Raw genomic sequence first — 288,358 nt, 5'->3', positions numbered from 1 at the left:
GAATATTTAATATCCAGAATTTGGCTGTGTGATGCACACTGCATAGCCCGTCATCCTAAAAATGGAAAACCTACTACCCTCCTGGCATTATTCTCAAGTACTTTAGAGAGAGAAGAGCATTCAACAGGGTTTCAGTGTTGCCTTCTCCTGGCTGATCAGGACAGAAGAGACAGGCTCCAAGCAGAAGTAACTGAACAGTGAGGGAAACATCACTAACCAAAAAGCCTCATTTTCCTCAACTCCGTATCTAGGAAAATTCCTGCAGTGGAGGTGAGAGCAGGCAGAAGTCCTGGCCTGTGGAGAGGAACTAGTGTCCTTAGAGGATGCTGTGAATGGACGCCCGGCAGAGCCCTAAAGCCCACTCCTCCTCCCATTTCTACCTCCCAGCAAAGCCCAGAGGTGAAGCAGAGGCGCCCAGGACACAGGATGTGTAAGGGAATATCTTGGGGTCCTCAGATACAACAGATCTTCCCACACTGGACATTCCTTAGGTCATTGGAGAGGACAAGGAGGGAGGTGGCAGTGACGATATTGAGGGTCACATCGCCAAGAACCGCTGGAGTTAGGGACACATATTCAGACTTCCCTCTGGGAGAGTACAGTGCCATTTGATAAGAAATGCCACCTTCCTGAATTTGCCCACATTAGTCTCTTGGTAACTCAGTAGGAATATCTTATATCTTCCAGTTATCCCATCCACTCCATGATGCATTTAAAGCAAAATTGTGCTGGCATGAGAAAATATGGGTGTTTGGGAAATAATCTAGACAAAAGGGATGTCACTTTATCTTTGAAATTCTGCCATACTTTGTGAAGATCAGATGTCATTGGTTCATCATCTCTGCCATCTTCATTGAAACAAAACAAAACAAAAAACATGAGCTCAAGTGGACCTGCAAGTGGCTATGAGAAACACAAGTAAATGTGTTTTAAAACCATATGGCTGGTGGGAATGCAAACTGCTGCAGCCACTATGAAAAACAGTATGGAAATTTCTCAAAAAAATTAAAAATAGAAATACCAAATGATCTAGTTATCCCACTACTGGGTATTTATCCAAAGAACATAAAATCAACAATTCAAAGAGATTTTCGCATCCTTATGTTCACTGCAGCATTATTCACAATAACCAAGACATGGAAGCAACCCAAGAGCCCATCAACCAATGAATGGGTAAAGAAGATGTGGTATATATATACACAATGGGATACTACTCAGCCCCCTAAAAAAGGCAAAATTGTCCCATTTGCAACAACATGGATGGACTTTGAGGGTATTATGTTAAGTGAAGTAAGCCAGAGAAAGGCAAACACCGTATGATTTCAGTCATCTATGGAAGATAAACAAACACACGGATAAAGAGAACAGATTAGTAGTTATCAGAGGGGAAAGGGTTGGGGGAGGGTGAAAAGAGTAAAGGGGCACATATATATGGTGACGGATGAAAACTAGACTATTGGTGGAGAACAGGATGCAGTCTATACAGAAACTGATATATAATAATGTAGACCTGAAATTGACACAGTTATAAGCCAATATGACCTCAACAAAATAGAAATAAAAAATATATATGGCAATCATTGATGAGGGTTTGTGTACTTAATCTTCCACAATTTGTAACGTTAAGGACGTATAAACTATTTCGATCTTAAAAAGTCTTGAGGAGAGGTATTTTTGCTTCTAAGTAAAACAGATATTTGACAAAACCTACGTGTATTTCTGAAAACTGTATTTGGTTTTTTTCTCAAGAACTCAACAGTTGGACCTACTAAGTGCTATATCTGAGTAAGAAAAAATTCTAAGATTTATGCACAATAAAATATGTGAATAAATAGTTTTAGTAATAACAGTAAAGATCTTCTAGAACTGCTTGTAAGAATAAGCTTTATAGGGCCCTGCTCCATCTGAATCAGGAGAAGGAGTCTCCGTTCTATTGATCTCAGTTCTATTCTTTTGGTTCATCATCTTGATTAAATCATCGCTGACACAACCGATGGGTAGACACACCTTTAAAATGAGCTTTATAGATTAGTTCAAAATTCTTCTTCTCAGGCTGCCTGGAGTATCTGGGCCTGGGCTAATTATTTGCAAGCCAAAGGCTACCTTCTCCTCTGCCTTCTTTTGTGGACTCTCCACTCAAGCCAAGTTTTAAAAACATCAACATCTTTTATGATAAACTTGCACCCTTGTCATGCTTACAAACCTAGCTCGGGGCTCCCAGCACTACCTGCCACTGGGCTTCCTCCGTTGGCCACAAATCGACTCTCAGAACCTGGTAAAGTTTTTTCTCTAAGAAACTATTACCAGCCTCTCACTTCTCCTCCCATCCCTTACTAAGTTCTCCAGAGAATCACCTGAGATCATAATCAATGTCCTTTAATAAATCAGGCATTTCACCCTTTTCCAAGGATTTTATCAAAACATCATTTTTGTTACACCCAACAACCAATGCTTGAAAAAGAAAGTTATCTTTTGCTTGAAAGATTTGGGGCATGAGGTCAGTCTGTTATCACGGACATTTTGTAGTAATTAGACATTCCAGCCGTTCTTTGATGGTGTCACGGCGTCATGCGTTTTGGAGTGACAAGTACTAATGACTTCCCGGAAAAACTTAAAGAAAATGTTACGCTTATAAATCTGACTGAGAACTGTTTTCACAAAATTGACTGATTAAGTTGGTAAACATGGTAGAGGAAGTCCTCATTATCTGAGTCCTGGGAAAAGACCTTTAAAGTAAATCTCCTTAAATATTCTCAAGTAAAACAAGCAAGCTGAAAACAATGAATATACTAAAAAAACATTTAGGTAAAACATACATATACACATAGAGTACCTCTGGAAGAATTCCCAGGCAATTGGTAACAGGAGTTATTGTCGGGGAGAACGAGGTAAATGGGGAGAAGAGTGCCGTGAGATAGTTTCACCATGCACCTTTTGAAGAGGCATCCCCCGGTATCCACGGGTGATTGGTTCCAGGACCCCCGAGGATACCAAAATCCACTGATGCTCAAGTCCTTTAGTCACCCCTCTGCTTGGGCGGGTTCCGCTAACCTCTCATCGTAAACATAGTCCTAGAGGTCCACGCAAAACAATCAGTAGCCACTCTATAGATAAAAGAAATAAGGCGAGTTTTACTTGAGCCAGAGTGAGGATTGCAACCTGGGAAGGCCTTAGAAAGCATTCCGGAGATGCATAGTTTTCAGTACAGTCTTATATCATTTTAGAACAAAGAACATACATTAAACACACCCAGGATACATTTTCATCAAAATTTCAAACAGGTATTCAGTTGCAAATAAGCAGGTCAACATGACCATGATGACTTGAAAGGGACTAATCTGAGCGTTCCCAATAGGGAGTCACCAATAGGAGTGGAAGTATGCATTCTTATCTTAAGAGAGTGCATTCTTTGCTAGTTAAGCAGATGTACAATGTATGTTTGATGGACCGTAAGTCAGGCTTTTTAGTTCAAGGTGAATCAGTTTTGAACTCAAATAGTTACCCCATATTTCTCAATATGTGAAAATCTCTTGTCATTTACCCCTTTGATCAATAATCTTTCAATAGAAAGATTTGCTGATCAAAATATTGTCCCTCGGTGCCAGGGTGGTTGCTGCCTGCCCTGGGTCCATCATGTCCCTCGGTGCTAGGTATTTATTTTATTGATTTGCCCAGTTATCCACGTTGTGGGGAAATAGTCAGATACAGTGGACAAGCACAGAGGTATACGAACAGGGGAAGTGTTTTATAGGCTGTGTAACTTGTCAATTATTTTTAGATTATCACACAAACATTGCACGTATGCTTTTATGTGACTTCCTATAGTTAATCCAAAACTTAAAATGATGAGCTTAAAAATGAATTCTTAGGCATAGCCTTAATAAAAGTGGATTCGTTTAGGGTTGTAGGATCCATCAACCATCTCAAGTTGCTGAGCAGTCATTACTCTAGCTTGCATGCCAGTCATACAACACTGAGGAAACAGTAATTAGTTTCAATATTATGACCAACACAAGAATTTCAAATGGCATTAGAAATAGCCATTGCAATCTGGAATCAGGTTGCAAATAGAAGCCAATACTGGAAGGGAGCCAACTAAACAAATCAAGACCAGATATAGGACTGCTTAAGGCATTCCCCTACTTTTTTTATGTGCTTTGCTGAGATGACACATTGGAAGATTCCTCAGGTATAAAAACACAACATTCTGTTTGAATGATTTATATGTACCAACTTGGGATGCTGTAAGAATGTCTAAGGCCATTCCATTTTGAAGGACAGTCTTTCTCATTAAAGACATTTCAGTATCTAATAAGGCTATTCCTGCTTGACTACTGTTAAGGGTTTCTGTATGTGATATGACATCCTCTAGCCCCAAAGAAGGAACAACTATAGCTAGTTGCTCGGAGGTCATACCAGTGGAACACTGAATGAGCCCATCTTGCCTTTAAGAGAAGGAGGTTGGCAACAGGTGTTAGCTCAGGTATGAATGCTTCCCTGCATCCAAGGGAAACTCAGGGTGCAGTGTTGTAGCCATCAAGGCAGTAGCCAAGGCCAGAGATTTGTTCCACATAACCACTGAGTTTTGTTAGCAGCCAACCAATAAATGCCTGGCCTTTGAGACCAGTCTGTTCCAAATCAGTCACTTTATTCAAGTATGATAGTATTTTGAAATCTTAAATCGGACAATTACAAAATAGGTATACAGTTTAAGCATAACAAAGGTTTGAATGAAGAGATACAAGGTTGGGAATTCAGGCCTGGTCCAGAGTCTTGGGACAGCTGTCTACCACAGATGCCATCTTCTTCTTGTCCTGGTTTGGAGATATTTATCTTGGTCAGTTGAAGTCGGGTATCAGAAATAGGAACTGAGGGGGCCGGCCTGGTGGTGCAGCGGTTAAGTGTGCACGTTCTGCTTTGGCGGCCTGGGGTTCGCCAGTTCAGATCCCAGGTGTGGACATGGCACCGCTTGGCATGCCATGCTGTGGCAGGCATCCCATGTATAAACTAGAGGAAGATGGGCACAGATGTTAGCTCAGGGCCAGTCTTCCTCAGCAAAAAGAGGAGGATTGGCAGCAGATGTTAGCTCAGGGCTAATCTTCCTCAAAAAAAAAAAAAAAGAAAGAAAGAAATAGGAACTGGAGGCCAGCCCCGTGGCAGAGTGGTTAAGTTCTTGCACTCTGCTTCGGGGGCCCAAGGTTTTGCCAGTTGGGATCCTGGGCGCCGATATGGCACCGATCATTAGGCCACATTGAGACGGCGTCCCACATACCACAACTGGAAAGACCCACAATTAAAATATACAACGATGTACTTGGGGGATTTGGGGAGAAAAAGCAGAAAAAAAAAAAGAAGATTAGCAACAGTTGTTAGCTGAGGTGCCAATCTTTAAAGAAAAAAAAAAAAGAAACAGAAACTGAAACCAACACAAATGGAGAGGACTTTTTCAAATGAGAAATGTGAATCCCTGGCTCTACGTCTTTTGATTCTGCAGCACACGAATTGGTTAAAAGTACCTGATATGGTCCTTTCCAACAGGGCAGGAAAGAGTCCTTTATTCGATGCCTCTTCCAATAAATTTTCCAGGTTATAGTCCATGATCTTTAAGGTTTGGAAGCTCTCTGAAAAGAATCAGCTACCAACATTTCATGTATTTTAAGCACCTCAATGAGACTCTGACAACAATGTCATGTATCTCCCTTAATCGAAGTTGGTTTATATGTTGCCTCATCTAATTGCATAGACCATGCTATTATCATTTCAAAAGGAAACAGTTGATGCTTACCAAAAGATGTAGATCTAAGATGGAAGAGCACTAGCAGACAAATAGATTTAATTTACCTGAAGCCATCACTCTCCTGAAGGAAAATCCTCAATGTGAGAACATACAGATTATTACAAGATATATTTATATCCTTGAGATGGTGGCATTTAGACAAAGTCCAATTGCCATACGTCAAAGGGTCTCTTAGGAAGGGGAAAGTGGCCCTGTGGTCCATGAAATAGTTTCCCTAGATTATATTTTGGGCGTATAGCACAAGTATAGGCTTTATGAATCACTGCGGGAGAAAGTGTCCAAAAGTATTGTTTTCCTCCTTTCATTGCCACCTTTATTTCTTTTCTTCCATGGCGATTTCTTGAGCCTGCTGAAGGGAATGTTTTACTGGGTTTGCAGAGTTAATAGAAAGTAGCGGGCATTCTTGAGGCTGGACAGTATATCCAGCTTGATAACATCCTTGCTTATAGTTTAAGGAAGACCCATCTGCAAACCAATTAAATAATAGAATGCAGTCATAGTCTATTCCCCTTGTGATGCTGGAAGCAAGGTAGCAAGGTTAAAACAGTAATGATCTTTACCTACACAATATAACCTAAGATGGTTTACCGTTTACTTGACGATGCTTCCCATGCAATTTAGCATACCAAACAAGCCTAATTAGTATCCCACCCTTTATAGGAAGAGAGAATAAATTTCTCTGAGAAGTCTCAGGGAAAATCCTCAGAGAAATTCTCTTCCTTCTTCCAGGTCAAAAGAAAGCATTTATTCAGGATTTGAATACTTTGGCGGGGGGGGGGGGGGATGGAGGAGCTTGTCAAAAATATCAAAAGATTTTAAAACACTTGGTCAAACAAGATCAAGTGTGTGCTGATCTTGTCACTGTGAAACAGGCAAGGGCAAACAGAGCATATCCCTTTTAAGAGAGAAAGCAAAATTCTAATTCTTGTACCAGCTTACTTTTTATATTAGAATTCATTTACTTAATTGGATTTACTTTAATCTTAGACAACTTGACCAGGCATAAAACTCTCAGACTTTCTCTTTCACAAACCTTTTATAACTTTCTTTTCACATTCAGAATTTGTCCCATGCTTTCATTCTGCCCTTCTAGTACTTTAGGACAAATTTATCTTTCTTAACCCAACAACCAAAAGTACTTCCATTCTTTACACTTTCTTTGCTGAAAATGTATTTTACTTTCCTTGTACAGAGCTGTTTTCCTTATTAATTTTTAGTAGCTTTAATCACATATATCAATTAGAACTTTTAACGCTTACAGACCTTAATTTCTAAGTAAAAACTAAGTAAGCAATTATAAACTTTCTTTTTCTTTTATTTTAGCCCCCAAGTACACAGTTGTATAGTTTTAGGTGTGGGTCTTTCTAGTTGTGGTATGTGGGATGCCGCCTCAGCATGGCTTGACAAGTGGTGCCATGTCCACGCCCAGGACCGGAACCTGCGAAACCCTGGGCCGCCAAAGCAGATCTCGCGAACTTAACCACTGGGCCACTGGGCTGGCCCCTAAACTTTCTCTTACATTAGCATTTTGGGGCAAGTTTATAAATACCTTTTATAATTTCTAGAAATACATTCCTTTGTAGTACAATGTTTCGATAAAATAAGAGACACATTTACTAATAGACCTAAACACTTTTTAGTTTCTCTGTAATAAGAAGCTAAAAGTAGATAAACTTATACATGTTTAGTGATAATATTTAAGCATTTATCTTATTAGAAAAAGACCTAGATGCTCAATAAGTTTCTACCATTTAACCTAATTTAATAAAACCCTAAGGTTTCAAGTCACCAAAAGGGTTTTGAAATTATTTTAAATATACATGCCATAACACATATTTTAAAAATTTCACCCAACATTTATCCTTTTAATATCTATTTAATTTACTCATTCTCAATTATTTAGACTACCTACAAAACTTCATGAGACATTAGACAAAATTAGCCCTTATTTTAAGTTATAATTTTTGTCAGCCAGTCTTGTAACAGAGATAACATCAGTGTATTTTTGAGGTCAGAAACCTTGATACAGAAGTCACAAGGACTCTGAAATGTAGGCAAATAAATCTTGAACGAGCTCAGGATAATTGGGACTACTTAAAGTGAAACTCTCAAAGTTGAGTCAAAAAGGAGAATTGTGAATGTTGATTGAATATTTGATACTAAGGAATCATTAATTTTTTATGTATGATGTCAATGTGAATAATCCATAACCAAGCTATAAATCAGAATTGGGGTGAGTTTATTATGAGCCAGAGTGAGGATTATAAACCAGGAAGGCCTTAGAAGGAGTTCCAGAGAAGCATGGGTTTCAGTATAGTCTTATATATTTTTGGAACAAATAACATACATTAAACACACCCAGGATACATTTTCATCAAAGAGGTATTCAGTTGCAAATTAGCAGGTCAACATGACCATGATGTCAGGAATAGGGCATTACCAATAGGGCCTTACCAATAGGGCGTAGGAGGGTAAGTATGCATTCTTATCTTAAGACAGTGCATTCTTTACTATAACATACAATTAAGCAGATGTACAATGCCTGTTTGATAGGCCATAAGTCAGGCTTTTTAGCTGAAGCTGAATCAGTTTTGACCTTGAATAGTTACCCCATATACCTCAATACATGAAAATCTCTTGTCAATGATAATGGTATCGTAATTGCATTTTCTTAAGTGCTGTGGCATTTATGGATGAAATGATATGTGAGATTTGTTTCTAAATAATCCAATGAGGAGGATTGGACATTTGTTGAAAATTGAAACTGAGTGATAAGCATATGAGGATTCATTATACTACTCTCTGTTTTTGTACATGTTTGGAATTTTCTATTAAAAAATAAATCTGAGGCACACTTGTACATCACCTTTCAGTTTTTGGAGCTAGTCATAGAAGGCAAGGAGAAGGAGGCTGAGGGAAGATTCCGAGTGCACAAAATCCTGGAAGGCACCCACCAAGTTTTGAAGGGTCAGAGCCAGGGAAGGCAAGGCAGAATAAACTAGAGCACTGGGCCTGCTCTCCATGTCTCCAGGAAGCCACATGGGGAAGGGAGTGTAGGGGAGGAAGACATTTCCTCTACCCACTCTGGGTCCTTCTGGCTGGAAAATGAATTAAATTCACATAAGACAGAATAACAGGAGACAATTAAACAAAGCTTTATAACATGTATACATGGGAGAGGCTCAGAAAAACTGAGCAACTCACCAAAATGGCTGAAGCCACCACCATAAATGTCATCTTCAGCTAAAGACAAAGGAGGATGTTGGTGCTGGGGGGATTCAGTTACGGGAGGTTACCAGACAAGTACAGTAAAGAAGAGTAAGATTATTATGCAGATTTAAGTCCTTGCCTTCCACGTTGATTAAGAGTTTCTAGAGAGAAGGTCATCCCCCCTTCTTCCTGGTACAGAGAGGGAGATACCTTTACAGATGGGATTTCCTTTAAAATGTGAATGTCTCTTAACAAAGGGTAAGTAAATGCTACTTTTCAGAGTTTCTTTCCTGTCTGCAGTTTTTTTAAAAGTAACCAGCCTAAAATAATCCTCATGCCAAAGAGACATATCTTGGGGTGGCCAATTCCAGTCCCCCACAGAGTCCTCTAGAGAGCACTCGAGAGTCAATCACCATGTCATGGAGCTCAGTGGCACATCCAAATACGAGTTAGGAATAAGTCCAACTGCAAGGAGAACACGAAAAATAACAGAGGCTTACAACAGAAAGCTGTTTCTATATCACAGCAATGAAGTCAGAGGTGCGTGTTCCAAGGCTGACAGAGGGGCTCTGGAGCCTTCAGGGGTCCCTGTAGCCTTCCTAGGTCCAGGCTTCTCTCAGCCCTGAGGCAGCCCCTTATCTTTACAGACCAGGAGAGTAGCATCTGCATGCTGAGCAGCAGGATGGAGGAAGAGACCAGAAAGTGGGCAAAGAAGAGAGCCAGCTCTCTCTTAAGGAAGTTTCTTAGGAGCTTGGCATGATGAAGTCTGAGACCAGGCTGCGTATGGCAGCTCTATACATCCTGGAGCCACGACAGAATCTGCCACCTATGAAAAACAAAAACAGCACGTTCACCAAACTCTAAGCCAATATTTATAGGCTGTCCAAAGACGATAACGCCTTAAGAAGCAGACATTTTCACTGCTTTTCTCCTGGTTACTTCCTATGACAAAAAGCTGGCCCAACAAGGCTTGAACAAGAGCATTTTTCTTACAGAAAGTTCTAAAATCCAATGTTAAGAAGAACATAGACTTGGGTGATTATAGTGAGAAGTCATTTTTATATACATTTTTGGGTATTATCAGGGTATCAGAATTGATGATGGAAATCTGTGATCAATGTGGGGGTGGGGATGGGGATAGTAGGCAAGAATGTCCCTAACGCTGTGTGAGTTTTGTTAACACACTAATCTAATCCCAGCTAAGACCACCCAACCTCCGTTGGTCTTCCCTCCCTTCCCTTCACTTGCTCCAGGATTTGTTTGTTTAATGAAGGAATTAAAATGGAATTAATTAAAATTTGATTAGTTGTACAATTAATTTGATGCAGGAATTAGAGTGCACTGTTTCCTCCAGTCCACTGGTTTCAAAGTGTGGTTCCCACCAGCATCACTTGGGAACTTATTAAAAATGCCCATTCTTGGGCCCCACCTCAGACCTACTGAATTCATCCAAGGGATTCTGATGCACAATAAAGTTTTGGAACTGATGCTGTAGTCCAGTGATTCTCAACCCTGGCTGCACGTTGGAATCACCTTGAAAACTTGGAAAAGTACCACTGTCTGGGTCCCATCCCCAGAGATTCCAATTTGATTGGTTTAGAATGTGGTTTGGGGTGGGGGAATTTTTGAAAGTTCCTCACGTGATTGTAACGAGACACCAGGACCAAGAACCAATGCTCCAGCCTGTATAAGTCATCTGGGCCTTTATGGCCAAATAAAAGCACTCAAATCACCTACATTCTAGAGGTGGTGGAGGAGTAGTCTCCCTCCCAAAGAGAGATTCTGAGGGTAGTTTGTTTCTCTGTCCCCTCATTGGCGTCCATTCTGATGCAGGCCCAGAGAACTGAGTTGCTCCAATTCCGATAGCCTCAGTTGGAGCTCAGTCCAGCTTGTATCTTCTTTCTTTCCTCACATCTTCATGGCCTTTCCTAGTTCCCCTTCCCCACCTGGCCTGTAGTTTTTGTCAGTTATATCAATTCAGGCAGATTGGGTTAGGTACTTAGCAGGTGTAGTCCAATAATCTTGTGGTGGAAAGAACATTCTGTATAAAAAATATTTTGGGAGGGATATCATGGGAGAGGCAGAGGCAGATGGGCAAAGGAGTAAAGGGTACGATGTGTGCAGTGTCTGCCGGAAGCATTCTATTAAGGAATCCCAGATGGGCTAGGAGGAGTTGAGGCCTGGAAAGCTGAAATTTCCGGACGGTTGTTGGAGGGGTGGTGGGAGGCACAGTAGTAACCAATATTATCCTACTATGCTAATTATGATTTAGAATTATAACGTGTTTCCACAATACAATTGCTTTCTGAGGGAGCCAGAGTTCCCTTCCCCAAATTAACTCCACCTCTGCCAGCAGCACCAATGAAAACCTTTCTGTTTTTAAAAACACCCTATTTTATTGAGATCCACTTTATAGCACTTCGCAGATTTTTTTTTTTGAGGCAGATTGGCCCGGAGCTAACATCTGTTGCCAATCTTCCTATTTTTGCTTAAGGAAGATTGTCGCTGAGCAAACATCTGTGTTAATCTTCTTCTATTTTTTTTCTGAGGGACGTTGCCATAGCACAGCTTAATGAGTGGTGCCAGGTCTATGCCCGGGATCGGAACTCATGAACCCCAGGCTGCCAAAGCAGTGCATGAGAACTGAACCACCACGCCACCGGGTCAACCGCAAGCAATTAATTCAGATGTGCACATTGTTTTTTTAGACATAATGCTATTGCACATTTAATCGACTATAGTACAGTGTGAACATAACTTTTATAAGCACTGGGGAACCAAAAGATTTCTGTGACTCACTTAATAGAGCTATTCACTTTTTATTGCAGTTTTATTGAGATATTCGCTTATTGCAGTGGTCTGGAACCGAACCCGCAATTTCTCCTAGGTATGTCTGTACATCCCATGTCCACACTACATGGGGGATGGCAAGAAGGAGGGAAGTAACTTACAGGGGTGAGTGAGGGGGTGTGCACAGCATGACGCTTTCTTCTATCAATAAGAAATACCAAACAATCGTTTTCTTACTAAAAGACTAGTCAAAATGCAACACCTCTTCCTAAATATGTTTAAAGTATTAAAAATATTTAAAAACTTGGATTAAAAAGATGTTTCCAACATGATAAGGAGTATGTTAAATAAATAACCAACCTCGCACTTCACCAAAAATAGATGATGTCTCTAATTGACAACAAATAGCACATTCTCTAAGCAAGTCCCACAGCTGAACAATCAGTGTGAATTATCTCACTTAATCCTCACTACAGTCCTCAAGGTTGGGCTGTTTATTAATCCCTTTTTACTGATTAGGAAACTGAGGCACGAAGCAGTTAGATAATTTTCCAGATCACGTAACGAAAAGTGACAGAAATAGGATTTGAGCCCTCCCCCCCCCCCACCCCAACAGCCCCAGGAAGGACGCTGGCTCAGACAGAAAGAAAGCTGGATGGCGCACCCAGAGAGGAGTGAACCAGGAGAGCGTGGGAGAGGGCGACTGAAAGAATTTACTCTAATTGCCCTCTACTGCCCTCTTTAGCCTTTGCAGGGTTTAAGACAGGAATGACCTGACTGATCTGATTGATAGTTTAAAAGCATCCTTCTGGTGCCTGGGTGCAAAGTGAACTGTGGGAAGGGAGGGGTGGAGCAAGGGAGAGCTAAGAGGCTGCAGACTAGTCCCAATGGGATATATGAGAGGCTTGGATTAGGTTTGTAGCAATAGAAATGCTAAGGAGGCGGATGTGTGAGATATTTCGCTAAGGATAAACACTGACTGACAACAGGATGAGCATGTGACCCAGCCCCTATCAAGGTTCTCCTGGGCCACAGCGGTTCAATCAGATGGGAGAAAGAAACCAGGCCAATCATTGGCCACTGACATTTTCCTCTAATGATTGAGGAGGAAAAAAATCACTCAGGTCCTTCAGCTGGGAGGCAGGGAAGCTTGGACTTAAATCTCCATGAGGAAGAATCTTTGAGAGAAGCCAAAATATGCAAATATAAGGCAAGCTGTTACCTCTAGTCATAGGGAACCAGGAACTGCCCTCTCTTTAGCATTTCAAGACAGAAGAAAGGGTCTGGAAGGGTCTGGAAGCCCAGGGACCTTCCCAGGTTTTCAAACTGCACTTCTCAACTTACCAGTGAGTTGTGAAATCAAATGTGTGTGAGACCAGCATTTTTTTCTAATGAAATATAATAAAAGAGAAAATATTGTGTGTTGTTCCTCATAAGTATTGTTTCAGAAAACTGCTTCAACATTACAAAGCCCTGTTAAGGTGAGTCAGGGTGAACCCCACCGAGGCTCAATGTTAGAGAGGGGCAAGGAGGCTGCTGAAATAAAGGCGTAGAGATCAAAAGGGAGTAAGAAAAAAAATAACCAAAGTGGGCTGCCCCATCACCCCAGTGGAGTTGGAAAGAGACAGGAGATGACAATTCTGGGTCTATTTGGAAAGGAAGTCAAAGGCAGATTTCCAGAACCTGTCCCAACCCAGCCCTTCTAGGGCAGATGTCACCTTGGAAGTGGCTGACTCAGTAAATTAAAAAAAATTCAGATTGGATGTGAGAGGAAGACTAAACCGAAATGAACACAGAATCATCAAATATTCATAGATTTAATTGCAATAAAATGTAAAATTCTAACATTTAAAAAATAAATTCAAAAGAAACCTGGAAAACAATTTTTGGTGAATATATGTTAATGAGCTATCAGGGTTGATCCGAATTCCTACAAATCAAAAACAGCAACAATGTCCTGAAGCTTGGGCTTGCTGGCAGATGCTCTTTCATCTCGGAATGTGCAGGGGTTTCTGCACACACAACTGCATCTGGTGGGCAGAAGGACAAGGACCCAGTCTTCCAAACAGTCATTTCCCTCCTTATGTAACTGACTCCAGAAGGTTCAGAAACTTGACATTCTCTGGTTGAGCCCACTGGCACCTTTGCCTATCACATATACCGTACCACTTTGACAACCACACAACAGGCCAACAGGAGTCATCATTAACAATATACTTCTCAGTCAATGTTCTTCATTTCAAGGAAACAAAAATGAGAAACTTTGTTCTTTCCCAGCACCTCTGTCTCTCTCACTGAAATTTCACGTCAAAATATCTCACACTGGCTGTCTCATTCTTCTTCCCTAGACAGCCGTCATTACCAGGAATTATACTATAGAAAAGGCATAAAATAATGAAATGACCTTGCTTCTATCCAAAAAATCTAATAATCTATTTAACTTCAATCTAAAATTCCCCATTTGTATTTACTACAAAATAAATGCACAGTATTGTCTCTGATCATCACAGCTGTTTGGCTGAGAGATAGAATTATTCCCACTTAGAGACTAGGAAACTGAGGTTTCGAGTGCTTAATAACACTCCCTAAAATCCCATAGTTATTTAGCTACAAAGTCTACTGTATGGGAGGAAGACATTTCCTCTATCCACTCTGGGTCCTTCTGGCCAATGAATTAAATTCACAAGACAGAATAACAGGAGAAAATTAAACAATGCTTTACAACATGTAGACATGGGAGAGGCTCAGGCAAACTGAGCAACTTGCCAAAATGGCAGAAGCTCTCCCCTTAAATACTACCCTCAGCTAAAGACAAAGGCGGATGCTGGGGGTGGAGGGAGTCAGTTATGGGAGATTACCAGAAAAGCACAGTAACAAAGAGTAAGGTTATTATGCAGATTTAAGTCCTTGCCTTCTGCATTTATAAGTTTCTAGAGATGAGGTCATCCCCCCTTCTTCCTAGTACAGGGAGGGCAACACCTTTACAGATGGAGATTTCCCTTACAAATGTAAATGTCTCTTAACAAAGGGTAACTTCTGCTTCTCAGAGTTTCTCTCATGTTTGCAGATTTTAAAAGTAACCAGCCCAAAATAATCCTCATGCCAAAGAGACATATCTAGGGGTGGCCAATTCCAGTCACTACACTACAAAATAAATCCCTAAAATCAATAAAAATTGCTTAGCTACAAAGTCTATGAAATCTATAAAACATCTGCTAAATCTTTCTGCCACAGCTCATTGTCTCATCCTTGGTCATTCTGACATTTCTCATTCACCTCTCAGAAAGCTTGTAGGAAGGGCTGAACTTCTCAAGGACAGATGCTCAGGGGGGCACCATGGTCACTTTCTCCAGGCAACTCGGGACGGAAGAATGGACACAAAGGCTCCAAACAGGTGAAAGGACTGTGTATATAAATGAGGGCATCATTTCTAACATCGAAAAACTTGATTTCTTCCATCTCAACATCTAGAAAAATTCCTACACGGCTAAGGCCAGAGCTTGCAGGAATTTTGGTTTGTGGGATGGAGCTGGCATAGATTGCGCCTGCTTTCATGCTGATGATCCAGAAGCCATGCTCAGAGGAGAAACCGCTCTTCCTCTTTCTGTCCACCGATTCTTTGCAGACTCCCAGAGCCCACTCCTTCCCTTCTCCCACTTCTACCTCCCAGTAATGGCGGCCAGAGGAGAAGCTTGGGGTGCCCAGGACACAGGGCAGGTGGGCAAATCTCTGGGGATCTTCCATCCGGTTGTGGAAGATCTTCCCACACCAGACATTCTTTAGGTCCTCAGAGAGGACTAAGAGGGAATTGGCAGTGACTGTACTCAGGGTTACATCCTCCTGGAACCTCAGGAACTCTTCGCTCACATGCAGGCTTAGCTCCAGCAGAGGACTGTGCTGTTTGACAAGAAGCGTTAGTTCGCTAACTTTCAATTCCAACAAAGGGAGTTTCTTATTTACTCCTCGACACATGGGGCAGATCAATTTCAGATCATCCCTTTCTAGCATCCAACGTCCTATGCAATCAAAGCAGAAAGTGTGCATACAGGAGAGAAAAGCAGGCTTGAAGAAAAGTTCTAGACAAATTGGACAGGTTGCCCCCTCTTTCAGACTTCTGGCCATGGTCCCTGAAAGTCACTGTTTAGCTGTGAACTGAGCTGAAACAGCCCTTTATTAGCTTCTGGGGGTGATCAGGAGCCTTCGGTACACAATCTGCTCTTCAATAATCCCGATACACCTAAATCCAATACAAAAATTAAATAATATAAATCTTTCTGTAGTTTATGCATGAAGGTGACACTAAGTCACAAGAGAATCATAGTAAAGGCACTATCTATGAGAAAAACTATCCAAAACTATTCAACATCTAGGTGACCACAAGAGAGAGAAATAGGACGGTGGACATTGTCTCTTTGGTGGGGCAGCTTACCTGGCCTGGAGACTTCCAAGTGAAGCCTTGTCTGCTCTGAGCACAGCTTCTCTCTGTGGGAGCTGAGTCCAACCGGGTCTTTAACAGGATCTAGGAGTTCAGTCTCCAGCCCTAATCAGAGTTCCTTTGTCGATCAACTGCAGTTCAAGAAAAAGAATTTCCGCACCTAAATATGATCATACAAATAAAGCCAACTTACTCTAGCCATCCCAGAAAAGGGACTCTACGAGCCCTCAGTCTGTCAAAGAAAATTACCGTATGTGAGTAAAACTAGCAAAAACCACTGCAAAATGAATAGATGCTCATCATAGAATCAAGTTCAAGGACAAAGTAGCATTCGAATGAAATGCTTGAAAGCACTCTCAGAAAACGATCAAGGCTTGAGTGAGTGTGAATAAAAATATATTGTAATCATTGTCACCAACTTCTCTAAGATAATCATGCCTGGACATAAGCCAAAAACGTGTTCCTGATAAGGAACACGCCCTCCAGTTACTGCATTGGCTCCCAAAGCTTAAGAACCCCTGGTATTCCTGGGGCACCTTCTGGGCCTTCCTCCATGGGTTTCCGACTTTGGGTGGGCTACATCTGACAGCCTAGGCCCCTGACCCAAAGACAGCCATTTAAGGCAGCTCAATGTCTGTGAGGTGGTGTGAAGTGGAGGAATCTTCTCGAAAAAGGGCCTACACTGAATAACAACTAGCAGAACTTCTTGCTAACAATTCACAAACCACACATTCAGTTGCGGCTGGAGTAACAAAATCAGAGACATCAAAAGGAGCCATGTCAGCATTACTGCAGAGGGCTAGAGTAGGAAGCTGGGAGCCCCGCTGAGGTTAGCCCAGAGAAACTGGGTTACTGCAACCTCCTGGGACATATTCCCTCATTCGCATCCAACAAACACTTAGGAGGCTTCCGTGCTCAGCCAGGCTCTGGGATACAAGCCCGTGTAACAAGAGACAGGCTCTCTGCCCACAATGACCCTGGAGTCCTTGGAGGCCTCCCAGTTCTGAACAGCACGCAGTCTGAGCCTGGAGTCTGAGTCTGGGCCTGGCTGAGCGACAAGAGAGATAACCTAATCTTACTTAAATCCCCTATCACCCTTTCCAAAAACTCGACTTTTTAAGGCAAATTGAACCTGGTGTTTGCAATCTGAAAGAGCTTCCCTAATCCACTTTGGAATGTATCTAAGAAAACAATCTTGCAAAAGAAACAAATGCTACCAAAAAAATGTTATCAGGGGCTGGCCGGGTGATGCAGCAGTTAAGTTCGCACACTCTGCTTCGACGGCCTGGGGTTCGCTGGTTCGGATCCCTGGCGTGGACCTACAACATGGCTTGTCAAGCCATGCTGTGGCAGGCATTCCACATATAAAATAGAGGAAGATGGGCGCGGATGTTAGCTCAGGATGATTGGCGGTAGATGTTAGCTCAGAGCTAATCTTCCTCAAAAAAGAAAAAAATGTTGTCTGTGATCCCCAATGATCAAAAAAACAATCTATTCATATAACAAGAATGAAACGATTCAGTTAATGACAATACAGCTATGAAAAGTGGTAAGTATATTTAAGTGGAAACACAGAAACGCCTTTCAAAAATGTGAGAAAATAAAAAGGAACAATTTTAAAACACATACATTGTAGTTGAAAACACATAGAAATACACGTACATATAAGACCTGAAGTTAATATGTAAAAATGTACTTGGTGGTGTTAGAATGGAAGGTGAAAAAATTCTCTGACAAAAAATAAGTTTGACCTTTTCTCTCATTAAAGCCCAAGATAAAGGCAGTGGAAAGATAAGTTGGAGCCAAGAAGGAAGAAATGGGACAGTGGAAACACATTCCAGATAGAAAAGATTGCTTACCTTGACCTGGAGACTTTGAGCTGAGTTCCTGCAGGTCCGAAGTCTGCCTGCTGCCTCTCCTGGTCTCGACTTCTCTCTGAAGTGAGTTTGAGAGCAGGCATTCTGGCTTTTTATACTGCCTGGGGCATAGTCTCCGCCCACCATCAAGGTCACCATCTGTGTCCAGATTGGCCCCACCCTAGTCATGGCCCCGCCCACTCCCCCCACCCCCGTCATGGAGGGTAGTTATTCAACCGGATGAAGAAGATAGTGATAATTAACACCCCCCTTTTACTTTCAAGAGTGTCCTAGATTAAACAGTAAATTATGTAGCAGCTGTATGAGAAGTAGAAGGAGCAACGGAGTCAATGAAGGAGAGCTAAGACACAGTCATCAAAGAATAGAGTTGGAAGGTCAAAGAATTCCTGTTGCCGAGGGGAATCGGGGAGTAAATCCTTCCCCTGAGATCCACGCCTTCTGAGTGAGCGCCCGTTGCTCAAGGTCCCGCTCTTCCTGCAAGGCCCGCCGCACAGTGTTCTCTGTGTTTTGATCTGGTCGCCATCTCCAGTTCCATGAGCTATACCTCTTCAGCAGCGGGTCTCAGACTTTTTAAAATCTTCATCTCAACACCCTTTACACTCTTAAACACGACTGAGAACCCCAAAAAGCTTTCTGTTTATATAAATTCTATTTCTCCAATTTACAGCATTAGAAAATAAAAACCGAAAAACTTGTAAAGAATTTATTTCACTCATTTAAAATAACAAAACCATTATATGTTAACATAAATAACATCGTTTTATGAAAAATAACTTTATTTTCCAAAACAATTAGTGACAAGTGTGCCCCTGTTCTGCATGTTTGCAAACCTCTGTAATTTCTGTTCAAGAGAAGACAGCTGGATTCTCCCACCGGCCTCTGCGGGATCTTCTGCAATATATTGTTCCGGTTGAAGTACGTAAAGAAAATTTGGCTTCCCACAGATGTTTAGTTGGAAAAGGGAAGACCTTGCCGATGCCCTTAAAAGATCTCAGGGACCCTCCAGGTCACCCTGACCACGGCTCTGCAGCAAATTCTGTAATTCCAAGAGGCAGGCCCACATCTTAGTTTCTTGGCAACCAAACACCCAAACGATGCGCCCAGCCCTCTTTTTGTGTAGCTTCTGCGATCTCAAACTCGTTCATATGATATGACTGAATATGAATCATTTTGCTTCCTTTGCCCAATCAGGATGAGGTTCTTTTCATTTTTTCTATTTAAGTTATTTAACTGTGACGATGATGCCAAATCAGGTTGTTCTCTACCACTGTCCAACATCTAACAGGCCCACAGCAGGTGTTTAACAATGACGGAAAGCAGCATTTGTCATTGATTTTACATTTTTCAGCCAGTTCGATTGTGGCTTGCACATAGCCTGACTCATTGCTGCTAACTGAGCCTTTTCTGCTGGGAGGAAGATTTCTTCCCCAGAAATACTTTAATTTCCAGGTTCTTCATTACTTCTAAGATTTTTATTTGATTTTTTTTATTTTTTTGAGGAAGATTTGCCCTGATCTAACATCTCCAGACAATCCTCCTCTTTTTGCTGAGGAAGACTGGCCCTGAGCTAACATCTGTGCCCATCTGCCTCTACTTTATATGTGGGACACCTACCACAGCATGGCTTGACAAGTGGTGCCATGTCCGCACTGGGGACTTGAACCGGCGAACCCTGGGCCACCAAAGTGGAACGCATGAACTTAACCACTGCACCACCAGGCTGGCCCTTTCATTACTTCTATAATGCAGAATTCAGGGGAAAATGTCATTTTTTATTTTCAAGTGCTGGAAATGTTTGGAGCCACTTATCTGTGTAATATCTTAATACCGTCAAAACAACATATCAAAAATATGCATGAAGATTCTTTTAAATTTTTAGAATAATTTTCACTTATTATTAGTGCTTCTATGAGTTAAGATTAAATCACAAAATAAGCTTGTTTTCATAGCTTCCTGATGAAAAAAGTAATCAACTTTCACACGCACAAGTTGGATAAGATGCAGCCGCTGGCAGGGGAGCGGGGAATGGTCGGCCCTGTCAGGCATCTCAGATCCGTACAAGGGGGCGGTGTGTGCGCTCAAAACACAGTTTGTATTTTTCAAAAGGCAGCAGCTGCAGCGGGGCAGCTTTTCACAATCAGCTTCCATGCCCTGGGGTGGAAGTCGCGCTGGTTTGCAGCCTCCTCTTCTGCTCAGTCCTTGTCCTCTTCTCCTCCCGCTGCCCAGTTGTGCATTAAAGTGGACCCTTCTGTCTCTGGGAAAGAGGACGACGGAGGGCACATCCCTGAATTATTAATGCCCCCAAAGGCCGCTAATGGAGCTCCCGCACTCTCCTCTTCAAAAGGAGCCGTGTTTTGCAGACCTGGCGAGCTCCACGAAGAGATATTTTTGGCACTTTAGAATATGTAAAACGTCCCACTTCTGCACTTATTTAAAGGATGGACTCTCTACAAAAAAAGCCAGGGACGATTAGACTCCACAGTTACATAGTTGATCACATGTAATCCCTAGTCTGGTCCTATTGCTAGCCCTCTTATTTATTTATTTTTTTATTTTTTTGAGGAAGATTAGCCCTGAGCTAACATCTCCAGACAATCCTCCTCTTTTTGCTGAGGAAGACTGGCCCTGAGCTAACATCTGTGCCCATCTTCCTCTACTTTATATGTGGGACGCCTACCACAGCATGGCGTGCCAAGCGGTGCCATGTCCACACCCAGGATCCGAACCAGTGAACCCTGGACACCAAAGCTGAACATGTGCACTTAACCGCTGTACCACCAGGCTGGCCCCCGGGGCCTCTTATTTTTTTGTTCTTCTGAATTTTTTTTTGGTCAAAATATTGAGAAAAAAATTGAATAATGTCTATGTATTTTATTCACAAGATATGTTCCTATCTATAGAAGAACTGGCAACAGAATTCTTTACTTTTGGCAAATGGTCTATAAACATAACAAGCTCTAACCTGAGTCTCTATGTGAGTTTCAACGACCTTAGGCCACCCACCACCAAATAAAGGAGTAATGCTTGATCACCCCCAGGAAACCCACCCTTCTTTCACCTGCCAGGTCCCAGACCCTGAGCAGAGGCCAGAGGAGGACAGTGTGAATTTGAGTGAGTGGTGAGCGTGCAGGAGCAAGGACACACGTGTGACCCTGCCCCTTGAGCTGTTTATCTGTGTGGTTTCCAGAGCCAAATATGTGTTTTCAGATGATCCATGTGTTTTCTCTTCTGGTTTAGGGCTATAGGAATACTTTTGTGTAGGTAAGGGAGTCTGAGTCAAAATAAATTTTCTTTCCACCTAATTATTTGACATTCAATGTATCACTGAAGCAGTCTGCAAATCTCTTAAAGCGATTTGAGCTTCACCCCCACTCTGGGGACAGAGGTAGATCAAAACAAGCTGCTTGCAGTCCCGCGTGGGGCTCACCAGCCTCAGAGAGGTCAGAAACTACCCATCTGGCTCAGGAGACAAGGCAGAGATGCCGGCTCTACAACACACTCCTGCACCGATTCATCCTCACGAGGGGCGGCCCATTGCTCTCCAGATACACACCGAAATCCCAGCCATGTCCTCCTGGCACCCCCTCTCTCCAGCCTCATCATCTGAAATCCAGGCACCAAGTCTCCTTTCATTTCTTCTCCATGCTCCCTCCCAATTCAGGACAGGTCCGTTCTCTCTAACTAGAACCAGCCCCAGCCAGCCCCCCTGCTAACACCTACTCATCGTTCAGATACATCTGGGGTGTCAGTTCTTCAAGGGAGTCCTCCCCAGACCAGGTTGGGAACCCCTAAGACATCCTTTCACGGTACCCTGCATCCTTCTTCCGTGTAAGTTATCACGACGTTAATTAAGCTATTTATTTTATTTTATTTTATTTTTGAGGAAGATTAGCCCTGAGCTAACATCTGCTGCCAATCCTCCTCTTTTTGCTGAGGAAGACTGGCCCTGAGCTAACATCCATGCCCATCTCCCTCCGCTTTATATGTGGGACGCCTGCCACAGCATGGCTTGCCAAGAGGTGCGTAGGTAGGCACCTGGGATCCAAACAGGCAAACCCCGGGCCTCCAAAGTGGAACATGCAAACTTAACCACTGCGCCACCAGGCCAGCCCCAGTTATACATTTATTAATGGATCACTTGATTCATCTGTGGCTCCCTCACATTAATAAATCACACCCACTGAGCACTTACTGGGTGCCAGGCACTTTTCTAACTACTGCACATGTTTGCTAGCACTGAATCCTCGTAGCTCTATGAGGTAGGTACTGTTATCATCTTAACCTCTCAGATAATGAATTTCAGACTCTACCCCAATCAAGCTGTGTGATTTCGGTGTGTTACCAAACCTCTCTGGATTGCCTAGCTCTAGTCATCTTTCACATGAGAGAGAAATAAACTTCTATCCCATTTGAATTAGTACATTTTATGATTTTTCCATTTTATGCATCCAATCCAGTTGAAATCCAATTAAAATAGATGTTAATCTAATTTCTTTGCTTCTGGAACTATGGATGGCTGCTATCTTGACAGTCATAGTAACTCATCAGACGTCATCCAGGGATCTGAAAACTCTAGCTTCCATCTATATTTTCTACCATATTTTGCATTTTACTGGTAGTTTATCACCTAACTGAACAGACAGATGTGACTCATTGAATAGTCTCTGCTTCTTTTTTTTTTTTTAAACATTGGCACCTGAGCTGACAACTGTTGCCAATCCTTTTTTGTTTTTATTCTTCTCCCCAAAGCCCCCTAGTACAAAGTTGTATATTTTAGTTGCGGGTCCTTCTAGATATGGCATGTGGGTTGCCACCTCAGCATGGCCTGATGAGCGGCACCATGTCCACACCCAGGATCCGAACTGGTGAAACCCTGGGCCACTGAAGCGGAGCGCGCGAACTTAACCACTCGGCTATGGGACCGGCCCAGATATTCTCTGCTTATAAATGTCCTTGTCAGTACTTATCTGCCTGCACACAAGCTCTGCAGTTTTCCTACAGTTCTCTTAGCCAGTTCCTTAGCATGGTATCATTGCAAAACACGAAATGGTAAGAACTTTAGCAGAGTCAGCACAGTTCTGTGAACTCAGCAGAGGATGCCTTACAGAATCAAATCTTTCAATTTAACTGTCATCTAAAGACACACTGTCTTAGCAGCCACTGTCATGAGGTAAATCCAAATAAACTAGTCAAAACAACTATCCACCTTTGGAAGAGCCAGCAACACCCCAAGCCTTGCACACAAAAAGCTGTTGAGTGTCTACTGTCTTTGAGATACTCTGTTAAATACTGAGGGGACCCAAAAAAAAGGAATGTTATAGCATGATTAAGGGAGGTAAGATAAATGTATAAGAAGGTAAATAATGTTGTGAAGTGAAAAAAAATGGTCTGTGGTATGTAACGGATTGCTGGTTACACATATATCTTTTTAACCACATCTATATATAAGTAACAAAGGCTGACATATTTTGGCCTATTTTTAGACATCCTCTTTTCAGAGCCCTCATACCATTTAATGCTCATTTCTTAAAATAGCATCAAAGACCTTTGAAAGTAATGTCAACGAATCTATCCTACATGAATGGAATGGAGGTAATTGGTGTAGCTTTACTTTCCTAACCAAGCTCTCCGCCTATCCTAAACCAATTCTAATTATCCACGACCATCCACAGGAAGCGTCCAACAAGGATTATGAATTGAGAGTTTGCAATGAATCTGTTGATTGATTCATGTATTCCTACCACAGTAACGTCCTGCTATACCCCTGTCTCCCGTGCCCCTACTGTAGGTGTCCCTGAGACATCTAGGTTCCTCTATAGATGTAGGGATCCACAGTTCTGAAACTCCAGAGAAGGATCTGGGCTACCGATGTGGAAGTGGAAGGGATCAGCGTGTAAACGTAAATGGTAAGTGGGAGACAGGGAAGTCACGGGGATTGCCCACGACAGCTGTGCAGAGCGAGAAACGGGGGCCTGGGGCAGAACCCTGAGAACCACCAGCATTTAGAGGAAGGGGAAAAGCAACCCCCAAAAGAGATTGTGTCAAAGACACTGAGGAAAGAGACCTCTACAATCGACAGCACAATTTTGGAATCCCAAGGCCTCCAGTCCAATGGAGGCAACTCTAAGAAGGCCCAGCAGATCAGCCCGACTGGGCCTTGGGTGCCCCAGAGTGAGTCAGGCCAGGAAAAGCCAAAGCTAGGAGTTCCAGGAGACTGTGGAATTGGACAGAGGTCTGTCTAAGTGGACAAAGAGGTCTAGAAAAACAGATAAGATGTGCTATCTTAGTCCAAGTGGGAAAGGCTGGGCAGGCCACACACTGCAAAACGAGGGTCAGAGAGCGCAGACCCCAATCTGAGGACGTAAATCTAGACAGGATGGAAGATTGGGAAAGTGTGAGCCTGGGTCTGTGTCTACGGAAATTATTAAATCTCGGTGTAATTAAGTGCTGTACACGATTTACAGAACATCTCTCCTTTCCTCTAAGAACTCCTCCTCTAGGGAAATTCTCTTTTTAAAAATATCTGTTAACTGGTATTGACCAAGGTCTCCTTTACTAATGTTTAATAATGAACAGCATATTACAAATGATTTCTTTCTTATTAGCAAAGTAATCGCAGTTTTACAGTCTTCAACAAAACCACCCCCAGATGCCTATCTCCTCTGTAATAAACATTTTAACTTATCTTACACACCTTTTGGAGTTATTGGAAAATGATCACAAAATTTTGGGGGAGATATTACACAAAAATGTAAACATGCTTTAAAATAACTAAAGAACACAGTCATCTCAGTAAGTGGCCTTGAGAGTATACACTGATGCTTAAATTCTACCCATGATGAGGTTCAAACCAGAAAGTGCTGGCATATCCAGCATGTGCTTATGGAATGTCCAGGGGGCTTATCTGTCGGCTCCCAGAGTGAGCTTGTTTTAGGGGTTAATAAAATATGAAGCACAGGGAGGTCAGCACTCATATAACTGAAAGATCATGCCATGCATTGACTAACAGTTTTGAAATATGGATCTTTTTCAGACGTAAAGAAGCTTAACTTTCTTTGGTGTCAAATTAGTTCATATGACTGTAGTTTACTTCACTGATTCAGCAAAACCAAGTTTATGCAGAGAAACCATTTCCTAAGAGGACGTGTCACCTCTTCCCCTGACTGGGCTGGAAAAAACAACATGCATGTGGAGTCGCAATCTCTTCTCGGTCACTTGCCCCTGCAGTGCTGAGATGCTGGGGAATCCATGTTGCATACTGCCATCTACCGTGACTCGACAGGAACTGCAGCCCCAGCATTTATTATTTATGATGCTAACCTTCATGGCAAGTAGGAAAGCAATCTATGAGCATCACTTCCCTTTTGCTTGTGGGAGGTTTTATGAATATTAGAAAAAATGCAAATGAGAGATTCACACTTACATATTTAGATTCATTGAGATCCATAGGACGATGATTTTAGGAATGGTGGGGTAAAATTAGACAAGAAATTGTCTCATTGAGGGGAATGTAGTTCATAAAATTTGTAATCAGTTTTCTTGGCATCACAGAGAACAGAGAAAAAGGCATTCTGTCTTTTTGATCAAATCCCAAAGCATATAACTCTAAGATGACTGAATTATGTATACATGGAAGAAAAGAAAATATTCATGCTGTTCTGTGTTATCTGCTCTTCCAGTGGTACCAAGCATCAATTGTTCAAAGACCAAGAGCCTATATTTGGCCTATCCTCTTCAATTTTTCATCTGGGTACCTAACCTCTGGTCACTTCTCTGCAACAGTGAGGCCAAAGGAAAGGAGATAACGCATAATGCTGACTTGTCACACACAGGCTTACTACTCAAGCTTGTTAGCAATTTTGATAGGTCAGTGGCGGAATAGATTTTGAAATTCAAATAGAACTTCATTATGGATTTAATTCACCAAATCAGTATCACTACTAATAGCCGAATACTGGTGGGTTTCAATTTAATAGGCAATTATAATGTGTGCCTAGTGCATAGTTGACACACAACTGGTACCCAATACTAGTGACCCCTGCTAAAGCCAGCTTTGCAAGAGTCAGCTAGCTACTGAGAAGCACTGTGCGTTAACAGAGAGCTTGAAATGCCACGATTTCAAATACATTTTTTCCTAACATGATAAGCGTGGTCTTGTAAAAATTACTCTGGGGAGAATAACAACATAGGATGATTCCTTGAGTAGGTAAGTAAGAATGCAGTCCCTGGGAAACAGAAGCATCTGAACAGAAACGGGAGACCCAGCAGCATGGTGAGGTGTGAGCAAGGGTTTTGAAAGAGAAGGGAGAGGGGACTCCTGCTGTGTGTTTTTGTTCAACGTTGGTTCTTACCTTCTTGGTCCTCAGTCCCAAAGACTGAGAGGGCCCCATGAAGATTTTTTTTAATGAATTATATCAAAGGAATGGGTTGTTTTGTTTTGCTTTGTTTTGTTTTTTGGCAGCCATTTGTACTTAAAGAACTTTTGCAAGAAAGACTTGCTTTTGAACCTTCAAATCTCTATGGATCTTCCAGAAATGGTCTGAACTCCTTTTTCAAGGAAAGGTAACAGTTGCAAAGTCGTGGCTGTCCCTTAGGTAAGGGAGGAAACAGCAAAACTTCTGCATTTCAGCTGTTCAAGCCATTCCTTTCCCCTCTGGACTAATCCCACATTTCAGAACAACTCAACTCTTGCAGAGTTAGAAGAGGCTTCAGATCTCTGACTGTGACCACCCACCGCTCTCACGACTCAAGGGGCTAAACCATCGATTTTTCTCTCCCCCAAAGTGAGATGCGTTTGTAAAAAAGGGAAGTTTTTCATCCTTTCTCATGCTCCAAATATTTATTTATCTCATCTTTCTGGATAGTTTCTAGGACGGGCAAGGCCAAGCAAAATGTCATTTGGGCCCCTAATTTTAAACATCTGCCAGTATCATGTTCATACAAGTTCAGCGGGAGACCCTCCAAGTCTTCTGCCTTCCCCTCATCTCTGCATGTGCTTGCCCAAGTTGCTTCCCTCTCAGCCAGCCACATCTCCCCGCCACCTCGGCCATTCTCGCAGGCTAAGCTAACACTTTCTCTGGCCCCAAATGCCACAACAGCCTCCTAACCGGTGGCCCCGCATCTACTCTGTCCCCCTTCCAGTCTTTCCGTTCCCCCAACTCCCTGCCCCTTGGTTAAAACTCTGCAGTGGATCTTCATTGTCCTGAAGATAAAGACCAAAATCCTCACCCAGGCCTACAAGGCCGTGTGTTGCCCAGTGTCTGGGCACTGTCTACCTCTTGGGTCTTAACTCCCACCGCTCTCCCTCCTTATTCTCCATACACGGTCCTTCCTTCAGTTCTGAGATGTGCTAAGCCCCTCTGCCCAGTGCCTGAGCATGTACTGATGGAACGCTCTTTTGGCCTGAAAGGCTCCTCCTTCTCTTCGTCATGGTGGTAGAGTTGAAGGTTTGCTCTGGTATCCAGTTTGTTACAAAGGAAAAGTAGCAGTACCAAAAAATATAAAGGAGACAAGTGAATTCCTTTTCATTGTCCTCACCATGGTGATTTTATTTCTGGGTTCACAAAACAAAATCAGTAACATATTGAAACCAAAGGCCTCCAAACTCTGAAGCTTGTATCAACTTGATCATGGAAGAATTTATAGACATGCAGGCTTCCTTGATGACCCATCATCATCTATCCATTCATCCATTCATTTTATGCATCAATAATTTTTAAGGCTCTACTGTGTACTACAAAGTTTGAGAGGTGCTAAAGGTATTAAATGAAATGTCATGGAATTGACTCAAGAAACTCACATTCTAGGCTGGTAATTCAACTAACCACAATATAATGTGTCGTTCACTATTCTTGGTGTAGGGGAAAAACATTTGCATCACGAGGAAAGAAACTTTAACTGTGCTGCAGTAATGAGGAAGGAAGGCAGGACAACACTTTGTTTGTAACTCCCACATGCAATATACCGTGCTCTATCTAACATAAGAGTAATGTGGACATGTGTCTTCTGTTCCTTGCTGGGTCACATTCTCCTTAGAAACCAGAAAGACACATTTTATTCCTCCAGCTCTCCCCTACATTTCACAGCACAGTGTCCAGTATGGCGTTATGAAAGTTCCAATCAAAATGACTTGAATTACAGAATGCTTTTTGAGAAAAAAATATTGATACCTCAGGTCCAAGTGGTGAAACACTAAGCAACGGACAGAGAAGTGAGTCTTTCAAAGATATCAAAGAATTGGGGCAAAATTTTGAAATTCTCCATCTTGCCAATGAGCCGCTGAAAATCAGTCTTAATGGATCCATGTGCTGGCTGTCAGATGCTCAAAAATGATGACCCAACAAAAGAGTATATTGGTCAAATTTGTGACTGAGGATTCTTAATTTAAAAAAAGTGAATTTATATCAAACTACTTTTGATGTTTATAAAGAAGCCCCAAAGACTTGCTTTAAAGACATCTTCAAAAACTCCCACATGTGAACATGCCCAATACCCTAGGCTATTTGACCTATTAAAACACAAAGATTCTCCACTAGCTCACAGAATCATGGAATTTTTCTTTCACATTTATGAATCAAGTCCTTAGTGTGAATAGACAGTGAGGGAATTTATTTATGAATAGCCTCCCTATTATCATGGTTCATGACTTTCTGCAACGCAATTCTTGTGGCACGTATCATAACATAATTGAGATTCTAGGAATGGAAATGGGAGGTAATTGAAGGGACAAAGTTATTCAAGAAAATGCAAATGCCACTTTATTTGCAAATTAAATTAAAAACATAATGAAGTGGGTGTAGAAATTGATTGAAAAATTAATTGAGAGAAATGAATTTGGAATATTTCTGTAAGGGACATGTGTAAGAAATTCTTCTGCTCCGACACACCTTTTCAGAGAGCAAAGCTCTTCCTGTTAGCTAAGACTTGAATGGAAGCCAGTCTAAAGACAGATCTTTAGAATATGTTGGAATAGCAGGATTTGCACTCTGAGGCCAAATGGTGAACTTGTGGATTTGCCTGACCTTGAACAATAAGCAATAAGGAATTTTTCCAATGTGAGCTCCATATCAATGTTTAGGCTAGAGTTTGTTTGTTTAACGTTTGCATCCTTTATCTCTCTGTCTCTCTGTGTTTGCTGATTTTTTAAAAACTACGTTGGAGACATCAAGACATTTTGCTTCTAAATACTTCAGCATGTATTTCTTAAGAGATAGCATGTATCTCTCAAGAACAAAGAAATTCTCTTTCCAGATCACAATGTCATTATCACCATCAAGAATCAAGCTGTGAGTCCACATTCTATTTGCTGGTCATGTCTCTTAAGTCTCCTTTATTCTGGAACTATCCACCACCGTCGCCACCTTTTTTTTTTTGGTAAGTTTTTCAGGACACTGATGTTTTGATAAGTCTATGTCAGTTGACTTGTAGAATATCCCCCACCTAGATTGTCCCATTTGTGTCCTTATGATCAGGTTCAGGTCAAACTGGGCTACCATTTTTAAAAGTGGACCACAATAGTGTTTACTGCTCACTGTTTCTTTGAATGTCAGACAATTCGTAAAAAGAAAGAAAGAGTATGAGTTGACCATTTTAAATATTGAAAATATCAAGAAAAAGAGGTAAAGAAGTGTTGGTTTGTTTTGGTGCCAGCCTCTTTAGGTCAGGACAGTGTATTCATGAGGTGTGTGTGAATCTTGAAATTTCTGAGCATAATTTTCAACAACTCATGCAGCCTTTAGAGGTTTACTCAAAAACTCCCTTTTCTTCCTCCACTGAGAGATTTTTGAACTCAAGAATTTAGAAAGTGATTGTTCATTATCCAAACCCTTTTAAAAGAGAAAAAGGAGTGGGCAGCACTGTAAAGGAAGAATCTTAGTTGCTGGGATAAGAGACAAAATTTATGACTTTCCCACTGATTCCTCGGCCAATTTGCCGCTCCTCAGTCCCTACTTCTCCAGAGATTAAAACATGCTTGAATTGGAGTGGTCGTTTCCTTCCTTCTGTTCAGTGCCAGTTCTCAGAGGAAAACATCCATTTTGCTCTTTGATTCTTGTAGCCCAGAGACAGCAATGAAAGAAGCTGCTGCTTCCTTGAGTGTAAGGATTTCATTTGGGGGGCTGCAGAGCAGGAAAGAGAGTTGAAGGGTGTGCGTGCATCAAGCGTGGGTGTGAGAATGATTTTCCCCAGGGCCAGTCAGTTGGCCTGGAGCCCAGAGTGAACCATTCATCCACCCTAAATTGCACCACGAAACAAAGATGGCTGGGGGAAGTCACTAAATGGCCCTGCCACTTGCTGCCAGTTTTCATTGTGTCTCCTTGATGTGGGATGTCCTAGAAACTGATGCAGTTTTCAGTCTCCTCCTACAGGGGGAGTAAAAGATGCACCTCTCAGTGGGTCAATAAGCTGTAAGTGAAATAAACCAAAATGTGAATCATCTTCCCATAAAAAGCCAAGAGGTGGATCTACTCTCATATTACTATGGTCCTACATTACCAGATGTAAAGATGCTCGAAGTCTTTAATCATAAGTCTTATTTCCAAGTACTGAGTGGATCGTAAGGATGAAAAGTGCTCTTGATACAGACATCTAATCTATCCAGGCAACTGATGCTCCAAAGGTAGACCCAACTTGATCCAGTTTGATCTGAGAATGTTTAATTTTAACATGCAGCTTCAGGTTGTAAGAAAAAGAAGCATGAAATAAAGTACATAAATAAACCTGGCTGAGCTTCTTGCAATGTGAAATCAATGTCTTTAACTGTTTCTCATTAAGGACACGTGAGCTGAAAGCACAGTGATTTTTTCATTTGAAACAAGGAGAAAATTTTGGTCAGGCCACATGGCGGATTTGGCAGAGCCTAGGGTGGCCAATTGTCCTGGTTTGCTTGGGACTAAGGAATTTCTCAGGACAACGGATTTTTAGCACTAAAACAAGGACAGTCCTGGGCAAATCAAGACGATTGTCACCCTAGCAAGCTTAAAATGTGCATAGCACCTAAGACATGGAATGCTTTGCCTACTCCAATTGATCTGGTGTTCAGATCAGAGAATTTAGAGATCCAAAATACTCACTATGTAGTGAATAAAAACATTCACTAAACAATATCTTAACATTTTAAAGGATTAATGCACCTTCAGAAGAGTCAGTAAACTTCTGATCAAAAATAGTTAAGTTGGGATTTGGGGGAAAAATGTGCATCAAAAATCTGAAATATTGACTTACGTTTTTAATTTTCTAGAATAGCCAAATAAGAAATAGAAGAAATATCAAGTTGAAACTATAAGATTTTTCTGTTATTCATGTATTTCAATTTTTATGAGCATTTTAGTGGTGATTTGCTCCACTTTATGCTGGGCTCCACATGTAAGCTTAAAATCAACCTAATTTGGTTCAGGTACATATTATTATTATATTTGTATATAGGAGCTGGTAAATCTCTGGTAACTGTATTAACTTATCAGAAACAAAAATTGAACTGCTCTATTTTGGGGGATCTAGTAATGGCTTGTTTTAATTATAAGACAAGTTAAACAAAAATTGTGTGAATGATTCCAAAAATTCAAATGCTTTTGAGACTTTGTGTGGTTATGAATCTTCTTTTCAGTTGTAATACCTTTACAAAAAAACCTCTGGTAGGCATCAAAACTACATATTCAGTTACTTTAAATGTCTTGGATGCTCTAAAATCCTGCTAAATATTCCTTTCTAACTTAAAACCTGAATTGGCTTTGTCATGACAAATTTAGAAAAGGACCTTTCTTTCGTTTTTCAAATAGTTCCTAGGACATTTACAGTTGGAAAAACCTAAAGCATGATGAAATATTGATAAGCTGCTATTGCAAATTGGAAACAATATTTCATTTTGGAATGCTTCTTGATATAATTAGCGCATAGCGAATTTTCTCTTTGAAATGAAAAACCCATCCTAAGGACTTTACATCCATTATCTGACTTAATCCTCATAACAATGTGAAATATTCTCAATCCCATTTTAAAAGATGAGGAAACTGAGGTACAGAGGGGTTAAGAATCTATGGAAGCACAAATAGTAAGAGACAATCTAACTCAAACACCTTCACTCTTAATTACCATCCAGTCCTATCTTCAACAAACTTTTAAGTGATGGTACAGTGAGTGGAGGCCACGTAAGAGAGAAGCATAACGAGGGTGGGCTGGAGAGAACCAGAAGGCCATAGTGTTGGAGAAACCAAGGAAATAGAATGTTTTAAGAGGATGTTCAACTTTGCCAAATGCAACACAGACTCAGGAAGACAAGGACTAAAACAGCTCAATTGCGTCTTGGTCATGAGGACATTTTTGGTGACTTTAGTGAGAGCAATTAAGGAACAGTGGGAACAAAATCTAGATACCTGTATGAGGTAAGAAAGCAGAGTTAGAGGGTTAGCCCGCTCCTTTGAAACTTTTGAATTCTCAAAGAAGAGGAGAGAGACTTGATGGTGGCTAGAGCAGGAAACGACCTGAAAGCCAGTTTAGTTTTTAGGAACCTGTGGAGAGGTTGGAGAAATAGGAGAGAGGAGCAATGACCAGGAATGAGATGCCAGAGAGTTCCCAGTGGCCTGGGAGTCAGTGACTTAGGTCAGCGGTCTAGAGGACTCGGACTTGGGAAAGGAACAAGCCATCCTCTGAGACAGGAGGACAGATCATGGTCCAGTGTGGGTGTGGACGGAGGGGAGCATGGAGGTACCCAGCTGGTGGCTGATGGACGGCTTACCAGGGACTTAAATGTCCTCAGTGTAGGGACAGCCGGGTCTTCTGCTAAGACAGAGGAAGAGGGCACTGAAAGGGGGGTCAGAAGGATCCTAGTGACTGTGTGGGAAATCTTTGAGGGTGACAACTTTGAACAAGTAAAGTATTGACAGGAACTTCTGAGGACCCATCTAGGACTGGAGACCAATTTTTGCAGTGTCCCTGATCTGCTAGGTGGTATGGCTTTTCATCCAGAGTGTTCACTCTTCTGAGCATGGCAGCAGAGGAGGCAGACAGACTCAGGATTCAGCTCTGTACAGAAGCAATGAAAGGATGTAGTAATCAAGAAGTAAGACAACTGGCAAAATCATTAAGATTTTCAACTATGCTATTCAGGCCAGAAGTGAAATGAGGTCCTTGCACCAGTTGTTGGTGAAGTTCTTTCTCCCTGTTCCATATTTTCCAATGCCCCCGTTCAAGACCCAGTCAGCCAGAAGTTAAATCATATGCCCAGGGGAGCTCCTAGAGAGTTCATGTATTTCACAATTTGGGAGCTTGACCTATAAACACTGCTCCTGGTGGGTAAGGAAATGAACTTTTAAATCAGATCCTTACGGCAAAATATCAGAAACCAGGAAATTCACACTAACTACACATCCTGCAGAGGAAATGGATGAGGATGACACTGAATTCAAACAATATTTGTGGTGTGGTCCTCAGGATGGATTTCTCCCCCTGACTGTCATGGTCAAGAATGTGTCCAGTTTTGACAATTGCTCTAATGCGACAGCGTCCTCCCTTGGTTCATCAGTGACAGACAAGTCACATTTCCTTACCTAAAATAAAAGAATCTTAGAGTTGAAAGAGACATTTAAGATTCTTTAAATCACGTCTTTTAATTTCCAGGGAAAGAAACTGCAGGCCAAGAGGTAAAGCCTTTTGTAAAGAGTCAGATTAAGAATCTAATCCTGCTATCCCTTAAGTTAGAACATTTTTTTTTGTTTCCTTTCTTTAAAATTGTTTATATTCTTACAAACTTAAAAATAAGCATTTTAGAAATGACCTAGAGACATCGTTCAGGAAGGCACCGATAAATTAGACTGAGTCAGAACTGTAATTTTTGCAGGTTTAATAGAACTTAAAGCAGGGATTTATCAAGAGGCAGGATATGATGGACAGAAATCCTTCCTCCAAAACTTACTGAGCAACTAAATTATTGTTAACCTCTCTAGATTTCTATTTCTTTTTCTGCAAAATAGGTAGAATCATCCTATTTTAGATGATTTTTATAAAAATTACATGCGACGTACCTAACAGAAAATGCAGAGTTTATTTAAAAGAAGAGCTCTTACTGTTGCTGTTGTCATAAAAAGGCTTTGCACAAATCCTCTGTGACAACAGGGAAAATAAACACTGATTACTTCCTGGATCAAAAGCCGCCGTGGTGCTCATAGTTGGCTTCCTCTGAATCAGCAGGGAAACTTTCCTCTCTGAGCATGTGTTCTTTACATTTGAGACTCAAGGACATCAAGTCTGCAACACCGCCAAATGCCAAGGTTCAAGTTAAAGGTGTTTTATTTGCATTTGAACCCCCAGATGGTGGTGGGGTCTCCCTGACCTTGTCTGCCCTCCTCTCTCCATCTCCTGGATCTGGAGTGTGAGATGTCCCCCAGCCCACCCCATGCCCTGCCCTCATGCCCTCATTAGTCCTCACAGCTTCCTCAACACGTCATGAACATCTCAAGGGCAAAAATTAATCTCACTCCTATTGGTATTCCCAGTCTTTAAACAGATGACAGATATTTGTTGAGTGATGAATCAACAAGACCAGGTCCGGCCACAGCCTTGCCTTTTTCTTCAGTGCTGCTCTTAGGGATGCCCAGTCTAAGTTCCTCATTAGCTAATGGGCACTTCAGCTGATTGAACTGAAGTGTCTTCATTTACAGCAGAGGATGAGGTGGTGGGTTGCACTCTCTGCTTCTCTTCCATCCAACATGTCCTGATTTCCAGCTAGTTCCTTGATCTTCCCTTCCACTGTGAAGAAGCTTTGAGTAAGGAAGGAATTATAGAAGAATTAGCCTGCCTACTGCACAGCCCAGTAAAATCTTACAACAGAATAAGTAATAGAATAGAGTTTGTGTTGAAGAAACTCAAATTCCTCAATGTGCCAAAAAGCAAATAAGATACTGGGTCAGCATGTGCAATCTGTGAGCCATAACAATCCATTTTCTCCCCATAAGTGAGTGTGTTCACTGAGAAAGGAAAGCCTTCAAAGGCATCAGCCTGTCAGGGTCTGCTCTGCAAATGTCGAAAGGGGACACCGACCTTCTCTATAAATAGCTAGACAGATAATAAAGGGTGAAAAGTCAAGTTTTACTTTTTCTTGAGGAGAGAAACTAAAGAGAAAGGAAACCTCACACGTCATCGTGTTGAAAAAATTGGAGAGAGGTAGGGGTTGGCTGACTCTGAACTGCGCTCACTTACAATCTCCCTGATACACCACAAATTGCCCTTTGGCAGCCAGTCGTGCATGCTGTTAGGAGTTAGCCCTTTCCAGTTATCTTATCTGGACCATTTTTCACCGCCTTTCAGGTGTGGTAGATCGGAGATGGCACAATGGGCAATGGCTTCAGAACATGTGTTACAGCTGGACAGGTCCAAGTAAATGGAGAGCCCTGAAGTGCCAGTGGCTCCTGGTGAGGTCGTAACCCACTCTGTGGGTGGCTAAGGTGGAGGGGCCTGCTCACTATCTCATAGCAGCTTGTCTAGGTAGATTTCTCCTAATCTACTTAATCTTGTCACAATCCCAATTTTATATTGTCCTTACATTAATTCTTTTCTTTTTGATATCATTTTGGTAGTGTAGATCATTGATACTTCTCAATGGATGCTTCTGGAGGCCTTCTAGAATCTCCAGATTCTGGAATACAGTTAGAAGTAATCATTTCCCCTCTCTTTCCTCAGTGAGAAGCTAAGTAGATGCTCGCATGCCAACTTTGAACAGGTAGCCAACTAGGCTCACTCTAAGAGATATGCTCCCATAATCCTGCCTTTGTCAAAGCCTGGGAAATTCAAATTGATTACAAATCTCTACTCTTTGGGCCCTCGAAGGTAACTTGTGAATCCTGAAAACCTCAATGTTTAGCCTGCCAAGGCCTGTTACAAGTAGTTATCATTATTATGAGTATATTATGAATATTACTGTTGTGAGTAATATTCCCCCAAATCAGAGCGGCTGTCTTTGTGGCGCCCATAGCAGGTCGATGTCAATATTTCTGCTCGTCTTGTTTTCTGCTTTCACTTATTGATTCATCATTCAATAGAACATTTGCTGAGCTCTGACTATGTGTCAAGCCCACAGATACAAAATTAAATAAAATGCACCTTCTTATCCTTGCAGACTATGCAATGTACTGAGAGAAGATAAATAAAAATGCATTCCAATCTGCTGAGCAAATTGCTATAGGCCAGATTGTTTTGCTTTGTTTTTTAAGAGGATAATTTTTTTTCTAAGTTGGGAGTCCACAAACAAAATAGATTCTTTTTCTTAAAAAAGATTGGCACCTGGGCTAACATCTGTTGCCAGTCTTCTTTTTTTCTTCATCTCCCCAAATCCCCCCAGTACATAGTTGTATATTCTAGTTGTGGGTCCTTCCAGTGGTGGCATGTGGGACGCTGCCTCAGGGTGGCCTGATGAGCGGTGCCATGTGCCCGTCCAGAATCCGAACCGTTGAAACCCTGGGCCGCTGAAGCAGAGCCTGTGAACTCAACCACTCAGCCACGAGGCCGGCCCCTAAAATAGATTCTAAGAGCAAAATCCTGGACACCAAGCAGATTTGTTCCTGGAACCATGTAAGTTATTTTAGAGAAGTTGAGAATTGGGAAGAGTTCACCTTCACAGCATTTACTACTGATTGAACAGACCGCATCAGGTGACAGTGTAAGTGTGGACTAACCAGGTCAGAAGCTGACATGGAGATGTTCTCAGGCAGGAGCTAGTCTACGGTCAGGTCATGGACGGTAACGTTCACAGGGGTTTCCTATGTTGCTGCAGCATAACTAACCTGATTTCTCTGTGAACTACTTGACTGAAGAAAACCTTTAATATGAGAATTCACAAGAAATTTGTAGTGTACTTTTGTTTCTAGCTTAGAGCCAGAAGTGAGAAACATTGGTACAATAGGACGGTTGTGATAAAAAATAAATAAATAAATAAAAATAAAAATAATAGAACAGGGGCGGGCCCCATGGCTGAATGGTTAAAGTTCTATGCACTCTGCTTCGGCAGCCTGGGGTTCACGGTTTGTGGGTTTGGATCCGGGGTACCAACCTACTCTGCTCATCAGCCATGCTATGGAGACATCCCACATACAAAGTAGAGGAAGACTGGCACAGATGTTAGCTCAGGGCAAATCTTCCTCACAGGAAAAGAAAAAAGAGGAGGATTGGCAATGGATGTTACCTCAGGGCGAATCTTACACACACACACACAAAATAATAATAGTAGAAGAAATTGTTATGATGACTTATGCTGTACAGTACTTTTTAAATAACAGCTTTATTGAGGTATAATTCACATACATACCATACATTTCACCCATTTGAAGGGTACAATAGTTTTTAGTATATTCACAAAGTTGTGCAACTATTACAAGAATCAATTCAAGAAAATTTTCATCACCCCAAAAATAAACCCCATATCCATTAGCTGTCATGCTCCATTTTCCCCTAATCCCCTCAGCTATAGGCCATCACCAACCTACTTTCTGTCTCTACAGATTTGCCTATTCTGGACATTTCACATAAATGGAATCATAAAAGTTGAGGGGGAGCAGGGATATTGTTCAAGGCAGTAAGAAAGCTCTTGGCACCAGGGCATACGACTTTATGGCTGGCAACTTACGCATACCCGGGAAGATCTGTAACCTGAGATCAAGGACACGAACCCACAATATTGACACAAAGCAATGTTAGATGGAAATGAACTTTGTTTGTTCTTCACCTTCCTAAACAACCTATCACTCATTCTTTCAACAAGACCTAACATGATTTTGTCTGCCTTTTGTAGATTCTGTCCTTTATTGCATGATAGATCGCAGATACACTTTATTAATGACTTAACTTGATGTAAACGTGCCTTTGCAAGCTAATGCTATCGTCGGGATTGGTGTTAGGGTGCACATGCTCCATTACGTTTGCAGAAAAAAGAAAGTTTGTGCCCAGCTGACTCCCTCCACCAAGCAGAGTGAGGCCGGCCTACCATTTTAGAGTTAACATGAAGAACTCGGGCAGGTTAATCAGAATTGTTCATGGAACCTGTTTGAAAGAAGTTTAATAGACTTCTGCAAGATTTCACAAGGAAAAAGATGGGACCTAATTCTGGCCCCTGACTTTGATTAGTGAAGTTGAGCATTATATTGTATCTGTAATATTTGTATCTTCTCTTCTGTGATTTGCATGTTTGTGATATTTGTCCATTTTCCTATACGGTGTTGATCTGTTTCCATGTTATTTATAGGCTTGAATACGAGGAATATTTATATGATTGCCAAGTATGTAGCAAATATTTTCTGTTTTTTTGCCTTTTCATTTTGTTTATGAAATTATTTATGTAACGAAGTCTTCCATTATAATGTAGTCATATCCGTTATTTCTTTTGTGATCTCTTTCATTGAAAACTTTCCCCCTTCAAATCCTATTTATGACTCTACTTAACAGCTTCTAATGTTACAGAGAGGTCTAGGAGGATGAGGACTGAAGAGTAGCTGTTCGATTAAACAATTAGTATGTCTTTGACCACTTTTAGGGAGGACTTTCTGTATACTTGTGAGTTTTGACCCCAGATTGCTAAAGAATAAACAGTAACTACAGACTAATATTTCAAGAACCTTTGTGTGACTGGAAATCGTGACTGGAAATAGACACCATCAAAGTTTGTGGATGGGAGGAATGAAGAGCATCTGATATGCCTTGAGAGAGATGGTGTCCTTTCCTCATGGCGGCTGTGACCTTCTTTGGCGATTAACTCTATCCTCAGAAAGAAATTCCATGACCCTATATTAGGTGATATCTCGGAAAAAAAAAAAAAAGGTTATGCATCATCATAGCAGTGGTAATAAATGAATTTGAAAGCTTTGAATCATTTCTCCACATTATTTCGTTTTAGCCTCAAGTATCAAAATAAGGTGGGTAGAAAAGTATCGTCATCTCCATTTTACAGAAGAGGAAAAGGAATTCCAGAGTTTAAGTAATTGGCTAAGCCCAGTGTGAATAAATGTATAGTCTTGTGAACAAGACAAGATGTATTAAAGGAAGAATTAAGAGTACCCAAGGCAATATACACTAGCATCAAATTAAATACAATAAAATACTAGAATGTGTGGAACTAATAATAAAAGTCCAACAGGTAGCTGAGACAGGGTCATTCAGTGTTGCCTGATTATTAGAGAAGTTTTAATGGAAATATTAATATTTCAAATGGGAGTTGGATTTTGGCCAGTAGAGAGAAAGAAAACATTTCAGACAGGAAGATAATGAGAAAGCATTAAAGTAGGAATTTGAGGCCTGGTGTAGGGAAGAAAAGTGGGGGGAGGTGGGCAATGAAGAGGCTGGCCGGCTGGAACAGCCTTGTTAGGAGCAGGGTTTTAGGCTGGAGACATAAAGCCAAACTTAAAGGGCCTAGAGTATATATATCAGCATGAGACATTTGAAACGGAACCTTTAAGCAATGGAGATGCATTGCAGATATTTTCAAAGGGGAAGAAAATGATTAAAGAAAGAAGTGTTCTTTAGGAAGAGAGGTGTGATGAGAACATGCAGAGCAGATAAAAAGAGGCTGGAGGCTAGAAAAAGGAGTTAAAATGCTAAACCCACTATCCAGTTGTAAAGTAATGAGGTCTTTATGATAGTAGTGGGCATGGAAAAGCGCAGGGGTAAATTCAGAATCAGATGCTGAAGAAACATCTTCCCAAAAGTTGAGTCTCAGGGAGCGGAGATGCCAGTGAAGGAAGATAGGCAGAGAGTTATATTTTTATATCTATATTTTATGTGAGTGTATACATACACAGCACTATGCTCATGTAACAGGCACCCAATAAATGCTGGTTCCTTGCTTCTTTTCCAGGGCCCTGGAGATAACACAGCTTAAGAGGTTATTAGTTTAGACATAATAACTAGGGTTGTGAGAATAGATGAGCCGTCAGATGCAACGAATGTAGAAATTTTAAAAAAAAAACTAAAAGCCCGAAGAGTAAGATTCAAGGAGCATTCACAGATAATGGAAAGGAGGCACTAACAAAGGCAGTTAAGGGAGCAGGGAGAGGCGGCAGTCTCCGCTGACAACTGCGCAATTATCTTCTGAAGCATGAGGTTTAGAGCCTCGTATGCACAGTAAAGGGTGTGAACGGTGAAGTTAATCGAGAAAGCAGAGTTATTCTGCCGAAGAGACCCATTTGAAAGTGAAATAGAGGTCAAAACCCCACTCTAACATGGAAATTGGAAACTGCCAGATGTTCCAATGCTGTGGTATAGTTCAAACAGGGCAGAATTGACGGATTATTAACCATGCCAGCTGGCATCGCGGAATTTATGTTTTCTTTGTACAATCATAACAGAAACATTAAAAACCTGAGTAGGTTCAAGGAAGGGCACAAAACAACATAAATCAAATTTTACTGTAATAAATACAACTAACAGCAGAGGGCTCCCTTCAACGTCTGGCAGATTCTTTAGGCAGATAAACTCTGAATAGAGGAGGTTTTTATTTTCTGGTAACTTCTGCTAGCAATTCAACATCTTTACACATAAGGGGAGAAAAACAACTATGCATTTGTATGCAAATTACAAACACAACATTTAGATCTTCAGGTCCTAAGGCTCTTTTCTTTGAATTTTTTTCCCGCTATTCTTTTTGCTAATGAGAAACTGTCTGAAGTTATTAATGCGATAATTCAGGGTGGTCTAGTAATAAAATGCCTCCAGACAGGAGAGTAACAACAAGTTACAACCCAGAATAATCAAATACTTAGTATTATGACCTTGAATCAGCTGATAGGATTTCTTTCAAAATGAAAGCTAAGATTTCTAGAATTAATAGTAATATATGCTCAACATGGAAAATAAAGAAAAATAGAAGAAAAAAATCAGTGTTTACTCTCTAGGTATATCCTTAGTTAATATTTTGGTTTATTTTTAAAATCTCTTTTATATATAACTTTGTTTCCATGTTAATACATATGTTGATTATCATATTATATATAGAATTGATAATTTTTATTTCACTTGAATAACATTTTAATAAAACACTCCATATTTCATTACAAATTTATTCATATACATAACTCTTACTAATTGTGTACCATTCTGTAATGTGAGTGCGTGTACTAAGAGGTATTTAACCAAAGATAATTGGATATTTAAGCACATTTAAAATTTTCTTTTTATATGTGTAATATCTTTTGGATTAAAGTCTTTTTTCTGTACTGTGAGTTATCTCCTTTGGCTAAGTTTTCCAGATAAAAATCTTTAAGAAAGAGTAACATAGTATGAAATAAGTAGCCAGTTTAAACATAACTTCTATTGAAGTGAGGATGAAACAGTTAAATTGCAAAACCTTAGTCGGCAACAAAATGACCGTTTTTAACCACAATGCTGACCCTGGAGGAGGACTGCTAATGACACAGGGGAAATTGCCACAGCACAGAGAACATCTAAGGAGGCATAACTAGGCTTTGATAATTGACATCAGGAACACGCTATGATTACAACTGTATTTGTGTATTTTTATATTACATTCAAATTTATTTAAGTTAACTCAGAAAATGGACATAGCACGTTCTGAAGTAGAGATATAATTAGTTCATTATATTGTTTTAAAATTCTGAATTAATGGAAACAGTAGACATTATTAAAAAGAGATAAGTGAGCCAGTTAGTACCTACTGACGCGTATAGTGAAAATTCTGGAGCTTGGAGTGAGCAGAGTAAATACAGCCCCCTTTAAAGCATGGTGCCCGCAGGGGTCAGCTTTTCATCTTGCAGTACATTGTGAGGTGTGGGTGGTGTGATGGACTAAGCACAAAATCTGCAGTCAGATGATTTGGGTTCAAGTTTCGCCCTGATCGCTACCAGATGTACGGCTTTGGACTAGTTAGGTAATCCTTGAAATTCACTTAGGGGATAGAAAAAAAGACAAAAAGACAGTAGAATGATTTCTACAACCCCTCTAATGTACTTCAGACTGTTCACCTGATGACACAAACAGCATTTCCATAAAATTGCAATTTTGGGCCTATAATCCCTGTATTCAAGTGCACAAAATAGAAACCAAGACAGATGCGCCCTGCACCCAGGACCCAACAAACCAGGGCCTGGAGACAACCGACATCTGGTTAAACACCAGGATGCTTTAAGATCAAATCAAAATCCTATTTATATTTTTTATAAGATATTTTTAAAGTAAAGTATTTTGAATCATTTATAAAGCACACAACTCTATGTAATAGACTGGGTAGTTCGTTAATATTTTCAATCAGCTATTTTTAATTTATTACAAAAATATGGATAAAAGTAGACTTTGCCTCAAAATGTCATTCAATTTGCACATTGTCCTTAGAAAGGACAATGATTTTTCAAAGGCCAGTTGTACTGCTAGACAAGCAGGGTGCCCATTGGAATACTGACATTTTTATTTAAATGCATATGCTTGATGGCTTCTCTGCATTCATCAAGGGATGTCATTATCCCAGGAGTCAGCAAATTTCAACCCTTCAACTCTGGGGCCAAATCCAGCCTGCTCCCTGTTTCTCTCTATCCCACAGACTAAGAATGATTTTTACCATTTTAAATGGTTGAAAAAATCAAGAGAAATAGAATATTTCATAACACAAAGAAATTATCTGAAATTCAAAGTCCAGTGTCCATAATGTTTTGAATTTAATTAATAGAAAATTTGTGGAAATTTGTTTTCTCTCTTGTTATATAAGTACTTACATAATATCCTCAGTTTTGCCTCTTGGCGTACAAGGCCTAAAATATTTTATTTACTATTTGGCTCTATTACAGAAAAAGTTTGCCAAACCCTGAACTGTGTCAAAACCCAAAACCATTATTTAATGCTCCTTGGGCTCTTTATAAATAATTAAAGACTTTGCCTCTTTAGCATTAGAAGTAAATAGTCTATAGCAGTGGTTCCCAAAATTATCTGTATTTTGGAGTTACTTGGGTAGCTTAAAAGAATATTGACATTTGTGTCCCAGCCCTAGAGATTGTGACTTAATTGGTCTGGGGTATGTCTTCAGCTTTGAAAGTTTTAAAAGATGCACAGGTGATCCTAATATGAAGTTTGGGAACCACTGATTTAGTATTTTGGCAAATTCTATCTACCCAGCTTCACCTGGGCCCCTCTTCTGCAGATAGTTTCCCGAACGGAACTCCTTCCTTAAGTCCACTCTTTTCTGTTCATCCCTTCTAGGGGTAATATATTACGGTGATTAAAAGGGGATCCTGAATCAAGCAGACCTGAGTTTGAGTCCCTGTTCCTCTACTTACAAGGTATGTGACCTTGAACAAATTATGTAATCAGTTTGACCATCAATTTCCTCATTCATAAAGTAGGATTAAAAATAATATCTACCTCATAGGGATCTTTATGAGAATTAAATGAAATTTGCCTGTTACCTGAAGCGTGTCCTCAGAGGAGCATCATTGACATCACCTAAGCATCTGTTAGAAATGCGGAATCTCACATCCGACTCAGACCTTCTGAATCAGAATCTGCATTTTAAGGAGACCCTTATTTGTGTACACATTTTGAGAATCATGGTGCTAGGAAGCTTCATTTCACCGAACACCCAGGCTAAGTCCCTTCTCAGCTCTTCCACACCACCTGAAATATCCAACGTCGGGGGTTCCTCCAGGGTGCTGGTTTTTATGTACAAAAAGAGATTTGATTAAGTTAAAAAAAAGTTTGATCTGTCAGCCATGCGCAAGATAATTTAAAATCAGGAAAAACTATGTTAAAAAGTGCAGAGTCACCTTCATGCAACTTAGAAAAAGATTCTCCCTCTGAGCATTCGTGGCCCCGCAGGTGCACACCTGGTGAGCTAACAGAGTCCTTGTCCAATTTAGAAAAACATATTCCTCTGGCTGTCTGCTGCCCTGTTTCACGTGGCTTTCAGATGGCTTGCCAAATCCAGCAGGGGCTCAGCCAGCAGTCCTTGAGCAGTATGTGGCAACCCTTTGGAAGTGAGATTAGAAGAGGTTGTGAACTAGGGTATGGTCAATTGGAATGGAAAGCAAGGACGGATTCCAGAAAAATGCCAAAATGATGGAGGGCAGTGGGGAAAAGGGCAGGGTGGAAAGCAGGTCTGGGGTTGTTAAGGAAGACTTCTGGGGAGAGGTAGAATTTGACACAAATCCCAGGGGTGTGTATAACCGAGGCATGGGAGAGGTGGAATCAAATATTTCATATGTTACGAAGAGTACTGGATTATGAAAGAGACAACGTTTAGAGAACTGCAGAAAGAACAGTGGACTAGAAGGTGAAAGGGCGTACTGAAGAGTCTCAGCTCATTAGACTATGAATATGAAACCATTTTATTTTCTTCCATTAATTGTCTCCAACTATGATAGACCAAGCCCTCAACACATGCAAAACAGCAATGTCTTAGCCCTAGTCCACAGGTTTTTTAGTTACTTTATTTGACTAAGATTTAATCAAACAGCTAATTTTTCACATTCTTCTCCCTTCCCCCACCCATGGGTGTGGTCTTCATCAGATGCCTTCTCCCTTCCTCCTCTTCCCTGAACTATCTCCTCCAGAGCTGGAGCAGCACCCAGTAAGGTTGCAAACCTCCCTGCTTATCTGTGGTTTCAACACGCTTCAGCCTCCCCAGCATGCTTCCTCCAAGCCACAGCTCTAGGCACTGGAAGTTCCTGATGAAATCTGGCCACATCTCTGGCTGACCCCAGCTAGCATTATTGTGTCACATTGTTTTGTCCCTCTCTTCCTCTGGAGACAGCTGCCCCCAAACTCTAACTTCCTTGGCCAGTTTCTAGGCTTGCAACAAGAACACGTGGGAGCCATCTCACTATACCTTGGAAAGGGGCACATGTCAATGGGGGGCGGGGGTGAGAAATCTTAGTGACCTCTCCACCTGATAGTCCCCTCCCCAATGTGCAAGTGTTCATATATGCGCATCTGTGAACACGTGTGCACACACACACAGCTAGCAGCTCAGTGGTAGTTCATAAGCTCTTCTAAGTTAGCATTCAACCAGGGAATGAAGTGTCCGTCTAAATTTCATTAGCCACCTCCAAGTTAATGAATGATCCTCTTGAACTTCCCTCTCTTGCCTTCAACAGAGGAGATGAAGAAAGGAAATGAAGACTTCACTCCCCAAAAAGCCTTCTCTTCTCAGTTTTTTTATCTCAGCAAGGGGTGAGGGATAGTGAGGTAGTAATGCCAGATCTGCTGGAATAATCTTTCTTAGCAAGCCCTGCAAGGAGATAGCAGGTCCCAGTAGCTGCAATTGTCAGGGCTTAGAATTTGGGGGACATTCTCATCTTTGGGTCTTACTGATGATTCTGGGAGAACAAGAAAAATCCCATTCAGCCCCTGATATTGCACTGTTCCAAAATCAAGAAATTAATTCTCAGAGAAGGGAAGATGTTTGCCCAAAACCAAACAAGAGATGAGATTTCAATACCAACACCACACTCCTTCCACAGTTCTTGATTAGATAACTTAGCTATCCATAACCTGAAAGCTTTTGAGCTGGATGACTCCAGGAAAATGGGAGGGAACAGCCACATTTTTGAAGCACAGCCATCATACTCTCTCTGTGAATACCTCTACATGTTTTTTACAAATTGATAGGGTAGTCATAGTGCCGAATGCCCAGCCTAACTCCTTCATCAGTTACAAGTATCTCAGTGTGTTATGGTGGTTTAAGAGAAAAGGGAAAATCCACTCCTCATTACCCACTGTATCTATTACCCTCAGATTTTGACTTGCTGAAGATTGGGCAAATGCTAAAGGATATTAACACAACCAGCTGGTAAATGAGGAAGAACTTTCCTTGGGAACACTGTTTCCCCTACATGAAGACATTCCAACCTATAGCCATGGACAACTACACTTAAGCCAGCTTCCTGTGTCTTCAGAAAGGTCAAGGGGGGATCATCTTAACTAAACATTTATTTTTCTGTTAGGCCAGGTCTACACAAGCAAAGGGAGAGAGAATGTTTCACCATTTGGTTCATCTCTAAGGAGCAACCCAAGATCATCTGCAGACATGTTTAGAGGGAGGACACTGAGCATTTACTTAAATCTTCAGGTTACTGAATATTTATGCAATCTTTTATTTTATTGGGGATTAGAAGGTTTGGCTATACGGAGACACTCTGAGAAAGCTGGTGGGTGCAGGGCTGTGCTCAGGAGGCCCATAAATACTGCTGGGTCAGATGAAGGCACTTCAGAGGGAATTCAAGTCAAACATTACTTCAGCAAGCAAGTATTTACTGAGCCCCCGCTCTGAGCTGAGCACTGTGCAGGCGTTCTACTTCATTACTCAATGTAGTTGCTCTGTGAGCCAGAGATATTTTCTTCCCATTTTTTCTAAAGGCACAATGGAGAGATATGGTGGTTTGGCCAAATTCTCAATGCCTTGTCCATCCCTGTTTTTGCACTGATCCATGCTGTTTGGGTCCAAGATCTTTGGTGATTTCCATATGCGAAGTTCGCTCTCCCTTTCTTGATATAATTCATTTTGAGTTGGTGCCAGCTGGGAAATTCTTGCTTGCTTCACTTAATTGAGCTGTCAGTCCAGTTCCCAATCCAGACTTTTTAAAAAGGAAGGAAGGAGGGAAGGTAGGAAGGAAAAAGAAAGGAAAGAAAGGAAACAGGAAGGCAGCGAGGCAGGAAGGGTAAGGTTAATTCTAGCCCTTAAATTTATAGGCTTAACCCTTGACTTTTTGAAGTGGAATTAACATGCCATTCTCCAGATGCTCAATCTTGTAGGGGAAAGAGCTCCAGAGAAACGTTCAAGCATTAGATTAAAGGGCCATTATTAAGTATCTTGTTGTAGTTAGATGATGTATTTCTCTCATTTGTACGTGTATCTTCTTCCCCGTGACAAGAGGTGATCAGTAAATATGTAATGGTTGAATGAAAGGATAAATAAATGTCCAAAGGCAACTTGAGTGTTTAAGTGACCACCCACGGGAAATAATGACCCTTGACACCTGGTGAAAGGAGACAAAGGCACCAAGGAAAGGCTCAGCAGAGGGATGGAACTATGCAGACATAATGTTATTGGCCAAGGGATAATCTGTAGATCTATATGACATTTAAAATGTAGCAGAGGGCCGGGCCGGTGGCACAGTGGTTAAATGCGCACGTTCTGCTTTGGTGGCCCAGGTTTCGCTCTTTTGGATCCTGGGTGTGGACATGGCACAGCTTGGCAAGCCATGCTGTGGCAGGCGTCCCACATATAAAGTAGAGGAAGAAGAGCACAGATGTTAGCTCAGGGCCAGTCTTAGCAAAAAGAGGAGGATTGGCAGCAGTCAACTCAGGGCTAATCTTCCTCAAAAAAAAAAAATGTAGAATAAACAGTAAGAGTTTCTATACCTAGAAGCATTTTCTTATGACTTGGAATAATGGTAATTTAATTAACTTCCTTTGTGGACATAGCTCAGTCTTGGTCAATACACACAAAAAAACAAGCAATCCATTATCTTATGAGAAGAGATAAAAATAACAACTAGAAAATAGAAGAGAGAAGACTGGTTGTGGGAAAGAAGAAAAAGGAGGGAGGAAGGGAGGGAGAGGGAGTTTGAGAAGGGAAAAGAGACAGAGGGAGACACTAATTTCTTCCTTTAGAACTAACCTGGGAGTGCAGAGCCTTGAAATAAACAGCACGCCTCAACTTCAAAGATGACATTATGCTCAAACTAATGCCACATAGAAGACTAATTGTCTGCTCATGCCACTGAGAAAAGATGAAGAGCTTCCAAGGGTTTGGGGCAGCTTAGCGATGACCAGGAGCCTGCAGGCTGTTTGCCAAACTTATTTCAGAAATGGAAAAAGAATGAAGTGAAACAACAAAATTTATGTTCCCCCTTGGTCCGCAGCTGAAACGTCCAGCTCCAGTGTGAGAGATTAATGTGGTATCATTCCCTCAAGGGTTTTCTTTTCAAATCTGTGCTGGCCTGCTCCAGGAGAAGTGATATTTAGTAGAAAATACAACGGTATGTAATCCAACTGATGGGCATTGTTGTGTTGCCTGTGTTTTGCTTTAAAATACTTCAGCATGAACAGCGTGTCTTAGTTTAAGTAAAGCCTTAGGTGTAGTCTATTGTCCTCAGCAGAAATTCCCACCCCAGGGATGGCTAGTCAGCTCATTAGTTACTAGTTAATTGGGAAGCCCACACTCCAGAGGAAGCTAGCACAAGTCTTCGGTCATCCTTCCTTCCATCCACACCAGAGGCTTAGGAAATTAGCATCAAGAATATTCGAAATGGGCTCTCAGTGATGAACTTGATGGTACTCTAGGTATACGGAGGAGGTAAAATGAAATAGTTTGAAAGACCCCCCACCCTAGAATAAGAATTTAATTTGACATGTGGCCTGGACCGCCTGTCCTGTATCCACCTGCAAGGCCAGAAGACTTCTGTTTGCCTGACGTCAATTGTCAGGGTAGCAGAATCCTGCCTCCAAAAAGTCAGTGCATCTGCCTCAACTCAACCTTCCTTGCAGTGTGTAGTGGACTCACCTAAAGAGAGAGGGCTAAGACCTGCTCAGCCTGTTGGTCCTGCTCGGTAATATATGTTAACGAAGTCTGTATGTGACTCAGAATTTTGTTGGAGAATTTCTTGCATCATCACCTCATATCAAGGTGATGAGAGAGGAGCCAAACTTCACCCTCATCAAACAGTTGGCATCTCCTAGTATCCGTCAAAACCACCTTAAGAGTCACGCATTTCCAAAAGGGCCTGGGTCAATTTGCAATAGACAAATAATTAAGTTTAATAGGAAGAGTGCTGCTGCTTTCTAATTTGCCTTTCGAGTGTTGAGACAGCTCAAAAGAGAGTTCCTTGAGCACCAGTCCTAGGAAGCCCGGATGTTGACAATTCTAGCTGCTGATTCCAGGGACGATCCTTGTGATGGGGCTAAGTCTCAGGATCACTCAAACAGATTGCTTCATGCGATGCCGGCCACTTGGTTCCCAGTTATGAACGCTGCTCTCAGCTCTTCAACATTTGCTTTGATTTCCTATCCTGCATGGTTTATGCATCCAGTATGGCTATTTATTAATATGCCTAGGATATTAATGTGGAAGATTAGTATAATGAGGAAGATTAGTGTATACTTTAGGCAGAATGTATTCCACTGAAGTGGTCATTGACTTCCAAGAATGTCAAACATGCAATTAACAATTCAACATTAAACCCTATTAAATACAAGGCATCAATGTAGCTTGTGTTCAGCAAATACATTTTCAGCTGAGACTGAAGTGTAATTTTGGAATAGAAATAACTTAAACAAAGAGTATTTGATTCCACATTTAGAAGGTTTGAGGATGGCAAATTGGCTCATCACAACTAACATTTTTCAGCCCGTTTCCTTAGAGGGTCTCAAAATATTTTACCAAGGGTTTTCATTTCTTAATTTTTAAAGTATTGCTATGCTCGCTTAGCAGTGCTCACTCAGCAGATGAGTAAACTGAAGAATAAAAATTCCCAGTAGCAAATGAAAGGAGAAAAACCAAATGAAAGTAATGGCTCTGTGTGCTGTCTTCTTTAAATATCCAAATCATATATCATAAAAATTAGTTAGTACTAAAGATTTTAAAGAAAAATAGCAGTGACCTGCCTCCTCCTTGTCCATACCCAGTCTTGCTATCCAACGGCACCCACTTTTCATTCTTTTAAGTATTTCTTCTAATATGCATCCAGATTTTTAAATAATATATACATGCTGCTATTCTTACTTTATGAATTTTACACAGTAATCTGTTGGTTTCCTATTTTGGAAGCTGAAGATTCTGAGTAACTCTTGAGCTCATTGGCAAGACTGAATTTACACAAAGAAGTCAGAATATGAAGAACAAAGAAGGTTTGGGGAGAATGCCTTGGAGACATTTATGCTGTGATCCACTCAAAGGGCAAGGATGCAATGTCAGTTTCCACTTCCTTCCTTCGCTTCGGGTCCAAAGACATTCGGATGCAAAGTGAACATTAGAGGGATTCCCACATCGTCCCTCAGTGAAACACGGTAGAAATGTCTCTAACTCCTGCCCAGGAAATCCTGAAGTAAAGAGAAGCCAGCAGGCTGCTTTGGCAGCAAGACAGAGAGAAAGCTGAGTTTGTGTTGAGAGGAAATTGTGCTCCCCTCTGCTGGTGGGTCAAAAGTCTGTGAAACTCAGGGACCAGCTATGGAACCTATAGCAGTATGGTGGACACAACCTAAGGTGACCTCCAATGAGTCACAATCCTGTGCAATCCCCTCCTGTGGAATGTGGGCAGAATATGTGACTGGCTGGCAGAATATGGCAAAGATAATGGGATGTCACTCCCTTCATTATGTTAAATTTGTGACAAAGGGTTGGAATGTCACTTCCTTATAGAATATGGCAAAGATGATGGGACGTCACTCCCTCGATTATGTTAAATTTGTGGCAAAATGTTGGAATGTCATTCCCTTGATTAGGTAAAGATGATGAAATGGTCCCTCCTATCATTACATTCCATTACAGACGACTCCCTTTTTGCAAACTGGATAGAAAGATTCAACTTCTGTCTTTGAAAAAGTTAGCTGCTATTCTGTCAAAAGGCCTGTGAGAGGGACACATGACAAAGAAGTGCAAGTGGTCTCTAGGAGATAAGAGCAGCCCCTGGCTGATGGCCAGCAAGAAAACAGGGACCTCAATCCCACAGCCACTAGGAACTAAATTCTGCCAACAGTCACATGAGCTGGGACAAGGACCCCAAGCTCCAGAAAGGAATGCAGTCCATCTGACTCCTGGACTATAGCCTTGTGAGACCCTGAGCAGAGGCCCCCACTAAGCTGTGCCCAGACTCCTGACTCGTGGAAACTGGGATAATAGATGTGTGTTGTTTTAAGCCACTAAGTTTCTGGTAGTTTTTATGCAGCAATAGAAAATTAATACAATAGGAATGCTGTTCTGAGGTAATATCAGAAAGGTTCTGACCCAGGGCACAAGGGGACCCCTAACAACAGGAGTCTGTGGGGTGTCATCTAAAGGCAGAAGCTGACTGAGGATTGGGAGTGGCCTGCCGAAGAGCAGCATGCGCTGCCCAGCACATCAGAGGCACCTGAGGACGGGAGTCTTCAAAGAACTCGCAAGTCAGGGGAGGAGAGGTGAGCTGTGTGACAAGTCTAGAAAGCCCAAAGCCACCAAAGGCCGGGGCAAACACGCCATTCCCTAACCCAGAAGTGTGTTAGTAAAACAGCTATCCAGAGGGGAATGTCTTGATTTATAGCATTTGCCAGTTTCTGTGGTGCAGGTACGCCCGCCATTTCTAGTTACCAACAATTTACCAACCCGCTCATGATTTTCCTCATATTTAACAGTTGGGAGCCAGTGCTCTGACACACCAGGGCTGCCTCCACTTCCTCCCTTGCACCCTGGAGGGATGCACTGGGGAGTCGGCCAGCATTGGGGAGTCGGGGGGAGAGCAGAAGCCTGACCTGCAACAATAGGTCTCCAGTGGTGGAGGTAGTGAGAAGAGAGTTCACCTCGAATGGAGACTGAAGCATCCATCATGTTGATTGATACCTCGGACTGGACTGTCAGAGGTGAGACTCCATGTTTGTGACTTAAGAAGATGTGGAACTGTCCATGATACACAGTGACATCACTGTGTGAGTGAAAGGTTGTGGGGTCTGTCCAGATTTTCCCACACACATGTGCTAACAAACTAAATTAATTTTTTCTGTTGGTTAACTATCCAAGGTAGAGATAAAAATGGCAGAGCTACCAATTTCTTTTTTTTTTTTTTTTTTTACTATTTCTTAATATTCCACTTTTCTCAAAATGCTTTTAAAAGTAATGTGTCTTGTGGGGCTGGCCCCGTGGCCGAGTGGTTAAGTTTGCGCGCTCCGCTGCAGGCGGCCCAGTGTTTCGTTAGTTCGAATCCTGGGCGCGGACATGGCACTGCTCATCAGACCACGCTGAGGCAGCGTCCCACATGCCACAACTAGAAGAACCCACAACGAAGAATACACAACTATGTACCGGGGGGCTTTGGGGAGAAAAAGGAAAAAATAAAATCTTTAAAAAAAAGAAAAAAAAAAAGTAATGTGTCTTGTAAATTCCAAAGAACTAAATAGACTAAATAGACGAGTGAATGATTCAAGGACTGAAGTCGATTTCCTGAAGCGCTCAGCTGTCTCAGGCAGCCCCCCCCCCCCCCCCCCCCCGCCCCGCTGGAAGGCAGCTCCTCCAGTTAAGGCAAGCAGGAAAGCAACCGCTGGGAGGCATCTCAGAGATGTCAGGGAGGAGCCGCCAGATTTTAAAGGCAAAGAGAACTGAGGGTCTCTGCATGCCTAAAGGGACCTGACAGCGAAGTGGGAAGAGACATGAAGCCAAATGTGAATATTTGCTTCAGGAAACTCACAGAGTGAGGAAGAAGAGAGACACTTAAACCTTGGGTGGAGCTGGACCTCTGGGGTCAAGAGGAATCTGCACTATTTCCACTGGATTTCCACTCATAACTTCTCCAGTGAATCATCTGGGAGCAGTTTGTGCAGTTGCCATGGGTTACCCTCCTTTTAAAACCTTCTCAAAGGGAGTGAAGCCCTGAAATTTCCCTCCATGTATACCGAGTTCTGGAAGAACATCACTCTGAATTATACATCAAACAGCTGGACAAGAGTTGCACACGCAGCTATTCTTAGTGTGCGTTATTATGGCACTTCTCAAACTGAACTCTTGCCTCCATTGATTCTGTTCGAGTAAAATTCTGGCAAATAAATACTGTTTAATAGAAGGAGCTCAAAAGTAATGAGTCTCTTTGACATACTTATATCTTTATAGAACTTCTGGACTCCCATTGCTCTCAGCTGCTGACCTTCATTCTCACTTCACTGAGAAAATAGAAGCAATTAGAAGAAAGTTTCCGCAAGCTTCTACTAAAATATCTACCCACATTCTCTGCATTCTCACCTCTTCCACAGATGAAATTTCCATTCTCCTAAATGTCAGCCCCTCTCTCTAGGGACTAGAGTCCATCCCTCTTGCTTAACCAAGGATGTCAATCCACCATTTCTTCTCTCTATCTCCTACACCATTAACTTTTCACTGTCTGTTGGATCATTTCTATCAGGATTCAAACTTGCTATTATTTGTTCCATTTAAAAAAAAAACAAACAAACCTGTTTTGGCCCCAACTCCCTTCCTTTGCTCCCCTTTGCAGCAAATTGCCTGCCTGTCTCTAGTTCCTTTCCTCCTTTCTGACTTGAATCCACTCAGTCAGGCTTTTGCCCTCATCCCTCCACTGAGACTGTTCTTGACAAAGTCATTAGTAATTTCCATTTTACTAAATCCAGTGGCCAATTCTCATTGATCATCCTACTTTTCTGTCAGCTCCGCATGTGACAAGGTTGATCACTCACTTCCCATTAATACAGTTTCTTTATATGGTTTCCAGGATGACACACTCCGAGTTCTCCCTTCTTCCTCACTGGTCACTCCTTCCTAGTCTGCTTGATTGCTTTTCTACTTCTCCCTGAAGAGTTAGTGTTGGAGTCCCAAGCTCGGTCCTTGACCTCTTCTTTTCTCCATCTACTCTCACTCCTTTAGTGATCTCGTCAAGTCCCCTGACTTCCTCATCATTTATGTGTGGACAACTCCAAATGCAGGTCTCCCATGTGGACCTCTCTCCCAAATTCTAGACTTTTCCAACCTCCTTATCTTCACAAGGTCTAACCTCTCAAATTTCACAGATCTAAAACAGCACTGCTGACCCCTCCCAAAACCTGCTCCACCTGCAGCCTTCTCCATCTCATTTGGGGGGCAACTCCATCCCTCTGTTTGCTCAGGCCAAAAACCTTGGAGTTATCCTTGACTCCTCTTTCCCGCATATTTCCCATACAACCAGTCAGAAGATCCTGCTGGCTTTATCTTCAGAATATATCAAGACTCTGATCACTTGTCACCATGGCCATTGCTCCCAGAATGGTCCAGTCACTGTCCTCTCTTATCTAAGTTAGTCGCTGTCCTCTCTTATCTGAGTTACTACAAGAGCCTCCTAAATTGTCTCTTGGCATCCATTGTTGCCATCAGTGTCTTTGGAAACACAACAGCCTGAGTAATTAATTTGAAACATACACTCTGTTATTCTTCTGCTTAAGGCACTGCAGTCCTCAGCATTCCCTTGCAAGACAATTGCCTCCATGGAGGCCACTGCAGCTTCCTCTGGCTAAGGGAGGCTAGCTTCCTCAGTCTGAGAGGAACAGCTGCTTCTATTGGCAAAGTAAGCAGAATTTAGAGGTTCAATTTCTTCAGCTACGTCAGATCCACCTGCATGTTCCTATCCCAATTTTCCAGGTCCACTACTTCTCAATCAATGCCATCACTTCAACATAAGAGATCCTGAGAGGTTTTGAATTCAATTCACTACTTCTGGGTAGCATATTGACCACATCACATAGTTTTCAATATGCAATGTTTTTCTTGTCATTAATTTTTCCTAGTTTGTAATTGGATTTGATATCCTTGTTAAGCCAAGAGTTGTTTGAAAGCGTGCATTTAAATTTCTAAGTGCATATATTTTTTTTAAAACTGTTCTATTCTTGTTCATGTCTGCTTTTGTTGCACTGTTGTGAGATAGTATGTTGTGGATGGTTTCTTCATTCTTGAATACATTGAGATTTTATTTGTGGTCTAATATATGGACAATGTTTTTAACTGTTTCCTGTGTGTTTGAAAAGCAAATACATTCTCTACTTTTAGAGCTGGTTAATATGTTAATTTGGTTTATCAAATTCCCTCTAGCCTTCCATATTTCATGTTGGCTTGATTTGTCCATTTCTGACAAAGGTACGTTAAGGTTTATCCATCTGAATCTGTAAAAACAAAACAAAAGGAAAAAAATAACTGTAGCGGGTCCCATCTCATACAGAGAGAAAGCTCAAGTCCTCACAGTGGCTGCAATGCCCCCACTGCCTCATCACCCCTCCAGCCTTCTTTCCTATCCTCCTCCCCACCCCCACTGCTCCCTTGATTCCTGCTAGAAGCCTCCTTGCTGTTCCTCAAACGTGATCTTTGCTCTAACTGTGCCCTCTGCTTGGAATGCTCTTTCTCAGAATCCACTTGGCAAATTTCCTCACTTCCTTCAAATCTTTGCTCAAATCTCACCTCTTCAATGAGGGCTACCCTCTCACCTTGTTTAATATATAGTTGTTCCCCACCCCCAGTTGGCGATGTCAACCTCCCTTCCCCTGGCTATTTTTTCTTTCTTCCATAGCATTGCTAGCATCCTCTAACATACTATGTAATTTACTTATTTTGTTTATTCTTTATTATCTATCTTCCCTAATTGAAAGTAAACTCTGTGAGAGACAGATGTTCATCTGTTTGTCAACTAATGTATTCCAAAACCCTAGGACTGTGCCTGGCTCATAGTAAAGGCTTTGTAAACAGCTGAGAATGAATGACCTGTCCTCAGACCAAGGCTTCAGCTTTGGTCATCCTCTCTGAGAACGTTCATTGCAGTCTAAGATTTTTCTCAACTCTCTATTGGTAAAAATAAATAATATCTACACTGGCAATAGGTCTCATTGTGAGATCAGATCACAGTGCATCTATTTTTCAGTTATTTTATTTAAAAGTGTAATTTAGTTAATATAAAATCATGCTATTGTTTCTCAAAAGACTACTCCTGGGCAGTGTTTCTTAACTCTTTTTGGCTCACGGTCCTCATTGAGAATCCGCAGGAAAATGTGCATGTGTACATTTTCCTTCAATTTCAGAGAATCCAAGGAACTCCAGACACCATGAATCTCTAGGTATTCATGGACCGCAGTAAGCGGCTTCACGCACACATACACTCACAGAGACAGGTACATACACTCAGGATCTAATTTACATCGCCTCTCTGATTTCAATCTTTTTTTGCCAGTGCTCTTATTTTTACATTCCCCTACATCTTACCAAGTTGGTTTGTCAAGCTTTTTTCTTTTTTCCTGTTTATTGAAATAACTTTAGAGTGTTTCAGTTTCACAAAAAGCTTGTAAGTACAGGATGACCATATGAAAATCCTGCTGGAAACAGATCACGTATGAATTTTCCCTTCAAAGCAAATGCAATGCAAAATAAAGATGTGGAAACAATTCCCTGGTCCATAAATATTTAATAAGCATTTGAGCTCATGGTTGTCAGGTGGCAAACTTACAATATACTGTATTTAGAAATAAAAAACACAAGTTTCATGCAAGTCTTTGTGTGAAAAGCTATTCAACCTACTAATTATATTCCTTATAATGATTTATGTCTTATTAATTAGTATATTCCTAATTATAATTGTAAAAGAAAATTCTTGTCTCTGAGCAAGCGTTTGCTTTAAAAATTTAAAAGTCTAACGCCAGCTCTAGTGGCATAGTGGTTAAGCTCAGCATGCTCCACTTTGGCTCCCAGGGTTCAGTGGTTCCCGGGCACAGACCTACACTGAGCCATGCTGTGCTGGGAGCCCACATACTAAAAAATAGAGGAAGATTGGCACAGATGTTAGCTCAGGGCAAATCATCCTCAGGAAAAAAGAAATTTTAGAAGTCTAAATAGGAGAAGTGTCATAGGCAGTCTCTGTTGTCCTATAGACAAGTAGTTTTGCTACACCTGCACTGTATAAAAATCTCCTGTGCCACTTTACGATTGTGCAGCTTCTGTGGCTCGATGACAGTCCCATTGAATCAGAATCTCCCAGGTTGGGCCCAGGCATGTAACTTTGAAGAGCTTCCTGATGAGTTTTTCAAGACAAGTTGAAAAGCACTGTACAGGCAGTGGGAAGCCAGGCATTTCCTTTTTGTTTTTTCAGTTTTTATTTTGGAATAATGTTTGATTTATAGAAAAGTTGCTAAGGTAGTAGAGAGTTGCCATATACCTTCCACTCAGCTTTCCCTAATCTTAACATTTTACACATCCATGAAACATTTGCCAAAACTAGGAAATTAACGTTGATACATTACTGTTAATTAAACTGTAGGCTTCATTGGATTTCATCAGTTTTTCCCCTAATGTCTTTTTTCTGTCTCAGGATCCAACCCAGGGGACCACATTGCATTTAGGCATCATGTCTTCTTGGTCTCTTCTAATCTGTGAAAGTTTCTTGGTCTTTCTTGTTTTTCGTGACCTTGACTCTTTTTTTTTTTTTTAAAGATTTTATTTTTTTCCTTTTTCTCCCCAAAGCCCCCAGATACACAGCTGTATATTCTTCGTTGTGGGTCCTTCTAGTTGTGACATATGGGATGCCGCCTCAGCATGGTCTGATGGGCAGCGCCATGTCCAGGCCCAGGATTCGAACCAACGAAACACTGGGCCGCCTGCAGCAGAGTGCACGAGCTTAACCACTCAGACACGGGGCCAGCCCCAACCTTGACTCTTTTGAAAAGTACCGGTCAGATACTTTGTAGAACAGCTCTCAATTTCAGTCTGTCTGATGTTTCCTCATGATTTGGGGGAAGAATACCCCAGAGGTGACATGCCCCACTCATTGCATCATATGGGGAATGTGATGTCAAAATCACTTATCGCTGGTGATGTCAGCCTTGATCCTATGGTGAAGGAGCTGTCTGCTAGGTTTTTCCATTCTACGGGAATAATTTCTCCCTTCTCTTCTAATGACAAGTTGTTAAAAGAGAGTCGCTACATCTAGCCTACACTGGAGGAGATGTGAATTAATCTTCACCTCCTGGAGAGGGAAGTAGTGTCTACATATATTTTTTGAAATTGTTCTGTAAGAAAGATTTGCCTCTCCTCCATTATTTACTTATTTACGTAATCAGTTATTTATGTTAGTATGGAACCAGGGATTTAAAAAAATTTCTTTGGGTTGTAATTCAATTGTATCGGTTTTTATTGCTCCAGCTGTCCCACCTTTGGCCATTTCGAGCTCCTGAAAGTTGGCTCCTCTGTGCTTTTGACAGACTTTTTTTTTTTTTTTAAATGCATTTCCTTTCTTTCTGGCACCACAAATTCTCCAGGCTCATCTTGGATTTTCCCTCACCCAGGACAGGAATCAGACATTTCTCCAAGGAGTTTTCATTCCTTGTATTGGAAAATGAGATCTAGAAGCCAAGATCTAGGCACCAGGTGTGCTCACTGCTACTTGGGTTTCCTGTCTTCTAGCCCTCTCAGACGACAGAGCTAGGAGATATTCACATGTATACCAACCCACATATATACACGTCTCTATAATGATTTCTCTATCTATCTGTCCAAATATTAAACTAAACATGAGTCTGTGCTGATGTTTCCAATTCTAATCCTGCTCCACAGGGTTCATTCTAGCTTTCCCCGCTTGCTTATTTGTAACTTCTATCCCCGACAGTGAGAAAACTGGCTCCCATTTATTTGCATATTTGTTTAATCCTTGTATACTTGTAAAGTCGTTTCACAATTGCTAACCTGTAAGAAATGAATTTATCAACTAAAGTACAGTGTTTATGTATAGTTCTTGTTGTTTTTAGCATTACAGCATCTTGTAAAAACACTATTTTCTGAAGTTACTTAGGTCTGCTCCTTTTTACCCCATCAGTTTGTTTTTAAATAATATTTTTCCCTTGTTACACAAGTAATATACGGTCAGTATAGAAAAATGAAAACAAGCAAAAAGAAGAAGGTACAACTCATCCCAATACTATGACTCAGCAATAACAAGATAACCACTACTTACATTTTGGCGTAGTGTGTGTTTGTGTGTGTTATTTTTTCTAATATTGGGATTATTCCTTATATTCTGTCGTACGATTTTTTTTTTAACCTAACACTATGCATCCTAAGGAACTAAAGGTTTAGAAACAGAGGCATCTCTTGATAAGATGCACATTTAAAAAGACCACTCTGGTGACATGGAGAAAACGTAGTGAAGGTGCAGAGAAGGAGGGAGATATTAAAATCAGAGACACTAGTTAGGCAGAGAGAATTTCTAGACCAAGAGATGACGTGTGAAATATTCAGAGTAACAATGAGAATAGAGGAGAGTGGATGGATTTGAGAGGGATTTCAAGACAGAATTGCCAGGATTTGGGTGAATGATTGGATTTTGGATTGAGGTACAGGGAGGAGTTGAAGAACTCTGATATTTTAAGATGGAACGGGTCCATCAACAGTGATGACATTCACCCACGTCCACACAGAACACAAAGCAAAGGATGCATTTTACAGAGAAGGTGACAGTTTTATTTTTGTACGTGTTGAGTTTGAGGTGCTTCAGCTCTTCCAGCTGGAGCAGTTCAAGGATCTGTCGGAAGTTTGTGTACACTGCTCAGATAAGAGGATCAAGCAGGGGGCAGAATGTGTAGAAAAAACATTTGCGTTCATGCCAAGAGACTGGGTAAAATCACTCAGGGTAATTTGTAAAGCTGAAGAAAAGAACAACAAATATAGTTAGAAATTTAGATAACGTACAAGGTTTGGGCAGGCGAAGAGGTACCAGCAGAGGAGACAGAAGAGGAAAAAAATGTGATCCAAGAGCTAAGAAGAGAACCAAATGTGAGCGGTGTCTAGAAAATAAAAAGTGTAGAGTGTTCAGAGAATGGAGTGGTCAATTGTGTCAGTGGCACAGTCACAAAAGATGAGGAGGTTTCAAAGGACCAAAAGAAGTGAGGACACTGAAGGAACACGTCAGCCCTCCCTGGAAGAATGTGAAGGGGAAAAAGGCAGAAACATAGCGTGGTAACTTGAGGAGAAGTTAGGATAAATGAGAGATATTGTTTCCTTTCTTTCTCTCCTTATTAGGATCAAGGAGACTGACAGGCCAAAAGGTTGGAAGTGAGAAGGCTCACAGAATTCTGACTGGGCCAATTGGGTCTCTTGCCCTAAATTACCTTCATAGCCCAAGGCCTAGTGACGAGTTATTGCAAAATTTGAAGAAAGTGGCAATTGTTAGTACGGGTTACTTGAGGCAGAGCTGACAGAAAATATTGTGAGCTTTCACAATTTACACCTGAGAATGCAAGAAGACATAATAAAGAAAGCCATTTATTTAAAATGGCATCTGGAGGAGCTGTTGTCCTCCATAATTAAAGCTCTAGTTAAAAATTCTGGAGGCCGGTCCAGTGGCATAGGGGTTAAGTTCACATGCTCCGCTTCAGCAGCCCGGGACTCATTGGTTCAGATCCCAGGCATTGACCTAGCACCACTCATCAAGCCACACTGTGGCAGCATCCCACATAAAGTAGAAGATTGGCACAGATGTTAGTTCAGTGACAATCTTCCTCAGGCAAAAAGAGGAAAATTGGCAACAGATGTTACCTTAGGGCCAATCTTCCTCACACACACACACACACACACACAAAATTCTGGGGTTACTTGAAGAAAACCACAATAACACAACTTTGTGCTTTTTACCCATGATACGGTTATTTTGCTCAATCAATCTGTAACACTCGAATGGTTTAAGAGCAATAGTACAATGTGTTTCCTGAGGATTTCAGATATGTAATGACCTTGAGTATGGATGGAACTCCAGTTAGGCACTATAATACTGTGAGAAACATGTAAACCTCAAAAGAAAAATCTATATTTCATTCCTTGTGTGGGAGTAAATATTTTAGATTCATCTAAACAAACAACTTCAACTTATTTATTTATGCTACGTTTTATAGAAAAATGTATTGAAAACATAAACAACGCTGAACTGAAAAATGGACTGTTTATTTATTTAATGGCTCTTTTTTAAGAAAATAATAATGTGAGTCACAGACGTTAACTGTTCCCTTTGTAATACAACCTGGAATTTCTTTTGATGGGAACAAAGACACAATTATTTACAATTAAAATAAAAAGAAATTTTTTAAATTGTTAAAATTAAGATAAGAACACAGGTTTAAATCCAACTTTGAATACAGATAGAAATTCTACTCTATACTCTGTACTTACTGTACTATACTACACTATACTGTACTCTATACTTATGACAATGTAAATATATTCTGTAGAAGAGCCTGCATGGTAAGGAGTGAGAAACAGGGCCTTGAGTCCCAACCCCAGTTCTGTTGACAAGTGGCAAGTCACTTGCCTTCTCTGGATTTTGGTGAGAGTATATTTGGCATATTCTTTGATTCCAATCTCCTGTATTAAACATGTATAAATCCATTCTCATCTCTGGAAAGCAGAGATAAAATCTTCTGATAAGGAGACTAAGACAAAAAGAAATTCATTGACTTACTGAAGTCAAAGAACAAAGACATCAAAACAACCAGAACTAAAAGAGGAACTCTCAGTTCGCACCAGCGTGGTACTGTGGCCAATAGCACAGGCTCTGGATTCGAACTACCTGGGCTCAAATACAATCTTTGTCACTTACTAGCTGGAACCTTGTGGTGAATTATCTAACCTCAGTTTCCCCATCCTAAAAATGGGCTAATAATAGACTTTACTGCTTAGAGTTGTAAGCATTGAAGGAGAAAACACTTAAAACAGTACCTGATACATGTAAAGACTCAAGAAATTGGTTGTTCAGATTATTTGCACTAGCTTTCTCATATTTAACCTTCAAGGGTTTGAATTTCTTACTCATATACAATATAGATTGAGCTAATACTCCAGAAGTCACTCAACCAGGGTCAGATCCAGGTTTTAAGTGGCCTGAAGATTATATGACTTGGGAGGCTATTTTTAAGAACCAGGACACAGAATGATGGATCATGAATGCAGCAGAGCCCCTGTCAGAACCCAGGCATTTGAGGAGCCTGAAGCTTAAGTATCATTAGCATCCTTGCATATCCCCCTCTGCTCTCCACCATCACATTATAGTATATAGAACGTTGCTATGACTTGGAAACTCTCTAAGTACCCTTGGTGTAAAACAGAACAAATGTAAGAATTCTTCTGCAAATCAGTCACAGCATAGTCCTGACTCCACTGAAAGGTTCTTGGATCCCCTACAACTCAAGACTGAGAGACTCGCAGAATGTTTAAAGTTGAAAGAGACCAACTCAATGTTTTATTATTAAAGTGTGCTTTACGTGCAGGCCCAGAGGCCAGCTCTGTAACGGCTGGGTCCTGAGCTCCAGGAGGAGCAGACGGGAGTTGTGAGGTTGCCAAACAGCGGGGCCCCAAGCAGCTGCCTGTGGGGTGTGTGATCAGAGCCAGCTTTCTCAGACAATGTTCTGCAAGGGCTCAAGTTACCCAACGCCTGGGTGAAGTTAGCTCTTATTTATTCCAAAAGAATAGAGCTGAAGAGGGAAAAGGGAGAGGAGAAGGAGAAAGAAAGCAAAAGATGTTTTCTGTTTGTCCACTCAAAAGGCAATGAGGAATTGTCCCTAATGGCTTCACTCTGACAAGACAACACTCCCGTATGGACTTCACGGTTCTGCAGTGAATGGAGAGCCAGGCCATTGGAGGGCGTATGAAGGCACACAACCAGAGAGAGAGTTTTCTTTTTCTTTTTCGAGTTTCCCTTGCAAACCACCCAAAGCCCCTGCTGCTGTCATTATTTATCTACTCTAAGCAAGCTTAATCATAAATGTACTAATAGAATCTCCTTTCCCTTTGTGAGGGGCCCCGGAGGGGGTGGTGGTATGGAAGAAAAAAAGGAGGAATACTGGAATTATCTTTCTAGCTCATCTGTAAAACTCCTTCTCTTTGAAGGAGGAAGGATAGCTTAGTGGTTAACATGCTCTAATTAACATGGCTCCATCACTTTTTAGCTGTATCCTGGACAATGAATAAACCTTTCTTAACCTTAGTTCTCTTGTATGTGAAATGGGGAGGAACATGGTACCTACCTCATGGGAATGTCGGGAAGACTGAACGAGACGAGAGAAGCCAAGCTCCTAGAAAGGCAATTAGCATCTAGCAAGGCACCTAGCATCTAAGAGCTCTAAAAGAGCAGTTATTATTATTATGACTATTATGCATGACTTGATATTTTCTCAATCCAATATATCAATCACTTCGCCATCAAAGGAAACTTGGTCTGAAGTTTTCTTGAAAGTAACAATTACTAAACCCTTTCTTCTTTTTCTTTATTGTTGACTTACTTCTCAAATTGTTCTTTTAATTTTTTAAATGTGAAAAGTCACCAAATAAGGCCCCCAAGTTAAACATTTCTATAGAATGCGAGTTATTGCTGACATTTCTTTAAGAAATAAAGCCCTAGATAAGAACACCCTGTTTGGAAACTTGCCATTAACATCTTATTAAAGCAGTACCATATGTTTAAGTTTCAGCCTTCCTGAAATCTGTCCTTGGAAGGACACCCAGACCTGTTGCAGAAGTAGAAAGTGTGGTCCTTGGCCCTGAGGAGCTTGTAATTTAATAGAGCAACTGGCTGTACACAGAATCACGTAAATAAATGTAGCAGAAGCACATAAGCAAACGGTTACACACAGCTGCGCCCAGCTGCAGAGGTTTACACAGGTGCTAAATCTCAGATCGGGGAAAGAAAAATGAAGAAAGCAGTGGTTATTCCAGTGCCTGGCAACTGGAATACAGAGCAATGTAAGATGGGAACATCTTCATGGTTGCTAAATAGTATGTTGAGCCTAAGGAAGCTCAGAGATTAGTGAAGAAATGCAGAATTCCAAATATGGGAAGAGCAGCTATAACGGATTAGAAATGAGTGGGGTTTAATTGTCGTTGTCGTTGACAACTATTTATGACTAACATTAGAACTCTTCCTTTGTGCCAGGAAGAAATCTTCACAAGAATCATCTCATTTAATTCTCACAAGAACCCTAAAATGTTGTATCAGTGTTACTCCCATTTTACAGATGAGGAAACTGAGGCTCAGAGAAATTAAGTGACTTGACCAAAATGTGTATCTAAGCGTCAGCAAGTGCCTATATTGGGATTTGAACCTGGGTATCTCTGACTCCAACCTGCCCTCATAAGCTATTATTTCTGCTTCCTTCCTGTCACAAACTGAAAAGATGACAAACCTAAAAGGGATCATTTAAAAAATAGACAATGGGCTGAAATGGGCTGTTTACTAAGCTCCTAAGAGCCCCATTGAAGATCACGAGAGGACCGAACTTTGAAGAAGAGGCCAAAGAAGTGGCCATGGGAAAGAGGAGCCTTGGATGAGGAGAAGCCAGCCTAAGGAGCACCAACAGCACATGTCCATCTTCCATCTAAAGCATTACTGACAAGCTCTTCCTTTGTTACTAAGCAAGCTGCTTTATCTGAAACCTTCAACTCCCTAACAAACACTGCAGCATCACAATACCACACAGTAGAAAGCAGGTCATCCCAAATATTTGTGTAGATAACCAGAAAGAGTGCTGCTTATCCACTTGGTGACCTGGCCAACTGGTAACTGAACTGGGAAATATCTGCTGCCCTAATAACTACTCTAGCAGGCAACCTTCTCTCTGTGAGTTCCCAGTACAGCCTTCCCTGTTAACCTACCCACTAGAATAAGAGTGGTGAGGGAAAGATGGACCTGGATTCCAGTCCAGACGAACACGGGCTGGCTTTGTGATCCTAAACAAGATTTGGAAGTGCTCTAGGCTTCATCTCTATGGATGCATAATAACTCTATCTTAGGATGGTGGAGAGGGTTAACTGAGACCATCTATGTGAAACACTTAGTACGATGCTTGGTGCGTAATAAGTACTCGAACCTATTAGCCATCGTTATTAAAGGCGTTATAAGACGGGAAAAGCACTTTACAAGCTCTTCAAAGCAGTCAGAGGCATCATTTCTCATTTTGCTACTGAAATCAGCAATGTTATTCTTATGTTGAGGATACAAAACTCTGCCGCGTTTAGGCAAGCAAGTTTTTGCTGTGGGTGGAACTATTTTATGCAGGGTAAAGATCTAGTTAATTACAGTACTTTAGCACTCCAGGAATCAAATCCTATAGCTGCAGTGATCCTGGGGGTGGGGGGTGGGGCACATCACTGCTAATTTGAACATTTCCGCTCAAGTTTTTGTTGCCCTTTGGCTTCCTACGATGCTCACCCAGACACAACTGCAACCAGGGTTTGCAGTGCGGTTTAATGACGCTCCCATTGCCTGTGGTTTTGTTTGGGTGATGCTCTGGCAAAATGATGTAGGGGTGGGGGGGGGGGGTGGGGGGAGAGCAATCTATTGCAGCTGTTCATCATTACCCAGATAAGCTCGAGGAGCCTTCCAATTAACCTTCATGTGTAATAAAGCCAATCAGGACATGAAAACAAGAATTTCTCATTTACTGAAATGATATTTGGCTTGTAATTGCTGTCTGGGAATGTTGAACCACGTACAAAACATTAAGAAAATTGCCCTCCTCCCCACAAATTTAAGCTTGGTGATTATTTAAAAAAAAAAAAAGACCGAGAATGTCGATTGGTAGTCTAAGCTGCTCTGATTTCAAGAACAGAAATATATACAGTATTATGTCTTTTGATGTAAAATAATATTCCAAAACATACTTGCAGCTTAAAGCGTGAAATAAATTTATGGAGCATAGAAGTATTTCATTCGTCCTTGTGGCTTAAAAATCTAAATAACAGGAATTAATTGGGAAAATGTATTTTCCTTACGTGTGTGTAATCTTTTCAGAGAAAGAAAATGAAGGAAATGCAGCATTTATGTAAATAAGGGATTTCTCACATATCACCATAAAAAATTAATGAGGTCAATTAAATAATACCATCTTTTGAGGTCTTCCTGTGTACACATCACTATGTTACGCTCAATGGACAATATACTACAAAGAGTGAGAAGACTAAACTTCAATAATTTTGTGTCCAGTAGGCCCTCAAATGTTTACTGAAATAAATTAAGTTTAATTGCATTGAATTGAATTAAATTGACTTGAATTAGGGCAATTATGAGACGCTGTCACTATACTTACATCTCCAATCTAGCTAAGGAATTAAAATATAAGTGCATGAAATTTTAAATAATTCAACTAATGAATAACAAGATACAACTACAATTTTTTTATTTTGGAATAATAGTAGACACACAGGAAGTTGCAAAAATAGTACATAGAGTTCCATAAACCCAGTATCCAGCTTCCACGGTGCCATCTTATATGACTATAGTACAATATCAAAACCAGGGAACTGACATTGGTAGCATACCAATGTATGACTAGACTACAGACTTCACTCAGTTTTCATCTGTGTGTGCGGATGTGTGGATGTGGGTTTTTGTGCATGTAGGTCCATGCCATCTGATCCCCTCGGTAGATTTGTGTAACCACCAGCACAATCAGGATACGGAACTATTTCATTACCACAAAGGAACTCCCTACCCACATACCTGTCCTCTGGTAACCACTGATCTGTTCTCCATTTCTATTGTTTTGGTATTTCAAGAATGTTATATAAATAGAATCATATAGTATGTAACCTTTTGAGATTGGCTTTTTTCACTAAGCATAATGCCCTTGAGATCCATCCAAGTTGTTGCATGTATCAACAGTTTGTTCTTGTTTATTGCTGAGTGGTATTCCATGATGTGGGCATACCAAAGTCCATTTAAACATTCACCCATTAAAGGACATTTGGGTTCTTTCCAATTTGGGGCCATTACAATTAAAGCTGCGATTCATGGACAAATTTTTTTGTCAGCGTAAGTTTCCATTTCTCTGGGATAAATGCTCAGGAGTACAATTACTGGGTCACGTGGTAGTTGCACGGTTAGCTTTGTAAGAAACTGCTGTACATTTCCACCAGCTATGTATAAGAGTTCCAGTTGTTCCACCTGCTCTCCAGTATTTAGTGTTCCCACTGTTTTTTATTTTGGCCATTCTGGTAGCTGTGTAGTGATATCTCATTGTGATTTTTAATTTGGTTTTCCCTAACACACAACTACAATTTAAGAGATGTTGTAAGAGAGTCAATCGATTGCCAAATTGCATGGACAAATTTCTCTTCTGGTTCTGGTTCTAGTGCTATAGTTCTCAGTGTTGAGTTTATATTAGAATCAGCTGGGAAGCTTTAAAACCATCCCAAAGCCCAGGCCACACCTCAGCCCGGTTAAATCAGAGTCTCTCAGGGTAAACTCAGGCATCATTATTATTTTTTTAAATTATCCAGATAATTCTAATATGCAGCCAAGGTTGAGAGCCAGTATTCAATCTAATTTCTACACGGACACCAGAAATCTAATCATGCTTAAAGCCCTTTGCTGACTCCCCATAACCTGTGCTGCAGATCAAACCCATGCTCACCGGCAGGCTCCTCCAAATCTTGCCCCCTGCCTATCCCTCCAGCCTCATCAACCTCCACTCCCTGTCTCACATATAAACAGGCTCACAGGATAAACTCCTGTAGGAGTGAATTATTTGTAGCTTGCCACATATACCATTATGTTGCATGCAAAATTCCTGCAGTTAGAACCCGAGAATGTGCATTTTTATCAAGTACTCCAAGCGATCCTGAGACACAAAATACCTGAACGACACTATACCTCCACGAATTGCAAAGTAATTTACTTATTTGTTCATGCCTTTCTTCTTCATTTATTCATTTATCCAACAAAGATTAATTGAGTACCTCGTATGTAGCAGGCACTGACAGAAGAGCTTATGGTGCAGTGGTGAAACGTCTTGGCAGACAAGCAAAAGTGTGACAAGTGTGGGTGGGTAAACAAGGGGTTCAGGTAGCTCATAGGAGTAGCACCCCACCCAGCTAGAGAGTCGGTAGATATAGCTCGAGACTTGATGGATGAGTAGAATTGAGCCAGGCGAAGAGAGGCCGTGGAAAGGATAGCGTTTTCCTAAAAGAGAAAACAGCATGTTTAAAGGCTAACGGCAAAACGATGTGGCTTCTTTAGAAAACGTTAAGACCTTTGGTATGGTTGGAGCAGGAAGGGAAAAGGTAAATACCAAACGTTAGAATGTTTTAACTACACTACTCTAATGTCTCTAATAAAGTAATATCAACAAATAAGATTCAACAGCTGTGAATAGCTGAAGGATTTTTCTTAAGAAAACAGTAAATGCTAATTGCAGTTTAAAAGGGATTTGAAGATTCAGTTGGAAATAGCCTTCGCTCCACCAAACTCTATCAACAGGATTTTTTTTTAAGCTTCTGACCCTGCCCAAGAGTGGTTAGCCTCAACTTCAGGGTCAAGAGATTTGCTTCAGGCACTTATTTCAGATCCTAACTTTTATGGGAACTAAGTACTCTCTCTTAATCCAAGTGTTCATCTCTGATGGAGGAAATTGCTCTGCTCCCTAAGTGACACTAACACTTCACTCCTCAACTACGTGTCAGCTGTGTTGCTGAGCATCCACAGCAGATGCCGTCTGCTGCCTGAGTCAGCGACTCGGTGAAGTTGCCCTCCCAGCGGCGTGTGTGTGTTTGGGGGGCCAGGGGATTGAAAAATAAGATCCAAGTTGAAACACTTTAAATTGTTAACATTGCTGCAGTACTCCATTGGAACAAAAAGGAGACAAATTCTTCAACTGAACTGCTGAAAAAATTATCAAGAAAACTGAAGAGGAGAAGAAAATAAGGACTTCATTTTCAAAAATTATCTTTTTAAAAAAATGCAAGTCATCTCACTGGGAAGCTTTGTTGGTTCGTAATGATTTTAAATTCACTCAGGGATATTTTAGTTTTATTCATGTTTTGGCAAAATTTATGAGCTGCATGTCATTTCCTGAAAATAAGACATTCGTACATTCGCTGCCAACACTGCAGCAAATTTCGCTCTGTCAAGCAAAACTGTTCAGGCTCACAATTTTTTAAAAAAATTATCCCAGATTCTGAAGAGGGACTTTTCTCCTTCCTCTGGATCTCTGAGAACAATAAAACCAAGGGGTCCACTCATGGGAGCAGCTCTGCAACGGGAGGCCCTGACCAGGATGTCACCACTAACGAGCTACACCTTAGGACTTGCCACTATCTTGGCCACAAAGCTTTAATTAAGCACCTTTCTGAACATCAGGCCATGTAGACAGAGTAGTTGTGGGGCAGATCTTCTGATAAATTTGAGACTATTTCAAGGAACCGTGGAGCAGAATCTGAAACATGCCTATCTTAGAAAATCTAAGGCACATAGTCACAGCTCCTACCCTCAACCAACTTACCATCTAAACCACGTCGACATGGATGAAGACAGAGCCAAAATAATAATAACCCTAGAGTATGTAGTAAGTGTGGTTAGGAATTTATATTCTCAACCAATTATCTTTTTTTACTATCTGCAGTTTGCAAATCCTTTGAAGGCTTAGAACCCCGTGATTGAAGGGGACATCAAAAGGACCCACTGGCCAGCTCCTCGAGCTACTCATCTTTGCCATTTTATGTAACAAGACTCTCTCTTAACCAGAATTGAGGCTAGGGAGGGGTGTGTGTGTGTGTGTGTGTGTGTGTGTGTGTGTCTCAGGGGAGGTGTGTGTGCCTCAGAGCTTGAATGCAACACTAAAGAGATTCTTCCATGACCCTGTTGAATCTCTTAAACCAACAATTCATCCCATCGGGACTGTCCTCTCTGGAAGATAACTCTGGGAGAAGCCAGCCATTAGAATATCCATAACTCTGGGCTTCCCTGAAGACAGCCTGAGAGGAGCAGGGTCTTTCTCTCCTGCCATCAGTCCATGTTCACCCAACTTTGGCCCTTTGGTTAATGGAGCATCCAATGAGAATAAATAAAAATATCCTCAAAATCACTGCCAACACTGAGGAATTGATCTTCCCCAAACTCCTACATTACGTGTCTCTTCCCCACCATGTCAAAAGTAAAATAGGACAGGCAAGAGAAGACACAAATTTCAAACGACCATTTCCTCCCTCCCTCCCCCACCCCGCTCCAGTCATTGAATCTTTGTCCTCTGCCCTAAAAGTGTCTTGTTTTTCCCTCCTTGTCATCTGGCAGCCAAGAATATTGAATGCAGCTTGAAGAAATAACATCATGTTATGGAAACATCCTTTTCTGAAGACAGCTGACAACATATGTTAGTGCATGTACTCATTCTTTAGATTGCTATGCCAGTTTTAGGCCAGAGATAGGGTTTGGATGTAGTCTTCATGCCATTTTTCAAATTTCATGTGCTATGGAAAAAAGGCGAAGCTTGCCCTTTTCCATTTTTGCAAGTTTATGAGGATTAGAGAGTATTTTCTCCATCCAATGATTTAACATGACTTTCAAAATTGCCTGTTAACTCCCAACAAGATTCTGATATCATAAAGCCCTAATAATCTCTAAAAAGAAAAAGCAAAATATAGCTTATTAACAAAGATTCGTTTCAGGGAACAACATGATACATTTCTCGGGTCTGGCTCAGCAAAGATGGGCAAAGTGACCCTCACTGATGTGCAAGTGTAGGCCTTGGGCACCATTGTCTTTCTGCAAGTGTGAGCTTTCTTGCAAGCTCGCATATAAAACTCTGGCATGTTTATAAGCTGGCTGTTCCTTCCTTGTCCTCCCCTCCCTGTCTCTTTTATAGCCTTAACTTTTCTCTTCCGTAAGAATTAAGCTGCAGGATAGTGAAAGGAAATGATTTCATTTGGGTGGAGAAGGGAAAAGATATAACTTTAGTTCCAAATCCTGTAAGTCAAATGTGCTGTACAAGAAAACAGCTGCGGAGCCACAGGCCGAATCTCCTTAAGTGGCAGGGGCTTGCTCTAGCAGCCTCCCCAAGGGATGGAGCAGTGCAGGGCGGGGACAAGGAAGAAATAACTGAGACTCGCATCTTGGTTACATGTTCATAATTCTCTTCATCCTGGTGTCCTTTCCCTCTTTATTTTACCAAGAACATTTCTCTCGAGAGACCTAGAGTGCTGCTCCGGCTGTCATAACCTATCTCTCACAAACTGTAGAGGGAGGTAAAAAAAAAAACGCCAATCTTCTCTACCTTGGGCTGTGTAAATGTCTGTTTCTTAGATCGTTGCATAATGTGCTGACTGAAAACTAATCCAGAAATATACTCAGAAAATAAGACGCTTTTAAAAACTTGGATTTAAGATTCTATCCCAAACTAGAGAAGCACAGCTAGTCCTCAGGGGGAATAAATATTGCAAGGCACGTGCGAATTAAACTCACTCTTGCTCATCATGTCATTCTCTGTCCCCAGTGTGCTTCCCAGAGGAGGCTGTGCAGAGTGCGTTGAAATGGCCTGGGCTTTAGGGTCACAGGCACACAGAGAATGGATGTTGGTGGGCTTCTGATGTGCAGAAGGGAAATCGGACTCAGTCTCTGGGTTCACTAAGCCAGCCTTCTGAGGAGCTCAGATTTGGGAATAGCCGTGAATTTACTAGCTTAAATGCCAATTTTGTTTGCATGTGTCTGTTAATCCTTTTTTGGATGGAAATCTTCGAATGTTTGCATTTATCACTGTCCTCATAAACAGACTTTGAATTATTTTAAATTTTTGATGACCAGGGTCTTCATTATAAAAGTTCTTCATCTGATCCACCTCTTTCCTCTGTCAGCTCACTTCCTTTCTACCTCTTCCACAAGGGAGAGGCCTTGTCAAACTGATCTGTCAAACTAGAAGACATTGACTGGGCACCATTCACTGGAGGCAGGGACATTCTGTGCTAACAGGCCCCAGCTCCTTGCACCTCTTATGGTGCTTCTAGGAATCTGCCCAGATGTATTTGCTTTTTTTATTTTTTTGAGGAAGACTAGCCCTGAGCTAACATCTGCTGCCAATCCTCCTCTTTTTGCTGAGGAAGACTGGCCCTGAGCTAACATCTGTGCCCATCTTCCTCTATTTTGTATGTGGGATGCCTGCCACAGCATGGTTTGACGAGCAGTGAGTAGATCCACACCCAGGATCCAAACTGGCAAACCCTGGGCCGCTGAAGCAGAGCATGTGAACTTAACCGCTGCGCTACTGAGCTGGCCCCTATTTGTTCTTTTTAACATCCTTTATCCATGCACCTTTTAAGAGGGTGCATTAAAATCTCAGGGGTATTATATATTCTACCCTACTGGATTTTAGACTAAACTTTTGTGGGAATCCATGAGGTATGTACTATTTTTATTTTCTTTTTACAGATGGGAAAATTGAGTCCCAAAGAATGTCAACAACATGTGCAAGATAAGCAGAAGGCCAGCATCTAAAAGGAGGCCGATGTCTCCAGCTCTTGCTCTTGACCCCTGCACTACATCACATTTCATCACAGCCTGACTGCTGGACCCTCCACACGAGCACTGAAATCCTGCCGAGGGTGATCATGCTCAGTCCTCCCAAGGTGGGGGGTCCTTCTACAGGCCACAGACAGCTGTATTCTGAGCAGAAGAAGGAAGAAGGCCGTGGTCACGGTTTTATACCCAGTCATGTGTACGCCAAAGCAGCCACGCTAGGGTCCTTGTTTTTTAAACTTCCTCATGAAAACCATCCTTCAGTTCAGCAGTAACCATTCCTTCTGAGGGCAAGACACACATCTGTGAGGCCAAGGTGAGGAGCAGTGTCTTAAAAAGACTTCCTGCCCTTCCCTTCCCACTCTCTCCATCAAGGCAGCCTTGCGATTGCACCTTCATGGGGTTGGGGGAGAGATGGCAGATGATTAAAGAATGGATTCCATACAAATTGATCCCTGGAGACCTCCTCTGCTAATTTACCGAAGTTTCTTCCCTGATCCTCCACCGGCCCTCAGATACAAAGAATTGGATTCATCGTAATTCTGTTTCATGACATACTGTCATCCTGGATGCATGCATGTCCTGCTTTTATTTATCTGATTAGCTAGCTAATTGAACATTCTAAAACTTTAGTCAGTACCTATGAAACACCCCCCGATAAAGCTAAAATTTAGGAAATAATCTACATTTATCTATATGGTTCCTCCTTATCCCCTTAGCCACCCTACCAAAGTAACATCCTGAACCCAGTGTTGACCATTCCCTTGTTTTCCTTTTTAAATAGTTTTATTACATCTATACACATTCTAAAATGCATATTTTAATTTTACCTGTTATTAAGTTTAGAGAAAGAGTATCATACTGTACATAATCTTTTGGGACTTAATGTTTTTAGCTTAATGTTATATTGCTAAGATTAATCCATTCACTTAGACTATAATCTTCCTTTGTATAAGTAGATCCCATTTAGTCCCCCCATCTCCCACCAGCGGGCATTTGGACTGTTTTCATATTTTCCTGGCTGTGGACAGCCCTGCTGTGAACATTCTTGAGCACGTGTCCTGTTATACATGTGCAGGAGTTTCTCCTGGGAATACACCTAGGAGTGGAATAGCTGGCCCACAGGGTATGAGGATGTTCGACTTTATAATACGATGCCAAATATTCCCAGGCAAGCATGACTCCTAGATTAGATTCAAATGGGAACCCTATTCTACAAGAAAATAGCTCCTTCAGAGACATGAGTCAGCAGCCAGTGCAGACTCTAGACTGTGGATAAAGCATAGTGATGAGCCCAGGGCCACAGATGGTTATGGGCTCCACTAATTCTGGTGTGGAAGGGCTCAAAGTTAACACTAGAACCATGTTGAGAAGATCTGTGTTTTGCGGTGCATATTTTATGATTACGTTAGCTGTTTAATAAACTCTGTATAGTTATTTCCATGGTGTACGAACTCAGTCATTCTCAATAAATTCTTCTATTGGTTTGTAAATCTCCAAATTAAGGAACCTCTCCAAGTATTGTTATGGCTAATCCCTACACTGATGAAGTGATGTGGGAGTACTAATGAAGATAGCAAGATTCTGGTATCCCACATGGGCAATCAGAGAATTGTACTGTTTGCAGACACTGCCTGAGGGGCTTATGTGGGTATGCTACAAGAACCACAATTTTAGTGATGCTCCTCCATGCCAGTTAAATAGAAAGAATTGTTCATTTTCAAGAGAAAAAAAACCAAATGCTATATTTTTTTAATCCCTGAATTTAATTTTTGAGTTTTCTTTCTTCTCCCTCCCGCCAAATTATCAGATATCACTTCACTTTCTGTTTTAATTGTTTCTGTTTTTCCCCTTATGTAATACTCTTTTAATCCATTGTGGGCTTAGAAACCACTAGGCAACCCTGTTATAATTGTGTGTAACATAGGAGTGACTGGTGCTGAGAGAGAATCTGACGAGGCTGTCTTCCAGGTAAAATGAATTTCACGGAATTAGCATAACTTTTAAGATTTAAAGGCCTCTTTTACTCACTTTCTCATTCTCAGTTGTGTTTTGGGTGACAGAAGTTACTAAATGGCCAAATTCCAACTATTTAAAACAGTTGGGCAGAGGATTTGGGCTACAATTCACGTTGTATTTCAATTCTGATATTTGATTACTATGCAGTGAAGCAACAAGCTAAATCATCCTTAACTTCTCTCAGTTTATGCAATTACGAAATGAAAACGGTCCCCTCTCTTCAGTTCTAGAAAGGCTCGATCATCACCATGTACCTTAATCACCCACTGGAAGGACTTGCCACACCATAAAGCATTATCCTAATGAATTAAGACTACCTTAGAGCACGCTGATCTCTGTTTAGAAAAGATTCTCAAGTTTCTAAGCCTTCGCTTAGGTAAAGGGCCAAGTAGCTGAGCTTTCCTAACAAATATTCCAGTTGGTGCAATAACATTATGCCAGGGCCTAAGGCAGATGGTCTACATAGTTGAAGAGAAAAAATCTAAAATATTGGATATCTAAAAATCTTCTAAGTTTTTCTTAAACTAGTATATAAAGTAGCATTGTAATAAAGTGGATAAAGTGAAGGAAAAAGGCAAGGAAAGCAGTACATTTATTTTTCTAACAATCTTTGACTAAAATTTGACAAAGCTGATGACAGCAAACTCAATGTGGTATATTGAAAATATGACCACAAACTCATCTACTTCTTCAAGAAGTGGAAGCTGTTTTCCTATCCTCTGAATCCAAGAGAGCCATGGGTCTTGCTTTTGGACAGTGAGACGTTAGCAAATTTGACACAAGCAGAAGCTGAACTTGCTCTGGCGCATTGGAACTTGCCTTCTTCTTGTTCTTACAACCTGCGTCCACCGCATGAAGCAGCCCAGACTAGCCTGCTGGGGAACGAAAGAGCTTTTGAAGGAGAGTCAAGTGCCCCAGCTGACAGCCAGCCAACCCCCAAAAGCAGAACCACTAATCAACCCATAGCTGGCTTTAGACACACGTGGGTCTGAAATTCAAAGAACAAATTCAAAGAACCATCCAGATGAGCCCAGCCTATGTTGCTGATCCCCAAATCATGCCCTGAATAAACGGTGGTTGTTTGCAGCACTAAATTTTGGGGTGGTTTATTACTCCATAAAAAACACTTGGTATATTGAACATCTATTCCTCCTTCTTTCCTGCTGGCAGACTGCAAATTAGTGGATTCAGAGGGTGGTGACTTAATCCCCTCCTCTAAGACGAAGTCATGGTTGATCTAGGTCATTGATCTATTATCTTACCATTTATGGGTTATTGTCTAAGCCATTGATATCTATAGATCATAACTGATCTATTGCCATTGGTTGGTGAGTAATGAGTGTGTAACCCCACCTGGCCAATGAAATCTGAGGGGCAATCTGCTTGTGGAATGGATCCTTCTCTGCTTCTAGATGATGTCAAGTATGGCTATGAGACTCGGAACGGCTGCAGACATTTTGCTACTAGCCTAAGGATAACCAACATATAGAATAAAAAAGAACAAAGAGACTCACGGAAAAGCAAAGCTGGATCCCTGGGACTATGCCTGGAGCCCCCACCTCTGAACCTCTTGTGACAGGAGAACCTGAATTTCCCTATTGTTTGTGCCAGTTTGAATAGGAGTTTTCCATTTCTTGCATTCTAACTAAAACTTGCACCTTCCTTGAGTACTCACTCACTGTACAGCAGGACGTGCCAACTGACCGCTAGAAATGTCACTTGGAATAAACATTTTACAGTCATTGCATAATATGTGCATCTTTTTGTTTTTTAGAGAAACACATAACTAAGATATTTATTTTCCATATTTCCATACATTTTGATTTTATTAGATTCTATAATATTCTTTGATGCAAAAAGAAACTTAAAATTATGCTGTCATAGGGGCTGGCCCAGTGGCGCAGCAGTTAAGTTCACACGTTCCGCTTCTCGGGTGGCCTGGGATTCGTCGGTTCAGATCCCGGGTGAGGACATGGCACCGCTTGGCAAAAGCCATGCTATGGTAGGTGTCCCACATATAAAGTAGAGGAAGATGGACACGGATGTTAGCTCAGGGCCAGTCTTCCTCAGCAAAAAGAGGAGGATTGGCAGCAGATGTTAGCTCAGGGCTAGTCTTCCTCAAAAAAAAAATTATGCTGTCGTAGCAATGGATATAGTCTCTGGGCCATAATTTCAGCTACATACTGGCTAGAGCAGATACAACCAAAGTCAGTTCTAGGACCTAAAGGGAAGTGTAATGTATTTGTTCATCTGTTTCAGTTTATAGCTAGCATTTTACAGAGGCTGAATTTATCAGTTTATATGCACAATTTTGGAGCATAGATTTTCCACTTGCTGATATATGGAAATTAAGGCTTCAGTGGAAATTAGTAGATACCACTTAAAAGACACTTGTTGGTAAACCCAAGCAAGACCAAATTAGAGCAGAGGGAGATGTCTGATGATCACATAAAAGAATTTTGAGCCAGAATAACACTGAGTAAGTATGAAATTGTTTTCACCCCCTTTTAAAAGCCTGTTCATCTGTGATTACTTTCACACTGATTATGGAACTTGCCTGCAATAAACTCCATAAAATGTTTACTCTCTGGAATCAGAGACAATGTCAGGCAAAAAGCCTACCACCCGTTCTGCATGGCTCTCACCAAATCTGGCCCGCTCACACAGCTCACTTCTGAATGAATTCAGTGAATGATATACCAAAATGCTTTTATTAGAGAACGACATTTTATTCTATGCATGCATTTGCCAAAATGTATCCCTTTACTTCCAGAGAGACCTCAACAGTTTTCCTCTTGAAAAGAAGTGTTCCTCTGTCTAGCAAGTGGAGAAATGCATAGGACCTGTGATTCAGAAAACAAGGCTTTAAGATGTATTGCTGTTTAATTTTTTTAAAACTTTGTTCATTCCATGACTCTGTAAGGTGCTGGTTTGTCAAATGCTGCTTTTAATAGAATCTGTGCACTTGGCAATGGATGGGGAATGAAGCTCAAAAAAAGGCAATACTAAAAATTGTGTGGACATATTGAGCCTGGGTGACTGATGAATGGTGATTCTTTTGATAAAAAAGGGAGCATGAAGAAGATTTTGGGTCGGGGGAGATAAGAGTTCCATTCTGAACATACAGAGCTTGATGTAAAGATTCCTTTTGGGGTATAATTGTCTATCATTTGGAAATTCAGGACTAAAGCTTACTAGAATGGTCTTGACCAGAGATGAAGATTTCACAGTCATATACAGAAGCAATAATTAAAGCCAGGACAATAGATTAGATTGGGAAGGAAGTGATGAAAAGAAAGAATTCCAAAGGCAGAATTTCTCCCTGTATTTAAGGAGCTATCAGAAGGTTAAGATGAGAACAAGAGATAGACATATGTTCCCGTAGAAGCCAGAAGAAGAAAGCGTCTTAACAACAAGAACTGCTACCGAGAGGTTAAAAAGATTAAGACTTGAGATAAGGTCGTTGAATGTAGTGATTTGAGGTGACTGGGGACCTTTCAGAGAGCATTGTGGCATGATAGTGAGCACCTAACCCTTATGGAAAGGGTTAAGAATTGAGGGAGCGCAGAGGAAGAACAGCCAGGAGCACTGACTTAGCATGTCAGTGATGAAAGGAATGAGACAGAGAGTTGGTAACTTAAGAAATAGCAGGATAGAGGGAATATTCACATGTTTAAGATGTAGGATGACCTAAGCTTTTTGTAGGCAAAGAAAGTGATTATAGATGCAAGTAAAAAGGGAAATAGTTGATAGTAAAATTTCAAACAGGCTGAGGGCCTGAGGTCAGGGGTCTGGTTATCTTGGTAGAAGAGAAATTGACATTGACTCTTTAGAGAGCAATGTGACAATATAAATCAACATTTTAAATATGCATACCCTTCAACTCAGCAATTTCACTAAGACAATTCTGCCCCACAGAAAAACTAGTGCATGTGTGCAAGAACATTCGTTATAATATTAGCAATAATAGCAAACAATGGAAGACCTAAAAGTCCTTCAGTAAAACATCTTGTTAAATAAATCATGGTAGACATCTTCTGGAGAACACCATTCAGCTATTAGAAACAGTAAGCAAAATATGTATATACTGAAATAGCATGAATTTCAAAATATCCTTCCACTGCTCTGTAAGCTCTGCTGAGGCAAGAGCCATGTCTGTTTTCTCACTGTTGTATACCCATGTCCCATCATAAAGCTTGGCTCATAGTAGATGCTCAATAAACACTCATTGAATGGAATATTGAGTTTTAAAAACATATTGCTGGCCCCGTAGCTAAGTGGTTAAGTTCGCGCGCTCCGCTGCAGGTGGCCCAGTGTTTCGTTGATTCGAATCCTGGGCGCAGACATGGCACTGCTCATCAAACCATGCTGAGGCAGCATCCCACATGCCACAACTAGAAGGACCCACAACGAAGAATATACAACTATGTACTGGGGGGCTTTGGGGAGAAAAAGGAAAAAAATAAAAAATCTAAAAAAAAAAAATATTGCAGAATAACATGTAAAATGTAAAAAACTTCATGTTTGTTTTATATATGCATATATGTTTAAAAATATATACATATGTGTTTGCATATGTATAGAAAAAATTCTGGAAGGCTATTCAGCAAATTAAAGTATCTTTGGAGCAAGGGATTATATGGAAGTGGAGGAAGAGAAGTAAGCACATTTCTTTTATTTTAATTACTTTTGTATTCTTAAATTTTTACAAGCATGAATTTCTTTCATAGTTTCACTATGACAATAAAAGATATGAAATCATTAGGAAGAAGGGAAGAAACGTACAGTAGAATGGGTTAACTTTGACAACGGTAAAGCTCCTTCTTCCTGAAAGATGGTAGTAAATGATGGCAAAGTTACTGAAGGCAGGAAAAACTAGGGAACCCAATCGTGTGTCTCCATAAAGTAATAGCCAGTGTCATCCATTAAAGTGAGGGCAGTGGTGATGGTCCGGCATCGGAGGAAAGTTGAGAAGGTTCAGAATACGGACTCAGTTTTAGTGCTTGGGAAAACTTGGAGACCATTTAAAACAGCTACCCACTTTATACAAGGACTTGCCAAAGAAATCACAGCTTGTGAGTGATGGTGCCAGTCCAATACAACAACTTCTAAAAATATGCAAAAAGAATTCAAAACTTATGAATAAATGGATTGCCAGGCATTTGTGAGGACCTTGATAAGGTTGAGAGGAAGGTCTTGTGGGGTAGACTCTGCACAATACTATGGCATTCCATGTCAATGCTGGGCAACCTAGCCAAGAAGTGGGTGGAGAATGGGCAAGCTGGTGAGAGGAGACAGTGATGAGTCTTAGGAGGCAAAAAGTGTTTCACAACAATAAATAAGCAAACAAACAAACAGAATGAGGAGCTGGAACTTGTCAACTAATAAGAAAAATTCTGAGCTTAAGAAAACAGCAGTAAAATGGGAGACTATGTCATCAATGACTGACAGATGGGACTTTAGACAAGTGACTGACTCAAATGAGTGATAGGCCACTGGATTGCTACACTTTCATCTGCAAAATTATAGCTATGCTAGCATTATAATTAGATAAGTAGATAGAAGTATTGCTCCAACCGTAAAGACAGCACCCACTGGCTTAATACATCATGAAATAGTATCAGTGAATGAAAATGTCTGCTGGTTCCCAGAATCCTTGCAGTGGATCCTGACTCACCACTTTGAGCAAGTTGAGCTAGCAGCTCAGCCATTCATTAAGACAGTGGCTTATTAGATCTAAACATCCTGGCAGTTGTTTCTGAAGTAGAGTCTTAGCCACTGGACCAGCCTATTGGACACTGTGTTGATATTGTGCCTTCTGCCCAGATCCAACTGACTTTTTCTGGACCGATGTCCTGCCATGACGTCTAGCCACCATGCAGTAATGGAATTGCCAGGGTGGAGGGTGGCCTACAGCATATGGTATTGTCCACTACTCCATGAAGGAATCAGAGGCAAGTGTTTAAGTTATTAAAGGAGTAGGGGTGGGGAGACGGAAGGCACAGACAATGTTCTTCTGATCTCTCTGTGATTGCTTTCTGTTTTAATGCTCCTGGCTTTTTGCTTCTTGTTTATTTTTAAATTTGTTTTCCCTTTGTAGTTTATCCGCATGTCTGTGTCACACGTAGACCCAAAGAGTTGAGTTTGCCTGTGCCTTTCTTTGGCCGTATGTGCTACTCAAACTACTTGATGGTCTCTATTTCACTGCTATTTTATTGGATTAACTAAGAAAGTTTTCCATGAAAGTTTGAGTTCTACTTAGTCTAAGTAGTAGATTACATAAAATCTGCGAGTAAGTAAGGAATCTATAGCCCAAATTACATAGATACTAATTTCCCATGTTCCTCAGCATCCTGCACACAAGCAGATGTTACTTGTTCTACACAGTTCAGTCAGGCTTCTGTCTACACTTGGCCTTGGGCTTATGAACTTCACATACATTTTGTTATGGTTTACCCTTTAGCTTTTCACCAATTGTATTTATACATTTAGCATCTTCACAAAGAGCAAGGATAAATGATTCATAGCTAAGAAAAAATACAGGCTAAGGAAGGGAATGGAATTCAACTTCATTGAACATTATAACTCAATAAATTTTCCAATGGCCCTGCAGGTGAACTAATGACTGGGAATGACCACCCTTTTCTGCATTAGAGTGAATTTCCTATTGCAGTGTCCTGTGACTGTGACATTTGCTTGGTCTTTTTCCATCTCCGTCACTACATCATTTGGTGGCCTATTGTTCTAGGAAGGGCCGTCAAGGGCTGTATAATAGAAAGGTGAACCGAGGACAGGGGACGTATTTCCAAATTCTTTCCCTTTTGTAGTCTCCAGAGGCATTATTTCTTTTCTGGCTTACAGTTCTGAATCTGGCAGAGTTTAAAATAATAGCTCGTATTTCTCTTCCCTTTGTTGCATTTGATTTGTTCCATGTTCACAGGTTTTCCTGAGGCACCTAAATTATAGCTTCAGGCACAAACGACATGACCCTCGGCTTGATTGTTCCAGCAGAAAAGGTCATGGAATAGTCTTCTCAGTGTTGTTTTCTAAACCATCCATCTGCTCCTAGCCATGGCCAGAAGAGTTAGAGAGTCTGGAGAATGGTCCTTTCCTAGAACATGAGAGCCTTGAAGCTGAATGGGACCCCAGGCTCATTTTGTCTCACTTTTCATTTTATATAGGTAAAATGTGAAGGCCGGGAAGCTTAAGAGACTAGCTCAAGCCTGTGACTAGCAAGGAGCAGCCGTGGGCTGAGAACGCCAGGTCTCCAGCCCCCAGTCCAGGGCCTGTTTTCCTCCCTGAACTCTTTTCCAGGCCCTCTGTGGAGCTGCTGGTCATCATTCATCATAACACCAGGTCAAAAATCACACTAGACCCTACCCAAAGGCATTCCAGCTGAATTAAGCACAGAAATGTCACAGGCCCATCTTCAGTAGTTAGCTAGAGAAAATGCTTATTTCAAGGTCTTAAGTACATAATCATATTCACCCAGAAGATCTCTTCCCTTAGAATACAAGCCTGAGCCACGGCAAACCCAGTCCTTAAATTATCTGTGCTCAGATATGTCAGTTAATAAAGAAAGAGAATAAGCCTTCATTTTTATTCAGTTGTTTAACAATGAAATCTGTCTCCTTCCAAATATAAGTGCCTTCTCTCCTCCTATCCCATAATCAATTTTTTGTCATTATTTTTATTTATTAATAAATATCAATTGAAGAATAATAATAAGTGAATTGTTTCTCAAAATCTGATAGACAGCAATCTTAAATGCTGCTCTTTTTGTGTATTCCTGCTCAGCTATGACTTAATTTGGGTTGTACAAGTTAAAAATGTCAAAGACTGATGACCTCAGGAGCCAGGTGGAATGGGAAGAAATCACGCCAAGCTGAGAACTTGAAGATTAGCCTTTGGATCATGGTCTGCAGCTCACTGATGTTTCCATCTCTCTCAGCTTCAAGTTGGTGACGCTACTCACCCCACAGAGTTGTCAGGAGAATTATTTGGGACAGTAGAGGTGACAACATTCTGCATTCTCAAAACGATGAAAAATGAAAACCAATGTAAAATGTCATAATTCTAAAAACCTTTAGTAATTATGGAGTCTGAATTTGAGTGCCTGAGCACACCAGACAGGAAGTTCTCCCCTAAATTATGGTCTAGTGCCCTAGAAAAGCCTCTCACTTCTAGGCACTTATTCCTAGGAACTTTTAGTTGTCGGAGTCTACAAATTAAAATTCAATCAAGAACTGAGTAAATTGAGGACATGATTCATACTAAAATCACTTTAACTGCAAGAACTAAGTAATTAAGGATGGAGTAGTTGGAGTCGTGAATTATCTGGATGATGCTAAGGATTAAGACAGGACCTGTAGGGGCTAGCCCAGTGGCGTAACGGTTAAGTTTGCACGTTCAGCTTTGGCTGCCCGGGGTTCACCAATTCGGATCCCAGGTGCAGACATGGCACTGCTTGGCAAGCCATGCTGTGGTAGGCATCCCACAAGTAGACTAAAGGAAGATGGGCATGGATGTTAGCTCAGGGCCAGTCTTCCTCAGCAAAAAGAGGAGGATTGGCAGCAGATGTTAGCTCAGGGCTGAACTTCCTCAAAAAAAAAAAGATGGGACCTGTAATAAAGGGCTAGATATTGTCTTAGATCAATAATGAGACCATAACCATGTGATGGGCTGGGTAGCAGCCTCCATGAGAAATGCTAACAGGTATGACATATTACGTTGATGATAAAGCATCTGTAATTAAGTTATAGCTTCAGAATATCAAAATGACTGAAAGTGAAAAATACTAAATTATGCTATAGATAACAAAGAATTCTATTCACTTTATAATCATTAATCTATCTCTCCATCTTCTAGTTTTCTCCAGAACACATCAGTTATATAACAGTAATAATATTAATATTAGTGGTAATAATCATAGCAGCTAAAGTTTACTGAGTGCTCACTCTGTGCCAGGCATTATTCTGGGCAATTTATATGCTGTAACTTATTTTACCATCACGAACACCCCATGAGACAGGAACTCTCCTCATTTTACAGCTGTGGCAGCTGAGGCTTTGAGAATGAAATAACTTCCCAAGATCACGCAGCTGGTAAGTGAGAAAATTGAGGGATACAAACAGGCGATCTGAACCTATAGATTGGGTTTTTAACAACTACGTCTAATTTCTCTTTTCATAAAGGTCTACCTACTGACAAATTTATGGAAAGTCAATATACTCCACATGTAGGTTTTTCTATCCTGATGACTTCTTCCAGAAGGCTAACATCCCTGCTCTGCAAATGATCTCCTTCTATTTCTCACTGATTCATTCATCATGGTCTCTTTCTAAATCACATGATTCTCAAATTCCTACTGTTTTTGTATCAGAATCCCTTTTGGGTGTCAGTAACAGAAAATCTAACTCAAATTGGCAATAAAAGGTATTTCTTGACCATGAAATTGGAAATTTCAAAGGCCAGATTGATTCCACAGCCAAGCAACATCTTCCAGGACCCATTTTCTTCCTGTCCTCACTCTGCCTTCCAGGTCAGTTTCTCCTAAAAGTGTCTTCCCTTAGGACTGCCAATGATTCCAAGAGCAACTTTCAAGTCTCTCTTTTACAACAAAAGAAAGGAGCTGCCTATCTCTAGAAGCTCTCTCCAAAAAAATGAGAAAGCCTCCTTCCAGAAGACCCTAGCAACCCTCTCCTTCCATCTGATTGGCCCATGTCGGTCACATGACCATCTCTGATCCTATTATTATGCTCCAGGATAGGATGGGATTCCACTGATTCGTTTAGATCTGATCCAAATGCCCCACCCCTAGAACAATGAGACACCAGCACAGGTACTGTGTGGAGGAGGTATGAATGCTCCAGAGAAAAGTAAGAATGGTTACCAAGGGCTCTCTTAATGTCCAGTAGAGTTCTCATCAGCATCTCTAGGGTCCCAGCAATGTCAGGGTGAGAATTAGTCTGGAAATCCCCATAGAGAAATTTGGCTGTGTTTAAAGTTGAGAACCTATGTTTATGGATTAATTTATTAGTAATAAACTACATGGACTACAATCTCAAATATCATAATTGTTTGTTTTTACAAATGTATATGTATATACTCACACATATTCCTTTTTAGTTATTAAAAAGAAAAGAAAGAAAAGTTATTAAAAAAAAAGAAAAGCCTTGGGGGCTGATTTAACAGGAAAGATTATCTTTTTATTAAATAAAGAAACTATGTCACATACTTAGCTTGAGATAAATATAATTAAAGTCAGTGTGGGACCTTTGAGGAAACAAATGAGGACAAAAAAAGAAGAAGAAAAGAAAGCACAATTGAAAGAGAGAGGAAGGGAGAAAACCACTAGTGGGTAATTTGGAAGTAGTTGAAATAGTCAAAGTAGACCCAGGGCCAGTAATTAATGAGCTTTATTAAAGGATGAAGTATGTGACGGATAGAAGCTATCTCCTAGGACTTTCTGTCAGGCAACACATTGCTTTGGCAGTTGAGCCAAGGTGTTATGGCCTGGTAAACTCGCGATGGTGTGTGTTGGCTGGGAAACACAAGTCTCAAACCTTGCTTTCTTTCCTGGCCTCTTCTTCCCCTCCAAGAGAAGGCACTGCCTTCAGTCAAGCTAAAGTTCACCACAGCTTCAGGGAAATATTGGTTTTACAAGCTGAGATATCTGTGTGGCACCTAGATTGCCCCAGGGAGGGGGAGCTGTGTTGAGGGGACACCATGAAGTTCATAAGCATTATTCTGTGTTTGTCACCTGAGGCCTGCAGTGTTAGTGTAACAATCTCCAGTGGGCCCCTCAGGCTCCAGTCTCTCCACTCCAGTGCACCCTCCACATGGTTATCTGATTAACCCTTCTTAACTCCCCTGTGATCCTCTCTCTCTTCTAGTGGTAAACTAGTAATCAGGCCCTCATCTGTCTATTCCATATTATCTCCTGCTATTCACCCAAACAAACTTCGCACAATGCTTCAGCCAATCTACCCTTGCTCTTGCCTGAATGTGTGTGTGTTTTCACACTCCTATGCCAGTGACTACACTGTTCCATTTGCCTGAAATTCTCTTCTCCACGCCCCTCCCCCACCTGTCTTCTCATACCTAATTCCTATACCTGTGTGAAGACCCAGCTCAAATCTCTAATGCCTTCTCTTCTCATTGTGCTCAAAGGGATCCCTTCCTGTTTTAACCCCCAAGAACAATGGATTTATGCCCATCTTGACACCTACTGACTTGAAAAACCTTTCTTACTAGTCTAGAAGGTTGTCCCATAGTATTATCCCTGGTATTATCCACACTGTCTTGCACATAGTAGATTCCAGTAAAAAGACAGTTTGTGCATTATGTATTACGAATATACAATGTTTTAAAAATAACTCCTGTAAAAAAATGGAAGGAATATGGTGTAAGAAACTGATCCAAGAGGCATCTCAAGAAAAACTTGTTCAAAACTACGCCCTTCATCATCTCCATTCCCCCAAACTATTCCTCCCATATTCCTTCCCATTTTAGCAATGGCGAGTCAATAATTCAAGTCAGCTCAGGCCAAAACGATGGACATCAGCTTTGAGTCCTTTCTTTCTTTTTTTAAAGCTTTAGTGCATAGTTGTATATCCTAGTTGTTAGTTTACTTCTCCATGTGAGCTCCTGCCACAGTATGACAACTGACAGGTGGTGTTGTTCCATGACAGGGAAACAAACCCAGGCCATGGCGGCAAGAGTGCTGAATCTTAACCACTAGACCACCAGGACTGGCTCTCGAGTACCTTCTTATTCCCATTCCCCATATCCAGCAAATCTCATTGGTTCTACATTTAAAATAAATCCAGAATTGGAAGACTTCTCACATCTAATGCTAACATCCTGCGCCAAGTCACCATCATCTCTTATCCATATTATTGCAAAAGCCTCTAAATGGTCTTCCTGGTTTCCTCATCTCTTTCTCTACAGTCTATTCTCCACATAGCAGACAAAATAAATCATATCATGTCACTTCCATGCACAGAACCCTCCAAATACTTCCCATCTCACTCAGGGCAGAAGCCAAAGTCTCTATAACTACCTCAAAAATCCTACATAATCCACCCAACACAGCCCCCTGCCTTTCTGACTTTATCTCCAACTGCTCTCTACCTCCCTCCCTTCATTCTAGCCTCTTCCTCAACAAGGCAAGCACCTTCCTTCTCTGCAGCCCTCGCTGTCTGCTCCCTTTATCCTGCTTTACTTTTTTCCATAGCACTTACCATTTGACATACTGTATTCTATGCAACATATTCTGTGCACATGTATTTCTCTTTCTTACTTGTTCATTCTCTCTCTCTCTCTCCCATCCTTGCCTCAGTTAGAATGTAAATTTTATGAAGGCAGAAAGTTTTGTCTGATTTCTCCCTTGCTCTATCCCAAGAGCTAGAAAAGTGCCGATTGCAAAGTAGACATTCAAAAAATATTTGTTGAATGAATGGATGATGAATAGATCTTATGTAGAATGTTAAATATTCAGGGGCTGCAGGCCACCTAAGGGATGTGGTGGACAATGACTTGAGAATCTTTCCTCTAACGTCTGAATCTGTATCTTTGAACTTTTAGAACCAGATCAGTTTCTTACCCGTTAGTGGAGCAATAACTGGCCTTCAATTCCAAACTGTGAAGCACCATGCAAATTTGACATATTATTATGGTTATGATTTGCCTACTTCTGAAAATGTTTGCCAAAATCAGTTTATTTCCTAAAGTGAGCAAGTCCAGCGTGCATTTTCTAGGGGATAATACAAGGGACTCAGAGCTAGGTTATAGACCTTTTGAGTTAGAGTCTTAGAGACTAGTTTCTGCACCTGCTGACACAAACCAGGTTAGAACACATTTTAACCCTCCGTCCTGCTTATACACCCATCACGGTGACAGCAAACCTTCCCTCGATCTTTCTCTTAAAGAATCTTCTCTTCTCTTTGTGGTGCTGAGGGTGGGTGAGGATGGGGACACAAAAAGCTAGTTTCTCAGACCTTTGCTTTAGAATGTTGCTCACTTCTCCTTAATTGTATCATTTCATTATCAAGTCCCAGGAGCTCCATTTTACACTGATCTTGTCTCTAAGCTAATGGATCTTGACACCTCTATCGACACCTCCATTCTCTGTTGATTACATTAGTGCTGAGCATCAATCACTTCCCTCTAGCCTGATGAAATCATTACCCTCGTAGACCAAAGGGTCTGCCACAGCGGAGGCAGTCAGTAATCCTTGCTGGGAGTGTTCTCTCTCATCTGTTTGTTTCACCCCTTTCTCCACCAGACCAAATCACTTGGATCAGGATGTCCTCATTGCTATTATCATTCCCAAATGCTCTGTGAGCCCCCCTGTTCATAAGACGGTCCCCGTCCTTGGGGCTTACAGAGCCAGCATGAGAAGAAAAGGCTTCCCGTCCTCCTACTGGTTTCTCAGTGCTGCCCTCCAGTTGAGGCCCCATCTGAACAAGATGATCCTCCCAAAATGCAAATCTGAACACTGGGAGCTATTCCTAGTAACATATTGGAGTTACATGAACACGGAGGAAAAGTTTAAAAATATTATGTACAGTTTGATGCATTTTGTAAGAAAAAATAGATGGATATATAAAGTGGACATATATAAAATATATTTTATGTATACAAAATACATATAAAATGGAATATATAAAGTATTAAAAGGAGATGGAATACATTAATATGGATATAACAGAAGTCTGAAGGTATTTACACAAAAACATTTTCAGTGTTATAAGTCATTGCCCCACAGTGGTACCATTCCTGGTGACCTTCATTTCCTCCTTTTTTGATATCTGTAATTTCCAGTTTTACTATAATTATTATATCTGGTACCTTTTAAATTCTTCAAATGCAAATATGATCATACCATTCCTTGGCTTACACTTCTTCACTTAAAAAGTAACAACAATTTTATGAGGAGCTTGGTCAGAGAAGCAAGCACAGCTGTCCCCTGTCAGGAGGTCTCTAACTGACAGTCAAGTGGTGGGAACACAAGGTGGAAGAAGATGTCCCTCTCTGCTCACACTGCTCCCCTCTCAGGCCATGCTTCCGCTCTGCGAACCACTCTGACAGGAGTTCAGGCTCTCTGTGGACCAGCAGCAAGAGTGTTGGGAGAGGCTGGGGCCCTTCGAAAAGTCATTCTTCCCTGTACAACATTGTGCCTATACGCAACAATATGTATTGGACACTTCAAAGCCCAGTAAGAGCGTAGACCTCGTGTTAAGCGTTCTTACCACAGTGAAATTTAAATTTTTTAACTTAAAAAAAGTTGTTCTCCCTTTAGTTTTCTCAGGCTTTTGTTCAGGACGTAACTATGACTTTGAATAGCTCCCCAGTATCCAGATTTGCATTTGGGGAGGGTGCCTCTGCTGCATGGGGCCTGGACCGGAAGGCAGGGCTGAAAGGCGCTGAGAGACCAGTAGGAGGCTGGGAAGCCCTTTTCTCTGATGCAGGATCTGTCTCGATGACTGTGCACAGGGAACAGAGGGGCTCAGTGAGCCTTTGGAAATCACATGGCTTTCTCACCCTCCTGTGGCAACGGGTCTCTGATACATTTGTTCCTCTGCATATTCAGTTGTCCCCTCCTGGAGCACATTCCTCCCCTCTTCCCACCAGTTCAGACTCAACACAATTGCCTCTTCTTCAAGAGCCTCCCTTGACTCCCCCAGCCAGTCTGGGCAAAGGGCTTGTTCTATATATTTTATTAGCATCATGTCTGAAATTTCCCTCTGAATTCTTGTTAATCGCTTTGCATTCCTTACAGAGTCTGCTTATGGTCTGTCTTCCCAGATTCTGAACTCCTTGAGAATTAGGATCATGTTTTTATCATTTTACCCCCAGTAGCTAATCTGCCATACTGAAATGTTCAATAAATGCTGATTAAATAATTGAATAAGTAAATTAAATAAACTATGGATAAATGAATGGAAAGGATGGAGGGAGCACGTGCTAAAAACCAAATGTGGCAGTGACAAGTGTCTTAGGAGAGGACGCATAGCACGTACTCTCCATATCCTGAACAAAAGCCTGAGAAAACTCCTGGGAGAAGAACGACTTTTAGAAGGCCCCTATCCTCTTCCAACACCCTTGCTGTCACTCCTCAGGGAGCCTGAACTTCCGCCAGAGTCATTCACTGAACAAAGTGTGGCCGGAGAGAAGAGGAATATGAACAGAGAAAGAGAGATACCTTCTTTCTTGTGTTCCCGCCACTTGTCTATCAGTCAGAGACCTCATGGCGGGAGACAGCTCATGCTTGCTTCTCTGAACAATCTCATCATAAAATTGTTGTCACTAGTACACAGTCCCCACAACAATCCTCTGTCTAATTGTGTCCAAGATCAGCACCTAAAAATCCAAAATAGCATCTGACGTGACTTTCTATTTAGAGAAGGGCACATGGGATGCATTAACAGCACACTCACTAGATCCTTGAACGCTGTGGACAGGCCCAACAACTAAGAGCCGAAGGGAGCAGGCAGCCCTGATATTTACACACTGATAACTGCGCCCAGGGACACAGAAGGGAATTCCAGAACCTTCTTTTGATAAATCCTCCAACCCACCGGATCTGCTGCTGCCAGAACTAAAAATAGCTTGGTCTAGTTGGGAAAATACTGGTCTGGGAGTCAGAAGGTGTGGGGCCCTCATTCTGTATTAACTGGTTCAGTGACCCAGCCATTTAACCTCTTAGCCTCTCTGAACGTCAGGGCTCTCTTCTGTGCACTGGGGATGCTGGAGAACCACTCCTTCCCTCATGGGGTGGGTGGGAGCCTCAAGGAGATAATGGACAGGAAAGTATCTGGCGAATGCCCCGCCCCAACCTCAGGAGAGGTCGGGGGTGGGGAGGGTAGTGATAAGAAAGCAGCCACGGCTGGAGACACTCCCCAGTTGTAGTTTTAGCAAGAATAAAATCCTCTCATTCTCAGGTCTTTGATGGTCTAGGGCTGGCCCTTTGGTGAGGAGATGAGTCTCTTTGTTCTACTGCCTTCTAACTTGCTGTGAAATAGTCAGCCGTGCTCTCTCCTTGCCTACCTGCTCTATTACTCTAGGACCCATGACTGCCTCATTCACGATTAACACAGGGAAGGAACGCCGAGGAGCAGCCAGAAATGTGAACAGCTGTTCTCAGCAAATGGGAGGTTACCCAAGCCGCAAGATAAATAAGCGTGGTTATTTTTCCACTTTAAAAATAGTTATTCTGTTCTTTTTCGAGACTGTAAGAACACTATAGTGAAGCAGTATATATTGAGCACTGACTATATGGCAACGTGTGTTTATGCTTTACTTATACTATTTCACTTACTATTCATAATAACTCAGCGAGAGGCATCATTACCCGCATTTTACAGAGGAGGAAATTAACATTCAGAGAGACTAAGTTATGTGTCAAGCTCTCAGAACTTTTGCAAACAGACAAGATTTGCACTTTATTTTATTTCATACAAAAGCCATACTTCTGTATATTATGCTGTATGGCCTCAAAAATAAAAATAGTATCTGCAGAAATAAGATGAGTTGGGAGCATATATTTAATCAAAAATAAAAAGTCCATAGGTTTTAGACAAATGCATTCTTACCCCACTGCTCAGACCTCTCATAGAACCTGAACATCGCCTGGTGAGCAGGGAGAAGGGGCCCTGGATCAAACAAAAAGTGTGTGACTGATAGTTAATGAAGAGCAGGACATAAGCCTTCAGAAAACAAATGTGAACAGTTTTCGTGTACCAAAGAGGCCTATATCTGAAGTCAGAATATGATGGCTACATTTATTATTAGTAGTAATTATTATTACTTAAAGTTCTTTTAAAGGGAGCGTGGGATAGGACCATTGAGTATCATTTTCTCCTCTTCCGTGTCTGGCCTTCTTGTCTCCCAATGTAGGTCTCTCGAAGAAGCAACTGAACCAAATATATGTTTTTAAGTTCTTTCACTTAATTTAGCAGGTTAACCAGTCTATGTGGAAGAAGATGATCATAATTTAGCTTACTGGTTCATTGCAATACTGTTTTTATATCTTAAAATGAAAACATTACAAATACTTTGGGTTATATGAAAACTTTTTGCTTCCTCTAGTTTTGGCATTTTTGTATCATACCATTTGATCCTTTAAAATCAATCACCGTAGCATCAGATTTACCTGGGTGCTAGCAGTCCTTTTACCAGGTACTCATTATCAAATTTATGTGACAATACTTATCTCACGGGATTATAGTGAAGATGAAGTTAAATGAGATAATTTATGCAAACTTTTTGGCACGTGGTGGTACTCAAAATATGGGAATGCCATCTCCCCTACCTCTGCAGCTGTGAAAGATAGTTTAGGAATCAGTGAGAGTGGGGTTCAAACTGGTTCACCTTTTTATGAACTGTGTGACCTTGGGCCAATGTCCTAGTCTCTCTGAATCTCCCTTTTTTCTTCTGTCAAAAGGAAATAATAGTGCTATTTTGCAGGAATGCTCTGAGGCTTACAAGTAAGGTATGCAAAGTATCTGACACACGGTAAGTGCAAAATAAATGGCAGTTTTGTTTATCCTCAGATAAAATGCTTTTTGTCCTATAAAATATAGCTAACAATGAGGTTTTATGAAAATGTTTTTTTGCATGATTGTGGATGATTTCAAACACCTAGAAACTTACTTGGGTGTCATTTTATAGTTGTCCCATCCAATCCTCTTTAAGCCATGTTTGAGTCTCATGGGAATGTTTAAAGTTTCATTATGAAACCAATGTAAGCAAAGGTATTTATCAGCCATAGTGACCAGTGACTCATCCACTGGGGTACCCCAGCATAACTGTAGGCCAACTTCGCCCTGAAGTCTTGGAAAGGTTACATGACTCAGATGGATGTAGTAGGCATGAGATTACAGGCCAGGAGGAAGAGGTCAGGGCTGTGGCAGTATATTTGACAGGCTCATACACTGCAAGCCTTGTTCCGGGCCCCTTACAAAGCACCTCTTTAGGACGAAAACAAGATGTTCTTTGTAAATAAAAGTTCATGCATTTGAGTAATGAAGTCATTTTCCAGCACTGCAGTGAACGGTACTCTTCTCCCAAGCCCTCTGGGTGAAGACTGACGGGAGGAAGAGGGGCGGCCAGCCAGTCTCAAGAGAAGATATTCGTACAAAGAGTACAGCACCCCACCTCTAGAAAATGAGAGACCTTGCTCAAAAGAGTGGATGCCCTCCTCCTCTGTCATCTGAGATCATCTACTTCTGGCCCGCCCCTAGAATCCCTTTTCCTCCCACTTCCCTGCAAACTAGCTGGGACCACATAAAAGATCTATATAAATATAGCTAAGACATCCGGCACCTTGGCGAAATAAATAAGAGATGTAAGGAAGCAATCACAAAAGCTGAATATTCATCTGGGGCCCTTGGAGGGGCTCCAAACTGAGAGGGGAGGGGAGGCCGCAAGGAAGGGTTGGCCTCGTGTCTGAAAGGCCAACTTGGAGTGGGAGGGTCTGGAAGTGGAAGGTAAAAAGGGAGTGGTGAGAATGGGCGTGGGAAGGAAGCCAGGACAGCGCAGCCCTCAGTCCCGACGCGCCCGGGACAGGAGGTGGCCGGTGCTCGCGGGGCTCGCCCCAACCCAGTCTGTCTTTTGATGCTCAGCGTTAAGCTCCATCCTCTCTACTGTCTTCAGCCAGCGCCTCTGGGGAGAAAGAGAGAAAGTGAACAGAGAGGGAAGAAAGTAAGAGGAGAGAGAGAAAGAGAGAGAGAGTCACTCGCCTACTCTCTCACTCTCCCTGTTTTTATTAAGTTGCTCGTTGGGCTGCCTTGAGTTCCCACATCTGGAAACTGCAGACGCAGAGAAGGTCAAATAAACGAGGCCCCGCCGCATCACTGACCGACAAGGACAGACAGTGGCCGAGCCCTTGGGAGAGCCCTGTTGGATGTCCGCGGAGAGATGGCTTTGAGCTCAGCCTGGCGCTCAGTCCTGCCTCTGTGGCTCCTCTGGGGCGCTGCCTGGTCCGGCGCGGCGTCCGGAGACGACGCCGCTTTGGCTTTTGACATTGAAGGGAGCTCAGCGGTCGGCAGACCAGACCCGCCTGAGACAAGCGAGCCCCGCGCGGCTCCCGGAAGGCTGCCGCCTGCTGCCGCCGAGGTACGATGTTCCTGCTATTGTCACCCTGCTGGGGCACCTGCGCCCCGCGGGCTGCGTGTGCCATGCTCGTGTCCCTCTCTCTCCCCTCCTCTTTTTCTCTGTCTTCCTTGAGAGTTTCATCCGGACCACATCAGTTCAGAAACTTGAAATAAAAAGTTGTTCTTTGTAAGTTGGATTTGACGTTGTTAGCAGAGAGTTGAAGCTTTGGAACGTGTCACTGTTCAAACTAGCAAAAGTGCATGTGTTCTGTGCCCTCTGCGTGGGTGCTAGACTCATCTGGAGCTGCAGTGGCAGGTCTGTGACTCTCTGCCACTTGTATGTCCCAGTAGGGTCATCTTTGTCAAGCCACAGCACTTAATGTGTGTGCTCTGTCCCTGGCTTCCTGCTCCTCGGTGATGTTAGGACAGTGGGAACAGTACTGCGGGACCAATCCTTTTGTCACAAATTAAACAGAAAGTCCTCTGCAGTAGGGGAGAGTGCGGGGGTGGGTGAGGGCCATGGGGCTCTAAAGAAGCTGTTAGGACACTGCAGAGCAGATGCCTTAAATAGACACGAGTCACTATATTCCAGAAACAAGAAGTGATGATGAAAGTCAAGCCTCATCCCAAAAGTAAAAATGATCAGGAAATGCTATTGATGATATATTTATTCATAGCCATTATGTTGAAAGTGTAGCCAAAGTGTAGAAAGTGGGTAAAGGAGGATGAATCCAGAGTGAGTGATTTAAGAGCCCCCTGGACCGAGACGGACAACAGCATGTCCAGCGCGTGGGAGATGCTAAGCAGGAGGAAAGTGAAGTCACCTAAGTTCATGGGAAAGGAAGGAGCTGTTGACCTAACAACACACACACACACACACACGCGCACACGCACACACACACACCCCTAAAGCTATGGTTACAGCAACTATAGAAGCAAAGCAGTACGTGGATTGACACCATTTCTGACAGCATGAAGTCTGGATTATTGCTGCTGATTCTACTAACTGTTAGTATAACTGTGGTTATTCATTATTACTGATAAAATAAGGTTCTTGAAGATGTTCCTTCTCCGGGGGTGAGCCCTACCCATGCCCCAAAAAAGGAGGAGGATGGGTAGGGCCAGAGCACCCCAACCCCGCATTATGGTGCAAAATGTGACCTCCAGGAGAAAGAGAGGGCACGGCTTCTGGTCGACCTCATGCTCAGAACACGAGGAGAAGCCAGACCAGGAAAGGCTCCACACTATGGGAAGGCCTGGCTTCTCCACAGGCTTGGAATTAACCCCTAGGAAGCATTAGGTCCACCTGTTGCCTTGAGCATGGAAAGTCCCTGAATGAAATGCTTCACTTAAGGATAGAGTTGCCAGATAAAATACAAGATGCCCAATTAAACTGGAATCTCAGGTAAACAACAAGTAAATTTTTGGTTCTGTCTCTGCTATTGCATGGGATATATTTATACTAAAAATTTATTCGTTGTTTATCTGAAATTTAAGTTTATCTTGGCATCCTTTATTTTTATCTGCTAATTCTAAAAAGATAAGCACATGTAAGTTTTTGTAACTCTCATCCCATAAAAAATGAGAAAATAATTATTTGATTTTTAGGGGACCTTAAATTTATTGTGGAGACCTTGAGCAATTTCTCATAAACTCATATCTTCCATGAAATAATAGAAGGTGTCACAGCAGTGTTTTAGATTGCAGGCTTTGCAGTCTGATGGTCCCAAGTTCAAATTTCAGCTTACCTGCCCCTTACCTTGGGCAAATTACAGATGCTCAAATTGCAGATAAAGAAACTGAACCTTAGAGAAGTTATTGGTGTCATGTCATACAGTTATCTTGATGAAATTAGGTAAAATATATAGAAAGAGAGTGCTTAACAGTGTCTGACATAGTATAAATGCTTTATACATGCTAAGTGCTATTATTATGATTATAAAATACATGGATGATTGAATTAAAAGAAACCTTTATTGGGGAATACTTCTCAGAACTTTCTTTTTATGGTGCTATTTTACTTAACATTGCTATATCTCTGTCTCTGTCCTTCCCACCAGAAAGAGTGTCCCATAGTGGGTTAAATTTGTAATACTGTCAGAGTCTAATAGGTTCAGAATGTCAGTTGAGGCTTTTGGTTTAGGGAAACAGAAAGAAGCTATTAGTCATTCCAGGAGGGTCAAAGTATATGATGTAGAAAGGGTGGGATTGGGGTAATTGTGTTCCCACCGCATAGTTTCACATGAGGCCTCCAGTGAGCCTGTGGTCCCACGGCGATCCCAACCTCCTGCCATGTGGGTTTCCCATGCTCTTCATAGCCAGTAAGGAGACCTTAAACCAAATACATTCCAGAGGTTTAATAACATGGTACAACCACCCTAGTGAATTGGTTCAGGAGATTATATTTACATCTAGAGAGGGAGAAAGAGACCATGGACACATAAATTATTTGTGGGAGGTTCAAGATGTGGATGGGAAGATATTCTAAAATTACATTCATTTTATTTGAATTGGATTTATATGAATGGTTATTTATTCCCCAATTCTCCTTCAAAGGGAACGGGGATGAATACTAAGGCAAGCACGGAGCAGTGGGAGGCGCTTGGCTGAGAGCCTCCCTAAGGTTCCCTTGAGCTCCTCCATAGCAGGGCTTTGTGTCCTCTCACCCCTGCATCCTCCGCCCTCAACACGGATGCCAGCACACTGTAGTGCACAGTGTGAGTGAAGGGAACAAGTACATGAAATATGCACTGAATACGAGGATGGAGAGTGCTGGGTGACCAAGAAGAAAGGCCAAGCGAGTAACCCTGTGCTAATTGGAAGGATTTTCCCACCTTCTGCTTTTTTACAAGCAATTTAGGAGTCCATTGTTGCTGAGTTGATGGTGAGAGCAATGATCCTCAGTAGATGGATGTGGGCGAAGGGGAGACCTTTTTAAAGACGCTTATAAGATCTTTAAACGTGTATTCAGTCTTCTAATATTTCATATTTAGGAAAAGAAAGTCTTAATTTCATCGTAGACTCTATAGCAAGTGAAACTAGGCAAAAGTCTTCTTGACCAGTATGGATATGCAAAAGAACTGGAGGTGGTGCAGGGTGAAGACAGGAACAGTCCCCAAGAAAGGGTACCGGAGTGTCCTTGGGAGGAGAGACTTCTTGTCTATCAAAAAGAAGCAGGGGTTAATAAGGTCAAGAACACTAGGTTACAGGTTGACACCACGTGGCTGGAAAGATACCACACGGAGACTCAGAAGGGAGTGGGGGCTCTGCTGGAAGGACGAAGGGGGAGGCGGGGGAGGGTAACAGGGCTGTCACTGCCTTTGGTAGATAATCGAGGAAATAAGAGAAATAATTGACAATATTGAGCAAAATTCTCTGAGGGGAAACAGGAATTTATCTTCTGGTAACCTGACTGGGTTTTGCTGTTGTTGTTAGCTTCCCTCCTAGAAAATCAGCACCCCACGAGCCACGTGTGCAAATGTACCCCACACTGGACAAACTTACTTGCTAAAAACTTGCAGTATGAGCTAGGTGAATTCTGAGGGACTTTTCCTCCAGACTTTTCACTGTTGATATGCAATCCCATGCTCCAACACATAATTAGGCTCCCTGCCACTAAAGGATTGCAAAATCTTTATTAAAAGACAGTTTAGATCTCTTTCACTATCTGCTTCCCTTTTCCTTTCTTGGTCCCCTTACTTTGATAAAGGTCCTGTAGAATCACATTAGGATCTCTAGTCACTGGCCTAGGCCATCAAATCCCCCACATATGGTCATTATTTCATTCACTTCATATTCATCCAATGAGCAGGTTTGGAGCCTTACCATGTATGGAACAATAAAACAGGCACCAGGAGGGACAAAAAGAAGCCAGAGTCACATCCCTACCCTCAGAAAGTAAGCAGTCTAAGAAAGAAAAACATATACACAGCCGCTACGTAAAGCAGAATGAATGTTCTGTGAGAGTGGCTACAAGCTAAGTGGCATGGGGGTAATGTGGAAAAAGTATTACTCCTGAGCTAGGCCAGTAGGGCACAATCACCCACTCACCAAACACCAAAGAAAGTTCCTGGAAACATGTTTTAGCAGAACTGGAATATAGTAGCAGTAGTAGTAAGAATAATAGCATAGCTTATGGCTAATACTCATTGAGAATTTACCATGTCCCAGACCCTGTTCTAAGCACTTTCCATGAGTTATTTTCTTTAACCCTCGTGACAACTCAATAAGACCAGTACAGTTATTATCTCACTTTGTAAACGTGGAAACTGAGGCACAGAGCATTTACCCGGGCACCCTGCCTGGTAAGTGGCACAGCTAGGAAGGAGTTTATAAAAGTAATTCAACTATGCAGGTGTATCTAGGAAAACGTGGTTAGGTAAATAGAACTATCTGTAGGCATAATTTCAGTCGAAGTTTTGGGGATTTCTTAAAATGAAAATACATAAAATGCCATTCAAAGCCCATTTATGCAGTGCTTGCTAGATGAGTAGCATAAGTTGCATAAAATCTTAGGATTGCCAAAGAATTGAGATAACTTTTCTTCCCTGCTCAGTCTAATAACTACTTTTTAAACTACTCATATAAGAAAAAATTAAGACTTAATTGACTTCTACTATGTCCCATGAACCTACATGTATTGTGTTATTCAATACTTACTCAATGGTGAAAATTATGCCCATTTTACAGATGAGCAAATTGGTGTTTGGGTATAGTAAGTACCTTGCCCAAAGTTTCCAAATTCCATTCTCTTTTCCCAACATATCACTGGGTCTCCCTGACAGAGTTCTTTTTTTTGTTGTTGTTAACTGTAGTGTTTTCTTGTATCCTGTTTTCCTTTTACAAGCATATTCTAGTATGTCTCTTCTACATGGAGCTACGGCCTATGTTAGAAGCTTTTGATTTGGATTAATAGGTGGAGAATTCAAAACAGCACCACCGACAGGAGTACATGGCCTATCTTACAGAATTTATTATAAAGTTTGTGGAAATAAAGAACTCCATTTGCTCTAGTTCCAGAGTTCTCTGATTTAACCAGAAGCTTTTTTTTAATTATTATTGTGGTGAAATATACATAACATAAAATTTACCACTTTAATCATTTTTGAGTGGCATTGGGTACATTCACATTGTTATGCAACCATCCAACTCCACACTTTTTTCATCTTCTGAAACTGAAACTCAGTACCCATTAAACAGTAACTCCTCATTACCCCCTGGCCCCTGGCCCTGGCTGCTACCATTCTACCTTCTGTTTCTATGAATTTGACTACTCTGGGTACCTCATAAAAGTGGGTTTACGATCTTCCTCTTTTTGTGCCTAGCTTATTTCACTCAGGATAAAGTCTTCGAGGTTCGTCCGTATTGTAGCATGTGTCCAAATTTCATTCTTCTTCAAGGCTGAGTAATATTCTATTGTATGTATATATCACATTTTGTTTATCCATTTATCTGTCAATGGACATTTGGGTTGTTTCCACCTTTTGGCTACTGTGACTAGTGCTGCTGTAAACATTGGTGTACATACCTGTTTGAGTCCCTGCTTTCAGTTCTTTTGGGTGTATACCCAGAAGTGGAAATGCTGATCACATGGGACACAGAAAGTTTTAAAACTCAGATTCTTATAGAGGCCAAGCAAAAAATAACCAGGCCGTGAAAGGAACACACCCTGTGAGTAGAGGGACAGCCACCACTCGGTGTTGCCGGGTCTATTTTCTCAAGAGAAGACAGAATCTGGATTCTTAAGTGATATTGCTGACTCAATTTTTTTAATACCCTGTGGAAAGTATATCTGATGGCCCGATTCATCCCAAGGGCTGTTTGTTTACACTCTCTGTTTTACAGCATTTGAAATGTACCTTCCATCAAAGGCACAATGTGGGCATCTCGCCAGACAGACGTGCTCTGAATCCAGCTCCACTACCTTCTAGCTGTTTGACTCTGAGCAAATTAGTTCATCTTTCAGAGGCTCAGTTTGTTTGATCATAAAATGAATAGAAATGCATTTGCTTTACAAGATTGTTGTGAAATTTAAGTGAAATAATATATGTAAATTGCCTAACTCAAAGTCTGCCCTCAGTTCTCTCTCTCTTCTGCAAGTTAAGATTTCTAAAATCAGTTTATTTTTATCCAAATTTTTACTTATTCTATAAATTGGATTACTTTCAACTTTTGCTTATAAATTTGCTGATTGTCCAACACTGGAGAGAAAGGAGACTGTAGTTCAGCTTTTATAATCATTGTATCCCTAATGGTTCTTTACACATAGCCTTTCCCCTGCAATAGGGTGATCTGAGCCATTAAGAGAAATGAACGAGTTTTTCTAAATCTCCGAAAAGCTGAACCAAAAACCGAACACCTTTGATATGACAAGGACTATAACCTCTTTTTTTCTTTAACAAGTAAATTCCTAGATCTGATTTGTCATAGTTTCTTGCAGTATCTAATGCCAAAAACACTCCTCTCCTTTAGGGTTTTTCCTTGCTCAAGGTAACCATATAAATATAATGATAGCCAGACATAATTTTGAGAGATTTAATTGATTAGAAACCATTAAAATCAGATTGCCAGTTCATACTTTGAGTTCCAAAACTCAGCATTTCCAAACGATTAGTTATTTGTTTTCTAAAACAAGTACATCTGCTAGTTCGTTGAGATATAGTAACCACATAGAAGAATATTTAAATATTGATTCCAGCACTTGCCAATGAGTAGCATTCTTTTTCAACTGTTTTTCTTTTCTGCTCCTAATGTGGTAACGTTAAAGTCTGGGAAATGGTTTACTAAAGGGAAGTTTAACCACAGATGTTTGTAATTCCAACTTAAGTTTCCCATCAAAGTCTTAATGAAATTCAGCTGCCAGCAGTTCGGCTCTGAATCCGAGTCTTTTTACCATGAGAAACTTGGGGAAAACAGCATTCCGAGGCTGAAGGCTAATGGGAAAGTGTCCATATTCAAGCCCAAATCCTCTGCATAAAGAAAAAAAATACATAAAGAAACAAATTCCATTTAAAAAAAAAAGAGAGGGCTGGTCAGATGTATTTTGGGTAATATGCAATATGACTCTCTTTTCACTTCCAGGACTTTCTTAGTTGGTGTGTTATATTTTGGTGGAAGCTAGAAACTTATTGTTTACCTAAATGGAGTGAAGCATCTACACTTATGACTCCATGAGAAGTGATGAGTTGGAGGATTCCCATAACCTTAACAGCTGCGTTAGCACAAGTCTCTTTCAGACTGGACCAGTAATCCACGCTTTATACTACAGCTAAAAGGACCCTGGAGCACAGTGCAGACTTTGTGTATTACTATTTATTTTGCAGTTATGCCCTCCATTAGATGGAGTGGCATGAATACTTTGAAGGAAATCAGGAAGTCTAGAGATCAAAGACTCTTCACTAAAACTCGCCTCAGACATGACTGTTCCATGCAATACTGTTGTCTAGTTACAAAGTGAATTGCAACATGGCATACTCAACCAAGCAGCTCTGTGAAGCCAAATGTCGGCCCCAGAGGAATGCATAATATAGACAGCAGCAGAAGGCAAGAGAAATGTCTAGTGAGCAGGGCATGCTAGGGCTGTAGAGCCATCTAGAATCACAGGACAGAGCCAGTGTGCAAATTCAGGGTCTTGGGCTTAAAATTGCAGGCAGCCTCTTCTTCCACAGTGAGCTATTCCACAGTGCCTTTCAAGCTTCCCGGCCACATTGTGTGTTTCCCCTTGATGAATGGTGATACAGCTTGACAAGCTCAGAGCACCCTAATGTAACCCTTCTTCCTGCAGAGCTGCCATGACTGGGCGCAGCAGGGGGTTCTGTCATCTGTGGTTCTGTCGCTCCCCAGGTCACAGGTGAGGTGCTAAATGCCTATTATTTGGAGATTGAACAGAATCAATGCCTGCAGATGGGCCAGTGTTTCTTCGTGGTGCATGAATAATTGCCTCATTCTATATGTTCCCTCGGCATTGTTGTCTGTCACGATCAATGCCAAGAGACAGCCTGAAATTCCTTTCATAAGAGACAAGCCCCGGAGCCTGTACTGCCACACAGAATTCTCTCTACCACAGCATAAAGGAGACCTGTTTGAATGCAGAGCCAGCGGGTGGTTATTATTGGATGCATAACGTTATTGTACCTTGCAGAGTGAACCATAAAATCAAGGGAATCATAGAATGTTAGATCTAGAATGGGGGTTTAGAGATTCAGCCCTCTCATCTTGTAGGTGAGGGAACTGAGTTGGTGGCGGGGGTGCGGGGGGAGTGAGGGGGCTGCCCTAAGGACACAAACGTCATTAGCGGCAGCCCCAGAAAGCGCCTTCTGACTTCCAGCCTTATGTTTTTCAAATTGTTTCAGTGGACTTATTCATCCTCAACTGTAGAACTGGGGATCCTTAAGTGCGTTTATCTATACATCTCTTAGAGGAAAATCGTTTACTTCTAATTACTGTTGTAATCACTGCAGAAAATATTTCGGTCAGCGATGGCCGCACATAGAACAGTGGTCCCATAAGATTAGTACCATAGAGCCTAGGTGTGCAGTAGGCTACATCTAGGTTTGCATAAGTCAAAATTGCCTAACGATGCATTTCTCAGAACATATCCCCATCGTTAAGCAACGCATGACTGTGTTCACTTTACTGTTTATTGTTTCTATTTATCCGTAAGTTAGGTGATCAATCAGAGAGCCTCAAAGAATTGTGCAGAGTGAGACAAGCACTGGACTGTGAGTCTTCAACTAACTCTTCTGGTTCTTGGCCATGACGCTAACAACCCAATCGCTGTTACCAGTTAAAGGAACCTGGGCAAGTCCCTTCACCTCCAGGGGCCTCAGTTTCTACGCTTGAAAAAACAAAACCAAGGTTACTTCCAGCAACAAAGTTCTATAATTGTCTAACAAATAGGTTAACATTTATACTAGTTAAAGGGAAGCTGGCTTAAGGAACAGAATCACACAGTCACAGTTGCTGTCTAAGTTAGAACCCTAAGATTTAGGAGCACAGATCCTGAGGGAAACACAGGGTGCTGATCTGATGGAGGGGTGAGGGTGGTGGTGTAACGCTGTCCTTTTCCTTGCTTCCTTGCAACTGGGGCACAGGGCTGAGGATGGTCTGCAGAACAGAACACTGGCCCCACCATAGACTGAGCCTTTCCAAGATGACACACCAAGGGGGCTTCCCAGACAGCACTAGCTGCAGACACCTACGTGTGTCCAATGAATGTCAACGGTCTCCTACACCAGGGTTCCCGGGTCTACCGTCTGCCCTATCCAGACCCTTCAGGATGGCCCTAAACACGAAGCTCCACAAAGAGAAACAGGAAGGATAACAGTGAAAGTGGTAAGGGACATGAGGAATTACTGAGAGAAGTCTCCTGTCAGTGTGCCTCGTAAGAGGTAATGGCACATGACGGAAGGACCAGAGAGGAGAATGTATTTTTACTCCATGCAAAAGGAAGGGAAAGACAGTGATGGATTATTGATTCATTATAAACATGAACTGAAATTACTGTGTTATAATACACACAATACAGCTGTCAACTGAGTCTTCATGATAAGGTAAAGAGGAAGCCTAATTTGATAACCCGCTCTACATCGGGCAGGATGCAACATTTAGAAGCAAATATTTTCAAAGACCTTTCTGGAAGTCAGAATTGTCAGTGTGTGAGGAAACCTGCCCTGGTTCGTGAACGCCTTGATCTTTGCTGGCTGTGGGGAAGGGCATCTAAATCATCATGACTCAAAGTGTGGCCCAAGGACGGCAGCATCAGCACCAGAAGGGCACATGCTAGAGATGCAGATTCTCAGGTCCCGCCCCAGCACAGAATCTGCATTTGGACCAGATCCCCAGGTTGCCCACCTGCACTTAGAAGTATGAGAAGCTCTAACTTCTAACATGCAGCTGGGCTGGAATTTTGAATGGATGTAGGGGAAATTGAGAACCCAGAAAAGGAGGTTTTTTTGATATAATTACAGGGAGGTCTAAAATATAAAACCAAATCATGGCTGTGTGAGGCTGGTGACAGCCCTCACAGGCCCACACAGGTACTAGCCCCCGGCCTGAAAAGGTGCACTTTAGAATAAAAAACAAGCTTCAAAGCAAACTGCTACTCCGAGGCCTCTGAAGGAGCTAAGGAGTAGGGTCGCTTCCTGAAACCATGGCCCACACGTTGCAGGTGTTCAGGAAGGGGCTTTTGAGGAGAGACATGAGATGCTAGGGGAGGTTTCCTATTCCCGCCTACTCCCCAGCATCTGTATCCTAGAAAGAGGATCACTCACAAATAGGGTGTCGCTCGGACTCTTCCAGAAATAGTGAGACAGTAATGCTGCTCTTGCTAACAAGGAAGCTTTCTGAATCAGGATAATGTGTCTTCAGGGAGTGGAGAGTGTGGTCTGTGTCCCAGACTAGAAAGATCATGTTAAGAGATATGGAAGAGCTTGTTCCCCAAAGTGAAAATCCCCAAGGCTAGTCCTCAAGCTGGTACCTTTCAGGAGGGATTGAGATCTGCAGGAAAGCACTCTTGAGTCAGGGTCTGTGCCTCCTCCTGCATCAGAGGGGGCATCCCCATTCTCCTGGCAGACTCCAGCTCTCCTCCTTGTGGCTTCAGCCCTCAGAGGGCCCCTTGGTATTTTATAACAGCCTTAGAGGACAGCCACCCTTGAACCCATTCAGGAGAGCTAACCGGCTGATTTCCGAAGATACTTTTCACTTTATTTCCTAAGCACATGATTAGCACTTGCTGTGTCCTAGGCATTGTTCTAAGCACTTTATGAGTAATATTGATTCACTTGTTCCTTATCACATAATGAGGAAGGCACTACTATTAGCATCATTTTACAGATGAGGAAACTGAGTCACATAGAAGTTGAGAAACTTATACAAGGTCACAGTTTAGAAAATCTGGCTCCAAGCTCTTAATCTTTGTCCTATAATGAGCCTCGAACATCTACGTTTCTAAATCTCAAAGTACGTTACAATAGCTCAGCTAACAAGGGTCCCCAGCATCACCCGGGAATGCCAGAGTGGTCTTGGTTCATGAGTCTATAAAGAACATTTAAATTAGTGATATGTTTATAGATTGACTTTGTTTTTAACCTTATAGATTAAATGAAGTCTATCATCTTGGTAATAATGGGAGGTTCTCCTTTAGACATCATATGAATACAAATTGACATAATGTCTGAATGTACATGTATTCATGTATCTCCAACTATGCTAAACATTAGTCATATCAGTGGAATCCTGAGTCTGTTTTAGGGACCTACAACTTCAAAGAACTTGATGGAAGGATAAGGAAAGAACTTGAAATGTAGTAAAAGCAGGACCTCAGGGGAAATGATCAAAGTATGTCAATCATAGGAAAACTGAGTGAAGATTTAGAAACAGTTTATCTTTTCAATTTTTTTCTCTATAAATGATGATATAAAAAGAAAGGGAGTTTAGTAACAGAAAAGATTCAGGTCAGACCTAAAATAAACATAGGCTGTTAACTCCTTTCCTAGAAATTTTCAAGCACTACATAAAGCACCATGTCTGAAATAAGTGAGTTATGCGTTCAGCACATGATGATTAAGAGCTGAGTGCTGGAAGCCACAATCCAAGGTGTGATCCTCTCTGAGGCAGACTCAGGGGCTCCGCCTTCCTGGACCAGGAGACTAGCTGTGATGGTCGTCACTGGTGAAGTCCACCATTAACCTGGGAGGAAGAAACGTATTACACTAGTGGTCCCCCCAGTATTCATGCCCAAGAATCTCTAATTTCTCCTATTCCTCTAGCCTCGAGTTTTAAAATATTTCACCTATCATATTCATTTGCTAGGGCTGCTGTAACAAAATACCACAGACTGGGTGGCTGAAACAACACAAATTTATTTTCTCACAGTTCTGGAGGCTAGAAGTCCAAGATCAAGGTACTGGGGTTGGTTTCTGGTGAGAGCTCTCCTCCTGGCCTGTAGATGGCCATCTTCTCTCTGAGTCCTCACATGGCGTTTCTTCTGCGCACGTGCAGAGAGGAAGAGAGATCTCTGGAATCTCTTCCTCTTTTAGAAAGACACCAGTTCTATCAGATTAAGGCCTTACCCTTATGACCTCACTTAACCTTTTTCACCTCCTTATTGGCTTTATCTCCAAAGACAATCAGATGGGAGGTTAGAGCTTCAACTTATGAATTGGGAGGGGGAACATAATTAGGTGCATAACACCTACCAAGTGAAGTGCGTTAAGCAATAACTCATTTTTTAATGAGGCAAAGTAGTTTATAACTGCAAAAGAGAGCTTCTGATAATCAGTGGTATCACTCTGTATTAATTTCAGCCAAAAGCAAAAACAAACACGAAAATTCAGCATTTCATTTTAGTTGCCTATTTTTTCTGAGTACGTCACAATTAATTTTAATTAGATATTTTGAAATATGGAAAATAGTATGTCGGAAAATATTATTGCCACCCTATATTGCCAATCAGGTGTCCAGGGACAATATCTTCATTCTCTTATTTTATAAAAGGTACCTACTACCTCAGCAAGTGCCGTGTCCACTACAAAGATGAATAAAACAGTCAAAGAGATAAAATAAGTACACTAACAGTGTAATACAATTAAATTGGTGTGTTATAAAAACTCTTAGAGGGTTTAGAAGGAAGTTTCACTCCTGGTGGAAAGTTCACAGGTGACTTCATGGGAGAAATACCATTTGAGGTGAATCCGTAAGATTGAGGAAAATCCAAGCTGAGGGGACAGGACTGGTAAAGACATGGGGTTTCTTCTAGAAAGGGATATAGTCCCTCTTGGTGGGACTGGACATCAGGGAGTCATTGAAGATTTCAGAACAGAAAGAGACTCAATGAGAACTGTGCTTCATCAACATTAATCTGGTAACAGGCTATTGGATGGATTGAGCAGTAGACAGCAGAGAGCCAGGAATCAGAGTAACCTATGTCATGCATTGGTAATTGTCCAGGAGAGAGTAAGAAGAGCCTCGATTTGAATGGTGGCTGTAGTCTGGAAAGGAGAGAACAGATGCTAGGGTCACTTGCCATATGCTTGTAGAGCAAGGTTGAGAGGGAAGTCAAAGGTCCTGCTGATGTTTGTAGAAATGTATTGCATCATGGGAAAAAAGTCCCATCAGAGACCTTGTAACATAAGACCTGCTAAATCAGTGGCCTTCAAGCTGAGGCTTCATGGAAATGCCTTGGGCATAACTTGGGATGAGGAAGGCTGGGCAGCAGGAAGTTGGGGCTCTGCCTCCTTCAACCAAAGCATCTTTTTTATGTTTTATAGATGAGTTCCTCATGAGATTTTACTGGGAAAAAAGGGATTTCTCTGCTCTAAAATGTTTGAGAACCAGTATGCTTGGAGCTCCTAAGATGATATTCTAAATTATGACAGGTCTCCAAAGTGTTATCCAAAATCTTGTTCAAATCAGTGCCTCCTAGGCAGCTTCCCAGTGGTGCACACACCTGCCTCAGGGCCAGTCCGTGTTGCTGATCGCACAGAGCTGCTGATGCTTTGAGTGTCTCTGCAGTAGCTCCAGACACGAGCTAGAAATCTCTAAACAATTGGTGCTCTCCTGAGAGATATTTTTATGCTTCCTGTTCCTTGTCTAATGATATTTTTGGCCCTTTCCTAGGAAATTAGGAAATTCCACTTTTGTCTCAGTTATCACCTGGGAGTACAGAGGAAAACAACAAAGGAGTTCTGGAAAGAGAATAGGGTGGCAGCGGGAAGACCAGATAATTGGTGTCTTTTGATCCTTGTAGGAATGGTCAGATGTTTGCTTGGTTCTTGTTTTTTTAAACCAATTATTCAATTACCATAAACATCATCTTATCCTAAAACCTAAACCACAGTTTCTTACCTGCACCCTGAATGAAAAAGAGCCTTAGTCTTACTGTCCCCTCCCTCAACATGGTGTTACATCCATCTGTCGTCCTTTATCTTCAAAGACCAAAATCCTTCCACTATGAATATTGTGTGTATTAAAAGGGAGAAAATAAATATTAAAAACTGTATTTTATCTTTACTTTTTCATTGGAATAAAAAAAGTGACACTTTAAGCATTTCTAGTGTCATTAAAGCAAGCTGCAGCTTGTTTTATTTTGCTTTATGACATATATGCAGAACACCGAGGAAGGACTGATCTTCCAATGAATAAGGAAAGCTTCCGGTATCTCTCAACCCATAGCTGGAAGAGTTCAGCTTTTTACAAAGCTATTGATAATGAACAAATGTTATTCACAAATGTTATGCCAAAAATTGGAATTTCCAGTGACTACTAACTTAGTCAAAAAATAATGTTAATACCTTAGAAAGCTTCCATGGTTTGCAAGGTCTATTCCTACATGTTTCCACCTTTATCCTTGCAACCATCTTACAGACGAGACAGGCCAGTGGTTATTAATCTAATTTATGAAAACGTGGAGATGTTAAATGATTTACCCAAAGTCTCACAGCATGTAACCTTATTGAGACAGCAGGAAGTTTGGTAGAATTCCAGGCAGTTAGGATGGGAAGAGCCTAGAAATCATGGTGCCATGAATATCATTGAAAGAGAAGGAAACTGGAACCGGAAGTTTAGTCGCTTCCTCAAGGTCACACAGCGGGTTTCCAGAACAGGAACCAGAACCAAGTTTCCTGGCTCTTGGAGCAGTCCCCTTGGCCTGTTTCATCACAGCATGGATGCCATCACCAGAACAAATAATAGGGGTGAGGAACACCTGGTGATCTGTGTACTGGGACATTAAACTGGATCAGACAAGAGCATGTCCTTGTTTACCTTCTTATGTCTTATGTCACAATCTGTGCCTTAGTCCTAAGTAATATAACTACTAAAATATTGTATAAGTTCTCTTGGCCTTTTGGTCATTATATTTATCCTAATTTTGAATTTAATTTATAACCACGTCATTCATGCCTTTTCTTTCATTTCAAGGATTTTTGCTTTGTCTCCATATGGCTATTGACCTCTTAAACTATGCTTTTATCACCTATACTTAGAAAGCTTTCAAGTACAATAAGATTGAAGAATTTCCAGCCAGAGTTTTCTGAGGGTCATACAAAAATAAACTACACATCCTGGATCTTAAAAGGAAGAAAGAAAAAAAGACCTATTTCAAAAATGAACAATGCCCGTTTTGTTTTTAAAACAATTGAAGAACTAATTTTAAAAATCCCCAGACCACATCATGTCTGTTATTCCCCCTGCACGCAGTCATTATTCAGGTTTCCACATGACTTTAAGAAAATTCCCTACCATGTAACAAAAAATTGCAACATGAGAAATTAATGAAGAAAATTAAATGTGTGGTAGCACCAAAGTGGTCCACTCTAACAGTCATACCCCACTGTGACCTTCCCAACCTGCTTTATAGCAATTCTGAGTATGAGCATCTCCACTTTTATTTGTGGAGGTTTCTCACTGATGATTTTAAAGCCAAGTCACTCTACTCTTCTAACAGCAAGGAATATGTAATACCTGTTTCTCAAAGAAAATTCTCAGTAGAACTATAGTTGGTAAAATCCAGGGACTGCCCCATGAATAGCATCTGCTTAGATGTGCCCTGACTCTAATAGAGGATAAGAAATGAGGAGAATTTCAGGGGTTTGCAGCAGCCCCAATGTGGTCAGCAGAATAGGGAGGTCTTCGAGAGGCAGGACATCTCTAACCGGCTGCCCACTCAATGGTTCATTTTCAAAATGGCGGGCACCATCATCCCTTGTTCTATCCCCCCGTCTTTGGAGTGAGGAGGATCCTCAGTATGGGGAGAGCAATACTGTATTTAAGGTGCTATAAATACCTATGTACGGTCAGAGTAATAATCTTCATGAAGGAAGGCTATTACTCTTTGTAAGGTGCTTAAAATCTCTGGGTTTTATTAAAGGGCTGGGCCCTTCCTGCTCTCAAAGAGTATTTGTGATTATGTTGGCAGATGAAGCACATTTTTCCTGTGACCTGTGTTCCGAGACGTGAAATATATCAAAATCTTGAGTGGAAATAAACATTTTGTTGTGCTTTTTTTCTGTAGACCATCTTTTTGTCTGCTCTTCCATTCAGTTATTTGGAAATCTGACAAGCACTGGACTCTTTTTTTCAGTTTTAAGACATTATATCTTCATTTCAGATTATCTAAACTGTTTTGATTTTCCTTTGATTACAATCTCTTTTTTTTCAGTCTGCTCACATAAGCTCATTTTCATCTAGAAAATGTGCTTTCTCCTCAAAGTCATGAGTCAGCATGGATTTCCTTTGAGCTTAGTTCCTGTCATCTAAGAAATTTACAAATTTCAAAAAAGGAAAAAAACTGGAATTGTAGTGGAAACTTTAAATGAGGACAGTTTTTTGCTCGATTTCTGCTGCTCATTGACTGGGCTATTGATAGTAGAGTATTGAAAACCAAGTGCACCAGGTTCTTGCTTTACTCCTTGATAGATTCTAAGATAATTAAATCAATCTTGTAGCTACTCAGAGAGTCACAAAACCAAGTATTTCCACCACCATTCTTTTGCTCATCTCGCTTTGGGAAAAATGCGTTAGAAAACAGAATGAAAGAAGACAAAACGAAAATATTCTCTTCTTATAGTTGAATGACATTCTCCCTATGCATAAGTTATAACTTGGAAATTATCGTCGATTCCAAAGTCCCTAACTTTTAAACCACAGGAGAGTCACTCAGGGGACCCTGGTGACCACAGAGAATTAATGAGGCTTCTAGGCATGCCTAACACTTACTTCAGGGGTTAGGGCGTGCCTCCAATATTGTCTACAATGTGCGCAGAGAGAGTGGTATCTCTGTATGAGTATCCTGTAAGCCAGAAAGTTGCTAAAGGTGTCACATGAGTTTAGTCGCTGATATTAAACTAATCCTTCCAAAGAAGATCCTAGAAAGTAGAAATAAAGCAGGTCCCTCTGGTGCCTTTATTGAAGTAGATTACCAGGAGAGAAGGATGCCTGCTTGAGCAATAAAACGACAGAAAGAATTTGAGTTTGAGTCTCTTTACCTGGTACAAAGTGACTCAAAAATGCCCTATGCTTTCTAGCCGTTCAGCTTCAGTTTTCCTCCTTCTAGAAAAGCCTGCACAAATGCCCCCTCCTCCAAAGAACCATGCTGGACCCCCAGCCCCACCTTTAAAGTAATCTCTCCTTCTTCACCCTCCCAGCATTTCTGTACCTCTCTTATTGTATTATGATTCTTAGCACTTTGTACCATATGTTATAGTAAATTACATGTACACCCTAAATGTCCCCACTAAACTACTGGAGACCAGCAGTATCCATGATTCATCTTGCCTGGTCAGGTGCCCTCAGAAGAATAGGTGCTCAAAAAAATAGTTTATGCATTCCTCAGTTTTTTGTTGAATGTCTGCTTTTCGCCACACCCTAAACCGGGTCCCGGGTAAACAGCAGTCTGTGAAACAGAGAGACAGTGAATCAATGAGCATACCAAATACTGAAGGCCAAAACAGTGCCGAGTTTTCCGTTTGTGGCATGTGTGCCTTCTGACATGATTCTGTCCTATAATTCTGATAAACAAACTAGCGTTCGGCTTGACATCTATAATGAACCGTGGCACTCCTAGGCTATTCATTCCAGGAGCTCTGCACTGTGGACGAGAATGCCTTTTAAGTTAAAAGCTTTGTCTTTCCCACTGTATATGGAAAAATTGACTATGCACTTTCATGGAGGAGGTCTAGCTAAGAAATGTTTATATTGGAACAAGCCCCATCTCTAAATCTGGGCTTGTTGCTGAATGGTATTTTGTTTCCTTGGATCAGGGAAGGGGTCTGGAAACATCTGTAACTAAAGTATTGTTTTAAAATCAGCTCAATTTTTCCCCCTCAAATGACAGATAACAGAATTAGTTTAAATCAAACACTCTCAGCCTTCCCATCCATTTCCTTTCATAAAAGCATATTATTTTGTTGTCATTAAAGTGGAGGTGCATAGAATAGATGTGTGGCTCTCTAAGCATTGTCATCTCCTCTGTGTAATTTTCTTTCACTTTAGTTTGTGTACTTTGTCTTCACTTTTATAAACATGCTATAATGGAATAGCTATCTGGATCACAACAGTTATTTGGGGACAAAATTTAAAAGCTATAAACAGATAATATCAGATTGTAAAGCAATTCCAAAACTATCCTCCCGAATTTTTACTAGAAAGAAATGTGCAGATTGTTTATACCACTTATAAATGTAAAATTGAATGAAATAAAGATTTAAACTAAATTGTATTTTACCAAAATCACAAAATGAAATCTTAGGGGAGGGAAGTTGCAGAGAAAAATCATAGGAAATAATCTCAAATAACATGAAAATGGTGGAAATTCTGTATCATTTTGAATATCATTCATGTGCTAAAAAGAAAAGAAGTAGCTTATGGACAATTCATGATATTGTAGTTAAAATTTTGTTACTATAGCTTTACCACTTGTTGGGAAAGGTTTTTTATTTGTTTTTTTAATTAGCTCCTCAAATTAAGGACCTAAATGTTCAGGATGGTAACACATCTGTGTTGCTTTCTGTAAGCAGTTGGTGTTTGATGTATTTGTTTATTTATGAACTGTTTGAAAATGGCCATCATCAGAGTCCCTGAACAGACTACCACTTGAAATACTTTGATCTTGACCTGAAGATTCATCCTTCCGAGACTTTTAGGTGCTTGACACATAGTAGAGATGTAACGTATTTGCTTAATGAATACTACTGCTCACGTTTTACAAATAAGAACACTCAGCGTAGAGTCTCATTGTCGTTTGTCTCATAAAATTTGTGTCATAAAATACATCAATGGCAGCCTGTAGGTTCAACACACAATTCTAGGTTTTGAGTGAGCCACAAACCCTCTGTGGAATCTAGCCTCCCTCCGTGTTGAAGGACGAAGGTGTTGGTTTCATGGTCCAGTCAATATTGTAGTGATGGTATTTTATTAGTCCAATTTATGGGCCATGGTTTTCCTAAGTGGGGCCAGACATATGTCAAGCTGTCATACATTCTGCCTAAGCAGACATCTGCTTCTGATTCATAGGGGAAACACCTGCACGCGTGCTGGTGTATATTACACAAAGGAGCATCCTTTCCAAGGGCCATTGTCAGATCCCTCAAATGGAACAAGGGAGGTGTCAGGGACACAGCTGGGGGTCATCCAAACAGCATCAAACAGGAGTTGACTTCTCAAATGAGTCATCTCCATTATTTGCTTCACAGTCTATTTCAATCTGCACTGCATAGAATGTGTTAAAAATGGAAAACCTCAGCTATAAATTGTTATATTTAAATTAAGAATAATTACCATATGCCAAACCAAGTAATTATGGAGGGCTGATGGGCAATGTTTCCATGTTGGCTGAGCCACACACTCAGAGCAAAGCTGAGCGAGGCTTAAAAGCCTTCCCCCACCTTCACCTGCCCTCACTTCTCCATCCCACCCCACCCCCACTTCCTTGCCCCCATGCCTCAGGAGTCATAGAAAGACCTTTTGATGATGATAGCACTCAGCTGTGAAATAAGGGAACCAGTACTACTGGAATAGCTTTAATGAGATTCTTGATAAATCGGATAACCATGAGCAGAGTTGATTTTTATCCCAGATATGCCTAAGAAAGGCAGAGGTGGACAGTCCGAGCCTGTTTGCAGCGCCAGAAGAGGTGTGAGCTTCAGCACAACCGCTGTAATTCTCAACATCATTTTCTTCTTCATCATCATCAAGAAATGCGGTTCACTGGAAGGAGCACCGGCGGGGGGGTGGGGGGGAGCATTAACTTGCTCTGTGTAAATGACTTTTGATAAGCCCCTTACTCTCTAGGTCTGTTTTCCCAAGTTTAAAATGAGGGCTTAGACGAGGTGCCCACCAAGATCCTTGCCAGCTCCCGAGCCCTGTGATTCTGTGATGCCCGGATATGCTCAACACATATTCGTTAAGCACCTGCTATGCAAACACTGAGGACACAGTGACAAATCACACAAATCCAGTTTCTGTTCTTGGGGCATTAAGTCTTCTGAGGAAGAAAGACCATGAACCAGTAACTTCAGGTGTTATTGCTGAGCTGTGTGCCATAAAGAAATGGTTTGAGCTCACTGAAGAGCTACCAGTTAAACAGATAACACTGGCACAGACACGTCCAAAAGGAAGGGAGGAAACTGGTAGCTATTGAACCCCTTCCACGCCCTGCTATTGGACTTTAATGCACAATGTTAGTTGATTCTCACAGCTGCCCTAGGAGAGAATATGGCGATCACTCCCATTTTTTCAGAAAAGGACACTGAGACCTAGGGTTAAATAACTTGGGCAAGGTCCCCCAGTGGTAGAAGTAGAACTGGAATCCAGATGCTCTCACGCTTTCCACGGCTCCAAGGTGTCGCCAACGGATGTAGCTATAGGGAAGTATGGCTGCTGTAGGAAATAAATTATAGTGTATCACCTCGATGCTCACGGGAGATCAATCAGTGAGATCTAGAAGCGGGCTGTATCCTAAATGCTAGCATATTTGGAGGAGAAATTGATTCATTTGCTCAGCAAATATTTACTGAGTGGCTGCCAGATGTATAGTCAACAAATTGGGACTTGAACATGGATACACATGTGTGCATTTCTTAAAATGCCAAAGACTAGATTTTCATCAGATTCTGGCAATTTTGGGTGCAAATGCTAAAGAAAAACTACCTAAAGGTAGGTGTTACTGGGGCAGGGGGTAGGAGAAAGGATTTGTTAGCTGTTGGAAGAATAAGAAAAAAAGAGAACACATTTGAAAAACAAAATTTCTCCTTACCTATGAAATGCTCTTAATTTCACAAGTAATTCATTGCTATTACATTGAGAAACCTATCAAAATTGATTCCTTGAAAGGAATCCCACCTTTGAATACAAATCCTTATCTACTTAGGATCCCTGAAAATATGCTCCATCAACTGAACAGGGGAAATATGCTACTTTTCTCAGTGTTACAGACTATGATGGAAGAGTCTAAATATGTGAAGTGCGTCCACCTTTAGATAGTGCAATTTCAACCCCCGGAAGGATCGAATTCAATCTGTTAGCTCTTCTCAGTCCATTACTGCTGCGCCAAAAATATCGTCTTCTAAGAGACATTTGTAACTATGCTTTTTCCTGACTATCGCCCCTAATGGAACCACTTAAAAATCTGTTTCACCACCAAATGAATGTTTAGAATAATTACAGCTGCAAAGACCTTTCCATTTCAACAAGAATAGTTATCTTTCCAGAGTTGGTTAAATTTCTATAAAACGTAAAGTTGTTTTCAGGATGTTGGAGGAGATAATGCGTGTGGCCATGGTTTTGTCTGATTTCAGAGGCTTGTGCCTGAGGAAGGCTGAAGCTCAGGGCTCTCTCAGGAGGTAGAAAAACACGAAGGAGTTGCCTTGCTCTCCACCAACAAGGACAGTGAGGAGTGGGACCACGGGGAAGGTATGGCTAGAAAGAAGCTGGATATAAACAATCCTAAACTCTTGGCCTAGTTCTAGCTTAATCCATGCAGCCACAGTACTTTATGGTATCACATTTAATAATTTTCTAGCGAAAGCTGACTTTGCTTCTGTTTCAGGGTTTAAAACCACCCTAATTGGTAAATTCACATTTTTTGAATGAGCCTTAAAAGATTTGGGAAAGGCTATTTGATTATTTGAAAGAGGCCTTGGCCTAGGACTGTCTGAGAAAGCAAAGCAATCAGATGTCATTTCACACGTCTCCTAGACCATTTGAATAGGCCCCAGATAAAGAGCTGGCAGGCCAATTATTTCCAACTGCTGCTTGAGCACCTTCTCCGGCCACACCCCTGGGAATGAGAGGGCGCTGGTTACTCTGTACCTGCCCCGCTCCATTCCCCCCAGATCCTAGCTCTGCTTGTCTGCATGCCTTTCTCTGCCTCCAGAGGCCAATCTCTGAAGACTGCAGCCTCTAGGCTCCCTCGCTGAGCCAGAGAGGAGAAGGGAGAGATGGGGTGGCTCTGCCCTGTTCCCTCAATGCCTTAGCCCTGCCTCTTGGGTGCAAGCTGTGTCTTCCCAAGACTGCACCTCCCATGGCAGCCTCTCCACAGCTCTGGCCTCTCCCTGGGTTAGTGTAACAAGCTTTCCCTGCTCCTTGGCCCCTGGGGGTGGTAGGCCTTTGTTCCCATTGCCTCTCCATCCTTGCTGCCTTAACCTGTCCATGCTTCTATAAACCACCCATCCATTCTTGTCTCTTCATTCTTTCATTTGAACCCTCTGGAGTAAATTCTGTTTCCTGGGCCCCTGATTGACTAATTAACTATATCAGTGACAACCTCTCTTTAGAAACTCATGGCTTTTTCCATTTCCTTTCTGGTAGAGGAACTCTTTCCAAAAGCACTGCTGCAATCAGCTGTTTTAATTCACAAATTATTTTACTTTCATGTGAAAGAATAATGGAAAAGAGATTATGCCCAAAAAATTTATCAAACTTTAAGAACATAATCTTAAATTCTCCCACAATTCAGCTTCATTGGGTTTGAATCATTGCATAGCCCGTCCCTAATCCCCCTTTTCAGCTCCAGGCCAGTTGAAGAGGGCAACCTTTAGCCTGGGCTTGTGGGTCACTCTGCCATGTCCTGCCAATCTAAAGCCAGAGATGGTTGAGTTCCCATTATCAGCTGTCTTGGTCCCTGAGGAGGCTGAGTTCTCTGAGTTTGGACCCCAACTCCCCTCTTAGAACAGAAAACTAACCTGTAAACCCTCTGACTTGGATTTTAACATTCTAGTTTCTCAGTCATTGGAAAATGGGAGTATTGTTCACTATTTTGAGCATCTTTTACCTCTGCCTTCAATTAAAGTACCATTAAGTAATCACTTAAACATTTTAGAGGAACCTAAAAGCTAACATATGCTTTAACTGAGACAGACATACAGACTTGTGAAAGGCTTCCACATGGGATGAAGTAGCTGCTAGCTGTAAGATGAAAAACAGAGGAAAAACAAAATAAGTAAGGAATGTTCTTACGCTTATTTTCTTAACCGTGTGTAACGAGAATGGTACATAAAGTGAATAACAAGGAAGTTAGGGAAATTATACACAAGCGTCTGAATCTATTGTTGAGACCACATTAGTCACTTCCCAGAGGTGATGTTTGAGAGCCCTCACCAGATCTAGACAGGGAAATTCAATATTCAGCCAACCTCAGTGGGAGCTTTTGTTTTTCTTCCCTCTTTTCTTCCTTTCTTTCTTTTATTCTTTCATGAGCATTTGTATCCCCTCTATCTAGCTTAAGAAATACAATATTGCCAGAAAAGGTGAAGCCCAAATATCCTTCCTCAACTTCACTCCCCTCCTTTACCCTTAAATGGCCTGATTTCTTAGATTCCCATTCATTTCTTATACTTCTCTTTATATGTGTGTGCCCCTACACAATGCATAGTATAATATCATTTGCATGTTTTTAAATGCAATACTGTTTCTATTCTGCCACTGGCGTTTTTCCTCAATATTATATTTTAAAGATTCATTCAAGATTAGAGATCTTCACTTGTGAGATTTGCCAAATTGCTCTTCAAAGTTTTTACAAGATTTGCCGTCACTTGGTTCATTCTTTGCAGATTCAAATCCACTTTTTCAACTAACATATTTTCAGCATCTGCTTGCTATTTGCTAATCACTCTGATAGGTGACAAGGATACAAAAATGAATAAGACACTCTCCTTGTTTTCAAGGAGCCTACAGTGATTTCAGAGAAACAGGAGTGTAAATTAAAAATTGTAATAACGTGCTGCACGTGATCTAATGAGGTATGTGCAAAATGCCACATGAACACAGAGGAAGAGTGATTGAGTCTGAGACTGAGGAAGATTCGCAGGTGATGGAGGGGAAAAAGACACTCCAAACCTCTTTGCACGGTATGTGCAAAGTCAATGTGGTCAAGAGGACATTGGGGTGAGGGGGAAATATGTCATTTAATTAGAGCCGAGGAAACAGAGGTTGACCCTAAAGAGACAGATTGGGGTTGGATTGTCAAAGAAGAGCCTTGTATGTCATGCTAAGGAATTTTATTTACTCATGTAGGCAGAGAATGAAGAGCCATTGGGAGGTTTGAAGCAGAAGAGTAGTATGATAAGATTTTTTAAAATTATTTCTGGTAATAAAGAACGGGCTGGAAGGGAGAAAGTCTGGTGACCAAGAGAGCAGAGTAGAGGTAATTTTGATTATCCAGCAGAGAAACACCAAGATTCTGAACTAAACAGTGGTATTAGGAACACAGGGGAAGAAACATCTTGGTAACTATCTCCAAGGCAGAGTGTAAACTCTATGAGGTAACAGAGTACGAAAGGGGACAGGAGGTGGCAACAGTCTAACCCAGGTGGAGGCAAGGAGGGGCACACTGTGTTTAGAGAATTTTAAAACAATAATAAAACTTAGTAAACCACAGTCTGGTTTTTGTTATCACCATGTGCCAGCAATTCTAAACAATGTCAATGACAAAGTTCTCCTCCCTGAAAAATCTTTTGTTGTCTAAGTTCTAAGCAGTTGCTGTGGTTACTGTTGGGTTTTAATAATATAACAAATATGTAAGCTTCAAATTAGCACATTCCAATTACTTAACTTTTAATAAACATTGTATTTGATGCAGAAATTAATTCAGAGAACTTCCAGCCCTGGAGTCCACCTCAAAACAGAGAGAGGTATTAGTTGAGAGAGTAAGTTTATAACAGTTCCAAATTGTGTAAGGTTGTTTCTAACTTGAGACTCTAACCTCTGTGGTACTTCATCTATCTCCAATTAAACCATAGATTTGAAATAAACAAAGACATAGCGTAGTGATTGTGAAAAGGAGGAGACACAGCTTTAAAAGTATTAAATTAAAAGTATTAATTTAAAAAATATTAACCCATTCCTTTTTCCTTTTATGTTCTATAATGTTTATCATTAACTGAGATATAAGGAGAAAAATAGATTGGGGAGAGAATATAATAAGGTCAGTGTGGGACACATCTAACTCCATGTGCCTGTAGAACTGGAGATGGGCTTGTCTAACAGGCACTTGGGAACAAGAGTGTGGTGTGAAAGAGTGAGGTCAGGGATATGTAAAGAGGTTTGAGAGTCACCAGAACACAGATGGAGAATGAAACTGTGGGAGAGGTTGCCATAACCCACAAAAGTGTCTAGGTATATAAGAGGGATAAAGAGGTTATCTTGGAGAATACCAACAATGTAGGGGCAGAAGAGAAAGAGGAACAACCCTACCTTCCTCCCCTCTAGAACCACCTCCCCCCACCAAAATACTGAGAAAGATAGGCAGGAGAAAAACTCAAAGAAGATTTGTCTTGGAAATAGAGACAGGAGAGAATTTCAAGGAAGGAATGTCAATAATGTTAACTACCGGAATGAGAACAAGTAAGATTGGAAAAGCAAAGTCACAAAGACATCACTCAACAGCTTTGTGAGGGCACTTTCAGTGGCACAATGGAGGCAGAAGCCAGATGATGGGTAGAGGCACAGATTGGCATAAGGGAAGCAGAGGCAGTGTAATTGAGTTCTCACTCACAAAGCTTGGCTAGGCAAGAGCAAATGAAAGGAAGGCAGAGCTGAGGGAAGGTGTTCTTAGAATCTGAGTTCATGGGAAGAAGTCAAGTATCATACAACATAGGACCCAGCACCTAACTGTACCGTGCTTCTCCTCAACCCTGTGGGTGCGAAGAGATGGATGGCGTATGAGGGAGGCAGGCTAGGTGATGGAATAGGACCTGAAGGCCACAGCTGTGTGGGTCTCAGACCACAGATAGAGGATTAGTCTTGCCTAAGAAGAGGAGTACTACCTCCTCTTTCGTGGCCAGATGACATCAGGATGAGTCAAGGCAAAGACGAATTTTGAGGAGGAGAAGAGAGATAGAGAGGATGAGATTTTCCACCCAATGACGTCTATTTTCTCATTGAAAGAGGAAGCAAGATCATCTCCTGAGAATAAATGACTACAGTAACGGTTTGGGATGCGTTTCTCCTTTCCTACTAATTCACTAGCATTTCTTCAGTGATGCATAAACCCATGAGGAGGGGCATAAGGAGAGAATGACATGTCCTGTCGGTCACTTTCTGCTTTGCATCCTGAGTGATCCAGGTCACGGGAGCACTGAAGTACACAGAGTACCTCAAGATAGAAGCAGGTACATCTGCTAGCAATGGAAACTGAAGGAACACCCAAAGCACAGAACCCACCCAAAGAAGCACTGTTGCCTTCCCTGGGCAAACTGAAGGGCAGCCATCATCAGTTCGTAGACAATTAAACCTCCCAGCTTCTTGTGGAAAGAAAAGGTAGTTTAGGCAGACATCTGCAATCCAGTGGGCCATTAATGGTAAAGATCAAATTGGAATGTCTATAAAAAGTCCTTAGCTCCGTGCCTGGTGTCTGCTATCAGCTGTTATTATTCATAAAAACCCAGGTAAAGATGACAGAGATGTCTGTCATCTCACAACATTGGTTCCTGCTGAGTGGTTAAGGAGTCATATCAAAATCCCCTAAATGCTTGTCACTCTGAAGTCATTTCTCTTTCCCTGTTCTTATAGCTGGCCCTTGTGGTCCTCATCTCTTCCTTTCTTGGAAATGTGTCCATGGCATTTGCCCCAGTAAATTAAATAAAACTGAGTCAGTTTTCAAATATAAAAAAATCTGGCAGAGGCTATGTTGTGTAACCACAGCTTGGAAGGCGAGGAGTGAAAAGAACAAGCTAGTTACATGAGGCAACGCAAGGAGGACCCGGAGCCGAAAGCCAGATGTTAGCAGATTTTTTTCTAGAAAAATCGAAGGAAAAAAGGCACCACTAAAGCCCCATTATGTTATATAAGTGGCAATTGCTACTATAAATGAGCAACTTAAAAAATGTTTTAAGTAACTTTTCAAGGATAAAATTAAAGAAAGTTTCGTTAGTATTAATGAACATAATTATCCTCCAATCCAACACTTCAAAAGGAAAGTCTTTATGGCTTTAGGGCGTTAAACATTCTTGTTTGATCCTTTTAGTTATACAGCTAAAGCAAGCTATTTATTAGCAAGTATGGTAAGTACTTCATCACAGCCCAAGTCTGTTGGTATCTCCAGTCCAAATAAGCATGTGATCCAGTGCAGGGTTTGGGAACAGTTGTTTGAGATCTTTGAGCGGAGTACTGGTTTCCATGCCTGAGAGAATACCCACAAGGCTCATAAAGAGGGCTGAGGAATAGTTACATCAATGCCATGATGAATATGTCTCCACTCCACAAAATTAAAGGACTTGGCTTCACTGTGGTCATGACGGCTCTGTGCTCCTCAGAATTCCTCAGGACCTAAACCATTGTCTCTAGTTCATTCAGTGATTAAATTGAGAGTTGGAGTGTTTTGCAAGCTGGCCAAGGCCTGGCAGACATGGAGCCTACACAATAAGCACTAAGGTAGCTCGAAGAGCCAACTAGGAGAAAGCAGCGCCACTGCTTGTGTCTAACTGCTGGCCTAGCTTTATAACGCCGATCCTGAGAAGAAATACCTTTGAACTGGAGAAACCTCTGAGGAATGTGGAAACCGCTTTCCTAATCAAACTATGGTGAAATCACCGTCAAAATCTGAAAATGAACTTTGCCTATTGAAATGTGGGGAATTTCAATTACGCAAACAAGAGCTTAAAGAGACCCTAGGGAGGATACATGGGTAATTCTCTCCGTATTCAAATACGATCAACCAAGAAGCCAACTTTGTGCTAACTGTGACACAGTGCATAATGCATTCAACTTATTTTGGCACTTTGATTGTAGCTTTGTAGATGAACAATCAGGACATGTTAAGCCTACTTGAAAAAATATAGAACCAAAAGTTATCAATAGCTTACTTCGGAGCTGCTTTCCATCCCAGGTACTTTATCCTTTATTTTCACAGACGTAGAAATAGTGGCCTGTGAGAGGCCTACCCTCGCAGTGAATTCACATGTTCTCAGAAGTCACTCCTCCCCAGCAAAGCCAAGACTGATACTTTTGTATAGATTAAACTATTGGTCCCTATGAGAAAGTCCCTGAATACTATCTGATTCTTAAGTCTGCTCAAGTTGTAAGCAGATGGAAGTCAGCACTGTCAAGACCCACAGGCTCTGAGTGAAGGCGCAAAGCTTTAGCTCCTAAGCAAGCATAGTTGTCCATCTTAAGGTGACAAATTTTAAGGTGACTCATTTACTAAAACAAAAAAGGAATTCACTAAAACTAAAACTACAGCTAAAACCATCATCTCCTGGAAACAAGAGAAAGTTGGATTCACTATATACATACCAAAACCTAAGCAGAAGGATAATTGAATGCGGGTCGTTAAATTTGAAGAATACTAATTTGCAAGATAGCAATGATTCTGGACCCAAGTAAATGAATTCAGAAAGGTTTTTGTTTGTTTGTTTGTTTTTAATGCTTTCCACCTTGAGCCTCAGTAAACTAAAGCAAAAGTTGATGAATCAAAATTCTAGAAGTCTAATTCAGAAAGCAAGATGAGTTGATGTTTGTAAAATGTTTGTAGATCCTTGGTTGAAGACGCAATGAAAATATCTGTTCCAATTATAGGTCAAGTCCTATTAGAATAGGTACCTGGCTGTACAGTGCGTTCTTTGTAATGGAATTTCATTATAATTAATTCGTTGTCATTTGTTGGAGCTGGAACTAGGGTCTGATTTTCTTTGGGACATAAATACCTACTCAGAGATCTCAAGATGTGTCTCACCCCCTCAAATGACAACTTCGGGTTCCTCCTACATCTGGTCAATGTTTGCCATCATTAGTTTGCTTTAGTGGGTGATTGGGGACCTTAGATTCCTAGAGAATGCTATTGGAGCATTTAAATTCTTTAGTCAATCAAGCTTTTCAACAGATATTCTAAAGCTTCCAGAAATTCAGTATCTCTGCAAAAATAGTGGCTTGTGGCTGATTAATTCGCTCCTCCGTGACAATATTTGGAAAGCACAGCGAGATTTTTGTGAAAGTTTTTAACCTAAAATGGTACTGCTTAGCTTGGTACTCACTTTATTTATTAAGTCCAAGTGACTTTCAGAAGTTTGCCATACCCCAAGGATGCAGACTGGACTTTCCTTCAGAGAACATGGTGTAAGGACTTTAAGAAATTTCAAAAAACGTTCTGTACTATGACAGTATTGTTGGTTTAATTCTAGTATTCTCGAGGGGACTTCTTTGAATGAGGACAAAAATGATCAGTCAGTTGTATAAATGTTATCCTCTTTGTTAAAAAACAAACTTTCTTGTAATTAGATCTTGTGAAATAATTAATACTGTGATTACAGGATGGACCTCTGGAAATAGTGCCTTGTACAATGATATCAACATATACTGTCATTTCCAGTTCCTTTAAATATAAGTGGCACGTGGGTATACCACACACTAATTTCCTCCTTAAGTTCCATCTAGTTCTAATTTCCGTAAATGTAAAATTAGTCAGGTACACATACATTGATTTTTACTCCAAGCCAGACACCACGCTAATTATAACAAAGTAAGCAAATGGCAATTTTCGCTCACATTCTTCAAGGGCAGAAGTAAATGTTCACTCAATCTTAGTGTGAGTTAGAGCAGGAGGCAAGCTGTAACAATACAGTGGCTTAACAACAGAGAGCTGAAAATGGTCTACAGCTAACTTAGTGGAAAGTAATTGGTCAAAACAACAATTTGGCTGAAATAAATTTTTTAAAAGGTAAATATTCCCATTCAGTGGTTTTTATATATTAATAACTTTATATAATTTTAAGCAAGTATCTATTTTTTAAGATTTTTTTTCTGATGTTTAAAGGAAAGGTTTCACATTTTTTAATTCATTTCAGCCTGCTTTAGACTGCTTTTAACAGCAAAATTTGGAAATAACCTGAATGCCCAATAAGAAGGGTTAGGTTAATAGATATTAATGATAGACCAGATGGTTAAGGGCTCAAACTTGGGAGTCAAATGAAGGATCTAAATGCTGGGTCCACCATTTCTTATCTGTGTTCCCTGGTCTGGATAACAAAGCCTATAAGCCACAAAGACCTCATCTGTAAAATGAGGGTAATAGAACCTCCCTCTGAGAGCTATTGTGGGTTAAAATGAGAGAACTATACAACAGGACCAATGCAGTGACTTAAACATACTAGATATGTATGTCCAATTAATGAAACTTTCAATTAAATAATTTTTTTAGCTTTATTTATTTGTGAAGGGTAGACGTTATAGTAAAGAAAGAACAAGTTTTGGATCAGTCTGAACCCTTTCCAAAGCTGGGTGACATTGGACACATTTCTTATCTTCTCTGACCCACAATTTGTTCATTTCTAAAATGCAGATAGTTATACCTAATTCACAGTGTTGTCACGAAGAGCAAATACCATAAGATGGATAAAGCACTTAACATAATGCTTGGTACCCAGGCCCTCAATAAATGGTAACTGCATTATAATTATCATCATTATTCTTCTTATAGTTATTAGTTTTTTTTAAAGGCATGGCACCATCTCAGAAGCTACAAATCCTCTGACTGCTAGGATGAGCCACCCTTGCATTTATGCAGTTGTCAGCTCAGGCCATTCTTTTCTGTGGGAAAGAGTTCAGTACAGCATCTGAAAATTGATTGTAAGACTTCTTCGTTTGCTTACACACACACATATATACATAAACTCTATCTTTGTCTAATAAATGCTAGAAAATATTCCAAAAGAGAGCAGACAGACATTATTTTCTTTGTGGGAAGACCATTCAGCTTCCACAAACTTCTAAATAGAAGGGGTCTTAGAATTACTAAGGGGAGAGAGTGTTAACCAGGAACAAAACTAAACAAAGCTCTACTTTCATTCTTGAAAATATCTACCTTTTAGTATTATAACAAAGGTCAATTTTTCCAGTTTCTATAAAATTTCAAGAAGAGATTCAGTAAAAATTAGCAGAACTTTCTGGAGCCGTGACAAAATGTTTCTGCATAAAAGAAACGACGTTAAACAGCTCTTCCTTGAGGATGCTCAGACCTCTCTTGAACCTCTTAGCAATTTAACATTCCAAGGAATCCTCCAGTTCTACAACACAAGGTCCAAGGTATCCAGTGCACAGGCTTTAGTAACGGCCTCGGAAGCTCCCCATGCCCAGGGTTTCCATTAGCCTGTATGGTGCCTTTATGTGAATTTAAAAATGGTGTCTCCTCTCTGGATAGATGAATTAGAAAATATCACCCAAAAGACTGTCCCACACAACTCTATTCCTGCCTCCCTTTGTCTTCCCATCTCCCACAGTGTAAGAGACTGGAGCCAAGTCATCCTTCACACAAGATCAGAGCCTTAGTCTGGGGAGTGGATAAGCGGATAATGACCAACTCCCAGAGCGAAGTCTCCTTCTAAACTTGGCATAACATAAAGATTTCATCTTGCACACAGTCTAATCTAGTCAGTGGCTGCCCGGACTGTGTTGAAAAAGGTTGGAGACTAAATCCAGCCCTAGCAGAGAATGGTGAGTGGATTCGCAGTATAAGGCATTGGTTTCCAACAGCACATATGCCTCAGATTTCCTATCCTGGTCCAAACCATTCACATCACAAGCACTCATTGAGCAACAAATATATACAAAGCACTGTCATAGATGCTTTGAAGCAATCCTTCCAAACCTGGTCACACACTGGAATCCTCAAGGGACTCTTTAAAAATACAGATCCTTCATAATTTTTCTGTAAACTTAAAGCTTTTATTTATTTATTTATTTTTCCTGAGGAAGATTTGCCCTGAGCTAACATCTGCTGCCAATCTTCCTCTTTTTGTACGTGAGTCACCACCACAGCATGGCCCCTGACAGACAAGTGGTGTAGGTCTACACCCAGGAACTGAACCCAGGATGCCAAAGCAGAGCATGCCAAACGTAACCACTGGGCCACCAGGGCTGGCCCTTAAAGCTATTCTAAAATGCAAAATTTATCAAGCTTTTGTTTTGTTTGCTTTTTTTTCTATGTTGTGACAATTTTATTTTTATTTTTTAAAAATGAATCTCTTGATTTAGCCAGGACCTCAAGAGACGTAAGGGGTTAGCCACTGTCACATTCAAAATGATGCATTTATTCATGGCAAATCTTAATTTTCTCTGTCTTCTTCAGAAGAAAGAGCTGCAGAAATGACTTAAAGTAATGTCAGTTCAAAACGCCTCACTGAAACTTGATTCCTCAGGCCAAAGGAGAGTCCTTACTATCATTCATGGTACAAATCAATCTTCTCCTGTATCATTTCCAGGCATCATTACCAGACTCCCTGCCACCACCAGGGAGCTTTTCTCCTCCAAATGCATCTCCATTCTCAGCCCCAGTCATTGGAACTCATAGAAACAGAGACCAGAATGATGGTTATAGGAGGTTGAGGGTGGGGAAAATGGGAGACGTTGGTCAAAGGGTACAACCTTCCAGTTATAAGGTTAACAAGTTCTGGGTATCCAATGTGAGCATAATGATTATAGTTAACAATCCTGTGTTAGACACTTGAAAGCTGCTAAGAGAGTAGGTCTTAATTGTTCTCACCACAGAAAAGAAATGGTAACTATGTGACTCAATGGAAGTGTTAGCTAACACATTTATGTAAGTAATCATTTTCCAATACATAAGTGTATCAAGTCAACATGTGCACCTTCAACTTACCCAATATTATATGTCAATTATATCTCAATAAAACTGGAAAAAAAATTTTTAAAAATTCTTTTAATTGCAGTAACATTGGATTATAACATTATATAGCTTTCAGATGTACATCATAATATATTTCAAATTCTGTGTAGATTACATCATGTTCACCACCCAAAAACTAATTATAGTCCATCCCCTCACACATGAGCCTAATCACTCCTTTAGCCCTCCCCCCTCCCCTATGGTAACCACCAATCCAATCTCATTTTTAAAAAATACAAAATTTATGGGGCCGACCCCGTGGCAGAGTGGTTAAGTTTGCATGCTCTGCTTCAGCCGCCCAGGGTTTTGCCGGTCCGGATCCTGGGTGAGGACATGGCATGGCTCATCAGGTCATGTTGAGGTGGCATCCCATATAGCACAACCAGAGGCACTCACAACTAGAATATGCAACTACGTACTGGCGGCTTTGTGGAGAAGAAGAAAAAACAAAAGAAAAAAGAAAAAAATTACAAAATTTATATTTTTAAAAATGCAGAGTCTTGTGCTTCACCATCAGCACTACTGAATCAGGAGCTCCCTGATGTCTGGAGTACGGTGGTCAGTTAGAGAGCTGGGAAACCTGGTTTTGGAAACTACTGAGATAATTAACACTAAGCCCCTCACCATTCTTACCCACTCCTTTTATAACGAAAACCCTCCTGCTGTCAAACCAGAATGCAACACAGTCATGGGTCATCAAATCCATTTTATGTCTCATGACCAGGGTATGTTTTTAAATAAAATAGAGTCTTAAGATACATGGCACATAGTAAGGTTAATTATTGTTTTGTGAATCTTCTTTCTGTGAGATATATATACTTATATCTGTGACTGCATCACCAGGAAAACACATATTTTTTTCATACTTTGAAATAAAAGTCAAAAACGTGTGAAATTAAATGGTCTAAATTCAATGCTTCCTGCTGTAATTTTAGCACCTTTCCCTCTCTCTTGTTCCCTAGGGGAAACTGGGAAAAAGGGTACAATCAGCCACAAATACTCATTATAAATTATAAATTGGACCCTCTCGGCCTTATTTTCCTCACGCAGAAAGTTGGAATTTCTTTGCCTTTTCCTGACGGGCAAATGTTATTATTCCCTATTAAACTTCCTCCAAATGGAAAATATTAAACTTTAGTTTTAGGACCCAAACTGGTGGTGTTTTTATACTGTGAATAGTGACTAGTGATCCTTTCTTTACAGAGGAAAAGGTAAAAGGAAGTGGGTTTGCATAGCAGTCAGAGGGACTTCAGCCAGATATAATGAAAGATTTCCTGGTAGCCGGGACAGTACGAACTACAATGAGTCAATGAGGGGTGTGATGTGAAATCTCGTCCTCTGTAAGTTTGTGGAAACAATCTAGATTCTTATCTGTCTGGAATTCTTTAGACCTAAATCTGTCTGCTGGGCAGGGGAGTGAACTTCCAGGCCTATAACGCCATTTCTGCCTTGCATCATTGAGACATTCCAAAGGCACATGAAATACATATCCATAAGCCCAATCTCATAAGCCAGGAACAGTCCCACAAAGTTTCTCAACTGGAGCATTAGTGACATTTGGGGAGGGCAGCTCATCATTGTGCAAGTGGACTGGTACATTGCAAGATGGTTCAACACCAACACAAGCCACTGAGCACCTCTGGGTCTAATTATCTCATCACTAGGATGAAGGAAAATAACACATTCCTCACTGAGTTCTGTGGATAAATGAGATCTATGAACAGCACCCACACAGGACTGATAAGTGTAAGAATTCATTAACTTCCTTACTCCTCCCTTTAAAAGTTTAGGATCTGAAGAAATAGAATTTTTTAAGAGCCCAAGTTTATGAAAGACACAACTCCAAGTTGTGAGGCCATGGCCAATAATTTCTGAAACCGTAGTCTTTATTCACAGGGAGCATGATGTGGCTCCTCACCCTGACTAACAGTCATGGTTTTGTTTGGCTTTGTTTTGGAAGAAAACATTAGAAAGTTTCTTTCTCCTTTACTCTTACCTAAAATCTTCCTATTCTTCCTTACAACCATGCGACGGTGTTAAATGTGTTCCTGTTCTCCTGCAGAGTGAAAGAGGAGGGGGAAACTACATAAAAAAGAAAATTGGATATACATCACTGAATGGTAGTCATAATAGTTCATTCTAGTATGTTTTGTAAAGAAATATTTAGATAGTTTAATAATCATCTCCTCTTATTTCGCTCAGAAGACATTGGCCAAAATTAATCTTTTCAATAATGAGAACGCTTTTATCGTGTCTGTTTCAGAAATGTGATGCTGGATACTTTCGGGCCCAGTCAGGAGAATGTTTGCCCTGTGACTGTAACGGTAACGCCAACGAGTGCTTGGACGGCTCTGGACTCTGTGTGGTAGGTCGGGGCACCTAGCACTGTTCACATAGCCCACTGGTCCTTTGCATCTTGGGTGGAAATAAAATACTCTTCCTGGACATTTGACGTACCTGCTAGTTAAGCTCTCTTTTTACCCTTCACCTTTTCCTGTAAAACACCTCATATAAACAGCCAATGATCATAAGAGGCCACGAAGGCGCATGTCTGAATGCACGTGTGCTCCTGGCTGTAACTGCCCCATGGCTCTCAGCAGCTGGTTTCCTGCTGTAGGCCAATGGTGATGGAATTGAACATCACACGCAGAGGAGGAAATCATCCATCCAAATTGCTCTGTAATAGTATAGTTTGCCATATGTTTGGCTTCACTCCGCATAAACCAAGAGAATAAAACAGTTGTTTCACAGTCTATTTTACAACTTGTGATTGTCAAGTCTATAGATCAAAATTAGTAAAAAAAAAAAAAAAAAAGGATTTGAACCAAATAGCTAATAAAAATGACAGCTTTTTGGCCCTGTGGTCTTTGTAATTCTGTGTTCAAACCCCCAGAGTCTTTTTTTCCCCTTAACTGAAATGAATGAAATTGAATACTCCAATAGACAGTTCTTCAGTGAAACATGATAGAAACTTATGAAGGAGACCGAGAAGCCCTCTAGCAAAAAAGTGTTTGCTACGTATTTCCCACTTTCACTGAATGGACTGACAACTTAGTGAAAAGTAGGGAATTGAAATATTTTCCAGAAGTGGCTTTAGTAGCAGTCACAGGAGGCGAAAAAAAAGACTTAGGCCCTAAGATCACGCTTTCCCCCACGAGCTATACAATATAGCAGGAAGATTAGATTCTTCAAGTTTCTATGAGGCAAAAGAGGCTTTCCAAAACTGCAGGAGTATTTTTGCATAAACTACAGGAATGCTTAATTAAATATACCTATTTACCTCAAAATTAGCATAATTGTCCCTATTAAACAGATAATTTTGATTATAAGTGGTCCCTAAGGTGTGCACAAAAAGGTGTTATTTTACTCATGCATGATGTTAAGATGCAAATTAGAGCATGTTCATTTATTTTCAACCTGGCAGTCGCCATTTTTCTAGGGACAGAGAATTAAGTGGCAGACACTAAAAGTTGCTATCCCTGTAGTGTTCCTTTAGTCCTGGCGTCTGTGTTTTCCCCTTCCCCCATCTTCTTAAATAACCGTTACATCCAGGATGTCCTCCGAGGGAGCGTAGGCACACACAGCTGCCAAAGTCCACCCCTTTCTAATGCTTCCATCTCCGGTTTCCTGTTATTTTAATCCCGGTGACATTTGAAAAGAAAATCTCATGGATGTACTGGAACTAATAAGGTACATCTCTGATAATTTGACCAATTAATGGCTCTTTGGTATCTGGTTTATTAAAAATATAAGATAGGAGGGACTGCCAGCCCATCAGCTGCTGTTAGTCAGGGAGTCAATAAGATGGGAGACAGATAAATTAAGGGGGAAGAATGTCCCTCTTGCTAGTGCCTGCAGAGAGCTAGGAAAGCCACTCTTGCTTACAATGACAGAGTCAGAAAAGGAGCTGTCATGCTTTTATCTGAGGGGGCAATCATCACGTGATTCCTTCACAGTTCCTGGGGCAGACGAGGTTCTAATAAAAGTCTGAGTAAGGGCTGGGGTGTAAATATTTATACCCACACTCAGGGAAGCTGCAAATCTTCCTGCACTTACTTTGTTCCAAGCCAGAACGTTTAAAAGAAAAAGGTAAGAAATAGCCATCCTATGCATCCTAATGGTGGTTCCCCGACTCCACCCAACCCAGAGGGAAATACCATTTTTTCCCCTTATTAAAGTAATAGATGCTCAATGTAAAAAACCAAACAAAACAGCAATAAAGATATATACCGTATATGAAATTCAAAGCAAAAATCACCCACAAACTTATGCCCAAAGCTAAACATATAGATATAGTCTTATAAATTTAATTTAGAAAGACAAAAGAAGAATGTAATTTGTATTTAGTTAAATGTAAGTGAGGTAACAGAAGAGGCTTGCCAGTTTAGAAAGAATATTTTGTCACTTAGCTGGCAAATATATTAAGTCTACGGTGTCATACTGGAATCAAACTCAATTTTTTCTGTTTCCTTTGGCATCCATATTCTGGCCCGTTGGTGGAGTAGGGCTGGTTTCTCAGCTCCTTGCCTCTTGCTCCAGCTCATTCTTAGCTCTCAGAAAGCCAGAGAAGAAACAGCAGCTGCACCCGAACGCATCCTTCTAGCTTACTGTGGTCACCAGAGTTTCAGTCAGTTCTTACAGCTTGCCTGGCCCAACCCATCTCTCCCATCTTCTATAAGCAACCAAAAAGAAAAGGCTTTCTTTTATTTCATTTTATCTTATTTTGCTTTTATTTTTAAGGCTTATAATGCCTCTGTCTTGTCCTCCTCAAATTGCTTCTAATTCTTTCTCCATTCCAGTGTCCAATTTCAATTTGACCTTATGTTTTACCAATTGATTTAAGAAACTAAGGCATTCTACAGTAAAATATAGATTAGACAAAGGTATGGTATCATTTTAGATGTAGCAAAAAAGCAGAGAGATGTCTTCACAGGAGGAACACTAACCCTTCAAGTGCATAAAGGTGGCTAAGTGAGAAGTGGCTTAAGTGAAGAAATTCAGTATGTATTAGGTGTCTTTCCAAAGAGCCACCTTGCATCTTGTCAGAACTGGAGCAGATTGGGCTAGGTTCTCAGCTGAGTCAGCTGGGCAGGGCCCCAAAGGCCAGTGGACATGGCAGGCTCTCTGGGAAGGCTCCAGAAGGAAGTGTGAGAAAGAAATTGAGGGGAAGAAACAGGCAGAAGGAGACAGATGGCTGGTGGCAGGAATGCCTGGTCACAGATATCCCATGTTTTATCCCAGGTCTACAGGTTAGGTACAGAAGGGACCATGACTAAGGCCAGTTACCATCTAAAGAACTGGTGCTTCATCACTGGGAGAGAGCCAGGAGCCCACTGACCAGAACTAGAGTGGAGTGAACCCGAGTTGAAGTTCATCACTGGCACAAGCTCCCTGAGCAGGTTCCTTTTGATTAGGGATTGGTCTGTCTATTGATTTCACTGATCCATTTAACAAATAAGCATTTATTGAGCACCACCTATGTTCCAGACACTATTCTAGGCTCTGGGTTAAGTGGCTCCCACTGCATGGGCTGAAAGCCTGTAGGGACAGAACATCTACTTGAAAATGCTTGTGAACAGGACCCATGTAACAAAGCTCAAGGAAGTACAAGGACCACAGGAGCTTTAGAAACATGCAGAAATCTCCATCTGCTCAGCAACAATCAAATGAAAAATTTAAAAATTCTAAATCTGAAGCAGAATAGTCAGATTTGAAACTACTAAAAGAACTCCAAAAATGTCGTTGAAATCTAAAGAGAAACAGATGAAGCAGTTATGTATTTACATCTGGCTGGTGGAAACACAGATGGATTTTATCTTCTTCTTTTCACTTAGAGTATACCTGCCCAAATTTTCTGCAACTGCCTGGAATAATTTTATAATTAAAAAGATACTGATATTCTCGGGGCTGGCCCAGTAGTGTAGAGGTTGGGTTCGCATGCTCTGTTTCAGCAGCCCAGGGGTTCACAGGTTTGGATCCCGGCTGCAGACCTACACAATGATAATCAAATCATGCTGTGGTGGCATCCCACATACAAAACAGAAGAAGATTGGTACAGATGTTAGCTCAGGGACAATCTTCCTCGCCAAAAAAAAAGAGAGATTCTACTATTCAGATGGACTTGTACCCTACCCTAAGCACAATGAGGAATGGGAAGTAATCCAGTATATTGAAGGCTAATGAATTTTGTATTACTCTCAAAGCTTAATTAAAACCTCATTCAAGAAAGCAAGGATATTACATCCCTAGTTTATGCAGATACCAGCATTTTTCTCCTGATTTTTTAACTCTGTTATTATGTGTGTAAGGCACAAATCAACCAATGCAAGTCCCCGTAAGACTAAGTATGTGTGATTGATAAACAAGTACACTCATTAGATGTCCAACAGCAAGAAGAAATGAGTAATAGACACTTCTCTTTCCTGTTTTGCTTGCAACTATAAAATCGGTACCTAGATCAAGTGCGTAATTCTCACATTAAAATTTTGACAATTTTCCAATCTGTTGCAAAGATGGAAAACCCCCAAATTTTGTGAATAGTGATGAATTTGGTTCCATGCTAGCTGAAGTTTTGAAACAAAATCAGAAAACTGCATGTCCAAAGAATTTGAAGTTGGATTTCTCAGTGGAGTCCCCTGTTGCTTTGTGCCCCTAATATAAGAATATGATGGAACCAAATGCAAATAAGTTCTCTATACATTGTTCACGCTTCTTCTCCCAACCCTGAACACGTTCCTCCTCTAATGTTCCCCACCTCAGTTAATGGCAGCACCATTCTGCCAATCCCCCATGCTTAGATGTCCCAGATGCTTCAGCAGCTTTCTCTTCCTCTTCCCTAAGATTGAATTGGACACCAGATCCTGCCAATTCAACCTGGAGAAAGCCTCCTCTCTTCCATGCTGTCCCACTGCCTTCATTCACTCCTCTGCATCCCTCCCTGACAGCTGCCACAGCTTCCCACTACTCACCATGCCCTGCTCCAGCCTCTCCTTCCCTAATCTGTCTTCCACACCAGCGATGGAGACATGTTTCAAAAACACACCCTTGGAGCTTGTCTGGTGGCTCAGCGGTTAAGTTTGCACATTCCAGTTTGGAGGCCTGGGGTTCACTGCTTCAGATCCCGGGTGCGGACATGGCACCACTTGGCAAGCCATGCTGTGGCAGGCATTCCACGTATAAAGCAGAGGAAGATGGGCATGGATGTTAGCTCAGGGCCAGTTTTCCTCAGCAAAAAGAGGAGGATTGGCAGCAGATGCTAGCTCAGGGCTAATCTTCCTCAAAGAAAAAAAAAAACCCACACACCCTAATCAAGGCATCCTCCTTTCTAAAATCCTTCAGGAATGTCTACTCCAGCCCCACTGAGCTTCTACTGCCACCTCAACTAACTGTACTTTCACACTCTGTGACTGAACCTATGTTCCCCCATTCTCTACCTGGGAGTCTTGCTTATCTTTCAAGGTCTAGCTCTAATGTCACCACCTCCATTAAACCTTCTCCGACCTTCTCAGGAAGAGCTAGAACCTTTCTTCCTCTCTGTCCCATGGCAGATAAGTACTTTCTCCACCCCTCAGTCATAGCACCCAGCACACTAGATTATTGTCTGTTTACCTCTGTTTCCCTCACAAGTCTGTGACTTACTCAAAGGCATGAACCAGGTCTTCTTCATAAAATGACCCATAATGACAAAATGACAAGTAAGTGAACCAGGTCTTCTTCATTTTAGTGACAGTCACAGTCCATTGTCCGTCATGATATCAGCTTAATCCAGATTTTTTAAGTGAATGAATGAAGTGGTTAATAAAATAACTAACTTAAATGCAGAAAGATTGAATTTTATAATTTATGAGACTCTTGGATCCCTCTTTATTGCAGTAAAATGCACTGTCTTGTTATGCTAGAGGCCCAATGTTGAGTAAATAGCAAACTGGCACCTACACTGGGTGTTTGTGTCTATAATCTTGCTTCTTGAAGTATAGTCTGGACCAGCAGCCCTGGCAATACTTGGGAGCTTGTTAGAAACGCAGACACTCGGGCCCCGCCCCGGACATCCTGAATCAGAATCTGAATTTTCACAAGATCCCTGGGGCATCAGTGTGCACACTGAAGTTTGAGAAGCACTGATCTAGACAGAGCAATAGTTCTCAAACATTTTGGTCTCATGAGCTCTTTACACTCATGGGAATTATTCAAGTTGCCGAAGAACCTTTGTTTATGTGGATTATATCTATTCATATTCACTGCATTTGAAATTTAAAACAAAATTTTTTCTTAAAAAAACAGCTAACAACTGTTGCCAATCTTCCTTTTTTTTTTCTGCTTCTTCTCCCCAAATCCCCCCAGTACATAGTTGTATATTCTAGTTGTGGGTCCTTCTAGTTGTTGTGGCATGTGGGATGCTGCCTCAGCGTGGCCTGATGAGTGGCACTGTGTCCGCGCCCAGGATCTGAACCAGCGAAACCCTGGGCCACCAAAAGCGGAGCGCGCAAACTCAACCACTCGGCCACAGGGCCGGCCCCCTAAAACAAAATCTTTAATAATATTTTCTTATTAAATGATTTGAAAAAAGCAATAATAAACCCTTTGCATGTTAACATAAATAATATGTTTTTATAAAATAGAAACATATTTTACAACTTGAAAATATACTTTATGTCTGGCTTAATAGAAGACACTTGGATCTCATGTCAGCTTCGGCATCAATCTGTGGTGACATCTCCATGTCGTGTAGCCTCAAGAAAACTCCGTCTTACACACAAGAGAAAATGAGAGTGCGAAAGATAAATAAAATCTTAGTATTATTATGAGAATAGTTTGACCTCCCGGGACATAATTTGAGAACCACAGATCTAGATAAACTATAGTCTTGCATGAGACATGTGACAAACCACACGAAGGCTAGCCTGATCCTTTTCGTCCTTCTTCCTCTTTATGCTGGTGCTGTGGCCAAGTCCTGGAGAGACATCATTTCTCATGTGAAGGATACACAGCAGGTCCTCAAACATCATTCCTGATCCTTCTGTGCAATCAGTTGTCTAGATGTAGCTTTCTCAACCACTGGTCAAAGATTCAGAACGCTTTTTGCATTTTTTAAGTGGGGTCAGTTCTATTAAAAAACAAATTCTCCCCCCAAACAACATACTTATTTATTGTTGTCATTTTTTTTCTTTTCTGCTTTTTAAATGGTAGAGCATCGAAAGTAAAGGGATATTTGCAATCTCAGAGTAAAAGATTTTCAGAGCTAGAAAAAACTTTATGGGCCACTTAGTCTAGGTCCTCATTTTACAGATAGGGAATAGAGACCCAGAAAGGTCAAGTGACTTGTTCAAAGTCAACCAGCTAGAAAATAGAAGAGCCAGGCATCTTTATCTCTGCTTCCAGCACTTTCTCTGCCAATTTCCCAGAATGTGCATCAATGCCTTTTAGGGAATTTCATAACAAACCCTTTAAAAGAAGGCAGATGAGGATGTCAGTGTTTGTATTCCGAGCATTCGGAGAGATTTGGTGGCTTTGCCCTTAAGGGTAACTGCTCCCGTGGCTGCCACGGGCAGAATTAGAGCCCCAACAAGGATTCCAAAGCATCCATCGAGCCATAGAGGATAGATTTGGGAATTAGCTCCTTTTTGCAGTTTAACAGGCACTTCAGGCACGAAGAATGGCCCAAGATCTTACAACAGGCCTGTTTTCATCTGCACAGATGGGCTTCATCTGTCCGACAAGGACTCAGACAAATTTTGACCCCAGTTTACGAGCAGCCCTGTCAGATTATTTATGGCTTAGATTCCTGGTCGTTGGGCAAGGCTCATTGGCTTCCCCTGCGATGAGAGATTGCCACGAATTTTGAGCTGGCTTTGGGTGCATGTTAATTTCCTTTATTTGCTCCACACTCTAATTCACTAATTTACCCTTTCTCACTTCCTCTTCATTTTTTTTCCCCAACAAATATTTACTGAAGGCTGACAGCACTAGACATAATATTAACAACTGTGAGAGAAATATGTTAACATCCTGTGGCTTGCACATCATACTTTATTTTTCAGTTTCTTATTGATCTGTCAAGGTAGTCTGAACTAGCCTCTGGATTCTAATCTGCTCACGTAATTCTAATCAGGGGCCAAAGATTGTCCATATCTAACGGCCGATCAAATGCCCCAAGAGTGTTCAACCATGACAGCCTGTTGCCCACATTAGGATTCCTTCATTCTGACCAGTGTGTTGTACCTGATTTGAAGCTCAGGCTGTGAGTAAAATAGTCTGGTACTTTCTATTGTGGTCATTTTATGCCTCTTTCAGGAAAGCAGCCTTTTCTCTTACACACTGCAGAAGCAATGTAACATAGGAATCAACAGCCTAGCTTCTGGAGCCAGATTGCCTGAATTTGAATGTCCCTTTTGCCATCTACCATCTGTGCGATGTTGGGCAATTTGTTTAATCGCTCTGTGCCTCTGTTTCTTCATATGTAAAGGTAGGGGGTAAAAATAGTAACTTATCTTAGAAGTATTATGAGAATTAAATTAGTTAATCCCTGTAAAATGTTTACAGCAGGAGCTCACTATTCTTTTATTTTGAAACTCAGCATAGAACATAAAGACAAAAATAAAGAGCTCAGAGTTCAGCTTGCTATTGCTCCATCTTGCCTTCCCCAAGGCTCATCCACAGAACACTGTTCTGAACAAGTTGAGTCTGTTGATCTCTTGTGCATAGATGTTCCAAGGGAATTGCTCAAGCAGGAGGGTGCCTCTCTAATGGCATTTGAAGTCTAACAGTACAGCTTTTCACTGAAAATCCTATTCAAACTTTATATACTCTGGTGAATGTAGAGATGAAAATATCGTAGTACTAATGGCATTGCCTTCTGCAATCCGGTCCAGTCCAGTTGTTGAAAATATCAGTAGACTTGCATCACTGCCTCTTATAGAGTACTAGTCAGAGATTAATCCATCAACTCGACAAACAGCTAGAGTACCTACTCCATTTAAGATGATGGCAGTACAGGGCTGAAAGACACAGTGTGGGGGACAGGGCTGCTGAGGCGGGGGGCAGATCATACAAGTACCATGTGGGCAGTGGAAAGAGGGAAGGATCAGGGAGGGGTGCTTCAGGGAAGAATTCCTGGAAGTTTCGAGGCCTGGTGCAGATCTTGAATGATGAACAGACATTCTAGGCAGAAGAAGAGCTGTTTTGTGCTTTTCTTCCAATTATCCTCACTACAAATGGAAAAATCATACAATAAACCAGCTTACTATTTCTTGTACGTTATTATCCAAGATACCAACCCATTAGCAGAATATTCTTTATCTATCTTCAACTCCATTTATGCTTCACTCTGGCAATTTTGTTCTTCCAACCCATAAATCCTTAAATTGTCCCCATTGTCCTGGGTAAACACCAGGGAGGATTTTTTTTTTTCATTTCATATTCATAAGTCAGTAAGCTGATACTTCTAGAACATGCAGAGTTTGATCATTCTGAATTGAATTGTGTAACTGATGAATAATTCCCTCCACACACAAACTCCAAAGAGAGTCCCCAGGCTGCAAGTGAACACACAGAAATCCAGGATGAAGTCATCCACCATTGTCTACACTTTCTGGTATTGACGGGGGCCAGCGTGGCTCCTTTGTGCTGATCGGTACCCACGCACATCATCTGTTTTGTCAGGCTTGTCATCCCCTTTGCTTGAAGTATTGCTTGGTTCCCAGATTTGCTGTATATAAAATTTCTTTTGTGTCCTTGTCAATTTCCCTATCTTTTGTCTCGTAGCACTGCCAGCGGAACACAACGGGAGAGCACTGTGAGAAATGTCTAGATGGTTATATCGGAGATTCCATCAGGGGAGCCCCCCGGTTCTGCCAGCCGTGCCCCTGTCCCCTGCCCCATTTGGCCAAGTAAGTCCTGAAGGAAAATAGTCTCTTCTACTGCTTATCCCTTTTTTTTTTTCTGCTCTATCCAGAGTTCTAAGGTTTTTGCACAGTCAAAATTGAGTACCTCAATTTGAGATGAGACTGGAAAAGAGATAGGAAAGGTCTCTAGTCTAAATATGCTTTCAGGGAAGCTTAAGCGTTTGCAGTGTAGGTGATGACTCTGTTCCCAAAACGGGGTGGGGGGTGGGAGGAGGGTGTCATAAAATCAATGAAGTCACCCAAGTTTTATAAGCAAAGTTAGCCTCATCTTTTCTTGGCTATCCCTTGACCTATAGTGATCACAACTGGTAATGCCAACAGACTCATTATAATCCAGTGTTTTCAGTAGTAGTGTTTTTCTTACTCTCATGGAATAGACATTTCTCCACATGTGGCAGCCAACTAGGCTTTTCGATCAGAATCAAGACACAGACAAGCAGAATGTGTGCTTTCAGCCAGACAGCTTGTGGAAGATTTCCAAGAAAGCTAATTTTCACTTCTGGCTGTGTTTTGACCTAAGTGAGAAGTTAAAGAGACTAGACACACATCTTAATGGAAATAATGGAATTCTTTTCAGGCACGTATGTATAAATCCAGTAGTCAAGTCATGACTGGCCATTTTATTGGCTTAAAAATGACAGAATGTAGAATTGAGATGGTATACTGGTATTGGTTTGCCGCATATCAACTTGTTCTCCAATTCTCTCACACCCACCAAGTGTCCTACAATCAATTCAATTCTGACGCTAACTACCCAGAGTTAGTGCAGACGCCATGGGTTAAGGGCTCAGTCCCATTTCAGAAACCAGCCACAAATGGGGTCATCAGGCTACTCATATTTCTGCCCAACTGACTACAAATTCAAGGGTTCTCTTAATGTCCCCTAAGGTTTGATAATTTTCTAGAAAGACTCACAGAACTCAGGAAAGTGCTATACTTACAATTACAGTTTTATTATAAAGGAGACAACTCAGAAATAGCCAAATGGATGAGATGCATAGGGCAAGCTGTGGAGGGACATTTGTGAGGGAGCAGAGCTTCTATGCTCTGTCTGTTCAGGTGCAGCACTCTCTAAGTAAATCAATGTGCTCACTAACCCAAAAGGTCCCCAAACTTTGTTGTTTAAGAGTTTTTATCAAATTTTTATCACATGGCATGTTTGATTAAATCGTTGGTGATTGAACTCAATCTCCAGTCCCGTTCCCCTCCCTTGAGGTGGGAGGAGGGATGGGGTTGAAAGTTCCAGCCCCGCTAATCTTGTGTGCTTAGCTCTTCTGGCAGACCAGCCCCCATCCTGAAGCTACTTAGGGGCCCATCAAAAGTCACCTCATTAGCATAAACTCAAGTATGATTGAAAGGGGTTCAAACAAAAGACAGTTTTATCACTCAGGAAATTCCAAGGGCTTTAGGAACTCTGTGCCAAGCCAGGGACAAAAACCAAGTATATATATTTATTTATTTTACCACAAGTGGAAAGAGTTATGTGCCTGCTTTGGCGCATAACAGCTGTATGGTCTCAGGCAAGGTACTCTCTCCCGTGTCTCACTTTCCCTGCAATTTGGGGTCAAGGAGACTAGATTCAGATCTTGGCTCCATTCATTGATTCCTTTACCTGCTCTGGGCCTCAGTTTTTACCTTAGTAAATCAAAGTTAGTATAAGGATGTACCTCATAGGGTTGGACTAAAATACTGTGTGTAGAGCATGTGGGGTGGTGCCTTACACATGGAAAGGTGTATGGTAGGTGTTGGCTTTACTGAATAGTTGAATACACCCTTTGCATTTTTTCTAACACTTATACTTTGCTTACTCTGTGTCAGGCACTGTTCTAACTGTTTGGATATAATATTTAATTGATAACTGTTGTAAAGATTAAATTAAATAATGCATATAAAATAACTTTAAAAAGGCCTGAATACCTGCCACACATATACATACTTTCTTATAAAGAGGAAAAAATAACCACCAAATTTCCCCCTAGTTTTTTCCCTTAATTGACCGCCAATATTGACTAATATTTCACCTAAGACCTTGTGATTTGTTCAAATCCTCTGATGAGTCTGACAGTCAGTGAAGAAGTCGGATGTTTTACAGTTCCATCTTTCTTTAGAAACTGTTAAACTGCCTCCACCCTTGCTTTGTGATTTTTCATGTCCTATGGTATTAATAATGTGTGTAAAATGGATGGTACTGAGAGCGAGACTAGAAAACCCAAACATGAAATGTTCCGTTATTTTCACTCAAGTGTGTCCTGATTTATGAGCTCCCTTTGTCTCATCTAGGTATATTTCTTAACTCTTCATTAATATTCTGCTCTCAAACATTAGTCTGAATCATAGCTGATGAGGTGTTCAGTATGCTGATCTCTTGCCATGGTATAGTTATTTTGTTAAATATATTTACTTCCAACTTTCTAATAACAAGTTTCACTCATTCTTCCATGTAAACAAACCATCATCTGCTCAAAATAGGTTTATAAGCTTTGAGCTACAGTTTCTTTAGAAACTAGCAGATGAATTAGAAAGGGAATTCCAAATGCTTCCTTTGAGTTGTGTTGTCCAACTTTTGCACATTTTGCTCCATTTGTATGACAAGACTTTCTTAGCTAAATTATCTGACATTAATGTCTTAAGAGCCTTTTGGAGGCTCGTTCCTCGTAAGAAGTCTTGTCTGCATGCAATCAACAAATATTTATCGAGCGGCTTATTATGAGCCAGTCACGTACTGATAACTGGTCACAGCAGTGAACAAAACAGTCAAACAGTCCTGCCTTCATTAAAATAGGTCAAAATACAATGGTATTTTGAAGCTTCTAAAGCAAATGACCTTTTACCTTTTGAGTAAATTATCCAGTATTTCAGTTGATCAAGACGCTCTTCTGAAGGCTACTAACTCTTTTAATTAAATGAAGCAGAAACTTGACAATTGGGTAATGAGCTTCCTGTTTTGAGAGAGGAAATAGCTTCCACAGGCCTCAAGGATCACCATTTCCACCCATGGTCTTTCTGTGTGTGAGCGGAGCTGGGTTCAAAAGAGCAATTGAGGGACTTAGGGAATGTTCTCTGAAGTCAGGTGCATATTTACAGACAGGAAAACCCCAGTCTCTGTAGTGCAGATTTGAGGCTGAGAAACCTGCTGGAAATTAGCACAAAAGCAAAAATAAACCACCTCCAAGTAAAGAACATTCTGTGGGCGTGTGGAGGAATTGGGAAGGTCGTGCGAGCTCTGCTTTCTCTGTGGTGGCAACTGTTCTACTTCCCAAACCCATTGAGGGAAAAAACTGGCTGAAAAGGAGAAGGAGGGTAGTCTGTGGTCACACAACAGGACAAGCGTGCCTGGATCCTATGAAGTTCCAGCCTTTGATGTGGCCTTACTATTGACCGAGCTAACTAATCTCAAATACTAATCAAATATCTTATCAAAACATGAAACAGCCCACTGCCTCTTCCAGCTCTTTTTATTCATATTGCTACTTTCTATAAGAATTAAAGTTCCAGGCCTTTTATTTGAGCCCGGAAAGGTGCCAAGTATGGAATCCGAATTACGCTTGGAAAGGTCCTCTAGTTGAGTCTGCAGACCCAGGTTTTGGATTTCCAGTTACAATAGCCACATCAGAAAGCAAGGAAATAATGCTGGAGGGAGTTGAGCAAACAAACGGCAGTGCTGAGTCTATTTTTCTTTAGGCTCCCTGAGGGTTGTCCAAGAGCAAAAGGCTCCCTTCCACTTGGAGAGGGCGCCATGGCTGTTAGTGGGGGCTGAGAAAGGCGCAGTGTTTTCATTTCCCTAGCCAGAAACAGACTTTACCCTAAGAAAATATAAACAATTAATTCTGATGAAAAACAAAAAAGGAACCCTCAGTGGCTGGTACTGCCTCTGAGCCTCCCACCACGGAAACCAATGGTCACACAGCTATTCCCGGGGACCACTGGCACTGAGTTCATTTATTTATTTTGGGGTTGGCCAGACATCCTCCATGTCTACTAGTAGCTATGTTAATGGCTCCAATTAAGGAAAATGTCATCTGTTTGAAATAGCAGGGCATTAGCTCAAGGCATACAACTCCAGACACCAGCAGGCGTTTCAGCCCTTCAAGCTGTGGGCAGGCTGCTGGATGGAACATCTTCAAAGAAACATGCATGAGGGTTTGTTCATGTTCTGGACTCTCAACTGACAATGTTTCTTTAAGTAGGCTAAGGAATAAGAACAAGCCAAGTAAAGGGTAAAGGCCACAGAAATGTAATCTTGTTGAAATGTTTTTATCCAAACTGTTAGGGAAAATAAATTGCAGGTATTGCCTTTCACTGAGAAGCACAGATTGTGTTCTGACTGATTTTGTAAATGTCTTCGAACAAAGCAAACACATCCATTTGCTTTCCTCCAAAGACCATTAGGGTAAAATTGCTGATCCACACAGGAATGTGGGAACCACAGGTCACACTTCATTGATTGTACAGGACCTAAGCGAAAACTAATTTAAAGTCTTTAAAATTTTCCACACACCCCTCATATGAATGGCTTTATGTGTCAATGTAGCATTTTCTGAACAAGTGGAAAATGATATTCCATTTCTCCTACCTTAATAATTAAGATATTTATTCTGCTGAAACAATATTTTTATTACTTTTCTGTCCTGTGTCCTAGTTTCTATTCTCTAAAAAGAAAAAAAAGAAGAGTCAGAAAGTGGACCAGAAAGTGGGTCCTATATCTTACCTGAGTATTTGTTTTGTGACTTTAATCACCTGAGCCAGTCCTTGAACCCATTATTCCCAATCTTCAAGGTACATATGACAGTAATTAAGGTTCTGCAGAGATTATAGAGTATAGTTTAGAACTGGTGCATGACCTTGAAGTGTGGAAGAGATCCAGTGCAGAAAAAAAGAGAGAAATGTTCAAAAGTATTGACAGAAGGTGGTGGGAATAAGAAGAAACTCTTGTATAAATCTAAAACCGCAGGTAAAATTTCCTTATTTTATTTCTGACTTTGGAATATGTATTTTAGACTTGCATTTAAAATATATATTTTTATTATCTATGTATGGAACTGACTTTTAATATTCTTTTACAATTCTAGTTTTGAAAATATACATGCATATATATCTACACATGATGTTCTGGAAATTCCACTACTTCAAGTAAAAATAATGAAGTGCCTCTGTGGAAAAATAAGTAAGGGGGACCTGGAAAATGGTCTCACCAATTGAGCGGCATTTTCTATCTGGGCCTGCTGTTCTAAACTTTCCTGGAAAGAAAGGATTTAATTTAAACGAAGCAAATGATCACATCCGTTTGAACTTGAGAGGGACCGAGGTAGAGAGGATCTAATCAAAAGCTGACACTGTCTCTTCAGGGACGCATGGAACTGACTTCTAATATTCTCTTGCAATTCTAGTTTTGCAGAATCCTGCTATTGGAAAAACGGAGCAGTCCGGTGTATTTGTAAAGAAAACTACGCTGGACCTAACTGTGAAAGGTAGGCTAATAAAATTCACTATTTTCTCTGTGGGTCAAAGGAAACTCTGTTTCTTGCACTCAGCAGCTCTGCCATGTTCCCAGTTCAGTAGGTCTTAAGAGGAGGGAGTCGGGGGGTGGCATTTTAGAACCTCTTGGGGGAGTTCCCTAAATCCCATGCCCCAGATACAGCTATAGCGTATGCCCCCTAGGTGTCCAGGCCAGGGCCACAGCTCAGGATAAATGGCAGGGAAAGAGGAAAATGAGTATGCGTGTTTGGAAAAGATTCTCTAGATGGTTTTGGTAACACTCCTTTCTCTCTCCATCACTGAGAACCAGTAGTATAATTAATGTTCGAAAAAGAAGAGAGAGGGGGCCGACCCAGTGGTGTAGTGGTTAAAGTTTGTGCACTCCGCTTCAGCAGCCTGGGGTTCCCTGGTTCAGGTCCCGGCCACAGACCTACGCGCTGCTTATCAAACTATGCTGTGGCAGGCGTCCCACATATAAAGTAGAGGAAGATGGGCATGGATGTTAGCTCAGGGCCAATCTTCCTCAGCAAAAAAAAGAGAGAGAAAGAGAAAGGCTTCCTTGCCTAAATAATCCTTCCTACCCCTAAACCTAAATAAAAGGTGATTCTTTTACCTGGAAACAAGCACGAATCGATTATTTGACCCTTCTTTACATCATCTCCTCCCCTGGAAAGCAAACAAATGCCATGCAAGTTTGGATTTTCTGAATTGCTCTTTGGTATTCACACCTAACACTCTTTTTAACTTGCTCTGGGCTTTGCTCTGACAAGACAGGCCTTGGTGACTAAGGATGCGAGGCTTCCCACTGAATGATCTCTCACTAAGACAGGTCCCATCTCCCTGCCAGTCCACTGCTCTCAGGTTTCTAAAATAAAATGGCTTTCGCTGAAAGAGCCTCACAGAGAGAACTTCTTGTTTTTAACAGAAACACCTTTAATGGTGACCTCACCGTTGTGTTTAGGCAGCAACATGATGTGTGGTGCCATCAAGACAGGGAGGGAAGGGCAAGGAGGGACTGGTCAACATCTCGTCCAACATCTGCAGCGTGATCACCTCGCGACAGCACACACTCACTGCCCTGAATGTGGCTCACAAACTCAGCCCAGGGCGCCATACGTGAACCTGAAATTCTATCCACCACACTTCCAATGAAAACACCCTCCGTCTCTCAGAGCAGTTCTGGAACTCTTTTTAAAAAGCCACAGTATCTATGGTACAGAGAAAATCTCTGGACTCGGAGGGCATTGTTACTATGATTATTAATTGTGCAGAAAAGGGAAAATTCTTTCACTAAAGAGTTGTGGGATGATTCCCTTTTTTGCTATGAGGGAAGAGGGAAAGTGAGAGCTGAGGGGCCATGGGAATCTCATTCTTTAGGAAGGACTGCGGGAGATGATGCTAGACGTTTGTGACGCGCTCATTCTGTATTTCCTTACTTGGGGACTCAGGAATATGAGACACCTGATTTACTCATTCTCTGGCTCACTGTGGGTCTGAGAGGACGGTTCATCAGCCAGGGATAACTTTTTCTCCTCGGTGTCTGAGGTTAAACTCAGCTTAGTCTGATGAGGATTGAGCAGTATTACCAGCTAACGGGGGTTCGGTGGTTCCTGTGAGGAGAATTAATGGCCTTAAATACAGCCCTGCTGAGCAAATGCAAGGCCTCCCAAAAGTGAAGTCATCTCGGTCCCTAAGGGCTCAGTCCTGCAAAGTCACACAGGGGTGCAGATAAGGGTCCTGTCAGGACAGTGGGGGGCTTGACACAGGACGGCATGCCCACCTCAAACATGGGATTGTAGATAATAAACCCTCCAGCCCACACTGGTGGCTCCTTGGACCTGCCATTTCCCAGTAAGGCTGGGTCAGATCTGGTGCTTATCCCAGATCTGGAATGAGAGGGTCGAGGGGAGAGCACTAGTTTGGGAAGCGGAAGTAGAGTGTTGAAGAGATTTAGCGTTGGCCTGGCTGAGTTTGTAGCTCAGCTCCAGCCCTTTGAGATCCTCCTGGGCAAGTTATTTGGCTCCTAAGTGCCAATTTCCACATCTCCAGAATGGAGAAAATGAAAGCACTCATCTCACAGGACTGTTGCGAGGTAACACCGTAAAGCTTTTTGTATGGCACCTGGCACTTAATAAATGCCCGATAAAAACTAACTAGTGACAACATGAGTCATTGTGGTCATTGTCCAGTTTCCGCCACTGGCATAATGTGTATACTTCGGACAAGTTGACTCATTTCACTGAATGTCAGCTTCCTTAGTTAGAAATTATGGCTTGGAACTAAATAGTGCCCTTTATTGATTGTCTCCTGTGTCCTCATTGCTTTACGGTCCTCATCCCTCAGGCTTGTAACCCCCCTGAGAGGAGGTCGTATTTTGTCTTTTTGCAGATGAGGAAACTGAGGCTACAGGAGGTGATGGGACTTGTCTAAAGCCACATCACTGCTAAGTGAGGGGAGCAGGATTTGCACACCTTGGCTAAAAATCTGGATTCTTTCCCTGTCCCCATACTGCTTTCCCCAGTGGCTTCCTAAGAGTCTTCTATTTTAAACATTGGTGAATTCATTCACTAATTCATTAGCTAATTCATTAATTACACAATTAACAAATAGGGTGAGCCTCTAATATGCGAAAGAAAAATAGTTAATCAGTTACTAGATCCCCTTTGACAGGAGACTGCGTCTACAAAGATGCTGGACATAGCGCCCCTTCTTAGTCTGTATGAGGTGAATCACTTCAATCAACTTTCTCTGCTCTTCTCCTTCTCTCTCCTGTCCACCCTCCCTCACAGCCTGCTCTTTTAAAGAGAATGTACTAAGGTCTTTTACGTCAAAAATTGACCCGACAATCCAGAAATGTTTTCCTTGAAATGGCCACACATGCAGATTGGTGCAGGGGGCAGGGATGGTGTCTTGTCCACCAGGAAGTCAAGGCTAAGGGAGGAGACAAATCTGAAAATCATTCATGACGAGGCAGGAAAAAAGAAATGCTAAATAGAAGAAGAAGCAAAGGCTCTTGGAGATTGTAGTGGAAAGAGTGATTTCCTTTGACCTGGATCATCCCAAAGGAGGTGGCCTTGGCTGCTCATGAGTTGTGTTTGACCCAGGGGCTGAGAGGGGTTTCTGTTTTGAGTTTAACAGTCAAATTAAGTTGTCCCCGTTAAGCTTCACCTAATCTGTGCTTTCAACTATCTGTGAATTTAGACCACTCCACAAGATCTTTTCAAAATATGCGGCTAATTGTATGGGGTCTATTTCAAACAAAGACAAAAATTAATCCAAACTGAGAAACTCAAAGTGCTTCCATACTTAGAGATTATTTCACCAAGTGGTAGTTTTCACATGTGACTGTGTGTAAGTATCTCCAGGACACTGTTGATTCCTGAGCTCTCTCCAAACTCTCCCTACCCCATGGAGAAAGAATCTCTAGGAGAGAGGCCTGGGGACCCCTATTTTGACTCTCCTTGGAGTTCTCACACCAGTCCTCTCACTACCATGTGAACTTCTGCTCTATCAACCTTCACTTCCACACCCATGTAATATACAACAGTGTTTCTCAAACTGGGGCTCAAGAACCACAGTATGTTCAGAAATATTCGTGGAGGTTCATGGGTTCTCAGCAAATATTTTCTTAGTGTTGTGTTTAATTTCAATGATAATCTTGAGAAAAAAGTTAATTGAAACATTTTCTAGACTTTCTGTAATACCACTTTATGAGAAAGGGAGATTGGCCTCAGAGCTAAGGAGAAAATCACAATCAATGGTGTGCCAATGACATATCACACACAATTGGAGGCCGAATGGCATGGCATCAAAGCAAATTGAGTCATCACAGACCACTTGACAGGACATGCATGCTGAACCCAGACAATCCTCTGGCACAACATGCTGCAAATGGCCTTTCAGTGGCAACAAGACAACATCATCTGTTAGCTTGAATTAATACTGTTAATTTGAATTTGATTCATTTTATAGTTTTGTTTACATTTTTGGAAAAATTACTTTGGTTTCCAAGAGGTATAAAAGCCATAGGTATGAGGAGTTTCTACCTAGCTTTATGCTTGAAATATTTAAAGATAATTTAAATGAACATTAGAAGAAGTATTCTATGAAAATATTTTTCCTTTCACAGGGATCCATACTACAAACAAGTTAAAAAAACATTTGTCTAAAGCATAAAACATACACCTCTTACCATACTGTGTAAAAAAGCTCAAATGCCCTTGTCTTCAAAATGAGTCCATGTTTCATAGCCTGCCCTGGCCCCTGCCTGTCTCTTTCCCAAAGTCCTTCTCCCACCTCACAATTTAAACTCCACATGTTGGACCTACTGGTCCCTAAATCCACCAGATCAACTGCAGAGCTTTCCACGTTGTACTGCATTTAGATGATGATCTTGATGATGATGATAAAAATAATAACAAACATTTACTGAGTGCTCACTGTGTCCTAGGTACTGTTATAAGCACTTTACCTACAATGACACATTTAAGCCTCAAAAAAGAGAAAATTTCTATGAGATGCCATATTCATCCTTGTTTACAGAGGGAGAATGTGAGATACAGAGAGGTTAAGACATTTCCTCAAAATCACAGAGGTTTTTTTTAATCTCTGCTATTAAACTATGAGCTTCTCTACAGAAGTAGCGTCTTATTCATTTCTCTGTCCACGCCTCCTCCATCATAGTATCTGGCACATGATAGGCACTCATTATACTTATTTAGGTAATACTTTTTTTTAGTAAAAAGCAATAGCACTTTTAATGCTCCTTTAAAAAGGCTCTGTGTAGTGGTGGGAGTCAGTCACTTCTTGCCCCATTTAGCCCCCCACTTCCCACCCTATGCCAGGAAAGTGGAGGAAGGTGACCCAGAATTGAGTGAGTTAAGTCACTGTCCCCTGGCTGAATAGAGGTTGCAAGCGGAAGTTATCTGCAGATGAAGATAATTATAAAATGCACAACCTTCTAGACAAGAGTTCTGCAATGTTCATTCTCATCCCAATGTGAGCTTCTCTCTGCTCCTAAGTAGTGCATTTAAAGATGAGGAGCCTGAGACTCAGAGCCATGAGGAGACTTAGTCTAAGGTCACACAGTTGGCTAGTGATAGACCCAAAACCAAAAACCAAGACCCTCACTGTTCAATCCAAAGTTTTCAGTTGATAAACGTATATGATCTCAATGCCTCAGTATCCCACATCATCTCCCATGGCAGCTTTAATAATGTGCCTTCATCCATTCAATTTTGTGGTGGAGTGCGAGACATACTAAGACCAAATGAGGATTTATCGCGTGGATCTTATTGCTTAAGGATCAGGACAGAAGAATGGGAAAAATTAAAGCAAATCGAAGGGAATCTTAAAAGTGTAACAGGAAATGTATGGCATCATCAGAAATAATGATGATGACAGTGATAATGGTTTGGATGATGGCCTTGATGACAGAAAAGAAGAATAAAGAGGAGGAGAAGGAAGAGAAAGCTAACATTTATGGAGGCTTATCATGATTCAGAGATTTAGTTTGATTCTTTCTGCAGGCATCAAGTTTTCAAACTTAAGCTATCAACCCTGTTATCTGTGTAGAATTTTTCTTATGACTCCCTACTCTCTGCTTTGCCCCACTTCTGGATCTTGCCCTGTCCCTTGAATGAGGACTTATATTTTCCTAGCATTATTTCCAAGTCTTTCATAGAGAAATAGAAAGCATCTATATGGCACCTACTATGTAACAGGTGCTTTTTTCCCATCATTTAATTAAGTCCCAGTGGCAGCTACGGAGTGGCATCCCTCCTAGAAAGGCTTCTGTGCCACCTAGGAGTTTTGGCACCCTTGATAAAGGCATGCAGTGACTGATGTACGGCCCTGGGAAGAGAAGCTGAGGAGAAAGAGCAGAGAAGAGGAAAACTCCAAAAATTCACCCAAACAATAGTTTTTGGTCAAAATCATCTTTTTCCCCCCCAAAAATGTATTTTTTTGTTTTCCATTTTGCCCAAATAATATGATGACTAACTGAAATGACCAAGTCCATACGCCACAGTTCTTTCATTTGCACTGTAAGTTTATCAGCTCTATTTTCTCTGAGTTATGAAGTCACTAATAAAGCAGGAATTGAGTTTATGGAAGGAAAAAAAAAATAGGCCCAGGCTACCAGGTACCAGGGCTCCAATGCGAACTCTCAACCCAACTCCTGGTCCTTTTGTATCCTTTGTGTTTAGCTCTTTGAGGGCAGGAATTGTTGTACTCAAAGCATTTGATTATTAAACTGTTATAATAATTAACTGGTTAATTAGTTAATTCATTAATGCCTGACTTGTGGAGTGGAAAGAGCATTATCTTGGAGTCCCATAACAGGTTTGAGCCCTGTAGCAATGAACAAATCATTTAGCTTCTCTGCACTCTAGTTTCCTTGTCTATAAAAGTAGGGGGTTATGGGATGCTGTGAGTAACATTTGACTGCTCATTCTATAAAATCTGCAGGGTTGAAGTTTGGATTATGATTTCAGAGTTGCCTCTGAACCTACTCCCAAAACATGTTCTTGAAACACAAAGTAACTCAAAATAGGTTTCCACTGTGATTGAGATTCTGACTCACAGAATAGGGAATTTCATTTTTCTCTTGTGGAAAATGAGGGGACAACCTATGGAGATCAAATACGGTGGAACTGAACAGAGAAAAGAAAGTAACTGGCATCTGGCTTCTGTAAACTTGGACAGGTCCCTTCACTCCCGGACCTCAGGATCTCCAGCTACACATCAAGCTGGCAGGTCTGAGGCCCATTTCACTGAGCCCAAAAATCTAATATTCTCTGTTTGGTGAACTGCAGCAAAGGGTAGAAATTCAATCCAGCCATGTGTTCCATAGAGGAATGATTTGTGCTGGCTTGGGGACCAGAAGGCCTGTAAATCAGAAGTGAAAGACATGAGAATGAATAACGAAGCTCATTGAACATTTCCTCTTGGAAGGCGTCTTTTTCTGGGGTGTGTGGCACTGATCGTCATTCTTACCTTTTTCATAGACTTTGATTTCTAGAGTTCATGATATTATGTATAGTTATGCTTAATTTATTTTCAGTTCTTTCAGTGCATGGGCTGTATGTTCTTCCTCTCCCTGTCTCTCCACACCTTACATAAAATAGACATGAATTGTCCTTCTGTTGGACAAATTTACTCACTCATTTATAGCAGCAGCGGTGTGGTCCAGGGTGGAGTGAAGGAAAGAACATCAGGGTCAGAAGGTCTGGGTCTTACACTGTGGCTTCCTAACCATGTGAGCCTGGAAAACCACAGCAGCCTCTCAGCCTCACAATGCTGGGCCTGTGTGGCCTACCTCCCTGGTGTCTGTGGTAACTAACCAAACTCACCCAGGTGAAGCGATGAGATACAATCCAAGGAAAGAGTGTAAAGATTGAACGCACACCATCACGTACAACCACACCAAAAAGCTGAGACATAGGAACAAAGGCTGGAAGAACATAAGCAAAAAGTTGAACAGTGATTCTGTTAGGGTCTTGGGATTACAGGTGTGATTTTTTTGCATTTCTCTATTTTCCAAATGTTCTAAATCATGATTCTCTTACTTTAAATGGAAGCCTTTTAGAAATGTGATGTCTTATTATTATTGGCCAAGTCTTATTGATTTCCTTGGAAAATCCTCCTTTCCTTTCTGCTCCCAAGGCCAACGCCCCAGTCCAAGCCCTCCACACCCTACCCTGGTCTCCCTGTCCAGCCTGCACTCGAGCCAACACTGGCCTCCTTCACCACCACTTCCATCGTGCTCAAAAATCTTTGCCGGCTCTCTTTCTTTTTCTCTCTCAAGTCAGAACTAACTCGTATGCCTGACCTTCAGTCCCATGATGGAGTAACCTCACATTCTTTCCAGTCACTCCCGAAGCATCTTCAGCTCCAGTCTTAGCTGACTGACTGAGTTAGCCAGTCTTCAACACTAGTCTAGGGTCCACGGCAGAGAGGAGGCCACAGCTGGCCGGCAAACGTGTACTTTGGTTCATAGGATAGTCTTACAACGTTTGAGCCAATCTTTAAAAACTGAGATATCACATAAAAATACAAATTTCAACTTTTTTCTTTAAAAATAGGAAGATCTGGCAACAGAGATCCTTCATTCCCTCAAGACTACAACCCGGAAAGAGTTGACAGGAGCTGAGTAGCAGCTGCCCCCTTAGATAGGGCCTGCAGTCCCACCCCTGGCAGCGGGGCCTCTGCTGGTCCACAGGCACCTTTGGGAAAAACAGAGAAAGGCACTTCTTCCTCTGGGCAGAGGCAGCCCCACCAAGAGTGCATAGCTTGGCAAGATCAGCAAAGGCTGGATGGATTTCATTCTCTACTCTCCAAGTGGGCTGGGCTCTCTCATCAAGGGCCCAGCCAGCGTGACCATAGTCACCAGCTCTGCCCCCACAACAAATGCAGTTAAGTGCCTGGCCTCTGTAGTCTCACTTATCTAAAACGTCCAGGAGAATGGCTTTCTGGGATCCAACTCTGTTTATCTGTGGTACTCTCAGCTCTGCCCTCTGCTTTGTCTCCACACTGCCTTGCCTCCGTCACAAGATGGCTGCCAGAGCTAAGAGTGCCACCTGCCTCTTCATTTACCTGCAGCTGGAGAGAATGCCTTCCCACAACCCTCAAACAAGAGACCTGAACTCCACTTTGATTGAATGGCTCCTGAGTCCATCCATTTTGGTGAGGACAATGCCAGGCACTAATTGGCTCAGGTTTAGGTCATCTGAACAATGCACCAAGGCAAGGCAGATGGTGATTTAGACCAATATTTCTCAATAAAAGTATTGTTAACATTTTGGCCAGGACAGTTCTTGGCTGTGCCCTAATGGCACATCTCATTCAGTGCATTTAACATATCTGGCACCACTCATCATGCACCAGCAGTGCACTCCAGTTGTTGAGATTACCAAAAATGCCCACACACTGGTTATATCCAGACACTCCTGTCTCTGAAGGTTTGAGCAAACTGAATGTGCTGTAACACAACGAGGAGGGGTGTTTCCTTAAAAACAAAGTCTGGTCCTTATAGCAAGATGGAAGATGGGAATCAATTCTGGAAGAGCAATCCATAAATATTCACTCCACTTTCTTCTAGGTGGGAAAGAAGACAAAAGGAAGAAAAACTATGGATGCTATATTTCTAACTTGTGATCCTCCTTCAGGTGTGCTCCTGGTTACTATGGAAACCCCTTGCTGATTGGAAGCACCTGTAAGAAATGTGACTGCAATGGAAATTCAGATCCCAACCTGATCTTTGAAGATTGTGATGAGGTTACTGGCCAGTGTAGGAATTGCTTACGCAACACAACAGGATTTAAGTGTGAACGCTGTGCCCCTGGTTACTATGGGGATGCCAGAATAGCCAAGAACTGTGCAGGTACAGTACTGTGAATTCTAAGTCAGCTACCTGGCCAGCTTGTCTGTGATAGTAGCAAGTCTTCTGCCAATACTGAATTTGGAGGAATTTGTCTTGGGGAAATATTGCAAGTGCACCCTTGTCACTTTTCCAGGGCAATGTACATTCTCAGGACTGTACATCTCAAACTTCCTGGGGGTAGATATTTTAATCAAGACCACTAACATAACTTAGCTCAGGGGGAGAATGAACCATGAGACACTAACATAAATTAACTTTATCTTATCATCTTATATCCTTCCAATTTTGATCAAAGAAATAAATCAGACTTCCATGGATTACCTATCATTGACCAGAGGACTGAATGAAAGTTTGCATGGTTCAAATCAGTTTTCTTCTTCTGGAAGCTAAGTCCCTTTTTTCAGTTATGTTTGGTAAAATTGACATTTCAGTGAAATAGATTAGCAAGCCAAGGGTGCAGTTTAATCATCTCCCAATTTCCTCAAATTATCAGAGTAAATATTTCAAGGATGGTGTAAGAAATCTTCCAGGTTAGACTTCAGTTAGACTGAAATGGACACATTTTATTAATGATTTCTCCAATCCGTTTTCCACATAGAGTGCAGCTCTTCAGAAGTAAAGTTAAATTGCCTTCCTCTAGGACTGAAGGAAGACTGAGCCTGAATATGTCCTCTCTTTTGTGACTTTGAGGGAAAGAAGGGTGAAGGAGAGGTATTATGCTCTTGTGGCATGCTTCTATTGGAAATCCTCTCGCTGAAACAGATTCCCCCCGGAAAAGATTTTAAGAAGTGGAGTTTAAAATTGAGAAGGAAACACAAACGATCTGCAGAAGTCACAGTAAAAGTAAACATGTCTGTAAGAAAGCAGCGCGCACAGAGGAGCTCTGCGTCCAGTCAGACTAAGGAGAGGGAAAGCAGGCATCGGAAAGAGTGTTGGCAAAATCAAAGCCTTAAATGTTGACATCCTAATTCTCAAAACATTTACTGAACTTACGTTTAAACTACGTAATTGCAGATCACTCTTAGAAAAGAAGATAATGTTAGAAGCCATAAAGCATGATCTCGCTGAATTGTTTAATAAATCTGCATTTTGTGGAACCTTAAACAGCTGAAATGTAATAAACGTATGTCCCCCTTGAAGCTAACTTTTTATGATTATTCTTTAAAGACAGTTAAGAGGTGGGGAAAATTCCCAATTCCGTTCCAGCTTATTGCTAGCATAGATAGGTTAGGAATTCCTTTTTTCAGTATTCCAAATTAATTTCCACTCCAAACTCGGTGGACAATGAACAGTCTGATGAGACTGGGTCTTGTTTCTGTTTTTTTCCAAAAGGCATTCTTGAAAATCATCAGTAGATTAACAATGGGCTCTCAGATCTTCTAAATTCATGTAAATATGCTCCTAATTCTTTCCACAACATTATTCCTAGCCATCCCACTGATAGCTACAATTTGGAGGTTGGAGTCAGCCTTGCCAAGGGTCAAGCACTGTGGGAGCCAAGAATCTTGGCTTAGACCTCCTCAGCTCCCTTCGCTGGGCTGCTCCTCCCTCACACCTGGCAATGATCAAGCCCAGAGTTGGATTAAACTGGAGAATCAGTCTGCGATGAAAGGATGGTTTTCAGATTCCAGTTGAATAATGGGCTCTGTGATCCTCTTGTACGGTGTGAAATTTACCAGGATCTTTTTGGACTGAAGCAGTCACACAGTCATGTCAGAATCCCAAAAAGTTGGGAGAGGATCCCAGAAAAGTTAGATTCACTCTTGTCCCAGGGTCACCTTTAAAAATCTCACTTGGACGGGACTAAATTGGGTGACGGGCACAGTCTCTATGTCGTAGATTCCATGGTCTTAAGGAAGAATAGAATTAATCCCCCTTGAAGAATTATATACTGATAGCCAGTATTTCTAGAAACCACAAAAATATTGCCATATTTTCAGCATTAAGTGAATCCCTAATCTCTTGTTTTTGTTTCCCACAGTGTGCAGTTGCGGGGGAGGTCCATGTGACAGTGTAACCGGAGAATGCTTGGAAGGTTTTGAAGCCCCTACAGGCACGGACTGCCCAACCATAAGTAAAAATAACAGTACATGATTGACTAACCCCACTTTCTCTAATGTGCTGCAGGTGTAGGATTAAGCAGAGCTATGCAATACCCTCTCTCTAGAAACTGCCCGAGTCCCACCCCTGGCTTTAACCTTGTCTGTGCCTCAACCAAATGGACTCTAAACAAAAGATATCTGGTGGTCTATTTGATTCCAACTGGCAAATAGCTTATTTACATCTAAATATCTCTATTTTAAAAAACTCATTTTATCAAGTCTTTTAGTTCAGCATCTTACCTAGCAGGTAAGGGCAAAGTCAGAAACACAGTTCCCAATGACTGAGCTCATTTTAGCTCCTTTTTCTATATTATTTCTTCAGGTCCTCAGATAATGTGATATACAGACAATACTTTACAACACTGAGGAAACTGAGATACCAAGAGATTTAAGTGGCTTTTCCCAAGACACTCCAAATTTGCAGCGGTACCAGGAATAAAATATTTAGGCTTTATGAAATGGAGCTGCCGTCTTTCTTCACCAGATTTCTCTGTCACTCCTGTCAATCAAATCATGAGCAGTCCTGATGGTGCAAGAACCTGCTAAAATATTTCAGAGCAAATGTCCAGAGGTAGTCTTAATGACTTCTCGAACACCCTTCAAGCCCTTAGTCTAGTAAAGTCCATGATTGATTCATAGAAGAATTGAAGGAAAGCTTTGCCATAGAAAGCCTTCTATCAAGAAAGTAATAATATTTGCCTTTAAGTAGAGTGGTTTAAAGACTATTTTAACATTAAATATCCTCTCCTCTAAACAAAAGTATCTTGGCTTCTCGGTCCCTCTGGGCACAAGAGATTAATGTTCCCAATTAATGACACCTTAGAAGATGGCATAGGATTTGAAACACAAGCAGGGCAAAGTTTAGGCACTGATAGAATAGGCGGTCCCCTAAGCAAGGTCACTTTAAGGACATCAAGACGCCTGCCTGGCCCTACGCATCTCCCCTACAAGCACGATGTGCTGGGTGGGGAGTCGTTCCTTTAAGAGAGCATATAGGTAAGACCATGTTAAACTTCAAGTAACAAATTAACATATTAACAACCATTAACACTTTAGTCTCCATTTATCGGTTCTCTAGAAGACAGCACAGTCTGAGGGAAAGAGATCGGGAACAAGGTTTCAAAGGGTGTCCTTGTGAGTGTTCCACAGGAGTGATGACAGTGGTCAAGAAATTCAGATGTGAAATACAGGGAGCAATGAGAAGCCTGGACCTGCCTCAGCACGTGCCAGGTTCTTCAGATATCAGGGAGTGGTCTTCACCAACGGCCGTGTGCTGCACACCTCCTTCTGCTGCCCTGTTCATTTAGGCAGGAGGTGGGGCCACAGGGAGCCTTCCCTGGTGTGAAGTGAAGGCACAGCGCTAGAACCTGATAGCAGCTGAGAAAAACTAAGAGAAAAGGAGGGGTGTCCAGCAGATAGCCATCCTTACCAGCTGGCACGAAGCAAAAGCCCAAAGCCTAACACAAAGAGCCTTCCCAGAGGGCTGTCCCACCACTAAAGGAAGTGGAGAGGTCTTCTCCTTACCACCACGCCCCCACCCCCACCCCCGGCCCCTGTCTCTCCGATGGCCTGCCCTTTCATGCTTCCTTTCTTTCTCAATTCGTGCCCAATGTCCGTGTGAACCTACCTTCCCTGTTGTATGTGTTGCTTGTTTTTGTTGTGTTTCAAGCAGGGATAGTGCCTGATGTACAGTTTGGCTCTTCTTGGGCTCTACTCTGCCTTGAGTATAAGGACTAGTTCTGTGGCCCAGAGCAGCTCCTCAGGAAACAAAAATAAAAATAGTGTTAACCAAGGAAGTACACATAACGATCTTAAAGCGGCATGCTTCCCCGCCAACTTTTGACTTTGAAGAAATGACCTGCCCCTTTTTCCTCCAGGCTGTGATAAGTGCATCTGGGATCTGACCGATGACCTTCGGTTAGCGGCTCTGTCCGTTGAAGAAAGCAAATCGGGTCTATTAAGCGTGTCATCTGGTGCCGCGGCTCATAGGCACGTGAATGAAATCAACTCCACCATCTACCTCCTCAAAGTATGCAGGAATGTTGTACCTTCAGCTCTGTTTTCATTCTGGTTCCATGGGGTCACTTCTAGAACTCCTATCCCTTTTGACATCTGAGTCCCGTGGCTGTGTTACAGATTGTTAGACCTAGGAAACTATGAAAAGGTGTTTGTAACCATGAGCTTCAGCCTAAACCAAGAGCTGCCATCTATAAAAGAGGTTAATATGGAAAGTGAAATGACTGAAAGCTAGTATCCATGTACAAAACTACTGAGGGAAGAGAAACACTATCACTTCCTTCGTGAAGCTGTACGTTGGTTATTCAAGTCGTTACTACAAACTTACCATTACCTTCGCCTCAATTTGCAATGTTTTGAGAAGTTTCTCTAGAAACTTCTCTTTCTCTCTCTTGCTCTCACTCTTCTTCCCTCCCTCTTTCCCGTCCATACATTTCCTTCCCACTGCCACCCATTCTCTTTCATTTTCCCACACTCATACACACAAACATACTCACATGCTCTATTTCTTCTCATAGGTCTAGTGGTTATATCTAATAAACAAGTTAAAGGCAGAAAAGAGTCAAAAACGGTAGACCAAAACAGTGCTCATATAGCTAAGCTTTAAGAGGTGGTTTTTTCCCTCTAAATCATGGCCTTCTACCACAACCTACAGATATTTTTTAAAATAATAATAATTAGCTGAAAAGACGATAGAATTAATACCAGCATACTTTTTTATTTTGTTAGCCAATTGAGCATAATGGTTAAGAGCACGAACGTTGAAACCAGATTGCTTGCATTGCAATCCCAGCTCTGACATGTACTAGCTGTGTGACCTTGAATAAGTTATTTAACCTCTTTATTCTTCCATTTCCCTATCTGGAATTGAGGATAATTGTTGCATCCATCTCACGGGTTGTTGAGAGGACTCAGTGAGTTGATAAATGCAGAGCAGTTAGAACAGTACCTAGCATAGAAAGTGCTCATTGCTCTACTTTTGGGAGGTGCAAATGATAGCCACAGCAATTGGCCAAATACGCAAAATGGAAGACAAAACAAAAATCACAAAATTGTAGAGGTGGGTGGAATCTTAGCGAGCATTCTATTCCAAACTTGGCAATCATTCACGTCCAAACTCACCTGTTTCGATGGAGGAGGGCACTAATTCTCAGAGGAGTCACCCGGACTCAGGCCTCTTGACACCACTCGAATCCTCTTTCCCTAAGAGCCCAACTTCAGGATGGGTGTAATTGTAGCTGACAGGAAGTCAGTGCCAAGATGAAGGGCTTACTCCAGAGTAATCGGAGCAAAGCTACATTTGGCCCAAACACATCAAAAATGGAAAAGAAAGTGCAAATGGTCTGAAATAAAGAGAATTGCTCTCCTGACACCAAAAAAGGAGGAAAATGAACTTCTAAACTCCATTTACATTGATCCAGGTGGGTTGTTCATTTCTTTCAAGGCCTGCCAAAGTTGAAATTTTAAAGCTTAGACACCCAGGGCCTCCACCAGTCTATGTTGCGCCTTTGTGCAAATTAGAAAACGGTACCCTTTCCTGACAGCCCAGGCCAGTAGAGCTCACAGAATTTCAGCCCCTCAGCCTCTTAGAAACCTCATACATACAGACCCCAACCTGCAGACCCCACGATTTGGGGAACAGAGGCTCACACTCAGAGTCCTCTTACACTGAATGACTTTTACGTATATTTTTAAAAACCTGGTGCGCACATCTACTGATTATTTGCAAAACATATTTTTCCACAGACAAAATTGTCAGAAAGAGAAAACCAGTACGTCCTAAGAAAGATACAAATCAACAACGCTGAGAACACAATGAAAAGCCTTCTGTCTGACGTGGAGGAATTAGCTGGAAGGGTAGGTATTCCGTTTCTGGGACTGCCTTCAGAGAAAGGATTTAGCTGGTGTGAGCCCGGCTCATCACAAATGACTGAGGCTTAACTCAGCCCAGAAAAAATGTGGTGACCCACATGCCTTAAAATAAATCAAGACAAGGCCTGTGGAGAAAGTTAGCATACTTGCTCTCTACCATCTCTTCCCATTTTGATTGGTTTCCTTGAAAAACTGTGTTTACGGGAAACTTTCATTATATTTGCTGCTGGTTAATACGGTTGTTACATGTTTCAATTAGTGTAGTCGTTCGGCTGTTTGCCTTAGCATTTTATGGGTAAGAGCTATACAGCATCCAGAAATAGCTTTATTATATAGAATATAAAATTTAAATGTTTGCTAAAGGATGCATTAAATAACAAAAGGAAAAAAAAGAGGAATTGTGCTGAGAAAGCAATTTTGCAGCTTGGCAGGGGAAAAGAAATCACTTTTGACCCTCACTTTATACCATATTCTAAAATAAATTTCAGACAGATTAGAAACTTGAGTTTAAATCTCAAATCCATAAGAAAACAGATCTAAATAATCACTAAACTTTGAAAGGAAATAACAATACACTTAAATACAATATGAGAAATTACAAAGAAAGAGAAGATATCTGACTAGATAAAATTTCAAATACCCAGCAAAGGAACTAAATAAATGAAAAACTCGACTACACTAAGAAAAATATCGAGGGACATATGATTTGTAAAAGCCCTCACAAATTAACAAGAAAAACATTAAAACATGAGCAGAGTTAGTGTGAAAGACTATTAAATGCAGTTCCCAAGAGCCTAATGGAAAAACATCAATTCTCTGTACTAATAAAAAAAATACAACTAAGCCACAAGGCATCATATCGAACATATTAAAATGTTTAACACATATTTTTCCTAATTGTGTTCCACTAGTGCTGCCTAAAGTACTCTGAAATTTCTGCTTTCTGATGCTGGTATTTGACATTATAAACTGCTGAAGTTCTTTTCAAAAACAATCCTCCTTTTCTACAAAATTAAAGCTTAAAATAACTCTGATAATCTCTTTCCATCTTGGACCCCTTAAATTTTTAGGATATTACGCTTCTAAAAATGTGAGTTACTCTAATTGAATCCTTGGAAGAGTCAGCCACTTTGAAATGCAGATGAAAATTGTGTCCCTCATTTCCCTGCAATGGTGCATATTAGTCCAACCAGGAGCATTTGAAGAACAGTGAAGTCTCTTAAGTTTCAAAGGAAATACCAAGAAAGAAATCTTTGTGAAAAACTCATTGTTATTTCATTTCGGTATCATGGTTGGAACTTGCCAAAAGTGTCTCCATTCTTCAGGAAATGTTTTCACCAAGATTAGTTCCTCCAACAGCTCAGACACGGGATTACTGATCCTTTTGTTGCACAATTGTCCCACTTCCAATATAAGTTAAATGCAGGCTTTCATAGGGAGGAAATAATGCAAGCTTAAAAGTGACCTCACAGTAGAAAAGGCTCCTGGGCTAAAAGAACAGACCGCCAAAGCAGGAGGTTGATGATAAAGCTGTTTTCTTTGATTCTTATTGAAAATAACGTCCTCTGACTATGACAACAGTCTTGATGGTGCAGGAACCTGCTGAAACATTTCAAAACAAATGCCCAGAGCTGGTCTTAATAACTTCTCAAGCACCCTTCAAGCCCTTAGTCTAGAAAAGTCCATGATCAGTTCTTAGAAGGATTTAAGAAAGATTTTGTTTTAGAAAGACTTCTATGGAGAAAATAACTAATATTTACCTTTAAAAGAGTGAAGGATTTCACTGCAGGTTCCCACAGTGATAAAAAAGAGGTAATGTTGCCTCTTGAACTTGAAAATATCTCTGTTTGCAAATTACCACCTGACTTAATGGAGCTCATGTGACCCAAATATCACAATTTACATTAACCTAAAGTTACTGGTTTTGTCCCAATTTCCATATCCAAGTCGTCTTGCCCCCTTTTGGAATCCTACAGCCCTTTCTTACCCCCTACTTCTTGAAACCCCCTAAAGAATGCCCATGCATTTGTGTTCACAAATAGCTACTGCCCAAAAGGACCTCACTTTTGCCACTGCTGATCTTGTCTCTAATGAAAGTGCCAAAGACTAGTCAAGATTCCACTCTCCCGTGTTCCCAAAGCTGCCATGCTCAAAGTCAGAATGGTGATAGGCTACAAGCAAAAGTGGAGATGATGGCCCTCTCCTAATCTCAATGCTGTCCCTTGCCATCTGTTTCTTGAAGGTACACTGTGGAGCCTGGAGTGACAGAGCTCAGTCTCCGAGGGCTGGCTCAGGAAGGTGCTGCAACCTCCCCTCCACTTCTCCATCTCCTCCCTACCCTTCAACCACAGCAGAATCTCCCTGCACATCAACTCATGCAAAGAGATCTTTTTTTTTTCTGCTTTTTCTCCCCAAATTCCCCCAGTACATAGTTGTATATTTTAGTTGTGTGTCCTTCTAGTTGTGGCACGTGGGATGCCACCTCAACGTGGCCTGATGAGCGGTGCCATGTCCGTGCCCAGGATCCAAACCAGCAAAATCCAGGGCTGCCGTAGCAGAGCACACGAACTTAACCACTCGGCCACGAGGCTGGCCCCACAAAGAGATCTTTAGTACTGGAAGGAAAGTAGGTCACTTCCACACATCAAAAGCACCAGAACCTCATCTCTGACCGTGGCGAAAAAGGCAGGATAGAGGCCAGCCCGTGCGTAGTGGTTAAGTTTGTGTGCTCCGCTTCTGCAGCCCAGGATTTCATCAGTTGGGATGCTGAGAGCAGACCTAGCACCACTCATCAAGCCATGCTGAGGCAGCATCCCACATAGCAGAACTAAAAGGACCTACAACTAGAATATAGAACTGTGCATTGGGGGCTTTGGGGAGAAAGAAAAAAAAAACAAGGATTGGCAACAGATGTTAGCTCAGGGCCAATCTTTAAAAAAATAAAAATAGAGGAAGATTGGCAAGGATGTTAGCTCAGGGTGAATTTTCCTCAAGCAAAAAGAGGAAGACTGGCAACAGATGTTAGCTCAGGGCAAATGTTCCTCAACAACAACAATAACAACAAAAATGTCACCATAAAAAATAAGACTATGTTTCAATTCCAAAAGCATCACTTAACACCTAGTTTATAACAGTTATTGTGCTAGCCACTAGGGACACTGAAACAAATATGATAAGGCCCTCTCTCAGTAAGGAGAGGAGCTCATAGTCTAGTAAGGAAAACAGATATGAAAAAAAATGATTATAATGCACCATTCAATAATAGAGGCATGGTACAGCCCAAAGAGAGAAGACGAAGGAAGAAACAACTCTTTCAGCAGGAGTACGTAAGGGAAGGCTTCTCAGAGGAGATGAGCATTGACCTGTGTATTGAAGAATGACTAGGAGTTTGTCCAGTACTTCCAAGCAAGGAAAAAGTACCACAAGAGCAGAGAGATGTGAAACAACGTGGTGTGTTCTTGGGACTAGAACTTTGGCCTTAGCCTTGCAGAAGATTAATTGTAAGGCAATGAGCAGGGGGAAATTGCTGAAGTTCTCAGAGGCCAGATCATGAAGAACCTTGCCTCCCATGCTCAGGAACGTGTGGACTTGATCCCGTGGACTTTGGAAGACATTGAAGCATTTACCTAGAACAATGAGTTAATCAGATTTGAAATTTCAGAATCATTCCTCTCCAGTAGGGATGACAGAGTGGCGAGTGAAGACACTGAAGGCAAGGACACCGGTTAGGAGACTGCTGTACTTGTCTAGGTAAGAGTAGTTGATTGCTACGTTGCCTTCATTTGAAGAGAATTTGCGGTGAACAAGGATAAAGTGAGACCGTGGTCATGGGGAACAGGAAAAAAAGGCCAGAATGGCAAGTGGAATAAAAACAATTTCGAGACCAGCTGGATATGAGGAGTAGCAAGGAGGGAAGCTCTGGCTTGGAGAAATGAATGACTGAGACTAAAAATGCAGAATGGATTATTCTAGACGTTTTAAGGGTGAGGTATCTGTGGACACTCAGAGGGCATATAGAGATCTGAGTCTGTAGCTCAGGGGAGAGACGAAGGCTGGGAAGGTATTTGGAAGTCATTAATGTTTAGGAGGTAGATAAAACCACAGAAGTGGATATCACTGTTCGGATTCTGAATCGGCACACCAGTGTTCCTACCATTGTATTGTCCAGGACTACCCCTGTTTATGCTCGCCTCCCAGAGTGATTATTAAAAGTTCCGCCTTTCACTCTCAAGAGCGTCCTTGTTTGAACAATAATGTGTATGATCACCCTAGGTATTGATTACCATCCTCACTTAATCTGCTTGGTTTTTATTAAAATTAATATTCTAGATATGTTACTCTTTATGCACCAAAACTTTCTTACCACTTTTTATGTCAAATATATACAAGGGGAATTCACTGTTGAGGTGATAAATGATTAATCTATTTGTAATGTAAACCATCAACAGGTTTATGGTTTGTCAGGTTATCTCTATAATTTTACTTTTCTTAAAGTAAGGTGTACTTGTTTTACCATGTACCCATATCAATATTTTCCCTCCATAAGCAAAGTTACTGAAAAAAGTATAACATTCAAATAAGGCACCACTGCATATTAAATCCAGTAATTTTGCAATTTAAAGTAATAGATCTTCCTCTTTGCCACTAATTGTCTTTTATTAACTATATAAATAGTTATATTATATTATATATTATATTATATATTAACTATATATACAGTTATAAATATATATAAGCGCCCCCTGGTGTTTGTCAGAAAGAAGTTTTTTAGAGATATGACATCCTCTAGCTGTCTTTCATTGCTTCAATTCAAAGTTTCCGTATCAAGAAATAAGTTAAAGAAATACAGTCATAACAACAGGCCTTTTCTCTTGAGGAGTGAAGCCAAAGTCAAAAATATGAATGCTATGCTATGCAAATAAAACTCAATTTAAACTGGATGAAAATCAACTTGTTAAAAATTTTAACGTGTGCTAAATGTTTATGTCCATGTTTTTTTAAAGTGGGGCGTGGTGACGTCAAGAATAAGATTCATCTTATTTTCCACATTATCTAATTTCAAAATGACCACAAATTTTATGTCTCTGGAAAGCATTAGAACAGCATTCCATCCAAGAGGAAGACTGGAGTCAGAGGAGGAACCACAATGACTCAGAATGCAATGTCCATTCAGAGAGCTCCTTGTTTCGGGAACGGGCTGACGACCGCCTTACTGCTGCACAGGGACTTTGACATGAAAAGGATTTGGGACATGCCCAGTAAAAAGCCTCTGGGGCATGTGTTTGCTATGATACCATTTCTGCATTCTCTTCCTTGACTGAAGGACCACTTGCTTGGGTTATGCCTGGAAAGTGCAACAACATTCCAGGTAAAATGATGGTATAATCCCCTCGCTCGAACCATGGATGAAAAGACAAGTCTGAAACAGCCACTTCCCTGTCCTGGGGGAACTATACAATAGATCTACCAGCCTCTGTGGGGCAGGTCACCTGCAGTCCATTCAGGTACGGCAGCACTTTGTCAAAGAGCTGAGCCAAAAAAACAAGAGAAGAGCCAAGTGGGCTTTTACCAAATGTCAGATGAAGCACTGCTCCTCCTCTTAAATACAACCCTTGAGTCAGTCTTTCTCATGCCAAAAGGAAGTACGCATCCCCACGCTGTGCACAAAGGCCAGTGTCCCGGCCTTGAATCATTTCTTAGGTCAGCTTCTGTCCTTGCACACACAGAGAAATACACACGTACAATACCACACACAGAGAAATACGCACGTACACATACGTACTCACACATCCTTTCTTCAGAAGCCACATTTGAGTTGGGATTTCATTTTAACAAATACTGTGTGGGAGCTCTGAAACAGAAGCTCCCAAGTTGGGAGAAGGGAGTCAGCGTCTCAGGAAGAGCTCCATTCACTCCAAGCCAAATCTGTTTGCACCATTATTTGTACCCAAGTGCCATCAGTGTGGATGGGAATTTGGAATGCAGCACTGAAAACAGCATTTAGCCCACCAAGCATAATCCTTTAAATCCCTGTGGTAATTCAGTTTCAGCGTTGGCTGGACCACCCAGGAGCCACTGCATGCATGGAGCATTTCAAGATCTGCCTACTTTCTCAACAGTTTTCCCTTTGAACCTTTAAGGTTTTCAGTCGGCACAATGTCAAACTGATCAGCAGGCGTGGGTAGTTTCCCAGTCTAGCATCTTGAGCTACAGTAAAAATTCAAAGAGCAGATTGCATATGAAAAGCAGTTGGTTTGAACGGAACTGTGACTGATAGCATAGGAATTGCATCTGATTTTATAGCATTCTGTAATTCTAAAGGTGGTCATCCCATTAGCCTTCATGCATGATTTCTGGGACCATTTTATGTTATAGAACTTTCACATGCCAGGGAAATTTATGTTTATGGAATACATTATGCCCACCCACCGCCACACGCACATATATATACAACATTCCTTTCTCATAAATTTAATCTGGTGTTTATACGGATTATTTATAGGGAAGTCAAGCCTCAAGAAAGAGTGAACAGGCTCAGAAAGAAAGCATGGATACCATTAACCACGCAACTCAGCTTGTAGAGCAAGCCCACGATATGAGGGATAAAATCCAAGGTAAATACGTTCTCTTCTGGTGCAGCTTAATGTCAAGGAGTCATTCACATTGTTAACAACAATAAAAATAATGTTAGAGTATTGTAGGTTTAAACTTATATGAAATCTTCAAGTTTGTTTTTCTGGGATTTCTGAGCACTCACCCCTACTTACTATCAGTTGATTTTCAAGAATAAATGTATAGAATCATCGCCTTTCCAGGCGTTTCACAGGAATGGAATGCCAGAATACCTTTACAGCAGAGGAAATTGAATGGTATGGCGTCTCTAAAATGCCAGAGTCGGGTAGGAGTCACCTTTTTTTTTGATTCTTTTCAGTGAAAACACTGCCTTTAGAGTGACAGCAAACTGTGCACTAATCCAAATTGTCAAAGCCGTCTCTATGATGCTCTTTCCCAAAAACCAACCGGGCAATGTGCTCTGGTCCCCAAACCAAAAGAAAAGCAATGAGGGGGCGTGTGGGATTTCTTTGCCCTAAAGCATTGTGGCAAATTTTACCTTCCCTCTGAGAGGATTACTTATTTGTGCTCTGTCTTCTGATAAGTGCAGGCTGCATTTTGAAGACTATCTGAATAGCCCACTGAAAGCCAGCCTTCAATTCACCAACAGAAAGCAGGCGATTTCATTTGTTCTAAGATAAAGAGAATTTCCTTGGGTCACAGTCTGCTAAGATACAGTATTTGTGTGTTTCCATACTTTTTATTCTCTTATATATTACGAGCTGGATAGCACCAAGTGCATTCCAGGGCACAATGACAGTAAAGGGACCTACAGTGGGAGATTCATATCTTTACACTGAGGTATAGGGAGCATATTCCAGGCAAAAAGATCTATCGAGCCAAGATTAATCATTCGCTATATTTCCTTTGGTGCCTGTAATACGCAATAAAAAAACAAATGGCATGCATTTTAAACACTCTCCCCTCCCATTCTCACTGTCTCCTGCTTTTGCATCTACCGATAAAATATTCTTCTCCTATAAGATTTTAGAGTTACTATTGATTTGTTCAAAAAGTAAGGTGGAACCTAGATTAGCTGACCTCACCTAACTGAGAAATAAATGTCCCTCTGGGCAACAAATACAGCCAGCATTCTTGTAAGCTGTTCAGAGGAAATAATTCACCTTTGCTGTTGTAACTCAAATTTTTATTTTAAGGTGTCTCCTTTGGAAAGAATCTAAACCCTCTTATTTGACCCTTTAAGCATAGGAAAAGACAAAGAAAACAAAACAAAAGAAACGTAAATAGGAAACAAGAATTTTCATCAGTTTTTACCTTTCTAAAATAATGTATGAACAGTCTTCAAAGAACAAAGGCAAAAATGTTATTGTCCTTTTTCTAACCTATACCAGTCGTGGCTAACATAAAACAGGCCAAAATTGTAAATATAATATTTGCATCAAAATGCCAAAGAATTCAGCGTCACAAGTGCTAGATATGAGGAAAAATACATCTATATTTAGTTTATTTCAAGAGTTAATATTGTAGACTTTACTTGAAGAGTGAATGTTTAATCCCTTCATACTTTTTTTAAAGCATATGTTGGTTTCCCTATAACTTTCTCAGTAATATTCATAGTGTTCAACACCTCTTCATCCGTTTGTCTCTCTTCCTTCAGAATTCGAGAATGCTCTGCCACACCAATAGCGTGTCATTCCTTACTCCCAGCCGTCTCTAAAATAACTCCAGGTGACCTTCAAGCTATTATCCACATAAAATACAAGCTCTTATCCTGGTATAATTTATGGGACACTGGTGTTTGTTTACTCATCTTGTCTGGCCAACAGCATAGATCATAGTAAACCACAGACACACAATTTCATTTATGCCAGGAAGATGAAATGCTTCCTCCTGGAGCCGCCATAGGACAAGGTGGCAATTATATAACTTTCCTCTGGTCATGTGTAGGAGGAAGAGGGAGTCAGCGAACGACTCAGCTTTGCTAATATTTAGACAACTCATCTAGGCCCTCTGAGCCTCAGCAGTCCCTCCAATTCTGAAATTCTCCATCCTACTTATGAAGGTTGGGTGAAAATGACCCAGAGTCAAAATGGCGCAATATTGACAAGCAGTCATGCTACAGAAAGCAAATAGCAATTGCAATACATATATATGTGTGTGTGTGTATATATATACACACACATATATATAAATGAGCAAAAATTCACATCATACTATAACAAACCTCTATTTTATACCTAGTCTGCAGAATAGTCTGAAAGACTCACTTGAACAACTATTGATATACTCTCATTTGGGCTTAGATCTTTGGTCAGATCCTCAGCTAAAATACAATTAATACCTCCAGCACATTCTACATATGACAGGGCATACCTCAGAACATTGTCTCCAGGTTACATATTTTATATAAAAAGTTGATCAAAGACCCCAGATTTGTATGCCTTAGATATTAACGTTCTAGAATTATGTGGAAACCAGATGCAGCTGAAGTCAGGGCAGGCTTTGTATTCATCCCATTCCCATTCTGAAGACACCAAATGGGAAGCAGAGCAGTTTCCTCAGATTTTACTCCTCCCTGGAGTACATGATGACCTCTGATGCTGACACCAGTATTCGCAGTGTGAACATCAGTGTGCTGTCTTTGACTGAGATTCTCTTTCCATTTTAGGAGCAGCCTGGTCCTTTGTCCTCAATTGCATGTGATTTGAGTGGCATCACTATAAAATTCCCAGACATCTCTGCCTGCTGCCTTCAATCACTGTGTCCTTCCTTTCAGAGATCAACAGCAAGATGCTCTATTATGGGGAGGAGCAGGAACTTAGCTCTGAGGAGATCTCTGAGAAGCTGGTGTTGGCCCAGAAGATGCTTGAGGAGATTAGACGCCGTCAACCATTCTTCACTCAACGGGAGCTAGTGGATGAGGAGGCAGACGAAGCCCATGAACGTAGGTGTATTCAACTCCTAGCACCCAGCACACGTCTGCTTTCTTTGTGGGTCCAGGAGAAGACATCCAGCCACAGGGAAACATTTACCCAAGGCAACCAATTCCCAATATTCAGACCTATTTTAGAACTTAGACGTGACCTCAGGGAGTCATTCAGGACAACTTGACTTACATGACAGAGATTTTTAGATCCAAGCCCAACTGTGAGCCCTTGAGAAACAACTGAGATTCCACAAGGAATCTACAGAATTTTGACCCCTGAGAAGAAGAAATAGAGGCTTAGCAGCTGGTGAAAACATATAAAACAGGGAATGCAAGGCTAAGGTGAACCAATTCCCAGAACCACAGTAAGAAGAATTATGTTGAGAAGGCGGTAAAGCCACAAGCCCAGCAACATTCACGTTCTGAGATCCATGAGTGACTTTTAATCTCCAATGGAAATTTAGCATTTTCTTTAATGATGTATGAAAACATCAAACCACAACAGTATTAGCAAACCTCTGACTTGGTTCCTGTATAAGTTATCAATTACTATCTAACAATCCACCCCAAACATATTCATTTGAAACCATAACTATCTGCTCATGATTTCATTGGTTGACAATTTGGGCTGAACTCAACCTTAACAGCTCATCCCTGCTCCATGTGGCATGGGCTGAGCTCACTCACATGTCTGGGACCTTTACTGGGATGGCTGGGTCTCTCCCTCCATGTAGGGTCTTACCTTCAAGGAAGCTAGCCCAGGCTTATTCATATGGCAGTAGCCTTCCATGGGGCAAGAGTGGAAAGGACAAAGTCTCTTGAGGCCCAGGCTTGGAACTCCACAGCATCCTATCCAGTCTAGGGGTTAAGACCAGCCCAGATTCAAGGAGTGAAGAAATACACACATTCTTGACGAGAAGAGTTGCAGAGAATTTGTGCCCATTTTAATCGTCACAATCAACAAAAGGGGTCAGAGATTTGCAATCCTATTTTAGCTATTGCTGTTATCTCACTACATTAAGCTCATCAATAATTCAAAATTATAGTAGTCATTAATCCCACTTCTAGACCTTGTTATTTAATGCATTAATAAAAAAGCACATATATTGTTATATTACCAATTCGTTTTTTAATATATTAGTCTCCTTTTTAATTCTATGTGTTTTATTTTATGCATTTCAAAATACGTTGTAAGAAGGGGTCTGAAGGCTTCAGTAGATTACCAAGGGGCCCACAGCACAAAAAGGGTTAGGAACACCTGTGTTAGATCATTTTCCTACAATTGTCACTATTGACCTCGATGGGAAAACTAACCAAACCCTTCTTTTAGCTGACTGTACTCCAGGGCTTTCCAAACCCCATAAAATAGTATTTATTTTTCCTTCAAATATAAAAGATGAGGCTATTTTTGGCGAACAACAGCTTCACTCTGTATTGCTAAAGAAGGCATAGCTTGACAAGTTTGCATCACTGTTAAATGCTGGATGGAACAGGAGGGGACAGGGGAAGCCCACCCTGAGTTTCTGTGTCTGTTTCTTCCCAGTGCTGAGCCAGGCTGAGAGTTGGCAGCGGCTGTACAATGATACTCGCTCTCTGTTTCCTGTCGTCCTGGAGCAGCTGGACGACTACAATGCTAAGTTGTCAGACCTCCGGGAGTCACTGGACCAGGCCCTTGACCGTGTCAGGGATGCCGAAGATATGAACAGAGCCACAGCAGCCAGGCAGCGGGACCATGAGGTACAGTGGACACAAACTATAAATGCATTTCAGGCATAGACAGCATGAAGTTATACCAAGAGGGAACAGTTGGTATATAATTTTTAAAATATTGGTACATTTAAATATTCATATTTTTAAATGCTTGTACATTTTTTGCCACTGTAATTTGCTAATTTAGGTGTGTGCAGGTCAAATCAAGTTGAAACCCTTATAATTGTTTAGCTCTTGCATTGATAAGAACACAATGATTCTTGGCCCTTGTGTTGGTGGGTTTGGATGTGTTCTGAGTAAGCAATGCGCTATTCCTATGCATAACTTAGGCTGAGAACACAAGAACTCCAAAGCAGCCCAGAACCATGTTTCTATAAGGCTACGTGTAATTGTTGGCAAGGCGCGATAAGCAAATCTCACAGCCCGGCTGGTCAGCAGCTGCAGAGATAGGGAGTCTAATTCAAGCCAAGGTCATACAATTACAAGGAGGTGAGAAAAATTCCCAGACGGGAGCATAGCTTGCAGAGTCAGTCATCCTCATGGGGCCAGGATCTGCGCGTGCCCACACCTAGAGGGCTGAGAACTCGTATGGTCATGTTTCTGTTCTGAGCAACACGTGCCCTCACAATCACCACCACTGAGAGGGGTCATCTTCTGATAGAAAGACATGTGCATCTTTGGACACATTTATAAAGATTAGAGTGAAAAAGCAATGTCAAATATGGGAAACAACTATGAGCAGATTCATTCATTGTTATGTTTATTTTTATTGTTGGCAAAACCAGCTTAAATTAGACTCTCTGCCCTGATTTTCAGTCATCGCGACCTCTCAGTAAGTCATTGGAAAATTTCCTAAATAAAAGTGAATTACACTTATCATCACCATTTTCTAGTAGGAGCAATCACTTAGCCAATGTTTTTTAGAATAATAATGGTCAGAGTAGCATTCTTTGTTAAACAAATGCATGATTATCTTACACAACAAAATTATAAGTATAACGCGAAATAATAATTTCTTCAAGCAGATTTCAAGAGAGTTACTGGAGCTTATCCTTTTTCTTGAATTTTCCCTCTTTTCCCACTCCCATGTCTAGTCAACCACAGAATCATGCTGATTTTACCATCAGAATATTTTTAGCTCTCTTCCCTCTTTTCCATTCCTCTTTAACTTCTCTAGTTTGGGTCTTCATCATTTCTCAACCAAAATAGCCTCCTCCTCTCTCTAACTCCATTCTTACTCCCTTCCAATCCATCCTCCCCATCCTGCCAGAGGGGCCACCTAAATCACACTTCTGACAGTCACCTCTTGCTCTTATTAAGATCCTTCATTTTCTCCTTACAACCTATAGCAGTGGCTTTGACACTACAGCTTGTGAACAATTTAGTGAATCATAAAATAATTTTTGAGGGTTGTAACCAGCATTTTTTAAAAAGAAAAAAGAAAGGAAATAGAATAGAAAATGTCAAACTGCATTGTCACCTATAGTAAGGTATGATTTCATCACATTTATACTTTAGTTATGTATATGTACTGGGTTGGAACAGAAAATGCATTTTCTATTGTGAGTCATGGTTACAAACATTTGAAAGACTCTGTCCTATAGGATAGTCGGTGGTCTTTCTCGTGGCTCGTGGGACCCTCTCTGATTGGCTAGCCGCCCTGGCCTCATCACTTGCCGGTTCCCCTCAGTTCAGGCAATATCACACTACCGGTAATCCCATCTGCCTGGAATGCAGACTTCTTTTTCTTTTCTCCTTTGCCCGAATAACCTCACTCAGCCTTTAAGTTTTGCATCACGCATCACCTCCGCCCAGAGGCCGACCCCGTCATCCCCACGTTAATAGGTACTCCTCTCCAGCAATCCATAATATGCCTTGTACACATCTCTGTGTCTGTACTGTGATCATCTGTTAATGGATCTGTCTCCCCAACTAAACTTAGGGGTTTTAATTTCACAATTCACTGTTAGACCTACAGCACAGCTTAGAAAAGAATGCCAAAATTCCAATCTTGATACAAAACCAAAAATAACCACATAGTTTAATCATTCTGATGTGTGCAAACAGTGGCCACACAACTAATAATTACATTACTTATTTTATTATCCTGTTCTCAACCCCAAAGAGTAACAGAATGATAAAAATCTCTATCAGGTGAGTATGAGAGTCTATATTTTTAAAGTGTGTAGGTAAAACAGTCTTTAAAAAGCACTGTCACTGTTTAGGGATTCTCTTAAACCAGAGCTCTGCCTTCCCGGGACTGTTTCTATCATCTGTTTTAAGGATTAGGAGACTTTTTTTTATTTTTTTGAATAGTGAAATGGACACTGAAGCATGCTGAATAGTACTATGTCATTTTCTTAATTATTAGTTTCCAAAACATTTTTTTGTTCAAATTGACCATCTTTCTATGGGAATATCTTTGTTTCACAGCGAATTTTATGCATTTTCATCTAATGCAATATATGATAAGGGGGGGAAACTCTTTAACTTGAATCATATCATTTTCCAACTACTGCAAATGAATGTACCACGCAGAGCTGTTAGCACACAGTTTTCAAGTTTGGCTGTGACTTCAAGGTATGGGCTGTTTTCCCATAAGGCGACCAGATACAAGAGCTTCCAGAAGGGGTCATATCTCAGACTCTGTACAAGGAAAAGTGCCCTGAGAGAGCTAAATAATACCAACCATTCTGCCCCTCCCTTCCTTTCACACTTTAACACACATGCTTTAAAATATTGCTTTCATGTAGAGGTGTACAGCTACCTCTCCTTGGGGAGATAAGAATAATTAACCCCCCATAGTCACTGTATTGAGCTGGATGGATTTTGAGGGGAACTTGATTTTTTAATGTTCTTGCATTAGGAAGAAGTTCAAATGGGATTCTTTTCTGTCCTTAACCTATGAGATCCCCTGCAGCTGTGTATTGGGAGAAGATGCATTCCATCTTCCTTTCCACCAAATTAGGAAAGACTGCAGGAAGTAAGAAAGACATTAAGACGAACTTAGAAGGTTTTAAAGTGTGTCCTTCTGTCTCCAGACTTCTACAATTATTTCTATACCTTAATTACACTGTAATTTATGCATTTCAACTTCAATTGAAGTTACCATTTCTAAATTAACTTTAACTTATTTTTTACTCAGGTTGTAAAATGAGTCTTTCACTTTTCCCTCTTAAAGTTTCATTCTGTGTGGCTTTCAAATTCTGAACTCGCTTGAAGCTCCATAATATTTCTTCAGAATCACAGCATGCCTATTTCTAGAACCCAAAAGTGAAGGTAGAAATTAAAGCATTCACCAAAAAATATATTAGCAGTCGGGCAACTTTCCTCCTCAAAAAGTCTGAGCATCTAATATAAAGAGCTCAGAGCGCTAGGAAGCAGGATCACAATTTTGTGCTTTGATAATAGGGCCATATAAAATTTTTTTTTTTTTTTTTTTTTTTTTTTTTTTTAAGATTTTATTTTTTCCTTTTTCTCCCCAACGCCCCCCGGTACATAGTTGTGTATTCTTCGTTGTGGGTTCTTCTAGTTGTGGCATGTGGGACGCTGCCTCAGCGTGGTCTGATGAGCAGTGCCATGTCCGCGCCCAGGATTCGAACCAACGAAACACTGGGCCGCCTGCAGCGGAGCGCGCGAACTTAACCACTCGGCCACGGGGCCAGCCCCTGGCCATATACAAATTTTTAAAGGACATTAAGATTGGTTTGTGTATGCTTTATTCCTGTCCAAATGAGCTATTTGTGCTTTGTGCCAAAGTTAGCACGTGATAAATGCTTTCTGGAATTAATTCATTTTCCAGTTACTGCAAATTTAGATCCTATGTTTAATCCTGTATCCACAGTCCCACTTTACATTTATGGACAAAAGAGCCAAAGGCCTTCTCTGAAGTGTTCATGCTCTTTGAGATGATGGTGTTGTAAGTAATAAGCATAACTAAGTGCTTCAGAGCTCCCAAGGTGCTTCCCTTTGTTATCTCCATGTCATAATTGAGAAAACTGAGCATTGGATGTAGAATTCCCCCGAAGTCACACAGCAATTAGGTGGAGGGGCTGGGATATGACCTCAGATTTACCTGAGTGCAAAGACAGCAAGTTGACCTTTACTGCTCTCCCTGGCACTTTCTCTCATGGGACCATCTCTTCCTCTCTCCCTTCTCTTCCTTCCTGCAGAAACAACACGAGAGAGTGAGGGAACAGATGGAAGGAGTGAACGCTTCTCTGAGGACGTCTTTGGATTCTCTGACAACACCTCGTCTGACCCTCTCAGAATTTGATGATATAATAAAGGTAAGCGCGCATGAGACTTGTTTACGTTTGTGTTTATAATAGATTAGAACAGTGGCTCGTTGTCACAGAAGAATAATGGAATCCAGTTCAAATCTATCAAGTTAGCTGGCATTATGAAAACAAGATCAGGAGACTGAATTTTTCAGTTTCTTTCATTGTACAGTGATCTAAATTTAAATGGCTTTAAAAAAAATTGAAAATTTAATCCTTCAGTCGCATTAGCCATATTTCAAGTGCTCGATAGCGCCACGTGTGGCTAGTGGCTACTCTGTTGGACAGCTCAGATATCATTGTAGAAAGTTCTATGAAAGTGCAGATCTGGATGCATCCCACTCACTTTTTACTCCTAGGTTGGGTGTTTAATAAAACTGGCATTCAAAATCAATAAAAGTCATATTTTTAAAGTAGAAATTTTCTGATTTCTTAGCTCATTTTTATTACCTTTGAAAGGGTATCATTTTAAACTCATCTGATCAGCATCTCATTCTTTGACTATTTCAGCACCCAAGCTCCTGTCTTCCCCTCCATCCCTACTCCCATCACTATCCTTGGTGACATCAAAATCCAGAAGGATGAGCCCACTAACTCTCAGACCTCCGCCTCCTTTAACTTCTCCTGTCCAACAAGTTTTGCCTTCAGTCCACCTTTGTTATCCCTCCTACGGCCATACCTAGGCCTCGTCATCAACAACTGTATCTCCTCCCAAATCCCTGAGCACCGTCTCTTTTACTCTCGTTTACTCTGGAATGCCCACTCCAGCAATTCTCTGGCCACATGGAGACCTGTTCCACCTCATTTATCCTGCTCTTCTCATATCCTCTCTTCTCTTTAAACAGCTAAAATGATCAATGTAACCGTTCTTTGCAAACACCCTTACCTTCCATACCCACCTCTTCCCCTACTGTACTCACCTGAGAATTCTAACTGCCTATCCCGGTAAACCCAAGTATCTCCAGCATCGTGGCCATGACAGAGAAGCCAACAAGACAGGTGGCAAACCCACCTCCCCTTCTATCAGTCTGGCTGGTGAATTTGCTTCATGCTTCACTGAAAAATTAGGAACATCTTCCTCCCAAATTCTACCAGCCCACCTGCATCTCTATCCACATTTCTACCTTCCTTCCCGTTACAGTAAATGAAGGGTCCCTTCTCCTGTCACCTCTACCTATGCTCTGAATGCCATCCTTCCTCAGCTCAAAAACAGGATTACAGGGTTTCATTCCCAAAAGTGTGCCCTCTCTCTTCTGGTTCATCCAATTCCTACTCTTTACTAGATCATTACTGCCAACATACAAACATGTTCTAGTAGCTCCTGTCTTTTAAAAATTGAAATGAAAAGAGAAAAAGCCTTTGCTTACCTGCCCTCTAATCTCTGCCGCATGCCTCTGCTTAGCTTCACAGCAAAACATCTCAAGAGTCATGTACAGTTGCTGGTTCTGCTTCCGAGCCCCACCCTGTCTGCTGTACACAACCCACTCTGAATGGGATCCCATGCCATTCTACCAAGGCTGTTCTTGTCCAGGTCACCAGCAACTTCAACATAACCTAACTGTGGTCGCTTCTCTCGCCTCGGCTTTCTCAGCCTTGCCACTAACTAACCTTCCCTCCTTTTTTAAACATTCAGAGCTTCCATCCTGGCTCCTTCAATATCCCTCTCATCTGCTTCTCCTCCCACCTCATTGGCCGTTTCTTCCCAGCCTTCTTTGCTAGCTTCGCCTCTGCACATTCTCTATGTGGTAAATATTTTAGGCTCTGCAGGCCACATACAACTGCTCTCCCTTATTCTTCTTTGTCTTTTGTTTGTTTTTATTTTTTTACAACTCTTTAAAAATGTAAAAAATATTCTTAGCTGGGAGCTATATAAACACAGGCCTCGGGCCACACTTGGCGCTGGGTCGGTAGATTTCTGCTCTGGACAGTGAATGGCTCAGTACTCAGTCCTGGGCCCTCTTTTCTACTTATATTCTGGTCCTGGTTGATCTCATTGAATCCCATGACTTTCAAGGCCATAGGCATGATTCCACAATGTACACCTTCAGCTCTGATACCCTCCCCAAGTTCCAAACTTATAAGCAAATGTTTATGTGATATTTTCGAGTAAGAACTCAGTGTGGTATGTAGCACAATCGCAACTTCATCTACCACTTAGATGTGTAACAGTCGCATCCAATTTAGCATATTTTGAATAAAACCCCTTTCCCTAGTAGTCCCCCCATCTCAGTAAATGGCGCAATCCGATCACTCAAATCAAAGCTCTGGAGTCATTCTTGATGTCTCCTTTCTCCTTACTCCCATTTCAGCAAGACCTGCTGGCCCTCCCTCCAAAAGGAATCCTAATTTCTCACTACTGCCCTCATCTCTGCTGCTACTCCTTATCCAGGCTGCCTCATCCCCAGCGTAGATGCCATAAGAGGCTCGTACTGATCCATTTGTGTTCACTCTTGCCTCTCAAGACCCATTCTCTATGCAATAGCCAAAGAATCTCCTAAAAACATAATCAGATCACATTATTTCTCCCACATAAAGCTTCCAGTGACATTTAAAGTAAGACAGAAGCTCATTTTACTCTGGGCCCTGAGGCCCCAAGAGACCCTACTCCAGTCCACTCCTCTGACCTCATTCTCCACTCTCTCCCTCACTCATTACCCACCAGCCCACTCCTCTCTGTTACACTCCAACTCCTCCTGGTTTTCAAACACACCATACTTTTGCTTGCATCAGGACCTTTGCACATGCTGTCCTCAGATCTTCAAATGGTTAGTGTCCTTGTGAACATTCAACCCAAGTGGGCCTCTTACCCTCAATCACTCTCCAACCCATCCTACCTATTGTATTTTATTCAAAATAGATTTTACTCCCAGAAATTAGCTTGTTCACTTATTTGATCACTTTTTTAATGTCTGTATCTTCCCACTAAATTCCTTGAGAGGAGAGACTGTGTTCATCACTATGTATTCTCTCTCCTAAAAGAGTGCCTGCCACATACTGGGCACACAATGAATATTTGTTTAATGAATTAATGAGTAAAGGTGGAATGTCCGTGGCATTTTTTCCTCTTATACAATTAAATACAATTTTTTTTAAAGTGTTGTTCCCCAGATGACCAAATAGCTAGAGGCTCAATACTGTCTCCATAAAAGTAAACCCTCTGTACCAGGAGGTGTGCTACATTCCGGGAATACAAAAATAAATTAAACACAGTTTCTGCTCTCTAAGATCATTAATCTGGTGGGTGGAATAGTCGTGTAAAATGATTATAGAGTTGTGTAGTATATAGATAATAGAAATACGTGGCAACACTGAACTCACCCTGGACAGGTTAGGGACGGATGCCTTCCTTAATGAAGTGGTATTTGAACTGAATTTGGAAGGATGAGTAGAAGCTTTCCAGGTGGATCAGAAAGAAAAGAAAGAAAAGTTATTCCAGAAAGAGACAATAGAGTGTGAAAAGGCACAGGGACCAGAACAAATTATGGAGCATTAAAACATCAGTTAGTCAGGGTTGGACCATGGGATGCAGTGGGATGTGATGAGAAGTGATGGGATTGGTGAGAGAGGAGGGGTTAGTTGATGGAGCCAGCTAGGTAATTGGATTTGTTCCTACAAAGCAGTTGGCTGATTTTGAGAAGGGAAATAACATGATCAGATATGCTTAATAGAAAGATCACCATTCCTGCAGGATGATGGAGAATGGACTGGAAGACTAAAGGACGGGGCTCAGAGAGATGAGTTGGATCATTCAGAGGGGAAAGGGCTGAGTCAAGCCCTGAGGAACACCAGCTTTCAAGGTCCCTTTCCTGGCCAGTGAAATAGCAGACAGGGGAGAGCAGCATCACAGAAGCTGGCAAAAGAGAGGGTTTTAAGGCAAAGGCAGTGCCCAACACTGTCACAAACCAGAGATAGATCTAGTAAATAAGGAAAGAAGAGTGTCAAATGGATCTGGCAATATGGCATCAGACATTGGGGACCTTGGCAAGGACCATTTCTGTGGAGTGCACTGCATCAACACAAGACAAGTTGGAGGGGAGGCTAGAGTCACAGAATAGGTTTCATTTGTTTGTTTGCTTGTTCATAAGAGGAACTCGGGCATGTTTACATCTAAAAAGAGCCAGTAGCTAGGAAGCAAGAACGGAAAACAGGGCCACTGAGAAAATAGGGGAGCATGCCTTATACAGAAAAAGAACACTTTCCTCTGAAAATATGCAGAAGATGTATGTATAGATGTAGCTATAAATTAGTGTATGTATAAGGGTTGGGGGGTTGGGCCAGAGGATGGTAGCAAAAAGTTGGGGAACCTCCTGTTTTTTGGTGTTAGAGTTTCTGAGGGGGCTACCAATAATTAGCACCCCTTTTCAGCACCCAAGTTCTAAACAAGTTGAAAAATAAATTAAATAGCTTATGTGAAAATCAAGAATATCACCTTTATTTCTGATGCAGCTAAACTGAGGATGGGGCTTTACGTCTCTGAGTCCAGGGGGGTTGCTGATACTCAATCCCAGCTTTAGGCCGATCTGCCCACCCAGGCAGGCAACACTACAGGGTTCGTGTGGGGGTTCCGCCCGGGACAGCTTTCATTCTGGAGGAACACCAGAAACTCAGGCACTCTGCTGGCAGCTTGCTCCCAAGAGGCAGAAGGGTGGAGCTTAGCACAGCCTGTACAGTTTTTCCCCAAAAATTTACCCATGAAATAACCCACTTCCCCTTTCAAGGGCAGAGTGAGGAAAGGGCAGAGAAGTCTGGAGTTTCATTATTGAGTTCCCTTCATAGGGAGGGAACATCAGCGGTGCAGAAAAAGTGGTCCCCCTCAACAAGTTAGTTTATGTCTTCTAAATAAAGAATGGTGACCTGTTTAGAATTAGATGGGGTGGGGAAAGGAATTATTATTGGCTTGTGAATGGTGACAATGTTTGGAATCACTATTTGAGTGACTGGGAGAGCAAATTTCCTTTCAGCACTTAGGGCCCAGCCAAGGGTGGAAGTCATAGGTTTGCAGCAGCATCGATCTGCCCGGTTGTATGATCTTTAGCAAAGACCATAGGTCTATGGTTGGACTGAAAACCAAGAGAGGTCGTGTCACAGGTGAGTTTCGGAGAGAGAGTAGTCAACCACATGAAATGCAGCTGAGAAGTCAGATAAGATGAGAATTGAATGATGCCCATTAGGTCTCGTAACTTAGATATCATGAAGTGAACTTCTGTTTTGGTGGGATAGTGAAGTAAAAAGCAAACTGGAACAGGTTAAAACAGTGAATTAAAAAGTGCTGAAATAGAGACAGATGCGTAAACACCTTTTTTTTGGAGATATTTTGCTATGAAGGGAATAGAAAAATAGAGTAAGTAGGGAGATGTGGAAAATAGAGTGTTTTTATTTAGTTTAGTTTAGTTTTATTTTCTTTTCAGATGGGAGACGGCAGAGCATTTCTGAAAGCTAGGAAAGCAATCAGCAGAGAAGGAGCTGAAGATGTGAGAGAAATAGAGAAATATCAACTTACAGTATTTTAGACTCAAATAGACTTGGCCGGAAATTTACTGAACTTCATAATAAGGAAGAATAGAGATTATCTTCTGGTGCTCCCTGGGAAAAATATTTTGAATGCCTCTAAATTCAATTCATTTTTTAAAATATTTTCTTAAATATTTTCTTAGAATGCATCAGGGATTTATGCCGAAATAGATGGAGCCAAAAATGAACTACAAGGAAAACTATCCAACTTAAGTAACCTCAGTCATGATTTAGTCCAGGAAGCTGTTGACCATGCACGGAACCTTCAACAGGAGGCTGATGAGCTGAGCAGGTAATATCCTGGTTTTAGAAATGCAAAGATCTGCATAGGGTGACTAAGTTATTTTTATTTAATTTTGCGAGACAGAGTCACTGGGATAAAATGTTACAGGTTGGTTAGAGGGTAGAGTTTTCTCATTTGCTTATTTGTTGGTTGGTTGGTCAGAGCCAATCATTGTTTATTGCTTCGGGGAGATAGTTTTTTTTATTTCTTTCAGATTGGAAAGCTGTGTTGGGGGTGAGGGAGTTCTGTTCCACAATTAGGAATAGGATGACCCAATGCATTCTGCTCAGGGCCACAACTGCTGCACAAAGTATTGTCAAGCAAATCAGACCCTGTTACAAGGTCTAAATCTATCATCATTAACTATTTATTTCATAGACAGCATTAGCTTTCCATGCTCAAGCGTCCTAAGTAAAGCTGCTTGGAAGCTGGCAATGCAAGTGACTTCCAGTAAATCCTCTATCTAGACACTCCACGGTGCCCCGCAGGAACTATTTGATTTCAACACTTGTTAAGAGAAATTCAATTGACAATTTTCCTCGCAGCATCTAGAAGAGAGTCACACACCCTTGGGAGCTCAATTAATGTTAATTGAAATGTACTGAAAGATTGGAATTGAATTCATGACCCTGAAATAATAGGTAAATAATGAGATAATTATAGAGAAAGACTACAAATCTGGCAATTAGAAACGAAGATCAGTAAAGGTCATGAATAAAATAAGAACCAATATTAAGTTCTATTCAAAACTTAAATCACCTTTTTATTCCCAATTGCCAAAAATTTTCAAATATCTTTCCAAATCTCCTGAAAATTGAGAGAGAGAGAGAAATAGATGTCACATAGAATCTTGATGTGTGAGATGGTGTAATATCCAGCTCAGTGTCATGCTCCCAGGAAATGCATTTTGAACAAGCCAATAAAATGGAGCTTGGATAAAATATTGTTTTTGATAATCTACTGAATTGACAGAATATTGTTTCTGAGATCCACCCTGTGGCTGTCTTCATTGTTCTTTTGTCATTTTAGTAACCATGTCTCATTGATTGGGATCCCAACACCTATCTTTTCTAAATGCCGCCCTGCAGCCAACAGTGTGCTAGCACAGTTCTAAGGAAATTACTCCAGCTTTGCGTGAAACTTGACCAGACCATCAATCACCTTGAGGCCCCTTTTGTGTTTAGGATATTTCTGACTAAATATATTCAGGGAAATATCCACGTTAATAGATGTCTTCCCTTTCAAATGTGAATATTCTTCAACATCCGTCTGGTATAACCAGTGATTTGCATATCTCAAACAGAGATAGATGTAAATCATATTGTTATATTGACGTAGTACCTGTTTTGTGCCCAGTAATAAAAACAAAGTAATAATGGCTTTGTTTCAAGCTCTTTGGTACATCTCCTTACCACTCTAGCCAGAAAAATTAAAAATATTAATACACATTTGTAACATTTTATCCCTTTCTATTAAAACTTCCTCAGATTTACTTTCTGAGCCATCTCTAGGAACAAAGGGATGTAGGGAGGAACAAGTAGCCCGTACTTGCATCAGAATTACCTGGGCAGAGCAGGACTGCATGATGACTTTTGTGAGCCTTAGGCACTTTTGCTTCAGTGGGCCCCTTCCTCTATAAAAACGTCAAAAATTGGGGCCAGCCCAGTGGCACAGCAGTTAAGTTCACACACTCCGTTTTGGTAGCCCGGAGTTTGCCGGTTCGGATCCCAGGCGCTGGACCTACATACTGCTTATCAAGCCATGCTGTGACAGGCATCCCACATATAAAATAGAGGAAGATGAGTACAGATGTTAGCCCAGGGCCAATCTTCCTCAGCAAAAGGAAAAAGAAAAAAAAAAGAGGAGGATTGGCAGCTGATGTTAGCTCAGAGCTAATCCTCCTCAAAAAAAAATCAAAACTTGTATTTCATGATTGCAACAATATAAAGACTAATGTAATTATTATTAGTATCCTCATTTTTTTCTTCTGATTTAAAAAAGAATAAAATGAAAACACAGAGGAAGTCGCTCTGAGCCTAAGAGAGCATACAGCGACTGAAACTCGATGGAGGAGGTTGAGAAACAATTGACTGAGCACAATGGGTCAGGGCAGTTTGAAGTGATGAGCCAGCATGGGATCTGCAATGTCACATATTGGGTCACAGAGAAACTTCTAGAAGTTATACATGAATTAAATGATTCTAGTCAGCAGTGTTTGGAACTGAGAAAAAAAGATGGAGCTGGTGGATTTAAGACTGAATAAAATCAAGACAAAGGATTTAAGATGAGCTGCAGAAGGAGAAAGTAGAGTTTATATCATAGAGAAAGAAGTATATGTCAATAATATGAATTATTGTGTGGCTACACATACAGTTTGAAATTCCAGTTCAGGAAATAGTTTAGGCATAATAATAGACCGTGGTGATTACTGGATGCCAGGCATGATGCCAGGTATTCCACGTATTTTATCCCTGTCGTACTTCACATCAATCCTCGGAGGCCGTTACTGTTGTCAGCCGCTATGTGAGTGCCCACTGCATGATGGGTACTCAATAAATGTTAGGTCAACCTTATAGAGGCTGGAAAGGATTAAAGGCAAGAGAACATGGTGTACAGGACAGGGGTGCGGTTGGGCTTGAGTGGGACTGTACCCTTACGTGAGGCAGCTGGGCCCCAGCAGTGAGACAGACCTTAACAACATGTGCCCTGGGCAAGCCATGTGCCCCTTCTCAGAGCCTCAGTTCCTTTTATGAAAAGGGAATAACAATGGCCACGTCATGGGTGTGGTAAAAATTAAGGACATAACATATGGAACGGGGCTGCCCAGCATCTGCACATAGATGCTCAGTGAGTGTTACTCCCCTTCTGAAAGAAAAATAGGATCTGTCATATAAAGTGAAGAAAAGAGAACAATAAGGTTGACTAAATAGAAACCAACTAATACTTAGCCCCATGCTGAGGTTCTGCACCCTCTCTGGGAGCATTGGTTTCTTTCACGGAAAGGGGATAACAATGCTGATTTGGGTAAATACTAGGTGGAGACCATTGTGGGTTGGTTCCTCTGCCTGTCTGCCACCGCATAAACAAACTCTTGCTTGAAGAGGTGCAGAGGGCTGTTTTTAAATCATCATTCTCTTTTCCCGTGGCTCCTGCCAGGCAGGCAGCTGCCATGGAGCCAAAATGGAGTGAAGTTGTGGGGATACCAAAGGCAGAGGAATGCAAAGATGTGCTCCTAGGAAAGGCAATTTGGGAAAGCCTTGCCAAGCCAGGTGACTGAATAACGAGAAGGAAGTCCCTGTGGTCCCAGGAGTATTAAAATCAAGTTCTGAATGTAGCCCCATTTCCCAAAGAGATAAGAGGGAGAAATAATGACACGTTTGTTCATTAACAGGAATTTGCACAGTTCGGATACAAATGGGCTGGTACAGAAGGCTTTGGAAGCTTCAAATGTCTATGAAAATATTGCCAATTATGTTAGTGAAGCCAACGAAACAGCAGAATTGGCTTTGAACATCACTGACCGGATTTACGATGTGAGTATTCCCTTACTTTAAAGTTTGTTTATATGTTGCTTTTCCCAGCTTATGACATTTCTGTTTGCAAAATCCTCTCTTGAGCTTCCTACATAATATAAATGGCAGGAAGGGCTGGGGAACTAAGAAAAAATTGTTTTACTTATGTTATGAAGTTTCAGTTGTGCAAGTTCTTCAAGATGTGCCATGCTTCAGTCAGCAAATGCCAGTTCATTTGACAGCTTTCTTAAACCACAATCCCCGAGTAGAACACATTTGACTAATCCTGATGATAACAAAAATGCTTTATGCATGTATTCATATTTTTTCATCTAAGAAATTATTTATTGAGTGGCTTCTACATGACAAGCACTTTGGCAGGACCTTGGCCAGGCACTATTCTTGGTTCCCTGAATTTTCCTCCAAAAACATTTATCTTGAAAATGCCAAGGACGTTATTGTCTGATGTTCACATCTGACCTTGATTTTGAGCTATGAAAATGCAGCGGTATGAATTTTGCTAGGTGTTTGGCAGATAAACTGTGTCGTTGAAATCCTCAAGCCATGAAATGGCCTTCTGCTGTCATTCTTACTCTCTCCACCCTGTTCCTTCTTAGGCTGTGAGCGGCATTGATACCCAGATCATTTACCATAAAGATGAAAGCGAGAATCTCCTCCATCAAGCAAGAGAACTGCGAGCGAGGGCAGATTCTAGTAAATATCTTCACTTTCCTATCTTCCTTCTGATTTATTGCTGTTCCCTCCTTTCAGGCAGTAGTTCTGCACGTAGACAGAGATAGGAAGGTCAAGTATAAAAAAGCAAAGATTAAATACTTTGAAATAAATTGTGATTTAAAAATAATTCAATGTAGGGAAACATACGGTGGATATTCTTGCTAATCAAATTGGCTAATTAATAGAAACTTACCATAAATACCAATTTTCAAAGAGGTCATACCATAAAATACACTTGACACTAAAACTATATTGCACATAATTTAATCTTTCTGGAACAGTTCAGAAGGTCATTTAAAATTTTACCCACAATGACCTGTGAAGGGATGGGTCATCACTGTGCGAGTTTGGAGGATCTGGTACCAAAAAGCCGTCTGACTATTTGCACTTTCTTGTAGTTTGCGTTCTACGAGTTTACTGTATTTAGGACAAGCCCAGTGACCGTATGGAAAGAAGCACTTCCAAAGGCTAGTGTTTGCGTCTGCTAAAGCAGGCACATCTAGGAGTGGGAGAAGGAGGAAAAAATGAAAGTGAAATCATTTCAGTCCATTTTGAACCTTGTGAATTACTCGTAGAAACAATTGAAGTGACTAAGAATTTCACGAAACATTATTCATCTCTGTGGTAATGAACTCATTCTTAAGGATATTCCAGCATTGACTAATGAGGTTGGAAATCCATTATCCAGCTAACTTCTAACTACCACCTAAAAACAAAGACCAAGTTTGCAACTGAAAACTTCACTTAATTTTATCAAAGCAATTAATCTCATGTCTAACTGTGCGTTTTCTTTTTTTTTACAAAAAACCACCATATATAGAAAATAAATGCATTTTTTTCATATGCAGAATATTTAACTATTTAGTTGCCATAAAGCAACTGTAATTTTATGTTTTCTGGGCAAACAAAGGTGATAAAAATGCTATTAAGTTTCTTTATTCTAATTAATTTATTATATAGGTCTAATTTTTAACATATTCTTTGGAAGAGAATTAGAATATTAGCAGTAAAGTATTAGAATATTAATAGTAAAATATTTTAAAATAAATATTGCCATATCTATGCATTGCTTTTGTTTCTTATGACGCGAAGACCAGAATCTGTGGGTCTTCATGATGCAGTGTCTTAAATACTTTATTCTCCTTGATAATTTGCAATGTCTTTTCTCAATTTTGTCATTTTTGAGTTATTGGGCCTCCTGAAAGCAACCTTTCTATTCTGGGGATGATTTCTCTTCAAAGTTCTATATTTTATGTCCAGGTAAATCTCTCTGCATTGGTCTCTGAATATTTTGCAGATCTGGTCGCCTATTTCCTTATCTTGTTTGGTTAAATCCCTTCTTATATTTATTCAAAAAAGGGGCCGTGATGAGGCGTTAGGACTGCGTGGGTCAGAAGTTGCCTCCCTGTAGACAATACACATGATTGTAATTTAAATTCAGATTTTCAAATTCAACCATATTCATCTATTGAGTTACATTATAATTTCAGATTACTGTTGGTTCATTTCCTAATGACTTTTGATGATCAATAATCTTTATTTCCCAACTTTCCTTTTCTTCATTATCTATATCAAATAGCTAACAATCCATAATAAACTCAGGAAGCTGCTATTTAAAGGAATCTTCTATGAATTTATTTGTAAAATGAAAAAGTGCTTACATAGGACAATAAGTTCCAAATAGGACACACTTTTTATGAAACATTTCTTCTTATAAACATCCAGCCCAAAATAGATTTTCTTTCTCTTATTTCTATCAAGTGCTCCAAATATAGAGTTAAATATATCCTTTCTCAGTATATCAGCCAGTGTTTTTTGTGGTGACAAAACCCAAAAGGAAAATCAGAAAATATTGTTTGTATCACAATATTAAAAAATTGAAACTAAAAGAGGGAGAGAGGGTGCAATACAACTACAAAGTATATTTAAGTCCCTCCTTGAATTCTGGGAAATTCCACACTACCCAGAGGAAATAAGAAAGAAGTGTTTGTACTTTGCTTACATTGTACTTGGTGACAGAATCAACCAAGCACCACGCATTGTATATCCATTTTATACACAAGTATGGGGAAAAAAGGTAATGGAACAAGAAGCCGAGCACACCAAGACCTTACAGTGGAACAGAGAAAGTCCACCATGGGAGAGGATATGCTCACGAGCCCATTGGAGAGAAAGAGAAAAGTATAATGGGAAGTGAAGAAATTATTTTTCTATTTGTCAAGAAGCATACATTTCCTGATGCTTTAGAAGTAAGTACAGCACTAACAGAAACAAAGAATTCTTGGGAAAGTTGATCCTTCAGTTCAGATGGCAAGATATTACATCGTGACTTGTTTGGATTTGCTACAAGATAACCCTAGTATAAAGACTGTGCTACAAATACACTTTCAAGAATAATTTTTTTTAGAAAAAAGCTATTTACCAGAGGAAGATGGGCACGGATGTTAGCTCAGGGCCAATCTTCCTCAGCAAAAAGAAGAGGATTGGCGGTGGATGTTAGCTCAGGGCTAATCTTCCTCAAAAAACAAATTGGGGGAGAAAAGGATGGTGTGTAAATAAAACAGGTTTAAAAAAAAGGAAAAAAACCTATTTATGAAAACCGATACATGAAGAAATAGAAAATCTGATAGAACTGTACCTACATACATATGTATAATAAATTTAATCAGTAATTAAATCCTTCCCACAAAGAAATCTCAGGGCTCAGATGACTTCATCAGTAAATTCTTCCAAAATTTAAATAAGAAATAACATCACTCGTTTATAAACTCTTCCAGAAGATAGAAAAAGAGGAAATATTCTCTAACTTGTTCTATGAAACCAATGCAACTTAAATACCAAAGCCTGGTAAAGACATTATAAAAAGGGAAAATTATAAGCCAAATTCTTTCGTAAATAGAGATGTGAAAATCCTAATCAAGACATTAACAAATCAAGTTTATCATACATAGAGATGGTAATATGTGATCAAGTTGAATTTATTTCAGGATTTCAAGGATAGTTTAACATTTAAAACATCAATGGTAATTCACCACATTTACAGAATATAAAAGAAAATTCATATGATCATCTCACTACATACAGGAAAATCATTTAACAAAACTCAATACCCTTTCATGTTTAAAAAAAGAATTCAGGAATAGAAGGAACCTTCCATAATCTCATAAAGAATAATAAAATAATATTCAGCAAGCATATTAATACTGAAATATTGAAAGCTTTGCTACTAAGATTGGAAACATGACAAGGATGCCCCACATCACCAATTCAATATGTGAAAACCCAGTTTAATTCTATGTCTAATTAGAAATTAACTTTTTAAAATCACATCATTTACAATAGTCTCAAATAACTAGGAATAAATTTGATGAAAGATGCTAAGATCTTTACACATAAAACAATAATACACTACTGCAAAAAATTAAAGGTGATCTAAATAAATGGAGATAAAAATAAGAACTTAGAGCTAAAGAAAAATAAATAAAAACTATTCATTGGAAGACTCTAGTTTGTTAAAAAGACAATGCTCCCAGATTTATCCTTAGATTCAATATAATACCAAATAAATTACCAGAACAGTATGTACACATTCAAGATGATTCTAGAATTTCTGTGGAAATGTTGAAGAGGAAAAACAAAGTTGGAAGACTTAAGCTACCAGATATCAAGACATAGCTCTACAGAAATTGACAGAGATACAAAAACGTTTAAAAATTACAATACTCTATCTTTTCTTTTGAATAAGATTTTAGAAAGACGCAACTAACACGTGGAGATAGAATTCAGTTTTGGGTAATCATAGAGGCCTCGGGGAATTATGGGTGCTAATAATGTTCTATTTTCTTGACCTGAACACTGGTTATATTTTTGTGTTCAGTTTGTGAAAATTCATCAAGCTGTGCACTTATAATGTGTGCCCTTTTCTAAATGTATGTTGTACATCAATTAAAAGTTTATTAAAACAGTTACTTTTATATAACCAGTCATCCCCATAAATACAGATAGATCTTTTCTTTTCAGCTCTTTATCAATTGTGCTGCTAGCTTTATTAGTCACAGCAGTGCTATACTTTTCAAGCAAAGAAATTAGCCATTATCTCTACACCTTTTATGAGTCACTTTTATGAGCATCCTAAATCACTCCCAAGCAGTGTGACAAGTTTTCTGCAATCCTGTACGTCTTATCTGGCTCTTTCCAGCGTTGGTTTTCTACGTTCACATCATAGTCAGAATATTGCAGATGACTCCATGGTAGAAATCAGAATTTTCCTTGTTGAAATGGAAATTTTTTTCCTAGTGTATTGGCTCCTCTGAGATTTTTGTCTGCTTCTTCTCCACAGGCAACGAAGAGGCAGTGGCGGACACCAGCAGACGTGTGGGTGGAGCGCTAGCAAGGAAGAGTGCCCTTAAAAGCAGGTTAAATGATGCCATTAAGCGACTACAAGCCACGGAGAGAGGTAGCGATCACAGCCTCATCTGTTTGTTCACTGGTATTAAGATAAACCTTTCAGGAAGGACTAGGTGATCCCTTACCTATCAATATTTTTATAAATAAGTATTGTTTTCGGATGACAAAAAAAACTGTGTTCATCATACACACACAGAAAATCGTAGAAAACATTTATACAAGCTAACCATTAAATTTAAGAGCATTTTCCACCAATCGGTGTGTGTGTGTGTGTGTGTGTGTGTGTATGTTTTAATGGAATCACACGCTGCTTATACTATTTGGCAACCCACTTTCTTGTGAACATCCTCATTCATTAACAAACATGCCCTAATTTGGTTATTGGGTTTCTCTAGTCCCATCTTTAAACAACTGCCCTGTTACATGTCACATCATTCTTATAGTACAAGCAAGGAGACCAACAAGCCAAACAGAGAAACAAGAGCACTCCTCTTGCCTAATCTGGGACTCCAGCGGTATCTCGGAAAAATGTAGTTGGAAGCAGAAGTGCCTTCCCGAGCATAGAGAAAGTTAACACAGCTGCCAGCTGTGGCTGTTTTACTACATGGAGCAAACCCAACTACAGTGCTGTAGTACATCAATGCCCTGGCCAGGAAGGTGTCATCCACTGAGATTCGCTGTCATGAGCATCGTCAGAGCTACCACATGCTAGGCATTGGGTGTGTTTTCCATACATTCTCTCATGTGGGAAAGTGTCACCATTGCCTTTAGGCTCATGTGAGCTCTGAGGCTTATCAAGCTTAAGGAACTTGCTCCAAAAGGCGCAGCTCCAAAAAGAAGCAGACCCAGGATCCACAGCTACATGCATCAGAGTTCAAACCATGTGAGGTTGAATTCAATGTTTCTCTACTTTAAGAAATTGAAGCCACAACCTCACCTGAGTGATTTTCACTTTTTTTTAATTACAGAAGGAAGGCATGACCATTATAGAAAAATTAGAAAATATACATAAGGAAAAAGAAAGAACAAGAGAAGAAAATCATTTATAATCTCATGACCTAGGAAAAAAAACATTTTGTTGTAAACATATTATTTTTATTTTAAAAATGTAACTTTTTAGTAAAATAGAATTTTGCTATATACACTCTTTTGAAACTTGCTTTTCTTGTTCAAAAATACCTTTCCTTAGTAATTTACTCTGTATTCGAGCATCATTTTTATTGCAAAAGGTGTTCCACACAGAAGAAAGTGATATTTACAATGAATTTCAGACATAAACATTCTATGAGTTAAAATCTTGTATGCATTTTCCATGTCTTTCTCATCAGGTCTCTAACCTGAGGAAATACTAACTACTCTTTTTTTTAATTTACCTCTTAATTTGAAAATGTCTTAAGTGAGCTACATGGTTTCAAGCTCACTTATTAATACTGCTTACAGGATTCTTGTGTACCTAACTTATACCATAACTAACATGTATTTAAAGATCTTAGTTTGGATTAAAAGCCCAAAATTTGAGATCTGTTTTATCCCAGTGAGTAAATGGATGTTAATGTTCCCAACAAATGTCGTGCTTCTCTGCAAAGCGAATGTCCTTGTGCTCTGTGTGAAGGTGACGCTCAGCAGCGCCTCAATCAGTCCAAGTTGATCACCGAGGAAGCTAACAAGACCACAATGGAAGTCCAGCGGGCAACGGCCCCCATGGCTGGCAATCTAACCCACTGGTCACAGAATCTGCAAAATTTTGACTCTTCTGCTTACAACACTGCAGTGGATTCCGCTAGAGATGCAGGTATCACTTAGAAACGTCTCAATTTGCATCCAGTTGAGGAAGTGACCGTTAAACTCTACACATCTTCTGTTAAGAAGCAATTTTCTTCATTTGGGTTTTAGATTAAAATATTGTGGAAGTTAGCTTAGAAAAGGAGAAAAGCTTTTGCTCAGTTCATCTATCGATGTGTGTGTTTCTATATATGAACTACAAATATATATTTCACATAAATAAACGCTAGATAGATTGGTAAAAAGTCATATATTTTTTCTAGGTGAAATAGTGATAGCACTTTTTATTTTTATCAATGTAAGACTGATCTTTTGGGGAAGAAGGTCAATCACATGTTAGAGTAAATAACTTCAACAAAATACTGGTTTGCTTTTAGGAAAAAAATTTACTAAACAGCATTACTTTCTCCTTACCCAAATAAAGCAGATTATTACCAACAAGGGCTGAATATGGCCAAACACAACTGAAGCTTCCCGTTAAAAGGAATAGTTTGTTGGCCAACTTGAAGACAGATTTATAGCAATGAAAATGAAATATTTTGATGTCTACCTAATTTATTTAGTTACACATAGATATTAAAGTTACATATTACTTGAGAAATGTCCTTTTCACTATTCTCATATTTTTATTCAGTCTCTTCATACCTCTTAAATATTATGGTATTTGTCGTGACTAGAATGTTCAGTTCTCCAACATGGTTTTGCAGACCATATTACCTTCATTTTCATCTTAATTAAGAAACAACTTTATGAATCTATATTTGATCTGTCACTAGAAATTTTATCCCATAACAGGAAGGTAGCTCTGTTACATTCATCTTTTAAGTATACATTCATGAATTCTTCCATGTAACCGCTCACTTAATTGCTTTTAAACTTGATTTCTGAAAGAGTTGCCTATATGACATCCTGCATTTTCATTTATAAAGGTATTCACTCAGGACTATTTACAAAATCCGTGTTCTTTTTTTGTCCTTTTTCACGAGTCCTGTCAGTGATTCCAATAGGCATCCAGAACTAGCACGAATTGAAGATGTTTCAGGCTACTGTGTTTTCCTCAAATAGCATTTTGTGGTTCAATACAAAATAAATGAAAAAGCATACCATAATATAAGAAACTTTATGAAGACTCTAATATAAGGTAATTCCCCTTTTCTGAGAGAATTGAGGGCAAGGTGATCCTGTCTTCTATGCATTTCCATAATCAAAATTTTTATGTAATGCTTTACATACACTTTATTTTATGTAATAAAATGTGCTATATTTCAAAGACTATTATACTATAAAATGGCTATTGTGGCCAGTGATCCAAATAACAAATATTTACCTCTGTATTAATCAACACAATGAACTCATAATTGCTATTATTTTGCTTTATTCCATTCCTTGTGCTGGAAAATCACCGTGTTTCCTAAGTCCAGAAAAGAGATGCTCCCTTGGTCCTTGCTGGCATATTCTCCTGAATCTGAGTTTAGTTTGGCTCCAGTAAGAGGCTTGCTCTTGTCCAGTTGCTAATGCTCCACGACCATGGCTCTGCCCTTAGGTAGGAGAATACCCAAAAGACAATCAATTTCTAGGTCAGTGGTCCTCAAAGATTAGTGTACGTCGGAATCACCTGCAGGGCTTATTAAACACGGATCGCTGGGCTTCCCTCCCAGAGTTTCTGATTCAGTAGGTTTGAGATGGGGCCAAAGAATTTGCGTTTCTTACCAGTTCCCTGGGACACTGATGCTCCTGGTCTAGGACCACACCTTAAGAACCGCTTCTCTAGTCCGTGAAACTTTGGAGAAAATTATGCCATTCTCTGTGTTATGGATTTCTCTCATCAAGCTGTGCCCTGATTTCTGCTCTTTTCTTTGTGTATGTTACATATCCAAAAAAAATACATAATCTAAAGAGTCAATATGATCTGCTCATAGCATCATCCTTATCTGGGCCCATATACCATGGCTGCCCACCCTCACCTGAGCACAACTGCCACTCTTCTGGGTGCTACCTGTTTCCTCCACCTGGCTCTGCCCTGGTGGGACCCTCACAGCAGTGTCGTGTATGAACGGACATCCTGGAAAACAACCTTCGCTCCTCCTTTTGGCAGCATTCCTTCTGACCCGTTATATCAGTTATGTTAGAAATGCCAGCAGAACCTGTGCCACGTGGGGAAAGGAATATCTGCATATTTGTTGTGGATCCTGCCCTTTAGAAAGGCACATTATAAGTCACCTTACTCTGCATACAATTTATAGACCAATATGTATCATAGATGCTACAAAGTAGGAACTGATTATGCTTTGGGCTTAACTATTAATTTTGCAGGATTTAAAATAATTTCTTATAGTTGTAATAGAAGTGACCAAGTGTTTGTTGTCTCTTTATCTGATTCCTTAAATAGACTTAATATTAATATATTTACTCAAGTGATTAATTTTTATTGGCTGCAGTAAGAAATCTGACAGAGGTTGTCCCTCAGCTCCTGGATCAGCTTCGTACAGTCGAGCAGAAGCGGCCTGCAAGCAACGTTTCTGCCAGCATCCAGAGGATCCGAGAGCTCATCGCTCAGACCAGAAGTGTCGCCAGCAAGGTAACGGATGAAGGGAATCATCAGTCATTCGTGATACTGAGAACACGCAGCTGAGCTCCCACCCCCGGGCGGCCTCCAGAGCCTGGAACCTTTCTGCTGTATTATCCAACTCGGTAGTTCTCAGCTCCCTCTGTTCCTTAGAATCACTTGAGGAGCTTTGAAAACTTAACCAATTCCTGATCCCAACCTCAAAGCAGTAGATCAGGCTCTGGAGGAAGGCGCAGCACCTGTATTTTTTAAAAGCTCCCAAGGGATTCTAATGGGTAAGCCTAAGAACCACCGTGTTAACCTAGTCAACAAAGCTCATAGAGCAAAAATCGAGCAAAGCCAACCCCAATAAAGGGTGGCTTTAGTTGAGTTTAGAAGACTCAATGTGTAATTATTATTATTTATTATTTTAACAGTTGTTTTAGTGCATTTACTGTATGGGATAATCGTGCCCATCGACCTCTTTAAAAAATTCTCCAGTACAACATAGATAATATGAAGCTTTTACTGACCCCTCCACAGCCTTAACTGAGGAATCACATACCAGCTAAACTGAATAATCTCAACAAAAACCCTGTTCTGAGATGCTTATGTAGAAGAAACGCAGCAACAGCCTAACTAGTGCCAACGTTGGTAGGAACATAACCTGACACAACAATGAACATTTTCACTGTGGCAAAACAGAGCTGGTTCTTGGCCCTCCTTTAAATGGGTTTCTTATTGATTTATAGACCAACAACTTTTTACAACCAAATTATATGATTTTATTTTCTCAATCAAGAATTGGCCTGAACGGTCTATTGGCCCTAATGACCGACAGAAATAAGAGTTGGAAATCACCTATTTTATAATGAAGATTATTCTTGCTAAAGATACCCAACTTTTAAATGATATATGATAATTGATCCTACACCACGAGTTACCTTTTTTAAATACGTCGAAGAGCATTTCAAAAAGTTTTATTGTCAAGAAATGCCATTTTCAAAGCTCAAGTTCTGTGAGCGCTCTCTGGTAATTTTATTTATATGGAGTAGAATTTTAGGGCCTTAATCACCTAAAATCATTTTCTAAATAGAGTCTTGGCAGTGCCTTTGGGAGGCAGCTCAGCTCCCCAGAGGAGATGATTTCTGTGCAGATGTACATCCTTCTCAGACTCTCAATTTTTACAGAAAGACTTTAATCTCATACACTGCTTGATTGTTTCTTAAGATGTATTGCTCTTTACTCACCTGGCAACATAGGTCAGTTGCACTCTAGGCACTTGGAAATATAATTTTGAGCTCACTGACCATCAGTATTAACCAAATAAATATTAATTAATTGATGTAAATACATCTAATTATGCAGAAATATTTGCATAAATGGCCTGGATATGGACAGTCCATCCACTTCTGCATACTCCAGAAATCACCCCCAATCACCCCAGCTCAGTATATCCCATTGGGCCTCTTAGAAATACATTTACTGGTTTGTGCTTTGTTGTGATGCCTTTCTGAGAATCATTATAAGAAACAGCTTCATGAACTCATCATTACAATTATTATAATCATAGAGCCAGGCACTGGAAGGCACTTTTTAGTTATCCTCTTATTTCATTCTCAACACAAACTTATTGTCCTCGTTTTACAGATGAGGAAACTGCAAGTTAAGGGACTTGCTCATAGTTGTATAGCCAGTAAGTGGGAGAGCCTGGTTTTAAGACTCCAGTCTAAGACTTCGAAGGTGTGTCTAGACTGCTCCCAACTGTCCATACATGGTCAATGATGCTGTTCACAGCTGTAGGGGAGCAGAATTTGCTACCTCAAAATGTGTCTCTTTGGCTTGATTATTTTTAAGAACAAAAGATTCAGGAAGAAACTTTGACCTCCCCACTAACTGCCTAAAAGAATTTAAGATAGAAGTCCTGTTCTAGGAAGGAGCTAATACCATAGATAACTATAGTATAATATGAACTGGGTGTGGTAGACAGGGAGAAACCTAGCAAGGCCCTTTTGATCAAAGTCCTCTCCATGTCTCATTGTCTTTGCAAGGCATGGCAAACATTTGTTTACCAAACGTTTGCTTTTCCAACTCCATGTGAATTCCCTTACTCCCCTTTGAATTCCAAAACCACTACCTCCAACATCCTCCTTTGTCTTTAGCTGAAGATGGTATTTAAGGTGATGGTTTCAGCCATTTTAGCAACTTACTCCAATTTCCTGGGTTTCATCCATGTATACATGTTATTAAATTTGATTTTCTCCTGTTATTCTCATGTCAATTTAATTCTTAGACCAGCCAGAATAACCTAGAAGGATAGAGGGTCCTCCCCTACCTCCCCTCCAGCCTCATCTCGTGCTCCTCTTTTGAAGACCCTGGGGAGAAAGTCCTAGCTATTAGTACCCAATATATACCGAGCACATTTCTCCTGAAATTAGTTATTAATTGTATGGCCTTGTGAATTGTATAACTGACCAGATATCCCTTCAAGCTGTTTAGTTCACCCCAACCAATTGTGTAGTTCCTTATGGAATTCATATTTATTCTCATTCTTGGACCCACTTTGTCACCCATTTTTGCTTTCTTTCTCCCAACTTTGAATCTAAACTATTGCATTGTAACCTGCCGTAAATCTCTTCTCCAACAAGGTCAGGGCATAAGTAAATAAATAAAGACATGGAGGACAGTAGAGCTCAGAGACCCGTAAGGAATGAGGGAGGCAGCTGAGAAGTATGTGAAAGTCCCATGCCCATTTCCGCAGACTACTTTTAACGGAATAATTTTGTGACTCCAGATCCAAGTCTCCATGATGTTTGACGGCCAGTCAGCGGTGGAAGTGCACCCCAAAACCAGTATGGATGACTTGAAGACCTTCACATCTCTGAGCCTGTACATGAAACCTCCTCCTGTGAAGCAGCCAGAACTGGCTGGGACTGCTGATCAGTTTATCCTGTACCTCGGAAGCAAAAACGTAAGAGCATGAAGTTTTAAAAGAGTGAATAATATTAAAAGGAACGATAGGTGCTTTTCTCTTTCCTTAAAACAAAGCTACCTACACAGACAGAATTCCCGCTCTGGTAACTGAAAAGGTATAGATCATTTTAATGCCAAGACTAAAGCAGTGATTTAAGAACAAGTAATTCCTTCTCTATGTGGGATATTTCTAGAGTTGCTTTATATCAGCCTCACACTGCTAACTTTGAGGAGTCTGAATGTAGTATTTCAAAGACCTTTGGAATACAAGGGCCTATTATCGTTGATGCTGCATCCTGTTGGAAGATGCATAGTGATTGGTTTGGGCAGGCTGCCTTATATCCCTGGGTTAACCAGACAAGGTGAACACACTCCTGGCACCCGTCAAATGTCCACAAGCCTACAGCTGCTTGCTTCCCTGTCCAGGATGCACTTGGAGCAAGCACAGGGGGCAGTGGACTGATGCAGCCACAGGGAGGCTGGAAAGGAAGAGGCGCTGCCCAATCTAACAGGAGCTTTGGTAATAATTCAGGCTAGACATGCCTTGTGTACAGCCAAGTATTTGGATTGCTCATTGTCCTGTAAAGAAATGAGAACAAAGGATGATATTCATTCATATGGATTTTATTTAAGTGACTTCTTGACATTTCAGGCCAAAAAAGAGTACATGGGTCTTGCAATCAAAAATGATAACCTGGTATACGTTTATAATTTGGGAACTAAGGATGTAGAGATTCCCCTGGACTCCAAGCCTGTCAGTTCCTGGCCTGCTCACTTCAGCATTGTCAAGATTGAAAGGTAACGTGGGTTCGTGACAGAGGGCTCATACACACATTTCATAAGAAACCAAGGAGTGTCTGGCCCCCTGACCGAGTGGTTAAGTTTGTGCACTCTGCTGCGGCGGCCCAGGGTTTTGCTCATTCAGATCCTGGGCGCAGACATGGCACCACTCCTCGGGCCACATTGAGGTGGCATCCCACATGCCACAACTAGAAGGACTTGCAACTAAGATATACAACTATGTACCAGGGGGATTTGGGGAGATAAAGCAGAAAAAAAAAAAAAAAGATTGGCAGCAGTTGTTAGCTCAGGTGCCAAACTTTAAAAAAAATAAAAAGAGGAGGATTGGTGGCAGATGTTAGCTCAGGGCTAGTCTTCCTCAAAAAAAAAAAAAAAGTGAACCCATTTAATTAGAAAAAAAAAAGAAATCTATGGAATGCCCTCATACACACTCACAGTCCTCCCGTGGATGTTATAAACAGCATTTTCTTCCCCTTATTCTTGCCTCTCTTCTTCCATTATTCCCGTATTCCTTCCCAAATACCCTAGTGGAAAAAAAAAGATTAGAAAAAATAGTCACCATTTCTAAACAGCAATCTGATTATGAGATTTTTTTACCTGGCCAATCTATGACTTAAGGCCAAAATGGAACATCTTTTTCCCCTTCCCGTGGATTGCTGACATTCTGTAAGCGCTAACGGATGTGACAAAATCGAATCACCAATTCTGTGATAAGAGAACAGTAACATTTTCACATTAAAAAAACATATTTTCTATAAATTATCTGGCTAATGAAGAGTGAAAATTCTTTCTCTCAACAGGGTAGGAAAACACGGAAAGGTGTTTTTAACAGTCCCAAGCCTAAGTAGCACGGCAGAGGAAAAGTTTATTAAAAAGGGAGAATTTGCGGGAGATGACTCCTTGTTGGATCTGGACCCCGAGGACACCGTGTTTTATGTTGGCGGGGTGCCTTCAAACTTCAAGGTGAGCCATCCAGCTATATTTTGTCTTACTGCAAATCTACAATGATTAACTTTAAAAATCCATAAAACCTACAGTGATGCGGGGGCGGGATGGAAACCTTGATATTTTACAAAAGAGCTTATCTCAGTGGGTGATCGCATTCTGGAGCAGGATCTATAAATCTGGTAGATAAATCTGGTCTGGGCTTCCCGTACTTTCATAGTGTCAAATGCTTTCAAGCTGTAGCTAACACTGGAATATCAATCCATTTCATTCTGACACATGCATAGGTAATTAACATCCCCCCCACCTGCTGCAAGACCGTCTGTACCTTGTGGGTATCACCACAGTTTGTATCTAGTCTTCAACTTTGCAGATGGCAGTGTCAAAATTTTGATTATCTCAACTAATAAAGGCACAAAATAAAAGACCTGGGATGGGAGGGTGGGGATTAGGGGGAGTCTGAGACCTGATGAAAGGCAGATAAAGGAAAGGCCCTGGAAGATGGGGAGTTGATTTAGGATTTCAGTCCCAGGACTATTACTCACTAGCTGGAGGTATGTTATTGAACCTCTCTGAGAATTACTTTTCCTCTCTTTATATGAGAACAGGAATGCCTATCGCACAGTACTGGCATTGGGTTGATTTTGGTCAAGAATTCACTGTCTAGCATGTGACTGGCATATAGTGTATGCTCAATAAATCACACCCTTTCTGCTAAGATGTGCACAACTGAAAAATCATTGTTTATCTAAACGATCTGGCATAGACTAGACACACGTTCAGGTCTAGAAAGATATTTATGTCAATGAGTAGGTCCCCTTGACCTGCTATTTGTTTCCTTGTCTGTTCTGTGTCGTCTGGGTGAAACATGACCATGGGACAGCTCATCTTGTTTTGTCTGTTGCACAGCTCCCAGCCAGCTTAAACCTGCCTGGCTTCGTTGGCTGCTTGGAACTGGCCACGTTGAATAACGATGTGATCAGCTTGTACAACTTTAAGCACATCTACAACATGGATCCCTCCAAGTCAGTGCCCTGCGCCAGGTAAGAACGTGTTGTGAGTACTGAAGACTTTGATGGCTGTGGAAAAGCAGCAGACAGGACAAGTGTAGGTCAGTACTCAGGTTCTCAATCTTCTCTTTGAGGAAACCAGTTTTGAAACTGCGTAATCATCATGCCTGCAAAAAACTTTTCAGTTATTCTCTACCATAGAGGAGCATGCACTCGTATTAAAAGTGTTAAACAACTTGTTTGCAACTTTGATTTAAGACTCCAGAGACTGAGGTTTCACTGGAGACTTCTGTTGTCTTAGCACATGGGGTAGAGAAGCAATCTGTTAAAAACAATTCCTGTAACTTACCTATAAATACTTCTTTATGTCTCCCATGCAAACATCAGGAACTTCATTTAAATGCGGTAAAGTCCGTGGAAGATATCAGGAGAATGGGTGAAAAGGGCCTCACTCGAAAAGCATAAGAGAAACTGTATTGTTCATATGATCCTTGCTTTTTTATTTCAGAGATAAACTGGCCTTCACTCAGAGTCGGGCTGCCAGCTATTTCTTCGATGGCTCTAGTTATGCTGTGGTGAGGGACATCACAAGGAGAGGGAAGTTTGGTCAGGTGACTCGCTTTGACATAGAAGTTCGAACACCAGCTGACAATGGCCTTATCCTCCTGATGGTCAATGGAGTGAGTAAATGAAAGTCCTACATCTTCTCCTTTATTCCTTTACTTTCTGCTATGCGTGTTTCCAGACACCTTCCCAGGTTGATTTTGTATCATGCCATCAAACCGAAGTTTTAGTTTAGAAAGCAAAATTGGATTTTTTTTTCTTCAGGGAAATGATATCAGCAATAAATAAAAGTCCTGAAATGCAGTTTGGAATATATATTAAATATGCCCTTTAATAAACTAAGGGAATTTTGAGAAAAATCAGCACCAAGATCTACACGAGCAGTATGTCTGCAGAAACTTGGCAATGATTTTTTAAATCATATACCCTAGTCAGTAAAAACAAAAATTTGCATGCTTTTTACTAATCAGTAAAAAAAAACTTGCATGCTTACCAAATGTATACATATATATGTAATACATATTTACATGTAAATGATTTATAAAGAATTTACGTATACTATATATGGATATAAAATTCAAAACTAGGAATAAAAAAACAAATTATATAAAGATTAAATAAAATACATAAAATTTAAAAATTACTGTGAACTAAAATAGAATATTTTTTATTTATTAAAGATACAAAAATTATTATTAATAGCAGTGTTAGTGAGAGCAATGTAATTAAATATGCTAAAGTATTTTTGAAAATCTTGTTACACACTTTGTGATACAGCAATTCGAAAGTCTTGTCCTAAGTCCAATTTATTTCAATACTAAGTTTTATTGACTGTCATAACTGGACAAGAATCTCATAAAAATAAAAATGTAAGCTGTATACCATTGGCTATGCGTACTAAATCATGATACCATTTTTCAATCTCATTTACCAGTTGGCAAAAGTTGTCTTTCAAATTTGACTGGTACATTTCCATTTTCCTATTGTCAGTTCTTGCTAACTAATCGGATATTGTATCTTTTTGTAAAATTTAACAAAAGAGTTTGAGACCATTGAAAAATATTCATTTGAAAGATTTTTGAACAGGTTAGAAATTTCTTTCCAGTAATGTTTTAATAGCGCAAATATGAGATTTTTTTTATAGGTGGTACACTTATATTGTTTTCATCAACAAATTCACTTAACAATAGAAAAATTTCCAAGTGTATTTTTTAAAAACATCTCTCCAGAGATGGTTCATCTTCAAAAAAAAAGTTACCTTCTCTTCCGTTGTTATAATACCCTTACCTTGAAGCGACAGATCAAGTACGCTTTGTTTTTAATAACTAGTGGTTTTCACACTGCTGAAAGACATCTGTCATCACAAATAAAGGTCAACAAATTTAGAATAATTCATTTTAAAAAGAAAAATGCGTAACTCTCTTTAAACCTGACAGCATTTTCAGTAATTTGCAGGAAGAAATCTGCACACATCTGTGTGTCTCAAAATGTTTTCACAGCCCTGCATCTCAGAGGAAATCACTGTAACTATTTTATGGTTTAAGCCATCTCGCCCATAAATTCATGTCACCAGGCGCACATAAATTGCAATCAGTTGCAAAGGGCTAAAAGCAAAAAAATAGGTGAGGAGCACCATCAGCCCTTCAAGTGTGGAACTCCACGCTCAAAACCTCTCATACCATGTGAATTCCGTGAACATCCATCCAAAGGATGAATTGAAGACCCAGGGTCAATCCATGTATTAAATACTAAAGGTTAGTTTCTTTCTCTATTTTATAATTTAAAAATGAGTATAAATAGTTGAAACATTTCTGCTACACCCCAATGGATTGATTTTAACATTCTCAGGAGTGTACAAATTCCACTCAAGAGATCACTTTCTATAGAATAGGGACTTTACCACAACACCTGATTTTTCAAATCCATTGAATTTTTCTACCTACAAACTACCTTCTGTAACAAGCAAGTCTTACTGGTAAATTACTTTATTACAGAATTACTTTGGTTCACAAACATCATGTGGTTCAAGTGCATAATAATTTTATATTTATTTGCATAAATCCATTGTTTCAAAATTATACAAAAGTGGGCTTCTTTTTCTTATATCCATATTTCCTGGTAATTTGGAGGGATTCTTTTCAGCATACGTTGGAATTATTTTTCAATATTACCAATTTTTCTCTTAAAATGAAATGCAATCACATCTATTAGCCTGTTATAACTTTCAAAAGTTAGTTAAAGGAAAGGCAATTGAATACGTGTAGCCTATAATACTCCGTTTTCAAGATTTTTAAGCAGTCAAGGGGCCAGGCCGTGGCCAAGTGGTTAAGTTCATGAGCTCCACTTTGGCGGCCCAGGATTTCATGGGTTCAGATCCTGGGCGCAGATATGGAACTGCTCATCAGGCCATGCTGAGGCGTTATAATATAATCCCACATGCCACAACCAGAGGCACTCACAACTAGGATATACAACTATGTACTGGAGGGCTATGGAGAGAAGAAGAAGAAGGAAAAAAAAGAAGATTGGCAACAGATGTTAGCTCAGGTGCCAATCTTAAAAAAAACAAAGTCAATAAGGTAAACTTAAAATTTCATTAACTCATGCAGTAAACTAGAAAAACAGAAGATAGTTGTTTTAAATTGTGTATAAATATTAACACTTTGGTATTTTAATATAAGATAACTTCTGCTATGGAAGTACTTGTGATTTTGTGATTTTTATTTCATAATAAGAATTTTATGAGACTTCTTTAGTTTTCAAACAATTTCAGTAACAAAGAATACCTTGTTATTCTCAAATTCAGCTGAATCCATATTTTCAAAATGGCGGATGCTCACATCTTACAACTTCTTTCTCTCCACAGAGCATGTTTTTCAGCCTGGAGATGCGCAATGGTTACCTGCACGTGTTCTATGACTTCGGGTTTAGCAATGGCCCTGTGCATCTTGAAGATACATTGAAGAAAGCTCAAATTAATGATGCAAAATACCATGAGGTACAAATCGTTGCAGTTTGGGTGGATTGTTTTGTTTTGTTTGCACTTAGATCTATTGGTCTAGTCGGATGGTCAAATGCGAGAGGTGGGAAAATGATTAAACTGAACATCTTCACATCCAAAGACCAACTGAAGGGCCTTCATCGACTTGACTCCAGGATAGCATTTGCTTTAAAGGAATGGATGTTTTCGTCATATTGACGTTTCTAAAAGAAAGTCACTGAAAGATTCATTTTAATTACTTTATTGACCGAAGGCTCCTGTTGATGCTCAGTATCTTGATTACAATGGCACTCCTGTAGAATCCTTCTATACATTTGTTGAAAATCCCGGAGTGCAGAAACACAGCCATGTTTTTACTTATTCTTTGAGCCCCACTAAATGTAAAAAGAGTAGATATAGGTAAACAGAGAATTTCCTTTTAAAGCATTTATCCAGAGCTTTGAAAATACTAACGTAGATTTCCTTATAAAGAGAACCTACAAAGAATACTCTTTAGTCTTGAAACAGATGTGCAGTGTACTGATAATATACTTCTTTTTTCATTAACAGCTGCTTTAAATCTACAATGTAATAAAATGTATAAAAAGCATAATATCTTTTAGATTGAACTGAAATGCAGAGAATAGGAGCCCATATTTCCCTTTTCAATTTAAATTCCACAGCCTTCATGAGGATGGTTTACAATAAAAGAATATTTTAACTATTTCTCTGACTAGCATTTTCACAGAGTCATTAACAGCTTCTCACTATGTCACCAAAAAATGACACCTAGTAACATACACTCTGGGGTCGAGAAGCTACCTGCTTATTGTAGTTCTTTCTCAAATCCCCTCAAAGGGGCAAAAGGGAACAGTTGGTCTCATGACAAAACTTTTCTTGGACTAGCTCTCTCTCCCTATGGAAATCCTTCTGCAGGTAATGTGAACTTTTGGTTATATAGGTAAAAGTTTTCACGTCCATTAGTAAAAGAGGAAAATCTGTTCCCCATTTTGTGAACAAACAAGCACAAGAACATGGAGACCCAGCTGTTATAACCATAATAATGAAAATATATAGTAATCTTCAAAAAGCTGATTGTTAAGCAGTGATCCAAACTTACCATATATTATCTCTCCTAGATATCGATCATTTACCACAACGATAAGAAAATGATTTTGGTAGTTGACAGACGACATGTCAAGAGCATGGATAACGAAAAGATGAAAATACCTTTTACAGACATATACATTGGAGGGGCTCCCCCAGAAATCTTACAATCCAGGTAAGTTTTTTTCTGTTAAGTAGCTGTTTGTTCCTAATGATGCACTGGACTGAGTATTCGACATCCAGGAAAGAGCTAGTAAAAGGTGTAAGCACTCCCCTTTGCTAGTTCTACATGGGCACATGTGCACACATTCATGTACCCTCGGGCCCTCTGCAGCCAGTCCTCATGACCCCTTTCAATTAGCATCTAGTAGATGTGACCCACAGATTTCTTTAATAATTGTTTTACTCTTAGAACATAGACTAATGCAATATTCCTCATCAGCAAGAGGAAAGGTATGGCATGTGTATTATGTGAAAAGAAAGCAGCATTGTGTCCCTTTATTTTTGTTTTAGTCTTAATTTAAACTTATCTGAACTCTCAAGTAGCATCTGAGGGTACCAAAATTTTTAAGCTTATCCAAGGTGTTTTGTATTATGTATAATGAAGCTTTAGAATAATGTATTCAAAACTTCTTCTTACAATTAATTCATAGCATCAGAGAGCCTTAAAACTGAAAGACAACTTTAGGATAATCCAGTCCAGTGGTTCTCAACCGTGGTTCTCGCTATAATAACCTGGAGAACTTTTATAAACATCATTGCCCATGACCTCTCTCCAGAAATTCTAATTGGTCTGGGATAGAGCTCTAACATCAAGCTACTTTCCAAACTAAATACCCTCCTCAGCTCCCTCAACCATGCCACATGGGACCTTTAATCATTATGGTGGCTGTTATATGCACCCAGTCTGTCAATTAGCGTGGGTCTCCAGGTGTGATCTTGTAGGAGCAGAACATAGTAAGACTGTTACCCCTCTGTTTGGCCAGTTTTCATTTAAAATACATTGAAGCCATTGTAATTTGGTCAAAACTGACTTCACATCCATTCAATATCCAATAACATGTTCTTGGGAACCTCTTACGTACTAGGCATACTGATAGGTAATAGGCTTACAATACCTATAAACAGGATTTCTTACTTTCCTATTGATCCAAGGCCCAACATTCACTAAGAGATCTCTCTAACCTTAGTTGATTACAGTGTATTGCAAATAAGGCCAGGAAGATGAGTTCATGACCCAAGTGGCTTAGTGGAAGACTGAAAACCTGGGTTCCAATCCTAACTTACCATTTGTGACATAAAAAATTAACAATATTTCTTAGTTTAATTTTATAGGTTAAACCATGTGAAATTACCAAGCATCAACCATTTTTGACCTACACATATGTCAGTTCCCTGTGGTTCAACCTAATAACCATCAGTAAAAGGAAAATAACAGCATCCTCATCTGCCTTATTGAATTGTTATAAAGATAAAATGAGCTAATGTAAGTTAAAGGATCTCAAAAACTATAAAGAAGTAAACAAACTGGCTTGACTCAGAATAAAGCTATTTATAGGCAAAGATTAGACATGACTGTGGGCTTATGACAGAAAGCATGAGAATATGAACAATTATAAAGCTATTATAAATGCCTATAAAGAAAATCAAACTTCGTAGCCTACATATGCAGGGTAACATCATCATCACCATTATGGCTGTATCAGTGAAGACTGATTTTCTTTTCCAGGACCTTAAGAGCACACCTTCCCCTAGATATCAACTTCAGAGGATGCATGAAGGGTTTCCAGTTCCAGAAGAAAGACTTCAATTTGTTAGAGCAGACAGAAACCCTGGGAGTTGGTTATGGATGCCCAGAAGACTCTCTTGTAGGTACCAGTCAATCAAAAGCTTTTTAATAAATAGACCCAAAACTTATCCTTCTCAAAACCTGGAAGAGCTCTTTTCAGCTTCTCTGTGATCCTGGGTACACCTCAGGCTCCTTTCTGCCACCAGCAGAAAGAAGAATCATTAAGCTAGAAAGGCTTGTGGGATTCCTCTGTGACTTGTCCGGTGGCTTCAGTTTTCAATGGGTGGGGCTTCCAAAAGCCAGAGAGGCTGCGTGAGCATCATTAGTCACACAGAGTGGAGGAATTGGAGAAGATGAAACCCCATCTGTTACAGGCACACAGAAGGAAGGGTAACATGCCCGAGTTCCAGTACAAACCAGAAGTTAAACATAAACTATTAATACTGAAACTAGCAGTCAAGGCCTTTGGTATGTGACAAACCGATGTTTCAAGTATTTGGTCATTATCAAAAACACTGTATTCAATTTTTTTGGCACACAGATATCTCGTAGAGCGTATTTCAATGGACAGAGTTTCATTGCTTCCACTCAGAAAATATCTTTCTTCGATGGCTTTGAAGGAGGTTTCAATTTCCGAACATTACAGCCAAATGGGTTACTATTCTATTATGCTTCTGGGGTAAGTATTTGTTTTTCTCCAGGAAACTTCTCTGCGATAATTGTTTTGTCTATTCAAAATATTTTTTAAGCACGTTCAAAGTGATTTTTGATTCAGATTACTTTTGACTCAGATGTACACACACAGAGAATGCTTCATTTCAGACACTTTATAAAATATTGTATATATTGCACACCAGGAGTTCTTAACGTGGGATTCATAGACCTTAAGGACTCATGAAGAGCATTCGCGGGGGGGGGGAGGGGGGGTCTGGTCTGTGGACTTGGGTGGGGAAAAACTGCATCTCTATTGTCTCTAACTAAAATTGAGCATTTTTCTCAACTGTGAATGTTGGCAACAAACCACAGTAGTAGTAGCAAATATCTGTGACTTTGTCATTAATAGAAACCATGGGTATTTTTCATTTCACACAACAGTTGTCACAGATATCTGAAAATATCATTTCTGCTCATTGCTACTTCTAAATTACAGTATTTATTAGATTCGCTACTAGATTTTATTATCTAATGCCTTAATGAAGAAGTACATATATTAATATATCACAGATTTGTTATTTTAATAGTTGGAGACTGCGTCTCAACGTAATTGGTTTCCTTTGTATTCCTATACATTTTGTTTCGTGCATTTTAAAACATTGTTTTATGAAGGGGTCCATATGTACCACCAAACTGCCGAAGGAGTCCATGGCTCAAAAAATGTTAAAAACCTCTGTGTGTTTTTAACAAACAAATACATGTGTGTTTTAATTTATTAAGACAGTAAAAAGAATATACTTCTCTGTTCTTAGATGTGCTATAAAATGCTTGAACTCAGCTTATGTTGATATATTATTTCAAGAATAAAATAAGATCTATAGAAATTTGGTGTCCCTGAGATGCAACTGATTAGTCTATGAAAAGGTTATCACCAACATATACACTGACGCACCAGGTCATAATGTAACTTATGAAAGCAACTTTTACTTTTTGTACTTTACCTTGTGTCTGTCGCATTTATATCAAATTTAATTTAGATCAGTAGGATCTATGAGAATTTACTCAAAGCACTTCATGGGACCTCTGCCAGTAAATCTGCCTCAAATTACCATGGTTAGTTCAATAACATTTTTCGTCCACAAAAAGTGGTTATTGTGAGGGCTCACTGTGGCGAGTGGCGCCCATATAAGGGAAGAAAAGCAAGATTATCCTTTTGCAATGTTTTAAAACAAGCAATAAGCAAATTCAGAAAAAGAGAGGTTAATTTCTGCTTTTTTAAAATTCCTCTTCTGCCTTTATAGATGAAAAGTGAAACATTTAAAAAGGCAAACTAGCAAATTAACCCTTGCCTAGTCATCTAGCTACATCCTCAAGGAGATTCAAATATTGCGTTTTCAAAAGGGATTAAAAAGCGAAGACTAATGACGGAGTAGAAATGCCTGAGTTGGGAAAGTGACACTGGGATAACTCTCAGCAAGACAAAGTCACCAGAAATCTTCAGTTCAGGATATAGGAGATTCCTTCTGCCGTTGAAACATGTCTAAGTTTATAGGCAACACCCATACAAGCCAGAGAGCGTTGTGGTGGTGTTGTTGTTTATAGAAATTATTTTACAAGCAAGCTTTTCTCATACTATGTGTTCCTCTAAGCAATACCATTAAGTAAATGTTAAAAATGTGCCCACCTTGGGGATCCCTGGCCTCCCTCCTTAAAAACCTGTGCTTGCGTTTCAGTCAGACGTGTTCTCCGTTTCTCTGGATAACGGCACTGTGATCATGGATGTAAAGGGAATCAAGGTGCAGTCGGCAGATAAGCGGTACAATGACGGGCTGTCCCACTTTATCATCACCTCTGTCTCACCCACAAGGTACAACTCCTCACTTTATATTCTTTCCACCAGATGGCTTTCTTTGTAGGGCATGATTCTGTCAAATGACCACTATGAATAATAGGCTAATCAATTATTTTTCCAATGCTTACAAAAACTAGTGGAAAAAACTACTTAGCTTCTTTTTTTAAAAAACTTGCTATTAATACCCAAGATATGCCAAATAAATCACTATAAAATTACTTGACAGAAATATAAAGGTTTTTTTTTCCAGTAAAACCGTAGGCTATACTCTCCTTGAAGCAAGTGTCTACACACAGTACTTACTGAGTCGAGTGCAGTATTTTGCACATAGGAGCTCAGTAAATATTGGTTTCATTAGATTTTAAACTAAACAATTGAGAATGCTACATTGATGGCCACGTTTTAAAAGCTCTAACTTTATCTTTAAAATGTGTAGTACCAGGCCCACCCCATGGCCAAGTGGTTAAGTTCGCACGCTCCCCGCCGGCCGCCTGGGGTTCCGCCAGTTTGAATCCTGGGCGCGTACATGGCACCGCTCATCAGGCCACGCTGAGGCGGCATCCTACATGCCACAACTAGAAGGACCCACAACTGAAAATACACAGCTATGTACCGGGGGGCTTTGGGGAGAAGAAGAAGAGGGAAAAAAAAAGATTGGCAACAGATGTTAGCTCAGATGACAATCTTTAAAAAGAAAAAATGTCGTCCTGAATTTCTCTTCCATACTAAGAAAGCTTTCTAGAGTAAGAAATAAACCTGTGTTGTAGACTGCTGCTACTCTGTGTCCGCTTCTGTGGAGCCCTCTCATCAGAAGAAAATATTAATAGGCCTTTTCTAGACTCCATTTCCAAAAAGGATCAAAACCATTCAACATGCTTTACAATGAAAATGGTCTCCCGCAAATGTGATTAAGTGATCACTATGAGTTGTGTTATGTTTTACACACACACACACACACACACACAAATGCTGATGACTAGTCATCTGAACTTGCTTTTATGGGTTTAAACTTCAGCCATGGTTTGGAGGGTCTTTTCTGCATGTAAAAATATCCAACCATTTATCCTGGGCCTCGTGAGGAGTCTGGCAACTCACTGTCTTTTCACTGACCAGATGTTCCATTTCAATTCCATGAGAAAACTTGCAACCTGGAATGGAACTCAGGGTAAAATATTAGCTGTGTGGTGTGTAAAGAAGCTTTTTCCTTTGCAGATATGAACTGATAGTAGATAAAAGCAGACTTGGAAGTAAGAACCCCACCAAAGGGAAAGCAGAACAGCCACAAGCAGGTGAAAAGAAGTTTTACTTCGGCGGCTCACCCATCAGTCCCCAGTATGCTAATTTCACCGGCTGTATCAGTAATGCTTACTTTACCAGGTATAATATTTTTCCTATTCATAAATCTGCATGATTGATAAAGATCAGTCAATAATGAAATTATTTACATTATTAAAACTGAGAACTGTAAAATTTGTCAAAGGCATTAGATGGTAGTAATTAAAAGTTTGCATATGCTTGAGCAACTGACATACTTGGGTTTGTGTGTAGGTTTTTTGCCCTTTAATTTCTATGTAACCTAGGCTAAGTAAGCCTTCATCTTGTCACCTGCAAAGTGCAGATAATAGCACCTTCCTGTGAGGGTTAAATGAGATATCACGCATAAAGCGCTTGGCATACAGCAAGCTATAAATAGTAGATGTGATTATTTCCAGATTTATTATTAATGGTATAGTACAGAGCAACATACCCAAATTCTGTTAGAGGTTTAAGTCTTCTTAATTTAATGCATGACTTTAAGCAAAGCCGTTAATCTAGGTCTTTAACAAAGACAATGAGTGCTCCCTGAGTACAAGAATAAGCAAGAGAGGAATTTACTGCAGATTAAGTAACACAGAGGAGTCCCAATCTCCAGCACAGTGAGGGAAAATATGTTCATCTGTCAGAATGTGCTGGTGCCAGGCACATGGTTATTGATTAATTGGTTAAATGATCATTTAAAGGGCACTGACTAAGATAGTGGTTGATGAATACAAGACTCGCCACACACAAGAAGATTTTAATTGCCAAGCTTCTTTGACTTCCATAGTTTTCATCATCTAATTCTGAAGAACGTTTTTAAGACATTTTCCTCTGTTACGAACATAGGTTGGACAGAGATGTGGAGGTCGAAGATTTCCAGCGGTATTCTGAAAAGGTCCACACTTCTCTTTATGAGTGTCCCATTGAGTCTTCACCATTGTTTCTCCTTCACAAAAAAGGAAAAAATTCCTCAAAGCCTAAAACAAGTCAGAATAAAAAGGTAAAAGATCTGCTATGCCAACTTCCCAATTGCCCTCATATTCTGTGCACACAGCTCTCAACACTGATGCTTTATAGAATTTTCTGTTTGCACCTGTGTTCATATGAAAAGTAGGATTCTTGTAGTATCGTATTCCAGTTCACTAGCTTTGTTGCTTCAATTCTTGTTCCCAAGAAACAGTTTGAATCAGCTTTTACTTGTACTTCCAACTACTTTTCATTATAATGGTTATAAATTGCTCAGAACTTAACAATTTGTATATATAATATATCATTTAGTACTCTAATTCTCTATATCATTTGCTTTCATGTAACAATCTCAGGCTGCTGTCACAATCACAGAAATTCCTATAGTTTCTGCTCTTACCCTTGTTTTCCCCTCCTGCCTTGACCCTCACTTCAACCAGTCACATGGACAGTTGATCTGCAACATCAACCAGAGCTGCTCCATCATCAAAATCTAGGCTTCTTAAATTGCATCCTCTGACTTCTATTCTTTCTCATTCATTTGCTCCTAGTAGGTATGTTATTTGCCTTCATTACGAATGAAACTCTTAATTCCTTCCTATTCTTTCAATCTACCCCTCCGCATCCCCTTCCTGGTCCAGTGTTACCAATGCACTCAGGTGCCAGTACTCCCACGCTGGTCCAAGTCACCAGCATCTCTCATCTGAATTACTGCAATAGCCTCCCACTGGAGCCTCCCAAGAGGCCTCCTTGCTTCTGCCTTGTTCCCCAGTAATCTACTCTCAACATAACAACGAGATCCTTATAAATATGTTATGTCATGTCACTCCTCTGCTCAAAGTGGCTCCCCACTGCACTCAGAATAAAAGCCCAAGTCTCTACTGTGTCGTAAGAGGCTCTATGTTATAAAGGCCCCTTCCCCTCACTCGCTTTTCTGCCCACAGTGATCTCCTGGCTATTCCTAGAATGAGCCATGTGCACTCCTGCCTTAAGGTCTTAACTCGAGCTTTCCTTCTGCCTGGGCCACTCTTCCCCCTAATATCTGAGCAGACAACTCCTCCTGTAGGATTGCCCAGCTCTCCTCTTCTCAGTGAGGCCTGTGTAACCTCCTATTTTATACCAGCCCGTCCTGACTTCTACCAGTGCTACTGGTCTCCTTTGCTTTTTCCTAATTGTTCTTTTTTCTATAGCACTTATCACATTTTAATTTATTATAGACTTTATTTATTATGTTTAAAATTTATTGTCTGTCTCCTGCTAGAATGCAAGTTCCTTTGTTTTGTTCATTGATGCATCCTAAGAGTCTAGAACAATGTACGTAGTAGGTGTTCAATAAGTATTTAGTGGTCTGCATCATAAGATTGTCATAAGGATGAAATGAGTTAATGCATGAAGTGCTCTGAGCACGGTGCCTGGCATAGAATAAACATTGAATTGAATATTCGCTGTCCTATCTCTATAAAGCCTTGCGAGTGTTTCTGGAGGATCTATTCCTAGAGTGGAAGTGCTTGGCTTAGGGGAATGTGTGGTTTCAGTATTGAGGCAATACCAATTTACACTCCCACAAACAGCATTGGAAAGAATCTACTGTCCCTCACAATGGCTAACATTGGATATAATCAAAATTTTATACTTTTGTCAATCTAATGGACAAATAAGACATCTCATTGTGGTTTTAGTTTGCATTTCCTTGAACGCTAGTGAGGTTGAGCATCTTTTCAGGGGAAGAATCAGTTTCCTTCCAAGACTGGCTTCTGAACCATCAGCAAGAGGGAAGCATCCCTACCAGCTTCTCGCTTCTGATGGCTTTTCACTGACCATTATGTCTTGAGCACTTCCCCATATATTTCAGCTATGTGGACCACTTTTTTAGAATCCCGTGAAACTTCTCCTTTGTCCACACATGATTTATCAATGTTAATAAAATAATTTTATTCACATATAATCAAACCTTACTACTTTTTCTGGATCCCTTCCTGAATTTCACAAGTAAGACGATAAAGTGGTTAGGGAGATAGATAACATTGATTTTTATGAAGGATTTTGCTATAGGACACTATGAAAGATTTTTCAGAGGAGACTATGAAATTCTGATGCAGTCTTACTGTCACCTTCATATATTGATGCTAAAAGGTTTATCCTGAAAATCTTTTAGCTGGCACTTGAGCACTGATCAGTAGATCATTGGCAGCAGGCTAACATCGTGGGTTGACAAGGAGGATCAACCCTCTAAAACTAACATAATATACTTCTTTAAGTGAACATAGTTTTCTATATGAATCTGTCTATCAAATATTCATGGTTTCCAGGTTACAATCAACGGTCTTGGGAACTGTTAACACAAACTTTTCCATATTATAGGAAACCTCTTAGCCTTTCCAGTAAATAGTCTTAGAAACTCAACTTTGCAATAATAAGATACAGAATCACCATAGATTTAATTTATATTTTTTGGTAACTAGAATGTCAATGTTTGCTAATCTTCTCTCGTATTGACCCTAGTATCAATAGCTTCTTAAATAGCTACCCAGAAAAACTTGTGGCCTCTGGTTTAAATTTTTATTCAGGCTGAATCACAACAATTTGGGCTTATAATAATTTATTTTCACAACAACTTCCTAATATTCATTTTATAAATTTATTATAATTCATTTAACCATTAATAGACCTTTGGTTATTTCCAGTTTTCTCCCTTTTATGGGTGAAGATCATTGTATATTAATCTTTGATCATATTGCTGAATAAATCTTTCAGATAGATTCCTAGAGGTACAACTACTGGGTCAAAGCAAATTATTTTCCAAAAAGATAACACTGATTTATATTCCCCTATGAGCATATAAGAATATCTGTCTTACCACTCATGGTCCAGCTTGAAATTTTTTCATAATTTTTATGTTTTCAAATTTAATTAGGAAAGTAGTTTCTCATTTGGTGTTTAATATGATAGTGAACATTTTATATATTGCAAGAAACATCATTCTGGGCTATCTGGCCAACCATTCCCTTATCTGAGAGTTGATTCCCTACCCACCAGGCAGGCCAGTATTTTAGATGCATGACCTCGTCTACCTGGATATAGATGATTGGACCAGGATAGATCATGTGAACTAAGCTGGGCTATCAGATTCTCTTCCTTGGAAACTTAAAGAGAGACTAGACTAAGCTGGTCATTGCACAGAAAGCATGTAAACCTAAGAGCTCTATGTTAATCATGCACAGAGAAAGAAAGCTGCTTTAGAGAAAGGAAAAAGGCGGAAAGCTGTCCTGCAGAGAAAGACGAATGAAAGCAGACATTCAGCAAAACCAAGCTGAGATACCGGAAACATCCAGAAAAGGAGTTGCCCTGACTCTTCCTGGCTTTCCAATTCGTGATTCTTGCCCCTAGTAGGACCTCACTATTCAAAATTCTCTCAGATTGTGTACGATACTCCTATATCCTTTCAATGCCCTGCCCTAAAATATTTTTAAGATGTTGCTAATTAAGTTAACATTTTACATAGCATGTGTCAATAATAATCTATGAGTTAAAGTGATACTATGAAACTATGATATGAGGGTTTTATTGATTGATTCTCTCAGGGTTATTTTATTGCCAACTTTTCCATTTTTACCGTTGGTTAAGTTGTGCATTTAATGTAAATGATAGAGCAATTATCTCTATAGCTTCAGTTTAGCTCCACTTTACTATCACAGACTAGAATTTTGGATGTGTTAACATGCAATATTGTTGTTTGTTGTTGTTGCTACAGCTGTCATTTGCTTATGGGCGGTTGAGGGAGAGAAGAAAGGGGGCTAATATTTCATGAAAGGAAAATGCACAAATAATATACACTTTAATCACATTATTATTAATGGTAAGGATCATAAATGAATTTTTGCTGCTGGTGTGTCATTTTTATACCTTAATATGATTTATTTCCTTTTTTTTATAGGGCGGGAAAAGTAAAGATGCACCTTCATGGGATCCTGCTGGCCTGAAATTCCTAGAGCGGAATGCTCCAAGAGACTCTCATTGCCAGCTTTCCAACAGACCGAGAGCCATAGAGCACGCCTATCAGTATGGAGGGACCGCCAACAGCCGCCAAGAGTTTGAACACTTAAAAGGAGATTTTGGTGAAAAGTAAAGTAACACACTCTCCTTCCAGAAACTTAACACTATGGCTGGGCTTCATCCTTATTTACCATATGCCATCTTTTTCCTATGATCTTTCCTTTCTGTGCCACCTTAATCCTATTCTTTTATCATCAAAATAAATACTAAATAGTACATGATTCGTACTTTCCAATAAATTACATACTCTGTGACTTTTTTCCCAAAAGTAAGGTACGTGAAACAACATTCTCCTAAGAGTTTGCTGTGTTTTATCAAGAAGAAAAGACAAAGAAAGGAAACAGGCAAATTTCAAATGATGCATCCTCTAACCTTCATATCACCTTCCCTCCCTCATACAAATTGCTTTCAGATTGTAAATGGGAATATATCTGAACTGCTAGAAGGTTAATAAGGAAAGATGCTGAAAACACAATACACTTGTATTTCTGTTGGCCCTCAAGCTGTCTCAAAACCCCTTGCCTTTCCCCAATCTTTCATGGATCTCCCAGTTATAGTATTATTGAGGATTTCTTGTTATAGTGTTAGCATCCAAATATTCTTATATAGGTCTTACATAGCTCTTTCAAATATTCATACAGGGGTGCATTCAATAAGAAAACTCTAGTGCCTTCTAGTTTGCTATTTGCCTAATAGGAAGAATCAATATTTCGTGTAATTCAGGAAGAATTTAGAGTTAATCAAACTAGAAGTTAGCCTAAATAAATGTATCTTATCTACGGCCTGGAGCTAAATTTCTAGAGAGTTTTGTTTAATTTCTACACACTCTGGTGGCTCTTTTTAACATGTGATATCCATTGATTAATTCTTACTGGGAAAAAATTGAATCTGTATTTTAGATAGTACATAAATCATAGTTTCTATGTAAATTTCTGCATGCATATTAATTGCTCACTAGTATGTTGTCCACATGAATAAGCTTCCTTAACATACAGATTTTTATTAAACGAATTGCAACCATGTTTTCAAAGCAATACTGATATGATCCTTACTGAAACACTTCCTTCAATGTGGAATGTATTTCTGTTGTATAAGGAGGTAGACCAGGATTTACATTTTTAAACTAGTCAAGCTTACCTAATATTCATTAACAATACTAAAGGATAATTAGAAGTAGTGCTGGTTGGGATTAGATAGGATGGCAACTTATTTATTCTTCCTTACACTCCATTGCTTTGGGAAGTTAGAGATCGCCCTCAGGCTCATTTTACAGGTGGTAAGATTTTTCTTTTCATTTGCAAGGTCTCAGTTTTCCATTCGTCTGAAAACTCGTTCCTCCCATGGGATGATTTTCTATGTCTCAGATCAAGAAGAGAATGACTTCATGACTCTATTCTTAGCCCACGGCCGCTTGGTTTTCATGTTTAATGTTGGCCACAAGAAACTGAAGATTAGAAGCCAAGAGAAATACAATGATGGATTGTGGCATGATGTAAGTTGAAGGCAGAGAATATTATCATCAGCAAATGTCCACCATTGTCAAAGGGACTGACACTAATGCCCCACTATTGGATTCTCTAGAAACGTCTCTTTTAAAGTTCTGTTGATATATACTCAGAGCTCAACATCAAAAACTTTTATTAATTCCTTGTAAAAATCTTGAAGCATTCTATTTTGCAAGAGATACAGGCTAAGTGTAATTTCTTTTTTTTTTGTGGTGAGGAAGGTTGGCCCTGAGCTAACATCTGTGTCAATCTTCTTCTATTTTATGTGGGATGCTGCCAAAGCATGGCTTGATGAGTGGTGCTAGGTCCTCACCTGGGATCTGAACCTGCGAACCCTGAACCGCCCAAGCAGAGCATGTGAACTTAACCACTACACCACAAGGAGATCCTCAATTTTTTTTCTTTTTCTTTTTTTGGCAGATCAACTTCCATTTCTTTTTTTTTTTTTAGTGCAATTATTTTAACCAAAGGATCAAGGGCCACCATAAACTGAAGTCTGGTTTCTAAGGATTTTTCATTTGACTGGTTTCTTTCCACTGCCTATAATTCTCTAAATTTTCAACAATGATTGCTGAATGTCTTTTATAGGCTAAGCTTTGGAAGATACAAAGACTAAATCTGTTAGGAAGATGGGATACAACAGGGAGAATTTCCTAAACATTGAAGGAAATCAGTGTGTGTGTGATGGAAAGAATAAGCAATGCAAGCTGCAGTGCAATTAATTACAATAAATTTAGGAGAGAGAGCATGTGGGCTGGCCCACTGGGAAGAGCTTCATAGAGAGCTCTGCTAAATATAAGCTGTATTCAGAAATAGGCCTGACTTTAAACTTTAAAAAGGCCTTAACTTTGAACCAAGTTTTAAAGGAAGGGATGAACTCCTACCCTCCAGAGAAAGGACTGCTTTTTTAAACAATTTCTGCAGATTTCCCACAGCATTGCAAAAGCCAAGTTGGGAGGTGAGGATCACAGCCATTCCCCTCATCCCGGGATGTACTTGAACTGTGCTACTGTCTTTCTCTCCATGCAGGTGATATTTATCCGAGAAAAAAGCAGCGGCCAACTGATCATTGATGGTCTTCGAGTTCTAGAAGAAAGCCTTCCTCCTACTGGAGCTGCCTGGAAAATCAAGGGCCCTATTTACTTGGGAGGTGTGGCTCCCGGAAGGGCTGTGAAAAATGTCCAGGTAAGCCAGTTGTGCCCAGGTACAGCCACTGACCTTTAGAGCTGGAAGACCATTTAATCCAGCCGTCATTTTATGGTTAGGAAATTGAAAGAGTAAAACTGTAGTTTGGTTTGAGGTGGAATATCAAAGAGAGGTATTGTCCTATGGGATGTCTGTCCGCCCTGTGATGTCACAAAGTCAGGAGTGATCTTTTGGTTCTAAGGTAGAGGTGAGATGAAAAACGTTTCAGCAGTATAAATTGTCAGGAAAAGCTATGCCTCAAGGATGATGTTTATTTGTTCAGCAAGTACTTAGACTTTTATTGTAAAAAATACCAAAAACAAAAAGCAAGTCATTCCATTATATGTTATTGAGTGAAAAAAACCTTTCAGACCATTATGTAAACTATGATCTCATTTTTGTTTCTTACACACACACACAATTTGTAAATGTGCAAGGAGATGTGGTTAACCCTGGGAGGAAGGGTATAGTAAGAAACATGTTATTTTTGTAATTTAAAAGTTTAAAATATTGCACCTTTAAAAGAAATATGTAGCAATAAAGGAAATGCACCAAAGTACTGAATTTTTCTTAACATAAGTATGCATTTGACTTTAACACAAGAGTTAATACATTTCTAAGATCCATTAATATATGTGGATAAAATTTAAAAAGGGGCACGGGGTTCATAATTAATTTGATTTTAGGTAAGTAGCCCCATTCCATGACAAGCTCTTTAAAGAAAAGATTTCTAAAAGCAGTGTGACATCAGTTGTCTGAAGCAGCCTGAGTTTCCCTTCTGGTCGTATGATAAATGCTCCACCCCAGACACAGCTAATGAAGCCAGCAGTGCAAGCTTTCTGCGTTTATTTATCCATGGTAGATTTAGCAGTTAAGAACTTTGCTAGCCCTCATCAGCATTAGGTGATCTTGGGCACAGCTGTCATTCTTGAACGAAAACAAACTAGGATACTTCCAACATGCCATTTGAAAACCACTGCCATTTATTTTGTCACAGTATGTAGAAAAATTTTCATAGCTTAATTACTGCAGGCTGACATTATCAAATGCAAAATTCCAGCTTCAAATAACTAGATACAAAAAGCAACTACCTGGAAAACTATTGATCATTCAGATAGCTAGGATAAACAAGGAATTGCTTGGTTTCTCTTAAGACTCAAATCTCTTCATTTTGTTTCCTTTTGGTGCAGCTGTGAGTGTTGGGAAAATGGATTTTAAGAATTATCTTCTCCCCTCAGATAAACTCAGTCTACAGCTTCAGTGGCTGTCTCAGCAACCTGCAGCTAAATGGGGCCTCCATCGCCTCCGCTTCTCAGACGTTTAGCGTGACTCCTTGCTTCGAAGGTCCAATGGAAACAGGAACTTACTTTTCAACTGAAGGAGGATACGTGGTTCTAGGTAACAGTGATGCGTGTTGAAAACATGAGTCATGAAATACGTCTTTCCTGGGAGTGGCTAACAGGGATATTGGATCCAGAGTTAAAACTTCAGCATGCCAAACTCACTCAACCTAGAAAATGGCCTCTTTCCACAAGGACCACTTCTCCCCTCCTACCGCTCCAGAGAGACACACGCGCCCGTCCCTGTTTGCTTTCCCAAATTAGAGCTTCTCCACAGCTGCCAACCCTCTGGACGCAGACCATCTCGGCTCCTTTAGAATTTCCTGTGCTGCTCCGTGGTCTGATCCATGTCGGCTCTTGGCCACCTTGCTCTCTAGGTCTTTCTCTGCCCCCATTTAGCATGACCCATTGTCCCGACTAAAGGAAGTTCCACATCCTCCCTTTGCCTGCAACCCAGCAGACAACACTAACCTTCCAAAATTTTATTTGTGGATTTTTATTCTCCCCAACTATTATTCTCTCGCTTATTCAACAAAGTTTTATTGCATGCCTCTGGTATGACAGTCCCTTTGCCAGGTATTGGCACATAATAGTTCTAAAAATGAATAAAATCCTAACAGGGTACACACAATCACCATCCAATCCACCCAACAAGCATTCTATAGAGCAACTGATAGTGTGAGGAAGGCCCCAGGATAGGTGCTGCGAAGGAGGTTAGGAGAAGGAAATAGAACGTTCCACATCTTCCCTGTGCTCAAGGCACTTAGGTGCTTTGTACATCCCCTCAATGAGGACACCCCAGTGCGGCCAAGTATACTTTCTTAAACCAGGTCCAATAGAATAAGTGGAGGTAGTATTTCCTCTCTTTGTCTGGCTCGTGATTTTACTTTCCCTTCTCCTCCTTTATCCCTAGCGAAACACCAACACTCACATTTCTCAGCCCTTTGTTGAATTCCAGTGATAAGAACTCAAAGGCATGGAAAGCTTGAAATGCACAGCGACCTGCGCAATTTATGTTCTCCATAAACATTAACAAATAGCAGGAAAAATTAAAAAGTGATTTATAAGGAGCCACGTCAAGTGAACATTATTAAGATGCCGCAGTTTGCAATGAGTCTCTTGGCATGAACACAGCTACTCTTAAGAATTTATTTTCTTGCATCACTGCAGTGGCGGCTCCTAACTGCTTTTGCTGCCCTCACTTTCTCTTTCCTCTGAAATTCTCTACAGCACTGGCACCAGTTAGTTATTTCTTCATTGTCTAAGAATTATTTTATCATACAGATTTGATACAGTCAGCTCCCTTGTTCAATGACTGCAGAAAAAAATCTAACTTCCATACTGGAGCACTGGAGCCCTTCCCCACTCACCGTGCCTCCTTCTCCCTTTGCAGGGGACGATCCGGCCACCCCGGCCTCCACAGTGCTCTCCACACATCCCAGCCTCTGCACCTGTGCCCCTTCCTCCTCACTTTGGAAATATTAAAGGGTCCTACTAGCTGGACTCAATTTCTTCTCCCCTGAGCTTCCACGGCCATAGTGGATTTTCAGCAAACTGTCCACACCCCGCTTCCCACAAACAAGAGTGGTGTGCTGGTTATCTCAGCCCCCACAGAGCTTTCCACAGTGTTTCTAATGTGGAAAATGCCACTTTCCACTTATCTATTGCAAAATGTGCTAAACTTCCAAAAACAGATATAAGAATATATAATTACAAAATCACACCGTGGTTACAAAATTTAGATTGCTGTTCGTGAGAGCTAACAGTGTTTCTCTCCCCAGATGAGTCTTTCAATATCGGGTTGAAGTTTGAGATTGCATTTGAAGTCCGTCCCAGAAGCAGTTCCGGGACGCTTGTTCACGGCCACAGTGTCAATGGGGAGTACCTAAACGTTCACATGAAAAACGGGCAGGTAGTGTGTTACGAATTGTTTCAACTGTCAGTCTCCTCTGACCTTGGATTCTGGATCTGAAGCAAATTTATGTCACAGAATTATTTCATCAATCTTTCTTAACTGGAGGGAAAAAATGGGGAAGCCATAACATGATATTTAAATGAAAGCAATGTTTGGATTTAGAGTCATATACTGGGAATTGATTTGGTTACAGCAAAGAGCTGTGGAAACGTGGCATAGCTAAAAAAGAAAAAAAATCATCAATGATAACAACATAATTCAAGGGTTTTAACAAAATAATTGGAACTTTTTTACAACAAATTCAAACAGCAGACATATCCAACTATCAAAACCAACAAACAGGGGCCAGCCCCATGGCCTAGTGGTTAAGTTCGCGTGCTCTGCTTTGGCGGCCCAGGGTTTCGCCGGTTCGGATCCTGGGTGCAGACATGGCACCGCTCATCAGGCCACGTTGAGGCAGTGTCCCACATGCCACAACTAGAAGGACCACAACTAAAAGATACAACTATGTACTGGGGGGATTTGGGGAGAAAAAGCAGCAAAAAAAAAAAGAAGATTGGCAACAGTTGTTAGCTCAGGTGCCAATCTTCAAAAAAAAGCCAACAAACACTAAAATATCTTTGTATCTATATGTATACCACATGTTCGTGTGTATACATATAATATACATATATTATTTTCAACTGGTATAACAGAAATAAAATTCTGTTATAAACACCGCTTTCATCCTAAAATAGTATTACTAAAGAACATTCATGAGAGTATTCAAATAAATATTAAAGAAAAAGCAGCATATTTTCATTGTTGTTCCTAACATAACTGATTTTTTTGGTTCCAGTACATTCTATTAAACCATATAATAATGAGTCCCTGTATGATGCTTACTATGTGTCAGGTACTATTCTATGCTTTATGCGGATTAGTTCCTTTAAGCTCCCCAATGGCTCTGTGAAGTGGGTATTGTTATTATCATACTTGTTTAACAAATGAGAAAGAAGATGCCCAGAGTAAGTAGGAGCGTTGGGATATGAACCCACACAGTCCATGCTCTTCACTGATACCTTAACTGCTTTGTATAACATCTTTAGAAATTAAAGGAATTCGTTCTTATTGTTCCTCTCCCTCGTCTTCTCGCCTGTGTCATCATTTTGTTCTCTCTCCTAGGAGCACTGAGTTTAAACCATTTCTATAGCCAACTGAAGAGTGACCCCTTGTGTTCAAATTGTAAAGCTAATCATGTGTGGATGTTGCTTCCCTGTGGTGAATTACTTAAGAAATTTAGTTTTATCACGATGAGGAGAAGTGAAATTAAATTATATAATGTACCCCGTCTTTTGCAGGTCATAGTGAAAGTGAACAATGGCATCCGAGACTTTTCCACCTCAGTGACACCAAAGCAGAGTCTCTGTGATGGCAGATGGCACAGAATTACAGGTGAGAAAGCTGAGTGTCCTGGGTTTCCTTTCTAAAATGAGTCTACACACCCGCCTGTGGGATAATGGCTTGGCAGAACTTCGGCTATAACTTAGATGGCAGAACAGGTGACGGAAGACGGTCTAAGGTAGCCAAGGAGAGAAAAGCATATGTTACTGGACGAAAATGTGCATATTGAATCCACACGTGGTTTGAAAATATGAATGCTGCCAAAATAGGCTTGGGGAGTTGCTTAAATAATGCATAACTTATGGGGGGGAAGTAGCAGAAAGAGTATCTTAAATATTCTCCCTTTCGAAGGAAAATGTTACAGTGTTTTGCTTGGTTAGACGTTGATGTTTTCAATGATATTAAGAAAGTGAGGGGTTTATCCTGGGATAAATAAAAGCCGTTGCTGTGATAAATGAGTCCCTTTCATGTGAAAATTATTCACTCCAGAGCCACTTATGACCAGTCTCTTCCCTGTATTTCAGTTATTAGAGATTCAAATGTGGTTCAGTTGGACGTAGACTCTGAAGTGAACCATGTGGTTGGACCCCTGAATCCCAAACCAGTTGATCACAGGGAGCCTGTGTTTGTTGGAGGTGTTCCAGGTAAGAGTCGTTTAAAAAGGACAAGTTTCCAAATCCCAAAAGCAGTAAGTTCTCATCACTGTTACTCTAGTATTAAGAATTGGGCCATGTGTTTTCATAATTCACCTAATAATTCTCAAGACTTTAGATATAACGTCCTGTCATAGGAAACAGTATACTGACAATTGCGACTCCTCATACAGGGATCACAACAAAGCAACCCCTAAAAACCAGACCCCAGCATTCTAACCGGTAGCTAGTACTCTCCCTTGGCCATATTTGCTCACTTTTTTCTCTCTTGCCTTTACGTGGTCTCCTCACATACACACAGTGAAACACACGCTCTGTTTTATCTCTAGCACAAAGAACATTCATTTACTAATACTGCTCTTGGATCTGAGAACCTTGGTGAGAACCTAAAAGTTTCTTGATAATTGCTGCCCTTCCTTAGCAGGGAAGAAGAGATACACAGTTCTCCCTGTCGAGGATTAGTCTGGATGGAGGCAACAGCTGCAAACCATAAGTTCCATTGTTCCTATGTGTGACATCCCTAAGAGAGGTCCCCAGATGCAGTTCTGTAAACATCGTCAGTACATTGCTGCTGTCATCTACCAAGAATGGTGTATAATCCAGGATGATGATAGGAGGACCCTTAGGGAACCCCACAATTGTTTTAAACCTTGGAAGCAGGAACCATGACCTTATGTTGAAATTGCTTGTTTCACACATTTCACAAACTTGGAAAAACTGAATGTTAAAGCTAGAAAGAGGGATATAAGGAGAAAACCAAGCTTTTACAAGTGGAATTCGGTGGGGATTTTAAAGAAAAACTTAACATGGTTTTCCTTGTCTCCTAACTAGTTTGTTTAAGACTGACCCGTGTAAAGGCAAATAATGCTTTAATTGAGAGAGTGAGAAAGTACAGACAAAATTAAGCATCTGACCTTGGGTACCTCCAAAATACTAGCAACTAAGCCCTCCTCTGCTTTGTAATGTGAATTTTTCAAACACCAGTATTGACAATAACAGTAACTCACTGATGAAAGATTTGAGACCCTCAAAAAGCAGCCCTTCCTCTCCTTTGCTTCCACTATCCACTCCCATCTCCATTCCCCAGTCCTCTACTCTGCTCCAGCCTTCGGTTCTGAAAGGGATCCTGGCAAAGGCCACCATTGCAGTTCACGCAGGTGCAATGTGGAAGGTGTGTCATATCACTTCTTATATGTCTGCACATTGCTTTCTTCCTAGAAAGCACAGCATAGTGTAAAATATTTCACAGGTTCCTGAGGGCCTACAGATCAAATTCAGCACAGCATGCGAGGTCCTTGATCCTCTGGCCCCTCCTTGCCCTGCCTCTGCGCTCTCCTCACACCTTCTGGGACTTGCAGTTCTCTGAATGTTCAAGGATGCTCGCTTGCTCCAGGCCTTTGTACAAGTGCACAGGGCCTCAATTTCTGGAAAACGTTCTTCTTCCTTACCTCCTCTAGTACCTTTTCAAGGAACAATTCCCACTCTCCCCGAACTTAACTCCTTATTGACTTTTAGGCTCAGCTCAGACTTTTGCTTACACACACGTCCCCTCTCTCCCTAGAATGTGCTCTGCATATCACTGTTGTAGCTCTTAACACACAATATGGTTGAAGTTAGGACACTCCTTACTGCCAGGGAACATGATTTCATTCAACCCACATCAAACATTTATTGTCTGTTAAGCACCGTGCTGGGCTCCAGGAGATGGACAAAACAAGCATGGCCCTCCCTCATGGAAGTTATAGTATTTCTTCTTTACTTTGCATCCAAAGTGCTTACTACGTCACTCAAATAAATATTTGTCTCTTTGAATTTTGTTTGTTTTTAGAGTCTGATCTCAGAATTACACACTGCCGTCATCTCTCACTACAAGAGTTGCTAAGCGCCGCAGGCTGGGTGGGCAAGATGTACCTGAGCCAAATTCAGCCTGCCTGAGACATATAATGAGTAGCAAATTTTAGCTAATGAGCCAGCACACAGGAACTAGCAGGCCAGGGGGGCCTAACCAGCAGCCCACTGCACCATGGCTGCTTTAATCCCATCTAGGAATCATGCCAGTAAGCCTAGAACAAAAGCAATTATAATTTAAGCTGAATGTCATTAATTATATCATTTTGAGCTGTTCAAGATTAGTTCCACTAAAATCACATCAGAAACTGGAGCATTAAAAAGAATGACTAAAGGAAATTAGTCATAAATAAAACCCCTGGATGCACTAAATTCTCTTGGAATCCCAACCAGTTCTCTTATACCACGCAGAACCTTGGTGACATTATTTCAAGCAATAAAATGTTAATACATTAAAATTCAATGAACTATACACCAAAAAAAATCAACTTTACTGTATGATAAATTTAAAAATCAAAGTTAGAAGTTAGAGAATTTTTTAAGTTAATGTAGTCCCCTACAACACAGATCTGACCATTCATTTCTCTACCAAAAATTCTTCATTCTTTTGTATACTTCAACCTGAAGAATGCTCGCGCTTAAAATCATGTGTTGATTTTATTAATCAATTACTTAGGGTTCTAGGGCACTTTACTCTCGCTACCTACAATTAGTTGTGTGGTGAATTATGCAGGCCATAATTTCTATATGAATTATTTCCTCTAGATGACGTCCCCCATGAACTGAAGGGTGGTAAGCCTGGGCAGAATCGAAATCCATGTTCTAAAACTAGCCTCCAAAATGGGCACAAGAAATAGATGTTTCTTCCCCTTTATAGTCTTTCCTGTTCACTCCTTTTTATTCTGATGATGAAGCACACTGAGCAAGCTTGAAGAATATATATAGTCATACTAATCTAGAGACAAAGGAATTGATCTCTCAGGTCCCTTCCAAATCTAAAACTTTATAATTAATCTAAATATGAAATTCTATTTCTATGATTTATTTTCAGTACAAAGCTTCTTCTGCATATTCTTAATCTACATTGCTTAGAAAACTTATTACAGCTGCTTGATGATGTTTAATTTGCTGTCCTGTTCTATGTTCCTTCCTGAATTAGTGATTTCTAAGTGTTTTCCATCTTTTGTCTGCTACTGTTCACATAACTGTTTGTACATAATAATAAGCTTTGACTAAATGGATTGTAATTTCATGATATTTCTAAGCTCTCTAAATTGCTTTAAATTATATTGCTTCTATCATCTCAACACATTTAATTGTGTCTGTACAATTAATAAGCATAAGGCTTCTTCGAGATCTCTAATTAAGGGAAGAAGATTCCCCTGGCATACCTCAGGGCACCTGTGCCCACCCAGAGACTAGGCTGGTTATCATTATCCTATTTACTGTTCTTAAACACTAAGCTCAGAAAAATTAGAATTCAGTTTATTTGAATTCATTATTTTCTCATTATATTTTATGAGCTTGGCAAAAATGTGGAGGCTTAAGGGTGAAAAGTAGTGATACAAATTAAACAGAAACATTAACCAAGTCCAAAAAGAGTGTGGATGGTAAAAATTTCCCGCTTCTCAGCAAAGCACACAAAATAAGTGAGGCCCAGGTGAAATTAACTCTAAAGAGCACAGGTAGATCCTGAAAATTCACTGCTGAGGCTTTGCATGTCAGTGGTCAATTTCAGCCTTGGAAGACAGCTGCAGTATACTCAGAAATTTGATCATGGAAAACATGGCAAAACTAAAATTACCACGTGTTCATATTACTTGGAAAGCAGATGATATTCCTGAGAAATATTACTATATTCCACTTTTGACATGTAAATCATTTCAATGATGTAAGCAATTATTATGTATATTTTTGCCACAAAGTAATATTTGGGCTTGGAGTGGCCCGATTGCAATCTTTGTTTTCATTACTGTCTTTTTTCAGAGTCTCTCCTGACACAGCGCTTGGCACCCGGCAGACCCTTCACAGGCTGCATCCGTCACTTTATGATCGACGGGCGCCCGGTGAGCTTCAGTAAAGCAGCCCTGGTCAGCGGTGCTGTGAGCATCAACTCCTGTCCGGCAGCCTGACACAGCAGAGCAGAGCAGAGCTGCCCAAGGACAAAGTTCTCAAGAGCACTGAAAGGAACACAAAACCGGCCAAGAGGAACCACAACTCTTCCCCCGGTGGAAGCTTCCATCTAGTTAATCAGGACTTAAATGAATCATCAGGGACTGGAAGTTTATTATTTCTCATTTGGGTTCTTACCTTGGATCCAAAATGTCTTCAATGGACATCGAAGCAGTTTTAAACTTACTTGTATTGTATTACTTCCTGCTGGTGAAATTACCGTTCCTGTTTCTAATAAAATAGAAGGGATTCTAAATAAACACTGGCACACATTTCTAAAGTGTGGCTAGCTTCTCAGATTCATCTTTCTTTCAGGGAAGATAACTTTCAATCTATATCAAAATATCTTCGGTATACTTCTCTTTATCCTGAAAAGATCGACTAATTTATGTAAAATCTAAAATTAGATGATAGATTTGCCTTTAGCACTTTTGTTTGGTCTATCAGTATAACAAAAATATTTTAGGTTTATAGCAGTTATCAAGGTGTAATAAAGTACATTTCTAACAAATTATTAGAAAAATGGAAGTATAATTTAATTTTTTCTAGATAAAAAAAGAAATTAAGGGGGCCTGGCCAGTGGCGTAGTGGTTAAGTTTGTGTGCTCTGCTTCAGCAGCTGGGGGTTCGCAGGTTCACCTCCCAAGCGTGGACCTAGCACGGCTCATCAAGCCACACTGTGGTGGCAACCCACATAAAATAGAGGAAGACTGGCACAGATGTTAGCTCAGTGACAATCTTCCTCAAGCAGAAAGAGGAAGATTGGCAACAGATGTTAGCTCAGGGCCAATCTTCCTTACAAAAAAGAAAAAAGAAATTAAACAACTACGTTTTCCCTTATTTCTTTAAAAGAACAATAGAATTGTGCATGAGGGGAGGTTCCTGTATGATATCATTACTGTGTGTTCTGTAGGAATCAGGGAGGACATGACAGCAAAGAGAGTAGGACAAAATCATAAAATTCAATTTAAAAGTATAAAAGACCTTTTATTAAAAGTTTTTTCCCCATGTCTCTGCAACACAATTAGTCTTATTTCTAAAATTTTATAATCTTTTTTTTTAGGTATCTACATTAATAAAGTCTAGAAAACAAAAAATAGGTTTGCCTAGCTAGTGGAATATTAAAATACAGAAACCGAAATAAAAGAATTGTACATGAAAAGATAACAGTGAAGACAAAATGAGGGAAAATAGGCTCTCATATCAACAGAATCAGGGAAGTGTAAAAGGAATAACTTTTGGGGCAAGGGGAAAAGGTATAAAATATTCTGAGGAATTACTAAGGAATAAAATAATCTCTTACCTTAAAAATATTATATATATAACTTATATTCCTCAGCTACCCTCCTGTCTCAGGTACATTAATAATAATGTTGAAGATCTCAATGTAAAGAGCTAACCTCAATTCATAGAGGACTTACTAAGTGCCAGCTTCCAGGATAAACTAAAGTTGATTTCATTTGCTCATCACACTAATCCTACGAGGCAGCATTTGCAGAAGAGAAACCTGCGACTTGGAAAGTTTCAGCGTAGCTTGTCAGCTGTCATCCAGCTAGACCGAGGAGCCAGGTTTTGAAACAGGAGGCAGCGACATTATCCTCTTGCTTCCTGCCTCCAGGGGACTGTCTGCCTTCAGGCCAACCCTCAGCTGGTCTCTAGAGCTGGAGGCACAGACCCAAATGCCTATAGAGCCAGAAAGGGACCATAAAGGAGCAAGGCCGGTGGGGTGTGACTGAGAAAATCAAGAGGTACTTGCCACGGCTTGTCTAGAAGGGCAGCAGGTGCTTAACTCAGCTGATTGTCACCAGGAAAGGACACGAGCCTTGAAGGGCCAGAATTTCCAAAAGAAACTGGAGCCGTGAAATTTGGGGAGAGTTGAAATGGCCTGATTTTTCAGTTAGTAACTAATTAAATTAAAGCAACAGCAACCACAACAGGAGGAAAAATACCGGGCTGACCAAACAAAACCTTCTGACAGCCATATGTGACTTCTGAGCTAAAAACTCTGAATCCAAGAGCCTAGGGCCTTAACCAGTACAGACTGAACCAGTGCTTAAAACACACTGAACCCTCACAATATTCCCTCCATCAGACGCAAGCGGGAAGAAGTGGCTTTGAAACCACCTACTGTTTTCTTTTCTGAAAGATTTTTCTGAGGCATCCCAGAGGGCCGCTCTATCCCTCACTCTCAGCAGTAGCACAAAGTAGACTAACCCAGCCCAGCTGCAGACCCTGTCTGGAGCTCCAGCAGCCAGGCACACAGCCTCACATATAGACAGACTGAAACCACAGAAATGCCTCTACCTTCTCCACAGTTCATAAAGCCACTTTGAAGAGTTAGTATTTCACATTCTTATGCTTGGCAAATGAGAATCTCCTGACCCACACCCTCTTAACGACGACACGACGACCTTCTGAAATTTAGAATCTACCGTTTATAAGAGCTTGATTCTGTTCTTAGATGGGACCCCATCTTTTCCCAGCTTCTGTCTAGGGAGGAAGAAGTAGGATTTTTTTTCTTTTAGTTAAACATAGTATATCAGGACTTCATATAGAGAAAATATGGGCTGGGTGCTTATAGTAATTTTGACTAGTTATTATTCACGGTCCCCGCCAGTTCAGAGCAGTTTCAAAATGAAGAGACCTGCTATAGCCCACTGTGAAGGGACAGCCCTGTTTGGGCCTGTGTCCCACCTCCTCCTCTCACGGCCACAGCTGATACCACCCTATAGCTTTCCAGTGAAGAAACATCCCATTGTGTGGTGGTATTTAAAGATGAATTCAAACAATTGGATATTTTCTACTGAAATTTTAAATTGGAAAACATGGAAAGAATCAAGCACTTAACAGCTGAGGCCAAAATGAAACTATGTGAAAGCATGGTTTTAAGTGTTTTCCACACAGATTTATAGAGGTACACTTTTAAAAAAAGAAAAAACCTCCGCATTTCCCATTCTGTAGACCTAGGATAATACATCCACCTGTCCTTTGTGTAGTACAGACCACCTCAGTTCTCAGCCCAGAGTTTGGGGGGTGGGTGGGGGTATTTCAGAAGATGCTGGGATGTACTTGTTCTCTGGGCCCGTGTATGTAACATGGTACTATAGGGTATCAGGCAGAGTCTTTCCTGTTTCTCTAAATTGGTGACTGCAGCCTAGAGCTGGAACCATAAAACAGCAAATACACCACATTTTCAGTTCACCACACTTTGAGGTGTGGAGCCAATCCCTTCTCCTTTAGGACTGACTCAGAGAAGCCATTTCAGCACAACCAGCAATGTAACACCACAATGCCCCCAACACACCACACACACATCTCACGCGCACACACACAGTCTAAAGAGGCCAGAAAGGCAACAGAAGGAGACACTGTCCAGAATGTAAGCTCCACAAATTTTTGTCTGTGTTATTCACTGATGTAAGAGCTGAAAACAGTGCCTGACATGTAGGTACATGTTCAATAAATATTCATTGAGTGAATTGCTGGAAAGCAGTTCCCATGAAAGTTACCCCTCCCCTCCCCTCCCAAGACAATCACTTGTAAAGTGCCTGGGAGTCTGAGGAAAAGAAAAACTGATACTGACTTCTCCACTTGGGTTCCCCTGAGCCCAGGGATCTCTGCTTTGCCTGAAGGAGTGAGGAGATGATGAGGGGAAAAAATGGCACAGCCCATCAGAGAGACAAGAAGAAGCACTTCTTTGAATCTTTGGTAACCTTTCAAGTCCTGAAAAGCAGAGAAGCTTGGCTACCATGGATAAGGTCACTCAGTTTATAAACTTCACAACACCAGAGGATACCATTCCCAGAGGACACTACTATGGGGCAGGATGGGGCAGGCACAGGGTAGCTGAGATTGAGGGATGCAAGCCTGACATGATCGGCCAAAGCATGGGACAGAGAAGCACGTATAAGAGGAATGTAGCATAATATCGCCAGCCAGAAGCAGCAACTGAGTCCCTCAGGGAATTCCTAGTAGTAATGGCGGCTGCTCGGCATTAAGTTCCTCACCAGCCCAGCCAGTCCATAGGGAGTTTGCAGACAGTGACACCTCAACTGACATGTTTTCAAATGATCATGTCTAAAGACAGATGATTAATGTGCTGATGTCAGCCTAGAGGAAGGTTACGAAAACACGATACCACAGAGTTGCCCTAACACCTGTTTATAACACTCCCTTACAGAAAGCTCCTATCTAGGAATGTAAGCAATGTGGGAAAGCATTGACTCAAGGTAGAAGCTTTAGAAGACTAAAGAATTCATACTGGTAAAAAAATTTATCCTTTTAATATAATGTCTTTTTGATCCGTAGTAATGTCCCCAGTCTCATTCCTGATATCAGTAATTTGTACCTTTTTTTCCCCTGATAATTCTGTCTAGAGGTTTATCAATTTTATTGGCCTTTTCAAAAAACTAGCTTTGGGTTTCATTGATTTTCTCTATTATTTATCTATTTCATTGAGTTCTCGTCTTATCTTCATTATTTCTTTCTTTCTGATTATTTTGGGTTTAGTTTGCTCGTCTTTTCTGCTTTCTTAAGGTGAAAGCTTTTTGACTTGAGACGTTTCTTATTTTTTAATGAAAGAATTTAACACTTTCTCTCTAAGCTCTACTTATGTGGACCTCTTGCATTTTGATATGTTCTGTTATCATTTTCATTCTGTTAAAAATACTTTTCTAATTTCTCTTGTCGTTTCTTCTTTATTTAGGGGTTATTTGGAAGTATGTCATTTAGTATCTCAATATTTGGAGATTTTCCAGATGTTTTTCTGCTGTTGATTTCAAATTTAATTCTGTCATGGAACATACTTTGCATACTCTGCATACTTTTCAGTTTATTGAGACTAGTTCGTAGCCTACAATGTGGTCTATTCTTGGTAAGTTTTCCATGTGTACTTGAAAAGAATGTATAGTATTCAACCCGACTGTCATTATTCTACCAGTTGTTGAAAGACGTTGAAATCTCCAGCTATAACTGTAAAGTTATTTCTCTTTTCATTTTCATCAGTTTCTGATTTATGTACTTTGAAGCTCTGCATAAACATTTAAGATTGTTATGACCCGGTTATTGTTGTGAAACCTCTCTCTTTATCCCTGGTAGTATTCCTTGCTCTAAAATTATTTTGTCTATTACTAAGATAGCTACTCCGACTTTCTCTTGATTCACGTTTACATGGTATGTCTATATTCGTCCTTTTATACTTTCAATTTTATCCGTCTTAGTATTTAAAGTATGTTCATGTAAACAGCATCTTCTTTTCTACCCAATCTGACGACCTCTGCCTTTTAATTGACGTGTTTAGACCTTTTGTAATTAATGCAAATATCAATATGGTTTGGCTTAAATCTACTATCTTTTTTCCTTTCTTCCTCTTTCCCCGTCTTCTTTAGGATAAATTGAGTGATATTTATTCCATTTTATCTCTCTGTATTAGCTTTCTGTTACTGTTCGCTTGTTTCCAGAGACAAATCTAAAGTTTACAATATGTGTTTACCTTATCACAGTTTATCTTCAAATACTATTGTCATTTCATAAATACCCTAAGATACTTACAAAAGTAAACTTCCATTTTTCTTCTTCTTTTTTGCTATTGTTATCATACATTATATTTTTATATAAATTGTTATTTTTGCTTTAAACAGTTACTTGTTAAACAAATGTTTAAAAATGAGAAAAAGGCTTTTATATTTCTCCACATATTCTCCATTTCTTGTGCTCTTTCTTTATGCAGATACAAATTTCCACCTGGTATCATTTTCTTTCTGCCAGAAAAATTTCCTGTAACATTTCCTATACTACAGATCTGCTGGTGATAAATTCTCTCAGCATTTTTTTTTTTTTTTGGCTGAAAAGGCTTTCCTTCACCATTTTTGAAAGATGCTTTATTGTTCCATGGCCTTCTTGCCTGCATGTTTTCTGATGAAAAGCGTGCTCTCATTCTTGTTTTTGTTCCTCTGAATGAATGTGTCATTTTTCTTTGTCAGGTTTTAAGATTGTCTCTTTATCCCTGGTTTTCATATAATGTAATTGTATGGCTTTTTTTGTTTTCTTCATGTTTCTTCTCCTTGTGGTCAGTTTAGCTACTTGAATGTATGAATTTATAGTTTTCATCAAGTATGGAAAAATTTGGCCATTATTTCCTCAAATTTTTATCTTCCATCTTCCCTCTTTCTTCTGGGAACACTTACATATATGTTAGACTGCTTCATATTGAAACACAAAATTTATGCTTTTCTTTTAGTTCTTTTTTCTTGTATTTCATTTTGGATAATTTGTATAACTATGTCCTCAAGTTCATTAATCTTTTCTTCTCTGGTGTCTAATCCATTCTTAATTCCATTCAGTGTATACTTTTATATCAGATATTGTATTTTCCATCTCTAGAAATTTACTTTGGGTCCTGTTTCTACTTCCATTTCCCTCCTCATAATAATTATGCTTTCATCTACTACTTGAATATTTATGGTAGCTTGTCTGCTACTGATATCACCTGTCATTCTGAGTCTGTCTCTATTGACTAATGATTCCCTTGACTATGGTTGTATATTCCTTCTTTTTTGAATTTCTGGTAATTTGTTATTGGATGCTGATCATTGTGAATTTTACATTTTTAGTGCTGGATTTTATTGTAGTTCCTTAAATTTTGAGGGGTTTTTTCCCCCCTCCTTGTATGCAGTTTGGTTACTTGGAATCAGTTTGATCCTTTCAAGTCTTGCTCTTAAGCTTTATTAGGGCAGGTTCAGAGCAGCCTTCAGTCTAAAGCTATTCCTGCCCTCCCACCCCAAAACCACCTCCACTGAGGCAACATCTTACTGAGGACTCTACTCAATGCTCCATCTATTAAAAGATCTTTCCACTCTGGTTGAAATACAAATTATTCCCCGTCTTATATGAGCTCTGAGGAATTTTCCATCACTCCTTTCTCCTTTCCTGTTATTCTTTCCCTAGCCTTGGGCAATTTCCTTTCTGGATTTTGTTCTCTTCCTTTAAGGAGTATTAATTTTTTATTTACCAGATAATTAAGTTACTTAGGGATCACCCTGATTCTCCCAAGTCTTGTTTTTAAGCTTTCTTAAGGTTGGTATACATTAGCTTTTAGCCTAGCACTAGTTTAGATCTCCTACTAAGATGTGAACTTTCTGAGGTCTCTACTCAATGCCCCACATATTTAACAAGGTATTTCTACTCCAGCTGGTTGGAATTCAAACACCTCCCAGCACAGTGTGAATTTTTCCAGTTTATATATATATATATATAATTCTCAGAATTTTTCCATTTATAAATCCCAGGAAGTTTTTCTTTTTCACCTCATGTAGCACACATGCATCTATGTCCATGTAATTATAAGCTAATAAACCTTTCATTTAAAAAGGTTTAAATGTATATCTTCAGGAGCAGGAAGATGGACAAGAAACTGGGGGAAATGTATCTGACCCTAGTCTGACCCTTTTGGAGAAGACAATTTCATGGGATGGATGGTGGCAACCATCAACAGGAAAAGGAAGCAAGCTGAGCTTTCTGGGGACCATCGCAAGAAGAAGAAAACAGAGATGGCTTACATCTCACAACTGATCGTTAAGTCTAATCAAACAAAAAGATCCATCTGAGGTTCCTCAGTACCACTTGTGGGCAATTTCAAGATGATTGTCTGGGACTTGAGGTACAGTGGGATGATGGGACATCACTTTTTTCTGGAAAAACAGGGGTTAGAACCATAGCCTTGGCCTCATTATAATAAACTTAACCAATTACCTGAGCTTCTATATGCAAGCAGTTTTTGTGCTTAACCATGGATTAACCATGGACTAAGAACTTTCTTTGGTCTTGGATATTCTTTCAAAATGCATAATCCACTGGGCAACATTTCTCACCCAATATAATTATTCCTGGGCAGAGCATTATCAAAAGATATGAAGCCAGAAACTGGCGTTGAATATTCAAGTGAAAGGATTCAGCTATGTAGTAACCCAAAAATAAACAAAGGAACCAGTCTAAAATACATTAAGCATTTAGATGGGCCCTTCTTTGTTGATAATCAAGGTAGATTAAGCTTCATCCTGAATTATTGATATTAATGGTCTACTGTGAGCAAGATGATCTCTAAGGTACTCTGTAATTGTGAAATATTATTCTGTCTTATCTATCAAACATAACTCATGCCTTATCACTACATGTGTTTTACAGACTACATTTCTGTCTTTTCCTACTAAAAGTAAACATTTCAACTGTTGTCATCATCCAAAGGTGCCACCACTTTTATTTGTTTACCTGATCATAAGATGATACTGGCCCATTACCCTTGACCTAGTCAGACCTCTACTAAAGACTTAATTATACTATTTAGGATGCATTTCCTTGCTGCTTTGTGCAGGTGGCTTTCTCATTGTTGCATAGACAGTGATGGGAACATCAGTTATTGTCAGGCAATGACTTCCAGGGCATCTTCGTAGTTGCCTGAATGAAAGAGCAAATGATATGTAGTTAGATACTAAAAAGGAAACTTTTTCAGAGCACCAAAGTTTGAGTGTATATTCAACTGCTTTAAGTCATTTTGATATTTTTAAATGTCACAAAATAACTATAACACAGTGTCACTGATGAGGCAGACATTTTAGACTTATGTTGCAAAGAAATTGTGGTTGTTGCCATACATTTAATCACAGGAAATTAATAAAGATAACCGTCCAGATGAAAAAAAAAATGGGGAGAGCTTACAATTGTAAACACAAGTGATAATACCGCTGCAATTCATACGTGTATGCACCTTAAAATCACCTCGGTTGAGTGATTTAAAAGCTAGAATATTTTTGGAAAAATATAAAACCGAATATACTATTCCACATACTGATCAAATGTTGACAGAATCTCAGGTTTAAAGGAGCTCTTAAATGACATCTAGTCCAAAAATATTTCTAGTGCCTGAATTTCCTTTCCAACATTCCCTTCGATAATCACCCAACCTTAGCCATTTCTAAAGACAAGTGCTCAGTATTCCCAAAGTAGCCTACTCTATCCTCGAAGAACTTTGGTTTTTAAAGTACCTACCTTATTAAGCTTAAACCTGTGTTCTAAAAATTTCTAAGCCATGAGGAATCTAACAATGTAGTATTTGGCGTTTTGCTACGGTAAATAGCAGAAAAGCGAAACAAACCCTATTTCTTACAGTTTTCTTCAATTTTGCAAAAATGATTTTGTTTTATTGAATCTCCATAATCTATATCACTCTCTTTCTGTCAAAAGTCAAATCGAAGTCAAAGTGACACTAAATTGGAGGTCTGAGTCCTCTTCATATTTGTAGCCTCAGGCCTGGCCCAGTGCCCTGAACGTAACAGCACTGAAGGTTTGCTTGTTTAATTGAATGCTATAGCTAATCTTGGAACTATCAACAAAAAAAAACTAGCTAAAATTTATGAAAAGAAAGAAAAATTGGTCTGTCGTTAAGACTTACAGAGGTACAAAATACAGACTCTGTGCTAAGAAAACCTGGAATCTACAATACTAATTTAATAACAGCAATGTTTGCTAATACTAATTGAATAACAGCAATCTTCCCAGGCTTTTTTCTTGCTAATATTGATCATCAGCTAAAGCTGGTATCGATGACAGCTAGTACACATTTCCTCAGTTGTCGGGATAAGAAGACCTCACCTGGTTGGTGACATCTCTTTCCCGTTACAGGCAGCCCCGGAGCTCATCCCAGGTTCTAGCCCAGTTGAAGAATCTCCTCCTTCCACTGGAAACCTTGGCTGCATCCCAAACCGAAAAGGCATAATTCACTGAAAACCTAGATTAGAAAGTTAAAATAATGGTGGGAAGGTGAGTTGTCTTCAAATAGTTCTTTGGAATTTTTAATGTTACTATGTTGTTACAGGCATAGAGAAACATTCTGAAAATGACATTTTTAAACACCTGTAAAAGCGTGTAAATATTGTATGACACACCACTTCCTTATATACAATTTTAAGTCTCACAACAAATATAAAATAGCCACTACACGGTAAAAGTAAGTTGTGCCCTATAGTTACCATGACTGAAGTCCATTTCTGCTGTGTGACAAAAATCCAGTTTGCCTTTAAATGGTTTCTGAAATCAACAAGCTTGAGCCTGCACTCCACCCCCCACCGCCTCTCTGCCTCTCTAAGCCCTTGTCTTCCTTTGAAGTACAGCTGAGTTTCACATCCGCCAAGATATCTTCAGCTAATCCTGCTGTTCCTGGTGGTCACTCCCCCTGCCTCTCTACAACTACAGAGCATTAGTTAAGAAAGTCCCTGGGGAGAGTTGGACTGACTATGTCACTTTAGGCAAGGTGCTTAGCCGAGTATGTTTCTCAAGGATAAATTGGGAATAATAATAGTATCTACTTCCAAGGTAATAGTGAGGATTAAATAAGATAATACATGCAAAGTGCAGTGCCTAACACATAGTGTTCAGTAAATGTTAACTATTATACTCAGCAGATGCTACTGAGCACTACTAAATATATATATAATAATGTAATGCATATGTGAGATGTATACGATCTACATGATATACCTACACACACAGAGCTATATAAAATAATCCCCTTACTGCCTACTGTTGCCTCTGCTTGGAACTCTTACCCACCCTACTGCCCCACCCTTTCCCTGTTAGGGTTGACTCATTCATTAAGTCTGAAGTTACATTGCACTTTTCTCGGAGCAGCCTTCCATAACCCCCTGGATATAAGTTTTCGCAGGACTCTTTATTCTTCTTTGTAACAGTTCTCATCACTTTAATTCAAGAGATCTTAACCGTGACACTACTGACATTTGGGGCCAGATAATTTTTTGTCGGGGAGGGAGGAGGCCATCCTGGGCATTGTAGGATGCTACACGGCATGCAAGGCCTGATCCACTACATGCCAATAACAGCCCTCCTCCAAACTTGTGACAGTCAAAAATGTCTCCAGACATCGTAAATGTTCCCTCGTAGGGGAGGGAACTTGTCCCCTGTTGAGAGCTGGTGTCCCAATTTTTTGTAAATGTTTTTGCTTGTTCGTTGTCCCCCCATGCCCATTCCACGTCTGTCTTTGTCACCACTGGCTGAATCCTCAATACCTAGAACAGTGCCTGGCACACAGTGGGTAATTAATCATTCTAACTTGCACAAATTAGCATGTCTTCAACAAACGACAGGAAAAATGAAAACTGTCATAACTGTTTCTTATGCCTAGTACAGTAGTCTATGCCTAATAAGTAATGTTTATTGTGGTAATAATAAAACTAATTAGTTTAGAATTTTAAATAGTATATAATGGTTTTTATAGACTGTGTCAATTATCAAGGAAAAAATTGTTATGCTCAATGATAAGCTAGTAAAACCATAGTAAAATCTATGGTTTCGTATATTTATCCCTCTTATGTAGGTACTAATTTTTAGCTAACTTGATCAATGATAATAGACTTACCAAAATAGGCCGAGTCTGATTCCTGTAGAGGTGAATAAATCAATTGCTTCTACTGACCTTCCATAGAAGGCTGGAAATGCCAAAGGAATGATCATCAAATGTCCCAGTGGCACCCAGAAATTATGACATCAGAAGATTCTTTTACATAGTTTCCTACCTACTAAAGAATAAAATGTCACAATTCATAGCTCCAGCAACAAGCTGCAACCTAGCTAAAAATCCAGCATCTCTACAGTTTGTTTGACGGTTTACTCTCATTGTCAGTGCCTTATTTTATTTTCCAATATTAAATATTTTAATCAATGATTGAATTTATCTATATTTATTCTAGACCTATAGTCTAATCAGTGTGAACAAAATCACACAAGTTTCTCCTCACTTTATATCCCATTTACTTCATTATCTTTATCTCCCAGACTTTCCCTTAACTAATAACCCAAATTAATCCAATCTGCTTAGGTCCTCATCCCACTCCGAAGGCCTCAAACTGCACCTTTACGGATTTCTCTATAGCTCTTCCAACATGGGATTCTGTACACCCTCTAATGCCTGCACTACTTCTTCTTTCCTGTTTCCTCAAATGAGTCTGGAAATTCCCAAATGGCAGGGATAGCGACAATTGAGAAAGGAAGAATACATCTTGTACTGTCCTCTCCATTTGGTTCCCTGGTCCCTGAGGTTCTCCTCTGTCCATACCATCTTCGCCAAAGGAATGGTGATCAGATGTCCCAGTGACACCCAGACATTACGTCAAAGGTACTTTCGCATAGTTTCCTACCTGCTAAAGGATAAAATGTCTCGGGTCATGGCTCCAGCAACAAGTGGAAAACTGTCTTCTGGACTGCCTTCCCTCTCCCATTTCTACATCAACAACTTACCCCACCGACTGTAACACTTAAGTTTAGCCCTTAAGCCAGAACATTACTCTAAGGCAACGAATTTTTTTCAACATTCGTAGATGACTGAAGTATTCAATGCTACTGAGCATTTTTTACATTCAATGAAAAATCTTTTTCACTATCTACATTTTATGCTAAGTTCCCACTGTTGTTTTTCATATGCTTTATTTATTGGGAATTGGCATTTTACGTAATTAAGTTGATGTTAGACAGAATTTTGCCTCTACATTCTTTTTGTTACTAAGGTGCTGTGAATAGTTGATCACAATTTTAGCTCGAAGAAACCATTTAACCAACTGTGTCATAGTCAGATGAAGTAAAATATTTGCTGGCCACTGTTAGCCAATGTCTCATTAGGACCGAAACATCTGATCCTTAGGATGGCAAAATTTGTAAATAATTTATATTTTTTAGTGGAGACGGCAGTGGGAAAATGATGGCTTTTGCATCAGAATTAGGTTTGAATATTAACACTACGTTAGCTCTGAGACTTGGTGCAAATCACCACAAATTTGTCTGTAAAATGGTATTGGTTAATTAATCAGGGGCCAGACCAGTGGCATAGCAGTTAAGATTGTGTGCTCTGCTTCAGTGGCCTGGGGTTCACAGGTTCAGATCCTGAGCGCAGACGTACGCACCACTTATCAAGCCACGCTGAGGTGGCGTCCCACATAGAAAAACCAGAAGGACCTACAACCAGGATATACAACTGTGTACTGGGGCTTTGGGGAGAAAAAAAAAAAAGAGGAAGATTGGCAATAGATGTTAGCTCAGGATCAATCTTCCTCACCAAAAACAAACAAACAAACAAAAAACCCATACCTGAGAAAAAAAAATCAGTCAGGACAAGTTCTCTTATCTTTTTGTATAATTCTTGAAATCAGAATGTTGAGGCATTGATTTCACTTTTTAGTCACTGATATGTCTTTAAACTACAAAGTAAAGTATCTGCATGTGGAATATTCTTAAATTCCTCTTATTTACCATTATTTTTAACTAGTTTATTTGACACAAGTCGTGCCAAGTTTCATTTTTTAGTAGGGGTGATACAATGAAACAAACCAAATAGCAGGCTTAACGATGAAACTTTCCAGGACTAGAGTAATACATCAGAAGACAAAACGAGCTTGACTCTCCAGCAGATCAGAGAAATGGGTGAATGAGTGAAGTAAAAATGGTGGAAAAAAAAAAGATGGTGAAATCTCTAAATACTCTCTCTTAATTCTCATAAGCCCAAGAATAGTGGTCTTTCAATCCTGGCATATTGATTCATGAGATGCAGAAAAGGAGTGATGTTTGAACTGGGCATATCCTAATAAAATAGATCCATTATTAGAACGAATTCATTCATACAGCAAATATTTGCTGAGAATCCACCATGAGCCAGGCATGTGTTAGGTGCTGAAGATAAAATATTGAGGAAAACAAACACAGTGTCTGTCCTAGTGGAGTTTACAGGTTAGGGTAGGGTCATGTCCTAGACTAGGATATCAAACCTAAATCTAAAGGACAAGTAGGCATTAACAAGGTGGAAATGGGTGGGGAGCAAAGACATTGAGACAGCTGGGAAGGGGTCAAACAGAGGAAACAGCATGTACAAAGGTCATGTGCCAGTAGAGAGGACAACAGAAGATCTGAAAGACCAGTATAACCACAGTAGAGAAATATTTTTAAAAAATCGGGTCAGAGAGAGGTCAAATCACGCAGGAACGTGAACTCAAGTTAAAGGTTTTAGACTTTATCCTTTGAGCAAGGGAGCCCACAAGAGGATTTTAATCTCTCAGGCACCATACTTAGGTTTCACTGATTTTTCTCCATTTTCTGCTTTCCAGTTATTTGATTTCCACTCCATCTTTACTATTGCTTTCCTTCTCTTCACTTTGGGCTTACTTTGCTTTTCTTTTTCTAGTTTCTTAAAACGGAAGCTTAGGTCATTGATTTGAGATCTCTCTTCTTAATATAAATATTTAATTCTATAAATTTCCATTAAAGCATTACTTTAGCTTCATTCCATAAATTTTGAAATTTTGTCTTTTCTGTTTTTTCAGGCGGTGGGGAAGATTCGCTTTGAGCTAACATCTGTTGCCAATCATCCTCTCTCTCTTTCTTTTTTCTCCCCAAAGCCCCAGTACATAGTTGTATATTCTGGTTGTAACTCTTTCTAGTTCTTCTATGTGAGCCACTGCCACAGCATGGCTACTGACAGATGAGTGGTGGGGTTCTGTGCCCAAAAACCAAAACTGGACTGCCAAAGCAGAGCGCACTGAACTTTAACCACTAGGCCATCAGGGCTGGCTCAAAATTTTGTATTTTCATTTTCTTCAGTTAAAACTTCCCTTTTTTAAATTAAATGTTTTAATTAAATTAATTTCAGTTAAAAATATTCCAAATATTTGGGAATATTCCAGCTATTTTTCTTTTACTGATTTCTTAGATTCCGTTGTTGTCAGAGAAAATTCCTTGTATGATTTTAATTCTTTTAAATTTATTGAGACTTGTTTATGGCCAGAATATGAACTGTCTTGGTGCAACTTGAAACGAATGTGTATTCTGCTATTGTTCGGTGAAGTGTTTTATACATGTAATTAGTTGGTTAACAGAGTTGTTCAAGTCTTCTCCATTCTTACTGATTTTCTGTATACTTGTTTTTCAATTATTGAAATAAGGATGTTGAAATCTCCAACTATAATTATGAATTTATCTGTTTCTCTTTTCTATTTTTCCTGTTTTTGCTTCACATATTTAGAAGCTCTGTAATTAGGTGCATAAGTATTTAGTAGTGTTATGTCCTCTTGATGGATTAACATCTTTATTATTTTGAAATATCCTTCTTTGTCCCTAGTAATATTCTTTGCTCTGCAATCTACTTTGTTTGAAATTTATATAGCTACTCTCTATTCATTAGCGTTAATATAATGTATCTTTTCCTATCTTTTTACTTTTAACCAATTTGGTCATTATATTCAAAGTGAGTTTATTATACACAGTATATAGTTGAGTCTTGCTTTTTTTAATCTACTTTAATGAGCTCTGATTTTTAATTGGCGTGTTTATATTATTTACATTTAATGTGATAGATATGATTGAATTTAAATCTGCCCTCTTGCTATTTGTATTCTATTTGTGCCATCAGTTCTTTGTTTCCTTTTTCTTCTTATTCTGTTCTTTTGGAACAACTGAGCATTTTTTTTTAAAAGTTTGGCACCTGAGCTAACAACTGTTACCAATCTTTTTTTTTTTCTTCCTGCTTTTTCTCCCCCAAATCCCCCAGTACATAGTTGTATATTTTTTAGTTGTGGGTCCTTCTAGCTGTGGCATGTGGGACGCTGCCTTACCATGGCCTGATGAGCAGTGCCATGTCTGTGCCCAGGATCCAAACTGGCGAAACCCTGGGCCACCAAAGCAGAGTGCACAAACTTAACCACTCAGCATGGGGCCGGCCCACAACTGAGCATTTTTATGAATCTATTTTACCTCTATTATTGGTTTATTGCTCTAACTCTTTGTGTTTTGTTTTGTTTTTGATTACTTCAGGGTTTATAGTACATATCTTCAACTTTTCACAGTCTTCCTTCAAATGACATTATACCACTTCACATATACTATAAAAAACCTTATAAGTATATTCCATTCCCCTCTCCCATCCTGTATTATTTTGTTGTCATATATTTTACTTCTACATATATTATAAACCCCACAATACATTATTATTAGTTTTTCTTTAAACAATTATCTTTTTAAGAAATTTGAAAAGCAAGAGAAGTCTCTCATATTTACCCACATATTTATCACTTTTAGTGTTCTTTACCCAGATTTCCATCCAACATCATTCTCCTTTTGTCTAAAGGTTTTCATTCAACAGTTCTGGTCCACTGGTGATTAATTCATTCAGCTTTTGTATGTCTTTATTTCATCTTCATTTCTGAACAAAATGTTTGCTAGGTTTAGAATTCTAAGATGAGAGTTTTGTGCTTTTTTACTTTGAATGTTTTTCTCCACTGTTTTCTGGCTTGCATTGTTTCCATCAAGGCCTGCCGTTATTCTTATCTTTGTTCTTCTATATGTAGTGTGCCTTTTTTCTCTGGGTGCTTTTAAGGTTTTCTCTTTATCACTGACAATAAGAAATTTGATTTTAATGTACTTGGTATAGTTTTCTCCCTGTTTCTTGTCTCTAAGGTTTATTGATCTTCTTGGGTCTGTAGGTTCATAATTTTTATCACATTTGGAAATTTCTCAGCCATTATTTCTTCAAATATTTTTTGTTTCCTCCCTCTGGAACTCCAATTACATATATATAATCCTGTTGGAAGTTGTCCTACAGGACATTAATCCTGCTTTTTTTTTATTATCTTGTTTCTTCTCTATTTTATTTTGTATAATTCTATTAATATGGTCACTTTAAGTTCATTTCTCTTTTGCAATGTCTAATCCGCTCTTAATTCCATCCTGTGTGTTTTTCATCTTAGACAAAGTATTTTTTATCTCAAGAAGTCTAATTTGGACTCAGCTTATGTAGCCACTGTCTTCCAAAAAATAATTGAACTGGAGACTGACATCAGCATCATGGCAGAGTGAGCTCTTCCCTTAGTCTCTCCGCACTAAGATACAATGAAAAGGACATTCATATACCAACAGAGGATATTCAAACAACACAAAAGATGTCTGAGAGATCCATGCAGACACACATCTGAAGATGGGGGTGCTGGACCCCCCCCCCAAGAGTCAATGGAAGGAGATAAGCAGATCTCCTCCCTCTTCCCCAGTGGCAGCAGGCAGCAACCTAGGGTGCGGGACCTTGCACAGCAGCCAGTGTGCAACTCTAAGAGGAGAAGGGGAATAAGGTAGCTCTTTGCAGGAATGCTCTCATTTTTGGAGTTGTCTCTCAGCCCACTGGAATGCTCCACACCAAGGCAGCTAAGCTATCATGGGGGTGTCCCCTGCAAGCCAAGCAGCCCAGGCAGGCAGATAGTGAGTGCAGAGTGAGAGTGTATGGGATTGTGCACACGAAAGGAAGCACCCCTTCACCCCCTTCCACCTGGTGCTCCACCTCAGCCAGTCAGCCAGAGCAGGGGATCCCCACCTGAGCACCTGCACATACGTGTGTAAAGCAGCAGTGGCCAGGAGGCAAATGCAGACAGGTCCTGTCAGCACAGTTTCCAATGGACAGGCACAATTGCCAGGGGTCACAGTCAGCTGAGAAAACACAACTCCTGCCCCCCTCCAATGGCAGCAGGTGGAATCTGTGACCAGATACTACCACTATGTGACAGCAAAAGTCCACCCCATCAAACAGCATGAAGAAGTATATTAACGCTCCAGACCAGAGGAAAAAGACAAGTACCCAGAGGTCAATCCTGAAGTCACAGAAATTTACAATCTAAATGATAGAGAATTCAAAATAGTTATAAAGAAACTCAACAGGTTACAAGAAAACTCAGAAAGACAGTTCAATGAACTCAGGAATAAAATCAATGAACAGAGAGAATTCTTCACAAAATAGACTAAAACTATAAACAAGCACTCAGAAATGCTGGAGATGAAGAACACAATGAATGAGATAAAAATCTAGAATCCTTAAAAAAGAGAGCTGATATTACAGAAGTCTAATTTGGGTCTTTTATAGTTCTTTGCCTCTTCCTAGTCTGTTCATGCTTCCTTTTGCCTTTTGAACATATGGAGTATATTTATAAATTGTTTTAATATCCTTGTCTACTAATTCTTTCATGTGTGCCATTTCTTGGTGTGTTTTTACTGACTGATTTTTCATCTCATTATGGAGTGTATTTTCCTACATTTTTGCATATCTTGCAATTTTTGATTTGATGCCAGACATTGTGAATTTTACTTTGTTGAATGCTGGATTTTATTTTTAGTCCTCTTAGTACTTTCAAGTTTGGGTCTGGGACAGTTATTTGGAAACTGTGGTCTCTTGGAGGCTTGACTTTATGCTTTCTTAGGCTCACTCAGAACAGCCTTTCTTCGACAGCTAATTTGTCTCCACTGCTGAGGCAATACCTTTCTGTGTGCTCAACTCAATGCCCCCACCTATTACAAGCTTCCTCCACTCAAGATATTAGGAGTGAATTAGTTCCAGCCCTGTGTAAACCCCAGGAATTGTTCTGCCTGCTTCTTTCCAATGGTTCTTTCCTCAGTTTTGGGTAATTTCCACACATGCATGCACTGATCAGTACGCAGTTTAAGGTTCACCTTAACCCCAGGAAGATCTCCAGAGCTTTCTCTGTATACTCACTCCTCTCTGGCATTGTGCCCTACAAATTCTGGCTGCACTGGTCCCCCAGAATTCTCAACTTTGTCTCCCCAGCTCAGGGTGGCCACTGGGCTGTGTTTGGGCTCTATTCATTAGAAAGAAGTCATTATGTTCAGCCCTAGACTCTATAAAGGATAGAATTACACAAAAATAGGAGGCAGAGATCATTGGGGGACCTCTTAGAGGATGCCTACCGCAGACGCTGTATTCTGATGTCATGTCTGACAATGCTTGTGAAGTACTTACAAAAGTTTTTCCTCAAATATTTCTGGCTTTATTTTTTCCAGAAATTGTAATTCCTAACCCCTTTATGATCACTTAGAGCCCACGTGCCTAATTTTGGCCAGAGAGTTAACAGCAGCCATTAACTGCAGTGCAAGACCCTCCTGAGCTATTTTTCTCTCTGCCACAAAAACCAGGAATGCACCAAATAGCAGCAGCTCAACAGCCTGGGTACCAGAGTGAGGATAACTTAAAGCATAGCCACCAGACATCCCCCAGTGGATATGAATCATGTGCAAAAAACAAACTCAGTTGTTTTACACCACTGAGATTTGGGGGTTGGTTGTTACCACAGCATAATAAAATTTATGCTGATTTGTCCAGACTCGTGTACTTCCATAACAAAAACCTAAAATTTAAGTCACTAGCATACTGGTCAAGCAGGAAGTGACAAGGAAATTGTTATTGGAAGCTGAAAAACTGCATATCTATACTATTCAGTGGCAAACATACTGGAAAAACCTTTGGAAAACTGTGATAACCTAGAAGGCAGATAATTTACTAATGAACTTGAATGCTAGGTGAAGAGGTTCAAAGACAATGTTAACGACACATTGGTTGCTGCTGGTTGTGGCTATGTTTGTCAAGTTACATGAGAAAGAGATGCATTCAGAAAGTAGAGTGCAACTAGGAATAAAACTGGACAGAGTACCCACAAATTCAAATTATACTTAAATGACAACTTGGTAAACCATACAAATACACTTTTCTTGGAACACATTTTATTCCCCCTCAGAACTTTGCAGTGTTTTTTCAATGCCTTCCAGTACTGACTGTGCTATAGATGAGTCCAAAGGAGACTGTTTTTTCTCCAAATACATCCCCCTTTTTGCTTCTTGCCTGGGTACCTAGAGAATTCTTTTTTTATTCTGAAAATTAAATACCTTAACCTGGTTACATACTTTAGTGTTGACTGTTTTATACAAATTTTTCCATGGAACATGACATATCCTTTTAATCTATAAATTTTTCTTCCTTTTTAATTTTTTTTATAACGGTAAGTACATTTCTTCTTGCATTTGCTGTGTTCTCTATTTCAGGGACACAATCTTATTGAACCATCTTTGTTTCTTCCATATATATTATCTTCTAAGAGTTTTAATACTTTTGTCCTTTGCCTCAGTGTTCTCTGTGATTATCTCATGCTTTTCCTCTACATCAGTAATTTGACTTTCAGCTCTCTAGTCTGTTTCCTCATGCTTCTAATTATTTATTAGACCTTTAAAGTGGTTTTTTCATCTTTAATTTCCTTGGCTCTTTTATCTCCATTTTAGTTGATTTAGGAATTAAATATTCACTGACTACCTATAGTATACCAGGCCAGGTTCTAGGTACTAGGGATATAGTAGTGAACAAAACAAGCAGGACTCAGCTGTCACAGAGCTTGCTTCTCAATACATTATTGTAGCATCTTGGCTTTGAGTTCCTGCATTGCTGAATTCATATTCTTAAGTTTCTCTGAAACACAAAGAACATATGATGGATTTTCTCTTTTTCCTCTTAGGTTAGGCTTTAGCCAGGTCATGTACTTCATCCATCTTTTGCATGCTATTCTCCTTACATCCTTTTACAGTAGTAGTCTGCATGATTCTCAATGATTTTTTTCTCTTGCTCATATTTAATATATGAAATTCTGTCCAATACATTAGCTTGGTATGTTAGTCAGCTATTGCTCCAATACTATTGCACCCCAAATCTCAGCAGCTTCAACCACAAACGTTTTTCTCACTCTTAAGACTGTGGATAGCCTGCTTTTCATCTGATCTCCACTTGCCTCACCTGGGTTTGACTAGGAGCAGCAAGACTCCACATTTCGATTGAGATTCAGATTCAGATCTGTCCACAAGGCTTCATTATTTTGGGAAGAGCAGCCACCTGAGGCAGGTTTTCTCAGGAAAAACAGCAAAGTCCAAGAGGCAAAAGCATGCAAGCATATCTAAAACCCCTGCTTGTTTCACACCTAACATCATTCCATTGGCCAAGACAAGCCACATGACCAAGCCCAGCATCAATGGGGCAAAGATGTATACTCTGCCTACTCTACTAGACCAGGAAGTACTGCACAGCCATGTGTGGAGGGAGAGAGTGAAGAATCCAGAATAATAATCCAATCTACCATACTCCGCTATTACGTGGGTAAATTCTTCTTGACTTCTTTCCTACTTATCTGAAACCTATTCTTCCACTTATACCTAGACTTTGAAAGGTAAGTCACATTTTCTTTTTCATTGTGTTTGTATCAGTGGAGGTATATTAGAGAGAATGCCATTAGGGCTATGTGCAGCTTTCCAGGATGGTCTGGGTTCTGCTTGCTCTTCTGAGAGTTTGTTGAAAATCTCACATGAGGTCTCAGTCCATCTAATTATGAGTGCATTCAACTCCAGGATATGCTCAGATTTATGACTTCAATGTGGTCTCTTGGAAAATATAAACTCTAAAAAGTTCTCCTGCCTCTGTTGATGTCCTGAAGTGGCCAGTATGTAAGGTTCTACCTTGACGTTTTTTTTTTTTCCTCTGAGGAAGATTGGCCCTGAGCTAACATCTGTGCCAATCTTCCTCCACTTTATAAGTGGGTCGCTGCCTCACCATGGTTGACAAGTGGTGTAGGTCCGCACCCAGGATCCAAACCCATGAACTGGGGCTGCTGAAGTGGAGCACATGCCAAATTTAACTACTACGCCACAGGGCCAGCCCCTCTACTTTGACTCTTAAGCAGAATTGCCTCTCAGTCTGATTCTCTCCAGACTGAAGTTATTAAGATTTGTTAGGCCTTTCTTAATTTGACTTTGTTCCCATGTATGACTCCTGGGAAATAATGTCTGGGACCTAATTACAGCATGGGGGGTATCACTCTGCAGAAGCCAGAACATGAGACGAGCTGGCACCATAGCTCACTGATGCAGATCTGCTCACATCACTGCCTATGAACTGGACGAAGCTTTGCAAATTTTGGAAGCCCCAGACTTTGGGACTTCAACATCAAGACCTGAAGAGAAGTGTTGGAGGTACACTGACACCATGCTAACCAATACACAGTAAAGAGTAAAATCCAGCAAGTGCAAAAATTCTTGATTAAAATTTCCCTATTAATCTCAAGAGATATAAGTACTAAGATGAAAAACATGCAAATGGAAATGTAAGAAAGCTTCAGCACCATAAACCACCCATTGCAACTTCAAACTTAACCAGCTATCAGAAATGCAGTGGCAACTATTTGTCTTGGTGGGGGGATGTGTTCCAATCCATCGAATATTGCAGTTCATATTACCACACACTAACAGCACATATGACTTTTTAAAAAAAGGAAGTCTTTCTAAGATTTTGTAGTTCCTCAGAATTTTGGGGGAACATACTAATTTTCATTAAAGGAGTGCTTGAGTTCTTAACTGAAATGTAGTCTAAATTGATCAATGAGTTTACAGTATTTTTCAATTTTTGGCAATTTTAAGGAGTTGGTAATTTTCAAAAAAGCCTGATTTTTCAATCTTCTCCTTTCTTCCATCTAAACACTATACATACATCAAATGCCTAGTTTTAATCCCACATCTTCCATCAGACTTCTATTGGTCTACATCCACATCCACTGAATCCTATTGCACTTATAGTTAGCGCCACACAATATTGTAAGTCACACTCTTTTTAGTATTTCGTGTGTGTCTTCAATTAGGTTGTGCGCTTCTTGGAGCTGGATCCATGTCTTAATTTCTTTTGAATCCTCCAGAGAACCTAAAAGTTAATGTTGGGAGCACACAGTGTTCAACAAAGACTGGTTGAGTCTCTGAAGCGCCACCCTTGTCAACGGGCAGAACTCCATAGTTTCGGTTGTGCCCTGACACCGTTTATTTGTCTAGAGTTTCTTTGTGCCCATCGACAATGTTCGCTTTCTATTAGAACAAAAGGCTTTGTTGGACAGAGATCCTAACGCTGGGTCCCGAGGAACGTGAATAAACGGATTTTGACCCACCGCCCAGGATGTTGAGACTGTGAAAGAAGTCTAAGTCTCTGATAGCCCATGAACAGTCTTAAAGACGCATGTTTTAAAACCCCACTCCAAAGCCTAGTTACCCGCCAGTTACCCCGGCCTCCGGAGCTGCTCAAAGATGTTGACAAGGCAGCGAGGATCTGCGGTCCGAAGGACCAGGCGCTATGGTAACCGTGAGACGCAGTGCGCTTGCGCAGCCATGTGACGGAAAATTGTTCCCTGAACCTGGAGAAGTGCTTAGCTACGGCAGCGACTTACGGCAGCGGCGTGACTTACGGTCGCCCCGCCCCCTCGGAGAGCTCCGTTCGTGCGCCCGGGGAATACAAAGGCGGCGCGGGTTCCTAAGTGCGCTGAGCGGGCAGCGCTGCAGCATGACCCAGTCGGTGATCGTACAGGGTAAGCTGCACCGGCAGGGTGGGGACCCGGTCTCCGCGGAGCCGAGCGGCCTTGTTTGCCGCCTAATGTCCGCTCTCCTTCCTTCCTCTCCTTGATCGCAGTCGGCCAGTGCGGAAACCAGATAGGCTGCTGCTTCTGGGACCTGGCGCTGAGGGAGCACGCCGCGGTCAACCAGGTACCGGCCCCGCCCGGGGAGCCCCCTCGCCCGTCACCGAGGCGCTTCCAACAGATAAGCAAGAATTACTTTAGTTGAGCTTTTATCTGACTGATATAAGTTGTATGGGATCTTGTCATTAAAGAACAAACTGTTTTGTTTTTTTGTTTGGTTTTTTAAATTTTTTATTGAGTTAATGATAGGTTACAATCTTGTGAAATTTCAGTTGTACATTATTGTCTGTCAGTCGTGTTGTAGGTGCATCCCTTCACCCTTTGTGCCCACCTCCACCCCCCTTTCCCCTGGTAGCCACTAATCTGTTCTCTTTGTCCACATGTTTAAGTTCCTCATATGAGTGGAGTCATACAGAGATTGTCCTTCTCTATCTGGCTTATTTCACTTATCATAATTCCCTCAAGGTCCATCCATGTTGTTGCAAATGGGATGATTTTGTTCTTTTTTATGGCTGAGTAGTATTCCGTTGTATATATATATACCACATCTTCTTTATCCAGTCATCTGTTGATGGACACTTAGGTTGCTTCCACGTCTTGGCTATTGTAAATAATGCTGCAGTAAACATTGGGGTGCATGGGACTTTTGGAATTGCTGACTTCAAGCTCTTTGGATAAATACCCAGTAGTGGAATGGCTGGATCATATGGCAGTTCTATTTTTAGTTTTTTGAGGAATCTCCATACTGTTTTCCATAGTGGCTGCACCAGTTTGCATTCCCACCAGCAGTGTATGAGGGTTCCTTTTTCTCCACAACCTCTCCAACATTTGTTACTATTTGAAGAACAAACTGTTTTTAAAAGTATGTTGGCATTAGGAACACTGGCCAGAAACCTTAGTCTTAAGTTTCCGTAATGCTCAGTCTCCTCTTTATCAGGGTTCTTGTGAAGAGCGATGAGATAGCGTATGTGAAAGTACTTTGTAAAATAGGTCACACGTGTGGTATTATATTCCTTAATTTAACCATCAGCTTTTAAAGTGATCACCAAGAATCCAGAGAAAGCTTTCATGTGTTACACCTGTTCTCCAAGCCTAGGGGGAGTCCGTCCTTCAGCCTTCTCTGCTGAACTGAATCCATAGATGCCTGCTTACTGTTCGCTAGATTGGAAGAATCAGTCTAAGCATTTTACGATAATGTGCTTTTTCTTCTCATAGCCACATACCAGACATTACAGTATTGTGGGATTATTAAATTGAGAAGACTTTATTTGAGAAAGAGGAAAAACTTAATCAAATGCTATAAATATATTTTTTCTTGTTTTAGAAAGGAATTTATGATGAGGCAATAAGCAGCTTCTTTAGAAATGTGGATACCAGGTAAGATGGGATTAAAGTCTGTCATATAGCGTAATGATTCTTTTCATGTCAGTAGGTTGGGAGAGAATTCTTCAAAGGACAATAAAAACAGCTGATTACTGTAAAGAAGTTGTCTAGCTTTTTGTTTGTTTGTTTTTCTCGTTATTGAAAGCATATTTATTCTCATATCTTTAATATTCTCATATCATTCTGCAGAGCATTACAGGTTTCCTTTTAAGGCCATATTAAAGAACAGAAAGAACCTTTAGTATGCCTTCATTTAACTTGACCTTGAAATAAAGTTTCACTAAAGGAATGCTAAAGGTTTCCCTCAGGGTATCTTGTTAACGTATTCAGTAATGGCTAACTTTTGAAAGAAAAAATATATTGTTTACGTTTCTCTGATATTATTTGTGGTCAGGAATATTTGCTGTATGCAGTGAATGTGCTAAAAAGGAGAAAGGCAGTTGTCAGATTAGATTACTTTTGTTTATTTAATAAAGAGTATATGTATGTATATGTCTTCTACCTGAAAGAGTAATTTGGCTTTCAGGGTATGTCCATAAGCTTTTAAAGTTAAATCATTAAGTTCATGCACTTTCAAAATACATAATAAAACTAAACTGGAGGGGCATGAGCTGAAAAATATATACTTGATATCCAGCTTTAATCTAATTCACTAAAAATTCCAGTTCTAGTTTGAATTAGTTAGCTGGGTATTTGAGGCAGTTATCTCCTAGGGAAGGCTAATTTGTCCCCAAATCCTTGGTAAATTCCAGAGTCTAACCCTCGGGCTTGCAGACTCAGAAACCTTGTTGATAGTTTGAGAATGGGTCCACTACTCTCCAGTACAAGCAGATAAACCAAACTCAAGGAGAATGGGAGATTTAAAAACAGTCAATGTAGTAATCGATAGTAGGAACTGTAACTCAAGAAGACTACATACTCATTTCCCTTCAAAAGCACATTCTTTTCTGTAGGAAATCTACCCAACAACTCAGTGATAGATAGTTTCTTGGTGACTATAGAATCAGACCAAGGGAAGTTTGGTGTGTTACCTTAATGACTGGTGTCATTTATCTTTATTTGATGAAGATATGTCATATAGACTAGATTCCATCTTGTTTGTGAACTAGAACATCCTGTCCCCTAAATACTATTAAGAGACTCATATTTGCTATTTAATACTTCTTTTAGGTGCTTCCCTTCTAACTAAGTTCCTACTCCCATCCCCTCTATTGGTGATGGCCAATCCTTTCACTGAGTATTATATAGTGGAGACTCAGCCTGGGAGCAATTCTCTCTTAATAAGGTGACTTTACACAACTATATTCTCATCTACTCTGTTTTATAATTTAACCTGAGAGCATTCTTATTTCCCCAGTATCGAGTTTGGGGAGAAGAGGCTTGGTATCTTGCTCTTCTTTCCATGTGCTATCAACACATGTAGCATCTGTTCCACAGTTAGTACAAAAAATCTTTGTCAAAAACAAGACCACATCTTTGTGTACGCTTCTGTATCTATTTGAGGAAATGATCACACCTTTTTAATAACATGATAGGAATTTGCCTGTAACAGGGGTGGGCAGACCTTTCCTGTAAAGGCCAGATGATAAATATTTTAGGTTTTGCAGACCATAAGGTCTGTGTCACATCTACTCAACTCTGCCATTGTAGCATGAATGCAGGTATAGATAGTATGTAAACAAATGGATGTTGTTATGTTCAAATAAAACTTTATTTAGGAAAACAAGCAGCTGGTGAGATTTGGCCCGAGGACTATAGTTTACCAACCCCTGACCTGTAGCATCATCTGTGCTCAGTTCAGCTTCCCTTCATATGTTCTGTCTTCTTATAAACTATATTGACTTCTACACTGTGTTTGATCATAGATTTATTTACTTTGGTAGCTTATGTTAAACATGAAATTCTAGGAACAGCCTTAGATACTCTGGTGTATAACTGGTATATCAGTTGATGTGTTGGGCTGCAACAGGAGACCGCATTAATGGTGGCTTAAGCAATAAAGGTAATAAGCAAAGGTAAACTATAAGCTGGCAGCCTCCACTCCAGGAATCACATGGGCACCAACTGCGTCTGATGGTTTTTATCAGAAAAGCTTCCCAGAATACCTTTTATCTCATTAGTCAGAACTGGATTACATGGCCAGCCCTAACTACAAAGAAAGCCGGGGAATAAGTACCTGCTTCTTCAGCCCAATGGGAGGTAGACAAAGGAGAAGGAGATTAGGAATGGCTCCTTCTTCGTTGCCTTTTGTGTGTGCCTCCCCTGGCCTATATCTAGCCAAATGGAAGTTAACTTTATTACCCGATAGCACTATTAGCTATAGAAGATCTTAGGACCTTTTCTTATTTTTTATCTTTCAGAGTGGTCGGTGATGGTGGCAGTATTTCCAAGGGGAAAATTTGTTCTTTAAAAGCACGAGTAAGAGATATACACTTGGATTCTTAACATTGCATGTGTTTTTAAAATAACTATACTTCTGTACCTATCATGAGAATAAAATTTCAACTTCTCAAATTAAAAAAAAGTGTTTACTAAACCACATTTAATCTGAATATAATTAAGCAGACATTTGTGTCTGCCTGAAACTTTGGGAGGAAAATTTTGTGCTTAAAGTAAAAAAACCTGCATAGTTAGCATTTTTTCCTAAATGTTTCAGGAGAAATACACATCTAGACAAATGATAACAAAAGAAGCTTTCTCAACTCTAAGCCTGAAGTACATCCTAATGCAAATTAGTTTTTTGTTGGAAGATTTATTTGCATCAGAGTTACTACTCCCAATAGAGGGTGGATCCAGCAGCATTATAATGAATAAATAGCCTAAGCATGTAAGGCCTCCTGAACAAAAGTACTTTGAGTCAACAGCCCATATTTGGTCTTACTCTCATTCCAGGAAGCTTCTCTTCAGTAGTGGTTTCTCCAACAAACTGCTTTTTCCAACTGTTGATCAATAATCTTTGACTATAACAAAAAAGAAAGGCATTTAAATGCTGTGGAAGTAATTGAGACGATAAGTATCAGACCCGGAGTAGTGGCCGTAAGAGTGGAAAGCAATAGTGTTGTGGTACCTGGGAACCATCTCCTTGGATCTGTGGTCTCTGATGTCCTTGGGAAACAAAATTCAGAGCAGAGACCATGTGCTTGCAGCCTGTTAGGTTAATTGATGAACACTTGGTATACTCCATGCCATGGAGAGCGCTGACCTCCCAATCCAAATCTTACTCGGAGAGAGAAAAACAAACGTTGACATTTCCTAGGCCACTCCCAATTTGAGCTCTTTCCCACCACCATATCAGCGAGCCAGGTGGGAGGGGGTGGAAACCCTACTGGGAAAGAATAAATCACCGTGCTTCTGTAGCCTTTGACTTTTGTCCTGGAAGACTCCGTTGGAGTCTTGGTGTTATGTGGCTGTGATTACTGAAGAGTCTAGGCTTCACGTAACTTGGTGGTTGGGTCCCTCCACCATGCCCAGTATCTTAACGTTAACAGGCAATTACTGAGAATTTTGTAAATCCTATATTACAATTAAGGGAAAGCCCAAAGGCCAGAAAGCTATCACCAGGTGGCTCTGGAAGAAAAATAAGCATCAAATCCTGGAACCATTGTGACTCCAGGCCTTGGACGGCTAAGTAAAGGACCCAGAATAATTCCTCTTAATTTTAATGAATTTCCAAGGGGAAAACATCAAAGCCCTGATGTGACTAGGGAAGATTGGAAGAGCTATATACTGTGTCAGAGTTTTAATGCTAAGTGACTGTGACAGTTATGATTCTATCAAAACTGACTTCAGGAGGTGCTTGTCAGTTTGTATTCTGCATGTCGCTCCCTTTGCCAGATTGCAGGATAATTGAGGGTATGGCTTAATCTTCCACAAGTTATCTCAGTAAATCTGTTTTGGAACAAGGCCAGTATAAGCTAATTTTTTCTTTTTGTAATCTTTATGTGGTTGATTAGGTGTTAAAATTGGCCTTTAAGGTAAAAATTGCATGTTATCAGAAATATCCTTGAAAATCCCTAAAATTGCCAGTAAATAACCCTATATAGTCCTGTGTCTGTTAAAGTGCATGTATATTGATTTCTGTATATAAAGGAGCACATTTGTAAAACATAATTTTGTAGTCTTTCTAAGATACTTCTATAATATACCTATATACTGGGAGGTATATTATTATATAATTAGTAATATAATATTCTTAATACACTGTGTAATAAAACTATTTTAACTGCCGGCTTACAGTAACACTGTTAATCAACTACACAAATAGTTGAATTCACAAAGTTTAAATGGGCATAAATTATAACTCCACTGTAGTCAGTACTCTGTAGATATCAAACTTGACTGTCTCCCTTCGATAAGATAGAGTGTAGTTTGGTGGTTAAGAATGAAGAGTCTGCAGCCAGGCTAGCCAGGTTTGAATCTCAGCTGCACCACTTTCTAGCTGGGTGATCACAGCCAAGTTATTTAACTTTTCTAGGCCTCAGTTGCCTCATGTGTGAAGTGAGGATAATTATAGTACCTCTGCGTAGGGTTGTGAGGATTAAATGGGGTGATACATGTAAAGTACTTAGAACAGTGGCATGTAGGTGCTTAGCGTTACGTGGTCACAAGATCTGAAAAAGCCCATAAACCAAGCACTTGTGTGACACTGAATCAAAGAGTTAATAGCTTTATAATGGACTCTGAGGTTAATTCAGAATATGTTTTTCAGCTTTGCTTTTCTTATCTATTTAACTATTTATTTTACTTTTTCACTCTTCTTCCTCCTTGTAGAAAATATGGGAAATAAAGGACAAGACAGTGGGGATAAGGGCATATAATCCTACTGCCAAGCTATCCCTGCTTACATTTTGCTATATTTCCTTGCAGTCTTTTCCGTTTTTCTTTCCATAGTTAATTTCATGTTTTATATTCTCATTCTCTTATCAGTAATAGAGGCTATCTCCCATGTCAGTAAAATTTGTAGTAATGAATTAGATGGTGAGTTACTTGGGAGGAGGGACCCTGTTATCATCTTTGACATCTATCCAGTGCCTTCACTTGGCACATAATAGGAAGCTTACTGATTTGAATTGGACAATTTTTAACTGATTCATAGAGAGCAGCATGGTTGTTCCTAGTGAGCAAATGCATTCATGCATGCTACATTTATTGAGAATTTTTTCTGGTTAAGGTTACCTTCTAGGTTTCTGAGATCTTGTTCTCAAGAAATTTATAGTCACATAGGCACATGAATAAAACAACTGTTAGAAAATCAGTTGAGGGGATTATTCCGTTCCTTTTTTTCCCCACTTGGTACTTTGGAATAGGATAAGAGTTTTGAATCCATCTTTAATTGGATTCCACCTTTCACGCAGGGTGAAATTATTTTTTAATTCTTACAATAGATTCTACATAAAGATTTGATTAAGCTTAAACTATAAAAAGAACAATGCAACCCTAGCTCATAAATTCTTTTCATTTACAGAGTGACGAATTCTACAGAAAAGTATGCTAATTAAGGTTTCTTTCTCTTTCTCAGGCTGTCTTGATTGACATGGAGGAAGGAGTAGTAAATGAAATTCTGCAGGGACCATTGAGAGATGTATTTGACAGCAAGCAGCTCATCACTGATATTTCTGGTTCGGGGAATAATTGGTGAGGACATGCTGAACAGAAAACTTGAATGTCAAGCCACAGCCCTGGTGGCCTAGTGGTGAAAGTTTGGCAGGCTCCACTTCAGCAGCCCGAGTTCAGTTCCTGGGCAGAGAACCACACGACTCATCTGTCAGTGGCCATGCTGTGGTGGCAGCTCACATAGAAGAACTAGAAGCACTTACAACTAGAATATACAACTATGCACTGGGGATTTGGGGAGGGGGAAAAAAAGGAGAGGAAGATTCGGAATGTGTTAACTCAGGGCGAATCTTTCCCAGCAAAAAAAGAAATTGAATGTCATCTGAAAAAATAAGCTAGTTTTCTTTCATTCTAATAGGTCCTACTGACAAGAAAGTGAAGAGTAACTTGCCATACCTAACTCTACGCCTTTCAGCCCATCATCTTTTCCTTGATAAATGATGGTGTTTCACAATGCTCAGAAGCCACCTGTTTCCTAGTTCTTTCCGTTTTCTTAAAAAAGGAAAAAATGAATCATGAAAAATTGATTTGCTGAATTCCTTGTTGTTAATTGATCTTGCATAATAATAAATAGTGATGAAAGTTTTAAGTATTTTATAAACTCTGTCACATATTTTATTTGACTCTATCAAGTTTTTCAGTTATTCAGATTTAATGGAATTGATACAGAGATGCAAGCCAGACCAGCGTCCCAGCATCAAGTTCAGCCTGAGGCCGTGTTTGGCCCTTATGTATATATAAATGGTCTCTTCCCAATGGGAGAAAAGCTCCAGCAATGATCATTTAAAAATTTACATTGAGACTGTTTTTGTTTTTTAAAAACTAAGTAGCTCCTTGTTATTTGCAAATCTAATATTCATTATTTTAACTATTTGCAGCCAATCCCTCACGTTCATAATGCGTAGTGATATATAATTATACTGAAGCATGAATTTGAATCTTGTGTTCTCAGACTCATTTGGGGAGAACTAGTCACTTAATAAGTGAGCCCATCTGATCACCTATCTCGCTTTTCTCCAATTGCTGTATAACTTATTCTGAAACTTTTGAGTTACATCTGACTGTGTGTGGGGAAATCATTCTTATATTTTAATACATCATAGTGATACTTGCAAATTTGGTCAGCCAAAAGGTTTACAGAGCCCATGAATATCAGTTTTCTACTGTGTGCCATATCATCTAGTAATAATGTGTGTGTTTTCTCATATTTTAAACCAAAATAGGTTAGTTTAAAAATTTTTAATGTCTTTCTAGTTGACCACATTCTGCTTGATGTGTAAAATTCACTGCAGTCACAGTTTACTTTAAATGGAGATGAGAAAAAACTATGTATAAAATCTTGTGTTGTTGTAATTATACCTTAAGAGAAGGTAAATTTAGAAAACCATAGTTTAATATGATAATGAGCTATCTTATCAGGATATTTGAGGATTATAGATATATAATGTTTATTATATTTTCTACCTTGTATTTTTGGCATATCATAATATGCTTTATTGACATGAAACAAAAATCGAATTTACTTAATTACAGTAAAAATACTTTCTAAAGCTTTTCTATAATCTTTTTATTTAGACCAGAAATAATAAAATCTTGAAATAGATGCATAGATTTTTTTTAATCTATATTCTTATTTTCAGGGCTGTGGGTCACAAAGTTTTTGGCAGTCGTTATCAAGAAGAGATTTTAGAGAAACTTAGAAAGTCGGCGGAGCACTGTGATTGTTTGCAGTGTTTTTTTGTAATACATTCCATGGGAGGAGGTAAAGTTATTCACTTGTTTGCCTATAACAGCGTGAAAGTGCAAGTGGGAATTCATTTTTCAAGCATAAGTCTTATTTTCAGACCTGTGCTTGATAAAGATAGAACTGTTAAGAGTGTGTGTTTATGAATATATGTACATAACCGCTTTTTTATCTTGAATTTTTGTCAAATTGTCGCTATTAACCAATTATTTTTTATTGAAGCCCTTTTAAGAGTCAGTAGAACTGAATCTGACAGTTTATTTTCTCCTACCTTTAGTTTCTTTTTTAAAATTTCCAGCTGCGTTTCAGTACATATGAGTTTTTTGGGAATTTTGACACTTTCTTGTTGTGAGAGTTTGCTTGTGCAGTCCCATATCCTAAGAAGAGCTAAGTATTTCTAGCATGTTCACGTGATGCTTGCCAAAGAATATCAGAATGGGTATGTTCTTTAACCACCTTCAAACCTTTCTTGTCTCCAACAAGTGAAAAAAGTAAAAGAAGTCTTTTCAGTCAATTCCTTTAAATCATGCCTTATGTGGTAATGCGTCACCTTGACCTAGAATAAGTGATCTGCATTGCTTTCTTTCCCCAGGGAAGCCTGTACCTTGCAAGTAAAGTATTTTGCTCCCCTGTTCCATGAAATAGAAACAGATGATAATTTGCTAATTTCAAAATAGGATTAGCCAATTTTATTGTATTTTATTATTATTATTATTATTATTATTACTACTCCTATTATTTTGGTGAGGAAGATTGGCCCTGAGCTAATATCTGTGCCAGTCGTCCTCCATTTTGTATGTGGGATGCTTCCACAGCCTAGCTTGATGAGCCGTATGTAGGTTCCTACCTGAGATCTGAACCCACATACCCTGGGCCACCAGAGCGCAGCACGTGAACTTAACTACTACACTACCAGCCAGCCCCAGGATTAGCCAATTTTGAAAGAAAAATTTACCACATTTTTTTCCTCCAAGTTAAGATTAAGTTTTTTTGTTTTTTTTGTTTTTTTTTTTTTGAGGAAGATTAGCCCTGAGCTAACTACTGCCAGTCCTCCTCTTTTTGCTGAGGAACGCTGGCCCTGAGCTAACATCTGTGCCCATCTTCCTCTCCTTTATATGTGGGACGCCTGCCACAGCATGGCTTGCCAAGCGGTGCCATATCCACACCCGGCATCTGAACCAGTGAACCCGGGCCGCCAAAGTGGAACGTGTGCGCTTAACTGCTGCGCCACCGGGCCGGCCCCTATGATTAAGATTTTATACTCAGCAGGTTATATACAATTGACTTTTTATACATATCTATTATTTCATACGATAGCATTTTAAAATTAAAGTTATAATTGCTCTGTAACCATGCCTTTTGAAGACCATCCTAATCATTTAATTAAGAAGCCAATTTTCTTTGTACTAGTATAATTAACCTGCAAGTTTGATTAAGTTTTCAAAAGAAAACCATTTGATTTATAGTTCATTTTGGTGCCTTTTTTTAATCCCTCTATTACTCTATCTCAGAAGATAAATACTTTATTCATAATTCACTGAAAATGGTAAAAAATAATTTAAATAGTGAAAGTCTCCTTTCCCATATCTAATCCGAGTCCGTCTCTTCACATGAATCAAATTTGCAGTGTTTTTATGTCTATCCTTCCAGATATTTTCTATGCCTATTAAAAGTGGGTATGTATAGGGGCCAGCCCCATGGCCTAGTGGTTAAGTTTGGCATGCTCTGCTTCAGCAGCCTGGGTTCAGTTCCTCGGCGTCGACCTACAGCACTCATCAGTGGCCATGCTGTGGTGGTGACCCCCATACAAAATAGAGATTGGCACAGATGTTAGCTCAGGATGAATCTTCCTCAGCAAGAAAAAAAAAAAAGTGAGTGTGTATATTTTTACATAACCTGATCATGCAATACATAGTATTCTGTAGTGTTTTCACTTTATCTCTTTCCTGAATGTCTTTCAATATTAGCTCTGTCTCATAGAATTCAATTGTGTGAATATACAATAATTTTTAAAATCAGTCCCTCATTGATGGATTTTAAATTGTTTATAGTGTTTAGTTATAACAAACAATCCCTAGTAAACATCTGGTACATACATCTGTGTTCATTTGTGCCACTACAGGTGTAGACAATATCCCTAGAAAGAAAAGTGAGACTAAAGAATATGTACATTTTAAATTTTGATTGATATTGCTGATATACCTTTCTCCATTATTGCACCAATCCATATTATTAGCAACGATGTATGAGAGTTGCCATTTTCCCCCACTGTCACCAATGCTGAGTATTATGAGACACAAATCTGTCTGGTATGTTCAAAATTATATTGTTTTAATTTGCATTACTTAGAAGAAATGTTGAGCATCTTCACATCTATTTGCCATTTGATTTGTTTTGAGTTTCATTTTTATACCCTTTGCCCGTTTTTCTATTGCATTATTCATATTTTCCTGGTGGTTGATTTGTGAGACTTTTTTTTTTTAAATAATTTTTGAGCTTCTCTTTTTTCTTTTTTTTCTGGGAAAGATTCACCCTGAGCTAACATCTGTTGCCAAACTTCCTCTCTTTTTTTATTCCCCAAAGCCCCAGTGCATAGTTGGATATTCTAGTGGTAAGTCCTTCTAGTTCTTCTATGTGAGCCACCACCACAGCATGGCTACTGACAGACAGGTAGTGTGGTTCTGTGCCCGGGAACCAAACCTGGGCCACTGAAGTGGAGGACACTGAACTTTAACCCATAGGCCATCACGACTGGCTCTGAGGCTTCTTTATTAAAGAAATTTAATCTTCCATCATATGTGTTGAAGATTTTCTCTTAGTTTGCCTTTTTATTTTATGGGTTTTTTAAATAGAGGAGTTTTGTTTATTTTTAATGGAGTCAAAACTGTCTTTTCTATAATGGCTCTGGTTTTTTATGATACTTAGAAAGTCCTTCTCATTAAAGATGTTAAAGATTAACAAAAAAATCTCCCTTTCTTTCATCTAGTATTTGTTTTTTGAGGAAGATTAGCCCTGAGCTAACGTCTGCCGCCAATCCTCCTCTTCTTGCTGAGAAAGACTGGTCCTTAGCTAAGATCCATGCCCATCTTCCTTTACTTTATATGTGGGATGCCTGCTACAGCATGGCTTGACAAGCGGTGCATAGGTCAGCACTGGGGATCCCAACCGGCAAACCCAGGGCTGCTGAAGCAGAATGTACGAACTTAACCGCTGCACCACCAGGCCAGCCCCTCATCTAGTATTTTTGACATTGTAGCCTTTAATATTTATCTCCCTGGGTTAGAGCATTGACTTTTAAACTTTTTTTTAACCTGAAGAGCAAGAAATACATATTATATCAACCCAACACATACACAAATTGAAACAAAAGATTCAGAAATTATTACTTAACCCACATATGGCACATTGATATTTCTACTGTTTCGTTTGAGAAAAGAAAACTCTGGTCCTAATCTAAGAAGTTAGTTTCATAGCCCCTAATGGTTCATAATGCATAGTTTGAAAAACACCAATTTAGAGGATTGCATTTTTCTCTGTTCTTAAAAATTTCTGAATTTATATAAATGTAAATCTATGTGCTACAAACTTAATGAGATTCCTAGAGCTTCTGCTTTTTAATAGTAAAATAGTTTCATCTTTGAAAATTTTGTGAATTCAAGGTGCTCATGCTTAATTTTAGACAGTTTTAGCTCAGTGTATAAGTTGCTTAACGTCATGATAGTGTTCTTCATCATTAAATTATATATATACTACACTAAAGATGTCAAGATAGTTTTTTTAAGTTCCTTAACATCAAATATAGACTGAATACTGTCTTAGTTGAATTTTTCACCCTTCAGTCATTTCTTTGGCATCATATAGATATAATTTAGATGTGAAAAGAGTGAAATATAGAAAGACTTTCCAACCACATGGTCAGAGCCAGAGATGGAATTCAGAAGCTTACACCTCGCTACCCATGTTGTCTTCATTTCCTATCTGAAATTAGATTAGTTAATATAAAATCACAGGAATAAGTTGAAAATTTTAAGTCTTTAATATATATTTCTACAAATAAATCATAAAATTCCAAATTCTTCACAATTATATTCTGAAGCATTTATGCTATTTTCTTTTTGAAATTTTAATCCTCAGGAACAGGATCTGGACTTGGCACATATCTTTTAAAGGTGCTTGAGGATGAATTCCCAGAAGTATACAGATTTGTGACTTCAGTTTATCCTTCTGGTGAGGATGATGTCATAACCTCACCTTATAATAGTATCTTGGCAATGAAGGAACTTAATGAGCATGCAGACTGTGTGTTGCCCATTGACAACCAAGTAAGAAATGACATTGTACTTTATGGACATATTTTATATACCTTCAATCTTGTGTTATGTTTATGTGCTTATGTGAAACATTCTCTTCACTTTTCAGCTGTTTTCTTTCTCTTCTTTCCTTCCTAGTAGAATGGCATCTATGTCCACTCTTCTTAATAGCTTCTCTCCCAATATTTTTCCCTTAAAAGTCTTTATTTGACATCATTAGCAAAATTGACCTCGTGGTGAATTCTGGAAAGTTGGGTACAACTATAAAGCCAAAGAGTCTGGTTACTTCAAGTGCTGGGACTTTTAAAAAGTGGCAAGAGAAGCCTTTTGATGCAATGAACAACATTGTGGCAAATCTGCTGCTCAGCCTAACAAGGTAATCCTATTGGTGGTGTACCTGAGGACAGTCTAACAGTTCACTGACGATGTTTCGCAGTAGCATTTTTGTAGTAGCATTTTCTTGTTATTATAAGTTGTAGAAGCTTTGTTAGTTTTTATTTCATTTTGTCTAGTGTTTTCAGATCTTGGAGTGATAGACCAGAATTTTAATTTCTATGGCTCCAAAGCAGCATTTCCCATGCAATATTAATAGATGTTAAGTGATAAAAGGTTTTATGGTAGATACACTTGAGAAACACTTGGACAAAAGTAAAAATATTTTTTTGCTGTAGAATGTCTTAATCTTTTAAACCAGCTAATCTATACCTCCTCATTAGCTGGTCTAAAATATTTCCTTAACTTTGATCTAAAAGATCGCTTGGACATTATTATATCCCAAATAATAGAGTGTATTAAACAGGCCCATGAAGAATTTAGTGAAGTCTATAGAATAATTAAGTAATTATGGACTTATATGTGTTTAACTCAATCTAAAGTCTGTTTTAAGTAAGATATTTTTATATATGTAATGAGCAACTGTAATAGTGTGTTGGTTGCACTTTAGATAATTCAGAAATAAGAACTGCCGTAGATGTGTGTTGTATTTTAATTATCTTTGTACAAGATGTTCATGATTCTAAATTTCACTGATACAGAGAAAGAGATCATATATTCTCTATTGAAGAGCCGTGTATGAAAGGATTTAAGAAAATGCTGTGGAATAAATCAAGCTATGTTCAAAGTATAGAATTTTTAAATTAAATGTTTTTCTCATGCTTTAATGTTAATTTTTTAGCTCTGCGAGATTTGAAGGGTCCCTTAATATGGACCTTAATGAAATCAGCATGAATTTAGTTCCTTTTCCTCAACTGCATTATCTTGTGTCAAGTTTAACACCCCTATATACCCTGGCAGATGTTAACGTTCCTCCTCGAAGGTAAGATGTAGTAACTTTATTCTAATTACTTGAGAACTCGAATTTTTAAGAAAAAAGTTTATAATAACTCTACTTAATATCATTTCTTTGTGAGAAGTATATAAAATACAGTTGATGACAGCCATTTTTCCATTATATGAATGCATCTTTAATTAGAAGTCATTGTTTTAAAATGTCATATTAAACTATTTGAAATTAAATCTAATAACGAAATTTTTAAGCTTATGAAAATTAATAAAGACAGTTTTTACTGAAATAGATTTAAGGGCTTTGAAGTCTGACAGACTTAAGTCTGAATCCTAATTCTATCACTTAAAAGCTACAGCACCTTGGGCAGGTGACACCTCCTCTGAGTTTTTCTCATCTATGTAAGTGAGAGTCAGAGTACCTACCTCCTACACTTGTTGGGTATATTAAATAAGAGTATCATTTAAAGCTCTTGTCACAGCCCAGGACCATAGAAGACTTTCACATGTTACTCTGTATGGTAGCTATTATATGTCATTTCCAGAACACCTTCTTTTATAACTGTGTGTCATTTTTAAGCATAAAACTTAGATCAGTTTACTTAACAAAAAATGTATTGAAAGACAGTCTTGGCATATACAGTGATGAAGAGCTTGAAGAGTTCACGCTAGCATTCACAGTTGACTGAAGGAAAAGGTCCTGTCAGACTCTGTAAGAGGAAAGCATGTAATTAAAGTAAAAAGTAAATTAAATATTTTTTACAATTTGTTTGGGCAAGATAACAGTTTTACACTCTGGGAATTTCACAGTGATATTGATTAACTTTTATTTGAGCCAGAAGCAAATAACCAATTATGCCATCTATGTGGGATGCTGATGACCTTAACAGGTGAAGTAACTTGCACAGTATATGGAACATGATAATCATTCATTAAATGTTCACTGTTATCAGCCCAGCATATTAAAAATTAGTATATTAAGTAAAATGTACACCTTTAATGAGGACACAGAATGTAAATTAGTGTTAAAGTATTTATTGTACAATAGTGATAATCCAGACATTTTTATATTTAAAGTTAATTCTTAAAAATAAAGACATGGAATTTCTAATTAAGTTGAGCATAAAGACTTGGTCCTTCAACCTGAATAGCTCAAAACCAGTTAAATTCGTTTTAATCCTGCTTGGTGATAAAAATAATACTGTGTCAACATTTTTTATTTATATAATCATAATTTGTTGTGAAGTTTTGTTTTTAATTAAAATGTTAGTGAAAATCATAAGGAACTTTTGAAATATTAGACTCTTAAGGAACTTATCACATGTTCTTTCTGTCTTTGTGGGGTTTTTCCCCTTTTTTTCCTTGTTCCTTCTGCTTTACTGTAGATATTTCAAAGGCTGCCATATCAGCATGTGAACACATTTATCCTTGAGTAAATAATAAATTGTTTTAAAATTGTACTATTAAAAGGCATAGTTTTAAAACTCTGATTTCTTATTAGTAGTTTTCAAACAAGTGAGAATGGTTTTGGCTGTGCCTTTTATTAATAAATGTCAGTTCTGAAACTAGTCCATTTTTATCAAATGAAAATAAGCACATGTGAAAGTTGTATATGTTTCTTCAAATTCCATATCTCTAATGTAAATAAAGGATCCCAATAATTCTAAGTAGCTCCTTACTAGTTTTCATATCTGATGACGAAAGATAAATCAAGAATGAGTTTGCCCACTTGTGGTATAGTGGTTCCTAACCTTTTCTGGACTTCATTGATTCCAGAAATGCTCAAAAGCACATCCACACCCAAATTTTGAACACAGTACGGAGGATCAATGCATCCCACAGAGCTCCCCATCCCCTAAGGGAGTCCTCTGTCCTTCTTGCTCTAAGACAATCAGGGTAGAATGTAAGCTCCTAGAGTGGAAAATTGTTGTTGTTCACTGCTGAGTCTCTTGCACTTAGAATAGTGCCTGGCACATAGTAGGCATTTAGTGAATACCTATTCGAAGGAATAGGCAGCGAGTGTGATTCTGCACCTCTTCCCATTCTGCAGATTCAGCACACAAGCTCTGGCTAGATTTAGCTCAGGAACCTAATCACATTTGAATTAAGTGGGATTTAAGAACCAGGCTGGGGCCATATTAAGGACCTAGGAGGCTGTGTATCATTGGATACTATCTTTGTCAGTCACCTTATCGTCCTCTCTTTAACTGAAAGATAAAAGAATGAAGTTAAAAGACTTCGTTCACTTAAGTCTCCCCTTTCAGGAACACCACTTTTATAGGAGAGCCTAACATTGTCCTTTGATAGTTTCCTCGTAGTTATTTCTGAGAATATTTATGATATATTTTACAGAGACAAAGTAATCTTAATGTCGTAGGCTTTTAATTAGTTTTGATAGTTCTGATACTATAAAGTAGATAAGGATACAGAACTAAGTGCTAATGACACGTGTCAGAAATCACTACCACATAGAGCTCACTAATGATATAGTCAACATTTTATAGCCACCTGAAACCACCAATATATTGCAGAAGATTTCTATTCCAAAATAAAAAGGATATTGCATGATTTCCTCTCTTCTCAAGATTGCTTTGAGAAAATGATAGCCGAAATTTAGAATATATTTGTATGTGAAGGTTATTTACCTATAGATGACTGTCTTTTCATTTTAAAGTTAAACATAGAAGAAAGATGTAATAAACAGTGACTCTTTCATTGCTGTAGGTTGGATCAGATGTTTTCAGATGCCTTTAGTAAAGATCACCAGCTAATTCGGGCTGACCCCAAACACAGTCTCTACCTTGCCTGTGCCCTCATGGTTAGAGGAAATGTACAGATCTCAGATCTTCGCAGAAATATTGAAAGGTTTGATTGTGTATTTTTCAAGATAATTTATGTGTACTGCTTGCGACAGTGTAGCAGAGTATTAAGACGGCCTCTCTGCAAGTTCTACCATTGCCACTTAACTAAAGTGTGACCTTGAGCAAGCTGCTTAGCCTCTCTGAGCCTTATTTTCCTCAAATGTAAAATAAGAATAATCATGGAACAAAGTTGTTATTTACGAGTGTTAAATGATAGGAGATGTTTTATTTTCTCAAAGTGTTCAGAAACCTTAACTATTGTTACTGGTTTTATTACCACTACACTGCTTCTTGAAGTTTATGTTTTACTATTTGACAGTCTATTTTTAGGAAAACTGCTCTATTGAATTACAATAGGGAATTGTAGGGAATTTTATAGGAAAATTATGAGACCTTCATTTCTTTATATCCCCAGATTGTTGGTTTTTTTTTTTTTAAGATTGGCACCTGAGCTAACAACGTTGCCAGTCTTCTTTTCTTTTTGCTTCTTTTTCTCCCCCAATCCCACCCCTCCCCCCCCGCCCCGCAGTACATAGTTGTATATTTTAGTTGTGAGTCCTTCTAGTTGTGGCATGTGGGACGCCACCTCAGTGTGGCCTGATGAGCAGTGCCATGTCCACACCCAGGATTCGAACCAGCAAAACCCCAGGGCCACCAAAGCAGAGCACACGAACTTAACCACTTGGCCATGGGGCCAGCCCCAATCCCCAGATTTTTAATGTTAAGCAACATGTTTCTAGCTTTTTGAATTACCATCACAGCCAATCTAATGTCCTTCTACTAAATGTCCCTTAGTTCACTGTCAGACTGTACCATGCTACTGCTAATAGTAAAAATAGAGAACTTACATTATAAACTAAGCAATTAGAATGGTACCATCAGTATATCCTAGTTTAACTGATGTGGGGTGCCACAATATGGCAGACATGTTTAGTACCTTAATTCTTACCTTTGGATTTTTGTATCGCAGATTAAAACCTTCTCTACGGTTTGTCTCCTGGAATCAAGAAGGCTGGAAAACCAGCCTGTGTTCAGTACCTCCTGTGGGCCATTCTCATTCGTTATTAGCTTTAGCAAATAACACATGCGTGAAGCCTACCTTCGTGGAACTGAGAGAGAGATTCCTGAGGCTCTACAAGAAGAAGGTAGTTATCAGTACACCTTTGTAACTATACATGTTTAGTTTGGCTATTGAAGATGCATTCTCAAGAATTACACTGTTACAAATCAGGGGTGATCCTGTCTGCTATATTCGTTGTACTGATCATAACTGGAGAGACTTACTCAGACTGTCTAAATGAGGGCTCTCACGAGTTATAGGATTTGAGTTCCCATTTCTCTTGTAAAGCTGAGTGAACTATCATTTTAATAATGAGTATTTACGTATAGGACAGTTATATGTATTAAATTTCCTGAAAATGGTCAACAGTATCCAGTTTTTTCATTTATAGGCTCATCTTCATCACTATCTGCAAATTGAAGGGATGGAGGAAAGCTGTTTCACAGAAGCTGAGTCATCTTTATCAGCACTCATACGGGAATATAACCAGCTGGATGCCACCAAAAGCAGGCCTGTGGAAGATTTACCGAGACTGAGCGTAGCTGTGTGAAAAAGAAACCCAGAAAATACAACACTTACTTTTTCCTAATTTCACATTCTTTTTGTCACCTTACCTTTCTTTTTCAGATTTTTTGTGATTCAGAAAGCCTAGTTTGTGTCGTTCATATTAGAAAGTATTTTTGTCTAAAAGAGTAGTTTTCCTTTAATTGCAATTTGTTGATGATACCAGTCTGTGAAATTAGCGAAGTCCTAGTGTCTTAACTTCAAACATTTGTCTTTAGAAATTTCCCCTTTTCTAAAATTAAGGAAACAAACAATTCTTCAACATTTTATTTTATTTATAGTCTCATGTTTAGGCATTTATTTATACAATGATAATCATGTCTTCAATAAAAATCTTGTACAGATATATTTTTATATTTATTTATAATTTATGTTTTCATATTCTATTTAAATTCTCATGATTCTTTAAAAGTAAATACAGAGAATATAAGAACACATTATAAATATTTCTGTGTAATATCCACTAACTTCAGGGATGGTTATTAAGTTAATTGTTAACTATTAAGGAGGTGTTCTTCTTTGTGTAACCACTTGTTTGCACTCAAAAGAATCACACTTTACATTTATTTTAACATGTCTTTTGTACTAAATTATTTTTAAATATAATGCTTTTTTATGAAAGCAGTTAACTTATAATAATAAATACCAGTATTTTCAAACAATGCTCTTTGTCATTGTTGTGCTGATCCCCATTTATACAAGCCAACAGATCGTTACTGAGGTTGATATCTCCTTCCAAGCTTTGAGTCAATGGCTATAACAGTCTAGTGAAAGTGTTACAGTTACAATGATCTCCAGTTTGTCTTTAACATTAATTTATCTTTAGTCATAATTTATATTTCAAATCCATGTGTGGATTGATCACTTAAGGGAGTAATTTTTAGGAAGAGTTTATTTTCAAGCCAAAATAATCTGCTGTGTGCTTTCTCTAGTATTATGTTTTTTAAGTTTCTTTCCTTTTCAAAGTAAGGATACTGTTCTTGGTCTTTATCTTAGAAATTTAATTTTTTACAATATTTGGTATAAAAACTTTTAGATTACAGTTGTCAACAGTGGCCAAAGAAGTTCTGTTTTCTCCTTCTAAAAGAAATCTTAATAAACTCATATTGAGGAAAGGGCAAGGGAAATTATAAATATATTTATGGTTTAATCTTAGTCCTATTTTTAAGACTTAATCTAGAATCTTCTCACCCTATAATGATTATCTTCTGATGGGAACCTAGGCTAGACTGTCAAATTATAGATAAAGTTTTAAAATTTTAATATGCTTTTTACACATCTTCAACAAAGTATTCCAAATTATTTTACAATAAAATGTTTTCTTATAAATTGTATAATTTTCCATTATATATGGAAAACGTAGATGGAACCAAATATCTGTGTATCACATAAATTATAAGATAATTTTAAAGTAAGAGTTCAATTTTAAGGTTTTCAAGTTTTACACTATTTTTAGGAGAACCTTTTAAAAGCTTCTAATGCCTGGAATACAATCATCTGAGAATAGCTAGGCATTCTTACTGTTTTAAATCAATAAGGCAGATTTGCCACCCTTTTAAAACCATTTTAATTTTTTGATGTAACGACATGATGGACTAACCTTAACTTTTCCCTTAAGCACTTGGTTTTATAGGATCTTAAGCTCAGAAAATATATCTCCTGGATCTCTGCAGCTTCTCTGACATACACAAGATGTAATCCACAGCATCTTCCATTTAAATGACCCTTCATTTGGGCAATCAAATTGAACGGTAATCATTTTAGACTTATTAGGGACACAACATCTCTTATCCAAGCAAATTCCACAGAAAGTGGGTTTATAACTCCAAGTGCTTGAGCATCCAGAAAAGATGAATTTTTCAGCTTTGGAGAGCTGGAAGGTAGGTTGGCACGTTTTTCCTTTGGGGATCTGAAAAGACACATAACATTAAGAAGTCACTGTTTAAATTTGATTACAGTAGTTAAAAAAAGTGATACTATATAGGTCATTTTATAACACACACATAATTATTTCTAGGGCCTTAATAGTTGCTCTTTAGTGGCTTCCAGCACTCCCCTTTCTACCTTTAAAATCCCCTCTGTCCTGCCTGTTCCTGCTCCCTCGTGTTACAGGGCCCACTCCCAAATGTTCTTTGCTGTCTACCCTTCATTTAGTTCTACAATAAATGAAAATTGCTGTTTTGTTTAATATCAAGGGCTGTCTTATTAAATGTTTATTTACTTAAGACAGCAAATTCCCTAACATAGCTCAGACAGTTTTGAGTAGAAGGATAGATTAAATAAATACCTTAATCCCTTTAAAACTGAGTTGTCAGCTTCCTAATATGATACGGAATAACTTGGGGATGATGAGAAGGGTTTTGTAGCATTTCTAAAAATTGCCCATGAGACTGTCATCTTGCCTAGTTCTAGGAGTAGGACTAGCTCTAGTTATACCAAGCAATCTTAGAATAAGTATTTTATCATAGTCCTCTGGCAAGTTTACTATCTAAGCACAGAGAATTTTGGAAATGGTGTCGTTCTCTCTCCGAGTAGGTGATATATAACAAGATTAGAACTTCTCTGATGTTCATAATGTCTGTTTCTGTAATTATGATATAGCAACCAAAATCTTTTATCCATTGCTTTGTTTCCACTACATAATATAGAAAAAGAAGTTAGAGTCTGAAAAGGACCTACTCTTAAAAAACATACATGGTGGGGGACCACAACAAATCAGGCTGACCAAGACCCACACTGTTAAGCTATCAGAGTATCTAGAATCTACAGCTTAATGTTACCTTCTGCTTGGTGAGAGTTTTCCCACGAAGTGCGGTTAGATTACTATCTGCTTTCCTCTGAGATAGTCTGACTTTAAGAGTTACAATGAGGTGATTTTATTTTTATAAGAACCAAGCACCATCCATCCCTCTAAAACACACACACTTTTCAGGAGTCTCTTACTATTGAATCATAATGAAGTTAAATCTGATTAAACTTTACCTTTACTGTCTTTGATATATTAGTGTCACAAGGCCGAATATAACACAGTCTTTTCTCTTTTCTCATTTCACAGTTGGCATTTTCATTCGTTACCCTATTAGATATTCCCATCCCACATGTTCTGGAGCAAGGGGTCCACTTCGTTGCTTGCACAAGACATTTCCTTTTCCAAATAAGTGGGAGATTCCTATAAGCTAAAATAAAGAGGGAGAAGTATGTGTGTGTGTATATGAATACACACACATTCATGTAGAGAGAGAAGTTTTAATTATTTTTAAGCTAATAGTTAAAAGATATGAACCTTTGTTTTTATATAATGCAAGTCCCTATAAAATAAGCTTATGGTCTAATCCATCATTCGCTCTTTTTCCCATTCCCCAAATTACCTTTCAATCAAGTGCTACAGTCCAGTTTCTTAGGAGGAATAAAAATACTTTATCTCTGAAAAACTGAGTAGATTAACCTATTTGCTTCTTTTTCTGCTTAGCCCATCCTCTGAGTATTAAGCTGAAGCTTATGTCCTGATGGATATCTGCCTTTTCTCTGGTTCTTGCCTCATGCTTGATAATATTTCCAGGACGTTGAAATAGGCATTAGTAGGATTAGGGGATTTGAGATAGTAATCAGAACAATGTGGTCTTAATGTTAAATTGTATAATATGTTAAACTATAAAATATGAAAGTTATATTTGAGAATTAAACTATCAATGAGACCAGTTATTTTTCCTCCACTTGTTTTAATCTAGTCTTTTAGAAAATTCTCTACGTTACACTCACCTAAACTAAATAATTATTATATACTAAGTCATGGCGAAGGTGTAACCCATTTTATGCATTCAGCTAAACTGTTACATTCTCTATGTTATCAGGCCCCTGGTATTCCCTCCATTGACTAGCCATTTCAAATCACCTATGAAAAGATGGAGGATGAATGGATGGATAGATCTATGAATGGGTGTGTGAATGAGTGGATCCATGGAACCCCTCCACTGCCTGCTGCTTAGGAGAAATGGGAGGGGAAGGGGGTGAATAATGAGAATATAAAAAGGGCATAATAATTATAAACCATTATGATCCCAATAAAGTAATTGAAAAAAATAAAGAAGCCATAATAATTCTTCCATCTCTTTGTAAATCCATTGGGAGCTTCCTGTTCTGTTCGTGAATGAATCAGGTCCTTGGTTCATTTTAAGAAAACTCCATATTGGTTTATTGTCTCAAGGCATTTCTTTAAGGTTAAGTACATCCTAAAATGGATGCTTCAGGAATAAGGTGATTTGAGTCTGCAGTTGAACATAGCAAAATTCTGGCTACATTCCTTCAAAATGTCAATTTAAAACTCAAAAAGATCCCTACAAAAAAAAATGTCTTCTTGATAGGAAATATCAGTCGCTTTGAAGTATGTGCAATCTTTGAATAAAATGACTTTGAAACTGTTTTCAGTGTTATTACAGTAGGATCTTGCAATTGCATACAGAACTGAGGAAGAGGAAGCAGAAACATGAAGATACCTGGAAGGTAGACAGCAGTTATAAGACCTCAAGGCAGGAAGCAGATTAAAAGCCTGGCACGCATCTGCAATAAATAAAGGTAGGTTAGATTATTGCATTACCAATAATCTCACTTAAAGTTAAGCCAAGAGCTGCAGTTCAGGAATTTGTTTAACATTCATTACAAAGCGAGAAAACCAGAAGAGGTTTTTAAAAGTTTAGTACTTGGTGAGCAGTGAGAAAAGCATGGGGGCATTCTGTCATGGCATACTTCATACTGACCAAGCAAACCTAGTTCCAACTATAGACCACCCAGAATTAACTAAGTATATAAGTTACTATCACAAATATATCTTAAAGTGTGTGTTTGTCATTGTGGTTGTCTTTAAAAGCCAATCTCCTGTTTGGGTCCTTAAATACAGTTTCAGAGTTAAGCAAAGGAGAGACGTTAGACTGAACATATACTTTGAAACATATCTGGGCCGATATCTCAAATGCCAGAGAGCAATTTGGGAGATTTTTCTCATTTTTTCAGCAAAGCACAAATCACTAACAATGACCATCTGACACCCTCTCCAACCAGGTTCCAAGTGAACCCTCTGAAACTGCTCTAACTTCACAAGTTAGACCAACTTGAACTTGATCCAGAGGGCCCTACTTGTGGAAAACTGCTGCTCTAAGGGAGTCTCTCCCACCAGGGAGTTTCAAGTATGTGTTCTAAGAAGAGCTGTATATTGAGTCACTTTGGCCTAAAGCAGAAAATCAGCTGTTGCTGTACAGTTTGATAAAAGAACAATTTGGCTTATAATTTTATACATCTTAGAGCATTACAGTCATGCGTCGCTTAATGATGGGGATACATTCTGAGACATGCATCCTTAGGAGATATCATTATTGTGCAAACACCATAGCATGTATTTACACAAACCTAGATGGTAGAGCCTACTGCACACCTAGGCTATGTGGTACTAATCATATGGGCCCACTGTTGTATACGCAGTCTGTCGTCGACCAAAACATCGTTATGCGGTGCATGACTGTAGTGTCATTGTGCTGTTAGTTGAATAACTATGTATGGTAAATGCAAATTTACCCCAACCTGTTAGATTTTTTTCAAATTAACTGACATAATTGGGGTCCCTAAGCATGTTCCTTTCATAGAGTTAGTTTTTACATATCTAAAACTCATTTCTCTGACTATAGTTGCTTTCATTAGACAGCCACATAATATAAGTGAACTTAGGAGTTTTTAGCATATACAAATATTCTGTGTTTCCATGGCACCTTTCATTCACTAAGCTCTAAATTTCTTTTTTTTTTTTAAGATTGGCACCTAGGCTAACAACTGTTGCCAATCTTCCTTTTTTGTTTTTTTCCTGCTTTATTTCCTAAACCCCCCCGGTACATAGTTGTATATCTTAGTTGCAGATCCTTCTAGTTGTGGGATGTGGGACACCACCTCAACGTGGCCTGACGAGCAGTGCCATGTCCGCGCCCAGGATCCGAAGCCTGGGCCGCCGCAGCGGAGCACGCAAACTTAACCACTCGGCCACGGAGCCAGCCCCCTAAGCTCTAAATTTCATGTAAAAGGCCTTCTTGATTTCTGGATGAAAACAGAGATATGAATAAGAACCAGGCATCAATATTGCCCCTTTTGAGTCCTGGCTCATCTGTGCTTCATATGCTGGCATTTTTGCACTTAAATAAGACGCTAACTTAGAGCTGACCAGAATATGAGGCTCATGAATGTATTGATTCTAACAGTAAATGGCCATGTGTTCAAGATGAGTAATAAATAATCTCATTTCATGTTTCTGACTTAAATACACACCTGGGTAACCTAATTAAAAATGCGTGTGTGCGTTTATTTAGGGAGAGAGAGAGATTGGTCGTTGTTGAGCTTCATTTTCAGAGTAAATGAAAGGATAATTTTACATCAGCAGTTTTCTATTTTTAGAAATAATCTTTACAAATTCAAAACACGTCCTCAAATAGTTTTAATTAATAGGCTTCTATTTCCGGTTGTATCATATAGAAAAGTTGTGTTTGAAAATTTTTGAAACTGGATGGGTTCATACTTCTTACTCATAATAGAACAATACAAATAAAAGCTTTTCCAGGGAACACGTGAACAATATTGGGTCAAATTTCTTGAGAAGAGGTTGAGTGGTAATAAGCAAAGGTAGTAAGATTTTAGAAGAGTTTTCCTGACCTAGTAGAGTTTTTAAAAACTGCAATATTTTACTGAAAAATCTATAACATTATAAAGTGTCCTTTCAGGTACTCAGAATGTCCCTGCCTGAGGCAGACTGAGATGGCACAGCCAAACTGAATCTCACAGGGGCCACCAATCAATAAGTACTGACTGAGTACCTGTGGTACAGAAAAGGAATATGAGAGAAAACCACAAAAAGTCACTCATGAAAAACAGTTCTACTTAGGAGCACCTGGCATTGCTTTGTAGCTTGTTGAGGGCTGCTGTTGTAATGGTCCCAGGCCACACTTTGATTGATCAGACTTCTTTCCACCTTTAGCCCCAGAGCAGCGACTGTCAGCCAGCCTTGGTATGAACAGAGGAGTGCATCCGATGGCCCCACTCACACAGAGGCAGCTGAACAGGGGATTGGGCTGAAACACCTGGCCATTATGGTAATGAACACTGTTGAACTCGCATCCCACTGCTACGAGGTCTGAAGATAGAAAAGAGCAAAATCACCAAAGAAGCCCTAACTGATAGACTAGACCTCCAGTTATAAACCATAGAGGAAATAACTATCTCTTTTATGAAGTCAAGTTCTCATCTTCTTAGGGCCCATCTGGAACCTCCTTCACAGAACATCTGTAGAAGGGTGAAAATGAGACATTTTCATTATGTTGTAGGCTATCAGTCCCAAATGGTCACTTCTGGAATTAAGACCAAGCAAAGGTTAGGTTCTGGAGCAAAATTCCAATATGAGTATAGCAACGAGATAATGATTGTAAATCTGAAAGATGGGTTGATGGCTGGTGAGACTGAGGTTTCCCCAGATGCCCAACAACAGGCTAGGATGTATGGTTAGGAAGTCAGGATATGTGAATGACTGAAGTAATCATAATTTGTTTAACTACAGTACTGCAAAGTAACTGTTAAGAGAATTGGAGGAAACTTTCACTTCCTCTGAGGGGCATTATTGACCTGGCTCAGCAGCTCTGGAAGTGTGGCCCATGGACCCCTTGGCAGTGCCTGAGGCCCTTTCATGGAATCTGTAAAGTCAAAACTCTTTCGGACTACTAAGATATAACTGGCTTTTTCACTGTGTTGATATTTGCACTGATGGTACAAAAGCAATGGTGGCTAAAACTGCTGCTGGCACCTTAGCATGGATCAAACTGTACAGGTTAGTCATTGTGTTATTCCTTGCCATGCACTTGTACTTAAAAAAAAAAAAAAAAGCTAGTTTTACTTAAGAACGTCCTTGATAACACAGTAAAAATTATTAATTTTATTAAATCTTAATCATCAAATACATGTCTTTTTAATATTCTATGTGGCAAAATAGGAAGTATACATTGAACATTTCTGTGTACCAAAGCATAATAGTTATCTTGAGGAAAAGCACCTATGCTATTGTTTGAGTTTTGGGCCAAACTGGCCAATTTTTTAGTGGGAATTTCACATGAAGAAATGACTGGTAAACCATGGTTATGCAGACTCGAGTTTTAGGCAGACATTTTCTCAAAAATGAACAAAGTGAGCCTGTCACTTTAAGGAAAACAACTGACAGTATTTGTGGCCAATGAGAGAATTCCAGCTTTCAAGCAAAAATTAGAATTTTAGAAAACTGTGTCTACCACTGAGGTCTTTATAGCTACCCAATATGTAGACTTTGGTGATGAGATTGGTATTAATTAATGTGATTTTTTTAAATATTGTATAATTCAGTGTATCAACATTTGAAACATCTGTATAACCCGTTTTTCCAAACTGATGTTTTCCAAATAACTAATGCATGGTATTACAAAATCACGCGTGAGTAAAAGACGCATTCCAGATGGGTCTTGGATAGACCAATGTATTTTGATGTCACAGAGTTGGACAAGTTCATTGATGTGGTTTCAGATTCCATGATGCAGCCATTTTTAGGAAACTATCACTTCTCAAGTTTGAATATAATATCAAAAAAGAATATTCACAATTATCTGAAAAGCCTGTAAAAATATTTCATCCTCTTCCAACTATGTATCTGTGTGAGGTTGGATTTCCTTCATATATGTCAACCAGAACAACATGTCGCATCGATTGAAACAGAAGCAGATGTGAGAATCTTGCATCTCTGTTAAGCCAGACAGCAGAGAGATCTGCAGGAATGTAAAACATTTCCACTCTTCTCACTAAACTTTCCTTTGTTTTAGAAAATGAGACTTTTTCATAAAATACATTATTCCTATTAATTTGCAATGGGTTTGCTGTTATTTTCAAATGAATTAGCAAATATTTTAAATTTTCCAATCCACTAAATACCATAGAGATAACCCACATAAACAAAAGGTCTTTAGTGTCCTCACTGATTTCTAAGACTAAAGGGAACATTGGGCCAAAAAGTTTAAAAAACTGTTGTTCTAGATCAGGAATCAACAAATTTTCACAAAGAGCCAAACAGTAAATATCTTAGCCTTTACAGGCCATAGTACATAGGATGGTCTCTGTGGAAACTATTGGACTCTGCCACTGCAGAGCAGCCATAGACTGTACATAACTGAATGGGCATGCTGGTGTGCCAACGAAACACTATTTACAGAAACAGGCTGTGGGCCAGATTTGGTCCCTGGGCCATAGTTTGTGACCCCAGTTATAGATTATCCCCACCCCCATCCTCATGGCTATGCTCTGTTAAAATAGTCATCACATTGTATGTGAAATTACTTGTGGAAAGATCTGTGTGACACAATAAACTGACTTTGTGAGAGAAGGGTCTGTGTCTTTTCTTCCCCTGTTGTGTCCTCAGTCCGAGTGCCTGGCTCAGTAAATGATGTTCACTAAATGTTTGTTAGGTTAACGGACTAACTGACCCAGCATTGTTTGGGAGAAAGGAGTGTCCTGAATGCCAGAGTCTGAAAAGGCCATGTTTTCCCTATAGAATTTTCATAAAAAACAGCTAACACTTTTGAGGGTCTACTCATACCAGATACTGTGCTGGGTGTGTTGGGTTTTATCTCATTATTTCATTTTATCCTCCTAACAACTCTGTAAGAATGGAAGTACGTAGGACATAATTGAGGCACAGAGAGATTAAACAACTTGATCAAGGTCACTCAGCAGATGGAGCCAAGGATTTGAACCCAGAGCCTACATTCTTAACCAGTATAATATTGTGCTGACAGGGGCATCAGGCTATCAGACTTGAATGACTTGACACATTGAGTCTGACTCCAAAGATGTGCTCTCATTCCATGTTCACAAACTTCTGGTCATTTGCCTTCCCATTGAAGGCTTTTCCACAGAGTAACTAAACTGCTCAGCTGACAAGAGTATTTCTCTTCTGTTAGAGACTATCTTTGTTTTTTTTTTTGAGGAACATTAGCCCTGAACTAACATCTGCCACCAATCCTCTTTTTCTGCTGAGGAAGACTGGCCCTGAGCTAACATCCATGCCCATCTTCCTCTACTTCATATGTGGGATGCCTACCACAGCCTGGCTTGACAAGTAGTGTATAGGTCCACGCCCAGGATCCAAACTAGTGAACCCCAGGCCTCCGAAGCGGAGTGCACGAACTTAACCAGGCCAGCCCGGAGGCTTTATTTTTTATCCTAAATAAATTGACATCCTGAATTACTGTCAAGGTGTTGTAGATTTAGATGGTCTCAATCAGCCTCCAGAGCTTAGACCCATAGAGCTAGGGGTCAGGCTGTGATTTGGGGTGCCCCCGCCATCTTTTTTACTAACCTGCTTCAGCAAAAAGTACAGTAACTTGACGGCTAGTTGGGAAGGCTGAGATGAAAGGCATCTGTCTGAATACTAGATATACATCGTCACCTTTTAAGCAAGATTATTTTTTCATTACAGAAAAGGCTGAATTCAGATTGCTTTTGACAGTATTAACAAAAACTGTCATTTTGTGGCACTTTAAGAAGTTAGACTGTCTACATAATTTCTCCTATCATTAACAATTAACTGAGAAGAACTGCAAGGTTGCTTCAACGCAGTAAAAATAGAGGTTTCTGAACGTGTGTAAACATCTGCTAATTTCACACAGGGTCCAACATGATGGAGCCAGTCCCACGGGTGTGTGAAAACTAAACCCATCTTATATGTAGCCAAACTAAGCTGGTAATTCCAAATTAACAATTGCAGAAAAAAATCCTGTCTAGATTCCACCTTTTCCAGCAGGTTCAGAAGAAGACACTTACATGCACACACTCCAGTCTCGTACCTAGGCCTGTCTGCTGAGTAGTCACAGTACAGCCCTTTGTGAGGGTCGCAGAGGTCAGCTTCATTGCAGATGTCCCCTGGTTGCTTGGCACAGATTTTACAGCATCCACAGCCATCCCTCACAAAGCTCACTCCAGGAGGGCACCTGGGCTCCTGATGAGGGCATTTACAGGGCCAATGACAAAACTGCTTCCGCTGATGCACTTCTGAGACTTCTCCAGGCCTTCCTTCAGGCGTGCCCTGTGCCCTGCAGAACTTCATTTGATAATAAAGGTGATGTTAGAAATGATTCCTCAAACTAATTTCAGAAGCTTTATGGAAATAGAAGATTCCCCCAAATTGGCAGAATATGGTGTGGTAAATTGTAATAATATATCTATCAGCATTTAACATAATCATTCTCTCCTTCAACTTTTCTTCACTCGGTAGCCAAGACATCACTCTCTTACTCCTCCTTTCTCATGGATTACTCCTTCTCAGTCTCCTTTGCTGGTTGCATCTCATCCTCCTCATCGCTAAACATTGGCACCCCGTGGGGTTAAAACCTCTAAAGTATCTTCTCTCACTGTATCTCTTATCTCCCACCCAGACCTCTCTTTTGAGCTCAGACTCAAACTGCCTACTTAACGGATCTCCCCGTAGAGATTCGATAGGCATAGCTAATTTCACATGACCAACCATGAATTCCCAATTTCCCCTTCCAATCTACTCTTCCATAGACATCCCTATTTGAGCAAATGCCAATTCCATTTTTCCAGAATATCTTGGGGTCAGGTCATTCTTGACTCCTCTCACATTTTGTATCCAATCCTGTCAGTAAATCCTAATGGTTATATCTTTAAATTATACCCATTCTGATCATTTCTTAATACCCCCACTGCTACCACAGTGATTCAAGCCACCATTATTTTCCACTTAGATGATTATAATTGTCTTCTAAAGGTTCTCCTTGCTTCCCCCTTTGTCCTCTACATTCTTCACTTGGTATCCAGGAGGGTTCTTTTAAAAGAAAAGGCAAAAATAAGTGGAACTACATCAAACTGAAAAGCTTCTACACAGCAAAGGAAATAATCAACAAAATGAAAAGGCAACCTATGTAATGGGAGAAAATATTTGCAAACTATATATCTAATAAGGGGTTAATATCTAAAATTTATCAGGAACTCATACAACTCAATGGCACATACACACACAAGAAAACCATTAAAAGAGGGGCAAAGGACTTGGATATACATTCCTCCAAAGAAAACATACAAATGGCCAACAGGAACATGAAAAGATGCTCAGCATCGCTAATCATCGGGGGAATGCAAATCAAAACCACAATGGATGGCACCTCACACCTGTTTATTTAAAAAAAAAAAAACAAAAGATAACAAGTGTTGGCCAGGATGTGAAGAAAAGAGAATCCCGGTGCACTGTTGGTGGGAATGTAAATTGGTACAGCGACTATGGAAAACAGTACGGAAGATCCTCAAAAAACTAAAAATAGAACTACCACATGATCCAGTAATCCCACTTCTGGGTATTTATCCAAAGGAATTGAAATCAGGATCCGGAAGAGATCCCTGCACTCTCATGTCCATGCAGCATTATTCACAGTAGCCAAAATATGGAGACAACCTAAATCGCCGTCGATGGAGAAAGAAACTGTGGTAGACAGACAATGCAACATTATTCAGCGATAAAAAGAAAGAAATTCTGCCGTTCGCAACAACATGGATGGACCTCGAGGACATCATGCTACATGAAATAAGCCCCACACCCAAAGACAGATAGTATATGATGTCACTTATATGTGGAATCTAAAATAGTCAAACTCATAGAAGCAGAGAGCTGAATGGCGGTTGCCAGGGACTGAGGGGTGGGGAAAATGGGGAGGTGATAGTGAAAAAGTATGAAGTTTGGGTTCTTCAAGATAAGTAAGTTCTGGAGACACACACAGCCTAGTACCTATAGCTAACAATCCTGTATTGTGTACTTAAAATTTGCTAAGAGAATAGATCTTATGTTAAATGTTCCTACCACACCAAAAAATACATAAATAAATAATAATAAAAAAGGGGCAGGAGGAAACTTTGGGAGGTGATGGATATGTTTATGGCCTTGATGGTGGTGATGGTTTCACGGGTATATACTTAACCCCGAACTCATCGAATTGTATACATCAAATACGTACATCTTTTTGTATGTCAATCATACCTCAGTCGATGTCACTCCTTGCTCATAAGGGGTGGCTTCCTCATAGCCTCCCATTTCAACGTAACATCCAAACTACCCTCCGAGGCCCTGCAACATCTGTCCCCACTCCCACACACCCCCTGGCTTGCTTCACCCAAGCCTCCACACTGGCCTCCTTGGTCTTTGAAGACTCCAGGTATGCTCTTCCCCTGGGTATCTTTGTGGCTCACCCTGACTTTCTCTAGATCTGTGCTCAAGTTTATCGATGAGGTCCTTCTTGACCACCCTTTATAAAACAGCATCCTGCCCCAGCTCTTTCCCCACAGACCTTCTTTCCACCTACCTTATTACCTATATATTTTACTCGTTTATTGTTGCAGTCACACATCAAGAATGTGAGCTTCTTGAGAGCAAGCTCTTTGCCTAATGTCTGTCTTGTTGTCTATAGTAAATATTTATTGAGTGAAAGAACATGGTACTTCCTAGGTGTCAAGTACCTTACACAATTATACCATTTAGCCTTCAAAAGAAGAGTATGGAGTAGTTATTATCCCCATGTGACAGGTACAATAATGGCCCCCTCAAAGACGTCCATGTCCTCATCCCCACAACCTAACATGTTACCATACATAGCAAAGGGGATTTTGCAGATGTAATTAAAGATGTTGAGATGAGATTATCCTGGATTATTCAGGTGAGTCCACTGTAATCACAAGCATCCTTATACGGGAAAGAGAGAGGCAGGACCGTAGAGATGTGATGATGGAAACAGAGGTAGGAGAGATGCCACTGCTGAAAGGGGGTTACAAGCCAAGGAATGCAAGCAGCCTTTAGAAGCTAGAAAAGGCAAAGAAGAGATTCTCCCCTGGACCCTCCAGAAGGAACACAGCCCTGTCCACACTTGATTTTAACCCTGTAAGACCCATTTTCAGGCTACAGATGTCCAGAACTGTAAGATAATAAATTTGTGTTGCTTTAAGCCACTAAGTTTGTGGTAATTTGTTAGAGTAGCGATAGGAACATAGAAACCCCTTTTTATTAATGAGGATGCTGAGGCTCACATTATTTAACTTGTCCTAGGTCACACAGCAAGTAAGCGTTTTAAACCAGAGTCCAGAGTCAGAGCTCTCAACCCTTACCCTCTTTCCTTCCCTAGTCCAGGTCTTGCCACAACCAGCTTTGGTATTGAACAAATCGCTGAATCTCTGCATCTGTTTCTCCTCACCAGCCTAGACCTCGCCCCATAAGCTTACAACTCATTAATTTCTACAGGGTCTATCCATTCTGATGTCCCACAAGCACCTCATTTTCTCCCTCATCCGACAAACTGCTCCCCAGCTAGTAGTTCCCATTTCAGTGAATGGTGGCACCATGCACTGAGTTCCCCAAGCCAGGAAGCTGGAAATCAACCTCACCTGTTCCCTCCCCTTCATCCCTCACACCTGAAAGTCGCTGACACAGCAAAGTCCAAGCTCCTAAGCACAGCATTCAGGGCCCTCCTCTTCTCTTGCATTTTTTACATTCCTTAGGTTCTAGCAAGTTAAAATTTCTGCAATCCCTGCCTATCTGACGCTGCTCCTCCTGCCTGTAAGATTCTCCACCTGACCCCAGCCCTTTACCTAGTTATCCTTCAGGGCTCTGTTTAAGTATCACCTTTTCCAGAAAACTTTCTACAACCTCCCCTGCCTCCCTTTCACACGTCTTTGTGCTGAGATTATGTGTGTAAGCGCCTGTCTTCTCCACTCGCCATAAGGCTACCCAGCCTCAGGGGCTTGTGGTTCATTTGCTGGTGCACTACTGGTACCCAGCCGGGTGCCTGGCAAGTAATTACGTAATTAACTCTCTGTTTTCATTTGATGGAACTGAAGGCAGCTGGACTGATCCAGAGAGCGAAACCTCGTTTCAACTCAAAAACTCTGCATTTAAAAGTATCAGTTTGAGAGCCAGCCCGGTGGTGCAGCAGTTAAGTGCACACGTTCCACTTCGGCGGCCCAGGGTTTGCTGGTTCAGATCCCAGGTGCGGACATGGCACTGCTTGGCATGCCATGCTGTGGTAGGCGTCCCATATATAAAGTAAAGGAAGATGGGCACGGATGTTAGCTCAGGGACGGTCTTCCTCAGTAAAAAGAGGAGGATTGGCAGCAGTTAGCTCAGGGCTGATCTTCCTCAAAAAGAAAAAAAAAGTATCAGTTTGAAATTCCACCATTAAACCCCGAGCCTTTTTCTTATCACTATTAAAACATGTGTTCCCTGGAGTAAGACTTTCAGCTCCTATTCAAGTTGAATATACAATGTGAGAATCAATGCTGAGGATACAGTGCTGGGCTCCTGCAGAAGGAGGAGGGGAAAAGGAAATACAAAAGTGGAGAAGGGAGTAGAAATAGCGAGGCTAGAAATAGCGACTGTTTACTTCTTAATTTTGCACAGGTTCAGCCGAGGTTACCAGGGAGTCCTTCCCAGGTTCAGCGGCCTCTCAGCCGGGCTCATGTTCATGGGGTCTCTTGCTCCTCCCCTTGTCCCACCTCCCTAAGGCATGTGACTCTTTCTTAATCCCTCCACTCCCTTGACTTTCACGACACCAGGCCCTCCCAGTTCCAGCCCAACCTCTCAACATACCTCTGCAGGCTCCTTTATCCCGAATTTGACTTAGAGGAAGGGTTAGTGGGGTTTCATGACCTTAACATATTGCTTTTCTCACTCTGTGCGCTGTCTCTTGGCAATCTCATCCACTCCCTTGCCTTCAATTTCTGCCGGACGCACCTTCGAAACTGAATTTCCAGCCAGGACTTCTCCACTGAACTCTAGACCCATATAGCTGACTGCCTACTGGACACCTCCACTCGAATGTCCTCCAGGAAGAACTCATGTGCAAAAGTCATCCTTTCCCCCGCCAGACACCTTCTCCAAAATTTGCAGTTAGGAAGCTAGGAATCATCCGGGTCATCCTCTCCCTCACCTCCCATCGCCGTTCAGTGACTAATCCTGCTTATTGTCATCATAGCCATAGAATTAGTCCCTCTTCCCCATTTTTACTGCTGCTAACTAGTTACTATTGCAATAAGTTCCTAACTGGTCTCCTTCCCTCAAGAGAGACTTAAACAAATCTACCAGATTGCTGCTAGAGGGATCTCTTTAAAAAAATCCATAACTGCTTGTATTACTCCTCTCCTTAAAGCCCATCACGACTGTCTCCAGTGTAAGTACAAACTTCTGAGCATGCTATCTAAAGCCCCCTCTGCAGTGGTTCGTGCCGACCTCCCCGGCCTTAGCTCCCGATGCACTCTCTTCCTATGCCTTGCAGTTTTCTAGACTCACCATGTCGATTTTCTCCTCAATGTTTTTTCTCATATTGCTCCCTCTGATGAAATGCCCACTCCCCAAACTGCCCACCTGGGGACACCTGTTTATCTTTCCAGTCTTGAAGTATCTCTATATCGTCTCTGAGGCCAATTTGGTTTTCAATAGTGAAAACCAAGGATAAAGAGAAAATCTTGAAAGCAGCCTGAGAAAAGGAAAGCATTACATGCAGGAGAATAACAATGAGATCTGACTTCCCTTCAAAAGGAGACAAAGACGTTTTTTAGTCAGAGAATGGATAAACAAATTGTGGTACATCCTGAGAATGAAATATCATTCAGCACGAAAAAGAAATGAGCTATCAAGCCATTAAAAGATGTGCGTATTACTAAGTGAAAGAAGCCAATCTGAAAAGCCTACATACTGTGTGATTCCAATCATACGACATTCTGGAAAGGGCAAAACTGTGGGATCAGTAGTTGCCAGGGGTTGTGGGGAAAGGTAAATAGGTGGAGCACAGAGAATTTTTAGGGCAGTGAAAACACTCTGTATGATACTAAAACGGTGGGTAGATGTCATAGTACATTTATCCAAACCCATAGGATATACAACAAGAGTGAACCATAACATAAACTATGGACTCTCGGTGACAATGATGTGTCAATGTAGGTTCATCAATTGTAACAAACATACCATTCTGGTGGAGGATGTTGATAATGGGGGAGGCTACACATGTATGGAGGCAGGGGATATATGGGAAATCTCTATACCTTCCTCTCAGTTTTGCCATGCACCTAAAACTGCTAGAAAAAAATTGACTTTTTTTAATCAAAAAACATAAAGGAAAAGGAGGAGGAGGAAGAGAAGGAAGAGAAGAACAAGATGCCCAGAGACAATGCTGAAAGAAAAAAAAAATTGTCAACCTAGAATTCTATCACCAGTGAAACTATCTTTCAAAAATGAAGGTGAAATAAAAGACATTTCCAGATAAGCAAAAACTGAGAGAAATTGTTGCTAGCAGACCTGCCTCACAAGAAATACTAAAGGAAGATCTTCAGTTTGAAGGGAAATTACAATGGATAGTAATTCAGAAATACAGGAAGACATGAAGAGTCCTGGAAATGGCAAATATATGGGTAAATATAAAGAATTATTTTGTTTTCCCTTGTCTTCAGACATAATTTTGATTGGTTTCAAAAGCAAAATCTGAAAACAACAAAAGCCTCATCAGAATGGTGCAATACAAAGAATGAGGGTTGTCACAACAGATCTGAGCTTTAGTATAGTTCTGTGATCTTAGATAACTTTCTATCATTTATTGCATCTTTGAGCCTCAGTCCCCCTCTGTAAAATGGGATTAATAATATCCACCTTGCAAGGTTATTTTGAGGATTAAGATAATGACTAAAGAGGGGCCAGCCCAGTGGCATAGCGGTTAACTTCACATGCTCCACTTTGGTGGCCCGAGGTTTGCCAGTTCGGATCCCGGGCACGGACATGGCACCGCTTGTCAAGCCATGCTGTGGCAGGCGTCCCACATATAAAGTAGAGGAAGATGAGCATGGATGTTAGCTCAGGGCCAGTCTTTCTGAGCAAAAAAAGGAGGATTGGCAGCAGATGTTAGCTCAGGGCTAATTTTCCCCTCCCACATACCTCCCCCCCCCCCAAAAAAGATAATGACTAAAGTGCCAGCACAGTGCTTGGCTTATAGCCCATGTTCAATAAATGCTAGGTATTATCAGACCCTTTCAAAATTCATAACAGCACAATTAAGCAAAATAATACTTTCTCGTTGATCTACTCATAACACCTTTTTGTGTTTGTTTTTGTTTTTTATTTTGGACACATCTCTCTACATTGGGATATTTGCCATTTAGGAATATGTTGTAGCTTTCAATCCCCTGTAATGTCATTATACACTGACAAGCCTTTTCACAGGAACAGTGGAATAGGAGATAGGCAGCCCCATCTCACTTCACGTTTACTGGGGAAGTGTACCCCACCTCATAACAGCAGGAATGAAGTGTACCCCAGATGTTCTTGTTACAATCCTTTTAAATCTCTTTCTATGTAACAATTTTCAATCCTTCGTTTTCTAAGATATATCTACTACTTACCACCCCAATCAACTATTAACTCACAGACACGTCCATGTTTTCTCAATCACCAGGTTTCAAAAGCTCTGTTCTCTGTGCAAGCAATAACCTCCCCCATGTAAATAAATCCATAAGTCAGTCACCCTGTTTTAATCTTCTCATTAAAAAATACCAAGGCAATGAATTAATCATATTAAATTAAACCCTTTGGTCTGTTGCTTGAAATATTTCAAAGTCTCCCTGGACTGATTCCCTTTCATAAAAAGGGAGAAACACATGGGTCGAGAAAAGAGAAAGTCATAGACTGTTTCAAAAATATAAATGGTTGTCCCGAAGTGCTCCTTTCAAACAAGGACAGGCTTAACCGAAAAAAGTTGTCAAAATCACTTTTTCCAGTGGCTCTTTGCACATTTTGTACCCGACTCCGGAAAGTTGAGCCCCAGCCTGGAGCCCACATGAAGGGGCACCATTCACTGCGCCAGGCCAGGCAGAGCTGCGGCTCCCCAAATACGCGCTGTGTGTTATGCGCCAATAAAAAATATACGTATTATTAAAGTTTGGGAACTGTTCAAACACATCGAAATAGGATTAAGTGCCATTACCTGAAAAGGGGAAATGTTTTCCACTTCCTTCATGACGCTAATAAACTAAAGCAGAACTTTATTTGCAGAGGAAAATGGCTCCTGTATTTCCACAAGGAATTTATCCCTCCTCTTGCCCCATCTTCGTCCTTTTTTTACTTTGGACCTGAAGAAACGAGAACTGCTGTAGTCTCCTGAAGGGAAGGAGTAAGACGGGAGGTCTTACCTGTGACAGGGCAGCGAGGAGAAGCGTGGGAAGGAGGAGCCCCGGCATGTTCCCCAGGACGGTGCGCACCCCGGGGACGGGAGGCGGGCGCGCTGGTGGCCTCGCACAAAGCTGCCCTCTGTCTCCTCGGCAGGAGAACCCCCACGCCTCCTCGTCCCGCGCCTTCACTGGGGCGCACACTCCCAGCCTCTGCTTTCGCTTTCAGGGATCTGTGAATCCCCTGTTTACTTTCCTGCGACTCCTCTCCTGTTTACCTTCGCGGTGGCGCGGAGTGCGTCATGAGGGTGTGAGCGCTCCCCTTTCCTCCCGGGCTGAGAAGGCAGATCAAGTGGCGACTTTTCTTTGAGTAACTCTTCTACCTGTTCCGAGAAAGATCAGAGCCTGCCCTTGGGCAAAATGGGAAGTTCGCTGCGTCTGCCGTCCTCACCTCTCCTCTGGGTTTGCCCTGCACCCCCTCTCTGTGCTGCTTTGCTCCCCGCTGGCCTGGGGCACGGAGGACCGACCTGGTCTCTGCCCACAGCGCCCTAGTCTCCCTACTCTCCCTTCACATCACAGCAGGTTCCCAAAGGCCTTCCCTGGGTCCCCAGCCTCTGATTCTCTCTCTGACATCCCTGTACGGAGCCCTGCACTGACCGCCATCACAGCACACTTCTCACGCCAGGTGGATTATGATTGGAAACGCTGTAGATGGCACACGGGGGGACACCTACAACTCCTGGCCTGAGAGAAGCCCGTTTCTGTGGCCTCAGTCCCATGACGGAGGAGAGTAAAGTTAACCTCAATGTTTTGGGGCTAAGATAAAGCAATTACGCTAAGGGCAATCATTTATTTAACGAATTAAGATTTTTTTAAAGAAAATTTATTACAAGTTCGTATCCCTTCTCCTTCTAATTCTCACCTCCCTGATGGGCGTGGCCCCCAGCCCAACTCCTCCTGTGTCCTGCCGCGTGTGACCTTCGCTTTTCTCACTTTCTCGACCTTGGTCTCTGTTCATGTATCTCCACATGCATCTTGTGATGGGGCTCTGTCTTCTTTTGGGTCTGGTGTCTGGTCCACCTGCCTGACCCCATCCTAGGGCCTGTTTCTATTCCTGTAGACCCGCCATTACCTAGCCTACCTTTTCCGATTCCCTTACCTCCCCGAGCTCAC

At 40.2% G+C, this 288,358-nt stretch overlaps 5 protein-coding genes across 16 annotated transcripts; 2 read left to right on the top strand and 3 right to left on the bottom strand.

Moving 5' to 3' along the window:
* Positions 1-13,598: 13,598 nt before the first annotated feature.
* On the bottom strand, positions 13,599-18,204 carry RFPL4B (ret finger protein like 4B). Of its 2 annotated transcripts, XR_011522035.1 has the most exons (3): positions 18,092-18,204; positions 16,227-16,363; positions 13,599-16,034 (listed from the first exon to the last, which is right to left on the bottom strand). XR_011522035.1 is itself a non-coding variant. In XM_070556846.1 (2 exons), exon 2 carries the CDS (start codon positions 15,917-15,919, stop codon positions 15,107-15,109), a length of 813 nt encoding a protein of 270 aa, XP_070412947.1. In that variant the 5' UTR covers positions 15,920-16,034; positions 16,227-16,365; the 3' UTR covers positions 13,599-15,106. The 2 variants fall into 2 exon arrangements, 1 of the variants encoding a protein (XP_070412947.1); XM_070556846.1 differs by lacking the exon at positions 18,092-18,204 and having other exon boundaries at positions 16,227-16,365.
* Positions 18,205-92,093: 73,889 nt separating this feature from the next.
* On the top strand, positions 92,094-226,056 carry LAMA4 (laminin subunit alpha 4). Of its 2 annotated transcripts, none has more exons than XM_008514782.2 (38): positions 92,094-93,177; positions 128,030-128,131; positions 137,527-137,651; positions 143,054-143,134; positions 152,309-152,523; positions 154,505-154,576; positions 156,503-156,654; positions 158,388-158,498; positions 165,016-165,127; positions 167,863-168,030; positions 169,556-169,749; positions 173,895-174,011; positions 179,657-179,805; positions 183,188-183,329; positions 183,926-184,022; positions 188,383-188,499; positions 190,063-190,242; positions 192,671-192,810; positions 195,572-195,748; positions 196,403-196,548; positions 197,352-197,514; positions 198,406-198,539; positions 199,015-199,186; positions 201,937-202,068; positions 203,190-203,332; positions 204,887-205,025; positions 205,488-205,625; positions 207,334-207,467; positions 208,665-208,829; positions 209,598-209,751; positions 213,652-213,839; positions 215,073-215,262; positions 216,305-216,460; positions 217,699-217,858; positions 219,582-219,712; positions 221,056-221,149; positions 221,623-221,742; positions 225,586-226,056. In XM_008514782.2, exons 1-38 carry the CDS (start codon positions 92,980-92,982, stop codon positions 225,729-225,731), a joined length of 5,454 nt encoding a protein of 1,817 aa, XP_008513004.2. In that variant the 5' UTR covers positions 92,094-92,979; the 3' UTR covers positions 225,732-226,056. The 2 variants fall into 2 exon arrangements, with proteins under 2 accessions (XP_008513004.2, XP_008513003.2); XM_008514781.2 differs by having other exon boundaries at positions 92,320-93,177; positions 154,505-154,597.
* Positions 226,057-233,995: 7,939 nt separating this feature from the next.
* On the bottom strand, positions 233,996-248,854 carry FAM229B (family with sequence similarity 229 member B). Of its 5 annotated transcripts, none has more exons than XM_008514786.2 (4): positions 248,721-248,851; positions 237,196-237,265; positions 235,416-235,551; positions 233,996-234,221 (listed from the first exon to the last, which is right to left on the bottom strand). In XM_008514786.2, the coding sequence occupies exons 3-4, from the start codon at positions 235,535-235,537 to the stop codon at positions 234,104-234,106; spliced, it is 240 nt and encodes a 79-aa protein (XP_008513008.1). In that variant the 5' UTR covers positions 235,538-235,551; positions 237,196-237,265; positions 248,721-248,851; the 3' UTR covers positions 233,996-234,103. The 5 variants fall into 5 exon arrangements, with proteins under 5 accessions (XP_008513008.1, XP_008513007.1, XP_070415414.1 ...); XM_008514785.2 differs by having other exon boundaries at positions 237,196-237,355; positions 248,710-248,814; XM_070559313.1 differs by having other exon boundaries at positions 248,710-248,765.
* Positions 248,630-268,608, top strand: TUBE1 (tubulin epsilon 1). 3 transcript variants are annotated; one of them, XM_070559307.1, is made up of 13 exons: positions 248,951-249,022; positions 249,124-249,197; positions 250,455-250,507; positions 251,684-251,798; positions 252,874-252,931; positions 256,032-256,147; positions 257,767-257,888; positions 262,005-262,192; positions 262,381-262,556; positions 263,355-263,495; positions 266,186-266,326; positions 267,293-267,467; positions 267,774-268,608. In XM_070559307.1, the coding sequence occupies exons 3-13, from the start codon at positions 250,495-250,497 to the stop codon at positions 267,930-267,932; spliced, it is 1,404 nt and encodes a 467-aa protein (XP_070415408.1). In that variant the 5' UTR covers positions 248,951-249,022; positions 249,124-249,197; positions 250,455-250,494; the 3' UTR covers positions 267,933-268,608. The 3 variants fall into 3 exon arrangements, with proteins under 3 accessions (XP_008513009.2, XP_008513010.2, XP_070415408.1); XM_008514787.2 differs by lacking the exon at positions 251,684-251,798 and having other exon boundaries at positions 248,630-249,022; XM_008514788.2 differs by lacking the exons at positions 250,455-250,507; positions 251,684-251,798; positions 252,874-252,931 and having other exon boundaries at positions 248,736-249,022.
* On the bottom strand, positions 268,201-287,487 carry CCN6 (cellular communication network factor 6). Of its 4 annotated transcripts, XM_070559311.1 has the most exons (6): positions 287,210-287,487; positions 278,807-279,083; positions 274,866-275,108; positions 272,440-272,503; positions 270,929-271,122; positions 268,201-269,855 (listed from the first exon to the last, which is right to left on the bottom strand). In XM_070559311.1, the coding sequence occupies exons 1-5, from the start codon at positions 287,255-287,257 to the stop codon at positions 271,116-271,118; spliced, it is 639 nt and encodes a 212-aa protein (XP_070415412.1). In that variant the 5' UTR covers positions 287,258-287,487; the 3' UTR covers positions 268,201-269,855; positions 270,929-271,115. The 4 variants fall into 4 exon arrangements, with proteins under 4 accessions (XP_070415412.1, XP_008513012.1, XP_070415411.1 ...); XM_008514790.2 differs by lacking the exon at positions 272,440-272,503 and having other exon boundaries at positions 287,210-287,477; XM_070559310.1 differs by lacking the exons at positions 272,440-272,503; positions 287,210-287,487 and adding an exon at positions 287,005-287,155.
* Positions 287,488-288,358: the final 871 nt, after the last annotated feature.

Source organism: Equus przewalskii, chromosome 9 (genome assembly GCF_037783145.1).
Source record: "Equus przewalskii isolate Varuska chromosome 9, EquPr2, whole genome shotgun sequence".
NCBI classification, from domain to species: Eukaryota; Metazoa; Chordata; class Mammalia; order Perissodactyla; family Equidae; genus Equus; species Equus przewalskii.
This window is presented reverse-complemented; position numbering and strand designations above follow the sequence as displayed.

Excerpts from the sequence above, each read along its gene's own strand:
- TUBE1 (XM_008514787.2), top strand. The coding sequence starts at position 248,791 with ATGGTAACCGTGAGACGCAGTGCGCTTGCGCAGCCATGTGACGGAAAA. Across the intron at positions 256,148-257,766 it reads TCTGGTTCGGGGAATAATTG|GGCTGTGGGTCACAAAGTTT; the intron begins GTGAGGACATGC and ends TCTTATTTTCAG. Across the intron at positions 262,557-263,354 it reads CTGCTGCTCAGCCTAACAAG|CTCTGCGAGATTTGAAGGGT; the intron begins GTAATCCTATTG and ends TTAATTTTTTAG.
- LAMA4 (XM_008514781.2), top strand. The coding sequence starts at position 92,980 with ATGGCTTTGAGCTCAGCCTGGCGCTCAGTCCTGCCTCTGTGGCTCCTC. Across the intron at positions 207,468-208,664 it reads ACCTCTGTCTCACCCACAAG|ATATGAACTGATAGTAGATA; the intron begins GTACAACTCCTC and ends TTTCCTTTGCAG. Across the intron at positions 215,263-216,304 it reads ATGATGGATTGTGGCATGAT|GTGATATTTATCCGAGAAAA; the intron begins GTAAGTTGAAGG and ends CTCTCCATGCAG.
- CCN6 (XM_008514790.2), bottom strand. The coding sequence starts at position 287,257 with ATGCCGGGGCTCCTCCTTCCCACGCTTCTCCTCGCTGCCCTGTCACAG. Across the intron at positions 275,109-278,806 it reads CGAGACTGGAGTGTGTGCAT|ACCTCGTAGCAGTGGGATGC; the intron begins GTAAGTGTCTTC and ends TTCTATCTTCAG. Across the intron at positions 269,856-270,928 it reads ATATATCAAAGACAGTAAAG|ATCCCCAAAGGAAAAACGTG; the intron begins GTAAAGTTTAAT and ends GTGTCTTTTCAG.
- FAM229B (XM_070559314.1), bottom strand. The coding sequence starts at position 235,537 with ATGCCTTTTCGGTTTGGGATGCAGCCAAGGTTTCCAGTGGAAGGAGGA. Across the intron at positions 234,222-235,415 it reads AAAGAGATGTCACCAACCAG|GCAACTACGAAGATGCCCTG; the intron begins GTGAGGTCTTCT and ends TCTTTCATTCAG.
- RFPL4B (XM_070556846.1), bottom strand. The coding sequence starts at position 15,919 with ATGGCCAGAAGTCTGAAAGAGGGGGCAACCTGTCCAATTTGTCTAGAA.